At 43.9% G+C, this 272,363-nt stretch overlaps 5 protein-coding genes, 4 long non-coding RNA genes and 3 other non-coding genes across 52 annotated transcripts; 4 read left to right on the top strand and 8 right to left on the bottom strand.

The window, feature by feature from the left end:
* Window positions 1–9,946: 9,946 nt before the first annotated feature.
* On the bottom strand, window positions 9,947–20,553 carry LOC123277355 (uncharacterized). Its single transcript, XR_006514243.2, has 3 exons — window positions 20,147–20,553; window positions 12,567–12,686; window positions 9,947–11,166 (listed from the first exon to the last, which is right to left on the bottom strand). It is a non-coding gene; the product is annotated as an uncharacterized lncRNA (long non-coding RNA).
* Window positions 20,554–20,682: 129 nt separating this feature from the next.
* LOC106824897 (somatomedin-B and thrombospondin type-1 domain-containing protein-like) lies at window positions 20,683–39,702 on the bottom strand. The gene is made up of 5 exons (XM_014831423.3): window positions 39,422–39,702; window positions 31,056–31,250; window positions 28,307–28,385; window positions 25,781–25,957; window positions 20,683–22,298 (listed from the first exon to the last, which is right to left on the bottom strand). The coding sequence occupies exons 1-5, from the start codon at window positions 39,663–39,665 to the stop codon at window positions 22,181–22,183; spliced, it is 813 nt and encodes a 270-aa protein (XP_014686909.2). The 5' UTR covers window positions 39,666–39,702; the 3' UTR covers window positions 20,683–22,180.
* Window positions 39,703–68,499: 28,797 nt separating this feature from the next.
* Window positions 68,500–72,925, bottom strand: LOC106825788 (uncharacterized). Its single transcript, XR_001396744.2, has 5 exons — window positions 72,554–72,925; window positions 72,105–72,221; window positions 70,747–70,811; window positions 70,287–70,374; window positions 68,500–68,696 (listed from the first exon to the last, which is right to left on the bottom strand). It is a non-coding gene; the product is annotated as an uncharacterized lncRNA (long non-coding RNA).
* LOC123277491 (small nucleolar SNORD12/SNORD106) lies at window positions 70,512–70,603 on the bottom strand. The gene has a single exon (XR_006514442.1). It is a non-coding gene; the product is annotated as a small nucleolar SNORD12/SNORD106 (small nucleolar RNA).
* On the bottom strand, window positions 70,888–70,978 carry LOC123277493 (small nucleolar SNORD12/SNORD106). The gene has a single exon (XR_006514444.1). It is a non-coding gene; the product is annotated as a small nucleolar SNORD12/SNORD106 (small nucleolar RNA).
* On the bottom strand, window positions 72,288–72,378 carry LOC123277492 (small nucleolar SNORD12/SNORD106). The gene has a single exon (XR_006514443.1). It is a non-coding gene; the product is annotated as a small nucleolar SNORD12/SNORD106 (small nucleolar RNA).
* Window positions 72,926–73,043: 118 nt separating the features above from the next.
* Window positions 73,044–98,287, top strand: ZNFX1 (zinc finger NFX1-type containing 1). 2 transcript variants are annotated; one of them, XM_044748690.2, is made up of 14 exons: window positions 73,044–73,271; window positions 75,261–75,375; window positions 77,757–79,565; window positions 83,794–83,925; window positions 85,477–85,625; window positions 86,246–86,395; window positions 87,690–87,804; window positions 88,898–89,145; window positions 90,665–90,804; window positions 91,801–91,955; window positions 92,355–92,500; window positions 93,578–93,688; window positions 94,009–94,104; window positions 94,776–98,287. In XM_044748690.2, exons 2-14 carry the CDS (start codon window positions 75,315–75,317, stop codon window positions 97,215–97,217), a joined length of 5,754 nt encoding a protein of 1,917 aa, XP_044604625.1. In that variant the 5' UTR covers window positions 73,044–73,271; window positions 75,261–75,314; the 3' UTR covers window positions 97,218–98,287. The 2 variants fall into 2 exon arrangements, with proteins under 2 accessions (XP_044604625.1, XP_044604626.1); XM_044748691.2 differs by having other exon boundaries at window positions 73,151–73,271; window positions 75,219–75,375.
* A 1,313-nt stretch (window positions 98,288–99,600) lies between these two features.
* Window positions 99,601–118,548, bottom strand: DDX27 (DEAD-box helicase 27). Of its 4 annotated transcripts, none has more exons than XM_044748692.2 (21): window positions 118,341–118,548; window positions 116,088–116,234; window positions 113,952–114,011; window positions 113,537–113,702; window positions 112,913–112,959; window positions 112,703–112,789; window positions 112,003–112,108; window positions 111,023–111,196; window positions 110,228–110,378; window positions 107,953–108,052; window positions 107,657–107,798; window positions 106,577–106,730; window positions 105,400–105,481; window positions 105,114–105,291; window positions 103,562–103,668; window positions 103,252–103,354; window positions 101,392–101,486; window positions 101,174–101,297; window positions 100,552–100,639; window positions 99,884–99,958; window positions 99,601–99,756 (listed from the first exon to the last, which is right to left on the bottom strand). In XM_044748692.2, exons 1-21 carry the CDS (start codon window positions 118,431–118,433, stop codon window positions 99,738–99,740), a joined length of 2,298 nt encoding a protein of 765 aa, XP_044604627.1. In that variant the 5' UTR covers window positions 118,434–118,548; the 3' UTR covers window positions 99,601–99,737. The 4 variants fall into 4 exon arrangements, 2 of the variants coding, with proteins under 2 accessions (XP_044604627.1, XP_070342207.1); XR_011494666.1 differs by having other exon boundaries at window positions 99,624–99,756; window positions 103,252–103,377; window positions 118,341–118,536; XM_070486106.1 differs by lacking the exons at window positions 99,601–99,756; window positions 99,884–99,958; window positions 100,552–100,639; window positions 101,174–101,297; window positions 101,392–101,486 and adding an exon at window positions 102,485–102,624 and having other exon boundaries at window positions 118,341–118,542.
* Window positions 101,381–108,793, top strand: LOC139040335 (uncharacterized). The gene is made up of 3 exons (XR_011494668.1): window positions 101,381–101,516; window positions 104,034–104,087; window positions 108,587–108,793. It is a non-coding gene; the product is annotated as an uncharacterized lncRNA (long non-coding RNA).
* Window positions 118,549–124,967: 6,419 nt separating the features above from the next.
* LOC139040334 (uncharacterized) lies at window positions 124,968–148,516 on the top strand. 2 transcript variants are annotated; one of them, XR_011494665.1, is made up of 5 exons: window positions 124,968–125,524; window positions 136,131–136,202; window positions 138,849–139,067; window positions 141,614–141,715; window positions 142,422–148,516. It is a non-coding gene; the product is annotated as an uncharacterized lncRNA (long non-coding RNA). The 2 variants fall into 2 exon arrangements; XR_011494664.1 differs by having other exon boundaries at window positions 138,849–141,715.
* A 3,302-nt stretch (window positions 148,517–151,818) lies between these two features.
* STAU1 (staufen double-stranded RNA binding protein 1) lies at window positions 151,819–206,526 on the top strand. 33 transcript variants are annotated; one of them, XM_044747980.2, is made up of 16 exons: window positions 151,946–152,163; window positions 161,271–161,341; window positions 167,815–168,103; window positions 170,041–170,165; window positions 173,143–173,299; window positions 175,776–175,914; window positions 177,912–178,077; window positions 188,341–188,439; window positions 196,610–196,840; window positions 198,180–198,323; window positions 200,497–200,643; window positions 201,953–202,028; window positions 202,269–202,588; window positions 203,422–203,544; window positions 204,318–204,403; window positions 204,981–206,526. In XM_044747980.2, the coding sequence occupies exons 3-16, from the start codon at window positions 167,899–167,901 to the stop codon at window positions 204,994–204,996; spliced, it is 2,034 nt and encodes a 677-aa protein (XP_044603915.1). In that variant the 5' UTR covers window positions 151,946–152,163; window positions 161,271–161,341; window positions 167,815–167,898; the 3' UTR covers window positions 204,997–206,526. The 33 variants fall into 33 exon arrangements, with proteins under 33 accessions (XP_070342201.1, XP_044603920.1, XP_070342191.1 ...); XM_044747981.2 differs by having other exon boundaries at window positions 152,023–152,163; window positions 196,628–196,840; XM_070486082.1 differs by having other exon boundaries at window positions 152,023–152,163; window positions 173,143–173,347; window positions 196,628–196,840; window positions 203,491–203,544.
* Window positions 206,527–216,422: 9,896 nt separating this feature from the next.
* On the bottom strand, window positions 216,423–262,741 carry CSE1L (chromosome segregation 1 like). Of its 4 annotated transcripts, XM_044748164.2 has the most exons (26): window positions 262,584–262,741; window positions 260,178–260,415; window positions 252,995–253,090; window positions 249,769–249,911; window positions 247,589–247,690; window positions 247,369–247,514; window positions 246,884–246,974; window positions 244,934–245,041; window positions 243,443–243,535; window positions 242,417–242,584; window positions 242,176–242,305; window positions 240,578–240,643; window positions 239,956–240,158; window positions 239,427–239,511; window positions 232,504–232,565; window positions 226,340–226,476; window positions 225,089–225,192; window positions 223,326–223,423; window positions 221,918–222,068; window positions 221,565–221,773; window positions 221,059–221,156; window positions 220,874–220,959; window positions 220,365–220,446; window positions 218,938–219,084; window positions 217,934–218,165; window positions 216,423–217,042 (listed from the first exon to the last, which is right to left on the bottom strand). In XM_044748164.2, exons 3-26 carry the CDS (start codon window positions 253,083–253,085, stop codon window positions 216,953–216,955), a joined length of 2,922 nt encoding a protein of 973 aa, XP_044604099.1. In that variant the 5' UTR covers window positions 253,086–253,090; window positions 260,178–260,415; window positions 262,584–262,741; the 3' UTR covers window positions 216,423–216,952. The 4 variants fall into 4 exon arrangements, with proteins under 4 accessions (XP_044604099.1, XP_014688355.1, XP_044604101.1 ...); XM_014832869.3 differs by lacking the exon at window positions 260,178–260,415 and having other exon boundaries at window positions 262,584–262,737; XM_044748166.2 differs by lacking the exons at window positions 260,178–260,415; window positions 262,584–262,741 and adding an exon at window positions 262,036–262,183.
* Window positions 262,742–272,363: the final 9,622 nt, after the last annotated feature.

Genomic DNA, 272,363 nt, shown 5'->3' with positions numbered 1-272,363 from the left:
GAAAAGTAACTGCCATGTGCTATTATCATCACCTAGTAAAACAAAGGATATTTCAAACCTCCCCCAAAAATATAATCTCAGAATAAAAGATCATCTTTAAAAAACAAAATTCCTCTTCCATTTTTTTAATAGATCTGGGCTTTTTAACCTCAGCACTATTGACATTTGAGACTCTATCATTCTCTGTGCTGGAGGCTGTCCTGGGCATTGTAGGATGTTTGGCAGCATCCCTGACCTCCATCCACTACATACCAACAGCACCCTCTCCCCACTCATGACAACCGAAAATGTCTCTAGATATCACCAATAGTCCCCTGGGGGACAAGGTCACCTCTGGTTGAGACCACTGGAAGATGTACAAAACCTAAAATCTAAAAGGTACAGTGAAACCTGAAATTTCCCTCACATCTCTGGACCCCAGAGACAGTCACTGCTACCAGTTTCTCATGTGTCCTTCCAGAGGTGATCTCCATGTACCAGTGTGTGTGTGTGCGCGCTTTTGTTTTGCGTTGATTTATTTTACCCCATACAAATAGTAACATGCCATATATGCTGCTCTGCACTTGGCTTTTGCCATTTCATACATCTTGAAAATCAGTCTGTGTTGATACATGAAGAGCTTCCTCCTTCTTTCGTAAGCACGTGTCCTGTTCTAGCTACATAGTAATTGTTAGTCTCCTAGGCTGAGCGTTCAGCTTGCTTCCAAACTTTTGCTATAACAAACGGCGCAGAAATAAATGGCCTGTCAGTGGTTCCTGTGGGCTCAGCCTTCAAAATAGATCTGGAAGCTGCACTTCTCGCCCCTCTGCTGCCACAGCTCTTGGCCATCACTGTCTCTTGCCTAACGGCTGCAGCAGCCTCCAGACAAAGCTCCTTGTTTCCGCCCTTGATCCCTTTCAGGCTCTTCTCAACACACTGGCCAGAGGGATCCTGTCAAACTGTCAGTTTGATCATGTCGCTTGGCCACCAAAACCTTCCAAAGGCTTCCCATCACATTTTGAATAAAATCTGAAGTCCTTGGTGCAGTCTGCATGGCCGTACGTTCCCCTGGCCCCTGCCTGCCTCTGATTTCATCTCCCCTGCTCCCCCCGAGGGCACTCTGCTCCATTGTCACTGGCCTCCTTGTGGTTCTTCAAACATACCCACTGTGAGCTCACCTAGTGATGCTGCTCTCTTCTGGCCCTCTCTGAGACCCTTCTACTCTCTCTGACCTCCTTTCTTATAACTCCTCCACTCCTCCCCTTCAGACACATTGGCTACCAGTCAGTTTTCCAATACACGAAGCTCTCTTCCACCCCAGGGCCTTTGCTCTGGCTTTAACCTCTATCTGGAATGACTTTCCTAGGCTAGCCACGTGGCTCACCCCCTCGCTTCCTTCAGGTGTCACCTTCTCTGCAACCCTGTTCTCTGACAACCTTATTTGTGATAGCAACCTCTCCCTCACACACACACCTCTCTCACAATCCAGCCCTTCCTCTGCTTTATTGTTCTCAACACTTACTGCCTTCTGACACACTCTATTTTATTTATTGTGTTTATCATTTACCTCCCTCCAGTAGAACATAAATTCAAAACTGAAAAGCAAAGAGAACGAAGACTGAAAAAAGCCAAACAGAATATCCAAGGACTGTGTGACAACTGCAAAAGGTATAATAGATGCATAATGGGAACAACAGAAAAAGAAGAAAGAGAGAAGAACAAAAGAAATACTTGAAACAGTAATGACTGAGAAGTTCTGCAAATTAATGTCAGACACCAAACAACAGATCCAGAAAGCTCAGAGAACACAACCAGAATAAATGTAAAAAAAACTACACCTACGCATGTCATTTTCAAACTATAGAATATCAAAGATAAGAAAAATCCTGAAAGAAGCCAAAGTGAAAAACACCTCACCTGTAGTGGAACAAAGATAAGAATTACGTCTGACTTCTCCTCAGAAACCATGCAAGCAAGAAGAGAGTACAGTGAAATGTTTAAAGGGTTGAGAGAAAAAAATCACCAACCTAGAATTCTGTACTCTGCAAAATTATCCTTCAAAAATGAAAGAGAAATAACAGCTGTCTCAGACAAAAGAAATTGAAGGAATTTATTGCTAGGAGGTCTGCCTTCTAAGAAATGTTAAAAGAAGTTCTTTAGAAAGAAAGAAAATGATAAAGGTCAAAAACTTGGATCTACATAAAGAAAAGAAGATCATCAAAAAAGGAATAAGTGAAAGTAAAAGAAAAACTTTTATTTTTCTTATTTTTGATTGAACTAACAAATAAGTTTGTCTAAAATAATAATACCAACAATTTATTCAATTAGGTATGCATATGTGTGTGTCTATATATATGTATGTATATGTTTATGTATGCTTACATATAAGTGAAATGAATGACAGCAGTGATACAATGGATAAGAGAGAGAAATTAGGATTATTTTGTCATTGTAAGGTACTCACACTACTCATGAAGTCATATAGTGATATTTGAAACCAGACTTGTATCAGTTGTAAATGTATATTGCAAACTCTATGGCAACCACTAAAAAAAGTTTAAAAAAAAAGTATAACTAATATGCTAAGGAAGAAGAGAAAATGAAATCATATAAAATGCTCAGTTAGAACCTCAAAAGGCAGAAAAAGAGTGGAAGACAAAAGAGGAACAAATAATCAGGGCAACAAATAGAAAATAGTAACAAATATGGTGGCTATTAGTCCAACTCTATCGATAATCACTTTGAATGTCAGTGGTCTAAACACAACAATTAAAAGATAGAGATTGTCACAGTGAGTCAAAAAACATGACCCAATGCTCCATGTGCCCCCTGACACACACACACATACACATCCCACAGGCAGTGAGTGCAAGCCTTTGCAGACAGCTAGTGAGCACACACAAAGCCAGCCCAATTCTGCAGGACTGGAAGAAAGCACACAAACTTAGGTACTCAGCACTGTCTTAAGGAAAGCAGACAGGAGGCTGTCAGCACCCAGCCTGGCTTTGCAGGATTGAGAGAAGGCTACAACCTTAAGAATTCCCCCCAAAGAGGGAACAAGAAGAGTGGGGCAGATGTAGCCATAGAAAAGTTCTGAGAAAGCCTCTGAACCCATAGCAGGGCTGACAGGTAAAGATATTTCTTTCCCAGAGCCAGTCATAAAGATTGGAGAAAGTGACAGCTTCTTCAAATGTGAAGACAGCAATGTGAGACCTCAAGAAACACAAAAAATCAAGGAAACATGACACCACCAAGGGAGCACAATAATTTCCATGTAATTGACCCCAGAGAAATGGAGGTCTACAATTTGCCTAATAAAGAATTCAAAATAATTGTTTTAAGGAATCTCAGTGAGCTCTAAGAAAACACAGAAAGATAATTCAGTGAAAGCAGGAAAAACAAAATATATCAACAAAATGAGAATTTTGACAAGGAGATGGAAATCATAAAAAAGAACTAAACAGAATTCTGGAGCTAAAGAATACAATGAATGAAATGAAAGTACAATAGAGAGAATCAACAGCAGACTTGAAGAATCCAGAGAAAGACTCTCTGAACTAGAAGAAGGATCGCTTGAAACTATCCAGTCAGAGGAGAATTAAGAAAAAAGCATGAAAGAGAGTGAAGAAGCCCTACATGAATTATGGTACGCCATCAAGTGAAACGATTTATGCCTTATGGGAGTCCCAAAAGGAGAAGAGAGGGAGAAAGGGGCAGAACGCTTATTTAAAGAAATAATGGCGGAGAACTTACCAAATCTTGGGAGAGATTTAGAAACCCAAGTTAATGAAGCTGATAGACCCCAACAGAGTCAAGGCAAAGAGATCTTCTTCAAGACACATCATAATAAAACACTCTAAAATTGAAGACAAACAGAGAATTTTGAAAGTAGCAAAAGAAAAAAAATATCTCATCACATATAAAGGAACTCTCATAAGGCTATCAGTGGGTTTCTCAGCAGAAACCTTGCAGGGTGGGAAAAAGTGGGATGATATATTCAAAGTGCTGAAAGAAAAAAACTGCCAACCAAGAATATTTTACCCAGCAGAGCTGTTTTTCAGAAATGAAGGAGAGAGAATGACTTTCTATAACAAACAAAAGCTGAGAGTTTATCATCACTAGACCTGCCTTACAAAAAAACACTGAAAGGAGCTCTTCAAGCTGAGATGAAAGGATGCTAATTAGTAACAAGAAAATGTATGAAAGCATGAAACACACTGGCAAAGGTAATAATATAGTCAAATTGAGAATACTCGAGTACCGTAATAGTGGTGTGTAAATCTCTTACTCTAGTATAAAGGTTAAAGGACAAAAGTATTAAAAATAACTGTACAATTACAATAATTTGTTAATGGATACACAATATAATACAATTAAATCGTGGCATCAAAAACATAAAATGAGGAAGGGGAGTAAAAGGGTAAAGTTTTCATATGTGATCTAAGTTAAGTTGTTATCAGCTTAAAATCAACTGTTTAAGCTATAAGATGCTTTATGTAAGCCTCATAGTAACCACAAAGCAAAAACCTATGGAAGATGCACAAAAGATAATTGAAGCATACCACTGCAGAAAATCATCAGTTCACAAAGGAAGATAGCAAGAGAGAAAGAAAGGAACAAAAGAACTACAAAACAGACAGAAGACAATGAGACGACAATAGTAAGTTCTTAACTATTGATAGTTACTTTAAATGTAAATGGATTAAATTCTCCAATAAGAACACATAGAGTGGCTGAATGGATTAAAAAAACTAGACCAAATTATATGCTGCCTACAAGAGACTCACTTTAATTTGAGGATACACATAGGTTGAAAGCAGAAGGATGGAGAAAGATATTCCATGCAAACAGAAACCAAAAGACAGCAGAGGGAGGTAACTATACGTATATCAGACAAAACAGACTTTAAGTCTAAAATTGTAACAAGAGACAAACGAAGTTATCATATAATGACAAAAGGATCAATTCATCAAGAGGATATAACAACTGTAAATATATATATGCCTAGCATTAGAGCAACTAAATATATTAAGCAAATGCTAACAGATCTGAACAGATAAATGGACAGAAATACAATAATGGTGGGTGATTTAAGTAGCCCACTTTCAACAATGAATAGATCATCTAGACAGAAAATCAACAAGGAAACATTGGACTTGAACTGTACTTTAGACCAAATGGACCAAACAGACCTGTACAGAACATTCCATCCAATAGCAGCAGAATACACATTCTTTACAAGTGCACATGCAACATTCTCCAGGATGGATCATACATTGGGTCACAACACAAGTTTTAACAAATCTGAAAAGATCGATGTCATACCAAGTATCTTTTCTGACCACGTGCTATGAAACTAGAAATCAATAACAGGAAGAAAACTGGAAAATTTACAAATATGTGGAAATGAAACAACACATTGAGTTAAAAAGGGAAATCAAAAAGCATCTTGAAGCAAATGGAAGAACAACATACCAAAAACTTACAGGATGCAGCAAAAGCAGTTCTAAGTGTAAAGTTTATAGCAATAAACACCTACATTAAGAAGAAAGAAAGACCTCAAATTAACAACCTCAAGAAACCAGAAAAAGAAGACCCAACTAAGCCCAAAGTTAGCAGAAGGAAGGAAATAACAAGGACCAGAGCAGAAATAAATAAAATAGAGACCAGAAAAACAACGGAAAAGATCAACAAAACCAAGAGCTGGTTTTTTGGGAAGATAAACAAAATTGACATACCGTTAGCTAGACTAAGAAAGAAAGCCTAAGATTCAAATAAATAAAAGGTATACAGTTTGGAAAGGAAGACAAAAAGCTGTCTTTGGTCACGGATGACATGATCATCTATGTAGAAAATTTGAAAGAGTCAACCAACTCTTGGAATAAGTGATTATAATAAGATTCTGGATACAAGATAAATGTACAGAAGTCAATCACTTTCCTACATACTGGCAATCAACAAGTGGAATTTGAAATATAAAACACAATACCATTTACATTAACACCCCCAAAAATGAAATAGGTATAAATCTAAAGGATATGTACAAATCTGTACAAGGAAAACTACAAAAGTGTGATGAATGAAATCAAAGAACTAAATAAATGGAGAGAGAGTCCATGCTTATAGATATGAAGACTCGATATTGTCAAGAGGTTAGTTCTTCCCAACTTGATCTATAAATTCAATGCAATCCCAATCAAGATCCCAGAAAGGCATTTTGCGGATATTGACAAACTGATTCTAAAGTTTGTATGGAGAAGTAAAAGATCCTGAACAGACCACGTGGTGCTGAAGAACAAGGTTGCAGAAGTGACACTTCTTGACTTTAAGACTTACCATAAAGCTACAGTAATCATTCACTCAACAAACACAGCTCCTTCTATATGTCAGCTGTGGATAAGCATGGCAATTCTGAGATCAGTTAAGGCATCCTTCCTTTCTTTGTTTCTTCCTCCTTCCTTCCTTCCTTCCTCTTCTTCATTTTTCTCCCCTCCCTCATGCCCTAACCTTCCATACACACCATTGAGCACTTGCTGTGTATGAGGCCCTCTGCTTGGCACTGGGAATAATAAGCTGAATTGGGCAGCATCTCTGCCCTAATGGAGGTAATGATCCAATGGGGGAGACCAACTCATTCACCCCGGACATAGGCGAGGGGGCTGCAAAGAAACCACCCCCCCCCCCCCCAGATCAGGAGTGCCTGCAAGAGGTAGGTGTGGCCTGAGATCTCCCGTGTTTCAGGTGCGTTGCTACAAAGCCTTTTTTTGTATCTCCTCCAATCCTCACGAAACACTGCTAGGAAGACATTATTATCTGCATTTTGCAGCTGAGGGGATTGAAGCAAAGAGCAGTAAAGTGACTTGTCCAAGGCCACCCAGCCAGGAAGTGGCAAAGCTCAGATTTTAACCCAGATCTGTCTGATTTCACAAGATTACTGCCTCTGCCAAAAGGATCAGGCATAATAATTCGGCAGGCAGAGCAGCGCAGGGTGCGGGGGGCTGGGGCTGGCACCTGACTGCCTGGGTTCAAAGTCCTGACTCCTCCACTTAGTAGTTCAATGGCATCAGGGAAGTCTCTAGCCTCTGTGCCTCGGTGTCCCCATCTGCAGAATAAGGCTCATTCACTTTGGCAACAGTTGTGTGTTAAGCTCCTCAGGGCCAGGAACAGGATGGGGAGAGTGAGGTCGGATTGTACAAAGGTAGAGCTGGATTTTGTCTCTATTTGAAATTTTGATATTTTGTTCATTGTGGATTTTTTGCATTAACTTTTTTTTTTTTCAGTATGCTTTATCTTGATTGCTGAGTTTTGGGCACCCCCTTAAATCTTGCACACGAAATGAATGCCTCACTTCACCCAGCCCTTTCCCTGGGGGATACGGTGTTGAGCAAAGAACATCCCTGCCTTCAAGAGATGCACATCCCAGAGGGAAGGGCTGCCAATAAACAGATTAAAAATGTGTGTCAAGTCTGGTGCTAAGGAGAAAAATGAAGCTGGGGAAAAAAAAAACAGAGAGAGACATGGGGCAAAATATAGTATCCTCCTCACAAAGTTGGTGTAAAGATTAAAACAAATGATTCCTATAATGTGCCTAGTACACACAGAATCGGGCACATGGCGAGCTACACAGACATCGGCCATCCCCGTGATTTCAGTGCTGGCTGAGGGGGCGCGCACGGGTCAGCGACGCCAGCACTCGGCTCTCCTGGCGCTTACAGCTTGGGGCAGCATTTCACAGACTGTGAGCTGGGACCCCCGGGAGCGGAGTCCTTAAACTTTGTGTGCTGGGACTCTCGGGCAGTCTGAGGGGGTCCACAGACCTCCTCTCAGAAGAGTAATTTATGTGCATAAAATAAAATACATGAGTTTATACAAGAAACTTATTGAAATGCAATTATCAAAATATTTTAAAATATGTCATATAGTCATCCATGTGCTTCTTTATTAAAGAAATTAAATGGCAAGATCTAGCAGTGGGTCTAGCAGCTACCAGAATTTCAAGGTAGTGAAGGGCATAAATGCTGCTCTGAGGCATCTGCAGCAGCTATAATGGGATACAAAATAATCTATGCTTGGTATTAGCGACAATGTCACAAGTACTGCTAACGCTACTCTGATTTGTTGCCTATATTCATAACTGAAATAAGTGCTGCATTTCAGCTGGAGGTCAGCAAAAATAAAGGTACAGGGTTTTGTCCTATCCAAGTTCACAGACCCAGATCACAAATGCCTGCATTAGAGTCGTGACGAGCACTTTTTTAATGAAAGAATAATACACGCAGATCAGCGTGCATTGCTAATAATAAGGTGAGTAGAGATTCATGAAACTTTTATTTCAGTTTGTGTGTGTGTGTGTTTGTGTGTGTGTGTGTGTGTGTGTGTGCTACGGGTCATAATGCAAAACTACTTCTCCCTGCAACTCATGCTCAAAAAGATCTGAGAGGGGCCGGCCCCATGGCTGAGTGGTTAAGTTCGCGCGCTCTGCTTCGGTGGCCCAGACTTTTGCCAGTTCGGATCCTGGGTGCAGACATGGCACCGCTCATCAAGCCATGCTGAGGCGATGTCCCCCATGCCACAACTAGAAGGACCCACAACTGGAATACACAACTATGTACTGGGGGGACTTGGGGAGAAAAAGGAAAAATAAAATCTTTAAAAAAAAATCTGAGAATCCATGCACTGGGGAAAGCAGGCCCAGCAGAGTCACTGCCACATTGCAGATCCAAATGTCCTTATTCCTCCCTCTGGGCCCCCGTCAGCCTTGGTTCGGCCTCTCCGCCCTCCTGCCCACACACAAGGGATACACACAAGACCCAAGCTCAAAAAAGGCTATGTTGTCAGTGGCTGCACAGCTGTTTCCCCCTCCTGGGGTGAGGAGCAGGTGTGGTGATTCCCATGTCCTGAGCTCATCGCCTGTCTGGGGACATGCCCCTGCTGATGGCCACATGTCCCCACAGCAAATATTAGGAGAGCTGTTTGTGAAGAGCCAGCTGGCGGCACGTCTGGAGTGCCAGGCTGCAAAGGTTTGGGGGTAATTAAACTGCCTCTAATGAGACACTTATCAGGAACTATGGCCAGGCAAATACTTTTGTGCTTTTCTGGACGCGTGTGTGTTCTTCTTATCCCCAATCTTGGATATTGAAGGAGAGTCTGGGAGAGGATATTGGGATCAGAAAAACAAAACTTCTAAGGAATCTGCTCTCGGGTCTCCCAAGGGGAAGGGAGTTTGACACTCTGCAGATGGGAGATGAGGGAACAGACGATTTGGTTGTAGGATGTGTTGGCAATTAACCCTGTGCTAACAAACAGGAAATTACTAAAGGAGAAAGACGAGCTTTAGGGGATTTTCAAGCTGCAACTCAATCTAGTGGTTCAGAAGAGAAAATTTGGAGTCTGAAGTATCTGAGTTCAAATTCTGCCTACACCACTTCCTTGCTGTGTGACCTAAGGCGAGTCATTTTCCCTCTCTGGGCCCTGGTTTTCCAGTCTATGAAATGGAAAAATAATAGCATCTAGTTTGAGGGGCTGCTGGATTGCTTCAATGAAAAGATGTAAAGTGCTTAGCCCATGGCTTGGCATACAGTGAGTGCTCAATAATGGTAGCTCTCATTGTTGCCATCATTATTATTCCCATGGCAGCCTAGTGCCTGTGTCTGTTCCTTAATGGAGATCTATTGTCCAGGCTGAGCCCCTCACAATACGAGAAATTATGGAGATTATAAAATCACACTGGTTAGCATTTATGGAGCAGCTCCTACGTGCCAGGCACTGTTCCAAGCACTGTACATGTACTTTGCTGATTGATCCTTAGCCACAACCTTATGAAATACAACCTATGAAATTATCATCATGGGTGTCATCATGAAATTATCATCAACTCTGTGAAATTATCATCATCCTTATTTTACAGATGAGGAACTGTATTAGCTACCTACTACTGTGTAACAAATTACCCCAATACTTAGAGGCTTAAAACAACCATAGATATTTATTATCTCACGTAGTTTCTGTGGCTCAGGGATTTGGGAGTGGCTTAGCTGTGTGGTTCATGGACAGACTCTCTGATGAGGTTGCAGTCGAGACACCAGCCGAGGCTGCACTCATCTGAAGGCTTGACTGGGGCTGGAGGATCCACTTCCAAGATGGCTCCCTCGCATGGCCAGCAGGTTGATGCAGAGCTGTTAGCAGGAGGCCTTGCTTCTTCCCCACACGGATGTCTGCACAGGGTTTCCTAAGTGTTCTCACAATACAGTTGAGGGCTCGCCCCAGAGTGAGTGATCCAAGAGAAGGGCAGAAGCTGCAACTTCCTTTTTCTGCCATTTTTTTTTTTATTGTGGCAAAATACACATAACATACACATTTCCATCTCCAGCCATTTTTAAGTGACATTTCAGTGGTGTTAAGTACATTCACACCGTTGTGCAACCATCAACACCGTCATCTTGCAAAACTGAAACTCCGTACCCATTGAATACTAACTCCGCACTCCCTCCGGCCCCTGGCAACCCCCATTCCACTTTCTGTCTCTATGAATCTGACTGCTCTAGGGCCGTCGTCGAAGTGGAATCGTACGGTATTTGTCTTTTTGTGATGGCTTATTTCACTCAGCATAATGTCCTCAAGGTTCATCCATGTTGTAGCATGTGTCAGAATTCCCTTCCCTTTTCAGGCTGAATAATATTCCATTGTCACAATGTCTTTTTATTATCCAGCCTCAAAAGTCACGCACCCCGTCACTTCTGCAATATCCTATTAGTCACACAGGTCAGCCCCATTCATTGTGGAACAGGACAACACAAGGGAGTGAATACCAGGAGGTGAGAATCACTGGGAGCCATCTTGGAGGCTGGAGACCACAGAACTGAGGCCCCAGGTTTAGCTATTTACCTAAGGTCACACAACAGGCAGGTGACAGATGCAGGATTTGAACCCAGATGGCATGACACAAGTGCAACGTGTAATCACTCTACAGTATCACCACCCCTCAATCCAGCCTTGACGCGGCTTCCACTGGTGAAGGAAGAGGCACCTGGTGGGTGGAGACTCCCTGGGCAGAAGGTCAGGAGGCCTGGGTTGGAGTCTCAGTTCTGGCACTAATTCACTGTGTGACCTTGGACAAAGCACTGGCCCTCTCTGGGCCTCAGTTTCCTCAGTGGTCAGGCAGGGGCAATAATGCTACCTCCCAGGTTGCTGAGGTGAAGAAAGAAAATGAATACATCGTATAAGTCTTAGGCCACAGACAGATATGCAAAAATAATACATTTCCTTCTAGGTTCTTTTTAATGTTTATTTATTTACTAAGTAATAACTTCATGTAGCACCAGTTGGAAAGGTATGAAAGAATATGTGAGGAAAATCGCCCTCTTTTCCTATCCATCAGCCACCCAGATTCCTCTCCAGAGGGAATCACTGTTACTAGTTTCTTGTTGAAATAGCACATTTCTTTTTTTTCTTTTTTCCTTCTTTCTTTTTTTTTTTGAGGAAGATTAACCCTGAGCTAACTACTGCCAATCCTCCTCTTTTTGCTGAGGAAGACTGGCCCTGAGCTAACATCTATGCCCATCTTCCTCTACTTTATATGTGGGACGCCTACCACATCATGGCTTTTGCCAAGCGGTGCCATGTCCACACCCGGGATCCGAACCGGCGAACCCCGGGCCACCGAGAAGTGGAACCTGCGAACTTAACCGCTGCGCCACTGGGCGGGCCCCTCTTTGTTTTCTTAAACCAACCTAATTTCCAAGGACCTGCTGAGCAGGAGAGGACGTCCACTCGGCCCCTCGTGGGGCTGGGGGCCTGGGTTTCACCTGGCACCAAGGTCTGGGGGGTGGAGGGGCAGGGCCTTCTGGTTACGGATGATCTAACCCCCTTGGTGACTTCAGACATGCGCCGTATCCTGGGCATATGGAATCCCTGGCCTCAAGGGGAGGAGCTGGGGTTTGAACCCAGGTCGAGAGCCCGAGCTCCCAGGCCCTTTGTGACTTTGTGTGAGTTCAGGGAGCCGCTCCTCGGGAGGACCAGCATGAGGGAGAACACCAGAATTGAAGCGCCCAACTGCCCACACATGACGGATGGCACTGCCGCTCGCTGGAATCACACACGTTGCTTGACATCTTTACTGGGCGCAATGTGGAGACGCTAGAAACTCTTAAGTTATAATGTGAAGTTAAAAATAAAGAAATCCTAGACACAGCTAAGGCACCTCATCTCCCAGGAGGCTTTGCTGACCCCTTCCGTTATCAAAGGCAGGGTCGGGGTTTCTTCCAGCCTCCCGCAGCCTCCTGAGCCTGCCCCATCGCAGCCCTGACAGGCCCCGACTTCCTGTGACTTCCGTGAGCTGGCGAACCCAGTAAATGTGGGAGCCAGATGGCCTGGGTTCCGATCCCGGCTCCTCTACTTTCTAGCTGCGTGAACTTTCACCTCTCTGTGCTTCGTGAACTGGTGGGACTAGGAACAGCTGGTTCCAGGGGCCATAGTGAGAATTAAATGTGTTGTCTTCTGTAGAGTCCTCGTCACAGTCAACAACGTCTGTGAGTTACTGCAGCTTGTCCCTCTCGGTGAGCTCCATGCAGGCAACGACCTAGTCTTACCTGTGTTCCAAGCACCCAGCACCGAGCCTGGCCTGGGGTAGGCACTCAGAAAGGTCTGCTGAACGAACCCAGGCGTGCATTCCACAAATATTTATTGAGCACCCTCTCGGTGCCAGGTCCCTGGGAGACAAAGGTAAATGAGACAGATGTGGTCTGTGTTCTCACGGGGTTTATAGTCTCATAGAGGAGACAGCCAATAAATAAATAGCAAGTGAGTAAACAACAAGACATAGGCTACTGCTCAGTGCTATGGAGAAAGTTATACAGGTGGTGATATAGGGTGACTGAGGAGGGCAGTCAGGGAAGGCCTCCCAGAGGTGATGATTGTGAGACAAAAGCTGATTGACAGGAAGAAGCTAGCCACGGGAAGAGCTGGTAGAACAGCCTTTCAGACAGAGGGCACAACAAGTGCAAAGGCCCTGAGGCAGGAACAATCTCAGGAGGCCAGCTTGGCTGGAGAGGGATGAGTGAGGAGAGGAGTGGGGGGTTGGAGGTGGGAGAGGTCAGCAGGGGGCCCATCATGCAGCACCCGTCAAGCAGGGCGGGCATCGGGGGCGTTAAGCCAGGGAGAAACGCCATCCTTACACCCAGGAGCCTCCCCCATAATAAGAACGGCCCCAGCCTCAATCTAGAGGCATCTGCTCGTCCACGGCAGCGTCCGAGCTCAGGCTGGAGTGGCTCAGTCCAGGAGTCCCTGCCATCCATCCTTGTCGCCGCCTCCTTGCAAGCCAGACTCAAGGCCCCATTAATATAAATGAGGCCCCTCGCAGACTCGGTTTCCAAACGAGTCCAGCCGTTCAAGAGCTCTATTCCCGGAAATGTGAAATTTATGTAATGAAAATTAAAAGAAAAACTGGGGAAGCGGCTCTTTAAGTGCCTGCTTCCTGGGTAGTGAGCCAGGGCTGCGCATCTGACAGGAGATGGATGAAGGCGCCACCCAAGGGCTGCTGGGGGCCTGGGAGCACGCTGGCGGCAGGCAGGGAGTGAAGCCCCCAGACCTCCTTGCTTCCCTCAAGAGAAGAGCTGTGGTAATGACAGCTCCTGTGAGCCCCGCTGCTGTAAGCACTCTACTTAACGCTGGTTAAACCGTTTAACCCTCATGACAGCCTGATGGGATAGTCGCTTCTATTTTCCCAATTTACAGATGGGAAGACTGACTCATATTGAAGAAATGACTCAATCAAGGTCATTCAGCAAAAGAGTGGCTAATTTGGGACTCAGGTCTTTTGTCTATTACCGCCACAGACCTTCTTGTCCAGAGCTCAGACAATGTGGACTGGAAGAAAGGCTCAGGGCTCAGAGAGACCTGGATTCCACTCCGAGCTCCAATTACTGCCCTGCCGTGTGACCTTGGACAAGCCATTTACCTCCCTGAGGCTCAGTTCCTCTATAATCACAGCCCCTTTTCCACAGAGTTCATCTCTGCATTAAAGGAGAAAATGTATAAAAATGCCAAGCACAGGATTTCAGATGCCCTCTCAAACTGGTTTAATAAAAAAAAATTGCAAACTCTTAGAATTGCAAAACTTAGAAAGTCTTAGGGTAATGGCTTCAGGTATGGCTGGATCTAAGGGCTCTAAAGATGTCATAAGGGCTTGGTTTCTTTTTCTTTCTCTCCAGGTAGTGAACTCTCACTAAGAGCTCCAGGGGTGTATCATTCTTACAGCTAGAAATCTTGGTTGAAAGAGAGCTTCTTTTTCCCAACAGGGCAGCAAAAGTCCCAGGATTCGCTCTGATTGGACCAACATGGGTCATATGCTCATCTCATAACCAATCTCTAGAGCCAGAGGGATGGACTATGCCCGCCCGCATCACATGCCCACCCCTGGAGCTAGGGGGAGGGGCATAGAAAACCCAGGTTGACCCACTTGTACTGTGAAGGGGAGAGGTTAGGTTCCCCAAAAGAAAACTGGGGTGCTGTTACCAGAAAAATAAGGAAGAGATGCTGGGCCAGCAGGAAGACCAGACTCCTGGCACACAGTAGGCCCTAAACAAATAGATGTTCAATCAAAGGAATAAATATCTACGCCAGATGATGGTTGTAAGGATAAAATGAAATAATATCTGCGAGTCCTGGCACATAGTCAGCGCTCAATAAATCTTGTCTTAAAGGAACAGGAGCTGCTCAAATTGGGTTTGGATTCTGGGCGCGGGCGGATGAGCACAGATGCTGGAAGAAGCTGGAGGGGAAGGCTTCCCTCGCCTCAGCCAGGCCTCCCCAACATCCACTTTCCATCCCCAGGGCAAAACAGGGCCAGTGCTGGGGTGAGGAGAGCGAGGCCCTCACCTCGGCATGAAATGTCAGGGGGCACCAAAAACTCAGTAATCGACATAAACAATATTTTTAAAAATCAATATTAGTGCAAAAATCGATGATAAACAAAATATTAACATTTTAAAGAAAGACATATCCATAGACGCACAGTAATTATCACTTGTATCCAAATGTACAGACACATGCACATATGGACATTTTCACAGACGTGGTTTTACATATTTACTTATAAATATGCCCAGGGCCACTGCACTGCACAACTCCAGGAGGTCCCATTCCATCGTAATCTGTATGAATGGCATTCCCTGAATCGTGCACGCACAGCCTCTGTGGCTGAACACAGCAGTCTTGTGTATGAACAAACATGTACGCAAATCTTCATCCATGTGTGGATACATAACCACCCATGTACACCGTGTCTTCACATAACATCACACAGCAGACATGCCAAGAGATATAACTACACGAGACAGTTTCATACATGTTCACTTCCTGCCTTAGGGCCTTTGCACTAGCTGTTTCCTCTGCCCGGGATGTTCTTGCCCCAGATAACCATGTAGTTCCGTCTTCTGCCTCCCTCAAGTTGTGCTCAAACGTCACTCTCTCAGTGAGGCCTTCCCCGACACCCCCACATCCCATCACTGCTTAAAATTGCAACAGCCCCCCACAGCTGTGTCCTCCACCCCTACTTTATTTTTCTCCATAACGCTTATAACCATCTGACAATAAAGATTTCCCTTTTGATCATATTTAACGTCTATCTGCCCCATTAGAATGTCAGGCAGGGATATTTGTCTGCTTTGTTCACTGCTGTGTTCCCAGCCTCTAGAACGCTGCCTGGCACATAGTAGGTGCTGAATAAATATTTATTTAACAAAAATAAATATTTGTTAAATGAATGAAACTTGTTTAAAAATGAAGTGAGGATTCCTGAGAATGATTGAAACCAAAGGTCCCACTCCCCCAGCAGGAAGGCAGTCTAGAGAGAGCTGTAAGCTGAATTCAAGACCTACGTAACAAGGCAGGGTCCATCTCAGTGCTGTCAGAGCATCTTCTCCCTTAATCCTCACAGCAGCTCTCGAAGGCCCAGTCTTCACGGGAGGAAACTAGGGCACCGAGAGGTTAATTTACTTGCACAAGATGTCACAGTGCGGAAGTGGCAAAGCCAGGATTCAAACCCAGGCACCCTGGCTCCACACAGCCCAGACTCCCCCCAGCACACACACACTTATGCACACACAGGCATGCATTCACGAACACACACATCCACAAACTTACGCAGTATCGCCAGGCCCTCCCAGGCTTCAGGCGACTCTCAGAAACAAGACCTCCTTCCCCCAGACTGGGTGTCCGGGTCCTCACTGCTCTGCCAGCCTCCGCCCCCACTGTCCTCACTGCATCCCAGCCAAGCATAAACCTGCGTCCCTGTTGATGCAGGAAGCTGTAGGCTGTCCAGTTGTCATGGCGATGGCCACCAGCTCCCGCTGCCTGGCTGGCCCCCTCCTACACTCCCAGAAGCTCTCACTGAGCCTTGCTCCACCCTTGATCCCTTCTGGGTGGCTGGGTGGGCCCAAAGGTCCACTGTCTATCCTGTTCCCACCTGGGGGTCGCAGGAAGCTTGGAAGCAGGGCACCAGGTCCCCCCCTCCCTTCCCGCCCCTCCTTGGCTAAGTGACCTTGAGAAGTCCCTTCCCCTCCTGTCCCTGCTTTACAGGGTGGTCACAAGCATTAATGAGTTCGGTCATTCATTCATTCAAGAAATAATTATTGAGAACCTACCATGTGCTAGGCAATGGTCTGGGTGCTGGGGATACAGCAGGGACCAAGATCGACCAGATCCTCTGGCAGACAGACAAAAAACAAGTTCTGGGAAGAAAGTAATAAGGTGAATGTGTATGACTGGAGGGAACAGGGCAGGGACTACTATACTTGGGGTGGTTTGGGAAGGCCTCCCTGAGGAGGTGACATTTATGCTAGAGCAGAATGAGAAGATAACCACGCAAAGATAAAGGGAAAGAGTATTCCAGGAAGAAGGTATGTGCAAAGGCCCTACGGTAGGGACGACTTGGCCTAGTTAAGAAACAAAAGGCCCTTTTCTCAAAATGATGTCACACCTCCAGGAGGGCAGGTGCAATGTGTGAACTCTGACACCGCAGGTGGAGGGAGAGAAAATGAGCATTGACAAGGGATGTCGCTCAAGACGGCAGGAGGAGTTGACCTCACAGTCAACTGCTACAGGTCCAGCTTCTCGCTCCTGAAGAGGCAGCCCCCAAACTTGGGGTCTGAGCCTCTGCACCAGGTGAGAATAAATGAATAGCAATAATAATTCATCCTGTTCTAGATGCTTCACGTGTCTTAATCAGTCTAATCTTCACATCCCTAAGAGAGAGGTGGCTATTATCAGCATCATCTCCAGTTTACGGCTGGAAAACGAAGGCAAAGAGCTACTTGCCCAAGGACCAATGGCTGGCAAAGCTGAAAACACACCCTGGCTGCAAAGCCATGGCCCCAACCCCATGCCGGCTGCCCTAGAAAGGGGCAAAGGGCCTCGGTTCAAGCCTCTGGGGTGTGGGCTGCAGCGCAGGCCCTTTGAAGAGGGCGCCACTACCCAGCTCCAGCCACTGTTGGCAGCACATGGGAATGTAGACCCACTGTGGCAAGTGTCCTAATTTTCCAAAATATGCCAGATTTGTATGTGAACTCTCCTGATTTTAAAATGTGGACTCAACAGTTTATTTTAAACATCAGGCAGTCCAATAAAACATAGCATCCTTCTAGACTTCTACACGGGACCAGCTGCATAATTTGTGGGGCCCAGTGCAAAATGAAGGGCCTCTTGTTCAAAAATTATTAAGAATTTCAAGACGGCGACGGCAGAGCATTAAACCAAGGGCGGGCCCTTCCGAGCACGGGGCCACGTGCAGCCACCAGGTGGCCTGCCTTGGAGCCAGGCACTTCCTAAATACTTAGGAGTCAAGTGGAAGAGAGAGAAAAGGAAGGAAAATGGACATGAATTCGGCACCTTCCGTGCATCGGACACAGTTTGTGCAATGCTCACTCACTCGTGGCAGGCACTGTGTGTTAACACATTTAAATCTCACAGCAGCGCTAGATTCTCATTCCCATTTTCCAGATGAGGAAACTGGGGCTTAGAGAAGTGAAGTCACTCGCTTATTGCTAACACTGGACAGAATCAATCTGAGACGGCAGGGGTGAGGAAAAACAAATGCGGGGAGGGAAAAATAAGAGGGAGAACAAAGCAAGAGGAAAAGAGGCCCCTCAGGCCTGTCCCCCAGGCTGGGCTGCACTCACTCAGGTCTCTGCCAAGACCATGCGGAATCTGGGGAGGCCACCGCCCCCCAGAGAAGGCCCGTGGCATTTCTGAATCGCGGTGCCATCCGCCCCGGCTTGGCTCCTCTCCGGCGATCCAATTACTAAATGCAGCCGCATTCTTTAAAAATGTCTTTCCTCTTATGTAATGCGATAGTGACAAACGCCAAGCAGATGGTGCTTCGACAAGCTTTTTAAAAGTTGATTAGGAGCTCATCTTTCAAAATTAATGTATGGGCATTTAAACGAGCTCCAACGGCCACAAGACTCCATCAAGAGTCCAGACAAGATAAACTGCTGGAGGGACCGGGCCTGCTGGACTCCTCCCCGGCCAGGTGGACGGGACGTGTGGTCAAGAGGACTTGTGAGCAACGGTCAGAAGACACCCGGTTTGGACAGAGTGGAGAAACACCGTGGGCCCCTCAAAAGCACAAAAAGCTGGAGTCTCCTCAATCTGTTACCAAGACATTTTTTTTTCAAACTTTTACATCATCTTCGAGAAAGTGGACCGTCTCTCTCTCCCGGAGGGAAGCAGGTTAGTCACAAATATGTCAGATGCTGCCAGGGAGCTGTCCCCGCCCTCCCCCCATCTTCCTCAGTGTTCAGGAATGAGATCATCTCATTTGGAGCCAATTATAGATGGAGAACACTGGGGATATGCAAAGAAACCTCCTGGGAGCTCTTCCCTCGCACCATTGCAGGCCATGCCGGGCTGGGAAGGGCAGGAACAGGAGGCTGGGTTTCCGGCCCCAAGTTCGATCTCAGGGTTTGTGAAGGCTGTGCATTCCTAAGGCCCAGCTTGCATCTGTTAAGCTAGGATGCTGGGCCATTGGCTAAATGAAGTCTGTTGGCCTCAGAAGTTCAGAGCTAGATGAGTCCATAGAGATCATCACTGCAGAGTTGGGGTAACTCAGGCTCAGAGAGGGAAAAGGGCTTGCTCAAGGTCACACAGCAAGTGGGTGGCAAAGCTGGATAGATGGGAGCCACTCTACCTCCCATGAGGAGGACATCTGTTGTCTGGGACCTGCCCAGCTCCCATTCCTGCTGCTTCTGACACCAGCACCCTGCGTTTTCCTTGGGGACCATCCCTTCCCTGCTCTTGGTCCATGTGACTTAAGTAAGACTGACCCCTCCCCTACCTCCAGGGATGCACGCTTGGCCCAGCCCCCACCAATCAGAGCAGTCCATTCCCCAACGCCTCATTGGTTCAGGGATGAGCATGTGAGATGAGTCAATAAGTAGCAAACCCAGAATTTTAGCTAAGGCTACAGCCATTGGAAATGAGACGCTCTCTTCCTCTTGGTGGTGCTGAACTGGAAGGAAGAAAGCCTGGAGGTCCTGTAGGGCGTCTATGCCACACAAGACGGCTGCCTAAGAATGAAGCCAACACAGAAGAGAGCAGGGCCCAAAGAAAATGATACACATGCTTCAACCTTTGAACCCCTGGGTTCAGCCATACCTGAAGGCAGACCTTTTCTGGATATTTTAATTACATGAATCCATGAATTTCCTTCTTTTGCTAACGTTGGTTGAGGTCTGTCACTCATCCCTCAAAGCCTCCTGACTTGAAGTCCTTGGGTGTAGGGCAAGATTCCTGGAACATCACACTGCGTGCTCCCACCTCCATCCTCAACACATTTCTGATTTTTCTTTTTTTTAAGTATTCCCTCGATGGAGATGCCTCTCGCTCCCTGGCAGATTCCCTCACCCTGCACAAGCTCCAGCAACAATCCTGAGGGAGGACCCAAGGCAAATGTCCCATTTCACGGTACCCAAGAGAGGGCCCTGCCCTCTGGGTCCCCATCACCAAGCTGTTCCCCCCACAGCCTCTGCCTTCGTGTTTGGTCAAGGGCACAGGCTTTGAGTTCTGTCCAAATCCAAGCTCCGGTGTTTCCTAATCATGAGAACTCGGTCAAGGCACTTGACTTTCCTGAGTCTCAGTTTCCTCTTCTGTAAAGGGGGAAAAGATCACCTACCTTCCAGAGTCCTCGAGCGTCACTCGAGGCATCGAGCAAAACGGGCATCATTATTTAGGGGCTGAAAAAGTGGCAGCTACGATGAACTCCAAAAGTTACATATGACGGAGCCTGGGCAGTTCAGGCACTTACGTCTGCTTGGGAAGACAGCAGCTAAACAGAAAATGATTTCCACATGAAACAGCCTCCCGAGGCCAAAACGAGTGTCGGGACAGATGCGGGACAGCTGGCATCTAGGGAAGCCGGCCTGGGTGAGAGTGGGGCAGCCCCAGAGCTGGCCTCCTGGCCAACCTGCCCCTCTCTCCCCTCCTCTGCCGCAGCTCCACACCCCACACAGGTGCTGCTGAAATGCCTGCCCGGTGACTCATTCACACTCCCGGGGAGGAGGAACAGACAGTGCTTCCCGGAGCACCCAGAGTTCTGATTTAGGAAGGAGCACTGAGTAACAGCAACACGTGGGCCAGTTCCTGCCCAGCCCCACGGACAGCTGAAAGACACAGCCCGCCCCCCGCCCCCACCACCACTCCATCCTCGGAGCGCCTGGGTCCAAACACGGGAAAGCTGGGCCGGCACACTCCGATCGAGGGGCAGGGGTGAGCCACAACTCCCCCCAAAATTCTCCCTCCGTTCCACCGGAGCTTCCCGAAGCGGGACCATAGGTGAGACGGTTTTACACAAACCCAGGATGTGGCATTAAATAACTGATGCCAGTACACGCTACAAGATGGATGACCCGTGAAGACATTATGCTAAGTGAAAGAAGCCAGACACAAAAGACCGTTTGTAAGATCCCATTTCTGTGAAACGTCCAGGATGGAAAATCCACAGAACGAGAAAGTAGATTTGTGAGTGGTTGCTTAGGGTTGGAGGGGTCTGACGAGTGGGGAGAAACTGCTAACGGGTACGAGATTTCTTTTAGGGAGGACAAAAATGGTCTAAACTTAGGCGTTCGCATGGTTACACAATCCTGTGGACATAAAGAAAGGACTGGATGGTACACTTTAAATGTGTGAATGCGTGTACGCGAATTTTATTTCGATAAAGGTGTTAAAAAATGTATTAATAATATTTGACTCCCAGGGGAAAAGAACACCCCCTTTCAAGTCTCTTGTAATTCTAACCTGTCAAGGAGTGAGTCTCCATTAGGCACCGTCTCTCCACCGCGCGCTAATTTCTTGTTTGAACAAGGACAGCGCGGGCTTCATGCTCAGCTCCCAAGCCACACTTGTTTGGTTTCCATCGCATTCAATTTTCTGATTGCCTTCTAATGATGGCAGCTGGTCATTCATCTCTTCGTTCCTTTATTCATTCAACAAATATTTATTGAGCATTATTGCATGTTCTAGGCACAGGGGACACAGCAGGGAACAAGACAGACCAAAATCCTGCCCTCATGGAGCTGATGTACTAGCGCAGGGAATTTCAGCAGTAGACGTAACTCTGCCCTCACTAGCTGTGTGACCTCGGGCAAATGGCTTAACCTCTCTGTGCTTCAATGTCCTCACATGTAAGATGGGGACAATAATTGCACCCAACTCAGGATCCGATGAGGCAACATGTATAATGGCCAGGACGGTACTTGGCATGCGGTAGGTACTTAATAAATATTTGTTTTATTTATCTTCATTTCTATTTATTATAAAACATTTCCTCTTTAAACACAAATATTTAAGAATAAGATTCCTTTTAAAATAAATTTATTTAAGTAAAAAAAGGGGGAGAGTGGAGAGTCAACAGAAGGAGGTGTGCAGACAGGGAGAACAGAGGAAAAGCCACAAGGGGGTTCAGGAGATGAAATCGGGGTGCCCTGAGCTAGAGGGACTGTGAGTAAGGCTATGACTCAGCTGGCACCGGGCGGAACGCAGAGCTATTCTCAGTGTCCGTGGAAGGCCGTAAGGACAAGGCTGTCCCTCCATCTCCCATCTGCAGACCTCTCCCCCTCCCTCGTCCTGCGGGACCCTGAGACCCCGCTTCTCAGTGCCAGCCAGGGAGGCTTCCGAGAGAGGAGGTCTGCACAGCGGGGGCCCGCGGCTGCTAGATGAAGACGAGGCTGTGGACCTCGGGGCAGGAGCAGTCCCGGGGCCGCCCCAGCCTCTCCCAGGTCCCTCGGCACCGGGGGTGGCCGGCCGCCTGCCACAGCAACAGCTGGTTCCTGCAAGAGACGGGGCTGCCTCAGTCACATTAGGACTCTCCTGGGCTCCAGGGCCGTTGGCCTTTGTGGGCCTCTTCCTCCACGCAAAAAATATTTTAAATCCCAGTTTATGACTGCCTTGTCTAGAGACGAATATTCCAGGCTGGATTCATTATTCAATTTTCATTATTACATCTTTTCGTCTTCTGATTTTAAAAGAAATTAAAATTTAAAATTTTTCGTGGGTCCTAGAAGTGCATAGACCCTGGGCCCTGCGTCTACCGAGGGAGACGGAGATGTGCCTGATGCAGAAGTTGGCCCTGAGCTGGCCCCAGGGCGCCGACCCCAGAGGCCACATGGGGCAATCCAGGCTCAGCTCTTAGGGTCTGGTGAGGCAGTGCTCTTACATGCTTGCTAGGAAAACCAGGCTAGTTGCTAAACCTCCCTGTGTCCCTCTGCCTCCTCTGTTGGGAGGCGACACAGTGCCATGGTTAAGAGCACAGGCTCTGAAATCAGTTGATGACCCAGCTCCTAGGAGCCGCCTTCTCCTCAAAAGGAAGCAGAAATATCCACCACCTGCGCCTTTCTAAAGGAGAGGGTCCAACAAGATGCGTGTGCAGAGAAAATAGAAATGAGCATGATACTAATGGCTGACCATTTCGGCACCAAGAATGAACCAGCTGATGCTACAAGGCAGGCACGCGCACGAACCTTCAAACTTCACGACGAGCCAAAGAAGTCGGATTCCAAAGCACGCATCGTGTGATTTCATTTATGTAACATTTGAAAAAAAGCAAAAGTAAATTATAGAGCTCAGGGATCCAGAAGGAAAACTGGACAAGGGGTCACCGCAGAATTCAGGACGGTGGCTTCCTTTATGGGGGGTGGGCTGTGGTTAGGAGGGGGCCCGGGGGAGGACAGGAAGCTAGTCAGGCTCTACTCCTTGCCTGGGTGTGACTAACCAGGTATGCCTCCCTTCCAAACATTTGTTAACCTGCTCATATGTGTTCTAGCCAATTCTCTGTAGGTCTAATTCAAATCTTTAAGAAACACAAAATAATAACAATAGTAAGTAACCCTGATTGAGTGCCTATTATGTGCCAGGCCCTGTTCTAAGCTTGTGAGGCCTGAATGAGAACTCACATGTGAAGCACCTACTTGGTGCCCAACACACAGTAGGTGCACGACTATGGCAGGTGTTCCTTCTTCTTGTCCCAAACTCAGAGACACTTCTCAGGCTAAACAAACCCTCCGAAAATCCCCAACTGGCACAACTGACAGGTCGATCCCTCCCCTGCCGGGCCCTTTGCACACTGCCCTCGCCAGCTGCCCGGGGAAAGAATCCAGCTGACAGCTCATCTCCATCCTCGCTTTGATCCTCCGCCTCTGCCCAGTCCTGCCTGGTGAGCTCATGCCCGGATCAGCCCTTCCACCACCTGTTCGGTGAGCCTGGCCCCGGGGAGGGTGGGAGCAGGGGAGAGGCCTCTCTCTGGCACAGCCCTGCTCTGCTTTCCATTCCTGCCCAAACCTGGTGGAGTCAGGGGTTCCTGCGAATTTCATCTCAGCCTCACCAAAGTGCCATGGTCTTCACTTGGGAGTATTTGCATTCCAAAAGAGAAATGTGGGATTAATCAGAGTCTTAGAACTAGAAAAGCTTATCCAAAAATGGATATATAAACTGAGGTTCTAAGAGGTAAGCTTCTAGCCCAAAGAATGAACCTCTAATGGTAGGATCTCAGGTCTAGGACAGGTAAGTAGGAGAGACATTGGGGGCAGAGGGCAGCAAGGGCCTCCTTAGAGTGTGATAATATTGTCTGCCATCTATTTATTGGACACCTGCTATGTGCCAGGTCCATCACATCTACTGTGTCTCATTTTCACAAAGTACCTATTATCATACCCATTTCATAGGTTAGACACGACAGTGGCAGCTTTCACTTCTGAGCATCCATCAGAGGCCAGGTGCTGTGCAAAGGGCTCAGGATCCTCCCCACAGTCAGAGTGGTGGGGACTATCAGGGTCAGGGGGTGGGCTTGCCCAGAGTCACACAGCTTGGAAGGCGCAGAGGTGGGGTTTGAACCCGGATCTGTGCAGTTCCGATGCCTCTCGTTCAGACACGTGTCCCTAACACGCATCTGGCGTCAGCCCTGGGTTTGCAATGAGCGGGGCTGCTCCATTTCAAGAGGAAGGAAATCGACACCTTGAGAAATGAGAGAAGAACTGGAGACCCCAGAGAGCTCTCATTCCACCAGTACCGTCCCTGCGCTGGGAAAGCGCCGTCAGTGGGAAACGGTCTTGTCTAGTCTCCAGAGCTTGGCTCAGGGGTCTGAGTGGTTTCAGTTCAAATTCCACTTCTGCCACTTGCTAGATGTGTGACCTTGGGCACCTCTGCATCTCAGTCTCCTCATCTGGAAAGCAAAGATCCCAAAAGCATCCACTATGGGTTCTTGGAATGTTTCAACGGCATACTGTGTGTTAACGTGTCCTCACCTCCTTCCACGCTCCCCCTTGCTCACTCCACTCCGGCCACAATGGCGGCATGCTCCCACCTCAGGGCCTTTGCACTTGCTGTTCCCTCTGCCTGGAATGCCCTTCCCCCAGACATCCACATGGCTCCCTCCCGCATTTCCTTCAGATCTCTATTCAAATGTCACCTCCTTAGTGTCACTTTCCTTGAAAAATAACAACCCCAGAACTTCCCTCTCATTCTGCTTTCTTTCCCTGACATTTATCTCCCGTCTGACAAATTACAGATTTATTTGTCTAATGTCTGTCTCCTCACAGCAGAATGTCATCTCCAGAAGGGCAGGGGCCACATCTGCTTTATTCACTGCATCTCCCCAGTGCCCAAAACATTGCCTGGCACATGCTCAATAGTATGTGCTCAACAAATATTTATTGAATGAATGAATACAAAGAACTTAAAATAGTTGGTACATAGTAAGCACTCAATAAATGTTAGCTACTGTTACATTTAGTATGCTAAGTGCTTTCTGAGTCTAGGGAGCCGATGTAAGCCAAATCTGGGTTAAATCCTGCTGTGTGACCTTGACTAAGTCACACTGCCTCTCTGAGCCTCAGGTCCCCCATCTATAAAATGAGAGTAACCAAACTTGACTTATTCAGGGAATTGTGAGGATTTAATGACAATACCAGCTCCCTTTTCTTGAGTTCTTTCTGGATGCCAGGAGCTATGCTAAGTCCTCGGCTTGCACGATCTTCCTTAACCTTCACCATTGCTCCCTGGGGAGGTCCTCTTCTTATCTGCATTTTCAGATGAGGAAACTGGGGTTCAGAGAGGTTATGAGATTGCCCAAGTTCACACAGCTGGAAGCGGCAGGAGCTGCTCCTCCTCGGACACTGGGCTCAGGACCTCCCTGGGCCCCGCCTGACCAGGGAGCAGCATCCAGCATCTCGCTCCTGCAGCACCTTCATCTCTCAGGCAGCAGAGAAGCCCCAGGCTCTCCACTCACACCTCCCCAGGCCCCAGGCCCTCTGCTTACCCTTCGGCCCCACCGCCATCCCCATAGCAGCGCCGGCTCCTGGCGTCCTGGGCAGGCCACTCACACCTCACACACACCGTGTGGCCCTGGGTCAGATACCTTGTCCACCGGGCATGGGGTGCCCTCACCTGTTGGCAGCTCCCGGGAATGGGCCCCAGCCGGAACTGGACACAGTACCTGCAGCCACACAGGGAGACACCACCCCGCGCACCTGTGAGCATTTATGGAGCACCTGCTGTGCACCTAGGCCTGTGTAGGTCCAGCTTGGTACTATTTCCCTCCGACACAGAGCCCTTTCGGGCAACTCCATCTGCGTCAACAGGTTGCATCCAGCAGGAGACACGGCTCCTGCTTCTTTAAGTGACTCTCATTGCGGGTTCCCATGCGTCAGGCCCTCTCCTCAGCACCACATCCAAAAGGCGACACAGGTTAGTTCTCATCCGTCTGCCCTACAAGGTCAGCCTCTGCAAAGGCAGGAACTGTTTCGTTCTGTTCACTGTTGTAGCCAACTCCTAGAACAGTACCTGGTTCCATAAGAATTTGCTGAATGAACCATTTGGTCCAATGGGATGGGCAAACCCCGCGAGGTAGGTGTGGCCCCAGTTTACAGAATAGGAAACTGAGGATCAGAGAGAGAGACAACTTGCCCAATAATAAGCTAATAAGTGGTGATGCCACCTAAACCCAAAAAGCCTCAACAAGCACGCCACTGCATTTCATAAAAGATCCTGTTTCGTAGAAAAGATTCGCCATGGGAATTATTTAAAAGGGAAGCTCCCCATTCCGGGCTATCTGAAATAAGACTCAATTTGCCAAAATTTTACTCCTAACCAACTTTTTCTACAAGTCACAGTAAATGGGCCCCCCCTGCTGGAGGAGACGCAGCTTGTCAAGGCCTCGGGGTGACTCCGTGTGGGGCTGGGGCCCTCTGGTGGCGGCAGCTTTTGGGAGGCCTCAGGAAAGCCAGTTTTCTTCTAGGATGGCCCAAGACCTGTCCTCAGCCCCTTCCTCCTGGAGCCACCCCCAGAACTCCTCCGGAATCTGTCCCTTACCGGAAGCCTGTGAAAAATGGAACTTTTCTCTTCCCAACACACCTTCTCTGCCCTGTTTGGTGTTTCATCTGGGCAGCTCTTGCCCTCCCCCTACGTGGTCTCGGAGGGGCATTCCATCAAGGCAGCTGGTCCTGGCTCCCCACACCTGCCACCAGAGTGGGCAGATGACTGAAGGTGACCCATCAGAGTGCCCATCCTCCAGACGATGGTGACTGCTTCAGGGATGGGCCTGGGACCCTAGCAGACCGATCAGGGTCTCCTCCAGAAATGACATATGGAGACCGGGAGGAAGGACCCTCCGCTGGAGGGGCTACGCTGGGAGGCCGTGGGAAGGCTGGTGGTCATCTTGGCCACTGTAAGGAGAGAGGCTGGCTGCTTGAGAAGGAAGTCAATATATAGCGCGAGGGAGAGAACGAGAGAGGAGAGCAAGTACCAACCGCGTTATGTGACCTCTTGGCTTCAGCCATGCTCACAGTAATTCTATTTCAGAACTTCCTTTGCAGTTACGTAAACCAGTAATTCTTCTCACTCGAGCCCGTTTGAGCTGAGTTTCTGTCACTTGCAATGAAAAGAATCCTAACTAGTACACCCCGCCTCCCCGTCTCCACTGCCACTGCCTGAGTTCAGACCCTATTCTTTCAGTCGCAGCAGCCCCCCCTCCCCCCACTGGCCTCCCTGATTCCCTCCTGGCCTCTCTGCAATCAATCCTCCAAACGGCATCCAAAGGGATCCTGTGAAAACCTAAGGGAGATCATGTCACTCCTTTGCTCAAAACGCTCCCGTGTCTCCCATTTCACGCAGGTGCCCAAATTCCCACCACAGCCTATAGGCACTATGAGATCTGATCCCTCCCCCCAATATATTTCTGACCTTATTTCCCACTCTCTCACTTTCCCTACACTCCAGCCACACAAGGTCCTGCTAATCCTTGAACACACTAGGCATGCCCTGCCTCAGGACCTTTGTACATGCTGGTCCCTCTTCCAGACCTGCTTTTCCCCCAGATAGCCTCCTCCTAAGATAGATCTCAGTTCAAAGGTCAAGTGAGGACGTCCCTGGCACCCTCACCCTCTTCCCTGATATATTTTTCTCCACAGCACTTGGCATCATCTGACACGCTATTTATTTTTTTTATAGTCTGTCTCCTCCGATTAGACAGTCCACTCCACGAGGACAAGTATTTCTGTCTCTTTTGTTCCTCGCTGTAGCCTCAAGGTCTGGCACAGTGCCTGTCATATAATGAGCACTCAGTAAATGTTGAGTGAATGAATGAAGGGAGGAAGGAATGAAGGTGAATGGAGACCAATGATTAAGGCCTTCAAAAATCCATGTTAATTGAGCTTACAGATGTAACAGGACAAGAAATGAGGAGATAGTGAAGCTATCGAAGTGAGAGAGAGACGTGATGAAAGTTTAATCTGAAGAAAATATTCACAAACTTTAGTTTGACTTTGCGTTTTTGGCTTCCACTTACCCTGCTGTCTCCCGCTCCTTGGGGACACCTTGCTTTTTCCGCTCTTTCCCGTAGCTGCCTGTGGTTATCAGAGCAGGGACTGTGGGCCCAGGAGAAAACAGAGTTAGGTAGGCGAGCACCCCCCAGGCACAGACACCACGGGAAGCAGGGTTAGGTACTCCTGGTGGCCGGGGCTTATATATGGCAGTCCTAAGGAGACTGTGGGACCTTGTAACTGGGGAGTGGTCTCCACTGGGACCCTTAATGCAATGCTGGAGGCAGGGTCGTATTTCTCTCCGGGACTCAGAGCCTAGCACAGTGGGTTGCATAGTGGGTCTCAATAAAAGTTTTTCAAATGAATGATTTTGATGAACGAATAAGTGAGTGAGTAAAAAAGGGTAGATAAAAGAGTTGACTGTATGGATGGATGGATAGATGGATGGATGGATGGACGGCCAAAATGATGAAAGAAAGAAAGGAAGAATGGATGGATGATGGGTAAATAAATGGAAGATGGGAGGATAGAAGAAAAGAGAGACAGAGATGTCTGACAGAAGAGATGATGGGTGGCAGGAAGGATGGATGGAGAGATGACAGGAGGATGGAGAGATCAATGGATAAAAAAACAGATGAATGGAAAAGTGGATGGATGGATGAATGAATGGGTGGGAAGACATAAAGATGGAAAAAGGAAGTAGAGAGGGATGGATGGATAAATAAATTAATAAAATTATTTTGTTGGGCCAGCTTCCAAGTCTCTTCTTTCCTAGAGCAGACAGAGGAAGAGAACTGAGAGTGAGTCCACAAGAGGCTGGTGATACCTTAGGAAAACAAAAAAGCCAAAGGACGTCCCTCCCCGTCCCTATTCCCTGAGTGATGGAGCTGAATCAAAGGTTGGGCGTTGAACGAATGCTGTGGCCTAAAGGAAGGTCATTCCAGCATCCCAGGCCCCTCTCTCTGCGGCTGCCCTAGAGACAGGACTTGGTCTTTGCCATATACTCTTAACACACAATTTCCCTTCCCTCCTCTCTTCCAGCACCCATGGTGCTTCTTTTGGTGCAGTCTACAGCAGGGAGGAGAGGCCCAGAGAAGCCCAGGTTCTAGTGCCAGCTCCCCCTCCTATCTCTGAGTGGTCTTGGTCAAGTTACTGCACCTCTCTGAGCCTCAGTCTCCTCAGCAAAATGGGGACGATACCAGAACCTACATCATAGAGTTACTGTCAGAGTTAAATAAGATGATCTACAATGAGTCATGTGTCTTGGGCAAGTTTCGTGCCTTCCTGAGCCTTGGTTTCCCCTTCTGTAAATGAGAATAGGAACATTGGCCTCACAGAGTCAAGTAATGTGGCAAAGAGCTTGGCACACGGTAGGGCAGTCAGGAAAATCCTCCTGGGGAAAAGTGGCATCTATGCAGGAAATGATGAACCAGGCAAGGTGAGGCAGGGCAGAGGGGCAACAATTTCCGGGCACTGCCACTTCATCACCCCATTGCCACCACCTGGTGCAGCCACTGTCCTCTCTCGCCTGCCCCACTGCAGTAGCCTCTTCCCTGGTCCCCCTGCTGCACTCTGACCCCTTTCATAAGCTGTCCCCACAGTGGTCAGAATGACCCTTTAAAACACAGGCCGGGCTGGTAGCGCAGCAGTTAAGTGCACATGTTCTGCTTCAGCGGCCTGGGGTTCGTCAGTTCGGATCCCGGGTGCGGACATGGCACCACTTGGCAAGCCATGCTGTGGTAGCCGTCCCACATATAAAGTAGAGGAAAATGGGCACGGATGTTAGCTCAGGGCCAGTCTTCCTCAGCAAAAAGAGGAGGATTGGCAGCAGTTAGCTCAGGGCTAATCTTCCTCAAAATAAATTAATTAATTAAATAATTAATTAAATAAAACACAGGCAGAAGGAAGAAGCAGATGAGACCAGAGGAGGCAAGAGCCAGCGCTCATGGCCAGAGGAGGAGTCTGGGTTCCCGGAGCACCAGGTGGTCCCTGGAGAATTTAATCAGGAAGGTGGCACCACGGTAAGATCCCTGTTGTAGGATGACCTAGCCTCCCCGCCAGGCGGTGGCACGGGGAGAGTGGAAGGGGACAGTTTAACCCTGCGGCCTGCCATTCTAGCACTTCAGGAAAACCGCTTCACACAGTTGGTGAACTTCAGCTGTAAAATGAGCGTCACCTGTTTCCATAGTGATATAAAACCCCTTTGTCAGGGTGTGCAATGCAGTGGGCCTCCCTTGTCTTGCCCGCCCTGCAACCATTCTCCCCAATCTCCCTTTGGAGAACACCCCTCCCCTACTCTCATTCAGATGGGGCTGACCCTTCCCCCCACCCCCACCAGATTCAAAGGGAGAGCCAGCCTGAGAATGAGGCCAACTCAGAGGTAAACAGAGCTGAGAGATTCCTAGCAACACTGCTTACTGCTTGAGGCCCTGGATCCAGCCATGCCTGAATGTAGCCCCAGGAATTTTAGTTACATGAGCCACATATTTTGGCTCTGATCAGTTCAAGTTGGGTTTCCTATCATCTGCATTCAAACCAAGTCCCGGCTGATTCACATTGAGAGATGAGTAGAAAGAGAGATCCCCTCTCTTTCCTCTGAGATCCCCAGAGGAAGTCAGAGCTTCTTACCTCATTCACAAGGTGAGGAGGGGGGACCAGAGCAAAGGAAGGCAGAGTTCCACCCCAACCTCAGACCCTCCCCAGGAACTCGTGGAGGGCCGTGCCGTCCAGCCAGGCTGTTCCCACTAACAGCCGCCCCCAGCCGCCCCTACTCACGCAAGGACTGTTGGCACTCCACTCCTGGGTGGCTCCAGTACTCCACACAGCCAGCCCGCTCCTCCAGCGGGGGGCAGGGGGCACCCCCGTTCCTTGGTTCCTGCAGGACATGCCTCTGGCGGACACGGTAAGAGACCTGGCAGGGCTTGACACAGCGACTCCAGCCACTCCACTTTGCCACAGCGCAGGGGACCGCTGGAAGAGAAGGCGGCATCTCCAAGGGCAACTTCTACGCAATTGGGCTGGCCAGCGACCAGGGCTGCACCTTCCCCACGAGCCAAACCCCCAAAAACACCGCAATGAGAGCCAGAACACTTGCAGACCTGAGCGCACGCCTTCGGTGAAAGCTTCTCCACGACAACTGTTTGCACATCGACCTCAACTTAGAATCCCACGGTTTATTGATCCATCCTCCTAGCAATGGTCATTTAGGTTGTTTCCATCACTTGTTCCTTCAATAAACACTTTCTAAGTGCTAATGGCAACTCATTTAACCTCACTGTGCCTCAGTTTCTTCTGCTGTCAAATGGGAATAAGAACAGTATTCACCTGATAGGGCGACTTTGAGGGTTCAACCAGATGTGACATAAAGCATTTGCTCCCGGCACAGAGCAAGTGCCCCGCGAACACTGGCTCTTCCTCTGCAGCAGTGAAACGAACCACAGCTACACCACCACCAACAGGGGGTGGAAAGAAGCCTCTTGCAGAAGCTATTTCTGGTGTGATACTATTTACACACAGTTTTAAAATCTGCAAAACAGTGCTATATTGTGTCTAAGAATCCACACAGGTATTATATAAATATATGATACTATAGATATTTAAGTATATATATATATATACACACACACACACACACTAAGTACATATTTACGAGTCAATCCTCACTATTTGCTGATTCTGTATTTACGAATTTGTCTATTTGCTAAAATTTATTTGTAACCCCAAAATCAATACTTGAGAGCTCTTTGTAGTCATTCACAGACATACACAGAACAGCAAAAATTTTGAGTCACCCAAAGGGCGCCTTCACAGCCAAGGTCAACCAAGGCGCTGATCCGCCTCCTCAGATGGAGGCGGCAGGTGGCCGTGTGGAGTCGTGCAAGCAGCGCTGGCTCTGGGGCCAGAGGGACGGGGTTTGAATCTCAGCTCTAGCATCTGTTAGTGGGGCGGCCTCATGCTGGTCACTTACTTCTGGGCCTCATTTTTCTCTTTTGTAAAATAAATAAAATAGAATCTACCAGAATGAGTTGATTTAGGATTTAAGATTATAATCTTTGTCCATATTTCCCCTGGAGATAATGGTTCAGTATTCATCAACACAGTGTTTTATAGAACAAAACTACTGTGCATCATGAGAACTGACTGTGTATATTGATATATATAAATGCACGGGAATTAAAATGCCAATTTCAGCACAGTGGTTACCTCTGAGGAGAGAGGGAAGGAGGGCCACTGGGGAGGGGAATACAGAAGCTCCAGTAGCGCTGGTCAGGCTGGTTTCTTAGCTTCCCAGGAGAGTTTGTTGTATTATTCTCTCTCCATTGGAGCATGTCTGAAATAGTTCATCACATAAAAGAAGGAAGATGCTTGGGGTCCGTGTCCTTGAGACGCTCCGTGTGCTGCCACAGTCGGGGCTCAATGGGTATGTCTTTTCTGATGATGTGGCCTCTGGGACCTTCAGCTTTTTCATCCACCCACAGTCCCAGACCAGGACTGGGCCAAACCAGACAGGGAAGGCGGTCTGGCCGAAACACGGAATCTGTAGACTTCCCCAGGGAGAGAATGTCTGTGGATGTGCCAGCAAGGCTTGACAGTGACACACACATGCGCTCATGCACACACAAGGCGGCTACTACTGTCAGAATGAGTTCACTCATTCCACACGTGTTTACCAAGCATCTACTGTGAGCCAGGAGACACCGCGGTGAACACGAAAGTCAAGGTCTGTCCTCAGGAGAAGCACTCACCGGCTATGAGACATGTCCTGTTCAGCTACGTGAAAATGTGAGAACAAGTGTGCATCCTTGAACCGAGCAAATGAGATTACTGTCTTTTAAAAACAGCCAGCCTTGCCTCAGCACCTCAGGAAGTCACACGCTCCTCACACAGATCTCAACTCTTAGCAGAGCTGAATGCTCAGAGAAGGGAGGGAGGGAGGAAACGAGGAACCACAGCCTAACAATCATCGACTGCTTCCATCACCCACCTAACAACGAGATCAGTTATGTCACTGGTGCTGGACCAGGCAAGTCCCACACACAAGCTCATGTGGCCCTCACAGCGACCTTAGGAGGCTGCGTTCTCCAGATGCCTCTGAGCCGTGTGCCCTCCAGGAGGCCCGTGCATCCCAGAGGCTCCCTGGTCCCCCAGCTGCCAGTGAGTTCTGCCAGTGGGGGCACCGCAGGGAGCGCAGCCCAGGTGTTCATTGTCCCCGGCCACCCGCCTCAGCCTGTCTCCTCGGTGGGGGACCCTCAGCCATGGATCCTGCTCTCACCAGGCTCCAATAACGCCATTTCCTCCTGCGCCCCCCCCCCCATCATTGTGAATAGAGCCCTCATCAAACGTCTTCCATTCAACCCTTCTGGGTGTACCACCGGTCACATGCCGGGCCCCGACTCCAATATGCATTCGCACTATTGTCAAATCCATCTCACAGAGGAGGCAAGTGGAGCCTAAAGGGGGTGGAATATCGGAGGCGAGCCAAGGCGCTGGAGTCAGAAAACCCTGGATTCAAACTGCTGTCTCCCAGGATTGCAGCAATGACAAATGCGGAGCACTGAGTAGATCTCAAATGCCCGAGACAACAGAGGTCTTTATGCATTTACTCCACAACTACTGCGGGCCTACTGTGTGCCAAGCACTGGGCCGGGAGCCAGGATCACAGATGAGCAAAGTAGAAAAGGCCTCTGCCCTCAGGGAGCTGACGTTCCATGGGGGAAACAGACAAAAAACAACACAATATATGATGTAATTTCAACAAGTGACTCGTGCTGAGAAAAAACAAAGCAGAATAAGAGCATCGGGGTGGGATGATAAGAAACTATTTTAGATGGAGGGGTCAAAGGACATCTGAGGAGGGAAGGAAGGGAGCTGTGCATGTATCTGGGAGGGAAGAGTTCCAGGCAGAGGGAATAGGCAGTGCAAAGGCCCTGAGGCAGGGTCAAGGTTGGATGCTGGAGGGACAGCAAGAAGGCCCGTGTGGCTGGAGCATAACAAGCAGGAAGGAAGGTGGCAGGAGGTAACGTCGGAGAGGGAGGGGACAGTGGCAGCACCCAGGGCTTCGAGGACTCCTGTGAGGGGTTTGGATTTTATTCTAAGCATTCTAAGAAAAGCCATTGCTGCATTGTTCTGAGCAGAGGAGTGACATGATCATATTTACGGTTGTAGAAGGATGTCCCTAGCTGCTGGGTGGGGTGAGACTGTACCCTGGGAAGTAGTGAGACCAGCAAGACAGCTACTGCAGTGGTCCAGGCCAGAGAGGATAATCTATAGTAGAGGAAGCTCGAGAAGAAATGAGTTTTGGCCATTGGAAGTGTTTGCAGAGTGGCTGGACAACCTGACAGGGAGACTGCAGACCAGATTTGGGCACTGCCTGGGCGGCTGGACCGACAGGGAGCACCAAAGTCCCACCGTGATCCCCTGCCTGCCCTGCCAGGCAGGTGAGAGATTTTTCAGAAAACTAGGCAGATGCCAACCCCACATATATTCTTTGCATGTCACCCGGCATGAGTGAAGTCACCAGGAAGCATGTGCCACCCCCAGGGAACTGTCATCCCACTTCACCTAGGCCTGGGGTCGTGACCTCGGTGCATTCACGGGATTATTCATATCTTGCCAGCCTGCTCCACTAGACAGTCAGCTCCATGGAGGCAGGGTCCTTTCCCTGCTGAATCCCAGCGCCAAGCAAGCGCCTGGCACACAGGGGCCCAGCGAGGATCGAGCCAGTGAATACCGAGGGAGCCCATCTTGCCTCAGCAACAACAAAGGAAATAGGACCACAGGTTGGCGTTGCAGAAGGTACCACCAGATGGCGGTGTTTCCCCAAACAAAAGCCATCCCACCTTTCTCTGGGTAAAGGAGAAATTCCAGCTTATCAGTGTAGCTGAAAAGGGGCGACGGGAGGAGGGTCGGGGGCAGGCGGTTAGGGTTGCTCATCCAGCCCTGGAGACCCAGATAACATCAGGCCAGCTGAGCCTGCTGGAGCCAGACCGAATTTCCCACAGTCCCCTGGATCCTTCTGCCCCTATGCCAACAGGCCCCGGCTTGCCGAGAAATGCCTTTCTGCACGATCCTAACCCCACCTTCCTCTCTGAACCTCATCGTCTGGCCCCCTGACCCTCCATCATCCTCACTGTCTACCAAAAGGATTTTCCTGGAATGCAGCTCCAGCCCGCCAGCTGAAATCCTTTTGCGGTTCCTGTTTCCTATTGAAGTGGTTCATAAAAGGTCTTTTTTGATAGTGGATCGTAGAGACCCCCTCAAGCCTAGTGGCTAAAAATCTAAGAGTTCCTGCAAAACATCCCCAGTCACACCCTCCCTCCTCTTGTTGAAAGTCTCAGCACGCTTTTACTACAAGTTCCCTGAAATGCATGGTCTCCCGCAGCTCAGAAGTGGGCAACTGTCACTTCTGCCCTCCCAGCCCCTGACTCCCTTCTGATAACACCACCTCAGTTTTCTTTTGAGGATCCAACCTTCCCCACTCTCAGTCCATGTGGTTTGCACAGGGCTGACCTCACTCTCTCATTCCTGGGATTAGGGCATGTGCCCCAGCCATGGCCAATTGACACATTCCTTCTCCCTAGGCTCAGTGACTGACTGGATCACGGATGAGCATGTAACCCAAACCAGGCCCAGGAAAACCAGCCCTTGGATTTGGACTGGAACAACTTGGGAAAGGATGCTCTCATTCCACTAAGGATGCCAGTTTGGAGCTATGGGGTACTATCTTTGCCACCACTTGGTGACAGCATGCCTTAGAATGAAGCTAACACAAGCAGAGATGAAAGGAGGAAAGAGATGAGTCCTGATGACATCCTTGGAGTCCCTGGATCCAACCATGCCTGAAGTGAGAATCCATGGATTATTTTTCACTTACCTGAGCCAATAAATTCCCTTATTAGCTTAAGTCAATAGAAGTTGTCCCACAACCCTAAGAGTACTGACTAGTACAATGAATATCTAAGTGCATAAATGGGGACATTGATCCTTACAGGGCTGAAATGAGAATTAAAGAGTATAAAATAGGGGGCCAGCCAGGTGGCGCAGCAGTTAAGTGCGCATGTTCCTCTTTGGCGGCCCGGGGTTCCCCAGTTGGGATCCCGGGTGTGGACATGGCACCGCTTGGCAAGCCATGCTGTGGTAGGCATCCCACATATAAAGTAGAGGAAGATGGGCACGGATCTTAGCTCAGGGCCAGTCTTCCTCAGCAAAAAAGAGGAGGATTAGCAGCAGATGTTAGCTCAGGGCTGATCTTCCTCAAAAAAAAAAAAATAGAGGAAGATTGGCACAGATGTTAGCTCAAGGACAATATTTCTCACCAAAAAAAAAAAATAATAATAATAGAAGAGTATAAAATATCTGAAAATGTTCGGTAAAGAACTTGAAAAATGTGAAGTAACAATGTCCATCCTTTAAGGCCTTGCTAGTCACTCCAGCCCCACCCTCTCCCTGCCTCCACCCCATCCTCACCAACCATTTCCAAGCCCCATCTTGCTCGGATTAAAACTGTTGATTTCTTTCACAGCTACCCCGTCTCCCAAAGACAGATTATAAGCTTGAGGGGGGCCCAGAGCCCCATCTTTCCAGCCCCCACCATGCACAGCTGGGTGCACAGCAGGCGGCCAGCAATTTGATGGAAGGCGGGCAGTGTCAAGAGATTCCCTTCCACCCCGCTTCCGCTCAGGCGTCCCTCCCACCCTCGACAGCCACACAATATTGCGGTCTGGAGCCAGACTGCTGGGGTGCAAATCCCAGATGCGCTGCTTAATAGCTGTGCAACTCTGAGCAGGCCACTACCTCTGGGCCTCAGTGCCTCAAGTGTAAAATGGGCATGATAACACTGGCCATTCCATAGGGTTGTTAGGAGGCTTACAGGAGACAATTTAGGTAAGGCCCTTAAAACAGTCCCTCCCCGGCACGTCATAAGCACTCAGTAAACGCTGGGGGTTTTTTAGTCATCCTCAGTATCTCCCTCCACCACAACCAATTAGTAAAGTCAGTCAACTTCATCTAAATCATTCATGAAAAATCATACACTTCTCTCCATCTCTTCCCTGGTAACTGATCCCCACGTCCCCTGCTCCCCTGGGAGGTAGAAGAGTAAACTTTTCCCCGGTCTATTCACAAGACCTTGGCTCCGCCCAGCCCAGATCCAAGGCCTGCTGCCTTTTGACACCTTCCCAAAGGAGCGAAACAAAGAGGGAGGCCAGGCGTTGAGGCTCCTGGGCCCACCAGCCCAAGCTCTTTACACAACCCTGCAAAACGCTGGGGAGCTGAATAACATCGCGAGATTCTGAGGGCGAGGGTCAGACCTCAGGCGGTGGGAATCTATCCCTGATCCCTCTGCCGGGCCCCTTCCTGGGCTCCCAGTCCAGGCTGTGGGAGGGGAGCCCCCGCGGGTGCAGCGCCACACTCTGAGCGACTCCAGCCGCAGGCGCTCTGTGCGGAAAGCAGAGTAGGAAAGTGTTCCCAAGACAGTCCTTCCGCAAGTCTAACCTGGGGGAGTTTCATTTGCTGCGATTTGGGAAGACATCACACCCAAAATTCCTTTTTCCTCTCACTGCTGCCTGAATTTCCGCCAGTGGCCACTCAAACTTGTGGGAAGCAGCCCGGGCCTAGAAGACCCAGGATCAGACCCAGGTGTAACGCCTGCTGGGTCCCCTTGGGCTGGCCAAAGCACCCCCTTGTCTGCGCGGTGCCTTACTCATCTGCTGAATGGGGACGTTATTACATACCAGATCCCCAGCGCTCCTGGGCACAGAGCAGCTCAGTGCCCAATAAACGGCGGGTCCCTCCAATTGTGGACTTTTGAAAGGTGCCCTCTCTTTTAAATGTAAACCCCTGGAGGAACGCCACTGACGTCTCAGGGTACAGAGGGCCCAACCGCCGTCTCTCCTCCCTGACCCAGGGAAGTTGGATCATATCCACTTGACAAGGTGACAGAATTTAGAGTTTCGTCTCCAGTGGGTGTGAAAAATTTACGCCTGGCATTTACAAAGGACAGAGGCCTCCCCACTAGAGACTCAACAAAATCTGCCCCTAATTTCAGAGCCCGCTGGACACTGCTCTGCGGGGGGCCTTTCTGGGGAAGGCTTGGACCCTGGTCTGGCGGCCACGGCCGGCCAGCACCGGGACCACAGGTGGCCTTGCCTGCATTCGAATCAGGCCCCGCTGCCTCCGCCCACCTGACCTGGTTTTACCTGCTCCCCGCCCACCCCCTACCCCCCACCCCCGTTCCTCCGCCCCTCCCCTCCCGGACACCCGGCCCGGTCCTCTCTCCTTTCTCTCAGCGTCGCTCCTCTCCGAGTTCCCTCGGCTTCTCAACTCCCTCTCCATCTGCCCTGGGAACCCCTGGCTCACAATGCAGCGCGTGCGCCCGCGCCTCCCTCACGCCTCTCCAGGCCCCACGCCCTTCCCCCAGCTGGAGCCGCCAGATAAAATACAAGACGCCTAGTTACATTTGAATTTCAGAAAAATAATTCATGATTTTTAATGTAAGTTTGGTCCATGCAATATTTAAACATACTTTTACGAAAAACATTATTGGTCGTTTATCCGAAATTCAAGTTTAACTGGGCATCCTGTGTTTTTATTTGCTAAATCTGGCACCCCACTCGAACCCAAGCGCCCTCTCCTCCCTCGCACCCCTCGAGGCCTCACGGGCCCCTCTGACCGCACACACGTCCCTCCTCCCTCCTTAGCGCGTGGGCGCGCCCCCTCCTCTCCCGCGCCCCTCCACGCCTGCACGCGCCCACTGCCGTTCGGGGCCCCGCGTCCCGCACCCCGGCCTGGCTCCTGCGCCTCTTCCACGAGCCCTCCCACCCTCGCACCGTGCTCCATGTCCCGCGCGCAGTCCTTGCACCTGTTCCTCCCAAACACCCCTCAACTCTCCACGCGCCCCTGTCCATTCCGCCCCCCGAGACTCGAGCGCCCCTGTCCCTGCCACGCGCATCTTTCTCCGCGCGCACCTCCACAGCCCACTCTTCCCCCTGGTGCGCTGCGCGCCCGCGTTCCTCCTTGCTCGCGCGCCTCCGATGCCTAGAACCCACTCCATGGGCGGCTTCCTTCCTTCTTTCCTTCCTTCCTCCCTCCGCTGCACCCCCATACCGTCGCTCCCCTCGGCGCCTCGCGCTCCCGGGGCGCACCTGGGCAGGCCCGCGCGTAGTCCTCGCAGCAGTCCCGCCCCGCCCCGCACGCCTGGTCGCAGAAGCAGCGCGGGGGCCCGCGGGCGGCGCAGGTCGGGTCACGGCCCGGGCAGCAGCGGCCCAGCGCGGCGCAGCCCTGCCCCGACCAGAGAGCGCGTAGCGACCCCCGGGCCCGGGACACCGCGGCCACCGCGGCCAGGGCGAGCGCCAGGGGCAGGATCCGCGCCGCGCGGCGCTGGGCCATGACCGGACTCAGGCTGGGGACCGGACGCCGTCGGACACCGACGCCACGCGGCCCGCCCCGTGCTGGGCGGAGGCTCCTGGCCGGACCTCGCCCCAGACCCACCTCCTACCTGTCACGAACTGATATCCACCTGCATTCGTTCCATCCAAACTTTGCACAGCTTGTGGCAGTGAAATAAACCGCAACAGCTTTGCAGGGGTCTCCACTGAGGCGACACAGAGATTCATCAAAGCGATATAATAGATAACAATAGTATATTGTTATAGCGAGAATATCAGTAATAGCCACTGTACCATAATTATAATAGCGATAATACCAACAATAGCTGCCAGTGTTATTAAAATAGTAATAATAGCCATAATAACGGCCATGTAGGGAGCCTGGGAGCGAGGATGTGTACCAGGCTCCAGCTGCAGCATCAGTATTGCCCAAACCTGAGTCCGTTGGCTACGCCTTCATTTTTCGCTATATCCATACCGCCTTGACCATTATTTCCTGAATATTTTTCTTTAAATGGACTCACTTTTTAAACTTAAAATAATTCATTTGTTAAAAACTGTATCACTCAAGAAGATGAGAAGACCAGCCACAGACTGGGAGAAGATATTTGCAAAAGACACATCTGTGGAAGGACTGTTATCCAAAATTTACAAAGAATTCTTAAAACTGAACACCAAGAAAACAAACAACTTGATTTAAAATTGGGCAAAAGACCTAAACAGACATCCCACGGAACAAGATATACAGATCGCAAATAAGCATAAGAAAAGATGCTCAACATCGTACATCATTAGGAAATTCCAAATTAAAACAACAATGAGATACCACTACACGCCTACTAAAATGGCCAAAATCCCCAAACACTGACAACACCAGATGCTGGTGAGGATGTGGAGCCGCAGGAACTCTCATACATTGCTGGTGGGAATGCAAAATGGTGCAGCCACTTTGAAAGACAGTCTGGTGGTTTCCTACAAAGCTGAATATACTCTTACTGCATGATCCAGCAATCGTGCTCCTTGATATTTACCCAAATGAGTTATTTACCCAAAGGATTTGAAAACTAATGTCCATTTAAAAGCCTGCACACGATTGTTTTAGCAGCTTTATTTATAATTGCCAAAACTTGAAAGCAACCAAGATGTCCTTCAGTAGGTGAATGAATAAATAAACTGTGGTACCTCCAGACAATGGAATATTATTCAGTGCTGAAAAGAAATGAGATGGGGCTGGCCGGGTGGCACAGCGATTAAGTTCTCACGTTCTGCTTCTCGGAGGCCTGGGGTTCACTGGTTCGGATCCCAGGTGCAGACGTGGCACCACTTGACAAGCCATGTTGTGGCAGGCGTCCTACATATAAAGTAGAGGAAGATGGGCACGGGTGTTAGCTCATGGCCAGTCTTCCTCGGCAAAAAAGAGGAGGATTGGCAGCAGTTAGCTCAGGGCTAATCTTCCTCAAAAATAAATAAATAAATAAAAAGAAATGAGCTATCAAACCATGAAGAGACATAGCGGAAACTTAAACATGTTGGTAAGTAAAAGAAGCCTGTCTGAAAAGGCTACATACTGTATGATTCCAACTATATGACATTCTGGAAAAGGCAAAACCATGGAGACAGTAAAAGGATCAGTGGCTGCCAGGGGCTGGGGGGAGGGAGGGATGAATAGGCCGAGCACAGAGGATTTTTAGGGCAGGGACTATTCTGTATGATACTGTAATGGGGGATACATGTCATTACTCACTGTCAAAACCCATAGAATGCACACCAGCAAGAGTGAACCTTAATATAAACTACGGGCTCTGGGTGACAATGATGTGTCCATGTAAGTTCATGATTGTAACAAATGTCCCCCTCTAGTGGGGGCTGTTGACAGTGGGGGAGGCTGAGCGTCTGAGGGGGCACGGTTATATGGGAACTCTGTGCTTTCTACTCATTTTTACTGTGAATCTAAAACTGCTCCAAAAAATACAGTCTACTTAAGAAGAAATCACTACCATAAATGGAAAACCAGTCGTATTTCTCATAAATAAAAGGAGAAGGATGGAAGGGCAGAAAGACAGAGGACATGCAAGAATACTGTAAGTGAGCTAAATCTTCATGTATTGGAGCAAAAATTAATAGATAATGTCTAAAGCTGATAAATCAACGAATGGCCACATAAGTACATTATTTAGCTCCATGGAAATAACAACTAGAAGAAATAGCTACAAAGGCTAGAGGTGGTTACCATGCCAACTAAGAATACGGAGATCTTCAGCCTCCTAATGAGACATTTCAGGGGCCAGCTGGTGGCATAGTGGTTAAGTTTGCGCGATGCGCTTCGGCGCCCCGGGGTTCACAGGTTGGATCCCGGGCATGGACCTATCACCACTTGTCAAGCCATGCTGTGGCGGCATTCCACAGCAAATGGAGGAAGCTTGGCACAGATGTTAGCTCAGGACCAATCTTCCTCACACACACAAAGACATTTCAAACGTGGCAGTACAGAAATGCCATTCCTTACCAATTAGATAGCAAAGATCAAAACGGTTGATTTTTATTGGAAGAGAACTGAGGAGGGTGCGGAGAAAGGGACACGAGTATGCAGCTGGTGGACATGTATATCAGTACGATCTCTTTGCAGGACAGTTTGTCAGTATCTACCAAAATGACAAAATCACGGACCTTTTGACTCCAGGATCCTTACAGGTAGAGGCACACGTGTGCGGGAAGACGTGAGGACGAGGTTCTTTGCTGCTTCACTGAAATACCAAAAGGTTGGCATCAACCTCGATGTCTCTCAGTAGGAGCTGGCTAAACCAGTTATGATCCATGCCTACGATGAAATGTTGTGCAGCCTCCGAAAATAAGAGAGCAGGGGTTGATGTCCTGATATGGAAGATCTTCGAGATACACCGTTAGGTGAAAAAGCAAGGTGCGTAACAGTGTTTGTAGCAAATTACCGTTTCTGTGTTATTTTTAAAGGATCTTTATATTACATGCTGACATAGACCTAGCATTTCTCTGGAAGATGTAATTCATTGGTGAGAGTGGTTGCCTTTGAGGAGAGGAGCTGGGTGGTACCTTTGAAATTTTTACCTCATGCCTGTATTACCTATTCAAATAAATTTGAAACAAAAACTTAAGTGATTGCCTCTAGAGAACTGAGTAAGGGGTGGGAAGGGTGGGATGGAATGGTTGCTTTTAATTACATGTATATAATAAAACGTATGTTATCTATGTAACATGTACTATCTATATAAAATATTAATTTACAAATGCTTTAACTACCAAGAAAGAGAAAGAAGAAAATAAAGACAGAGAGAGAGGCAGTCTCTATTGATGTAAAGGTCAGTAGGGGCCAGCAGCCACTCCTGACCGTGGCGTGCCCCTGAGCAGTCCCCCATGACAAGGACCAGCAGCTTCCCGGAGTCGCCAGCCTCTTTGATCTGGCTTCTCTCCGTCCTGCCAGATGTGAAGTATTCAGGTGTGTGGTGAGCCAGTTCCCAGAAAATCTCCCCTGCTGTCCTTTGTCAGGGCCCTGGGGGCTGTGGGGCCCTTGGCAGATGCACTTCTGTGGTCACAAAGAGTTTATTCTCCTCTTAGCAGAGAGAGACGGACCTATCAGATTGCAGCCAGCTGTCCAGCTGAGGTGGAGCACCCCTCTCCCCATGGGTCTGGGCTGCAGGACATTGTGCTCTGGGTGGGGGCTGGGGGGCTGGTCAGTCTCCCTTCACTGTTCACATCTGCCTCCAGTATCTACTGCTGCATAATGAACCACCCCAGAACTAAGAGGCTTAAAACAATTTATCCGTCGTAGTGCTGTGTGTTGATTGGGCTCAGCTGGGAGGTTCTCGTTTGGGTCTCTCATGCAGTTGCTGTCAGAAAGCATCTGCTGCTGAGGTCACCTCAAGGCTTGACTGGGCTGGACGTCCAGATGGCCTCTTCACTGACTCGTCTGCTGCCTCAACTGAGATGACCGGAACAACCAGGGACCAGCTGGCCATCTTTTTCTCTCCATGTGGTCTTTCCAAGTGGCTGGCGTGGGCTCCCTCACATCATGGCAGCTCAGAGTAGTTAAGCTTCTTTGATGGCAGTGGGCTCATCCCACAGCAGTGTTCTAAGAGCCAAGGTGGAAGCTGCATGGCGTCTTATGACCTAGCCTCAGAAGTCAGGCGTGTCAATTCTGCTACATTCTATTGGTTACGCAGGGCCAGGCCCCAGTGAAAGTGGGAGGGGCTGCACAAGAGTGTGAATAACAGAGTGTGTGGTTCTTAATGGGTCATCTTTGGAGGCCCAGCTGTTACAACGTTGTGTGCCATTTAACACTTTTTTCTTTTTGTTCTCCTCCTACCTCACCTTCTTAGTCTCTTTGAGTGGTTCTTTCTCATTTTCTGTCTTCAAATTAATCCAGTGCCCCAAAACTCAGGCCTGGGCCTCTTCTCTGTCTACCCTCCCTCCCTTAATAATCTCATCGGGTCTCCTAGCTCTAGACACTTATAAGCTGACAACTCCTAAATTTACATCTCCAGCCTGCACCTCCTCTGAAGTCTAGACTCCGCTCTCCAACTGTCTACTCCACATCTCTGCTCGGATGTCTCACAGGGACCTCAACATGAGCAGCTCTAACACCACCTTCACCCCCTGCTCCCAGACACTTCACAAAAGAATATATGTGAATCACCAATAATTACACATAAAAAGATACAGAGTATCATTATCCATTAGGGAAATGCAAGTTAAAAATCACAATGAGATACCACTATACATCCATAAGAATGTCTAAAATTAGAAAGACTGATCGTAACAAGTGTTGGCGAGGATGTGGAGCACATGGAACTCACACACTGCTGGAGGAATACAAAATGTGGTAAATCACTTTAGGAAACACTTTGGTAATTTCTTGAAAAGTTAAACACGTACCTACCATATGATATGACCCAGCCATTCCCCTCCTAGACATTTACCCAAAAACCTAAAACATTTGTCCACACAAAGACTGGTACACAAATGTTCAGAGCAGTTTTATTTGTAATCATCAAAAACTGGGAACAACCTAAAAAGCCATCAAAAGATGAATGGATAAACAAGTTGTGGTGCATCTGTGCAATGGGGTACTACTCGGCAATGAAAGGGATGAGTTATTGATACCCACAACATGGATGGATCTCAGAACCATTATGCTGAGTAAAAGAAGCCAGCCCACCCCACCCAAAAACTGTGGACATATTGTATGACCCCCTTTATATACATTCTAGAAAACGCAAACTAATTTACAGTGATGGAAGTAGGTCAGTGGTGGAGGGGAGGTGGGGCGTGATTGCAAAAGGATGGATGATGGATTTGGGGTTGAGAGATATGTTTACTGTCTTAAGGGTGGTGAGAGTAAACTAACCAAATTATACACTTTAAATATGTGCCATATGGTGTACTTCAATTATACCTCAATAAAGTTGGAAAAAATTGAATAAAAAAGAACAAAAGAAAAGACATATGTTTGGAAGAATACACAGCAAACAGTTAACAATAGTTACCTTCAGGGAATGGGGAGGGGCCGAGAACTAACACTTGTTACCTTACATGCAGCTTTCTAGTCTAAGTTGTTTACAACAAGTATATGTTAATCCTAAATTTAAGAAAAAGAGCAATATATTTTTTGCCCCCAAGCCTCAGGAGCTCTGTCACATGCCCCAAAATGGACCAGGTCGTTCTGCCAAACAAAAAACACCTCCTGGATTTGAGCCAAGGGTTTCTGGGGGCAAATTCCCATCCGGAGACAATGAAAACCGTGCTTCCTCAGAACAGGGACTTTATTTACAACTTATATCTGCATTCCAGACTGGGCCCTGCACAGGATGATTGCCCAGGAAGATAATGGAGTCATTAATCTCTGCCCAAGACTGGGCTCCTCCTGCCAACTTCCCATCTGGGTGATTAAACTAGCTGGCAGCCCCACGTCAGTCTCCACGGCGTCTGCGGGGCAGAGGGACAAGGCACCTCTGGGCGCCGCACTTGGCTTCTCCAGAGGGGCAGCTTCCTGGGTGACTTTAGGACAAGGAAGCTGAACCCTGGTCTTGACTTGGCCATGCCGGGACTCAGACTAACATGGGCTCCTTGACATGTCAGGGGGTGGGAACAGCCGTCTGAGCTTCTGCGTTTCTGTGCTTGCCCATATGTGTGCTTCCGTTTTTCCTAAACTCACCCTAAACCTTTTTCCTTGAACACCACAGGAGGTGGCTACCCCACAACTAGGTCACCTCTCCCCCAACTTTCTTCCCTCCTCAGTAACAGCACCCAGATGCTCCGGGGGAGGGCCGCCTCACCCTGCCCCTGGACCCAGAAGGCAAATCTTGCTTCGGCTTGGCCCTCACGACTCAGAGCCTGGTCCAGCATCGGCGTCACCCGGGAGCTTGTTGGAAATGCAGAATCCGAGGCCCCACCCAGACTTACTGAACCAGAATCTTCATTTGAACAAGATCTCTGGTGATTTGAACACATTAGTTCTCAAACCTGGCTGAACATCAGAAGCACCCGAGGGAGTTTTAATAATACCAATGCCCGGGGCTTCCACTGCAATTTTGATTCCACTGATCTGGAATAGGATCTGGACGCCGGTATTTTTTACGATATAACATACGTTTAGTAAAGTGCACTAACTTAAAATGGATAGCTTGGTATTTTTTACACACGTGTACACCCATGTAACCATGACGCAGATAACGACATAGGACATTTCCAGAAGCCCAGAAAGTTCCTTCTTGGCCCTTCAAGGTAGGATGATGAACTGTTCCGATTCGGCCAAGACCGAGGGGTTTTTCCGGGACATGGGACTTTCAGTACTAAAACTGAGAAAGACTCGGGCAAACCAGGACAAGCTGGTCACACTGCTTCAAGGTCTATACTCCAGCCCACCTCCAGAGGGAACCACTATTCTGATTTCTAGCTAGTGGTACTTTTAAGAGTTGCACAGATGACTCTCATGAGCAGCCAGGGCCAACTCAGTGTTGGAGCAGAATGACCTGGAGGCCTTGTGAAAACATTGCTGGGCCGCACCCCTAGACTTGCTGATTCAGGAGGTCTGGGGTGGAGCCCAAGAATTTGTGAGTTTAACAGGTCTCCTAGGTGACGCTGATGCAGCTGGTCCAGCACCTCACTTTGAGAACTACAGATCTAAGCCAATCACAGTCTTTCTACTCCCCTTGCCACTGAATGGCTTAGGCTTGAGCACGTGATGCACTTCTGACCAATGAGACATAAGGAGAAGCATTCCAGTAAAGCCTATTAAAATAGTACCCACCCCCGAAGTGTGTGCATTAGCAGCCCTGGGGGTGGGGAGAGGATCCTGGGAAAGATTTTCTCACTGATAGAGATGATGGGAGGGGGTGCTCTCTTCTTCCTTCGAAAGTGCAGTAGTGTCTGGGTGTGGCCCCTGGAGCTGTCTCATGACCTTCAGGCAACAAGCCTGAGGATTAAACACCAACCACCCAGGATGGGGAAGAGGAAAGCGAGAGAGAACCTGAGTCCTTGAAGAAGTTGTTGACCTTCTGGATGGATCCACCCTAAATGGCCTCCTTGGGAACTTCTTTCCTTTTTGTTTAGGTCACGTGTAATTGGGTTCTCTCTTATTTGTGTTCAAAAGCATGTAATATCCTGCTATTCAAAGTGTGGTCCACGAACCAGCAGCATCAGCATCCCCTGGAAGCTTGTTAATGTCAAATGACAAAACTAAAACCATTTAGTAACAGGTTTGATGTCCTTTATTCAAGGGCAAACAATCCGTAGATGGGGAAGCACAGAGCCTCACAAGCAGTGGCGCATTGTTCCCTGAGGGATTTTAGGCAAGAGCGAGTTTTATAGAGCATTAGCAGAGGTGACGTGGAAACAGGGCATGATTGGCTAGGAGGCCCGGCATTTCCTTATAAGACTCGTGGGTCCTGTTTTCGAGGGTAAGGTGAGTTACCTAAGGCTGAGTTGGAGGACCGTGACTGGTGAATGTTAGGTTTCCTTGACAGATGTTTCCCGGAGGTGCAGGCTGATTTAGGTTTAGATTTGTGACGTGGGCGGGGCCACTGGGGCAGTCTCCGTTTTGTGGATCCTGATGTTCGAATGAACTTTGTCACAAGAAGTGCAGACCCTCATGCCCCACCGAAGACCTCCTGAACCAGATTCTCCGTTTTGACAAGATGCCCACATTCAGGTCTGAGAAGCACTGCTCTAAACTATACACCAGCACATATGCTTTGGATTTTCTGGGCCTCTCTGGGGGCAGCCTCCCACAACTAATAGCTGCATGAAATCATGTTATTATTAATAATCATATGAAAAGATGCCATGGATACTGCGTATGGAAGCCCCCTGGCCTAGTTTCCCCTGCCTGTCGTTGGTCAGAACTAGGTTGCATGCCTTAGTACCAAGGAGGCTGGAAAGGGAGTATGTGGCTTCATCTGCCTCCACTGTGGGAGACAGGCTCAGCCGGCAAGGAGGGTGGGAAAAATAGCTGTCGGGTAAGAACCGGCAGTGCCAACCACAAATAAATGTGAATGACCTTTTTCAGAGGTTGGACAGAGTCGGGGGTGTAAAGTCGCTTGCCTAAGGTCATGTAGCTAGAAAGTACTCGCCATTTTGTAGAAAACTGATAAATTTTTATAAATGAGGTTGGTTGAGTCAGTTCATACCTAAGATGGGCCTTGAACCCAAAACCCCTGATATCCGACATAGCGATCTAGCCACTTCCTCAAGCTGCCTTTCTCTTGCCCTTTGGGTGTGTTTTTTTTTTTTTTTTTAAAGATTGGCACCTGAGCTAACAACTGTGGCTAATCTCTTTTTTCTTTTCTTTTTTTCTGCTTTATCTCCCCAAATCCCCCCTGGTACATAGTTGTATATCTTAGTTGCAGGTCCTTCTAGTTGTGGCATATGGGACGCCGCCTCAACATGGCCTCACGAGCAGTGCCATGTCCACGTCCAGGATCCAAACCCTGGGCTGCCACAGCGGAGTGCACGAACTTAACCACTTGGCCACGGGGCCGGCCCTGGGTGTGTTTATAGTTCAAAGAATATGTCTTTTAAGGACAGAGCCAACTCAGTGGGCAATAGTTATCTATGTGGCTTCCTGTATGGCTAGCCACAGGCAGAGAGAAGAGATGGATGCCTGATAAAACTGGAATTTTCCCAGCTGATTTTGGACACCACCCAACCCAAAATACATATAGCACCCTTAGACACACAGGAAAATGTTATTTTCACCATTTCCTGCCAAATGTCTCGCTGGCTCCATTGATACATGATGGTCAGGGTGGAGCCAGGTGCCTGACTGTCTCTGATGATTAACCTCCCAGCTCAGTTTCCTTCCCTGGCAAAAGGAGTCTGGGAAATTGGAGCCCCATGAGTTAGAGATGAGGAAAATTCCTCCTAAGCAAATGAAACATGTTAAGTGTTTGTGGAGAAATGTCTGGAGTTTAAAATTTTTACTCCACCTTAACATGAGTCCAGGTCTGGTAAGTGTTTGTTCAACTGATGTTAGCTCTGTGTGTCTGGGGTCCCAGTTCCATCAAGGACAGGTTTATCAGCAGCTGAAGTAGAATATTGGACGCTATTCTGTGTAGCTTCACCAAGCTCGCTCCCATCTCACAGCCTTTGCACTTTCTGTTCCTACTCCCAAAATGCTTTTCCCTTTCAGATTTTCTCATGCCCAGCTCCTTTTCATCCTTTGGGTCTTGACTCACACGTCACATCATCAGAGAGGTCCTCCCTGAATGTTGTACCCAAAGTAACCCTCCAGTCGCTTTCTTTCCCACCCCTCTACTTTATTTTCTTTACAGCACTTACTACTGTCTGAAGTTATCTTCTCTCTGACTACTTGTTTATTGACTGTCTCCCCAGCTGGAATGAAAGCTTTGTGAGATCAGATGCCACACTTTTCCTGGCTCTGTCTGCTGAGGGGTCTAGAAGCAATGAGCACACCTAGTGCCTAGATCTTGGTTTGTTCAATAAAAGGAACCAGGGCTCCTTGGAGAAATGACTGATTCCAGAGCTAGAATAAGGAAAGTGCAAATGATCCAGTTAACATCCCCACTCATGGGACAAATTGACGTCACAAGCCTCTGATATTCTGTACCGAAAAGGACACAACACTATTTCTGTGTATTCTTGCCCCAAAAATTCATTCATGAGGAAACACCAGACAAACCTAAACGGAGGAACACTTCACAAAATAACTGGCTAGGACTCTTTAAAAACGTCAAGTTGTGAAAGACAAATAAAGACTGAGGAACTGTTCCAAATTAAAGAGAGTCTAAGGAAAGAGGACAATGAAACGCAACACGTGACCTCGGATTGGATCTTGGACCAGAAAAAGGATATTAGTAGGAAAATTGGCAAAAGTAGCATGAGGTCTACAGAATAGATTAGTGGTTCTTAAGTGTGGTGCTTAAGACCTTTCCAGGGAGTCTGCAGGGTCAAAACTATTTTCGTAGCGATAGTAAGATGTGATTACCCTTTTCACTGTGTCAACATTTGCACAAATGATGCAAAAGTGATGGTGAGTAAAACTACAGGCTCCTTAGTATGCGTCAAGGCAGTGGCCTCAAACTAACTTCACTCATGATCATTGTACACTTCACCCTTACACATCCACAGTAAAAATAAAGAAGAAGAAAAAGCCAGTTTCACTTACGCATGTCCTTAATGAAGCAGTAAAAATTACTAATTTTATTAAATCTCCACCTTCGAGTAAATGTATCTGTTAAATGATGTGTGACAACATGGAAAGTATATATAAGGCACTTCGACTGCATATCAAAGTGTAACGATTATCGTAGCTGACTTTTCACGGAACACCATTTTTACTTGAAATAATGACTAACAGACAAATTACGGTTATTCAGATTTACGTATTTGACAGACATTTTCTCCATCACAAGACAATGTTCCTTAAATGCCAGTGTGTTTAAAGCAGCCAGGTCAAATCAATTCATTTCTGTCAGAACTCCACCATACTTGGCCTGTGATACCCATCAATCTCTGGGTGCTCTGCCATTTTCCAGCTGACGAAATGAGGCTCAGAGAGGTAAAGCGACTTATCCAGAGTCACATGGCTAGAAAATGGTGGACTCTACACTCGCAGTAGCACTGATCTGTCAAGATCACCATGCACTGCTATTTAGAGATCCAGGATAAAAAATCATTTAAATAGGGCCAGCCCGGCGGCACAGCAGTTGGGTGTTCGTGTTTCACTTCGGCAGCCCAGGGTTCGCCGGTTCGGATCCCAGGTGTGGACATGGCACCGCTTGGCAGGCCATGCTGTGGTAGGCGTCCCACATGTAAAGTGGATGAGGATGGGCACGGATGTTGGCTCAGGGCCAGTCTTCCTCGGCAGGAAGAGAGAGATTGGCAGCAGTTGGCTCGGGGCTAATCTTCCTCAAAAAAAAAAAAAAAAAATCACAAAAATCATTTAAATAATCCAGTGCTGCTGTAGGGATGGTTTTCTTTAGCATCTTCTTTGGGTTAGGAGCATCTCACCCAGGATCTATTTTCTTCTGCACCAAGAGAGTATTTAAGAGCTTGGCATCGTGCGGGATTTGGCATCAGATAAAAGCTATTGCTCAGAAAAAAAATATCAGGCTGAGCACTTTTCTCTAACCTCAGCTGAAGTCCACCAACTGGCCAGCTTTTTTAGTAATAATCAGAAAATTAGGAGATTTTCACTAAAGGGGACTTCTCAACCTAGGTCTGCATTTGCTTAATTAGGGACTCAGCATATTGAAGAAGATGATTTGAAAGGGGGAAGGGAGGAAGGAAAAGAAAAACCACAATTATTGGACTTAAAAAAGACAGAGAAAGAGAACTCAACTTTTCCACTTTTTCCAGATTCAGGGTGAAAAAAAAAAAGCCTAGGGGCAGCATCCTATGGTTAAATTAAACGAGCATGGCATTAAGTTGCCACCTCCATTCACTCTCCTATTTTGCTAATGTCTTTGGTGGGCGTTAAGAGTTTGTCCATCTGACAGATCTTTACTGAGCATCTTTACTGAGCTTTCATGCCAGACACTTCCACACTCAATCTTTGCAGCAACCCAGGGAGGCATCATTACAAGTTCCATTTTACAGGCAAGGAAACTGAGGCGAGGAAAGATTACCTGATTTTCCAAGATTACACTGCTGACAAGTGAGAGATCCCGGGACGCCAATCCATGTGGGATTTGCATGTGGGGGGAACTAATTCTAACACACACATATTTTCCCTTCGTAACAACATTCTAGCTACCGTGGGAGCCATGGCATTTCCTGTGACTTTTCCTAGCTGGAAATCTGAATAGTCATTTTGTATTTTAATATTAGTTCTATTTTCTCTTCTACATTTTGCATATTTTTCATAATAGCCATATATTATTTTTATATTCTGAAACATTGAATATCTTTATGTCTTTCCTAACCAGGCTGCAAGAATCATCTTTTTTTTTTTAGGGTGATACCAAAAGTTGTATTTATATCTTTCAAATTTTGCCTGAAAGTCATTTTATCTTAAAATGAAAGCTTTCTCTGAAAATAATATATTCTAATGACAAGTCCATCCCCAGCATTGCTGGGAGAGAGTTCTTCACTATTCCTCAGTGAGAAAGGACTGTGGGCCAGATGTCATCAGAAACTTACTGTGTGTCCTTGGGACTCTCTGGGACTCAGTTTCCTCATCTATAAAATGGGGCTAGAGTAGGAGGGCTAAATGCTTTCCAACAGATCTTACATCTCTGACAGCCATTGGCTATAAGTTGCCAAATGTGCCTTAAGAAACAGGTGATGCAAACACTTTTTTCCCATAAGAGTCAGAAGCTAGTAGACGCATAAGAATAAATCCAGAGAGAACCAGCTCTAAGATGAATTATTTGAGAGAAACTCTTTTACACCTATGAGGGTCATGGAGAGTTACCTTTCATGTCAACACTGTGTCGGGTACTGCTCCTTCCATATTAGCAGAGTTTATTGCTGCCCTTAAACATTTTTTTAAATTGTGGTAAAATACGCATAACAGAAAAGGTACCATTTTAACTATGTTAAGTGTATAGATCAGTAGGGTTAAGTTGCATGACCAATCTCCAGAACTTTCTCATCTTGCAAAACTGAAACTCTATACCATTAAACAACTCCCCATTTTCCCCTCCCTCAGCACCTGGCTACCATCCTTGAACCTTCTGTTTCTATGAGTGACTACCCCAGGTACCTCACATAAGTGGAATCATACAGTTTTTACCTTTTTTGTGATTGGCTTATTTCAAGGATAATGTCTTCAAGTTCATCCATGTTGTAGCATGTTTCCTTCCTTTTTAAGGTTGAATAATATTCTATTATATGCATCTACCACGTTTGGCTTAAACCATTTATCTGTTGGTGGACCTTTAGATTGCTTCCACCTTTTGGCTATTGTGAATAATGCTGCTATGAGCATGGATGTATAGCTATCTCTTTCAGACTCTGCTTTCAATTCTTTCGGCTGTATACCCAGAAGTGAAATTGCTGGATCTTATGATAGGTCTAATTTTAATTTTTTGAGGAACTGTCATACCATTTTCCAGGGCAGCTAAACCATTTCACATTCCTACCAACAGTATATAGGGATTCCAATTTCTCCACATCCTCACCAACACTTGTTATTTCTGCTTTTTTGCTGGTAGCCATCCTAATGGGTGTGAGGTGATATCTCATTGTGATTTTGATTGGCATTTCTCCAGTGATTAGTGATGTTGAGTATCTCTTCATGTGCTTGTTGGCCACTTGTATATCTTCTTTGTAGAAATGTCCATTCAAGTAATTTGCCCATTTTCTAATCACATTATTTGGGTTTTGTTGTTGAGTTATAGGAGTTCTTTAAATATATTCTAGATACTATCAGATATACGATTTGCAAATATTCTCTCCCATTCTGTAGGTTGTCTTTTCACCCTGTTCACTGTGTCCTTTGATGCACAGAAGTTTTCGATTTTCATGTAGTCCAATTTCTCTATTTTTACTTTTATTGCCTAAGAATCATCTTTTATTCCATCTTGTTTTTTAATTGTAAGTAAGACAACATTGAAGAAAGTTAGAAAATACAGAAGATACATAGATGGCAAATAAACGTATGAAGAGATGCCTCACATCATATGTCATCAGGGAAACGCAAATTAAAATACTGAGATACCACTATACACCTATTAGAATGGCCCAAATCTGGAACACTAACAACACCAAATGCTAGCAAGGGCGTGGAGCAACAGGAACTCTCATACACTGCTGGTGGGGGTGCAAAATGGTACAGCCACTTTGGAAGACACTTTGACAGTCTCTTACAAAACTAAATACACTCTTGTCATATGATCCAGCAATCATACTCCTTGGTATTTACCCAAAGGAGCTGAAAACTCACGTCCACACAAAATCCTGCTCATGGATGTTTATAGCAGCTTTATTCATAACTGCCTAAACCTGGAAGCAATCACGATGTCCTTCAGCAGATGAATGGATGAGTAAACTGTGGGGCGTCCAGACAATGGGATATTACTCAGCGCTAAAAAGAAATGAGCCACCAAGTCATGAAAAGACATGGGGAACTCTAAATGCATATTACTAAGTGAAAGAAGCCGATCTGAAAAGGCTACTGTGTGATACTAGCTATATGTGTGTAACATAGCATATTTCTAATCATATGACATTCTGGAAAAGGTGAAACTGTGCACATAGTAAGAAGATCAGCGGTTGTCAGAGGCGGGAGGAGAGATGAATAGGTGGAGCACAGAGGATTTTTAGCGAAAATATTCTGTATGATGATAATGATGGATCTATGTCCTACTTTTGTCCAAAACCATAGAAGGTACAACACCAAGAGTGAGGCCTAAGGTAAACCATAGACTTTGGGTGATTACGCTGTGTCAGTGTAGATTCATCCTTGGTAAAAAATGTACCATTCTGGTGAGTGATGTTGATCATAGGGGAGGCTACAGACGTGAGGGGAGAGGGATATATGGGAAATCTCTATGTTCCTCTCGGTTTGTGGTAAACTCAAAACCGCTCTAAGAAAAATAAAGTCTTTTTTAAAATAGCCAAAAATAATACATATAGTATATATAAACATGTAAGAAAAACATAAACTAGAAAGTTTAACAGTGGAGTCTCTGAGTTGTGTGAATATAGCGTTTTATTTATTTTTGTTTTTCTCTATTTCTCACAGCCAGCCCTGGTGGTCTAGTGGTTAAGATTCAGCACTCTCACGGCTGCAGCTCAGGTTCATTGTCTGGTCAGGGAACCACACAACCCGTGTGCCATCTTACTGCGGCAGCTGCGTGTTACTGTGCTGCTGAAAGCTATGCCACTGGTACGTCAAATACCAGCAGAGCCACCCACGGTGGACGGGTTTCAACAGAGCTTCCAGACTAAGACAGTTAACGAAGAAGGACCTGGCCACCCACTTCTGAAAAAAATGGGCCAGGAAAACGCTGGGAATAGCAGCGAAGCATTGTCTGGTACAGAGCCAGAGGGTGAGAGGAGGGCGTAAAGACTGAGCAGGGTTCCGCTCCTCTGTACCCAGGGGCGCTAGGCATCAGAATCAACTCCGCGGCGCTAACAACAGCAAATATTTCTGACTTTCTACAATGCACTTATTCCATTTTGGTAATAATGAAAGGGGTTTTTTTTTTTTAACTTTTTGTTTTGAATTAGTTATAGACTCACAGGAAGCTGCAAAATAGCACATAGGACGTCATGGGCCCTTTGCCCTTCTTCTCGTGAGTGACATCCTATATAATTGTAGTACAATTTAAAAACCAGAGAATTCACTTTGGTACAACACTGTTAACTAGACTACAGACCTCATTCTGTTGTCGTCATTTTTTACACGTTTATTTGCGTGCACATATAACTCTATGCAATTTTCTCCATGTATAGATTCATATATTCCTGTAACCACCACCACAATCAGGATACAGAACTGTGATCGGCCCAGAGGAGTTCCCTCGTGCTAGCCATTTATGTCTGCACTCCTCTCCCCAACCCCTCTACCCAAGCAACCAATAATTGTTCTCCACCTCTATAGTTTGGTCATTTCAAGAATATTATATAAATGATCATATATATGCAACTTTTTGAAATTGGCTTTTGTCAATAAACATAATGACCTTGAGGTCAATCTAGGTTGTTGCATGTTACCCATGGTTCATTCATAATAATAAAAGGTTATTTTTAATAAATATATATTTGAGTATATATCCCACCTGAATTTTAATATATATGTTTTTAATTGAAAAAAAATACACATATATCTCTCTATTTCCAAATGTGAGGTTAGAGTTTGGAAACCACAAGTAGATAAGCTTGGTCTCATTCCCATGAAATTCCAGCCTGAAAAATTAATCAAGTAGTTGGCGACTTGGCTGTGGAGTACTTTAGGGCAGAGACACAGATAATACCCATCTTGTCACCTCTTTGGCCCAGCTCAATGCTTTGTCCCATAGGAAATGTTCGGGAAATGCTTCTTAAAATGATTCTTATAAAGCACTTGGGGGTGGGGGTGGGTGCAAGTATTCACTGGGAACTTGCTCCTAAGAATAAGTCATGCAAAACTAGCATCTTTTTTTGTTGTGGTGGTGGTTGTTCTTAATTTTTAGCAGGGTCACTACACTGGCAGGCACAGAAAATGCATTTAGCAACATTTCCTGCAATTGTTGGGGAAAAGCGATAGAAAGGAGAGCAGATCGTGGTCCATGCCAGAACCGAGACACCATGCCTGGCAGGAGCAACCAGGAAGCAGCTCTGGGAGGCCATCGGCAAAGAGGCTATTTGGGAGTTCTTGGGTTCAAATTCCAGCTCTGCCTCTGTACCAGTCATAGCCCACTGGAAACAGAATAACGCTAGCGGAGTATAATTCGAGAATAACACAGGATGCGCACGGGATATAATGAAACCACAGGGCTAGTGAGGAACCCTGGGGCTGGAAATAGAAGGAGGGACCCCCTATACCTGAAGCCACCAGAGTCCAGAAGGAGAGTCTGTGAAGGAACTCCTGGAGAAGCACGTTGCAGGCTGGGACCAAGGGGAAGCATAGCTTGGCCCCACTCTCCATGCCTCCTCCCACCTCCTGCTGAAGCTCCCACTGCAGGGCTCAGAGCTGTGGAAGCAGTCCACACTCCAGGAGCACTGAGCAAGGTGGACTAGGGTGAGGAGGGGATCTGGACAACCACAGGAAGATGCTGGCAGAGCCATTCACTGTGTGGCTTAGGTACGTCGTTTCCCCTCTCTGAACCTCAGTTTCTCCGTCTGTAGAGATGATAATATTACCTCTCTTGTAGAGTGGAGGTGAGGAATAAATTATGTGTAACATGTAAAGTACCTGGCATGGAGTCTGGTAGGAAATTTCAATAAAAGTGGCTGTTGTTGAGATGATGATGATGATGATGATGATGATGATGATGATGATGATGACGATGATGATGAGAAATGGGGCTTAGAGAGGTATGTTTGGTCTTGACTAAATGGTGGGACAGTGAAATGTTTGAGGCAGCCTAGCACATACTAGGATAAAGGCCAGACCACTCAGAAGGTAGCTCCTTTAGCTATAAAAACATCGGGTCCACCTGGGCAGAGCCAAAAGTGACGTCAAAGTCCCAGACTGCACATGACGCCATTTTAATATCAGAGCAAAAAAAAAAAATGCTCTCACTCACTAGGACCACCCCCAACCCAAGCCTTCCCACCTGCAAACTGTGGCCTTGTGGCGCCAGTCTGTTTTGGCAAAAAGGACCATTTGTTTAAGCGATCCTGCCAAGTGAGAGGCTCCAGATGTCTCCTTTTCTTTTTAAAAAAGCCACAGATATAAATAAGCCCAAGATGGTCTGTTTCTGCCATGACTAACAGATGAAAGAAAAGACAGTCGCCTTCTAAACAGACTTGCAATTAATTAACACTGGGACCTCAGGAGGAATTGATTAGGGACCAGCCCAATCGGTGGGCCACAGAACCTGCCAACTCCACCCACCTGGCTTTGAAGCCAATTTGGAAACTGACCATCAGGAAACCCCACAAACCCCAATTTCTCCCCAGACCATCTTGGAGGAAAAATCCAAGTGTACAGAGAATATGAAAGTTACTCAGAAGGTACATTGTCCACCGAGGCTTCATCCTAAAGAACAGATGCCATCATCACAGGCCAGGCACTCCCAGGAATGAGGTTGCCAGATTTAGCAAATAAAAATACATTATGCCTAATTAAATTTGAATTTCAGATAAGCAACAAAGAACTTTAACTATGTCCCAAATATTGCACGGGACATACACTAAAACTTATTTATTTATCTGAATTCAAATTTATCTGGGCATTGCGGCTTTTATCTGGCCCAGGAATGACAAAGGCCACATGGAGGCCACACATACGCGTTGCTCAGTCTTCACAGGTTATATCATTGGAATCAGTTGCCAACATCTGGCTTCCCTTAAAAATGGGAAGCTCCAACTATGCTGGTAGTAGCCGCCCCACTATGATAACATAATGGAGACAGAAGGGAACATGGGAAAGTGAAAACTGATTACCAATTATGTTAGATGGAAGGGATTGTGGGTAAATTCGTTTTTGGTTGGTTTGCTCCTTTTTTTTTTAAGAAGATTAGCCCTGAGCTAACATCTGCTGCCAATCCTCCTCTTTTTTGCTGAGGAAGACTGGCCCTGAGCTAACATCCGTGCCCATCTTCCTCTACTTTATACGTGGGACGCCTACCACAGCATGGTGTGCCAAGCGGTCCTATGTCCGCACCGGGGATCAGAACCAGCGAACATGATGAGTCTATCGGTGGCAGGTCAGCAGCGCACCATTCAGACCTGGTGCACTTGCCCTTTCTCAAGCTCGGCTGCTGCAGTCGACTCCGAACTGCTGGCTGCAGGATCTGAAAAGCTCGCCTACACGCGACGCCCCTGCCGGGCCCACCTCCCCGTGACTGCCCGCGGGCGGAGACTTTGCTCCACAGGCTGGAGAAATGTGTGCCCACAGCGCCTCCTACAGCCACAGGCCGGAGCTGCAAGTCCTGGAAGGAGCCCCGCTCCATCTTCCCTGTCAATTGTGCGGCCTCAGTTTGGAGGGAGGCAGGCAAAATCTGGGAGGAGGAGGAGAGAAAAGGAAAAACGGAAGATTAAAAGAAACGAGAAAATAGCAAGCATTTGGGAAGCTCTTTCTATGTTCCAAGTAGGGTTATGTGTTCCTTTACTCCTCCAAATATCCCCCTAAGGTGGGTACCATTATATCCCTATTTTTCAGATGAAGAAATTGAGGCTCAGAGACATGAAGCACATGCTCAAAGTCAAACGGCTAATAAAGGGCAGAGCCAGGATTCAAACCTAAGAAATCCAACTCCGGAGGCCATGCTTGTTTTTAATATTTTTAAAAATTATGGTACAAAATTGACTTTGTCCTTCCTTTTGGTGTATGGTTCTATGAATTTTAACATACGTATAAATTCACGAAGCCACCACCACAATAAGGATACTGCAAACTTCCTTGTGATGGTCTTTTATATTCAGACTCCCTACCCATGTGAACTTCTGGCAACTGATCATCTGTTCCCCATCACTATAGTTTTGTCTTTTCGAGAATGTCAAATAAATGGAATCATACAGTATGCAGCTATTTGAGACTGGCTTCCCTTCCCTCACTTAGCGTGTAATCTTCGTGCAAGTCGTTGCGCTAGTTCATCATTACTCAGAGGAAGATCTCTGTTTGTTGCTAGTGTCCTGTCAAGTCGACTCTGACTCCTAGTGACCCTGTGTGCAGCAGGCCCATTCTTTTTCCACCATCCCCTCGCCACCTTCTGGCGCTGTATCAGACAATGCTCTGCTGCTATTCCTAGGGTTTTCATGGCCAATTTTTTTGGAAGTGGGTGGCCAGATCCTTCTTCCTAGTCTGTCTAGTCTGGAAGCTCTGCTGAAACCTGTCTGCCATGGGGGACCCCGCTGGTATTTGAATTACAGGTAGCATAGCTTCCAGCATCACAGCAACACGCAGCTGCCACAGTGTGACACCCCACAGACGGGTGGTGTGGTTCCCTGACTGGGAAACGAACCCAGGCCTTGGCAGTGAGAGTGCTGAATCTTAACCACTAGACCACCAGTCAGATGAAGAATATTCCTTTTTTTTTTTTGACAGTTTTTAGTTGTGCCTTTATTCATCTTAGTTCGTTAAAAATGTACTTGCTTTAAAGATGCTATAAATAGAGTGATTACCCACTAATGTGGGATGGAAGCCCCCTCCCCAGCATGGTATTTTTGTTTTTTTATAAAGCAGAATTTCTTACAGGAATCTTATTGGTCACACAGTAGTTACAAGAATGTCCGATATAATGATATGTACAGTTGAAACAAGACAGGCTGATTAAGAATTTACATAATGTAAACACATACATATTAAAAGTTAGCCACGTGGACAGAGGCATGCAGCGGGAAGAGTGGTTGATGGGAGGTTGGGGGCTGAGGGCCCAGATGCAGTAATATTGCTTTTCCCCTCCATTACCGACAATAACTTCCACTAACAGATACAGCTATTCCACACATCTAAATACACAAAGGCAAATCGTGACCTGCTGCATGTAGACTCTAAGTGGTCCGTGATATGCCCACGAAAACAGGAAATGTGAACCCCATGCAAGTAGTAGGAAGCATTGTCCATTTAGTCTAGTTGGACTTGGAAATGTTTCATTCTTGCCGTTAACATCTGGAACAGCATATGTCTCCTCTTGCTATGTTTTCTTCACAACTGACACACTCTTAGTGGGGAATTCTGATGGTTGCTCGACCTAATAGTGACAACTGAAACACTCTTAAAGATGTGGTAACTTTTTAATAATACGTTTTCATCACACACTTAACATAAAACATGGGTCATCTGCAGCTTTAAGCTAACAGGGAGAGGAAGTGCATCTGAATGTCAAGGCTTTCAGTTTCAGAATTCTATAGTGTCCTTAAGAATGAAACTGATACCGCTGCTTTTTATTTACTCAAGCAGGCTCTAGTATGAGCTCTTAAGCGATAACCAAAACAGAAGAAATGTCATTCTTTTTTTCCCTGGGCCTTTTGAGAAACCAGACCAAAATTATAAATTATTCAAGCTTCCTACTAAGCAGCGGTGCTTTTCTGGGTGTATCTAGCTAGAGAACAAATCAAAGAAGAACTTAGTGCAAGAGCATCAACGTGGGGTACGCTTATCAGGAATCGGGAACCTCAGATAGAGTTCAGAGTTTTCTCATACACCCCCATTTACCCCGATTTTTGCCAACTATTATGGCAAAGGCATTTTGAGGGCCCTGTGCTTGACAACTTATGCTTGCAGATCCTCTTGCAGAGATTTCTCTAGTTGAGTAGAAACCCTTCCATAAAAAGTCAGCAGGTTCTGCGAACCTAGAGAGGAGACAATGTCTCTGAATGCTCAAATTGCTAGTTCCTATTGGGGAAAGAACATTAAAATAACTTGAAGGTCTATTTTATTGGCAACTCAGAATGCAAAGTATTTTATTTTTAAACTTCTAAATTTGAAAACAAGACAGCCTAAGTAAAATAATAATAGTTTTCCAAAGCGGAATGTGCTCATTTGGAGCTCAGTTTTTCTGCTTTAAGTACAAAAGCAACTTCCTAGAACTCCTGGTTTTGCTGTTTTGATGCTCTGTCATTAGATGAACTGATCGCTCTCAGTTGCTAACATCCCTTTGTTTTTCCTTGGTAAGGGTTTAAAAAATTCTAGAACAGACGCATTTGTCTAGTCTTACTCTGACAATTTCATCTCAAATGTCTCCTGAGAGGCACATATCATATACCGGAATCCATCTTCATCCTTGTCACTTTCATACACTTCAGAAGTGGGTGTGGACACGCGCACCATGCTGTGTCCATTCACTACCAGGAAGAAGACTTGATTAGCGTTGAGCTGTAAGCGCCTTCTAATTATCTTGATGAGCTCACTCCTGTTGATGTGATCAGGCACAAGGAACTTGGTTTTATCCAGGACAGGAAGCTGCTTCTCACCCTTGTATCGTTCTGTTATCACTGGGATTTTGGTAGGATGCTGCTCTCGGATAAGTCGGACATTTTCTACTCTTTGTGTCGCCGGGCGGGGTACCCCACCTGGGGCCCCAGGCCGGAGGAAGTGGGTCCTTGGGCCCCCTCAGGAAAGAATTCAAGCGAGAGCCACAGAATAAAGTACAAAACAGTTTTAGTAAGCAAGACTTAGGTAAAGGAAAGGGAGAGGCCGCAGAGAGCCTGTGCTGTGTCGGAAAGCAGAGAGACAGCTTTGAGCTGGGTTGAAGGGGATTTTTTATGGGACTTTAAAAGGAAGTGGATGCAGCAGCTGGGGATGGGACCCCAGGATGCGTGATCAGCTGGCTGATTGGTTCTGGAACTGTATGCTCAGTTTGTGGTCCCGCTGCAAACCGAGTGGTTTCCAGCAGGCGTGGACGGGCTGCTGACTTGCTCTATGTTACAGGATGTGTGGCGGACTTCAGGCGGGTGTGGCTTCCTTTATGTGCAGACTTGTGTCACCTAGGGCCCCACCTAGCCCACCAAGATGCCTGTCTCATTTATTCTGAGGTGCAGGAGGCTGGGGGGGGCAGTGAGGCCAGTGGGGGGTGGGGGGGAGGTGATCATCCCAGCTGCTCCAGGCAGCAGCAGCGGGTGGCCAGAACAGCTATTCCTAATTCAACACTTACTCTGTGCCAAGTGCTACACTAAGCATTTTGACATATCTCGTTTGATCCTCACCGGATCCCAAGAGGAAGGTAATGTTGTTATGGCCATTTTATAGATGGGCAATCTAGAGCTAAGAGCAGGTAGAAGTCACAAGCTGTCTGCCGGGAGCTAGGACTAATCACAGGCTCAGAAGCATTTGTGAAATTGCTCTGCTCCCAGCCAACAAGGAGCGAGGTGCAGGGGCGACAACATCACCTCCCAGCTGGAATTCTGGAAGATGGTCTGTGAATCCCTTGTCTTTCTCCACAGCCTGTTGGGAATGCCTGTGATTTCATTCATGGTCTGAAGCCAAAGCCTTTGCAAGGCAGCAGAGCATAGAAATTAGGGGCCCAGGATGGAGTTCAAATCCCAGCTGTCGCTTCCAAGGTGTGTGACCTCAAGTAAGTCACTAAACCTTTCTGAGCCTCAGTTTTCCTATCTATAAAATAGGATAGTAAGGAACAGGGTTGGGAGGCTGGCCCGGTGGCGCAGTGGTTAAGAGCACATGTTCCTCTTCGGCGGCCCAGGGTTCACCGGTTCGGATCCTGGGTGCGGACATGGCACCACGTGGCAACCCATGCTGTGGTAGGCGTCCTACGTATCAAGCAGAGGAAGATGGGCACAGATGTTAGCTCAAGGCCGGTCTTCCTCGGAAAAAAGAGGAGGATTGGCAGATGTTAGCTCAGGGCTAATCTTCCTAAAAAAAACAAAAAGGAACAGGGTTGGGCTATAGATTAAAGGAGATAAATAATTAATGCAATATTGCACATGGTAAGTACTCCATGAACACATTTCTTCTTCTTCTTCTATTTCTCCAACACAGACTTTATCCTACCTCAAAGTGGCAGGAAGATTTCTTTAGTCACTAACAATTGTCCCTACTATGTGCCAGACCCTGGGCTAAGCACTTTACAGACATAATTTTATTGAACCTTACAACTCTCTAAAGTAGGAATTATTACAAACCGCATTTCACAGATGAGGAAACTGAGGCTTAAAGAGGTGAAGTAATTTGCCCAAGATCCCCCAGCTAAGAGGACAAAGAAGTAGGATGAGACTGAAGGATCAAACGTTTGGTGGGACTGAAGGTAGGGAGACAGGATGCAAAGAGTTTGAACATTTAAGGCCCACCGTTGCCCCTGGAGCTCAGGGAAGCAGTGACAGCAAAGCCAAGAGACTTGAGGTGAGTGGACGCTCTCTAGGGAGCTTCTCTGGCCCCTGGCTGTAGGCATTTGGGGCCACTTCTGACCTCAGAGGTGTGTCGCCAACAAGGAAGTCCCACAAAAGCATTTGAACTTTTAAGAGCCAGAGATTGACTCCTCCCTGTATCCTTAGACTGTATTTAAGTAATTGGTTGCAATTAAGCCAAGGGTTACAAACTCAAGAACCAGATTTTTTTGAAGAAGAAGATTAGCCCTGAGCTAACTACTGCCAATCCTCCTCTTTTTGCTGAGGAAGACTGGCCCTGAGCTAACATCCGTGCCCATCTTCCTCTACTTTATATGTGGGACGCCTACCACAGCATGGTGTGCCAAGCAGTGCCATGTCTGCACCCGGGATCCGAACCGGCGAATCCTGGGCTGCTGAGAAGCAGAACGTGAGCACTCAACCACTGTGCCCAGGGCCAGCCCCAAGAGCCACACTGACAGGGTTCAAGTCCTGGCTCTGCCACTTACGAGCTGTGTTGACCTTAGGCAAGTCATTTCACCCCGGAGACTGTTCCTTCAACTGTCAAATGAAGTTAAGAATGCAACCTGTCTCAGAGGATTGTTGGAAGAATAATGTTTTATTACATGGAAAGAACTGTTGTTCAATAAATGTTGGCTATTCTTACTATTATCACTACTACAGGGGCAGGGATGTAAAGAGGGAAGTGGAATGGTGGAGACCGTGGGATCTGGAAAGCCCAGTACCTGCCCAAAGTGATGGGCATTATTCAGTCACAGCCAATTATAACCAGGCAGGAAAACGGGTCCACTATGGCCAGATCTTCCAGTTTTCCATGAGAAGCCACACTGGCATCCTTTCAACTCTCCAAACACAACATCCAACTGGCATGTTTTTGCCTCCACTGGCCTGGAGCATTCCATCCTGCTGATATTCACACCACTCACTCCCTGATCTCTTTCCGCTCCATACTCAAATGTTCACCTTTACACGTCCACATCTATGCCTTCCACCCCCTTTAGTTTTCTCCATTGCATTTACAATTAAATAGCATACTATTATTTATTATTGTTTTTCCCTCCACTAGCAATCATCTCCCATGTGGGCAATAATTTTTTTTTTTTTTACTGTCATATCTTCAGCACCTAGAACAGGGCCTGGTACATGGTAGGTACTCGATAAATATTTATGGGATGAATTATGTGAATACATTCTTTCTTCCTTTCTTTTTTTTTAAAGATTGGCACTTGAGCTAACATCTGTTGCCAATCTTTTTTTTTCTTCTTCTTCTTCTCCCCAAAACCCCCTAGTACACAGTTGTATATTCCAGTTGTATGTCCTTCTGGCTCTGCTATGTGGGACGCCACCTCAGCATGGCTTGATGAGTGGTACTAGATCCGTGCCCAGGATCCAAACCAGCGAAGCCCTGGGCCGCCGAAGTGGAGCACACAAACTTAACCACTCGGCCACAGGGCTGGCTCCCATTCTTTCTTTAAGAAACATTCTGTGGGCCCCAAAATGGGTGTTTGGGCTGCCAGCTTGTGAACGATGATTCGAAGAATCATTTAGTCATTTTCGCCTTATGGAGCATCTACTATGTGCAAGGAATAGGTCTAGAAACCACAGGGGACATAAAGAACAGAAAACACTCCTTGTTCTAGTAGAAGGCAGTGAGTTGGAGAGAGAAAAGGAGGGGCTTTGGAGTCCAACAGGGCAGAATCTTGAGGAGTAAAGGAACACTTATAACTCTGCTTGGAACACAGAAAGAGCTTCCCAAATGCTTGCTCTCATGTAGAGCTGGGGAACCGTGGCTCTTTGAGCCCTAATTCCTCATCTGTGCAATTGGGATAAGAATCATGCCGGTTCTGTCCTCACAGGGCTGTCTGGTGAGTAATGCAGTGTGCACATCAAGTGACTTAGCAGAGTCCAGACACAAGGCAGGCGTCTGATTCACTCTTTCACTTAACAAATATTGATTGAGTGGCCTACCACATGCGATATGCACTGTGCCACGAGCTGCGGAGGGGCCACAAAGGAGGCAGAGATGCTACCTACGTGGAGTCCTGGATTAATGAGGGGGAGACACACCATAAACGAATATGCTATATTACTACACATACAATGCATACGTACTATATATGCATAGGCACTATTTATTAGGCAGTGATCAGTAATACAAAGAAAAATACAAGGTAAGGGAATAGAAAGTGGCAGGGAAGATTATTCTAGATAGGTCCCCAGAGAAGGGGACATTTGAGTAAACACCTAAAAGACAAGGAAGGAAACCATGCAAAGATCTAGAGTGCCTAGGGCTGGTCATTCCAGGCAGAGGGAACAGCAAGTGCAAGGATCCTGAGGTAAGAGTGATCCTAAAGTGATGGAGGAGGAGTCAGGAGGCTGAAAGATTGAAAGAGAAGTGTGGAAATTAATAAAAGAGGGGCTGCCCGGTGGCACAGCAGTTAAGTGTGCACGTTCCATTTTGGCATCCTGGGGTTCACCGGTTGGGATCCTGGGTGCAGACATGGCATCGCTTGGCAAGCCATGCTGTGGCAGGCGTTCCACATATAAAAAGTAGAGGAGGATGGGCATGGATGTTAGCTCAGGGCCAGTCTTCCTCAGCAAAAAGAGGAGGATTGGCAGCAGATGTTAGCTCAGGGCTAATCTTCCTCAAAAAAAAAAAAAAGAAGAAACCTTAACTAAATCAGAGTCAGGAAGACCTATAGGGGGAGCTCTCATGCCCTATCATACATGGTCCACTACACCAAAGAGGAAAAGAGATGGAAGCCTACATCTTCAACAGGAAGTACAACTACTTTACTGAAGGGAGATTTCTCTCCCCACCTAGACACAGCCCAGCCAGAGATGCAGATGCCTCCCTGAACTGTTACTTTCCCCCAATGGACTTTCCTTTAGAACAGCGCCTCCCTACTCCCCCTTCTTCTCTATAACAGCAGCTCACCTTTGTTTTCTGAATTTGCCTATGGTTCACCATAGCATGCACATCCCAAGTTTCTTTTGGCTATTCCTGAATAAACTTGTTTTGAGGATAAAATAAGAGGCTAATTGGCTTTTTAAGTTAAGAGCAGGGAGACGAGGTCAGACTGTAAGGGAGAGGAGGTGCAGGATATTGACTCTGGCTTTTACCCTGCATGAGGTCTGGAGACCTTGGAGAGTTTTGATCAGGACAGGGGCTTGATCTTTGGTTTTCAAGATCCCTCTGGGTGCATAAGAATAGACTATAGCAGGCAATGGTGGAAGTAGACCAGTTATCAAAGCTTGGGTGGTGGTGGCTTGGATCAGGAGGTAGCAAGATGGGTGAATTTCAGATGAATCTTGAAGGGAGAACCAATAGGATTTGCTGATGGCTTCACAAGGGGAATGAGAGAGCAAAATGTCAAACTCCAAAATTGTTGGCCTGAGCAACTATACTGACAGTGTTGCCAACACTGGGGATAAAAATGATTGTGGGAGGTGCAGCCTTGGTGGCGAGAGATCAGTCTTGGAAATGTTAAGTTCAAGTTGAGTGCAAGAAGGGAAACACAAGACAAACCTGGAAATGTAGGTTGGGGCCACACATAGAGCATTGAATGTCCTGACAAGGAGCTGAGGAAGTGAGTTGGCTGATGCAGTTCATGACGTGCAAGAGGTCAAGCCCATTACAGAGAGGGTGTTTGATTATGGAGCTCTGTATTTACTGTTGGGTGAATTATCCCCCAAACTTAGTGCCTTGAAAGATATTTAATCTCCTTTTCTGTAAATTGGGAATCCAGGCATGGTTTAGGTGGGGCATCTCAAGGTCTCAGACATCAAGGTCTCAGGAAGGATTCTAGTCCCCAAGGATTGACTGGGGAAGTATCTGCTTACAAACTCAAGTTGGGGCAGAACTCAGTTCCCTGCACACTGTCAGCTGGAGGCCACTGTTTCTTGCTGTGGACATCAACACAGAAGCTTGCTTCATCAAAGCGAGCAGGCCAAGGAATGGGGAAACACTGGATGGGAACTAGCAAGGCAGACATGTTATAACCCATCTCAGGAGTGACAGCCTCTCTTCTGCAGCTTTCTATTCACAGGAAGCACTAGGCCCAGCACACTCAAGACGAAGGATCACGTCAATACCAGGAGCCATTTTAGAATGCACAATACAAACGGCCAGTTGGGGCGGGAGGATGCAGAACACTGGAACCCCAACTTTCTCAAGTTAAGACTCTCAGACAACATACCTCAAAACTCTGTGGTGGGGAAGGGGGACAGGAGTTAAATGAAACCAAACTGACCATGAGGCATTAAACCTGTCTGGGATTTTCCATCGTTAAACATTAAACGCCTGCATAAATGTACAAGTGTGAGATCTGCCCTCCACCTATTCTTTACCCCTGCTGACCTCTATAGACACTTGGTTTAGAGAACCATTCTCGCTGCTTCTTTATTTCCAATGACCAAATACAACAGGACTTTGATTTAAAGATTTTTTCTTCTTTCTCCAGAAAGGAAGGCTACAAAGTTAGAAATTTTAATAATTGAGGAGCTGAGCGTTGGTGCAGCAGTTAAGTTCGCACGTTCCGCTTCTCCGTGATCCCGGGTGTGGACACGGCACCGCGTGGCAAGCTACGCTGTGGCAGGCGTCCCACATACAAAGCGGAGGAAGATGGGCATGGATGTTAGCTCAGGGCCAGTCTTCCTCAGCAAAAAGAGGAGGAATGGCAACAGTTAGCTCAGGGCTAATCTTCCTCAAAGGAAAAAAAACAGAAACTTTAGTAATTTAAAAAGTTTAGGAGCCCCCCGTGGCTGTGGGGTTAAGTTTGAGTGCTCTGCTTTGGTGGCGCAGGGTTTTGCTGGCTCGGATCCTAGATGCGGACCTAGCACCACTCACTGAGCCATGCTGGGGGGGAATGTCACATAACAGAGCCAGAAGAACCTACCAACTGTGTGTAGGGGTGCTACAGGGAGAAGAAAAAGACTGATGACAGATGTTAGCTCAGGTACCAATCTTTAATAAAAAAAAGTTTAATAATAATCCTTGATTCTTCAAAAGGGGCAGTTTTCAACTTTGTAGACAGTTCTCAAGTTACACAATAACCTTGTGGACAGATTCAACCACCTTTCTCAGGTAAACACAGGGTCAATCTTTTTCAAGAGTCCTTGTATTCCAACTCCAGTTGAGAAACACCTTAAAAGACAGACAGATTACAATCAGTACTTCATTCTGATGTAAAGGGCTACTTGTTTGGGATGTGGAAGCAACTGGTTAAGACTTCAGGTGCATAATCAAGTACCAGACCACGGAGACTTCCCGTCTCAGGAGTCAACCTGTCTCTTCGGCCCCTCCTTGAAGCCTGTGTTGTACCTGATGTCAAACTTTTCATTCTCAATCTAAACCCTTTCTATCACAGGAAATACAGGTAGAGACAAATCAACAACCACACCAAAAGGTTTTTAGTTGACTCTAGAGGGACATGATACAAAGGAATGCATACACAAGAGACACTTTAGGGACAAATGGGACATGTGAATACAGAGTGGGTAAACAGATATTAGGGAACTAGTAACATTATTATCAAGGATCAGTTTGGAGAACAGTCTAATTTCTAGATTAATTTAGAGAAATTCAAATGAACAATCTGGGGATTAAGGATTATAAAACAAACAACTTACTTTCAAACAGCAAAAACTATGCATTTATAAACAGACAAAGAAAAAACTTTAAATTTAAAGTAACAAGCAATCATTGACATTAATTCCAACTCTTCTGCATGTTTGAGATTTTTTCATAAATTGGGGAATTAGGAAGCACATCTATTATAGCAATCACCCACCCTATACTCAAGGGCTGGAGGAAAGCTGACTGGTGTTGCTCATTTCCCCCTCCATCAATTAAGGATACTAGGCATGGCAGGGAACAGTGTAACTCAGGGACCATTTCGGCAAAAGCAGCCACTAAGTTAACAGAATTGAGGGCTGTACAGCTTAAAGGCATACAACCAAGGCCTGCCTGATTCAATCAGACAGGTCTGCCTTAAATGGTTCCCTTAATCAGCAAGGCTATCTGGGGAAATAAGTTCCAGTCACTAACCATCAGCCATGGAGGTGCACACTGCCTAGTACCCAAAGGATACAGAAAGGGGCTGTTAGTTTCCATTTTAAAAGATGGGGGCAGGAAACGTAGGCTTAAATAGCCTATCTCCTTGACTTGCTGACTTTGATGAAGCAAGCTGCCATAGTGAGGCAGCCCAGGCAGCACGGAAGTGACGGTGGCCTCCAGCCAATAGCTAGGAACTCAATCTTTCAAAAATTACAATCCATTTGAATCCCAATTGGAAAATGACTAGATTTCCTTATCTTGTAATACACCTGCCAAAGCAGAAATTAACTTTATTTTTCCTTCCTTGCAAGATCTAACAGTACCAATAGCTCAACAGTCCTGCTAAGGACTTAATTCTCCCCTCCTGTTTTATATACCCGCCTTGGGGGTTATTCACAAGTGGGCGAACACCTATCCTGGGGGCTGCTCTTTTTTCCTGAGGAAGATTGGCCCTGAGCTAACATCCGTTCCCATCCTCCTCTGTTTTCTATGTGGGACGCCACCACAGCATGACTAGAGCAGTTATGTCTGTGCCCATGATCTGAACCTGTGAACCCCGGGCTGCCAAAATGGAGCATGCGAATTTTAACCACTACATCCTAGGTGGCCCCTATTCTGGGCACATTTAATAATCATTTTATTAGGGGACTGACACTTGGGTAATACCATTTACCTCACCTGTTACAGGACATACTGAATCAAGTCGAGAGGAAGATCAGGCTGCAGTCAACCTTCTTCCTGCCCTGTGGCACACATGGCTCCTGACCTGCAGGAAGTTAACAGATGAAGCCAAGATGAATGACTTGAACGCTGGGGGGTAAAACCCAATCCCACCAAAAAACCTGAGAGAGAAAGCAGTCTGCTAGTGGCAAGCAGAAAATGAGGACAGAAATTATCACTGGGGCCAATGCATCAGACAAAACTGGCTAATAGTTCAGTGAGATCAACAGGGTCGATCTGATGGGGAAAAAAGTTATGTCATCACCTGCAGTGGCCAAATTGGAATTAGAAAGTAGAACACAAGGTGGGTATGCCCATCTTTTCAGAGAAAAGCAGTTACTACCTCCTCCGTTCTCCAGCTCCTGTCTACTCAGCCACGTGGGCATGGGCACTTAGGAGACATGTGGACGTCACTTACCAATCCTTTCCCACTCCCAGATTCATCCTGGCCCATTCCAAGTGTGCTTTCTGCCAACAGCAAACCTGAGATGAAAACACCGAAATGTGAGCTCTGATCAGCTAGATGCCCAAGAGAGTAGCGGACAGAGGAGCTGCTCAAGCTGGCATATCAGACAGAAACTGGCTTAGAGAAGTTAGATCAACATGGTCGATCTGTCGGGGAAAAAAGTTCAGTCATCATATATGCCAGTAGGAAGCTCTTGACCTCTACACAAAGAGCTCTGAATCAGGACTAAGATTTTGGTGGTCCACTTTCATACGAGCAGAATCTTTCAATACTTGAGCACTTCTGTGTCCTATTGTTAGAAATATGAAACTACCATCTAAGAAAAACATCCCTGCCTTCTGAGGGTACGTGATAGAAGCCAGAGTGACGGGCAAGAGCTGTGGGGAAATGGTCAGCTTTTTCTAATGGGAGACGTGACTGCAGGGTTGTGACCAAGTGTCAGGATGTTACATTTTAATGTGAGAGGTCATCACTAAAAACCTGACTAAAAGGAACACTCTGGGACACAAAGTTTACAAAAAAATGTGTCCCTCAAGTCTGCCCGCCATAAGGCGTCATTCCCGGACTCAAGCGAATTTAATTAAATGCTAGGCAGTTGGTAATCAGTTTGAGTGGCTAAGTCAACAGAAACACACATTTGGCTTTCCTTTAGAAAATGCCCCATTAGGGGCCGGCCACGTGGCCGAGTGGTTAAGTTCGAGCGCTCTGCTGCAGCGGGCCAGGGTTTTGCCAGTTCGAATCCTGGGCGGGGACATGGCACCGCTCATCAGGCCATGCCAAAGCGGTGTCTCAGGTGCCACAACTAGGACCCACAACTAAAAACACACAACTATGTACCAGGGGGCTCTGGGGAGAAAAGGGGGGAAAAAGCCACATTATCCATCCACTTGGAAATTTAAGGGCACAAGAAAGCTGTTTATCAAGAACACATTAAGGAACAGCAACCCGAGGTGTGCTTCTAGAGGTATTAAACCACGTATTAACAGAGTATTAAAAAGACTCCTAAGTCTTTAACACCTAGACCCCTAGGTGCAAAAACAAATAACAACACCTATTCACTTTAGAAAGACAACTCCATCTTGGAGAATTCTTTCTCTTAAGCCTGTTTCTTCACCAATAACATTTAGGTCCATTTTTGAGAATTATAATAAAATGAAGCATCCAGAAAACCTTAAAGAACACCCAGCACCTGAAAGATGCTTAACAGAAATTAGCTACCATTAGCCAATTTATTCCCAAATTCGCCTAGCGAACTCAGAGGCTCCTCAGAGCACACGTTTCCTACAACAGCCCAGGAGACACATGCTTACCCCAGAGATCAGGAGACTGAAGGCTGTAGATGTCTACACGGCGTTCTCATCGAGGCCCAGCAGCGACCCCCTCCTCCAAGATCCATTCCGCACCCTCTGACCACGCTAACCTGCGAACTAACAAAGAAAGGGCATAGATCGCCATCTTTCCACGGTCGAAAGAACATAGCCGGGCCTTGTAAGGCTGGTGCATCAGAACTAACTGGCAAGTGTTCAACGACATCAACACTGTCGATCTGATGGGGAAAAAAGTGAAGTCATCCTTTACACCAGCCAAGGACTCGTCGGGTCCGTACATATGGCGAGGGTTGTTCCAGCTGTAACTGACCTCCCCCACCGCCCTACGGCCTATTTACGCTGAGAGCACAGGCAGCCACCGGCAAGGGCGATGGCAGAGGGAAAAGGAGGAACAGAGATCTCGAAGCGAAAACAGCGGGGTCTCCACTCACCACACACAGCAGTCAACCCGGGTTCCCAGGGTAGGACGCCGTCGGACTAGGAAGCACCAGCTGAAGACTACCAAGTAAGGTGCCGCAAACGAAAAAGGACTATAAGCGTGGCGGCCCTCCCTTATATAACCAGAGGGGGCTCTCGCGTCTGCGCACTGGGCCCTCGGCGCTTCCCCATCAGCCCCGCGCCGCGCGGGGCCATCTGGGAAATGTAGTCTCCGAAGGTACCTAATGGTCGTCAAGGAAGCTCTAGCCTGCCCCTTTCCCGTACGCACGGGGCCAGCCGGGCTCGTCGGCCTCGCCGCCATGTCGCGCTTCACACACACCAAGCCGCCCGCCGGCTTCCCCCTCCTTTGGAGATGGCTGACGTCCGCGAAGGCCTCGGGTGCTGTTAACTCGGCCCCCGCAGGCCCCTCCCCTCAGCCGCGCCCGCCTGCGCCCGCGGGCCCCGCCGCCGGGGGGCGCTGAAGCGACGCCCACCGGTCGGCCCGCCCCGCCGAGCCCAGGGGTCCGGCCCCTCGCTCGCCGCCCGGGGCGCGCTCCTCCTCCTCCGCCTCCGCCTCCTCCGGGCCGCCCGCCCAGCCCCTCGCTCCGCCCCGTTTCTGCGGGGAAGGGAAACCGAAAGTGCGCGGCGCCGGGCGGGGCCGGGACCTGCCTGGGCCCGAGCCCGAGCGCCAGTCCGCGGCGGCGGCGGTGGCGACAGGACGCGCTGGAGCCGGTGAGTGACCGCCGCCCCGCGCCCCGGCCTCGCACCTGCTCCCGCCGCCGGGCCCCCGGCGCGCGCCGCCCCGCTACTGCCTCTGCCGCCGCTTCTGCCCCGGCGCCCGCCTCAGCCCCGCGTCCCCGTCACCCGCCTCAGCCCCGCGTCCCCGTCACCCGCCTCAGCCCGGCGCCTCCGTCACCCGCCTCAGCCCGGCGCCCCCGTCACCCACCTCAGCCCCGCGTCCCCATCACCCGCCTCAGCGCCGCATCTCCCCTCAGAGCCCACATCACTTAGCGCCCCCATCACCCTTCTCAGAGTCCCTGTCCCCTCTCCTCAGCGCCCACCTCCCACCCCAGCGCCCCTCAGCGCCCCCGTCCCCGCCTCTGCCCCAGCGCCCCCGTCGGAAGCCTCACTTTCTCCACAGCCTCCCCCCATCTCCCTCTGTCCTCCCCTCCCCTCATCTGTCCCCCATCTTCTAGAAGCACCCTCAGCGCCCGGGCTCCCCGTCCCCGTTTCCCGGGCCCCCCTCCCGTCAGCCCCCTTCCGCCCGAGGCCGCGTTCCCCTCAGCCCCCGCGCGCCCGGCCCCCCGCGACCCGGTCCTGTGCCCGTCAGGACCTGCCGGGCTGCTGGTGCCGGCCGCGGCTCCGGCCTCGCTCGCCGCTCTCAGGACCCTGGAGACTTCCCCGAGCCCGAGCTCCGGCCTCCCGCGGCCGCCTCTGCCCTCCCGCCTGCTATGCCCCGGTCTCCTCGGAGGTGGCCCCTCTGCCGGCGTGACCGTCACTCCTTTTCTTTCTCCTGCCCTTTAGGCCTGGATTCCCCAAGAAACCCACTGTGGTCTGCCTTTCTCATAGCATTTCCTGTTCCTCTCTGCTCTTCTCTGGCCTCTTCTTTCTTTTTTCTTCCCCCTCTTTTTATCTCGGAAAATATCTGCGTTTCTGTTTTAGTGTTTTTCAACAACAGGAAGAAGAGACTTCCCCCTCAGAGAATTTTTTTTATGTGAAAAAAAGTCTAAATATTAAACCTGCACCACGAGAGCCGAGTGCGATAAGATGAGGGAAGGGAGTCACCAAAAATATTCCCCGCAGGAAGGAAAGGGACTCCTTTTTCTGATGAGGGCACACAAGCTACTCCTCATATAACGCCAAGTCTCTTCACAGTTTCCAGCTGTGAATATTTTAAAACCCAGTGAGAAGGACGGTCTCAAAAGTCCCTTTGCTGAGGACTCGCAGTCACCTACTCTTTCCGTAGCCCACATGATGTGTGTGAGTGGACTGAGAAGTTCCCTTAAAGGGACTTCCTCTTCCTCTTACAAGACCACTGTCAAAAATCATCACGGTAGAAGAAAGAAGAGGAAAGAACTGCAGATTTCTAGCTGGTCCTGAGGAAACAGCATCCCATAGGTGCTAAGTCTCCTGGTTATTGAAACATGTAATTTCTTTCTCTTGATTCAGTGGAGCGAAGGGCTTAATCAGGTTGGCTGCATTCCAAAGAGCAGGATAAGGGATAACTGCTCGCTAATTATTTCCAAACTATACAGTGCTGTAAGTTGTAGAATACTATATAATAAAAGTGCTGGATGGGGTGGTGAATACATGGTTTTTGGATTAACAAAAATGTACTTTCTATCCTGGCAACAATATTTGCCTGCTTTACTGGGGAGGAAAATGAAACCTAGCAACTGATTAAGTAACTTGGCTAAAGGCGTAAACCAAACAGTAGTTTTGAATAGGAATAGATGACACTCCCTCTTCCTCAAGAAAGTTCAAGGATAAAGGGAAGGGGGAATTTGATCCGTTGAAATCACCTAAGTTGTGAATTTAATGTTTTATATCATAATTGGGCGTTCACAGAGTTGAACACTTGTGACCATGTTTAAAATCTGTTTTTAGTGTTAGTTAACAAATCATTAACATATGAGGCAAAAGGATTGGCTTGATGCTGTTTGGGTTTTTTTCTGCTAGATGCTGTGTTTCAAGGGCACTGATAACTCTCCATCTGTGCAGATTTCCAGATAACTGAAAGTAATAGGAACGTGGAGGAATTCAGGTGACTCGGACATGGAGGACAGAAGACCTTGTCCAGAGGCCAGGCCCAGGAATCCCCATACCAACCACAGAGGTAAGTAAGGTTTTCTACCTAAGGGGAAAGAAATTGAGTTCCCTGTGGATTAGCAGGCCCACCTAAGATTGGCTGCATCTCTTAAGTATAGAATGGCTTATTCCTTAGCTACAGCATAAATGACTCTGAAAACAGACAGCCCTTCCCTTTCCCTAAGAGAGCTGATGAATGAATGAATGCAGTTCACTTTAGCAAAGGTAGTGATGAGGTATCAGAAATGAAAATAACTCTATGGTTTAGAGCAGCACTATCCAATAGAAATATAATGCAAGCCAAAAACATAATTTTTAATTTTCTAGTAGCATCATTAAAAAAAGCAGAAGAAACAGGCGAAATCCATTTTAAAAATTTAATACTAATTTAATGAAATGTAATAGTTGTCCTGTTTAAGCCAATATATCAAATATCATTTTATTATAATAATTGAATATATTTTATTATAGTACTTTAATAATTTTAATATTTTTATTTACACCCCAGATACTCAAATATTATTTTAAGATGTTATCAATATAAAAAAATATTATAATGAGATATTTAACTTTTTTGGTATTAAGTGTTCAAAATTCGGTATGTTATTTTACACATCTTAATTCAGACTAGCCCTTTTAAGATGCTTAATAGCCACACATAGCTAGTGGCTACGTATTTGATACCTCATGTGTGGAGTCCTAGTCACCTAAGCAAAGTTAGTTCCGAAAGCATCACTCTACTGTCGTCATTGTTCTGTTTGCTGAGAACCTTCTAAAATAAAACAACCAAATAGATACTTGCTTTTCCCTAAGTTTGCAACATGTTGTCCGAGTTTTAGCTGTGGAACAAATGAAGAACTGTAGACTTTTATTTTATAAGCTATGTGAATGTTGAAAGAATGAGAAACTATACAATTTTCTGTTCTTCCAGAACATTGAATCTTCTAATCAAATCAAAATATTAAAAGTAGAATTTTCTTTTGATATCTTGGGAGTTTGAAAAGTAAATACACAAGTAACAATTATAAAAATTTAGAGTTCAGTAGCACAGTATTTATATTTTACCAAATATCCCTTCTGTTTTCATTAAAATTTTCTCTACAAAGTGCAAAACAAGGAAAAATGTACATAAATGGATTTAGCATGTGATATCATGAAATGGTGTCATTATCTTGCATATGATGTGCATTTGAAACTTTCACAATATTTTTTATCATCACTTCATTGTATACAGTCTTATATTGTTTGTTTGTTTTTAATATCTCCAAGTCGTTGTGGTAAGTTGGGTCAGCTCCAGAATCAGTTTTAGAGGAAAGGAAAGTGGAAAAAACTGGACTTGGGTATGTTGGCCAAGGTCACTTATGAAATGTGTGGGAGATCAAGGAAGACAAGTTTGGCTTCATCCACAGGATGATGTTAGCTTTTCTGTGTGTCCTGGATGTCTCCTCCCTCTCCCCATACCTTCTTGTCTGAGGGTTGGTAATAGATAAGTATCATGTGGATGAACTTGTGCTGCAGAAAGGAGGAAAACTTAAGTTTCATTTTTCAGTTTCCTGAATCAGAGTTTTAGTTTCATTTTTCAGTTTCCTGAAACAGAACTTAAGTTTTGTTTTTAAGTTTTCTTCAGTCTGTTAATTAACTGAAAAACATCTCGGTAAAGGAAATTCCACCTTCCCTTTTGCCATCTGATGCTGGGTAAAGTTTAAGAAGCACTTCACTTTATAGTTTTATTCCACTTGAGGCCTCTGTTGCCTATGACATGTGTTTAATTGTTCAGTGGCAGAACCACTGGCCCGAGAAATCAATAGGGTATTCCCAGTAGAAAATTATTACTAGTGCTATTACTAGTAACTAAATTAAGGAGAGCTTTTTATGTGTCAGGTACTATACTAAGCATCTTATAAACATTTAATCTTCACAACAACCCAGATACTGAGACTTAGAGAAATTATACAACTTGGCCGAGGTTATACAGTGAGGAAGTGCCCAAGCCAGGATTTGAACCAGGTCTATTTGGCTCTGAAACTCATGCTCTGACTGTTGTTTGGTACTGGCAAGAGACTAGAAACAATAGGCTGATCTTTTTGACCCCCTGAAACAATCCCAGCTTTTGAGGATTAAATGAGATACTGCAAGTATTTATTCTCTAGCATGTATTAGGCACTCAACAAATGTTTATTCCTTTTCCCTTTTGTACTCTCTGAAGAAACAATATTTTTATTAATACATACAGCAACCACAGCAATCTATTTTACATTTATTACGCAGCTTGGTAGGAACCTTTTTTCCCTCCAAATAATACCTAAGCTCCTTAGTTGTTTTGGAAAATGAGAGCATGTTCATTGTTGTCCTGTCGGATTTCCTTGCACCTTGATTTTTGTGCTTAACCAATATTCCCGTTGTGTTTAGGGCCTCTGGATGGAGAGTTACCACCAAGAGCTAGAAATCAGGCCAATAACCTACCAGCCAATGCTCTCAGAGGAGGAGCCAACCAGCCCGGAAGGCATCCAAGGGCCAACAACCATCCTGTTCCTTACCAGCAAAGAGAAGAGAGGTTTAGGGCCATAGGCAGGAACCTACATCAGGGAAGAAGAAACCGTGAGGGGCACACCAATGATGAACCTAGAGGCCAAAGACATGGTCAGGAGAATGACACCAGGCAGAGAAATGGCACCCAGGAGGGAAGGAACCGCAGACCACCATGGTCTGATGAAAACTTCCAGCAGTGGCGGACCCCCCACCAGAAACCTGCAGAACAGCCACAGCAGGTGAAAAAACTGGGCTATAAGTTCCTAGAAAGTCTTCTGCAGAAAGACCCCTCTGAGGTAGTTATCACCCTTGCCACAAGTTCAGGGCTGAAGGAGCTCCTGTCTCAATCTGTTATGAAATCCAACTTCCTTGAGCTCATCTGCCGGGTTCTTCGCAAGGCTTGCAGTTCCAAAATGGACCGCCAGAGCGTTCTCCATGTCTTAGGCATATTGAAGAACTCCAAATTCCTCAAGGTCTGCCTGCCGTCTTATGTGGTAGGAATGACCACTGAACCCACCCCTGACATCCGAAATCAGTATCCAGAACATATTAGCAACATCATCTCCCTCCTCCAGGACCTCGTAAGCGTCTTCCCTGCCAGCTCTGTGCAGGAAACTTCCATGCTCATTTCCCTCCTGCCAGCTTCTCTTAATGCTTTGAGGGCCTCTGGTGTTAACATAGAAGAGGAGACAGAGAAGAACCTGGAAAAGGTGCAGACCATCATTGAACATCTGCAGGAAAAGAGGCGAGAGGGCACTTTAAGAGTGGACACCTATACACTAGTGCAGCCTAAGTCAGAAGACCATGTTGAGAGCTACCGAACCATGCCCATTTACCCTACTTACAATGAAGTGCACTTGGATGAGAGGCCATTCCTCCGCCCCAACATCATTTCTGGTAAATATGACAGCACTGCTGTCTATCTGGATACACATTTCCGACTTCTGCGAGAAGATTTTGTCAGACCCCTACGAGAAGGCATTTTGGAACTTCTCCAAAGCTTTGAAGACCAAGGCCTGAGGAAAAGAAAGTTTGATGACATCCGAATCTACTTTGATACCAGGATTATTACTCCCGTATGTTCATCATCAGGCATTGTCTACAAGGTGCAGTTTGACACAAAACCACTGAAGTTTGTTCGCTGGCAGAATTCCAAACGATTGCTCTATGGGTCCTTGGTGTGCATGTCCAAGGACAACTTTGAGACATTTCTTTTTGCCACTGTGTCTAACCGGGAGCAGGAAGATCTCTGCCGAGGAATTGTCCAGCTCTGCTTCAATGAGCAGAGCCAACATCTGCTAGCAGAGGTCCAGCCCTCTGACTCTTTCCTCATGGTGGAGACAACTGCATACTTTGAGGCCTATAGGCATGTTCTGGAAGGGCTCCAGGAGATCCAGGAGGAAGACATACCCTTCCAGAGGAACATCGTAGAGTGTGACTCTTATGTGAAAGAGCCAAGGTATTTGCTAATGGGGGGCAGATATGATTTTACTCCCTTAATAAAGAATCCCTCAGCCACTGGAGAATCTCTGAGGAACACTGAGGACTTGAAACATCTGAGAGTTAATGTCTTAGACCCGAGCCAGTGGCCCTCAAAAGAAGCCCTGAAGCTGGATGACTCCCAGATGGAAGCCTTGCAGTTTGCTCTCACAAGGGAACTGGCTATTATTCAAGGACCTCCTGGAACAGGTAAGAGAGAATTTTTCAGAGCACATGACATCTGCCTGGTGAGATAGGCAAGGGAGGCTTGACTCTAGGTTTCTAGAATGTCTCAATTGGAAACATTCACCTGAAATGAGCATTAAACTTATTTATAAAGTAGCTGTTCATAGTGATTTTCCAGAGGGGACCCATGGTTTGCACAGTAATAGACCAAAATCACAAGGTTAGAAGAGACTGCTAAGGGGTCCAACTTAGGAAGATGCATTACCATCTGCTTCATCAAAGCCTGTATTAATTTGTTTGATTTTATATTACTTTAAATTAAATAATATCAGGTGTGTAATAATAGCCCTATGCTCCAAGTACTGTTTTACATACTTTACGTATGTTAACTCATTGCATCCTCACACTAACTGTGAGGTAGAAACCATTCCATTTTACAGATGAAAAAACTAAGGCAAAGAGAGGTTGGATAATATGTTGAAGCTCACACAGATGGTAAGTGACAGACCTCGGACTTGAACTCAGGCAGTCTGGCTCTAGAGTCCTGGTTCTGTCTACCACACTGTACTTGCTTCTCATGGAAATATACCTCCCTACACCCTCCTCCCCATGTGCCATTCTCTCATCTTACTCTGGGGTGATAACTACTGTTAGCAGTTTGACGTCTATCTTTCCAGATGTTCTCCAAGGTTAGCAATATGTGTATGTATGTATACATACCTATATGTATATGTTTACATACACACACACATACTTTTTCTATTTTTTTAATAACAAAAATGTGATCACGGGGCCAGCCACATGGCATAGTGGTTAAGTTCAGCGTGCTTCACTTCAGCGGCCCAGATTTGCAGATTTGGATCCCAGGCACAGACCTACACCACTTGTCAGCCATGCTGTGGCGGTGACCCACATACAAAATAGAGGAAGACTGGCACAGATGTTAGCTCAGGACAAATCTTCCTCAGCAAAAAGGAAAAAAAAAATATCATGTTCTATATAGTGATCTACAATTTTTATATATATATTTAGCACATGTTATGGGCATTTTTACATTTGCTACACTACAGTCACATTTAGATATGTACCTCACTCTTTTTACACTGCCTGCATTCACTCTAGGATATGAATGTACCATAATTATTTTGTTTTGGTACTACACATAGTACCATAATAAGTATCCATATATCTGTATCTGTGTGTGAGTTTATCTACTTATTATTTCTGTAGTTTTTTTGCTAAAGTGGGAATTCACATTAATAGTTAAAGTAGATACTGCTGAATTATCCTCGCAGAAGGATATACCAAAGAAAAGCAGGAAGAGGTTTTTGAAAACCACTGATAAAGTAATGACAACTCATGATAAAAAATTAATGTAACAGAATGGAAAGTTCTTTCTGAGAAGAAACACCTATAATAATGGAAAAATATGCATAATGAAAGGGCTGCTTTCAGGGCTTAAAAAAAGGGCTGTGTCAGTTTGTACTCCCACTGGGAATGAAGTAGTGTTCCCATTTCCTTACATTCTTTCTAGCATTGTTGTATGTTGTCAATCTTTTTTGCTGATTAGCAGTTTTTGCTGATCTGAGAGATTAAAATTTTTGGCTCATTACTAATTTTAATTTTATGTTTCAATAAAAAATGGTTCAAAAGTTTTAAAAAGTCCTTGTCTCCCTCCTCCCACCATCCTACTCACTTCCCTTCCCTAAAGCAAATAACGTTATTACCTTCTTGTTTATCCTTCCAGAGATACTCTATGAATATTCAAGCAAATGCATACTTATATTTATTTCCCCTGACTTTTTTTTGACCCACTGTGCTAGAAACACTCTTCTGCATGTTGCTTTACCCACTTATAAAATATCTCGGTGTGGGCCAGCCCCAGGGGCCTAGTGGTTAAGTTTAGTGCGCTCCATTTCAGAGGCCTGGGTTCAGTTCCCAGGCATGGACCTACACCACTCTTCTGTTGGTGCCCATGCTGTGGTGGAGGCTCACATACAGAAAGAGGAAGATTGGCAGTGGATATTAGGTCAGGGCAAATATTTCCTCAGCAAAAAAATAAAAATAAAATATCTTGATGATCCTTTCAGATTGGTAGATAAGTAGCGTCTCACTCTTGTTTATGACTGCATGATATTCCATTGTATGGCTAGCTCATAATCTCTTTAACCAGTTCCCTGTGGAAAGATTTGCTAATATAAATAATATTTCAGTGAATAGCCCTTTTTTGAGGCATTTAACACACAAACAGAATTTATCCAAAAGAGAAATTCCTAACTGGATCGAAGAATATGTGAATTTGTAATTTTAATAGATATTCCCAGATTGCCCTGTTGAATTGTATATCACAGTGGTTAACTTGTACTTATTTAATTAAGAATGAGATTAAATATCCTTTCTTGTTTTTATTAACTGTTTATATTACTGCTTCTGTGGATTGCCTTTTTGTATTTGCCCGTATTTCTTTCGAGTGGCTTCTTTTTTTTTATTGATTTGTAGGAGCTATTTATATATTAAAAATATTCATGTTGCAAATAATTTCCCCTAATGTTATCACTTGAGTTAGGATTCTTTAGTTCTAAGTATAGTAATCATTTCAGGCTAGCTTAAGCCATACACACACAAACGCACGCACGCGCACACACACACAGAGCTACTAGGAAAGAACCTATGAGTACAAGGGGGAAGTAGTGAAAGGGGTCACTTTTGAGGTGGAAATCCCAAAAAGTATCCATTCTGAGGGGAAGGAAGCAGTGGGAAGGGATAGAGTAAATATTGAATTATAAAGATTTTCTTTTCTCCTGAGGTATCCTTATCCATCTAGTCCTGCAAACTAGAAACCTAGGAGTTATCCTTTTCTGCTCCCTACCCTAGCCAAACTATTATCAAGTTCCAATCAATTTTACTTCTGAAACTTCAGTCTGCCTGCTTATCTCATCTCTACTGCTGGAGCCAGGCTTCAGTCTTCACTCATCTAGAAGGTGGCAGGAACCTCTGAACCAGTGCATCCCTATTCTGTCTTGTCCACTCTTACCCAGTTGTCACTTCCCGAGGGAATCCTCTTCTAACCTCATTGACTAGGCTGGAATCCCAATTACATGTTTTCTTGGTACCATGTATTTCTCCTTTCCCACATTTATGATTTTACATTTGTTTATGTGATAAATTATCTTTCTCTTCTATAAGTCTATAAAGTCCAGGAAGATAAGAACGATGGCTGTTTTGCTCAGTACTGTATTTTGTGCACCTAACCCAGTGCCTGAAACCTATTAGGCACCCAGTACGTATCACTTGAAGACAAAAAAAACAAGGAAGAAATTGTTATTTTTCATTATATACTGAAATCTTTGGTTTTCTTTTATCACTCCCTCACTCAACTTTGAGTTTTTTTGATGACAGTGGCTACCTTCTCAGCCTGACACAGTGTAAGAATTTAGCTATTTGCAGACTTAATTATTGGCCATTTACTAATGAGCCCATAACTCTAACTCCAGTGTTGATTTCTGTGAGTTTTTCCCTGCTATCGCAAAGGCAAGTCTACTTTGGTATATTAAAAGCATTTCTAAATAATTTGCCACGTGAGATTGGAATCAATGTATATGTCCATCAATAGGAAACTTGGAGAAAAAATACCTTACAGCTGTGAAAACAAAAAGGGAGGGGATTCTTTTTCTGTATTGATAGAGAACCACCTTCAAGATCCATTAAGTGAAAAAAGCAAGATGTAAAACACTGAAAATAGTCTGCTATTTGTATTTAAAAAAAGAAAGGGAGAAAGCTAGAAAAAGAGTATATATTTGTATTTGTTTGTATATGGATAGAATGACTCTCTGTAAAGTTACACAAAATACTGTTAACATTGATTGCTTCCAAGAGAGAAACTGGGTGACTGGGGGACGGAAGAGTGAGGGGGCTTTTCATAATACAGTTATGCGTCACTTAACAACAGGGATACATTCTGAGAAATGCAAACAGAGTATACTTACACAAACCTACATGTTCTAGCCTACTACACACATGTACTGTATGGTACTAATCTTATGGGACGACTGTCATATATGCAGTCTATCGTTGACCAAAACATCATTATTCAGCACATGACTGTCTACCCATTTGTGCTTCTTGGATTTTAAACCATCTCAATGTGTTACCTTAAAATTTTTTTAAATAATAATAATTTGCTATAAGTAAGTAATTACTACTTTTAGAAAGTCTCCAAGTTTTTTAACTCTCCTTTTTCCTTGTTTTCTAGGCAAAACCTATGTGGGTCTAAAAATTGTTCAGGCCCTTCTAACCAACGAGCCTGTTTGGCAAATTAGCATCCAGAGGTTCCCCATCTTGGTTGTATGTTATACTAATCATGCTTTGGATCAGTTTCTGGAAGGTAATGTCTGTAGGCAAAATTGTTCTCTATCAAGACATTTAGTTGAACCATCAGCAACTTCAGTAGCTTTCTATTGCTCTTTGAGTAAAGTTCACAGTCCTTACTATGACCTGCAAGGCTGTGTGTGGTCTGCTCCAGCCTAACTCTGAACCTTTTTCCCTAACTCCAGCAACACTGATTGTCTTCACTTCCTTGAATTCCTTCAGCTTCTCCCTTGGCCCATGCTCTTCCCTTTGCCTGCAATGCACTTTTGCTCTCTCCTTCTCTCTCCATCTTGACCCCATCCTGCCTGGCTGGGCTCTGACTCTTTCTTCAAGTCTCACTTTAAATCTCTCTTCAGGTGGACTTTCCCTATTGCCCATAGATGAGGTTAAGTCTCTTTATATTTTTTCTTCAGAGACTTAGCGCATATGTAACAATTTATTTGCATGTGTCTCTAACCTAGGCTATAAACACTGTGAGGGTTGGTTCTGTTTCTTGCTTTGTTCACAGATCCTGGCACGTACTAGGCACTTAAAAAATATTAATTGTGGGGCTGGGCCTGTGGCCAAGTGGTTAAGTTTGCACGCTCCACTTCAGTGGCCATTGCAGGTTTGGATCTTGGGCGCGGACATGGCACTGCTCATCAAGCCATGCTGAGGCGGCGTCCCATATGCCACAACTAGAAGGACCCACAACTAAAAATATACAACTATGTACTGGGGGCACTTTGGGGAGAAAAAGGAAAAATAAAATCTTTAAAAAAAAAACTAGTTGTATTAATAAGTATACATATATCTTTTTTGCTTAGAATATTATTTCCCATCCTTCTAAATCCTCCTTTCACCTAGATTAAATCTTCCTTATTCTTGGAGTCTCAGTTTAAATATTAGATCCTCAAGAATTAGATCCCTACCCCACCCAAATTAGATAAGATCCCCTGTCATATACTTATAGCATCGTGTACTTACAGTACTTACTGCACTTAGCACTATTATGATAAGTTGTTTAATGCATGTCTTGTCTGCCGGACTGTGAGACATGAGAACGAGTTAGGAACTGAGTCTGTGTTTTGACGGCTGTATCTTCAGAACCTAGCACATACCTGGCACATAATAAGCAATCAGTAAATATCTGCAGAGTGAATAATAGAAAACATTTGCTAAGTGCTTACTTCATGCCAGGCCCTACCTAGGAGCTATGAAGATACTCTCTCATTTATCCAGACAGTAGCCCTATAAGGAAAGTATTATTGTCTTCAAATCACAGATGAAGAAACTGAGGCTCAAGTTATGTATCTTGCCTCAGGTTACATACCAATAAGTGATGGAGCCAGGATTTGGGTCCTCAATTGTCTGATTCTAAAGCCTGTGCTCTTAAGTACCACTTACTGCTCCACAGGTCATGTCATCTGTGGAGCCTTCTTGCTCATTAATGGGGTAGATTTCCTGTAAGCATCAGTTTGTTCCCTAAGGGACCAGCTGAGACAACATCCCAGACACATGCAGCTCACACATGAGAGAAGCCAGCATAGCTCCTCTCAACTCTGCTGTGCTCCACTTTGTTCCATAGGCATCTACAAGTGTCAAAAGACTAGCATCGTGCGAGTAGGTGGAAGGAGCAACAGTGAAATCCTGAAGCAGTTTACCCTGAGGGAGCTGAGGAACAAGCGGGAATTCCGCCGCAACCTCCCCATGCACCTCCGAAGGGCCTACATGAGTGTAAGTCCCCGCTTTGAATATCTGAGGTAGCTCAAGGGGGAACTAAACAAGATAGCAGTGGCTTTCTGGGTAGGCCGTCCAGGGGAGATAGGGAGGTCCGAAAAGCTGTGAAGGACCCAGGCTCCTGCTAATCCCATGGTATGACCTTTACTCTCATAATCCAAGATGGAGAAAGGACAAAAAAAGGCACACTGCCCCTCCTAACTTCTGCCAGGAGCTTGGGCTACTTCTCCCAAACCACCCACAAACTTCTACTTATAGCCCACTGACCAGGGAAGTGTCATCTTCTAGCTGGGCAGTAGTGTGCCCAACCAAAACTCTTGAGTTCTGATTACTAAGGAAAAAAAGTTTCTGCCACAGTATCCTTGGCCTCTTTTTCTGTTGTATTATTTGTTTCTTTTTCTTACTGGTTGGTAGGAGCCTTTCAGACGTTTTAGATACTAATCCTTTGGTCTTAAGACTACAATAAGGTGCTTTGGGAAATTGGTTTGCTGACTGGTCTATTTATTTATTCTCCCTTCTTACTATTCCTGTCTTAGCTTTGTTTTCCCTCAAGGCAGGGACTGAGTTTGGGGGATGATAATACTTCCTCATCATTTCTTTCCCTCTCCTCCTGGCAGATTGTGACACAAATGAAGGAGTCAGAGCAAGAGCTGCATGAAGGGGCTCAGACCCTGGAGTGTACCACGCGCGGCGTACTACGGGAACAGCACCTGGAGAAGTACATCTCACCCCAGCACTGGAAAAGCCTGATGAATGGACCGATACAGGTAGGGGTCATCCTGGGGGGCATAAGCATATCTCTTGTACCTGGAGGGAGCCTCCAGCAGAAGCAGTGTTCCAAAGCATTAGCTGTTTGGCAATCTGATGCTGCCATAATGTAAAAAGTTTCTTTTTATGAGGAGAGGCAGTTGAGTATACTAGTCAGGAACAAGACTCTGGAGCCAGCCTGCTGGATTTGAATCCTAGTTTTTCTCCCCAGGAAAGTTACCTAATTTTTCTGTACCTGTTCCCTCTTTTGTTTATTTATTTATTTTTAAGATTTTATTTTTCCTTTTTCTCCCCAAAGCCCCCCAGTACATAGTTGTATATTTTAGTTGTGTGTCCTTCTAGTTGTGGCATGTGGGACGCCGCCTCAGCGTGGCTTGATGAGCGGTGCCATGTCCACACCCAGGATCCAAACCAGCAAAACCCTGGGCGGAGCGTGAGAACTTAATCACTCGGCCATGGGATCAGCCCTTGTTTCCTCTTTTATAAAGTAGGGATAATAATAACATTAAGTTGAACCATATGAAATAGCCAATATTTGTAAATTTGACTTGCAGAAATGGCAGTTTCTTACAGATCAACTTAATTCTTATAGAATTGTTATTTGGATAAACAAGTTAATATTTGTAAACTTCTTAACTTAATAAGTGTGCTATAAGTGCTTGTTAAACGAAACAAAATCATAACATGGCAACCTAGCACATACAGAGAGCCTGAGAGTCAACAGACCTAAGTCACAGAGCTTGTTGCATGTGTGACTTAAGCCAATGTGATCTTCAGGTCCCTCAGCAGTCAAATAGGGATAATAATAATGTCTGCCTTCAAAGGATATTATAAGAAGTAATTGATACAATCTCAGTAAAGTGGCTGGCCAGGAATCCAGTGACATGGTGGCTCTGTTGTCAATGGGTTAGTGATTTCCAGGATTACAAACCCAAAAGCCTAAAGGGGTCAGTCAGGTCCTGTAAATGACTGAAGCAAGCTATATGTGAGACATTGGGAAGTAAAGAGGACTGTGGCAAACTGGAAAAGGGGTGGCAGCAACCCCCTTCCAGCCATTTGTTACCATTCAGAAATGCAGGCTCATTGCTGCCATAGCTCCTGATTTTGTCAAGAGAGGCAGGAAATTTTTATTTTCAAAATTCTATGCAAGTCATATTAAATGATCCAGTTGCCCAGGGGTTGCCAATTTGCAGCCTCTAAATTTTAAGGGAATTACTTTTGATTCTTCAAGGAGACCTTTCCTTCACACTGGTATCACAGAATTCTCATAGCTGATAATTTTTCCTTTCTTAGGATAGCGAATGGGTTTGCTTCCAGGGTTGGAAGCATTCCATGATGCTGGAGTGGCTGGGTCTTGGTATCAGTTCTTTCACCCAAAGTGTTGCTCCAGCAGGACCTGAAAATACAGGTAAGAAGTGCCTATCTAGAATCACATAGAATCACATCTTAAGGTGGAATATGGTAAAGACCAGAAGAACAGGACTTAAAAGTAGTACCCAGGATATATAAAGAGCTACAGTCAATCAGGGAAAAACAAATAATAGCTTAATAGGAAAACAGATAAAAGACTTTTGCCAAGTACATCACAAAATAGGAAATCCTAATGGTCAATAAACATATGAAAAGAGCTCATTAGAAACAAGAGGAATTAAAACCATAATGATACACTATTACACACATACCAGATTGGCAAAAATTTAAAAGTTTGATATAACCCTGCATTGATAAGAATGTGGAGCAGTGGGAACTCTGATACACTGCTAGTGGGGATGTTAATTGGCACAACGACTTTATGATGATAGAAAAACAGAAAGAACTCAAATGTCCATCAACATTTGTACAACAGATAGGTCAATTACAGTCTATTCACATAATGAAATACTGTACAACAGTGAAAAGGAATGAATTGTAGCATATACGGCAACATATATGAATCTCAAAAACATGCTGAATGAAAAAGGGAAGTTATAGAAAGATATATATGTATGATTCCATTTATATAGAGCTCAAAAAAGTCAAAACTAGGCAATATATTGTTTAGAAATGTATATGCATTATATATATGGTTATTTTTTTTTAAAGGGAGGAATGAATGATAAAAAATTCAGGTTAGAAGGACTCTCGAGAGTCTTTAAAGAAATTGGTAATTTTCTGCTTCTTAAATTGGGTGGAAGGTATCTGGATATTCATTTTATATATTTTTGCCATCTTTCAAATTGCTCGTTTATATAGTATACTCTCCTTTGTATGTGTGTTTGACATAAGTAGACTCTTTCTTAAAAAGACATACATGCATATGATTTTTTAAATATAACAAAAAAGTATATAAGGAAACCTGTGTCTCCATCCCCTAACTTTCATTCATCCCAGTTTCCCCCCTAAGAGGTAACCACTTAAACTCCTTGAGAATGTCTTCATGCATCTAAGCTCTTGTAGGTACCCTCTTCCATCCTTGGGCTTCAAGAGTCTCCATCCCTGTCCTGCCTGCTTTCCTCTCTTAGCCCAGGCAGAAGGGGAGGAGGAGGAAGAAGGGGAAGAGGAGGGCTCGCTGATTGAGATCGCAGAGGAGGCTGACCTGATTCAAGCAGACCGAGTGATTGAGGAGGAAGAGGTGGTGAGGCCTCGGCGGAGGAAGAAGGAAGAGAATGGGGCAGTCCAGCAGTTGTCTAAAATACTTCTAGCCATGAGGATAGAAAACTATGGCCCTGGGACAGCAGCTGGGCAGGAGCAACCCCTGGAAGAGTGGGAGGTAAACACTTCTTCATGGCCCCTGAAAGCCCTAACAGAATGGGAAATGGGAGTTCAGTTATTACTGCTGGGTGGGTGGGGGTTAGACTCTTCCCGAAACAGGCCTGAGAGCATCTGTTCTGAGCAGGCCTGCAGCCTCTTATTTTCACCCGCTTCTGTTGCAGTATATTCACCTCATCCTCACAATTAGCTTAATTTACCCATTTTAAAACCTAACCGTGGTATAAGATGGGTCCACTTCCTAAGAGTATAAAAATTATAGCCTTTTGGAGGGACCCTGGCAAGAAATGCTGACTTAGGAAGACAGGAAGCAGGTAGCCAAGTGTTTCTCCTCAACTTTTAGAAAAATGCAGCGCATATGAGTCTGATCAAACATGGTCCCAGTGCTTGGTGCTTCCATGAGTGTTTTCTTCTTGACTACAAACAAGTATGTGAACATGCATTAAAATTTTAGAGGATTCAGGTAAAACAGAATGAAGCAATCCATACAGGCTGGATGGAATTCTCGTCCTTCATTCACCCTGGAATTTGATATTTCTCTTAAAGCCAGAATATCGTGAATGCCCAGACTTTTCCTCTGCTCCTTCCTTTTGGTAGAACCTAATAGTCCTCAGAATTTACCATGCATTACTATGACAATAGAGGACTGGCTATTCAATGTTTTCTGAACCCCACTGATGAATTAAGGGACTTTTAAGGGCAACTTTGATTTGATGTGATTTTCACTGGTCTGCTGGCTTTGAACCCAGTGTCCTAGTTCAGTTCAGCATCGCTGTATATTATGGATGGCATCGTGATCCCAATACTTGGAAGCATGGATTGGGCATCTCTGTACCACGTGTTCTTAGGAGGAGCTAGTTTGTTTGGTTTTGAAGTGGGGGGAGGTCCATAATACTGTGACATCCGTCTTATATGCCAATTCTTCTAAAGACTCATGGCCTCAGACTCAGTGACAGAGCCAGGGGAGAGTACTTTCTCCTAAATGGTGCCTTTCACCCACTTGTTAAAGTACTGTCTCAATATGATGGCATTAAGACCATCTTAGCAGAGCCTGTACAGCATTTCACAGGAGAGATTCACCTCCTCTTCTTTCATGATATGTATGTTTTAGGAATGAGAAACAGATTGGTCAAAAAGATGTTCAGGTACAACTAGCGCCAGCACTATTCTAAGTACTTTTAATGTATTTACTCCTTTAGTCAATCCAGTAACCTTACAAGAGGTACTATTATTATTCCTATTTTATAAAAGGGGATGCTGAGGCACATAGAAGTTCAGTAACTTACTCTAGGTCCCACAACTAATAAGAGGTAGATGGGGCTTTGAAGCCAGGCATACTGGCTCCAGAGCCCTCATTTAGCTACTCTGCAATGAAATATCTGTTGGGAGAGTGTGAGACACTCAAAGAAGTTCATCAGAGGTGGCAGCCCCTTTTTTTATGTGCTCTCGCCCCCACTTTGGGCTTAGAACCGGGCCACCTCTGCTCAGATGGTGACCCTGGCTGGTATTGATGTCTACAGACCCAGCGCAGCCAGAAAAAGAAAATGAAGAAGAAAGTGAAGGTTGAGCTTCGCAAACTGAATACCATGACTGAGGCTGAGGCCAATGAAATTCAGGATGTTTGGCAGCTGGACCTGAATTCTCGCTGGCAGCTTTATAGGTACTGTGTCCACCCCCCACCTACCCGCAGCCAGCCCTTATAATTTCCCCAGTGGGTTCCTTTTCTGTTCCTAGAACATAACCCCTTTCCACACCTTCAACAATGTCAACTAATTGCTTGAGCAGCCCCACTGAGCTGAGTGCTAGGGATGCAGCCATGGGATAGAATAGACACTTGACTTTACCCTCATGGAGTTTAGAGTATATCTAGGGAGACAAATTAGCAGTTAATTCCACAATTAAAAAGTTAGAAATGGGATAAGCACTAGAATGGGATAAGAAAAGAGCAAGGGGTGCTAAGAATATTAATGTGGGATCTGAGGTGATCTGAGGTATCCAGGAAAGTGACATTGGAGGCAAGATCTGAAAGATGAGTGAGTAGGCATTAATAAGGCCAGCAGGTAAGGAGAAGCAGCTGAGATTGAGGGGACCATGTAGGTAAAGGCCTTGAGATGGGAAGGAGCATATCTGTTTGAGAAACTGGAAGAAGGCAGCCAGCATGGCTGTGGCTTGGAGAGAGAAATGGAAAGTGAGGTCAGAGAAGTGGGTGCAGGGCCTCATAGGGCTAAGGTGAGGAGCATGGATTTTATCTGAAAAGTATCGGAAAGCCTTTGGAACGTTTTACAGCAGAGTACTGACATGATCTATTTTTCTTGTAAAAATAAGACTCTGGAGTATTTGGGGGCGGGGGGGCGGACTCAGGCAGGTGTAGGGAAGGGAGAATTTGTGAGAAATTCTTATTGAAGCTTTTGAAGTCCCTTACTCTCTTCCCAATATTTAACCTCTGTTTTTCATCCTATCCCCTTTCTTAGCTCCTGATTATTTACATCTATCTTTCTGCACATCTTTTTATTGGACTTTTTGGACTCTTGGGTCCCTGCACATCTGGGTCTCTCCTCCCTTTCTCTGTGGCTTATAAGCTCCTAAGGGTCTAGGTTCCGTTCATACACAGGGCATGCTGAAGGGGTTTCTCTCCCTGATTCTTCACATTCTCTAGGCTGTGGCTACAGATGTACCAGGCTGACACCCGCCGGAAGATCCTCAGCTATGAGCGTCAGTACCGCACGTCAGCAGAGAGATTGGCTGAACTGAGACTCCAGGAAGACCTGTACATCCTGAAAGATGCCCAGGTTGTAGGAATGACAACCACAGGTAAGAAAGCATGGGGCAATTTACCTGCTCCAGCCATTCACTCCTAGTGCCAAGCTCTTATCAGATTATCTAGGACAGGTAAAGTGAAGCTTCTTTAGTAGGTTAGAAGAAAATACCATGAAAAGCTATTGAAAACAAGCTGTGTTTAGGGAACTGTTGGTGAAATCCACCCACTTGCTCCTGCTGCATTTTGAACCCCAACAATGAACAACATGGGTATGGCGCTCTGGAGACTACCCAGCAGCACTTGTTCTCTTATTCAGTGGTCACCACAGCCCTGGGTGAATATGAGGACTTAGTTATCACAGACCCAGGTTCAGGGGTCACCAACCCAGAAGCCCAGTGGCCTGGTGGGTCCAGTGCATCAGCTCAAAGGACCTTTTTCTGTCTTGACTTGAGGTGCTGCCAAATACCGCCAGATCCTGCAGAAGGTGGAGCCTCGGATCGTCATTGTGGAAGAGGCTGCTGAAGTCCTTGAGGCCCACACCATTGCCACATTGAGCAAAGCTTGCCAGCACCTCATTCTGATTGGGGACCACCAGCAGGTAGAGCAGGAGTCCCTGGAAGATGGGCTGGTTCTCTGAGGGGGTGGAATCAGACAGGAAGACCCTGGCTTCTCTGCTTCACCAGTCCTCAATCTTAGTGGCTTTCTGTGATTCCTCTTTCCCTCACCCCCCACATTAAACCTAAGAGCATGTATAGATTTGGGGTGTATCCTAGAGGTAGCATCATCCATTTTATCTGTTCCCTCTGCTACTTTTGTAATCCACCATAGCCTTTTAAGTGGACCGTTACAACAGCATGTTCTCTATCTCCCTGCTTCCATTTTTACCACCCTCTAATCCATTCTTCATAAAGGAGCCAAAGTGAATTTTGAAAAAAAAAGCAAAGTAAATCAGATTACACACTCCCCAATTTAAAACCCTCTAGTGGTTTCCCATTACACTTAATATAAAAATCAAGCTTCTTAAAGTGGCCTACAAAGGCCAGTTTTCTCAGGGTTCAGCCTGCTTCTCTGACTTCACCTCATACCACCATCTCATTTGCCCAATGTCTTCCCACCCCCTTTCTTTTGTTTTTTCCTTTCTTTAAGATTGGCACCTGAGCTAACAACTGTTGCCAATCTTCTTTTTTTTTTTCATTCTTCTCCCCAAAGGCCCCCATACATAGTTGTATATTCTTGTTGTGCTATGTGGGACGCCGCCTCATCATGGCCTGATGAGCAGTGCCATGTCTGCGCCCGAACCGGTGAAACTCTAGGCTGCCGAAGTGGAGTGCGTGAACTTAACCACTCGGCCATGGGGCCGGCCCCTCCCCCCAACCCTGTCCTTTCTGTTCCCTCTCATGGCTTGCTTTTCGAATGACTGGCAGTTTCTTCTATGCTGGTGTCAACTCAGATGTCACTGTTCAGAGAGGCCTATCTAAAGAACCCCACCCTTGGGCACTCTGTTATAACACCCTTACTTCTTGCCTTCATGGTCCTTGTCACTCTTTGTCCTTAGCCTGTCAACACCTGGCACATAGAAGGCACTTGAAAAACATTTGTTGGGTGGGTGGATGGATGGATGGATGTTTAAAATATGTTTTCAATAGAGAATCCTCAGCCATATTTCTCTCCTCAGCTGCGCCCCAGTGCCAACGTGTATGATCTGGCCAAGAATTTCAACCTTGAGGTGTCCCTCTTTGAACGGCTGGTGAAAGTAAACATTCCTTTTGTCCGTCTGAATTACCAGGTGAGAAGCTGGGCCTCTGTTCTTACCGAATGTCCAGGAAAAGGCTCCTGGGACCCTGCCAACTGCCAGCAAGAAGCTCATAACAATAAAACTGATTTAGTAATGAAATGACAGTGTCAGACTTTGTTGTCTATTTTTAAATGCCACAAGATAGCCTGTCTTGAGTTTGTGTTGGATGAAGGAGCTGTTTACATTCTGCTCTTTTCTTCCTATTCTTTTCAAATGTAACCTCCCAGATTTTCCACCAGCAACCTAGTCTTTAGAAAACTGTCCATTTATTCTCTGCCCATGTTTCTAATGACATACATGTCTTGTTTCAGCACCGCATGCGCCCTGAAATTGCCCGACTTTTGACCCCCCACATTTACCAGGATCTTGAGAATCATCCCTCTGTTCTCAAATATGAGAAGATTAAGGTGAGTCTGCCCTATGTGATCTTTCTCTGATGCTGCCAGCAACCTAGGAGGCTATATTTTCCTCAGGGTGAAAAAGGGCTTTGAGAAGGGAATAGAACCAGCTTTTTAAAAAACTAGTTATTAAGAAGAGGAATAGTATAGAAGTTGAGAATACAGACCTGGGTTTTTTAATTGTGCCTCTGCCACTTAGTAGCTTTGTAACCTTTTAGCAAATTATATATCAATTCTGAGTTTCAGGGTCTTCTTACAGTGAGAATAATGGTTACTGCGTCATTACATTATTGTATTAAAGGAGATAATGTAAGTAAACCGGTAAGCACAGTGAAGTTCTTATAAATTAGCTGCTCTCTCATCATCTTCATCATCATAGCTGCTGCTTGTTCCCGGGACTGTAATGGTTGGATTGTGGATGGCTGTTATAAATATTAATGTCGAATAAGTATCTTGAAAACTAAAATAGACAAATTCTGTATCCATTTTACTATTTGCCATGGCCCCAAAACAAAGCACATGGTGACTAACTCCAGAATTAAAGATGTTTGGTACTGAGTATACAGAAAGCCTTCCAAGGTCTCTCCCTAGAACGGAGTCAGTGGCCAACACATGTGCAGCTAGGAAGAAAAAAACTGCCATGAGTGAACCTCCTAACACGTCACTTCTTTCCTTTCCAGGGGGTTTCTTCCAGTCTTTTCTTTGTGGAACACAACTTTCCTGAACAGGAAATCCAGGAAGGCAAAAGCCACCAGAACCAGCATGAGGCTCGCTTTGTGGTGGAGCTATGCAAGTACTTCCTGTGCCAGGAGTACCTGCCCTCCCAGATCACCATCCTCACCACCTACACTGGGCAGCTCTTCTGCCTGCGCAAACTCATGCCTGCCAAAACATTTGCTGGTGTCAAGGTCCATGTGGTGGACAAATACCAAGGGGAAGAGAATGACATCATCCTCCTCTCACTAGTGCGGAGTAACCAGGAAGGCAAGGTGGGTTTTCTTCAGACATCCAACCGCATCTGTGTGGCTTTGTCCCGTGCCAAGAAGGGGATGTACTGCATTGGAAACTTGCAGATGCTTGCCAAGGTGCCCTTATGGAGCAAGATCATGCATACTCTTCGGGAGAACAATCAAATAGGCCACACACTCCGGCTGTGCTGCCAGAACCACCCTGATACCCACACTTTAGTATCCAAAGCTTCTGACTTCCAAAAAGTGCCCGAAGGAGGCTGCAGCCTACCGTGTGAATTCCGGCTGGGCTGTGGGCATGTCTGTACGCGTGCCTGCCACCCCTATGACTCTTCACACAAGGAGTTCCAGTGCGTGAAGCCATGCCAGAAGGTCATCTGCCAAGATGGGCACCGGTGCCCCCTTGTTTGCTTCCAGGAGTGTCAGCCTTGTCAGGTAAAGGTGCCCAAAATTATTCTTCGGTGCGGCCATAAACAAATGGTCCCTTGTTCCATGCCTGAGTCAGATTTCTGCTGCCAAGAGCCTTGCCCCAAGGTCCTGAAATGTGGGCACAGATGCAGCCACCCATGTGGTGAGGACTGTGTGCGGGTGTGTTCAGAAATGGTCACTGCAAAACTCAAGTGTGGGCACAGCCAACAGGTGAAGTGTGGTAATGTGGAAGACCTCAAGTATGACTTTCCAGTCAAGTGCACCACCAAGTGTGGCACTATCTTGGACTGTAGGCATCCTTGCCCTGGCTCCTGCCACAGCTGCTTTGAAGGCCGCTTCCATGAGCGCTGTCAGCAGCCCTGCAAGCGCCTGCTTATCTGCTCACACGAGTGCCAGGAGCCATGCATCAGTGAGTGCCCACCCTGCCAGCGAACCTGTCAGAACCGCTGTGTCCACAGCCAGTGCAAGAAGAAGTGTGGGGAATTATGCAGCCCCTGTGTGGAACCCTGTGTCTGGCGCTGCCAGCACTACCAATGTACCAAACTCTGCTCTGAGCCCTGTGACCGACCCCCATGCTACGTGCCTTGTACTAAGCAGCTGGCTTGTGGCCACCCCTGCATTGGTTTGTGTGGGGAGCCATGCCCCAAGAAGTGCCGTGTCTGCGACCAGGAAGAAGTCACCCAGATCTTCTTTGGCTATGAGGATGAGCCTGATGCCCGCTTCGTGCAGTTAGAAGACTGCAGCCACATCTTTGAGGTACAAGCCCTGGACCACTACATGAATGAGCAGAAGGATGACGAAGTTGCCATCAGGTTGAAGGTTTGCCCTATCTGCCAGGTGCCCATCCGTAAAAACCTGAGGTATGGAACCAGCATCAAACAGCGACTGGAAGAAATTGAAATTGTCAAGGAAAAGATCCAGGGTTCAGCAAGAGAAATTGCAACCAGCCAGGATCGACTTAAGGCCCTGCTGGAGAGAAAGAGCCTCCTCCACCAGTTGCTTCCTGAAGACTTCCTGATGTTGGAGGAGAAGCTAGCCCAGAAAAATCTGACAGTGAGAGACCTGGGCCTTGTTGAGAATTACATCAGTTTCTATGACCACTTGGCTGGCTTGCAGGATTCCCTGAAAAAGGTGCATGTCTCAGAACAAGAGAAAGTGAGGACTCGAATAGACCAGGTCCATGAGTGGCTAGCCAAGAAGCGGTTGAGCTTCACCAGCCAGGAACTGGATGACCTCCAAAGTGAAATCCAGAGGCTCACATACCTGGTGAATCTCCTGACCCGCTGCAAGATGGCAGAGGGCAGGGTGAGAGGTAGCATAGCAGAACAGGTCTACAGTGTGCGGGAGCTCCTCGAGAGAAGATCTAAGTTCACCCAGGAGGATAAACAGCTTGTGCAGAAAAAGATGGAAGCTCTGAAAGCCGCCCTTCCCTGCTCTGGCCTGGGCATCTCAGAGGAAGAGCGAGTGCAGATCGTCAGCGCCATGGGTTATCCTCGTGGCCACTGGTTCAAGTGCCCCAATGGCCACATCTATGTGATTGGCGATTGTGGGGGAGCCATGCAGAGGGGCACATGTCCTGAGTGTAAGGAAGTGATTGGGGGCGTAAATCATACTCTGGAAAGGAGCAACCAGCTTGCTTCTGAAATGGATGGAGCCCAGCATGCTGCCTGGTCTGACGTAGCCAATAACCTGATGAACTTTGAGGAGATCCAGAGGATGTTGTAGGAAGATGGCATACCGCTGCCTTTTGCCCTGGCCACCATATGGCTGGGGTCGGCTCCCTTATGAAGGAACCGAAGTTTTTCATTATCGTCCTTGAGTCTTAGTACCTATTTAAGGGTCCACTTTTAGGGCTTACCCACATTTGTTTCTAGATTTACCCCTGCGCTAGACTAAGCACTTTACTTCCAGAACTGAGAGGAAAGTTAACAGATTTCTCCTCTTTTTCTCTCCTGCAAGTTAGTGGACAGATTCCCCAGAGCATGCTTTGGGCTTCCACCGAGGGCTACCTAGTGGTATGTCTGGGTCCTGACTTGGGGTCCTGACTCAGTCAGATGTTTTTGCTGCAGTGCTCCGGGGGCACAGAATATGAGCTCAGTGAAGCCGACTCATTCTAATTGCCAGGGCCTAACTTGCATTGTGATAAACAGAGGTCCAGAGGAGTCGTTTATGAACTGCTTATCCTTTCAAGGAGCACAAGCTCTCCTGCCCTTCTCCTTGGGCACCCTCACTCCAGGAGACGGAGGCATATGATAAAAGACTTCACTCACGAACCGAACCGTGAGCCAGTTGCATATTCACTGAGTGAGAGAAGTGTGACTAACCACAGCTGGGGCCTTATGCAAGGGGCCTAGGCTAACTAAGGAGTGATTCCCGTACCCATTCCTGTGACTTGCACCTTGGATGGTGGAGGTCTTTGCCTGCAGTAGGAGAGGTTCAGTAGCAATGCTGGTTCCCTGGGACACAGAATGGAACTAAACTCATTTGGTACCAGCAGCACCTATCCAAAGTGTGACCTTTTGTCCCAACACCTTCCTGCAGCTTTTGCCTGGGCAGGGTTAGCATGCCAGCAGCTTCTGCAGGCCCCAGACCCATGCCAGAAGCCAGCCCCCAGGCCTGCTGCCCGCATACATATTCCCTTAGTCAGGTGTTCCCTAGAACAGACACTTAGGCATCTCAGGTCTTTCTAATGTTGCCAAGAAAAATGTCTCTTTCTTATGTATGCATTTCCTTTTTTGTCTTTACTATGCACTTTAGCCTATAAAGCAAATTAATAAAAACAATGATTGAGAAAATCAGTGGTCCATGTTTGTCCTCAACTGTTAGAAGCAGCTTAGGCAGCTTGAGACGATGAGGATGGGAATGGAGGCACTGCCTACAAGGAGGCCATTTTGTTTCCATGGTGTGGGGTTTTTATTTAACTGGTGAATCTTTTTACTCATGGTGGCAAGAAAATTCTTTTCAACCTGTACGAAAGGGTATACTTGAAGTTTCCTTTCCCAGAGACAACCCTGGTAACAACTTCATGAGTCCTCCCAGAGATAATCTATGCATATGCAACGTATACCCCTTAAAAAAGAAAAAAGTACACAGTTCTGCACTAGGCTTTTTTAGCCTAATGACCTAGCTTGGAGGGCTTTCTGTAAGCACATGTAGTGAACCTGAACCACACTCTGTCATTCAGGTGGGACGTTATTTACCGAATTAGAACCCTCTGTCGGCAGCTGTTAGGTGCAGCCTAAATGAATAGCTTTGAACCCACTCTTTCATTTTAATGGTATGTGCTACTGGATAATTGTTATAATTTGTGAGCTGGCGCGGGGTGAAGGGGGGCCGTCTATGTACTCCTTGAGATTATATATGACATAAAGTGCAAATACAATTTTCCCAACAGGTGCCCCCTAGCTTTCATCTAATTCTCAAAGGGACCTGTGATTTAGAAAAGGATGAGAACTACCATTCTACAGAGTAGAAGCTATTTCTTGCAACAAGAAGCTAATTTATCTGGGACCCCCTACGGTCCCCTTTGAGCGTCCATCTCTCCAGTAGCACTTCTACAGCACAGTTAAGAGTCAGGGTATGGGTTCAGGTAGACCCTGGTTTCAAAAACCTGAATTCCCAACTGCAACTTTGGAAAGTTACTCCACCTTTCCAAGCCTCTGTTTCTTTACCTGGAAAATGGGGATAACATCAGCTGCCTCATAGAGGTGTAGTGAATTGAATGAGACAGTGCTCAGTATACAGAATAGCTGGTACACAGTTAGTCCTCAATAAATAACTTTCAGTTCTAGGACATCAACAGAAAAGAACTTCTGGCAAGAATTTCCTTACTCCACATCCAGCTCCTCTACAAGCATAAAGATGCATTCCAACTCTATGTGGCACTGCCAAGTCAGTAGACTGGGGGTAGACTGTGCTATTGTGGGAAGAGACAGGAATAAAATATACAATTAGATTGGTTTCTTCCCCCTCCCAAAAAATACATCCTCCATTTGCTATCTTCTTTATGTGAAAGCTAATCAGCAAGAAGGGAGCCTTGGCTGACTGACAGGGACACTTAGGAAATAGCTATATAAGACCACCACCCCCAAATTTTTAGTTTTTCTTAATGTACAAATGACACAGACTTGTCAGAGTTTTAAACAATTTTTTTGACAAATAGAGAAAAGACAGACTAAGCCAGGACGACTTCTCACAAGGAAGGGATCTAAGGGCCACACCATGAACTTCTTCGGGCCACCACGGCTACTTCCTCCTCTTGTACCTATTAAGACATTAAGTAGAGTAAAGACCAACCCTAAGACCAGAAAGAGGCAGGAGGAGCTCCTTTCCCACGAAGTTTCTTTTCAATCCCAGTCAAAACCTCTGGCCCTCCAAACTGTAAACATTACCTGGATTTAGATTTAAAGTTACCGCCTCTTCTCTCGCGGGGCAAGCCCAACTGTTTCCTTTCTTCAAAGGAGGGGCTGTAGGTGAGAGAAGATGAGATGCTGACATGGCAAGCTGTTGGACAAACGGGCAATGTCTCACCCCCCAGCTCCTACACAAAGCAGCAGCAACACGGACGCATCATTTTCAGGGCCGGAGGTTCTAAGCCTGTGTCTGTTGCCACCTGATAATAGGGGTTTGTGGAAGTCAGGGCCCAGCTTTAAAACAAGACAGGAAGAGGCTCTTCCTTCTTGTGTAGATCATAAGACTACTTGGGAAGCTTAGTCTGTCCCCACCCCAACCCCGGCCCAGGGGATGTTAGGGAGACACATATTCCCAAGAGCAAACTAGGGTCCTTTGTTTTGGGTTCTATCACTCCCCTGAAAGAAAGCTCTATTTCTGAACCTAAAATGGGTTATTTCACCTCTAAGGCAGGAGGGCCTTAACATCTTTTTTTTCCTGTTCTCATTCTGGGCTCCACACATGGGCTGGGGGGGGCGGGGAGGTGGGCGACAGGAGTCCCTGAAATTATGTATTATAAAGCTATAGGTATGTGAGAGAATTGGGAGTAAGGAAGGAGGGAGAAGATTCACAGCTTTCATCAAAAATGATGATGACTTAAAAACCCTACCCAGCTCGATACTGTTTCAGGGCCTTCTTGCTCGTGTTGGTAAGTTCTTCATCAAATACAGATCTCTTCACCTGTTTTTGCTTCTTGGCTGTGCAGAGAGAACGGGTTAGACATGTCCTATTTGGCCCAAGCTCCTAAATCCCCTTAAGCTCAGGTTAATGGTTCCAAGTTCAGTGGCTGCTCTGCCCTGATGACTTATTGACATGGAGACAAGATATCTGATCTCGGCAGAAAAGGGATAAGGAATCAGAGGTACCAGGTGTAAAGAACCACTCCAAAGGGCGCTTACAGAGTCCAAAAGTGAAAGGGGCCACTTACACGTGAAATGCGCTGAAGACCATCTTGGCTCTGTTCTACCCTGACGTGCTCCTCCAAGCAGCAGATGGTAAGGACTTAGCTCCAGAGTCAGAAAGGCCTGGGTTCAACTCCTAGCTCTTCCCCACCAACCACAGGAGCCACTTCACCACTTACAGCCAATAAAAGGACAGCTGTACACACTGGTACATACTCATTACTCAGAAACATGCTCTTATCATCATCCCTCCAATTTTCTCCCTGATGACAAGCACAGGTTTGAGGGAGAACCTTCCTACCAGTTTCTACAGGCTCCCCATCTGCCTACCAGGGCCTCTCGATGGCTCCTCCTCAGGCATTGCTCGCGCCCGCTTGGCTCTGCGATTCCTCTTGGCCAGCCGCTCAGCAAACATCTGTGCCTTGAGGATTTCGAACTGGGACCTTTCCTCTGCCTGGGAGAAGGATGGCATGTGAGTGTGGAACAGACCAGGCAGCCCTCACCCACCCTCCAGGCTGGGGCCCAACTCGAAAGGGAAGCCTACTCACTGTCATCTCCCCCTTTTTCTTGGCATCCTTCACAAACTTCTTCCTTTTCTTCTTTCCTCTTAAGGCCAAGTCAAACTCCTGCAGAGCCTTGGCAACTGGGATGAGAAGAGAGCATGAGATTTCAGGTACTGTCTTCTATCTTTTTTTAAACTTACAATAAGAAGTGCACATGTTTTAAACTGGCACATAAGGACTTAAAACGAGAAGCAGTGATCACTTCTTCTGGTGGTCACCTTTATCTCCCTAAATAACATGCTTGCTTGTACTACTTCTCGATTAATCAATTTGAGACATTCATTATCTATCTACCTCCTTTTATGAAAGATGAGAATTTAGTTTTGCACTCCCCCACACCTTCCCACAATACAGTTGTAACTCTCTTTTTAACATAGAAACTTAACATACATACACCCTGATTTTTTGTCCCATCAAATACAGGCAGCATTTCTTAAATTGCTGGTACAACCTCTTTGGAGGGTAAATTTGCAATCCCTAACAAAATAAGAAACACACACACCCTCTGACCTATAATTCCACTTTTAGGAATTTCTCCTGCAAATCAAATATACTTGCTTAATTGTGAAAGGGCATCTGTATAAAGTTATTCACCACATCACTTGTTTATAATAGCAAAAGATAGGAAACAACCTCAGTGTCCCTCAATGGGGGACTAATTAAATAAATGATAAGCTACCCATATGATAGAAGACCATGCAGCCATTAAAAAAAGGGGGGGAAAAAAGTTGGCTATATGTGCCTATACAAAATGATCTCCAAGCTATAAAATTAATTGAAGAAAGCAAAGTATAGAACAATGTGAATTCATTTGTGTTTAAAAAAAGGGAGTGGGGGGCCAACCCCGTGGCCCCAGAAGGACCCACAACTAGAACATACAACTATGTACTGGGGGGCTTTGGGGAGAAGGAAAAAAAAAAGAAGACTGGCAATAGATGTTAGCTCAGGTGCCAATCTTTAAAAAAAAAAAAAAGGGGGAGGAGGGGGATATACATAAATATCTTCCTGACTTACTATTTTTTAATTGTTGCAAAATATATATCATTGGAGCCGGCCCCATGGCCGAGCAGTTAAGTTCACGTGCTCTGCTTCAGCGGCCCAGGGTTTCGCCTGTTCAGATCCTGGAGGTGGACATGGCACTGCTCGTCAGGCCAGGCTCAGATGGCGTTCCACATAGCACAACCACAAGGACCTACACCTAGAATATGCAACTATGTACTGAGGGGTTTTGGGGAGAAGAATTAAAAAGAAAAAAAAGATTGGCAACAGATTGTTAGCTGAGGTACCAATCTTTAAAAAAACAAAAAAATATATATATAAAAAATAAAATGTGCCATTTTACCCATTCTTAAGTGTACAATTCAGTAGCATTAATTACATTCACAATACTGTACAACCATCACCATTGTCTGTTTCTTTTCAAACTTTTCATCATCCCAAACAGAAGTTCTGCAACCATTAAGTAGTAACTGTCTCCCCCAAACCCTGGTAATGGCTCTACTTTCTGTCTATGAATTTACCTATCTAGGTAGCTCATATATGTGGAATCAAAAATATCTGTCCTTTTGTGTTTGGATTACTTCACTTAGCATGTATCAGAATGTCATTATGGCTGGATAACATTCCATCGTATGTACACACCACATTTTGTGGATCCATTCATCTGATGATGGACATGGGTTGTTTCCACCCTTTAGCTATTGTGAATAATGTTTCAGTGAACACTGGTGTACAAGTATCCATTTGAGTCCCTGTTTTCAATTCTTTTGGGTATAGACCTAGGAGTGGAATTGCTGGGTCCTATGGTAAGTCTGTTTAGCTTTTTGAGGAACCTCCCAGACATACTTTTTTCCTTCTTCCTCTCTTCTTTGGTCTGGAACCAGCTCCTCTCAGGCTCATGGTTTGGTCCCTCCTTGCCCTTCTCTAGGAGCCGCTTTGCTGTGTTGATCTGTGGGGACGGCAGAAGGATGCCTGTCATGAAACGTACATCAGATAATACATAACGTGGCAGCTGTAGGAAACCACAGCCTGCAAACGCTTGGGGCTCTGACAATATGTGTGGCAGACACAATACTTCAGACGGGCAGAGGGAGCAGGCCGCGACAGTCTGCTTACTGAGCAGCGCGGTGGACCAGAGCCCTCCTCACAGCCTCACCTGGGCTTCTGACTGTTGCATCTCTTTTTCCTCAGCTTCCAGTTGCAGAACTGCATACACATCTTTCTCCATTTTCTCAATCTTGTCCCGGAATTTGAGGATGACATCTCAAGGGAAGAGAACAAAAAAGACTAAAATAAACATGAATACTGTGCAGCTGATGAAAATAATGTAGATGTGTATTTAGTGATGTAAAAAATTGAGTTTTTATGTGTGACTTGTCTGCTTAACACCCCCCCTCAAAGGCTTCCTGTTGCTACTGGAATAAATTCCAAACTCCTAAGCGTGGCCCCTGCCCACCTCTCTGACCTTCTCCCTCCCCCTTGCTCACCATGCCCCAGGCCCTCTGGCCTTCCTACTCTTCTACTTGCACACCAAGTTTGTTCCCGCCTCAGAGGCTTTGCCCTGCTTTTCTCTGCTTGGCAAACTCTGTCTCCAGAGGGCTCATGGCTGCCTCATTCTTATCATGCAGGACTCAACTCAAACGCCATCTGTTCAGAGGCCTTTCCTGAAGAACTTTTCTAAAGTAAGTACCTCTCCTCCTATTGTTCTTGATCATGTCTACTATTAGCTCATTTATTGTGTCTCTTTCCCACCAGTCTATCAGCTAGTTTGTTTCTTGCAGTATCCCCAATACCTAGAACAGAATAAACAGCACCAGCACACAGCAATACTTAATAACTGTTTGCTGACTGAATGAATTAAATGAAAGAAAAACACACATACAAATGGAAAAAAGGTCTGAAAGGATATGCACCTAAATGCTAAGAGTGGTGAGTTCTTTCACATACAATTACAGTTTTGCACTTATTTTTATTTACTAACTTCCAACACTGAATACATTTTTTTTTTAAGATTGGCACCTGAGTTAACATCTGTTGCAATCTTTTTTTTTCCTTCTTCTCCCCAAAGCCCCCCAGTACACAGTTGTATATTCTAGTTGTAGGTCCCCCTGGTTGTGCTACGTGGGATGCCGCCTCAGCACGGCCCCATGAGTGGTGCCATGTCTGAGCCCAGGATCCAAAATGGCAAAACCCTGGGCCCCTGAAGTGGAGCACGCGAACTTAATCACTCGGCCATGGGGCTGGCCCCAGAATACGTATTACTTTTGTAATTTTAAAGAAGGATGTGCTTTATATGACCCCTATGGATGAGAAGAACAAAAAGAATGACAGATATCCAAAAAGAATGAGTGCTGACTTCCTCCCCACGTTCTGCCCCCCACCGAGAGGAAGCAGTAGTGGCTAATGGGAATTCTGCCCCAAGAAGAGGCCTTCTCTTCCCCAAAGGCTGGAAAATCCCTATGACTGGGGCACTTGGGGCACAAGTCTATCATTATTCCCTTTCACACACAGAGAGACTGAAGCCCAGATGAGGACAGACCTGCCCAGGGTCACTCAGCAAGGAAGCGGCTGAGCTTGGATTCAAATCTGGCTCCTGAGTACAAAGCACCTGCTCTCTTGACCCTCTGCCCCCTGCCCTGTCCCAAAGGATCTGATGAAAGACCATGCCCCACCCCTCACCCTGCACAGCTGCAGCAGTGCCTGCTCACCTTGAGGAAGTATCCGGGCCTTCACAGGGGCCTTGGCGGTCTTCACGATCTCCTTCAGCATCTTCCGCTCCTCTTCTCCCACCAGAGAGACCGAGCGCCCAGCCCGGCCGGCACGCGCTGTTCGCCCTACCCGGTGGACATAATGCTTGATGGTGTTGGGCATTGTGAAGTTGATTACCTGGAAGGTCAAAGTTAAGCACGAGTCAGACCTGGGAGTTGGGGAAATGGGGACACAAGGAGGCAAAACGACTGCCACCAAAGGTTCAAGGAAGATGGGGCCTGTTACCGTTTTGACTCCCTCGATGTCAAGTCCACGGGCTGCCACATCTGTGGCCACAAGGATGTCAATCTGTTCATCCTTAAAGCGCCTGGAAATAGCCACAAATAGATGTTTATCTGGATGCCCGATGCCAATAATGCTCTGCAAAAGCCTGAGCCAGCAAACGGAACACAAATCCTTTTGGACTCAAGCAGCACAGTACAGACTATCAGAGTGGGGATAGATCCTAAAAGTCAGCCATCTGCCACTTACACGCCCCTTTAAACATCCCATAACGTAGAGCAAACGCAGTTTTGTATACACCACCTGGAGCAGCAATTCCTATAAATATGAAAGTTTGGGAACCACAGAGCTGGACTATAGAAAGTAGCACATGCAAATGTCTCAGCATTCAAAACAGCCTTTCTTTAAAAATCAACTCTCAGCTGCCTATGACAACCTGGGAGAGGTGGAGAGTCTTGAAGGAGGAACCCTACCAGGTTGACTCTATTCTGAGAATTAAACAAGAAGTCACATGGAAAACACAGGGACTAGCAAAGTGAACGCTCAAGGAATGGCAGCTGGTTTGATTCCAAATCTCGTTCTATCAGACCCAGGTATGTTGAGACTACTCTGGAAAAGCTGTAGAGAACAGAATGTATGCTGGGTCTTCCCAAGTGAGAACTGCCTGCTGTGGCCCCACTCAGCAGCTCCCACTCAAGTCCTAGTGCACGAGTATCATCTTCCAGAAGCCTACAAAGTCAGAGTTCTGAATGTATCTAAGACATGACCTTACAGTGGTCAGACTATAACTGAATGTGTGTGGGTGAGGAAGACTGGCCCTGAGCTAACATCTGTTGCCAACCTTGTCTTTTTACTTGAGGAAAATTGTCGCTGAGCTAATATCTGTGCCAATCTTCCTCTATTTTATGTGGGACGCTGCCACAGCATGGCTTGACAAGTGGTACTAGGTCCGCACCCAGGATCCAAACCTGTGAACCCCAGGCCGCCAAAGCGGAGCACACGAACTTAACCACTCCAGCACCAGGCCGGCCCCTAGACTAAAATTTTTAAAGTGGGGATCTGTACTATCTGTGTCCTCTGCTGTTGCTCTAACATAACTTCTGAGTGGTATTTTCCCTCTTTCACATGAGAAGAGCCCTCACTGAAGGATGGGTGGGAGCCTCAGCCCCCTGACCGTTACCGGAGGGCCTCCAGCCGCTGTGTCTGTGACAGGTTGCCGTGGAGCTCGCCCACCTGCAGCCCCATGAGCCCCAGGAGGATGTGCATGCGGTGGGCCTGCTTCTTGGTCTGGGTGAAGAGCATCACGTGGTCAGTGAAGGTTCTTGTCAAAAGAGCTGGCAGGGAGAGAGGACTGAGTCAGCAGCCACCTCCAACACCTGCTCCTTCCTCGCCTGCAAAGTGGCTGCTGTGCCTGGCACTGGGGGAGACAGGCGAGGTCCTGGCCTCGTGGAGCTCATGTTCCACGGCAGAGGCAGAGAAGCCAATTCCCAGTTTGCAAGGGTGATTAATGCGGTGAGAGTAAAGGGAGGACAGGGAGGCAGCTTCGAGGCTGGCCTCACTGAAGGGGTGACATTAGGCTGAATGACAAGGCAGGCTCATCCACAAGATTTGGGGGAAGAGTCCAGGCAGAGGAAAGAGCAAACATAAAGGCCCTGAGGCAGGACGAGCTTGGTGGGCTTGAGAGAGTGAAAGCAGGCAAGGGTGGCTACAGCGCCATGAGCGAAAGCACCAAGGCTGGGACTGAAGAGGGCAGGGCCAGGTCCTGAAGGGTCTTACAGGACTTGCTAGGGAGTGTGGATTTTAGTCTAAGAACAATGGAAGACACCAGAGAGCTTTAAGTAGGGAAGTAACAGGAGTGAATGCTCGTTCACAGCTGAGCATTTTAAATGATCTGCACTGTGGAGAATGGATTACCAGGGGACAAGGGTGGAAGAATGACAGCCAAGTAAGAGGCTGCTGCAACAACTCAGGCCACAGACAGCAGTGGCCTAGACTAAGGGCCAGAAGGATAGTTGGGGGGAAGTGGCTGGGAGTTCAGCAGCACATAAAGAGGCCTGGATGGTGGGAGTGAGGTGAGGCAATACAGAAAGGGAGGAATGACTGATGGCGAGAGTGAAGGAGTGGATGAACGGCAGTACCACGCACTGGGTTAGGGGAGACCGGATGGAGGACATACTGCGGTACAACCCAAGCACTTCAGCATGGAACCCAAAAGGAAGCTGACCACCCTACTCTGCCCGGTCCCACCCCGGGCTTTCACCTGCTACGATGGCTTCCCGGTCTCCTTCCCGATTTGGCCGGATCCGAATGAACTCCTGCCGCAGGAAGGGGGCCACGTCCGTGTTGCTGTTCACAAATATCCGGACGGGATTCTTCAAGGAGACAGAAGCCAGATCTTTCACCTGCCAGGCACAAAGACAGGGATGTTCACCAGCCTGCCAGGAGGCAGTGAGCGAGGCATGCCTGTGCTCACCCCAGGCCACCCCCTCCAGCCCAGCCTGGGTCCCATGCACTACCCCTCCATTCACCCCGCCACGGAGAACCTCTGCGGCTCACCTCGTCCGTCATGGTGGCTGAGAAGAGCATGGTCTGGCGGTGGTGGGAACACATTCGGATGATCTCCTTCATCTGCTCCTCAAAGTACTCGTCCAGCATCCTGGTAAGCGAGGAAGGGAAGGAATCAAAAGAAATGGACTGAGCTGCCGTCTGTCGCAGTGAGACAGAAAACATCAGACAGGCAATGTTTGGTTGTTGTCATTAGTATGTTTCAGGATCATTTATTTACTTATTTTATCACTACTATTGTTATTTGACCCATCAAGACTCACCAAGAATTATCATTTTGTCACATTTGCTTTATCTTTTTTCTGAAGAATAGTTACAGACATCACAACACCTTAGCCCTAAACATCTCAGCACACATCCCCTAAGAACAATGACCTTCTCCTACATAACCACAATATCATTATCACACCCAAGAAACTTAAGTGTTTGAATAATATCTAAAGTACAGCTCATATTCAGATTTCCCCAACTGTCCCAAAAATGTCATTTTACAGCTGTCTTTTGTTTTTTCAGTCCAGGAAGGAAAGTTCCTATATTGCATTTGGTTGTCATGTCTCTATAATCTCCTTTAGTCTAGAAAAGTCCCCTCACCCTTTTTCACACTCTGCATTTGTCTATTTCCCAGGGACCGGATTCATCTGTCATCACTGGGAGAACGTGCAGAGGCGTGGCTGTGCACATCGCTCCTGCTCCATCAGGAGACGGATGGTCAGTTTGTTCCGGTACCACTGGTGTGAGTTTGATCACGTGGTTGAAGTGGTGTCTGTCTGCCAGCTCCCTCCACTGCAAAGGGACCGTTTTCTCTTCGTAGATAATATTAATCTGTGAGATTACTCTGACTCCAGTTTTTTCAACTGCCCCAACCCTTTAGAGTATTTCTCCCTCCAGTTGAGGATCAGATATCACATTATTGTGTCTCCTTGGACTCCTTAATCTGAAACTTCCACAGCCTTTCTTGGTCTTTTGAGACACTGAGATTTTTGAAGAATACAATTCCCTTCCCCTTTAAAATCTAAATCACATCACGTTCCCTTGGCTTTTAGAACAAGCTCCATCACCTCCTCCAGGCCGCAAGAATGGTTTGTTTGCACTGGGGGAGCTAATCGGTTATTCAACAAACACTTAATGAGCACTTGCTAGATACTAGACATGCCCGTGGACAATGAGATGTGGCAGCAAGCAACACAAAGCCGGCCCTGCATGAAGGTGATGTTCCAGAGGAAAGGAGGAACACAACCACCACGTGAGCCTTCAGCTAACAATGTGGGAAGTCAGAGACGTGCAGCACCTCAGAGAATGAAAGGCAGGGAGGGAGGGATGAGGCGGGGATGTGGGAGGAGGGCAGGAGCTGTTAAAGAGAGTGGCTGGCAAACACCCCTTAGATAAGTGACAACTGGAGCAGAAACCAGAGGAAATACAAGAGGTCATTCCAAGCTGAGGGAAGCACAGAAGCCCCAAGGTGGGGAAGTGTCGACAGCATTTACCAGCGGAGGCCTTGTACCAGGGGTGTGAAAAAAAAGAGAGAAGGATGACGCTGAGAACTTTGGCCTGAACAACTGGAAGCACAGAATCGCCTTTCACTGAGATGGGGAGAGAGAGGCAGGGGCAAATGGGATCAGAAGCCTGGTTAAGGACCTGCTTAGTTTTGAGATGCTTCAATTGGAGAGTAAATTTCAACAGGTTTTGGCGTTATTTGCGGCCTCCTTTCTCTCCTCCCACATCCATTATTGGTTGAGTTTATTGTGATCAGTCATGAAGGAAAGAGGTGAGCAGATGGGATATGTGTGAGAGAAAGGAAGAGAGAGAGGGAGAGAGAGAGAGAGAGGAGGGATGGAAGGAAGGAGAGGAGGAGTCCTCCACCCCAGTAACAGAGGCTGTTTGCTGAACCCTCACTATGCACCAGCACTTCACCGATGTTACTCCTTGAATCCTCAACACTGTGAGGTGGGTACTAGTCTTATCCCCCACTTACAAGCAAGGAAAGGTTTTGCCTTGAGAATCTAAATAACGTTTCCAAATAGCAGGAAGTGGCAGAGCCAGAATTTGACCTACCTTCCCTCTCAACTATCACATTACAGAAAGAGAGAAAGAAAGCAGGGTAATCCAGGCTAAGGATGGAGAGAGCAAACGTGAGCAGCTGAATTGGCACTGCAGACCAATGGCGATGGTGAGAGCCAGGAAAAATAATGCAGGATGGCAGGTTCCTGTCCAGGGGTGTGGCCCTTGGGACCTCAGAGCACCTGGGGCCCCACCATTTCAGGTGTACCTGTCAGCCTCATCCAGGATGAGCACCTCGATGCTGCTCAGGTGGAAGGAAGGGCAGTTGTGGAGGTGATCGATGAGCCGGCCCGGGGTGGCAATGAGGATGTCAGGCGCTGCCCGAAGAGCGGCTTCTTGAGACTTCACGTCCAGGCCACCTGCAAAGAGAAGAGCCCCACAAGGTGGCCACTTCTGTCACTGGTATTGACTGAGCCCTGTCACCTGCCAGGTCTCATATCAGATGCAGAGGAAAGAGCAGAGAATAAGATTGACAAAGGCCCCACTCACATGGATTTTACAATACGTTGGGAGAAACAGATTGTTTCATCACAATTGTGCTAAGTGTGAAAACCAAAAAAGACGGTGACACAAAGGCACTTCAGAATAGATTCAAACATCCAGGGATTGAGCGAAGCAGCTGAGAAAATCAATGTCTTCGTACATCACCTTTGACTGCCCATTGCATGCGAGGGTGAAATGAAGGTTAAATGACAATATATCATCAGAAAAATTCTGCCCCAAATAATCTGACTCACTATTCACATGAGGCAGAAATTATATCCTAAATTTGCTAAGTACCAAGAAAATTTTTTTCCCATAATTTCAAAGTTTCATTTTTCAAGGCTGGTTAAGTCTCATTCAAACCCTCTCCCCTCGCCCCCACTATGAATACACGTCATACAGTTTTTAAGTGGGTTCGATCATATAAAGGCTTTCCTGTCACCCTCAGATGCTGGGCCACACTGGTCCTCCGCCACATCCGGGTCCCTCAGAGGCGGGCAGCCCTCAGCCAGAAACTCACCCACAGCCAGGCAGGTGGTGATGCTGCAGAACTGGGCCAGCTGCTTGGTGACGGAGTGCACCTGGATGCCCAGTTCCCGGGTGGGAACCAGCACGAGCACGCGGGTTACTGGAGCCTGGCGGGGTTTGTAGATCAGACGCTCCAAGACGGGCAGGGCAAAAGCCGCAGTTTTACCTGGTGGGAAGGGCAGCAGGAAGCCATGAGGAGCGCTTCAGGCCCTTCACAGTTCAGGTTTGCACCTGAGCACAGAAAACTATGTATCTGCTCAGGGGGAAAGGAAGCAACTTATTTTTCACAAAACTTTTTTCTGTTTTCAAACCACATGGTCAGTGTAAAAAATCCGGGAAATATAAAAAAAATATGAAAATAGTAAAAATCACCTACAATTCAGCCAACTAGAGATAAACATTAACATAATGGTATCTATATCACCAATTTTTTTTAAATGGACAGAAATATAAAAATATAAATTTTAATGCAATAACACTACATATTCTGCTTAGTAACTTCCCCCTTTAAAAAAACATATTTTCCTATTTCTTTAAATACTCTTTACTTCTTTTAAATAGTTGCTTAGTATTCTATTACACGACTGTTTCTACTATATAATTAACTGCACTAACCTACAATGTTGTGATGAACATCCCTTTTACAAAACTTTACTCCTATGATGGGGGCCTATCGTGGCAGTGACAAAGGTCAGGGTCACAGAGATACCCTGCTAGGATACCCACGAGTCACAGTGAGTCTGGTGAAGGTAATCTTTATTTAATCCTATAAGGGTATCTTTTTCTTAAAAAGGGAAGTTACTAAACAGAATATATAGTGTTACTGCATTAAAATTTGTATATTTATAAGTATAAAATTTATATTTGCATATTTAGCAAAGTGGTCATCTGGTAAGTCGACCTAGAGCCGTTTCTAGGTTGAGCACCCTCCTTCCACCTCCTCTCCCCTCCCCAACTCCCTGTCCTTTTTACCTGTCCCAGTGGCTGCGCAGGCACAGATGTCCTTCCCCAACAGACCCACAGGTATGCACGCCTTCTGGATTGGGGTGGGCTGCTTGAAGCCCATGGCTGTAATGGCCTGAGGAGAAGAGAGGGTCCTTGTTCTAGGCACCGAGGATACAGCAGTAAACAAAAGAAATAAAAACCCTGCCTTCAGGAATCTTACAACTGGGTAGAAAAACAGCCCCCAAACCAACACACATCATATGGAGGTAAACGCTATGGAGAAAATACAGCAGTCAAGGGGGCAGAGTGGGCAGGTGGAAGGGAATGGTACGATTTACAGAGGGGGTGGCAGGAAGGCCTTATGGAGCAGGGGAAACTGAGTGGAACCCTGAAAGAGGCAAGGAGCACCACAAGCAGGTTTCTGAAAGAATCTTCCAGACAGAGGGAACAGCAAGTGCAAAGGCCCCAAGGAAGAAGATGCCTGACCTGTTTGAGCACCAGCAAGGAGGCCAGGGTGGCCAGAGCAGAATGAGTGCTAAGAGACATCTTCAGAGGGGACCAGAAGGGACAGGCCCTTATAGGCCAAGATAGAACTTCCTGCTAAACAGGGTTCTTTGGCAGCTGTGTGGACAACAGAGTTTAGGGAGGCCAAGAGCCCAGGTTAGGGCGAGGAGCCCAGTTAGGGGGCAAGTGCAATAATCCCATGGTTGCCAAAAGAAGCTACTACCTTCAGAAGAGGGCGGGACAGGTTCATGTCCTGGAATGAGAGGCTTTCATCATACTGAGACGCGTCTTCAAAAAATCCTCCTGCTTCCTACACCAGGAAAGCAAAAGACAGTGAGAATTTAGCAAAAAGGGCCCGAGAAAATTACCTGACCTTCGAATCCTTTCAGGTTGCAAAAACAAGCTGTACACTGTTTTCCAAGCCCATGCTCACCTGTCCTTTCTTCTTCTTCTTCTTCTGCTCCTTTACTTTGAGTGTATCTATGGAGAAAAACACAGCTGGTAATCAGGGCTCATACTTACTGAGCACTCGCACTCTGCTAGGCACTGTCCCAAGCGCTTGATGTGGCTGCCTCACTGAATCCACACAACCACCTGTCCTCAGGCTTATTTCACAGACGAGGACACTGGGCAGCAGTACAGGTACGGAACTCACCGAAGGCCAGACAGGAAGTAAACTCGGCAAGTTCCAGAGACCAGGCTCTCAACCACTACGCTACATTACAATGCCTTAACACTCATTTCTGCAAGAAGTATGTATGGAGCACCCACTAGGTGGCTGGACCCATCTGGGACATGGGGGAACCTATCACCCCAAATAAGTCTGAACCATGGAGCTGCCAGCAGCTGTGTGAGGCTGGAGAGGGCGAAAGAGGAAACTCTGCCTGCAAAGTACAATAACCCTAACAAAATCCCAAGAAAAAGGGAAGCGAAAAGAAAGGAATTCAACACGGAGCTCTTCAATTTAACTAGAGGGAAGAGCACAGGAAATGCTACAAAGTCAAAGGAGCGCCCAATTTCCCGTCCCTGTTTCTGGCAGCGCCGTTGCATCATCCACCTGCTTTGGTGAGGATGTTCTCATCAGCTGACGAGTAATCGGTCTCTGAGTCGTCATCTTCTGAGCCCGCCTCATCTTCCCCTTCAAGGTCTTCCTGCTCCTCAGGTTCAGAACCCTCCTTTGCTTCTTCCTCCATCTCTGACTTCCCAGACTTGGCTTCTTTATCCTGGAAAAAAATTATAATAAAGCAAGGCGACTACAAACTTCAGGAAATCCAAAACCTATTAGGAGCAACATTATGCCCTCCAGCCTGGGCAGAACGCTATGTGGGCTCCCGGTGGATATTTACAACACACACACAGCCTGCCGGCACCAGCAGCCGTGCAGCTCAGGCCTCAAGAGGAACAGTGGGGTGGTGCTGAGAGTAAAGCTCAGGGCTTCGCTACAAAGAAAAGTAATTGCTTCGCTTTCTCACCTCTGTTTTCCTTTTCTTTCGGACTTTCTCAATCTTCTCATCTAATGTAGTGGCTGCCCTCTGCAGATATAAATAAAGAGATGAGAAAGAAATACACACATGGGAAAGAGACAAAGCAAGCTTCCTCTGCGGGTCGGGTCTCAGATGCTAATATACAAAAAGCTTGTCTGTCCTTGGACAGATTAATCAATCCGTATATTATTCATTGCAAAAAGAAGATTAAATAAATGGTCTACTTATGAAAAAACTTTAAATTACCTGGAACCAATAGGAACATCCACATTTTAGAAGGTGTTTACTATTCAGAATGATACAATCACTAAGAGATGTCACATTGTATCTGAATGCTACTTGGAAAGACTCTTCCCCTTGCCTATCACACATAATTTAGCCTATTAATTAAAATGTTGAAATCCAAGCAAATTCAGGTAATGCTGGATATTGCTAAAACTTTAGAAATGGCAGGCCCCCTTTATGCATGCTTAAAGCACCCTGGACTTCTATGGCACTTACCACAACTACAATTAACTGTCACCATCTGTCTACTTATTTTCTACCCTGCCAGACTGTAAGCTTTATGAAACCAAGTCTTTAATTACATGGGGTCCATATGAAAATAAAGAAGAAAGAAATCCTCTCAAGATGACCTTGAAAAGGAAACACTGTTTTATTTCAATCAGAACAAGGGCCAGCAGCCTGGATTAAACTGCTCTGAGCAGGCAATATTGCTCTTTGAAGTGCACGAAATAGAAATAAGTTTCATGCATCTTCTAGCTTGATCACCAGATTCAAAGAAAAGCATGAGATCTTGGCAAACAAGCAAATGACAGTGACATTTGCAGCAGCTTTGGCTGTGCTGTGTGGGAACCAAGGACCCTCAATAGTGATGCCAGATGAGATCCCCTGGCAAGAGACAGAGAATGACAGTATCTGTGGGGCAAGGCTAGCTGTCAAAAAGACCACTACTAAGGATGTCTGCTAGATTGTTCTTTGTCATAAAGTGATGAAACAAAGGTTTCTTTCTAACATTCAAAACAAGGAGTGGACACCTAAAAAACAGACCATTTTAACATAGCTACGTCCATTTTTTTAAGTCAAGTAATTTATATGTAATGTGTGGTATTCCTAAACCATTGGACTGGTATTATCAGATTTCCTCTAACACTTTTTTGTTTGTTTGTTTGTTTGTTTTGAGGAAGATTAGCCCTGAGCTAACATCTGCCACCAATCCTTTTTTGCTGAGAAAGACTGGACCTGAGCTAATAATTGTGCCCACGTTTCTCTATTTTATATGTGGGATGCCTGCCACAGCACAGCTTGATAAGCAGTGCATAGGTCTGTGTCTGGGATTCAATCTAGCGAACCCCAGGCCACTGAAACAGAGTGCACAAACTCAACTACTACGCCACCAGGCCAGCCCCAACTAAGAGCTTTTTTTTACACTTTTTAACATCCACAAAATCAAAAAGGGTCTCTCTTGGGGCCGGCTCCGAGACCGAGTGGTTAAGTTCACGCGCTCCTGCTGCGGCGGCCCAAGGTTCAGATCCTGGGCGCGGACATGGCACCGCTCATCAGGCCACGTTGAGGCGGCGTCCCACATCCCACAACTAGAAGAAGTACACGCAACTAAGATATACAACTGTGTACAGGGGGCGTTTGCGGAGATAAAGCAGGGGAAAAAAAAAAAAAAGGAAGATTGGCAACAGTTGTTAGCCCAGGTGCCAATCTTTAAATAAAAAAATAATAAGGGTCTCTCTTAATACATATGCTGAAGATAGTCTGAGCTCACCATCTCCTCCTCCCAGAAAAGCTCCATGGACATTTTATAATGAAGGAATTAAGATATTTCTACTACTTTTAAATATCATCTATAGATCAATGAACGTGTTTGTAACTAAAGTCTGCAATAAATCCATTTTGCAACATATTATACTTTGGTTTTAATCAAGACTGTGGGTTATTTGTGACCACCTCTCCCCACCCCATCAAAACTACACACGTATTTCCAAAGGAGTTCCACTATCTGCTGAATGTAAATAGATGGAAAAAGGCAGCAAGGTCAGGGCTAGACCCCAAAACCGACTGTCCAACCCTAACAGCCCAAGGCCTGGAACTGCCTATCACTATCAGTCTCACCTTCTTCTTGAGCTGGCTCATGACGTCAGCCATGGCCCAGCTGCCATCATACATCCCCTCCTTCTCGGTGAAAACGAAGTCAGGGTTGAAATCAGCACTGCGGTTCTTCTGCAAGGCTTTCTGCTTTCTGCCCAGCACAATGGGCCCCTGGGAAAAGAGAGAAGCAGGGTGACTATGGGACTGAGATGAAAGAACACTAGAAAAGGACGAAAGAAACAAGGGCACCCAATAAGACAACAGACATATACAAGGCAAAATTATTTATTTATTTATGTTGCTGAGGAAGATTCGTCCTGAGCTAACATTCATTGCCAATCCTCATCTTTTTTTGAGGAAGATTAGTTCTGAGCTAACATCTGCTGCCAATCCTCCTCTTTTTGCTGAGGAAGACTGGCCCTGAGCTAACATCCATGCCCATCCTCCTGTACTTTATACGTGGGATGCCTACCACAGCATGGCTTTTGCTAAGCGGTGCCATGTCCACACCCGGGATCCGACCCTGTGAACCCCGGGCTGCCAAAGCAGAACATGCGCGCTTAACCGCTGCGCCACTGGGCCAGCCCTGGATATTTCTTGAACACAAATCAAGATAAATTCTTTAAGCAAATCAGAATTGGGTTAATGAAGAGGAGGGTGAAGCGGAATGTGCGCACTTAACCTCTGCGCTACCAGGCCGGCCCCACAAGGCAAAAATTGACAGATGACAAGAAACTGACCAGTCTACAATCGCCATGGGAGATTGTAACACACTTCTCTCAGTAACTGATAGATCAAGCAGACAAAAAATGAGTCAGTATAAAATCTGAACAGCACAATTAATAAGCCTCACTCCAATGAACACAGAGAGAACACTGCGCCCACTAGTAGAGAACGTGCATGCTTTCTGAGCACACATGGAATAGTTGCAAAAACTGATCACGCAGTAGGCTTCGAGCAAATCTTCAATAAGTTTCAAAGAATCAATATTACACAGACTATTCTCCGACCACAATTCAATTAAGTTAGAAATGAATAAAAAAAAGATAACTTTAAAAACCCATACATTGGAAACTAGAAAGGAAGGAGAACTGCCTGAACTATGGCTTCGGAAAAAGAAATTGAGAAGAAAAAACCCCAAGAACTAAAAAGTGCTGTACTGACTTTTTCTTCTTACTTGAGTTAAACAATCTCACAAGAACTCTGACGCTAAACTTCATTATTAGTAATGATCATACATCTTTTCTCAGGTACCTAGTTTAACTCTCAATAGTTGTATAGCACTTCACACCTGAAGTTTTGCATTATCATTTGCCATATTTGCTTCAGTCCTTTTTTATGATAGTTTTCCATGAAGAAATGAAAAGATCATTCTGGCTGCTAAGTGGAGAATGCACTAGAGGAAGCGGGCAAGAGAAACAGCAGGCGACCAGATATGTTAGAATTGTGGGTATCCAGGCACAAGATGGCAGAGGCCTGGTCTAGAGGGGGAGCAGTGTGGATGGAGAGAGGGGGAGAAGCTTCAGAGAGATTCCTGAGCTAGCCTGCAGAACACAGGAGGGAGCAGCTGTCAAGGACGACCCCAGTGTTTCTGGCTCCAGACGGAGCAGGTTAAGAGGATAAGGGAGACCAGAGTTCAGCTTTGGAGAAGGTGAATTTGCAGAGGCCATGGGACACCCAAACGGAGGTGTCGGTAGGCAGAGGAAGCCGCAGAGGGGAAACTCCGCAGGCTGGATCTTTGAAGGGTGGGCATCTTTTTCATCACCCTTTTTAATCGCCATAGCGCTTAATGTCTGTAACCTCCCCCCAACATAAGCTTCAGGAGAGTGCTGTCCTTGCCCATCTTGTTCACTGCCGTCTCCCAAATGCTTAGGTGTAGCAATTTAAGTATTCAATAAACACCGGCTTAAGGAACGAATGGATACCCACGGCTCCTTGAGCCGGAACCAGGACGGGCTTCACCTCTGGATCTCTATTACACAAGGCCCAGATCAAACACCAGTTCACCGAATGGGTATTGAGTTCACTAAAGCGACACGGAATGTCACCGGCACAGGAGCGGAGGTGAAGAAAAGCTAGTGGGGAACAAACTGAGGAAGATCTTGGGGTCCCGGTGAGACCCTTCCAGGGAGACCTGCCGGCCTGGCAGGGGATGCTGAGGATCTGGGAGCAGGGACCTGAGGAATCACGGGGAAGGGAAGCAGTCAAGGAGACTTGACCGCCCGCCGCCGCGCCCCCTCACCCCCCCCACCCCCCCCACCCCCGATCGGCTCATACCTCCTCCTCTTCTTCTCCGGAGTCAGACTCGGGCTCCACCGCCACCTCGTCATCCTCGCCTATGGTCGGGATCAAACCCAGCTCCTCCAGCATGCTGCCGCAGCGGCCACTTCCGAAAACGAGCACGGCGCCGGGGCCGGCCCTTAGTTTCCCGAGACCTCCTCGTCGTCACTGCGCATGCGTCATACGTCACTTCCGTTTTGAGAGAGCCCCGCCGTGCACTCTCCGCCGAACCTTAGAGCGCGCGCGCGGCAGTCGGGGGCGTGGTTTCACTGTCCGAGATCAAGGGGCGGGGCTTTGTCTTAAGTAAACGTCATTATCTTGGGGCTCAGAGGACAGTGAGAGCGCTGGGGTGTGCGAGGTTCGAGGGAGAAAGTCTCAAGAGGTGCGTGGATAAACTGTGTGTGTTTATGCACAAAAAATTGTGGAACAAGAAACAATAAACTGTGCGCCGTGATTGTCTCTTGGGTGGTAGAATTTTGAGTGATTTTTATTTTCTTCTTAGATTTTTTTCCACAAAAAACATTTATTTTCATAAAAAAGAAAAATATTAAAAACAAGAATAGCTAACACATAACATTTACTATGTGCCAAGTCCTGATCTAAATACACTTGTACATGTGTTAACTAATTTAATCCTCACAGCAGCCCTAGCAGGAAGTACGATTACTATTACAATTTCACAGAGGAGGAGACTGAGGCACAGAGAGGTCCCCAGGTCACACAGCCAGTTAGTAACAGAGCCAAGATGATAACCTAGGCAGTGGCTCCACGGTCCTTAGGAAAATAGGTCTCAGAGCTTACCGGGAACTTTTCCTCTCCTTTCTGTTTGGGGGGAAATCTTACTCACTCCAAAACCCACCTCATGATTACCACCTCTAGGCAACTTTCCCTAAACACCACCTCCTACATGAACTCTCCCTGGACTACCCATCCTCCCTCATAGCTGTTTGCGCCTTCCATAGCAACACTTTCAATTTGCAACAGAGTTGTAGTTGTAACACAAACGTAGGCTCAATTGTCTTTTTGGTTTTTTGCAATTTTAACCTTTTTAAGTGTACAATTCAGTGGCATTAATTACATTCACAATGTTGTGCAACCATGGCTACTGTGTGTCTCCAAAACTTTTTCATGAGCTCGAACAGAACCTCTGGAACCATTAAGCTATAACTCCTTGTTCTCTCTCTCCCCAGTCCTTGGTAAGCTGTAATCTACCTTCTGTTTCTATGAATTTTCCTGTTCTAGATATTTCATATAAGCTAAATTATACAATATTTGTCCTTTTGTGTCTGGTTTATTTCCTTTTTTCCTCCCCAAAGCCCCAGTACATAATTGTATATCCTAGTTGTAAGTCCTTCTACTTCTTTTATGTGGGACACTGCCTCAGCATGGCGTTGATGAGCAGTGTGTAGGTCTGTTCCCAGAATCCGAACCGGCAAACCCCAGGCTGGGGAAGCAGAGCGCACAAACTTAACCACTAACGCCACCAGCCTGCCCATGGCTGGCTTTTTATACTTAACACATGTTGTCAAGGTTCATCCATGTTGTAGCGTGTATCAGAACTTCATTACGACTGAATAATGTTCTGTTGTGCATATGTACCACATTTTGTTTACCCATTCCTCTGTTGATGGACATTTGGTGGTTTTCACCTTTGGGCTATTGTGAATAATGCTGCGGTGAACACTGGTTTACAAGGATCTGTTTGAGTCCCTGTTTCCGATTCTTTGGCGTGTATACCTAGGGGTGAAATTGCTGGGTCATATGATAATTCTATGTTTAGCTTTTCAAGGAACCACCAAACTGTTTTCCATAATGGCTGCACAATTTTACATTTCCACCAGTAATTTATGAGGGTTCCAATCTGTCCACCTCCTCACCAACACTTGTTTCTTTCCTTTTTTAAAAATTTATTATAGTCTTGGGGGCCGGCCGGGTGGCGCAGTGGTTAAGTTTGTACGTTCTGCTTTGGCGGCCCAGGGTTCACCGGTTCAGATCCCCGGTGCAGACATGGCACTGCTCATCAAGCCATGCTGTGGCAGGCATCCCACATATAAACTAGAGGAAGATGGGCACAGATGTTAGCTCAGGGCCACTCTTCCTCAGCAAAAAGAGGAGGATTGGCGGCAGATGTTAGCTCAGGGCTAATCTTCCTCAAAAAGAAAACATAAAAAACAAAATAAATTTATTATAGCCTTGGATGTCTTTTAGTGGTGGTTGTGATGGTGCTGAGCTTCATGTCCTGGCTTCAGATGCAGAGTTTTGTGAATGAAGAACACCTACCACTTTATTGAATGTTGGTTCCTAGGCCAATGTTTCTTTACCTACAGATCATAATGGAAGGATACCCCTCATAAACACAAAAAGCCGGGAGCCGGCCTGGTGACGCAGAGGTTAAGCTTGCACGTTCCGCATTGGCGGCCCGGGATTTGCCGGTTCGGATCCCGGGTGTGGACCCATGCACCGCTTGGCAAGCCACGCTGTGGTAGGCATCCCACATATAAAGTAGAGGAAGATGAGCACTGATGTTAGCTCAGGGCCAAACTTCCTCAGCAAAAAGAGGAGGATTTGCAGATGTTCACTCAGGGCTAATCTTCCTCAAAAAAAAAAAAAAAAAAACACACACACACACACAAAAACCCTCTCCTAAGCACACAAACACAAAATTTTTAATATAATTACAGGGGCCTCATCAGCCTCCTGAAGTCCATCCAGTCATCCCAAGTGAGAACCCTTATTCCGGACAATGGACAGCAGAGGCTCAATCTGATTCACCTTCTGTGCACTTCTCTTCACCTTTCTCAACTGGATGTCTGCAACAGCCTCCCACTGGTCTCCCTGAGTCCACTCTTGGCTCCCTTCAGTCCATTCTCCACACAACAGAGAGATCTTTTTTTTTTTTTTTGAGGAAGATTAGCCCTGAGCTACCATCTGCCAATCTTCCTCTTTTTGCTGAGGAAGACTGGCCCTGAGCTAACATCTGTGCCCATCTTCCTCTACTTTCTATGTGGGACGCCTGCCACAGTGTGGCTTGCCGAGCAGTGCCATGTCCGCACCCGGGATCCGAACCAGTGAACCCCAGGCCACCGAAGCAGAATGTGCAAACTTAACTGTTGTGCCACCGGGCCAGCCAAAGAGAGAGATCTTTTAAAAACCCAAATCAGGGGCTGGCCCAGTGGTGCAGCGGTTAAGTGCGCATGTTGTGCTTTGGCAGCCCGGGGTTCACCGGTTCGGATCCCAGGTGCGGACATGGCACTGCTTGGCAAGCCACGCTGTGGCAAGCGTCCCACATAGACAGTAGAGGAGGATGGGCACGGATGTTAGCTCAGGGCCAGTCTTCCTCAGCAAAAAGAGGAGGATTGGCAGATGGTAGCTCAGGGCTAATCCTCCTTGGAAAAAAAATAAAAATAAAAAAATAAAAATAAAAACCCAAATCATATTGCCTTGGTCCCCTGCTTAAACATTACAACGCACTTAGAATAAAATCCTGACCCCTTCTTGTGGGCACCACAATCTAGTCCGTGCTCACCTCCACAGCTCACCTCCAGAGCTACAGGCACTCTCCCTCTTGTTCCCCACACTCCAGCTGCACTGGCCTTCTTCCTGTTACGCAAGCTGATCTTGTTCTCACCTTAAGGGCTTGATGCTGACTGTTCCCTCTGCCTGGATTGCTGTTCCCTCCACTCACTTCTTGACTGGCTCTTTCCCGTCCTCAGGTTTTAGCTCAAATGACACCTCTTTGGAGAGTCTTTCTCTGACCACCCCGTGAACCAGTAGCGCCCATCTTGCAGTCACTCTCTGTCCCTCCCTTCTTTGGTTTTCCTCATAGCAGTTGGCGCTCTGATGAACTTGTTTATAGCCTGTCTCACTAGCTGTGAGCTCCAGAGGCTGAGAGCCTTGTCTGTCTTGCTCCCTGCCGTATCTCTGGTGCCTAGTACAGTGCTTGGCACATCACAGGCGTTCAGGAAATGCTAGATGAAGAAAGGAGTGAGTGAGTGTTTTTATGTGTTTTGGAATCGTTTGCAGATGTATATCAAGTCCGGATGTCAATGTTTGCTCAACTCCAATAGGCCTTATGTCGACCCTGGCTCCCTCCACCCTGACCTGAGCCCTGGAGGGCAGGAACCCGGTCCAACTCACCCTGGCACCTTGGAGCACTTCTGTAGGTGCGCAGTCTATAGCGAAGGACCGGCATTTTAAATTTCCAATCCATTGCAGACTGGTACTTTTGTAAAAGACAATAAAAATGTTGTGGCAATGTCAGTTTGCTAGAAAACTTTATGAAAACTTATTCTCAACGCCTCTGCTTATGTTGTCCTGAGCAGGTAATAAACAGTTTACAAATGGGCCCGAGTTGCAGGCCGCATTAGAGTCACGCCGCCTTAGAGCTCGGCACAGCACGTGGGGGGCGTTGGTGTTTAGAGCACTGCCTTGAACCCTTAGAAAACCAGACAACAACGTTACATGGGGTTAAAGGCAAAGCTGGAGACGAATAGGCTTTGTTTATGCAAAACATAGTAATTGCCAGTTGTCAGAGCAACGCTGACCATTGGAACTTTCTGCAGCAATGAAAATGTTTTGTTTCTGTGCTGTCCAATTTGGTAGCCACTAGCCTATGGAGCGCTTGTCAGGGAGCTAGTTCAGGAACTGAGTTTTCAATTTTTATTTTAATTGATTTAAACCGGCTGGTGGCAAATGCTTTTGATAATGCAGTTATATCAAGTTATATCTCGGTAAACTCGATGCTTCCATCTCCTTTAGCATCTGATACCAATCAGGTTCCAAGCTCTATCTATTCTACTGCCTAAATATTGGTCCAGTCAGACCCCTTCTCCATCCCCCAGCTCAATGGATGACAACAGTGTTCAAGGAGTCATGCATCCTCGATTTCTCCATCTCCCTCAGTCCTGCCTCCCCAACCTCCAATTCATCACCATATTCTGTCAATATTACCTCCTAAGCATCTTAGACGTATACTACAAATAGAGGCCTGAACTCCTTCTATTTCTCTCCATCTTCAGTATCAACTTTTCCTCTCACCTGGACGGTAGCGTCGTACCCAGCTTCCCTCCAACCAGTCTGGTTCACCATTCCCACCCTCAGTACCCCACTGGAAAGCCTTGAGTGGCTTCGCATTGTTTTGGGGGATAAGGGCAAACCTCTCCCTTCTCCGGGGCCTACAAGTCCCTCCTTGGTCTGGTCCCCTTCCCACTGCCAACCCCCAACTCAGGCAAACTTCTCCTCTTTTTTTTTTTTTTTTAAGTAAAAGGCTTTCATGATTAATGCAATTCTCCTTTGGAGCATCAGGCACAATTTCAGTTTTACTTTCATTTGTAGCGAGTGGATTAATGGTCTCCTCGACTAGGTAATCAGCTCCACGAGGACCAAGATTAGGTCTCTTTTTCATTCAACATTTTATTCCACCACCTGGCACAGTGATAGTGTTCAATAAATATTTGTTGTCAGAGTGGTTAAGGTTGCATCTTCTCCAAGCAGCTCTCTAGATTCAAACCCTGATTCCACCTCTTCTTAGTTGTGGCTTTGGCAAATTAACTTCTCTGTGCCTCAGTTTTCTCACCTGTAAAATGGTAATAGAATAACATCTACCTCGGGGCTGGCCCCGTGGCCGAGTGGTTAAGTTCGCGCGCTCCGCTGCAGGCAGCCCAGTGTTTCGTTGGTTCGAATCCTGGGCGCGGACATGGCACTGCTCATCAGACCACGCTGAGGCAGCGTCCCACATGCCACAACTAGAAGGACCCACAACGAAGAATATACAAAACAACTATGTACGGGGGGCTTTGGGGAGAAAAAGGAAAAAATAAAATTAAAAAAAAAAAGAATAACAACTACCTCTTAGAGTTGTTAGATTACATGATTTACAACAGCTGTTGGCATGTGGTAAGCACTTGATAATGTCAGTTATTATTTTTAAATGAATATATATAGTTATTAAATAAATGGATATATATGCTTTGCTATAGAACTCCCTGCTGGATCTGCCAGTAGGGGGCGCGGGTGAGAGACTGGAGGGCAGAAGGAGGTAGAAAGGACTTGCTCTTTGCTTCACATTCCTGTGAGTGTCATTCCAACAGCTCTTCTTCCTGGAAGTGGTCATTCATTCCAATTTGTGGTTGATTCTAGTTTGCAGTTTATTTTTTACTTTATTGGGTTTTTTTGAGGAAGATTAGCCATGAGCTAACATCTGCCAATCCTCCTCTTTTTCCTGAGGAAGACTGGCCTTGAGCTCATATCCATGCCCATCTTCCTCTACTTTATATGTGGGACGCCTGCCACAGCATGGCTTGATGAGCAGTGCCATGTCCGCAGCCGGGATCCAAACCGGTAAACCGCAGGCCGCCAAAGCAGAATGTGCACACTTAACCACTGCACCACTGGGCCGGCCCTGCAGTTTATTTTTCTTTTTAATGCTCACAGAACCAGCTTCTTTGCAGCCACTCAGAGCACCAGCGACCACTGAGCAACACCTCCTCCACCATAGCTCGGGTCTCAGACCCCTGGGAACTTCCTCTGGGCTCAGAGGCATCTGGTTGGTTGGTGTCTCTGTGGAGCTCTGAGCTTCAGCTGCTTAGGATCCCTTCTCTAAATTTCTCAGTTTTAATCATTCCAGCCTCTTCCCTTTGTTCCCCCAGCTCTTGGGCTGCTTCCTGCAATTACCCCCTCCGTAATACTTAGTGTTCCCTTTTGCTTTTGAAGTTTTCAGCACCTGGTATGGTGGTTTTGAAATATGTCCACAAATTCTTTGATTTCCTTTCTTCAAGAGGCGGAGCTTAATTCTCCTCTTGAGGGTAGGCTGTATTTAGTGGCTTGCTTCTAAAGAATAGCATATGGTGACAGTGGTGGAGTTCATAACAAACACAGTGGCTTTCATCTTGCTCTCTTTCTTGAATCATATGCTCTGGAAGAAGTCAGCTGCCATATGTTGAGACACTCAAGCAGCCTACGGTGAGGCCCACGTCATGAGGAACTGAGGCCTCCTGCCGACGGCCAGTAAGAAACTGAGGCCTCTGTGTTGTAAGGGAGCCATCCTGAAAGTGGATCCTCCAGCCCCAGTCAGGCCTTCAGAGGGGTGCAGCTGACATATTGACCACACCTTCATGAGAAACCCTGAGCCGGAACCTTGCAGCCACACAACTTCTGAATTCCTCACCCACGGAAACTGCAAGGTAATAGATATTTGTTTTAAGCCACTAAGTTTTGGAGGTAATTTGTTATGTAGAAATAAATGGCTAATTCATCTGGTTAATTCCTTTTTTTCTTTTTTTTTTTTTTTTTGAGGAAGATTAGCCCTGAGCTAACTACTGCCAGTCCTCCTCTTTTTGCTGAGAAAGACTGGTCCTGAGCTAACACCCATGCCCATCTTCCTTTACTTTATATGTGGGACGCCTACCACAGCATGGCTTGCCAAGCAGTGCCATGTCCACACCCGGGATCTGAACCGGTGAACCCCAGGCTGCCAAAGCTGAAACGTTCACACTTAACCGCTGTGCCACTGGGCTGGCCTCTTTTTTTTAATTGAGATATATTCGACATACAACATTATATTAGTTTCAGGTGTACGACATAATGATTTGTTATTTGTACATATTGCAAAATGGTCACCACAATAAGTCTAGTTAACATCCATCACCACACACAGTTACAATTTTCTTTTCTTGTGATGGAAACTTTTAAGATTTACTCTCTTAGCAACTTTCTAATATACAACATAGTAGTATTAACTATAGTCACCATGCTGTATATTACATTCCCATAAATTTTTTTCTTTTTTTTGGCAAGGAAGATTGTCCCTGAGCTAACATCTGTGCCAGTCTTCCTCTATTTTGTGTGTGAGATGCCGGCTTGGCATGGCTTGCTGAGCAGTGTATAGGTCCATGCCCAAGATCCAAACCAGCAATCCGAACTGGCAAACCTCAGGCTGCCAAAGCAGAGTGTCTGACCATAACCACTATGCCACTCCACTGGGCTGGCCCAACTTATTTATTTTTTAACTAGAAGTTTGTACCTTATCACCACCTTCACTCATTTTTCTGTTCTCCCTCCTCCTGCCTCTGGCAACCACCAATCTCTATGAGTTCAGTTTTTTGGGGGGTGGCTTTTTTTTTTAGATTCCACATATAAGTGAGGTCATATGGTATTTGTGTGTATCTTACTAATTTCACTTAGCATAATGCCCTCAGGGTGTATCCATATGGTTGCAAACGGCAAGATTTCCTTCTTTTTAATGGCTAAATAATATTCCACTGTGTCTATATATCATATTTTCTTTTTTAAAGAAGATTATCCCTGAGCTAACATCTGCCACTAATTATCCTCTTTTTGCTGAGGAAGACTGGCCCTGAGCTAACACTGTGTCCATCTTCTTCTACTTTATATGTGGTATGCCTGCCACAGCGTGGCTTGATAAGTGATGTGTAGGTCCACACCTGGGATGTGAACCGGCGAACCACAGGCCGCCAAAATGAGCATGTGAACTTTACCACTACGCCACCGGGCTGGCCTATATATCACATCTTCTTTATCTGTTCATCTGTCAGTGGACACTTAGGTTGCTTCCCTGTCTTGGCTGTTGTTAATACTGCGGTGAACATGGGGGTTCAGATATCTTTTCCAGTTAGTGTTTTTGTTTCCTTTGGGTAAATACCCAGAAGTAGGATTGCTGGATCATATGGTATTCCTATTTTTAATTTTTGGGGAACCTCCATACTGTTTTCCATCGTGGCTGCACCAATTTACATTCCACCAACAGTGCACAAGGGTTCCTTTTTTCTCCAATCCTCACCAACAGTTGTTATTTCTTGCCTTCTTGGTGATAGCCATTCTAACAGGTATGAGCTGCTATCTTCCTGTGGTTTTGATTTGCATTTCCCTGATGTTAGTGATGTTGAGTACCTTTTCAGGCAGCTGTCAGCCATCTGTGTGTCTTCTTTGGAGAAATGTCTATTCATATCCTTTACCCATTTTTAAATCAGATTGTTCTTTTTTTGCTATTGAGTTCTATGAGTTCGTTATTATTTTGTATATTAACCCCTTATCAGATACATTATTTGCAAATGTTTTCTCCCATTTGCTAGGTTACCTTTTCATTTTGTTGATGGTTTCCTTTGCTGTGCAGAAGCTTTTAAGTTTGATGTAGTCTCACTTATTTATTTTTGCTTTTGTTGCCTTTGCTTTTAGTATCAAATCCAAAAAATCATTGCCAAGACCAATGTCAGGGAGCTTACTGCCTGTATTTTCTTCCAGGAGTTTTATGGTTTCAGGTTTTATGTTCAAGTCTTTAATCCATTTTGAGTGAATTTTTGTGTATGGCGTAAGATAGTGGTCCAGTTTCATTCTTTTGCATATGGCTGTCCAGTTTTCCCAACACCATTTATTGAAGAGACTGTCCTTTCTCCATTGTGTATTCTTGGCTCATTTTTCATAAATTAGTTGACCTTATATGCATGGGTTTAGTTCTGGGATCTCTATTCTGTTCCATTGATCTGTGTGTCTATTTTTATGCCAATACCATACTGTGTTGATTATTATAGCTTTGTAAGGTAGTTTAAAATCAGGAAGTGTGATGCCTCCAACTTTGCTCTTCTTTCTGTCTCTCTTCTTCTTCTTTGTTCTTCCTTCTCAAGATTGCTTTGACTATTTGGGATCCTTACCAATTCTTTACATTAAATTTTCTCTGTTAAAATGACTAGTATAGCAGGCCAGCCTGGTGGTATTGTGGTTAAGTTCGTACGCTCCACTTTGGCAGCTCAGGGTTTGCAGGTTCAGATCTGGGTGCAGACCCAGCAGCACTCGTCAAGCCGTGCTGTGGAGGCGTCCCACGTAAAGTAGAGGAAGACGGGCATGGATGTCAGCTCAGTGACAATCTTACTCAAGCAAAAAGAGGAGGATTGGCAACAGATGTTAGCTCAGGTCCAATCTTTCTCACAAAAAAAATAAAAATAAAAATAACTAGTATAGGGGCCGGCCCGGTGGGATAGCAGTTAAGTGCACACGTTCTGCTTTGGCAGCCTGGGGTTCACCGATTCGGATCCCGAGTATGGACATGGCACTGCTTGTCAAGCCGTGCTGTGGTAGGCATCCCACATATAAAGTAGAGGAAGATGGGCACGAATGTTAGCCCAGGACCAGTCTTCCTCAGCAAAAAGAGGAGGATTGGCAGCAGATGTTAGCTCAGGGCTAATCTGCCTAAAAAAACTGGTATAGTTTCTGTCTCATAACTGAACTTTGACTGATATGTTAGCCAAAAACTATATATCCAAACATTTGCACACAGTACATCAAAGAACTATTTCTTTTTTTTTCAAAGATTGGCACCTGAGCTAACTTCTATTGCCAATCATCTTCTTTCTTTCTTCTTCTCGTCAAAGCCCCCTAGTACATAGCTATATATTCTAGTTGTAGGTCCCTGTGGTTGTGCTATGTGGGATGCCACCTCAGCATGGCTTGATGAGCAGTGCTAGGTCCGTGCCCAGGATCTGAACCGGCGAAACCCTGGGCCACCCAAGCAGAGCACATGAACTTAACCACTCAGCCACAGGGAAGGCCCGTCAAAGAACTATTTCTCATGGTGAAAAGCTTGTAAATGACCCTACTGTGTAACAATAAAGAAATAGTTCCCTCAATTGTGGTATATTCCTACAATGGAGTACCGTAACCCTTACAATATAGGTAGCTCCATTTACACTGACATAGGATATTATCTAAGATATCTTAAGATAACAGATTATAAAACAATCTGTGTGATATGATTCCATTTTTATGTATGAAATATGGATGAGTTATTAAGAAAATAATTGATATTTTGTGCTTTTTGCTGTTGTGGACTCACCAACTCAAAGAGGGGAGACTGAATTTCAGGCCCACCAAGGAAGCTTAAACTGAAGAGACCCAGAGGAGAAAGCAATAGAGGTGTTGGCCTCAAGGTTATGAGAAGGGTGTGGCCTAATGTTTATGTGGGGCTGTGGAGTCCCGACCATGGGAAGGGGCGAAGCTACTGCTTTGAGTTGAAGATGAGCAACTAAATCCAGTCAGAGAGTTGTGTATTGGTCAGTGTGAGGGTTAATCATATGTGTCAACTTGACTGGGCCACAAGATGCCCAGATGTTGGTCAAACATTATTCTGGGTGTTTCTGTGAGAGAGTTTTCGCATGAGATTAACATTTAAATCACTATATTGAGTAGCGCAGATTGCCCTCCATGCTGAAGGAGCTTCGTCCGATCAGTTGTGGGCCCGAGTAGAAAAAAAACACTGACCTTTCCCTGTGGAAGAGAGAATCTTCCTGCCTGATGGTCTTCACAGACGGGAGCATCAGCTCCTCCTGACTCGACAGCACCCTCCAGCCTTTAGACTCAAACCAGGACATCGGCCCTACGGGTTCTGGATTTGCCAGTTCCATAGTCGCATGAGCCAGTTCCTTATAGGACATTTCCCTCTCTCCCTCTCACGTTCTCCCTCTCTCTGTCTCTCTATATATATCTCTATAGATTTTTGAAAAACTGACCAGATATTTATAATTAGAGGGGAAAAAAAAGCATTGCCACTCTTCCCAGTTTGAGGGGGAAAACACAATATGAATAAAAGAAGTGGTAAAATGGCATACCAAGAGCTGAGGCAATTTTTAAAGAAACGCATCTGCTCTCCAGGAGGGCTTGTGCAGTGTTCCCAAGGAAACAGACCTGGAAATGCAGCTTCCTTTATCAACCCCGTCAGGACTCTCTCCTCCTACAGATAAGATCTTGTTCTCCCCAGAATACCACGATGATCTGTGTGGACTTGTCGTGGCACGAGGCGTGTTTGGCACTGACTTACGTATACTTGCCTCAATCCTTGCCTCTAGACTGTGTTCCATGAGTGTTGTGCATCTCCCTGCACCACACATGGGGCCCCAGGGGCTGCAGCCTCATTAAATATTGATTAGATGGGGCCAAAGCCAGGCTGCCCTCACATCTTAATTCCCCGAAATGATTTGCAATTGACAAGATCTGGGTAGATGTGGAAATCTTGACAGCCTTGCCCAAGAGTGAGCAAGTCCTCCGAGATCCTTGGAGGTCAAAGATGTTGAGAGCTTTGGAGATTTGCTGCACATGCTTATAAAATCCCACGCCTCACTTCCACCCTCCTCCTCACCATCCTCACCCAATTTCTTATATCCTCCCCAAACCAGAGTCTAGGAAGACCAGACTGGCATAAAGGAAAGAAAGATTTCTTATTTTTCTCCTTGGGAGGCTGACATGAGCCCCAGAACTTTAGCTGTATTTAGGAGAACCCAGTATCCCCCTGCCCCCAGTTCAAAGCAGAGAGTTTCCAACTGATTTTATTCTCAGAGAGTCAAAGTAGACGTTACTCAATAATCCTTTTTTTTAAAGATTGGCCCTGAGCTAACATCTGTTGCCAATCTGTTTTTGTTTTTGTTTTTCTTTTTCTTTTTCTTCTTCTCCCTAAAGCTCCCCAGTACATAGTTGTATAATCTACCTGTGATGCAGGCTCGGTGAGAGGAGTCGAAAGATGTCTTGGACTCTCAAGGTCTGGTAGCAGTGCTCCTTTATTCAGAGAATAGCATGGGGACAGGACTCATGGGCAGTAAGAGCTGCAGGCATGGGTTGAGGGTAGGGCTAAATTTAAGGCATAGGTATTCGAGTTATCTCTTTATAAGACAAAGGAAAGATTATGTAAAAAAGTCATTAAAATGGTATCAGTGCAGGTGGGGTCTGGTTATTGGGTGGTCCTATAACTTTAGATAAGAATCAGGTCGGATCAGATCAGAACCTCCTCTCCTTCCCAGAGGACATGTAGATTGGTATGTAGGGCAGGACACCTTGGGCTTTTCTCCCTGGGGCAGCCTTGATCTTCATCACCTGTAGGTCCTTCTAGTTGTGGTATGTGGGACGCCACCACAGCATGGCTTGATGAGTAGTGCTGTGTCTGCCTGCACCCAAGATCCAAACCAGCGAAACCCTAGGCCGCCGAAGCAGAGCACACGAACTTAACCACTTGGCCTCGGGGCTGGCCCCTACTCAATAATTAATATTGAGCAATATTCTACTACTAAACAGTGGCACCAACTCAAGATCAGCTTACTAACATAATATTTTCATTAATTCCACAAATATTTATTTAGCTCATACTTTGTTCCAGGCTTTGGGACAAAGACAGACACTGGGGACATTGCCATCTCATTCCCTTTCACGTCCCTCCCCAGAGCCAACCTTTCTCATGAATTTGAAATGTAACCTTCCTTTTGGTGCTATTGTATCGCCATTTGCAGGTGAGGAAACTGAAGCACAGGGAGGTAAAGGAACTGGCCCAAGGGCACACTCTTCTAGGTTGTCAACCAGTACAGACAGGTGATAAGTGAGATGAAGAAAAGAAGGCAGGTTGATAAGAGAGATAGGGGCGTGTGGTCAGGGAAGCATACTCACTTAAACCGGAATGGAGGAACATGCTACAAAATAATTGGCCTGCAGTCTTCAAAAGTGTCATGACGAGAAGGCGAAGGGAACACTGAAGAACTGTTCCAGCTTGAAAGAGACTAAAGAGACAGGACAATCTGAATGCAAACATCTTTTTGCTGCAAAGGACATTATTGGACAAACTGGCAAAACTTGAAAGGGGTCTGAGGGTTAGATGATATAGCACTGTATCATATTAATTTTCTTATTTGGATGGTTGTATCACATAGAAGACAGTCCTTGTTGTAGGAAATACACACTAAAGTATTTGGGGGCGATGAGGAATCAAGATAGCATTTACTTAAAGGGTTCAGGACGAAAAAAAAGATCAGAACCATATTTACAACTTTTTTGTAAGTTTGAGATTCTTTAAAAAAAATTCGTAGACCAATTTCCAATTAACTTACTTTAACATTAATCTTCTCTTCATTTTACAATCTTCCTTAGACAGTCATGCACCGCATGCTGACAATGGACCACATGTATGACAGTGGTCTTGTATATTATAATGGAGCTGAAAAATTCCTGTCACCTAGTGATGTTGCAGCCACCGTGGCATCATAGTGCAACTCATGACTCAGGAGTCTGTGGTGAAGCTGGAGTAAACAAACCTACTGCGCCGCCAGTTGTACGAAAGCAGAGCACACACAATTATGTGCACTGCAAAATACTTGATAATGATAATAAACGACTATGTTACTGGTTTATGTATTTTAATATACTATACTTTTTACTGTTATTTTAGAGTGTACTCTTTCTGATGTGGGGTCGGTGAGCCAAGGAGTCGAAAGAAAGATTTCTTAGACTCTTAAGATCTGGCAGTAGTGCTCTTTTATTTAGAGAATAGTGTAGCATGGGGACAGGACGCATGGGCAGTCAGAGCTTCTGCTGCCGCCGCTTCTGCTGCCCCCGCTGGCATGGGGACAGGGCCCATGGGCAGGCAGAGCAGCTGCTGCTGCCCCCGCTGGCATGGGGACAAGACCCACAGGCAGTCAGAGCTCCTGCTGCTGCCCCGAGTTGAGGGTTAGGGCTAATTTTATAAGGCATGGGTACGTGAGTCATCTCTTGACAAGACAAAGGAAGGAACATGAAAAAAAAGTTAAAATGGTGTCAGTGCAGGTGGGGTCTGGTCGTTTGGTGGTCCCACAACTTTTAGATAAGAATCAAACCGGATTGAGTAAATGGCAGAAGTCACCGCTTGAATATTATCCTCAGCTAAAGACAAAGGAGGATTTGTTGGGGGGGGGGGGTCAGTTACATGAGGTTGCCAGACAGTAAACAACTCAAGTTCTTGCCTCTGGCATTGATCAGGAGCCTCTAGAGATAAGGTCATCCCCCTTCTTCCTGGCACAGAAGGGAGGCATCTTCACAGATAGAGGTTTTCCTTAGAAATGTAAATGTTTCCCAACAAAGGGGCAAACAAATTCCACTCCTTGGAGCCTGAATCTCATCTGTAGTTTTAAAACTAACCAGCCTAAAAATCCTCATCATAAACCGTTTTAAAATTAAGCAGCCTAAAAATCCTCATCATTTCTACTATTAAAAAAAAATTCACTGTGAAACAGTATATGCTGTGTTACGCTGGCAGCAGCCTCATACATTTCACATTACCACATCTCTTGATTGCATCATTTTCTCTTGTGCTTGATTTAATCTTGGGTTGTTTTGTTCGTCATGGCCCCTAAGCGTACAAAATCCACTGCTAATGTTGCCAGTAAGAGGCCACGTTGAGTGATTGACCTGGAAATGAAATTAAAAGTGATTAAGGGGCCAGCCCAGTGGTGCAGCGGTTAAGTTCGCACGTTCCACTTTGGTGGCCCCAGGTTCGCTGGTTCGGATCCCAAGTGTGGACTTACCCACCACTTGTCAAGCCATGCTGTGGCAGGTGTCCCACATATAAAGTGGAGGAGGATGGGCATGGATGTTAGCTCAGGGCCAGTCTTCCTCAGCAAAAAGAGGAGGATTGGCAGCAGATGTCAGCTTAGGGCTGATCTTCCTGAAAAAAAAAAGTGATTAAGGACAATGAAGGTGGAAAATCAGTGATGGTTATTGCTCGCCAGCCAGGCTTGTCCCGTTCCCCCATAGCTACGCTCTTGTTAAAGAAACTGTTAAGGATCTGCTTCATTGAAGGCAACGAGACTAACAAAAATTCAAGAAGGGCCCATACCAGACATGGAGAAACTTCTAATGACCTGGATTCAAGACCAGACACAGAAGTGTGTCTGTCTCAGCACCATGATGATCGTAGCCCAAGCAAAAAATTTGTCTGCAATGTTGAAAGAAAAGGCTGGACTATGATGTTGAATTTACTGCCAGCTCTGGGTGGTTTAAACGGTTCAGGAATCGTTACTCATTACGTAATGTGAAAGTGAGGGTGAGTCTGCGGGTGCTGATGTGAAGGCAGCTGGAGAATTTTTGGAAACTCTAGATAAGCTGACTGTGGAGGAAAATCACTTGCCAGAGCAAATATTCAATATGGATGAAACCTCCCTATTCTGGAAGCAGATGCCTGAGAGGACTTCTGTCCGTAAGGGGCCAGGTCAACGCCAGATTCCCAGGCTTTTGAGAACAGGACAACAGTCTTGCTTGGGGGCAATGTTGCAGGCTACAAATTGAAACCCTTTGTGATCTGGCACAGTGCGAACCCCAGGGCTTTCAAACATATCAGTAAGCACACACTGCCAGTGTACTACAGGAGCAAGAAGAAGTCATGGATGACCCGCCTCCTCTTCCAAGATGCCCTCCTGAATTGCTGTGCCAGCGAAATGGAGAAGTACTGTTTGGAGAATAATGTGCCTTTCAAATTTTGCTTATTGTTGATAATGCTCCCAGAGAGCCTCCATTTATTAGTGATCTTCATCCCAATATCAAAGTGATGTTTCTGCCTCCAAACACCACCTCTTTGATTCAACCAATGGATCAAGGAGTTGTAGCAGCTTTTAAGGCCTACTTCCTGAGGAGGACCTTTGCCCAGGCTATTGCTGCAACTGAGGAAGATACTGAGAAGACACCGATGCAACTCTGGAAGGATTACAACATCTTTGCATCAAGAACCTTGCTTGGGCTTGGGGTGATGTCACCAAGGAGTGTATGAATGGCCTCTGGGAGAAGACACTCAAGAGGTTCATCCATGACTTGAAAGGATTTGCCGAGGATGAAGATGTTGCAAAAATCAAGAAGGCTGTGGTTGAAATGGCCAACAGCTTTAACCTGGGTGTGGATGCGGATGACATTGAGGAGCTCCTGGAGGTGGTTCCTGAGCAATTACTGATGAGGAGTTGTTGGAACTGGGACAGGAACGCTTAGCTGAAGAAGAGGATAGAAAAGAGGAAACTACAGGAGAAGAAAAAGAAGAACCCTCAAGAAAATTCACAGTGAAGGGTTTAGCAGAAGCTTTTGCAGACCTCAACAAGCTCCTTAAAAAGTTTGTAAACGTGGACCCCAGCACAACAGATTTTCATTAATAGAGAGGAACATTCATGGTGCATTATCTGGTTACAAGCACATCTATGATGAAAAAAAGAAACAAACCAGGGGGCTGGCTCGGTGGCTGAGTGGTTAAGTTCGAGCGCTCTGCTGCAGGTGGCCCAGTGTTTCGTTGGTTCGAATCCTGGGCGCAGACATGGCACTGCTCATCAAACCACGCTGAGGCAGCATCCCACATGCCACAACTAGAAGGACCCACAACGAAGAATATACAACTATGTACTGGGGGGCGTTGGGGAGAAAAAGGAAAATAAATAAATAAATAAATAAAATCTTAAAAAAAAAAAAGAAACAAACCAAGCAAACCACCATGGACATATTTCTGAAGAGTGACACCTCCTCAAGAAGAGCCTCAGGCAGGTCCTTCAGGAGCTATTCCAGAAGAAGGCATTGTTGTCATAGGCGATGACAGCTGCATGTGTGTTATTGCCCCTGAAGACCTTCGGGTGGGACAAGCTGTGGAGGTGGAAGACGGTGATATTGATGATCCTGACTCTGTGTAGGCCTAGGCTAATGCATGTGTTTTTGTCTTAGTTTTTAACAAAAAAAATTTTTAAAGTAAAAAAAAGCTTTTAAATAGAAAAAAGCTCAAAGAATAAGGATGTAAAGAAAAAAATATTTTTGTACAGCTATGCAGCGTGTTTGCGTTTTACGGGAAGTGTTATTGCAAAAGAGACAAAAAATTTAAAAAAATTTAAAAGTTTATAAAGTAAAAAAGTTAGAGTAAGCTAAGGTTAATTTATTATTAAAGAAAGAAAAATATTTTTTAATGAATTTTAGTGTAGCCTAAGCATACAGTGTTTATCAAGTCTAAAGTCGTGTCCCGTAATGTCCCAGGCCTCACGTCCACTCACCACTCATTCACTGACTCACCCAGAGCAACTTCCAGTCCTGCCAGCTCCTTTCATGGTAAGTGCCCTGCGTGTTCTACCATTTCTTTATCTTTTATGCTGTATTTTTACTGTGCCTTTACTATGTTTAGATACACAAATACTCATGATTGTGTTACGGTTGCCCACAGTATTCAGCGTAGGATGCTGTATCGGCTCGTAGTCTAAGAGCGATGGGGGGCTGTACCCTATAGCCTAGGTGTGTAGTAGGCTATGCCAGTAAGTACACTCTGTGTTGTTTGCACAATGACAAAATTGCCTTAGGATGCGTTTGTCAGAGCGTGTCCCTGTTGTTAAGCGAGGCATGACTGCATCTCATTGAATATGAATAATATCTACTGTTTGTTTGGCGCTAAATTTTTTATACACGTATGATAACATACATAAAGAACCCTGTAATTTATTGCCTCGCTTAGCGTTCTTTGATTGCAAGCGACAGAAACCAGCTCTGGCTAATTCAAGCAGGAAAAAGAAATTACTGGAAGGATATGAGATATATGGAAGGTTCTGTTGGAAACAGCTCCTCCACTTAATAAATGTACGTTGATCTTGGGCAAGTGGCTTTACTCTGTGCCTCAGTTTCTGCGTCCATAAAATGGAGGAAATTATAATACCTACCTCAGAAAACTGTTGTGGGGGTTAAATTAATTAATATATGCAAAGCATGTAAAAGGGTGTCCAACACATAGTTAGTGCTCCATAAATCTTATTTATTATCATTAGCTGACTTGTCCAAAGAAACCAATGAGTGGCCGATGTGGGATTTGCACCCAAGTCCATCTAAAATCAAACCCTGAGCTCCTTACCATGACAACCCTTTATCACATTAACTGAGCCGTGATTCTTCCTCTTTCCTCCTAAAAACGCAGATGAAAACCAAGGGACTCCCACCACACTGGCAGTTACTTCCTTTTGCATTCTCCTAAGGCTTATAAACAAAAACTTGTCAAGCCGGCTAGTCCCCTTCACAAGCATAGTTCATGCCCACACCCTTCAAAAGCTTTTCCTTCACTGGCATACCTTGTTGGCCTTGGGTAATGTTATTCTTTTAAGCATAGAGGACATTTAATCTAGACAATCCTGTCATAGTCTTTGATCCAGGCATGCAACAGCTGTAGCTGTGAGGTAATATGCTTGCTTCATGCCTTGTGTCTAAGCAGTATCCTTCCCTTTCATATTTGATGGAAAATATCAGGTCAACATCTAAAAGAGTAATGCACTTCTCTGAAAGGTGCTGTATTAATCGTGTTTTTTCCCTGTATTTTATGATATTTTGACATCTTAAAAAGCTTGTTGGTAGGGCACATGCTGCTCTTCCCAGGGTACTCAATTTTTTTTTTTTTCTTTGAGGAAGATTAGCCCTGAGCTAACTACTGTCAGTCCTCCTCTTTTTGCTGAGGAAGACTGGTCCTGAGCTAACATCCATGCCCATCTTCCTCTATTTTATACGTGGGACGCTTACCATAGCATGACTTTTGCCAAGCAGTGCCATGTCTGCACCCAGGATCCAAACCGGCGAACCCTGAGATGCTGAGAAGCGGAATGTGGGAACTTAACTGCTGTACTACCGGGCTGGTCCCAGGGTACTCAATTCTTAGAGATAGCTAAGGGCTCAGCTGGGAGCACATCTTTCATATGCAAACCAACCAATCTGTAGTCTATAGTCCCAACAACCTCCTTATCTAACTCTCACACAGCAAGCCAATATTTCTCCTGCTCTAAATTATCCCGGGGCCAGGTAGCAGACAACTACAGACCATCCCTATAGCCCAGAGCCTGCTGACATTATTCAAACTAGCCAATCCTAAACTTTGTCTTGTCTTTCCCTCAGAAATGCCAATAAAGGCTCTGGCTCAGGCTTTCCCCTCATTCCTGTCTTCTGCCATCTGACCGATACCTGGTGCTTCCCCTGTGGCCCTGCCTGGCACACAGAGATCCCCTCTCTGGGGCCTATGAATGTAATAAACTTCTTCCTTGAAGAAGAAGAGCCTTGTTCTTATTTCCTCCTGTGGCCACACCAACTTTACCATACTATATTCAACATTTACATTCTTAGAACAGTATTATGAGTTGATTTTTTTCCTAAAAAATATGCTTGATTTATATTTATTGTTAAAACACTATTAGTGCATGTTAATAATACCTAAATAAAAATATACAGTACAAAACACTGTTAAACTATAAAGAAAACTTGAGAAAGACAAAAGATAACACCTATATCCTACCATTTCAACAAAACCATCACTTTAATTTTCCAGTCAGCCTTTTAACTTTGCTCCATATGCATTCCTTTCTCTATAGGATTAACAAGAAAAAATTAATGATTTCCACTAATTACAATGCTCAGATTTGCAAAACACTTTCACCTATCTCATTTTGAGAACTTAAAAAGACAGAAAAGGAGTGTTCAGAGAAATGGGATAAAAACTAGAAGAGAGTAGGATCCAGAAGCCCAGAGAGGAGCATATTTCTAGAAGGGAGTGATGGACTATGTCAAATGCTGGTGAAAGATCAGGGAACAAGAGATCTGAAAATGCCCAGTGGATTTAGTGACATGTTTTACTTTTCAAGAAGTTTGGCTGTGAAGAGAAGGAAGAAAATGGGCTGGAGCTGGAGAGCAAATGGGACTAAGGTATTTTTTGTTTGTTTTGTTTTTGTTTTTTAGATAAGAGAGACTTGAAAATGTGTAAATAAAGATTGGAAGGATCCAGTTGAGAGCTAACGTTTAGATATGAATCCAGAAGTGAAAATGAATCCAGAAAAGAAAATGAATCATTGATAGTGTAAGATTCGTATGAAGGAGAGGAGGAGATAAGGATTGGTTTGGATAGGAGAGACACCAACCACTCCTATGGCAACAGGAAGAAGATTGGTTCAGATGTAGGTGAGTTATTGTTTGGTTTTGGGAAGATGAGTAAGTTTTCCAGTATAGACACTGACAAAGCAGATAGCTCAGGTTTTGATAAACAGTACAATCAAAATACACATTGTCACAGGAGTTTAGGGTATTGGAAAGAGTGTTCTTGAAATGATGGACCATAAGATCTTGCTGAATAAGGAAGGGCGTGAAGGATAGAGGAAGCTGATGAAAGGGGAGAACCCAGATGGCTAAATAGACTGGGGTCCTGATGAAGCAGAAGAACAGTCTTAGTGAGCCATTGAGTGCGGGAGCTGGAAGGGTTGTGACCGCAATGTAGAACGATGTTTTGGAATATTTATTTTTTATGTCAAGACCCAATGTATCGCCATAAGGAGGGATGACTGAGGTGGGATGGAAGAGAAGGTCACTGGAAATGAAAAGGTCTTACAACTGAATGACCAGGATCTTGGATTGGCTGTCTCTGTGAATGCTGAGATCACCAGGATGATGAGGAATATTATGTGAGCCAGATGCCAAACTGTGATGCGTGAAGGCAGTGGGGAGGGGACAACGGGGACATAGCTGAATAACCTCTCTCCTGAACCCCATTCTCACATTTCCAGCTAATTTGTCTAATTAATATGGACAACTTGGATGTCTAATTCTTTAACCTAACAGTGTGGCCACATCTCGAGGCAGAGGAACTAGAAAATATAGCATTTGTTCTGGGCACATAGTCACCCCAAAAAGAAAGCTGGGGTTCTATTGCAATAAAAAATGTGAAAATGGATATCATTAGGCAAGAAATGTTTCTCCCACATAGTGTAATACTCATATTACCAGATTATTACAACAGTGAAAATTCAGGTAGCCTCAAAAATTAAATAGAGTAACCAGAAAATATAAAGAGCTCTTTAAATATTTTTTAAAAAACAACCCAGTTAAAAAATGGGGAAAGGACTTGAATAGACATTTCTCCAAAGAACATATACAAATGGCCCAAAACACCTGAAAAGATGCTCGACATCATTAGTCATTAAGGAAATGCAAATTAAAACCATAATGAGATACCACTTCACGCCCACAAGGATGGCTATAATTTTTAAAAAAAGGAAAATAACAATTGTTGGCAAAGATGTGGAGAAAGAACACTTGTACATTGCCGATGGGAATGTAAAATGGTTCAGTGGCCATGGAAAACAGCTTGGCAGTTCCTCAGAGGGCTAAACAAAGAGTTACTAACATGATTCAGCAATTCCACTCCTAAATATACACCCAAAAGAACTGAAAACAGGTACTCAAGCAAATCCTTGTACTCAAATGTTTATATCGGCCCTATTCACAGTAGCCAAAGGTAGAAACAACTCAAACAGCCATCAGCAGATGAATATATAAACAAATTGTGGTATATCTCTACAATGGAGTATTATTTGGATAAAAAGGAATGAAGTACAGCGACATGCTACAACGTGAATGAACCTTGGAAACACTATGCTGAGTGGAAGAAGTCAAACGCCAAAGATCACGTATTGTATGATCCCATTTCTATGAAATATCTGGAATAGGTAAATCCATAGAAACACAGAGCACATTGGTGGTTGCAATAGGTTTGAGGGAGGAGAGAATGGAGAGTAACTGCTAAATGGGTACAAGATTTCCTTTTGGAGTGATGAAAATGTTTTGGAACTAGATAGAGGTAGTGGTTGGTCAACATTTTGAACGGACTAAGTGCCACTGAATTATTCACTGTAAAATGGTTAATTTTACATATGTGAATTTTACCTCAATAAAGAAAAGAGAAAATTAAGGGGAAGGGTTCTAGTATTAGGAATGATAGAAAAGTTGTTTATCAAGATACAAATAAATTTTTTTTTAAATTAGATTTTATTTTTTTCCTTTTTCTCCCCAAAGCCCCCTGGTACATTGTTGTATATTCTTAGTTGTGGGTCCTTCTAGTTGTGGCATGTGGGACGCCGCCTCAGCATGGTTTGATGAGCAGTGCCATGTCCGCGCCCAGGATTCGAACTGACGAAACACTGGGCCGCCTGCGGCGGAGCACTCGAACTTAACCACTCGGCCATGGGGCCAGCCCCCAAATTTTTTTTTTTTAAAGATTGGTACCTGAGCTAACAACTGTTGCCAATCTTCTTTTTTTTTTTCCTTCTTTTTCTCCCCAAATCCCGCCAGTACATAGTTGCACATTTTAGTTGTGGGTCCTTCTAGTTGCAGCATGTAGGACGCCGCTCAATGTGGCCTGATGAGTGGTGCCATGTCCGTGCCCAGGATGCGAACCAGTGAAACCCTGGGCCGCTGAAGCGGAGCACACAAACTTAACCACTCGTCCATGGGGCCGGCCCCAACAAGCAAATTTTTTACCCAAGAAAAGCAATACATGATTATATAAGTGTGTTCTCACTGTTAATGGTAATTCATACAGTCCAAAGTATGGGTGCCAAATTCCTTTCCTGCGATGTAAATACAAGTCTGTGTTAGGAACACAATGTTGTGTTGTTTGACAGCGCTAGAGTTTGCAAACCCAGTGATGTAGAATTTTTTCCCACCACCACCAGGAAGAAGAAAGAGAAAGAGAACGAAGAGAAGGAGAGGATGAAAAAAGAGAAGGAGGAGGAGAAAGAGACAGAGACGGACAGACAGAGAAAGGAAGGGAAAAAGTAAGAAATAAATTGGGGGGGTCAGCACGGTGGCGCAGCAGTTAAGTTCGCACATTCTGCTTCTCGGCGGCCCAGCGTTTGCCAGTTTGGATCCCAGGTGCGGACATGGCACCACTTGGCAAGCCATGCTGTGGTAGGCGTCCCACATATAAAGTAGAGGAAGATGGGCTTCCTCAGCAAAAAAGAGGAGGACTGGCAGTAGTTAGCTCAGGGTTAATCTTCCTCAAAAAAAAAAAAAGAAAAGAAAAGAAAAAGAAAAAAGTTGGTTTCCCATCTAAATGTAAAATCCTAAGAAACTGATTTTTCCCCCGGTATGAGAAAGAAACATTCTGTGTTCTGAAGGACAATGATTTCTAACCTAGAATTCCATACCCAGCCAAATTATCCATGAAGTGTGAGGATAGAATAAATATGTTTCCCGATATGCAAGGTCTCAAAAATGTCTCTTCTATGGGGCTGGCCCCGTGGCCGAGTGGTTAAGTTTGCGCGCTCCGCTGCAGGTGGCCCAGTGTTTCATTGGTTTGAATCCTGGGCGTGGACATGGCACTGCTCATCAAGCCACGCTGAGGCAGCGTCCCACATACCACAACTAGAAGGACACACAACTGAGAATATACAACTATGTACCGGGGGGCTTTGGGGAGAAAAAGGAAAAAATAAAATCTTTAAAAAAAAAAAAAATGTCTCTTCTATGCCCGTTTCTTAGAAAGAGTGGATCGTGAGAAAGCAAACCATGAAAAAGGAACTCACAGAATCCAAGAAACAGGAGATCCAGCCCAGGAAAGAGGCAGAAGGAGGTGCCGGTCCTCCAGCTGCCCAGCAGGTCTGGAGAGGAATCCATCTCAATCAGAGCAGGAGAGCAGAGAACGAGGGAATGTCTCCAAGAAAAAAAAGAAAAGAAATTTATAGGTTGCCTGATGTGTCTGAATTTATTGAGAGGAGATTTCTATTTCTGCTCGAGATTTTGTGGATCCACTGGTGATAAATACATAGAAAACTAAGTGTAGCCAATTTGTTGAACAGATGGGACCTATGGGGTGTAGGCAGAAAACAAGCTTATTCTTGGATGTGAAGTTCATTCTTTTCCTGTTCAAATTGTCTCTGCGAAACCAGTGCTTCCCCTGCACCCTTGAAGGAAGTATAGGGCAAATCTCATGGCTTTTTTAGTCAGGTAATAAAATTCTCTCAGTCACTTAAAACCCCCAAACAGTCTCAGTTCAGTAGTTAAAAAAATCCACTCTCGTGCATTAAACTGAATCATACGAAATTGCCATTTTTGTGAGTCATAAATGGTTGAATATTGGCAGTTTCATTTGATTCGCCTCTAATAAGAGTTAAAATCTCCAAGTTCATTTAAAGTTAAATCATCTGCCACTTAGGCCTTCTTTGGATTGGCCACCTGAGGTGGGACAGTGGGGCCTGGTGGGCTTCTCCATTTTCCTACCCGGGCCTTCTGCCACCCTCCTCCACTCAGGAGTCTGTCTCTGGTTCCTGCAGGATAGAAGGCTGTGGAGGCAGGAGAGAAGAGGCCATGTGGGCACTCTCTGACCTTGGCAGGTGTGTACAGTGGATTCCTCTCCAGGGTGCTTTTGGCTTTTGTGATACTTACGAGACACAATCCACCCCCCTCCCTCACCCCTGCCCTCTGCTTCATGGGAGGGGCCTCATTCAACCTGAAGACCCCTTGATTTGATGGCCACTTGCAATTCTGCCCTCAGCCCCCAGGCATTCAGCCTCTTTTGGCTGCGATCACCTCACACCTCTGGGCAAAACTCTTAGACAAGATCCAAGCTGGTGTTTGCCCAGCATGGCCCAGTCTGGTCCTCAGGACACTGTCATGCACCCTTGAACACCACCTCCCCTCCTCTCTGCCATCATCAGAGCAGCTAGCCAGCCAGAGTCCCTTTCAGTTATACGTCTCAAGTGTGGGTCAAACACCACCTACTGTGTCACCTGAGCTTCAGGAGACACATGTCAAGCTCTTCAAGAGGTCTGACTGTAGCGCCCTCCTTTAGGCTTGAGGTGAAGGAAAAGCATCCTTCTCCCTCCCTTCCCACAAATCGGCAGAGGTGTAGTCACCGCTCATCACCAGCTCCCTCTAAACACCTCCTTTAATCTCTGGAAATTTTTGTTTTTTTAATTTAATAGAGTTTATTTTTTAGCGCAGTTTTAGGTTCACAGCAAAATTGAGCAGAAGGTGCAGAGATTTCCCATATCCCCACTGCTCCCACACATGCAGTGCCTCCGCAACCATCAACATCCCCCACCAGAGTGATACGTTTGTTACAATCAAGAACCCACATTGAGGGGTCGGCCTGGTGACACAGTGGTTAAGTCCGAATGTTCCGCTTTGGTGGCCTGGGGTTCTCGGGTTCGGATCCCAGATGCAGACATGGCACCACTTGGCAAGCCATGCTATGGTAGGCGTCACACATATAAAGTAGAGGAGGATGGGCACAGATGTTAGCTCAGGTCCAGGCTTCCTCAGCAAAAAGAGGAGGAATGGCAGCGGATGTTAGCTCAGGGCTGATCTTCCTCAAAAAAAAAAAAAAAAAAGAACCCACATTGACACATCATTATCACCCAGAGTCCACAGTTTACACTAGAGTTCATTCTTTGTGGTGTATATTTTATGGGTTTGGACAAAGGTTTAATGACGTGTATTCACCATTATAGCATCATACAGAGTAGTTTCACTGCCCTAAAAATCCTCTGTGCTCCACCTCTTCATCCCTCCCTCCCCCAGCCCCTGATGACCACTCATCTTTTAATTGTCTCCATAGTTTTGCCTTTTCCAGAATGTCATACAGTTGAATCACACATTATGTAGCCTTTTCAGATTGGTTTCTTTCACTTAGTAATATGCATTTAAGTTTCCTCCATGTCTTTTCATGGCTTGATGGCTCATTTCTTTTTAATGCTGAATAATGTTCCATTGTCTGGATGGACCACAGTTTATTTAAGCTTTCACCTACGGAAGGACATCTTGGTTGCTTCCAAGTTTTGGCAGTTATGAATCAACCTGCTATAACCAGTTTTTAATCGCCTCTTTTACAAGTCCTGCCTCAGTGGCAGAACTACATTGCTGTGCAATGGGGAAGTATCTGCTGAAACTGAGGCTGAACTGGCTCCCTATTAACATCCTGTTACACAAGAAAGTGAAAAACCAAGGCAATTAATAACCGGGCAGGGGGGAGTTATATAAGAAATGAAATGTAACCATAGTACTCTACATGGCTCAGTGGTGAATACCACTCGTGTAGTCTGAATAATATCAATATTACATATCGATTGAATCAAGAATTATGATACCCATTTGATGGCATGCTAAATAGCAGTGAAAATGAAAAAAGCTGAGCTACATAAATAAATATAGATGAGCCACCCAAAAATGTAATGTTGAGGGAAAAAACACAAATCATAGAAGAATTCAAATAGTTTGATACCATTTATATAAAGTTTTACAATACACAAAACAATATTGTTTAGGAAGCCTTCATTTGTAGTATAAGTGTAAACATGCATGGAAATAATTAGCACCAAATATTGAATGAATGAATGAATGAATATGCTTTTTAAAACTACAAGCTCTTGGGGCCCACCCGGTGGTGTAGTGGTTAAGTTCACGTGTTCTACTTTGGTGGCCTAGGGTTCGCTGGTTCCCATCCTGGGCACAGACCATGGCACTGCTCATCTAGGCACAGCCATGCTGTGACAGGCATCCCACACAGAAGAACTAGAAGGACTTTCAACTAGGATACACAACTATGTATGGGTGCTTTGAGGAGATAAAAACCCAAAACTACCAGCTCTCAAATGAAGACATTTTCTTTAAAATATAAAGCATTTTATTTGCTTTTGAATAGGTGAATATATATGCACATTCAAAAGAATACTAGAAGGTATTTCAATGAAAAGTCTGTTTTCCCACCTCATCCCAGCTACGCAATCTTTCTCTCCAGAGGCAAATACTGTTATCACTTCCTTATCTTATTCCAGGCCTCTGGAATCCAGAGGTGGTCTATTCATTAACAAAAACTGAGTTCTGTATCTGCTACAGATTTTCTGTCTTCTTTTCCTTGATCAGTCTGGCTAGAGGTTTATCAATTTTTTTTTTAAAGATTTTAATTTTTCCTTTTTTTCCCCAATGCCCCCTGATACACAGTTGTGTATTTTTAGTTGTGGGTCCTTCTTGTTGTGGCATGTGGGAAGCCGCCTTAGCATGGCTTGATGAGTGGTGCCATATCTGAGCCCAGGATTTGAACCGGCAAAACCCTGGGCCACTGAAGCAGAGGGCACGAACTTAACTACTCGGCCATGGGGCCGGCCCCTAGTGGTTTATCAGTTCTATTGATTTTCTTTCCCCAAAGAACTAGCTTTTGGTTTGATGGATTTTCTCAATTGTTTTACTGCTTTCAATTTGATTGACATCTGCTCTTATCTTTATTATTTCATTCCTTCTGCTTGCTTTGAGTTTCATTTGATCTTCTTTTTCTGGTTTCTTAAGGTAGAGACTTAGATTATTGATTTAAGACTTCTCTGCTTTTCTAATATAAGCATTTTAGTACTACAAATTTCCCTCTAAGTATTGCTTTGACTGCATCCCCAAGTTTTTGATATATTGTAATTTTGTCTTCATTCAGTTCACAATACTTTTAAATTTCTCATCCTGTGAGGAAAAAAATTGCCGAGTACAGAGTTTATGTGCATTTTTTTTTTTTGCCTTTAGCTTTACAGTTTCCAGTCAAAATACCACTTTCCAAAGTTAATTAGGTCAGCTCCTTTTTTCCCCATCCCCATCAATGACATTCATTTGTCATGATCTTCATTCCATTTTGAGATCCTAAGACATCTTTAATGATTTTTAAACATTTGCATACAGTAAAGTTGTGGAAAATGCAGAATCACGTGTCCATGTCAATAGCATACAGAACAGTTCAGTCACCTAACACCTAAAAATTCTGTAGTCTTGGGGCTGGCCCCGTGGCCGAGTGGTTAAGTTCGCGCGCTCCGCTGCAGGTGGCCCAGTGTTTCGTTGGTTCGAATCCTGGGTGCGGACATGGCACTGCTCATCAAACCACGCTGAGGCAGCGTCCCACATGCCACAACTATGAAGGACCCACAACGAAGAATATACAACTACGTATCAGGGGGCTTTGGGGAGAAAAAGGAAAAAATAAAATCTTAAAAAAAAAAAAAAAATTCTGTAGTCTTTTAGTCAACTACCTCCCCCTCCCCCAACCCCTGACAACCAGTGATCTGTTTTCTGTCCCTATAATTTTGCCTTTTTTCAGAATGTCATATAAATGGAAGCAAACAATATGTGGGCTTTTGGGTTTCGTTTTTTTCACCTAGAGAGATGCAATTAAGACTCATCCATGTTGTTCCACGAACATAGTTCCTGTTCCTTGCTATTGCTGAGTAGTGTTTCATTGCATGAGTGTACCACTGTTTGTGTATCCATTCACCTGTTGAAGGGCGTCTTGGTTGTTCCCAGATTTGGCTGTTATGAATAAAGCTACTATAAACATTAGTGCAAGGTTTTTAAGGTTTACCATAGTTTTCAATTCACTTGTGTAAATACCAAGGACTAGGATTGCTAGGTTGTGTGGCAAGCGTGTGTTTAACTTTATAAGAACTGCCAAACTGTCTTTCCAAGTGGCTGTATGGTTTCGCATTTCCATCAGCAATGAAAAAGTGTTCCTGTTGCTCTGCATTCTTCTATTTGGTGTTGTAAGTGTATTTTTATTATTTTTATTTTAGCTATTCTAATAGGTGCGTAATCATATCTCACTGGGTGTGTGCGTTTTGTTTGCATTTCCCTAATGACATCTTTTCATACGTTTATTTGACACCTATATATCCCTATAAGTTGCACAATGAAGTGTCCATTCAGTGCCCATTTTTTCCTTTGGTTCTTTTTTTTCTTATTGTTAAGTTTTAAGAGTTCTTTATGTATTCTGGATACAAATCCTTTATCAGATGTATGATTGAAAATACTTTCTCCAAGTCTGTGGCTTGTTTTTTCATTCTCTTTACAGTGTCTTTCTTTATTCTTTTTTTTTTTAAACCACTATTTTTCCATTGAATGAATTTGCCATAATTTATTTAGCCATTCTTAGGTTGGTGGACATTGACATTATTTCCAGACTCTTGCTATTACAAACTGTGCCTCCATTAACATCCTTGAATTCATGTTGTTATTGCTAAGGACCATTTGTTTTTCCTTTCCCATGAACTATCTGTTGCTAGCTTTTATCCATTTTTCTATTGGGCTGTTAATCTTTTTGTTATTCGTAGGACTTCTTTACGTGTTATGAAATTTGCCTTTTCTGTCATTGAGATGAAATTTTTTTTCAGTTTGTCATTTGTCTTTTTACTTCCCATGATTATATCTTTTCTTTTCATGAAGTCAAATGTACTGACCTTTTCCTTTAAGGCTCTTGAATTTTGTGTCATAGTTAAAAGGGTCTTCTCCACTTCAGGGTCATAAAAGAATTCTCCAGGGATTATTCTGGTACTTTTGTGTTCCTACAGGTGTTCCTCGTTTTTAGGGACTCCAGCAGAGATAAGACTGGCTGTGGCTCTTCAGCAGTTGAGGGAAATTTTTGTGTACCAGGCACTGTGTTAGAGGCCAGGGACACCATGGCCAAGACAGCCTTAGTCCCTGCCCTCATGGAAGGTGACCACATAGTCCTAGCAAAACAGAGCAAACTCAGAAAATAATTATAATAAGGATTATAAAATTAGATAATTATATAAGGATGCAGAGTTCTGCCAAGGGGCTGTGAGAGCCGAGCAGAGAGAATTCTTCAGGTGTTAACATCCATTAGCATCCACACCCAAGGCTTCAATTACCTCTCAAATGCTACTCATTCACGCATTGTGTCTCCAGCCCTGACTTTCCTCTGAGCTCCAGACCTGCCATTTTCCCTCCCCGCATCAGGAAGTAGACTCTAATTCCCCTACCCTTGGATCTGGACAGGCTTCTGTCTCCCTTGTAGCCAATAAACTACAATAGATGTGGCTCTGCATGGCATCCGAAGCGAGGTCACGTAAGGCAACGCGGCTGCACCTTGCTCACAGGGATGCTCACTCCTGAGGCCTCCAGCTGCCTTGTAAACAGTGTGACGACCCTGCGGCTGCCACGCTGTGAGGAAGTTCAAAGTAGGCCACACAGAGACCACATGGTTAGGTCCTTCGGCTTCCGGGAGAGAGAGAGAGAGGCCTAGCCAGCCCCCAGGCACTCTATCCCCCAGTGCTCCTGCTCCACATTAGACACCTCAAGTTAGAAGAACCTACCCGAGCTCTTTCCGAATTCCTGACACACAGATCTCCGCAAGATAATAAAATGATTGCTATTCGTTTAAGCCACTAAACTTGGGAGTAATGTATTTTGTGGCAATAGTAACTGGAACGTGGGCCACATGTGTCCTACCACAGGGTTTTGTACATGCTTTCCCCTACCTGGAACACTTCCTGCACCTCTTTAGCTTAGTTACCATCCACGTGTCCTTCAGATCTTTGATAAAGCTACAATCTTTGGAATGCTCTGCCCCTAAACCCTGGAACTAGGGTTTCATAATGACCTCAGAAAACCACATGCCTTTCCTTCCTGTACTGTACTTATCACAGGGGCATTTGGAGATTCTTTGACTGTCTTTCTGATGAGTCCTCGGCTCCATAGTTACACAGTAGGCCAGGCATTGCAAACTCAAATGTCAACAGGAACAGGAAAGTAACATAAATGAGAGATGTGGGCAGGGTGGGGACTGTGGTGAAATGGAAAGAACATGCCCATCAACACAGCGCAGCTCCACTTAGAAGGCTCTGTGCAGCCAAATCTGCCTCATTTTTAAAGAGACGATACCAACCCAGATTATTATGTAAGTGTTGGGATGACAGCGACTAACTAAAACGAAAAACAGAGAAGAAAGAAAAAGAGAGAGGAAAACCTGAAGATTTAATACTCCTTGATTTTTGAGAAGGAGTCTGAACTCACACTTTGTGTAACCAAGGAATTGTATTTAACTGAGGCATAGGTGAGCCGCGGGGCTGGCTGGGGTTCAGAAGTGGGTCACTTAGATTTGTTTTTCTCTATTTGTACCTAGAAACTGTCAGTCGGATTCTCTGCTAAGGGCCTGAAGACTTTTTGACTCTTGCTAAATAATAAAGGAATTATTTATTTTTCTTTAGGAAGAAGATGGAAGTAATAAACTGTGACCATTAAGTAAGTTACACTAAATTCTGTGTTTGCCTTCCCAGAAGATAAACCATACATATTTGCAATAAGGAATGGGAACATGCAAGGCTCATAAAAGCCCTGTGAGAAGTTGATTTTTATCTAAAAATTAAACTTCTTGTTATTTAATGTATCTATTAAAAAGTAGAAAAAAGAAATAAGCTCTCAAGCCATGAAAAGACACGGAAGAAACTTAAATGCATATTATTGAGTGACAGAAGCCAATCTGAAAAGGCTTCAGACTGCATGAGTCCAACTATATGACATTCTGGAAAATGCAAAACTATGCAGATAGTTAAAAGATCAGTGGTTGTGAGGGACTGAGGGGAGAGAATGCCCTAAGAACCTGCGAGTCTTGGAGTGACAGGTGATCAGTCACTAACAAGAGCAGACAGCAGCCTTGGCTAAGGAGAGTCCCATCACTCTTCAGATGGGGAAGATGAGACAGAATATCAAGCCCTACTAATTCTCATGACCCCTGAGTAAGATAGGAAATTGTTGTTCCTGTTTGACTAAGGGGGAAACTGAGGCCCAGTTGTACTGAGGTCCAAGTCATAGAAGAAAATTTAAAGTCTTGATTAGAAGGAAAAAAATAGAGGGGTCTCTCTCTGAACGTATGGAAGAGGGGAATAAAGTTGAGATTGGAAGTTATAGGCCCCTCACTTGGGTCTCCATGGGTGATAATAAAATGAGTCAGAACCCTCCCCCCTCCTTTTCACCTTTACAGCTTTGAAGAGATTGTCTGTGCTCACAGACCCCAGCTTTGGGTTTAGTGGAACCCCCTTGTGTGTTTGCTCTTTCACCCAAATGAGCTCTGGGATCCAGACTGCTACGAAGTTAGAAAGAAAAAAAAATTCTCCTTCAACACAGGGCAGGACAATATCTGAATGTTGCTGAGTACTGTCTTGGATGGGCCCTAAAGGGACCGTGAAAGCCCTTTGACTGTTTTTGGTGTCCCGAAATTCAGTCTCATTGGATTTTACAAGCAGCAAACTAAGGAGGCCTGGTCCAGAGAAAGGAGTCCTCTGTGGCTGCTGGGGCAAGGTCCCAAAGCATTGTTTGGAGAGGCCCTTTCAGCCACAGCATCTCATGTTATGAACTTAAAGTATATTATGTATAGTTAAACTATATATATGCAAATTAGACTATATTGCCTTGGCAGGACAGATCGAGCAATTGTTACATTGAGAGTATTGAGAGAGAGAGAAAAATAAACTTTTTAAATAGCGGGGAAGCAGTCTCAGAGAAAGCAGGAGACAGGAGTCCTGGGCGTCTGCAGTTCCTTCGCTCACTCTGTTTCCTGGAACTCTCACAAGGCGAGCCTTATTCTTTCCTGAGCGTGATTCTAGAGGTCCGAAGTTTCCCACCCCCAAACCTCAACCTCCCTTATAAGAGGGCGGCCGAAAAGCACTTAGTGTATCTGGAGCTGGGTGAAACAAAGTGCACCCTGGCACGTCTTGCCTTTTAACTCGCTATAAAAGTTACTGATTTTATTTATTATGTGTTTCACTTCCACTAGACCGTAAGCTCCATGAGGGCAGGGATACTGTCTGTTCACCACTATATTCTCAGCTCTTAGAGCAGTGCCTTGCACATAGCAGGCGTTTAATAAACATTTATGGAAGGAGGAATTGAGGGAAGGAGAGAAAGGAGGAAGGGAGGCCAGAGCAGAAGAACGGAGAGGAAAAGGGGAAAAACGAGGTGAGGATGCAGAAAAGAAGGCAGGCCCAACCCTGCTTCGGGTCCAGCCGGCAGCCCGCGCCTCCCAGCAGAACTACAACTCCCAGCAGGCCCCGGGACCCAGGGCCCACCGCAGCGGCCCGGGCAGGACCGAGCCTCAGCCCGCCCGGCTTCCGGCGTGCCTCGCGAGCTCAGGCGCCGCCGCAGCGCCCGCCGGGACTTGTGGTCCGGGCGGCGGGTGGGGGTGGGGCCGGGCATGGAGGCGGGCGGGGCCCCGTCACTTCCTGCCGGGCTGCGGGCGCCGGAGCGGCTCTTCAGCGTTTGCGCCGGCGGCCGCCGCGTCTGGCTTGGGTCTCCCTTCCTCTGACCCCCGGCCCGGCGGCGCCCGCCTCCTCCGCGGCCACTCCGCCTCTTCCCTCCCGCCGTCCCTTCCTCCTCTCCCTTCTTCCTTCCTCCTTCCCCTCCTCGCCGCCGCCGCCGCCACCCAGGACCGCCGGCCGGGGGACGAGCTCCGGGCAGCAGCCAGGTGAGGCGGCCGGGCCGGGCCGGGCCTGGAGGGGCCGCGCGGGCGCCGCGGCCACGGGGCGGGGGGCGGGGGGCGGTAGGCGGCGGGTGGGGCCTAGGCCTCGGCGGGCCCGCGCGCCCGGCCTGCTCCCCGGGCCTCGCTCCCGCCCGCGGGGCCTTCCCGGAGGAGGCGGGTCCTCCCGCGCCCCCCGCCTCCGGGCGCCGGGCGGCCTGGACCCCGGCGCCCCGGCCCCTCCAGCCCTCGCTGGGGCAGAAACAGGTGCCACGCCGCCTTTCCTCATTCCTCCTCGCGCGCGGGGATACCGAAGTTATTCCCGGGGCGCGGGGCGGGGGTCCCCGCTTCACGTCCCTGGGATCCGGAGCATCGGAATCGCCCCAGGCGGGTTTGTAGCGTAGTGGCCACTACACGACCCCGGTGTCCAGCGCGGGCACAAATCCCAGCTCTGCCTCCTTCGGCAAGTCGCCTAAACTCTTTGTGTTTTGGTTGGAGAGAGGGGCTAACGCCGTTCCTGCCTCTTAAAGGCTGTTAAGGTTCAGTGAAATGGGGCGTGTAAGGCGCTTATCAGAGTGCCAGACCCACAGCGTGTCCCAATAAACCGTCTGCATAATTTATTAGCGTGATATTAAGGGGTAACTTAATGGGTAGAGTGGACAGAAGTTGACCTAGCTTCCCGTTTGGGTTTCCTTGGAGGCAGAAGGGTCCTGCGTGCCCGCCGCCAGCGCCGGGGCGTTGTTTTGGGGTCACATCTGAGAGGGGCGTCCGTTTAATTGGGACACACTGCGAGCAGGCCGTCTGAAAGAGGGGTGCTGTCGTTTCCAGCTCCGCCGAGAGCTCCGAGACTTTCTCCACCTCCCTCGGGAGGAGCAACCTGTCTGTTTTTTCCTGCCGTCGTCGGCTTCTTGTGGTCATTCCGTTTCTGGGAAAGTTGCTGGCAGAAGCTTGAGTTCAGCAGGCCTTGATGGAGCACTTGCTGGGTGTCAGGCTCCGCGGCGGTGGGGGGTGGTGTCCGAAGCTGGAGCAATGTCTGTCCTTCCTGGCGCTCCATCTCTCGCTTCTAACTTTTCTCGCTGCAGCTCCGCTTGTTTTCCCTCCGTGCCTGTTGGCTGGCTTTCCTTATGCCCTTGCCCCACCTCCGAGTTGCAGGATTGCTTATGTGGAAGTTTTCTTCCGTTCCGGCGAAGATGTGTGCTTCGGTCTGGTCTGCCTCTGTTCTCTGGCTGTGGGGACGTTTTTAAGGTCACTCTTCCCTTCTGCTCGTAGCTTGAGTTGTTTAGAGGGTGGTGGGGAAGGAGAGTTAAACCAGATTTCGGGGTGATTTTGGGTTTTCAGGAATCAGTGTGCTTACCAAATGTAAATTGCATTGCTGCTGCTTGAAGTGAAAATGAAAAACACCGTTGGATTGGAGACGGAGCAGTTTTAGATTCTGGGGACAGGTGGGATTTTTATAACAGCAGCGTTATTTAAGGATACTGAGTTTCTTGTAGTTTTATACTTAGCTGTAGTATAGGTGTACCCTTCGTTGAGGAAATGCAGCTCACGGAGGTTCAAATTTACAAGAGTATGGAATGTTTGCTGTACTCGGTGATCCTCCTCTATCATAGGACTGGGGCCCGTCGTAAAGTTCTTTCCTGAACTTTGATTTTAATGTACACCTCTCTCTCAGTAACACACATGATGCAAAGTGGCCTTTCTGTTTTTGACACTTTCCTAGAATTTTCTGACACTGAGTCTTACCATCGTTTCTAGTTTAAAATCTTTGTTTGGATGACTTTTTAAAAACACCTAAGCAAACAACTATACAAACAATACAAAGTGGGTCTTCTGCCATATTGAAAATTGTGGTTTTAGAGAAATGATATTTTAATATTGCAGTAGATAACCTAAGTTTTAAAACTTTTTATCATGGAAAACATACGAAAGTTGAACACTATAGAGAACCACCATGTAGTGGTCGCTCAGCTTTGACAGTTAACTCGTGGCGAAGGTCAAGCTTGTTTCGTGTAGTACCCCCACCCCCAAACTGGGTTATTTTGAAACAAATCCTAAACATCATGTAATTTTACCAGATTGCTCCACACTGTTAATCTGTCACAAAATTTACTTTTAGTAGAATCATAGTTCTCATCTTTTTTTGTTGGGCACATATGATTACTATACAGCAGAAAAAGGTGAGCAGCCGAATTAGCTCTTGGTTCAGTGCTCACCCCTCTCAGAGTCATAGCCAGAATGTTGCCTTGCTTCTTTGTGTACAAAAGCAACAAGTCTTGAGCTGTTCATGACTATGTTTGAAAAGCTATCAGAAATACAGATAGCCCTAATCCTGCTTTGGTGGAGGCCTACCTGTTAAACCGCCTTTAATGGAGAATAATTTTGTGTCAGAGTTAAACTACAGTTAATAACTCATAATGAAACTTTCAAAATTTTTTTACGTTAGTTGTGTAAATATGCTGTTATCACCTTAAGATTTAAGAATTAAGCAGAGGATATCTGATTTCAAAACTCTGTGTTGTAGAATTATTTTCCAAAGACCACCCACCACCATCTGCTGTATTTACAAACAAATTTAGTAAGTATGAATGCATTCACAGCATAGATGTTCATGTTTTTCTTTCATGTCTTAAAAAGAGATCTCTTCTTGAATAGAAGTTGACAGGAATATTATGTTTGTTGTTGTTACTTAATTTTCAGATTTCTGGTCCTGAACGATTTGCAGCTTTTAGACCTATAACATCGTTATTTCAGTTGTGTAAGTTTGCTTTTGAGCTTGATCAGGTACACTGAAAATATATGTTATGTTTTAGTTATTACAACCTGGGGGATGGGGAGGGATATGCATACCTCTTAAAATTAACTTAGGGAAAAAAAAGAACCAGTTGGATATCTAAGAAAGGACACAAAATGTACTTGACTTAAAAAAAAAATGCTTAGTGTTTCCCAGTAGGCTTAAAGTAAAACTTTTTAAGTATTTGAAATTGTTACCATAAATACAATTTGTTCAGACTAAATTGCTCTCTTTTAAGATTCAGCCAGAAAGCCCATTTATATAGAGATTATTTTAGGTTTAGAAATGAGCATGACTCCCAGAACTTCCCCCCACTTTGGAAGTCCAGCCCGTTAGCATTACTCTGGATGTAATCGTTGAGTATGGAGCTATCCTGTGCTGCTCACCCAGTCTCCCCAGTAGGACCAGGAGGATGTTAGGTGTGGGAGGCACAGAGGGGGCCTCAAGCTTGTAGGGCTCCTTCCTCTGGTGCCCTTTTGCTGGATGGAGTGAGTGAAATTCTCCAGGATAAACATTGAACTTTCATGAAAGAAAAGGTGTTTTTGTGTGGGATGTCATCAATTGATTTCAGGGGCCTTATTTTTATGAGCCTCCAAACTGGATCATCTTATTTGGCGTCAGACTCAGAGACACAGAATTGCTCAGTTTGGGGAAATGTGAATCCTCCCCCTCAAGTGAGAGCTTTCCGGGTTGCTTGCTTTCTCTCAGAACGGGATTTTGGAGCCTTCAGAAATGTTCAGAGAATTTTATAGCAGATGTTGTTTCACACTAGACCTGCAACAGGTTGTTTTAAATTAATTTCTGGTGACAGAGACATTTGTGGTTAAAGTGCTTCTGGTGTAATTTTCTACATGAGCTTTTCTTTAAACAACACCTCATCAAAATCAAGGCTATAGCATTTATGCTGTTCTAGAAATGTATAATTTACATGTTAGAGATTGAACTTTGAGAAAACATGTTAGTTACTGATTATTTTTCTCCAACATTTTATTATGAAAAATTTCAAACAGATAAAGTTTAAAGAATTTTAGTGTACACCTCTGTATCTGTCACCTACTTTCTGCCATTAACTTTTTAGTATGCTTGCTTTGTCACATGTTTGTTCCATCTGTCCATTTCTTAATTCATTCATCTATTTTATTTTCCGATACGTTTCAAAGTAAATTGCAGCGTCAGCACACTAGATACTTCAGCATGCATATCTACAGTTAATTTTAAATTGAGACATCTTTATAAGGTTTTCCTAGATCTTTAAAAACCAAGAGCTTTGTTGATTTTTGTTTCCAATTTTGCTTTGACTTAAGAACTCTTGCTTTTTAAAGGAAATTGTTTAATGAATTTTTGCACCAAGGAATGCTTATCTGTAAATCAAGTATTAGAAGCTTGAATAATGTTGACCAAATCCTTTGTTCTCACCTAGTAAGGAGATAATAGGATTATACCTATATAGCTAGTTGATCTTAACAAATGCCACCAGATGGATGGCTTGGATATCTGTTTTTCCGACAACTTAATGCTTTGAACTAAAAAACCTTACCAAAGAAAGTTATTTACTATTTGAAAATGGTAAAATGGGGAACTTGCTGCAAATAGCTTAATTTATTTTTAAGTATTTAGGTTTCCATAGTAGTGAATAAGATTGATGTAAAAGTGATTTATGTCACCAAATAAGTGATGGTAGAAACAAATTCTCGGCTTAATTATATTTTCTGGAATTACACATGTTCATTTCTTTGTTAAAGGAGTATATTCAGGGGGCTCCCTCCAAGTGTATTTACTGAAAGCAAAAGTAGAAAAATCTATCCAAGAAAGTATTTGCTTTCGATTAAAAATTAGTCTTCTAAATATTAAATCTGTGGCCCATCTGCTTCTGTTTAATCTGGAATCTAATTTGGGAAAGAAGTGCGATGACTTTGTGAGTTTCTAACAGTAATGGAAGCAAAACAGGCCATTGTATTATAATATGATGCAGAGTTCAGAATCGTCCTGGAATTTTTTATCATGTCTACCCAGGTGCAAAGTCTCAGAAAAATCTATCCAAGTGCCGCGGGGTCTTTGCCCTAAGTGAAAATGAGTGCTCATCAGATTGTCTCTCTATTTGATGGAGCTTTAGAACTGGTTGCCCAGTGAGTAGGCTGATTTTAGTCAGCATGTTCTCTATTCCTATTTAAAATGTTTTTTTTTTTTTTTTTACAAGTGGTGTGTAGCTATAAGTTTATATTTATAGATGTTTATGTCACTGAGGCCAGGACTGGTGAATTTGCTGGATGATAATATTTGCTACTATTTATTGAGCTCTTACCATGTGCCAGGTTAGGATTACAGGGTGAGGGTTATTTGATGCAGGAAAGGAATGTGAAAGAGCAGGTTGAATTTATCTAATAAAATAAAAGCTGCTGTTTATTGAGCTGTTCCTTTGTGCCAAAGGTTGAAGTAGATGCTTCATGTTGTATTTCACAACATACTCACAAACGTCTTTGCACGTGAAGGGTCCTAATAGCTGAGGATACCCAGGCCCATGTGGGAGGCCAGCTAACTGGAGCGGGGTCCTGAGCTCTTTCCACTGAACCACACTTCAGCTCCAATTATGCTTAGGTGCTTTTTGTTCAGGATAATTTATTCTGCTTGTCACCAGTGCTTCCCCCACTCTCCCACCCACTACAGTTAGGATAAATTTTGTTCACTAGAACTTTAGACCAATTTGGAAAAAAGTCTGGTGCAGTGATACTCAGTTTTTTAAATGAACCCTATTCATCATTCCCTAGAAATAGTTTGAAGATTCACAATTTGCTTTTGTTTGTTGTGATGGATTGCTGCAGTCAAATTAAAGTAAAATTTTTAAGCTGATAGGGTTGTTGCCGGGTCGGGAGGTGGGGTCCGTACAAGTAAATGGAGAGGAGGGTGTTTCATTAACCTTTGTGTTGAAGAAGGCTCTCCCCTAAATTATTGCTATAATCCTTCATGAAGTTTGTTAAAAATGATTTATTAACTATAGACAAGGTTGTTGCTAAGAAAATTGGTTTCTTTCAAATTATAATGTTCTGTTTTATTGGCAATGAGTTAACAGCACTTCCAGTTAACTTTATGGGGTTGTTGCCCTCTTTGATTCCCAGCCGTTTCTTTCTTTCTTTCTTTTTTGAGGAAGATTAGCCCTGAGCTAACATCTGTGCCCATCTTCCTCTACTTTATACGTGGGACGCCTGCCACAGCATGGCTTGCCAAGCAGTGCTTAGGTCCGCACCTGGGATCTGAACTGGTGAACCCCGGACCGCCAAAGCGGAACGTGTGAACTTAACCGCTCTGCCACCGGGCGGCCCTGATTCCCAGCCATTTCTAACATCCATTTTCTGGCTGCTGGTAATGGGAATATTTAATGTAACTTTCCGTTACGTATTGAACTGTCTCCTGAACAGTTTTTTCTTTTCGGTTTCTTTGAATTGATGATCTCCTGAATAAGAAGCCTCTCTGGTCCTCCACTCAGGCAGTGGTCATCTCTTACGGCTAGACTTAAAAGCCTAGGTGACTGAAATGAAATGTGCTTTGGATTGGGGTTTTAGTGAGGGGTGTATGAGTTTCCATTCTGCGTTTAACCTCAATTGAGGTGGCCGTGTAGTCTGTAATGACATACGTGTGTCTCATTAATCATGAAAAGGTGTTGGAAATGTGTCTTTTCTAGGGGTGAAGTGAGCAGATAACGCTTCTTAAATTGTTACGATATTAGCTCCCCTCTCATGAGCTAACTCATGAGAGTTATGATCTAACTGGATCTTGTCTGATTCTCGCACACTTTTTCTTTTTTGGAGTCCATGCTTTCTATAGATTAAAATTAACTGAGGCATGAATTTTCTACTCTTGCAGATTCCACCCTGACACAAATAGGGCCATTGTGTGCTGATGCCATTATGATTTTGTACAAAATGCTAGGCAGTCCTTTCCCTGTCAGAAAGATGATTTATATGTAATAAGTTTGGTTATGCGTGGAAGCTTATGTTGCACAATTTGAACCAACTTGCTCAGTGGGACTCCATGACCCTTTACCTAGATGACGGTCAAACATGGTTAGGTAAATGTTTCCTTTTGGTTTGTAGTAGAATGAACCTTTAGTTTGAGTACTGCTAGGTACTAATTTCCTTGTTAACCAAGAATTTATCATTTAAGCACTAAACTTAAAAAGGAATAGTAAAAAAAGACCAAATTTTTTTGGGATGAGGTTCTTTCTAAGTTTGCTACATTTTTTTTCTTAAATAGTATGTTTTGAACATGATTTATTAATGTTATTTTATAATATCAGTTACCATGTACCCTAAGAAAAAGATGTTTAACCGCCGTCTTTGGTATGGCATGTCATAGATTATAAGCATTTCACGTACATTACCAGGTAACCCACCCAGGAATCACACGATTATTGTTTTATTAACATATTAAATTGGTGGTGGTAACCTTATTTAGTAAATTAAAAGGTTGAAGCCAAGAGGTGTAACTTGCTCAGGGTTATTTAGCTGAGTGCCAGAGTTGGGACCCAAACTTGGATCCCTTTTCAAGAATTTTCTGCACCCTAGCCAAACAGCTATTTGCTAGCTGGTTTGCCCTTATCCTGTGTCAGCATTTTGCAGCCAAGAGGTCTTTTATGTTCTTTTGTGTCTCCTTTAGTTGTGAGATGATGTGTATTATAAATGATTTGTTACTACTAATTAAAATACCACTGTGAATTATTTATTTAAATTTGTGTTGGGTTTAAGGTTGTTCCTATACAATTGTGAATTCCGCCAGGATGAGGGCTACATCTTATTTGTGCACTGTTCTCTTCCCGGTGTCTAGAATAGTGCCTGCAAATAGTAGGTGTTCAATAATTATTTGTTCCGTGAATAAAGCAATGAATTTAATTCACCCTCTTGCATTCTAGTATGCTTTCTTGAGTGGGAAAGAAAGGGAATTGGGCTTACCAGTCTTTCTTCTCTGCCACTGCTTGCAGTAAGTAAGTGCTATATAAATATACTGGTAATAAACATAATGGCTTTGGATTATCATTTGAAAATGGTTGGGGGATTTAAAAAATGTTTGCTCACGGAGGTGTGAATGTGTATATGAATCTCAGCTATTATTTATTTGTGTTGTGTCAAGATGTTTGAAGCCTAGTGGTTGCAGACTGCTGTATTTCTCCCGCCTTCCTTTTTTCTTTGCTGTTAAGTTGTTGGCAGTTGTTTCTTACTCTTGTCATTATGTCTGACACTGGCAGTTCCCTTTTTCCATTCTAATGTTTTAATTTCTGGTTTGGGCTAGAAAACTAGATACCAAACCTGCCATTGTTGGTCAGCATAGGTGGGCTTGAATTGAGGGAAGTTCCATTGAAAAGGCATGGGCTCTATTAGGTGGTCTTAGACATCTGTTTGGGCTGCTCAGAGGCCTTTTTCAGTTCTCATTCATGCTAGTCTCTTGAATGGGTAAGATTATGGAACAACAGGGTTCTAGATTGGAAAGTTGTTAGTATAGTTTCCTGTTTACAGAAAGAAGAGCTTGAGTTGTTAAAACACTGTAGGACAAATTAGAGCTCATGATTTTATATCTGAAATCATCTGGACAGTGAACAGCTACTTTTTATTGTCTGTTAAGGCACAGTAGCAGTGAGCAATTGAAATGAGCAAAATTAGTTTATGTTGTAAAAATTCAAAAAGCATCTCAAGGTAAGAAATTCTATTTGTTACTGACTACTACCATTTAAAAAGAAGGGAACCTCTAGATAAATCTGACCCAAGGGTTTGAAACTTAAATTCTTATGTCACCTAAAATCCAATTCTAAAGAATGATTATGATTTGGACTTACTAGAGGTAATGTGTTTTTTCATATTTGCAATTTAATGGAGGAATATTTATGTACAAAGTGGTGCCTTTTTGTAAATTTTCCCGTGTAGTTGCATTTGCATCATCAAACATATGGTCAGGACATCTATGAATAAAATACTTAGCCAGTAGTTAAAGGGCAAGGGAACCCCATAAGTTTAAAAGTTAGGCTTGTGTGATTGTCCAGTTTCTTTTTTAAAAATTAATTCTGAGGTGTTCACAGCTCCCTTATCAGGAAGTAATTGAGACTGAAAAAGGGAATTTCTGCTGGTTCTTATCTTTGTGTCTCTGCGAAGCACTCTCTACCCAGTTCCCAGGCAGTCTTGTCTTTTGTAGACTCTAGTGTGTTGCTTCAAGCCATGACATCATCCTTTTAGAAACTTGCCTACTTGTAAATTTTAGGTTTCCCTAAAACTTCAGCATTATATATCTTCATTTTCAGAAAAAAATTTGCTTTAGTGAATTATTACTGTTTCTTATTTTCCAGGAGTTTCCTAACCACATAACCTCTCAGAACTGAACCAAAACAACATTGTTCGTGGAGCACCTCTTTTTAAGGTACACGTAATTTGGCTCTGTAATTTCAGGCCTGTTCATAATCTGTAATATTTTTGCACTCTTCAGTGACTTGTGTGGAAAATGACTTTTACTTCTGGGTGTACTATTAGAGAAACAGAAGAAATTTTATGCAGTTTGAATTTCCTTTTACACTTGAGATTTAATTAGAAAGTAAATGCAGGGAAAGTTGTTGGCAAGACTGTAAAACCCTCTAGCCAGCACTGCCATATACTTTAAACGTAGACAGGAAAATTGACCACCGAAGTTGTCATTAAACGTAACTCCCTCAATAAGTCTCTTGATCATAGAAACTTTTGTAGTTTGCCTTTGACTTTTCGGATTATGTTAAATCTGGTTTTCAAACTTGTGGAAATAATCCAGCGTTGTTGTCTCCTGTGAGATTAGGTTATGAATCAAGTTCTGTTCACCACTGGCCGCTTATGATCTAGACCAAAAAAGTTTTCTGCGAGTGTTCAGGATTTTACAGACTTTTGTCAGGGCACTGCAGAGTCCACTACGCAAACTAGCAACGCTTTGTGTTTTTTAGCACTTCCCCTCCAGGAGCTGAAAGCACATTGTCATGCCATGTCTCTGGGGGTGGTAATCAGTGGACAAGTTAACCCAACTTTCTTTGGGGATGAGGAAATTGAAGCACAAGGAAATTATAGAAGTTGCACAAAGTTTAGTGAATGGATTTACGCTCATCACGCTGACTCATCACGCTGAATTTGTAAAATGCTTTGTTTGTCAAAGAACTGAATAACTGTTACCGTGCCTCAGGATTCCTTCAGTGGTTTAGCTCTCACATTGCTACAACTGAAGCTTTGTCAAATATCCTGTTACAAAGTGCTTTGGAGAAACTGAGGTACCCGACAGTGGATTGCCAAGAGTTGGACATGTAATTGCTCTCTGAGTTGGAATAGAACTGAAAGCCACCACTCAGAAGTTTGATCAGTTTTAACATCGTTGGTTGCTACTTAGCAGCGAGGCTGGTTTCTTAGAAACTGGGTCTTGGCACTGATCTGTTTTGCATGAAGATGATGGTAAGTGCGGTTGTGTTTCTGGGTAGATGCCACATGGTTACAGACTACAAATTCCCTTTTCTGAAAGGAAAAGCCAGTTAACTGTTATGTTGAACCGAGCCCTTTCTTACTCAAGAATATGTCAGTGCTACTCTTAAAAATAGGCAGCAAATCATGCACAGATATTCATTTTGATTGGTTTAAAACATTTTTATATGTTTTTATAAGTTTAGATTTTAAAAACACTTTCATATTTACAAAAATGGTAAGTATTCGAATTTATTTTTAAGAATTTCTTCTAGGGAAGGGCTAAGCTTTCAAAGCTGGAAAAGAAAATAAGGTTTGCAGTTTGTTAGGCTGCAGGGCTAAATTTTTTTTTCACTTTAGTACAGACTATTGTGTGATGGTTTTTCTAGGATGAACAATTAATAATTAATTCTTTTTTAGGAAATGTTTCTTTAAATGGACCACCCAATGGTTCCATTTGAGTGGAAAGAAAATCCTCCGTTGCCTCTTTGGCATTGGGCCAGGTGCGAGACGGGGCCGCAGTCAGTCACTTGTATCCGATGCAAAGGTCTCGAGCAGCCTGGGCTGTTTCCAGGCATTATTGTTGGCCGCTTTTATTGTCTTGTGAGTGATTGTGCCTCCTCAGGGCTACTTCTCCTGCGTCTTTCTCTTGAGTACCAAGTACACAGTGGTCTTTTTTTTTTTTTTTTCCTTTTGAGTAGGTTTGTCATACTTCTTTTAAAGTATCTTTTCTTACTGTGTGATTTGATATATCGGCCTGCTATTGGACATTATTTGCTTGACATTGACTTTGTCTTTTTGGAAATGGTTATGTAGGATGATAATGATTGCTGTGTTTCTCTATGTGTGGCTGTCTTGCCTATAGGTGTTTGGATGTTTAGAGTCAATGAATCGCTGTTTCCTGGGGGCAGAGGATGGCAGGTGCTGGTTGGGGGTGAAGGTGGGGAGATATGGTGGGTGGGTGGGGTAAGTTTACTTGCAGAAAACATGTAATCACATTGCAACTAGAAAAGTGTGTCAAAAAAGGATCTTGGAAATAACTGTTGGATGTGAGGGAATGATATGGGTATTTTAGGTGTGTATTTCCAGGGTATTGTAGGGAAAGTGGTTTATTCCTTAGCTTTTTGTAGTTGTTGACAAATGTCTCTGAGAGTGGAGCCTTTCAAAAACTAAAGAGAGGGGCCAGCCCTGTGGCTGAGTGGTTAAGTTCGTGCACTCCGCTTCGGTGGCCCAGGGTTTCGGAGGTTCGAATCCCGGGCGCAGACGTAGAACTGCTTGTCAGGCCACGCTGAGGTGGCGTCCCACATGCCACAACTAGAAGGACCCACAACTAAAAATACACAACTATATCCTGGGGGACTTTGGGAGAAAAAGAAAAAAAAATTAAAAAAAAAACACCAAACCAGAACAGATAAATAGATTTAGTTAATTAAAGATCTCTTCTTGTGTCTTTGAGGAAAAGTTTAACAAATAGGTTCTTTCTAGCACTTAAGAATGTACAGTCTGCCAAATAAGGGTTCACATGTTGTAGATGCTTAAAACATTTTTGTTGGATATTGAATGAATATATCCTAAAATTGCTATTGATACTGCCAGTGCTTTCTCAGGGCAAGGAGCTAGAGTACTCCTGTGTACCTCTGCCCGCACTACACAAGATTTAATGAAGGACTTTGAAGTGGGGATATTTAGTGAAATGTTTGTGGCTATCTTAAAGCTTGTCCAGAATTGGGATGACTGCTTTCTTTTGTTTGTATGTTTCTTTTCTTTCTTTCTTTCTTTTTTTTTTTTTAAAAAATCTTGTTTGGAAACATCACTTATTACAAAAGGAAATTTTTTTTTTTTTTAAGATTGGCACCTGAGCTAGCAACTGTTGCCAGTCTTTTTTTTTTTTTCCTGCTTTATCTCCCCAGATCCCCCCGGTACATAATTGTATATCTTAGTTGCAAGAAATGATGTGTTGATTACACAAAAGTATAGATACTTCATTATAAGTCATGTATTAATCCAGTTAAAAAATTGAATATTAACAGTGATGTTTTTCCATAACTGCTGAAGTAGTTATTTCATACTACAACAATTTAACAGTCTGTGGCTGAAAGTGAATAAGGCTAAGCACTATTGCACATCGTTCTGTAACCTATTTCTAGAAGAATCTGCCTTCTTGTGCTTAAATACATCACTCAGACTGCGCGCTCAGTGTGGCCTAGGTGGATTTGCCGCTGAGTGAGCAATATGCACTTTGCGCCTGATTGCTTTTTAGCACATCGTGTATGATTTTAAAAAATGCTGTTGTAGACTTGATGTGTCCATGTTCCCCTTCCCCACAACCTGTTAAAGAGTACTTGACACTTGTAAAATGGAAGCTGCCAGCCAAGGAGAGTATTTTTACGAGAAAATTTTTGTGTCACCAAGCCAAAGTTAGACCCTGGAGGGACTTGAAATTAGGAATCTTTTAAAAAGAGGTACCCATGACTCTATCCTATCACCCCTCTTAGTGTTAGAGTGCTTATATACGCTCCATAAAGTTAGGATTTGAGAATAGGATGATCCTGTTTTCCTGAGTTGGTGTCTAAAGCTCTTCCAACAGGAGAAGCCCAGGAGATGAAAGGCCTGCCTCTGTGCTGGAGGCAGGGAAATGGCAGCATGGCACAGGCTTAGCAGAGGTGTTTCCAGCACTGGGGACACTGAAGAGTCTTTGTGTTTCAAACTTTTCAGCCTAATTTTACTGTGTAATATTGTTCTTCTGTAAGATGATTCTAACAAAGCATTTTAATCTCTCTTGAATCCCTAATTTATTTGGTGGATAACAATTCTTTAAAACAGGTTTAAAGGAAAAGACAAGTTTTGATGTAAGGATTTAATCTTCAGGACAGAGTACTGTTGAGCAACAGGTTCTAAATTCATACAGAAATAATCATCTCCAAAATTCCATGATTCCCTGAAAGTGGCTATGAACTATATAAATGGCAGTAGTGAAAAGCTTTGTTCTATGAATTATGTGGGTAAAGAATTTATTTTCCCCCATTCATAACTTTGATAGCTGCATGACTTCTCATTAAGAGAGGAGCGTCTGTTTGGGCAAAATATTAGCATCAACTTTTTAGAGCCTTTTGAGATGAAAAGGGGATTTTCTTTTCCTGTTTAAGAATGTAAGTTACTTATTACATTATAAGATTTTATTTTGTGGGTTAGTGTATGTGTACTTGAAACAGCATCCTTGGCCCCTCTGCCCACTAGATACCAGTAGGTCCTCCCATCCTCCAGTTGTGACAACCAGATGATGTCTGCAGACATTGTCAGATGTCCTTGGGGAACAAAATTACCCCCTCTTTAGAATCACTGCTTTAGATTCTCTTTTCAGGCTTAAAGACACATAGAAGTGTTGAATTAGCAAATAACTAAAACTTTTTAGCAAATGAGTACTATTTGTTGAATTTTAGTATTGTTCATGTTGGAAATTAATGATTTGCAAAGTAGACAATCTTATTAGGAGAGTTTAAAAAATTTTTATTTGCAGTTTTGAACTGCTTGTTTCAACCAATTTTTATAAAGACATAACTCCTCCAGGTGAACTTCAGGCCAACATTTTTGAGACAATCGTAAGTAAAAGCCTGTTTGTTCTCTTTCTCAACTTCTAGAAAACCTATGTATTTATGTCTGTGACTGCAACTGCTGGCAGTAGGCCTGTTATAGACAGCATTAGACAAAAAGGATCCCTTTGGGCCCCACCTTTTCTAAATTTAGTTCATTCAGTCTCAGATTCTCAGAGCCACCCAGAGCAGAGTTGGGTTGTTTCTTCCGGGATACGGGTAGACTACGGAGCAAACACTTTGCTTTTGGCTTATTTTTTGACTGTGACCTGTGGTTGGTGTTGTGAAGTTGTGAGTACGCTTCTTACGATTTTTTTTTTTTTGATAGAAAAGTGCCTTCCAGACAGAGTTTATAAAGAGAGGGAGGAAGAAGAAGTGAATAGAGGAGGATAGGGAAGATTGAGAGAGAAATATTTTTATTTTGGCAGCTGAAGGAAATAAAAACAGAGAAACAAGGTCATAGCTGACTTCTAAACGGTTCTGGACTTGTTTCTTGACACTGGCAGCTTGTCTGCTAAGACCATTATCCAGATCTTCAGTGGATCTCCTCTCTTATTTTGTTTTGATTTCAAAAGCGAACAAGAAACAACTGCAATATTGGGAAATTTTGTTGAATAAGGTAATGTTTATGCCTCTGCTATCCAAGTTATACTTCAGCTGAGGATGTTGTTGTTGTTTTGAGTTTTACAGTGCTTTTTGCTCTTGGCAAGAGAGAATGTGCCAGGACTCCTCAAGTAACTTAATTGCTCCGGTCATTTATCTCTTTCCAGAGGTCCAGCTTTAATTAAAAATCATTCTGAGCCTTTTAAAAAAATTAAAGTAGCGAACAATTAGTCTGTAAGAGAACTTCCAATTTGTTAGTTTGCTGGTTCCTGCTTTGGCTGGCTTTTTCTGCTCTTTGTTGCCACTGGTTATTTTGAAGTACTTTGGACTTGCTTAAACATTTTCAGCTTTTGAAGGATGGCCTTGAAAATGAGCACAACTGCTCTTATTTTGACTCATGAAAAATTTAAATGTATTTAGAAATAAAACCTTTGGAACTCAGAAGATGAAGTAAACAATCTCCTCTACTCAGGCTCCGCCCACCCACACCAGTAAGATTGCCGATCTGAAATCTGTTCCTCTCTTCATCTCTACTTTTGCTTTTAACAGTACAAACACTATAGAATGTTCTTTGCTGTTCAAATAATTCTCAGGATTGTGCGCACTGATATGGGTGCAACCGTTTTCTTGTTTGGGGTCTGTAAATGAGACCATCTCAAACAAACCTCTTAGGAAAACAAATAGATCTTTTATCATCATAAGGAAAAAGAAACAGCAGAAGAAATTCCCCTTTCTTCAGTCACCTTCAAGGAAACTCTAAGGTGCCAATCTGGTACATGGCCCTTAATGTGGAAGCAGTATTTACAGTCACCTGTTAATGGTTTTATGAACCTGGGTTGCTTTCAGCTTCTTATAATTTTGAAACCAGAAACCTTTATCATATCCCGTATAGTATGGAAAACCTCTCCATATTTTTAAATTTGCATTTTTGAATATAAGCTGTAGTTTATAATTCTCAATATTCAGCAATAAATATCATACCCTACTGATTCTCATTTGTAAAATGAGCATGTGGGTTTTCTAAGTCATTTAAAAACACTGAAAAAGTCACAAGGCCAGGAACCTTACTGTATGCCAAGGAGAAACACATTTCTAATACATCAACATAGCTACATGCTAAATGGGGCTATTTTCATACTTGAGTAGGTGACACCAATTTTGACTGAATATTGGCAATTACATATCTCCTCTATAATTTACCTTTTTATTTTCTTTCCCTTACAACTTTTAGGTAGAACTTTAGACTTCATAGCACTGAATTAACCTGCACTGAAAGCTGTTTACCTGCAGTTGTTCACTTTTGTTGAAAGTGACCATGTCTCAAGTTCAAGTTCAAGTTCAGAACCCATCTGCCGCTCTCTCAGGGAGCCAAATACTGAACAAGAACCAGTCTCTTCTCTCACAGCCTTTGATGAGTATTCCTTCTACTACTAGCTCTCTGCCCTCTGAAAATGCAGGTAGACCTATTCAAAACTCTGCTTTACCCTCTGCATCTATTACATCCACCAGTGCAGCTGCAGGTAAGCGTACAAATCCAAGTGTCTTCTGTTTAAAATGTTTTCCTAGCCTGTTTTCGGATCTGATAAGAGACTGCAGATGTAGGGAGCTCTCACATTTACCTTCAAGAAACAGAAGAAAGTATTACTGCTCACACTTCTTTATCCCAGATACGCAACACTTGGTTGTGCTTTGGGTTGATGGCGGCCTGAGTTGACTGACCGTTTCAAAGTGTAAGAAAGAGAATTGAGGGGGCTGGCCAGGTGGCATAGTGGTTTAGTTTGTGCACTCTGCTTTGGCAGCCTGGGGTTCACGGGTTCAGATCCCGGGCATGGACCTCACACCACTTGTCAGGCCACACTGTGGCAGCATCCCACATAACATAGAGGAAGATTGGCACAGATGTTAGCTCAGAGACAATCTTCCTCAAGCAAAAAAAGAAGATTGGCAACAGATGTTAGCTCAGGGCCACTCTTCCTCACAAAAAAGAAAGAAAGAAAGAGAATTGAAAACTAAACTATAAAGCCTAGTCTACTATAGAGTGGTGGCTGGCAGAAAAAAATTCAACAATACCACTTTGCATATTCATTGTTATATGGAAAAATTCTACTTGTAAAATTATTTCCCAGTACTGACAAAGAACTCTTGTATGTGTAAGCCCCCTTTCTATACGTCAATAAGATTTTATCCCAAGCAGGGGGCAGCCAGATTTACTGGAAAGCAGAAGAGTGCATTGGCATTTGTTAATTTTTATTTTGAACAAGTAAGTTTAAGTTGAGATTCCAGAGATTTCAGAAATCATAGTGTGGACCAATTTGAAATTGAACAAAGAAGCAAAGATTTTTTAGAACGGACATAAGTTTAGAAGCATTCAAATATGATTATTAGGAAAATAAAAGTGAATTAGATGTGCTCATTGATTAGAAAAGACTTGAAACACCTGAAAAAAAAATTAAAAACAATATTCTTCTCCCCAGCCCCCGCCCAAAGTGGCAAAACCAATTTAAGGGAGGTGTCAGCATGTGTGTCTCCATACCAGAGTCACTTTATAACAAATTCTTTTCAACCCCTTATGCCTGACAATTTCCCTTGCATTTCCTCCTCCATCCTCTCATTTCCTTTACTTTGTAAATCTGTTCTTAGAGTGTAAGCTCGTCCTGCTCTCAGCTGCATGGCATCCATCACTCCACCTCTAGACTTCCTTGGACTGGCTCACCAGCCAGCTTCCTTGACTTGTGCTTGTCACAGTACCCAGAGATTCAGTGTTCCCCACATTTGCCATTTGAGACTGTCTTAAAAGGAAATGGCACAGACTATTTCAGTCCTCTGGGATTTATTGCTTTTTCTTCTAATGTGTTCTTGTAGCCACATCCTACTGACTTTGTAAAACTCCCGCCCACCTAGGCCATTTTATTTTACTTATATAATTGTCAGAAATAGATCATAGTTAAGGTCTGAGGATAGCAGCCTCTGAAGATAAGACTGAGGGACACCCCAGGAATGAGATGTTAACTGTGTGGAAAACAACAGTCATTGTTTGAGAACTGGTATTGACATGTTGAGTTTTGTGAAATAACGGGCAGGGTACAGTGACAGCTGTTGCGGTGCCCAGCGTGTCTCTGCTCAGTAGAGCTCCTTGTGATTCCCTTGGCTGGCTATGGTAGCAGTGCTTCATCTGATGGCAGCTCTTGCTTGCCTGTCTTAGTTTAGTTGTTCCCCTGACTTTATTTTCTCTCTTTTGAAGACACACCCTCTCCTAGGTTACCTGGCTTCACCTGGTTCAGAAACGATCCCAGCTGTGTGTTCAGGCTTGCGCCCCCAGTGTGGTTTGCCGTTTTGCGTCACTGCTGCTCTGCATCCTTAGACCTTCAGTGTGATTGCCCTCTTTTTTCGTATCCCTGGGAGAGCAGCAGTCTTATATACTGCTAGTTGACTTCAATGCTCTTACGTTATTTTTCAGTTCCTTCTAACATGGCACACCCCAAAGAGAAAACCCCAATGTGTCTTGTGAATGAGTTAGCCCGTTTCAACAAGATTCAGCCTGAGTATAAGCTTTTGCGTGAGCAAGGTCCAGCTCACTGTAAGGTAAATATTGTCCTTACTGCTTGTGCGTTTATAACCCACCAGGAATGTTTTCTTTTTATACTGTTGCAAGTGGTGCTATAATTCAAAATACGTATTTTCAAACTGCTGAGGTTGTCATAAAGAGTTGCAAAAGTATAGATTTTTGGCGAGTTGCTTTTTTCCTCCTTGCAGAATGGGTAAAAAAAAAGATATGCTTCTTTTTGGGATACTTGGCTTTTAAAACTCCATTTAGTGTGTGTTTGTTTAGGACTCTGGATACAGGCAGTTCTCAAGCACTTGTGAATGATTTCCTGTGAATTTTCCAGGCTCTGGGCCTCCTGGCTGCAGCCTGCCTCTGGCTCCTTTCCTGCTTGTTTGCACGTGTCCCTTAGACTGGGCAGGGAGAGGAGGTGAACGGGGAATCAGTTTTGCTACTTGTTGGCAATCCAGGTAAAAGGTTTGAAGATGAGGGGTAGAAATTAGTCTCAAAGTGAGTATTTTGGATTATCTCTGATTTCAGTTATTCTTGTCATTCCCCTTATCTTAAAGAATGAAAGACTGACTGTAATTTGAATTTGTGCTATTTGTTATTCAGGAATTCAGTCTTTTATGCTTGTTTGATATCTGTACTAATGTATATCTTGGAACTTAAATGTTTGCATATCTGGCTTTATCTTTTGTAGCTGTAATATGAGAGGACACAGTATGAGAGATAAGGAATTGGGCCTCCTATTTCTGATCTTAGCCTTGCAGTAAGATAATATAATTAAGGATGAGTTGTCTCTTTATGCCTCATTTTTCTTGACATGCCAACCTCAGTCAAGCCTTGAATGATACCAAGTTTCTCTTTTCATTTGATTAACAGTAACATCAGCTGGGGTCGTAAATAGGCGCCATAGGGTAGCATGGTTAGGTGAGTTGCCTTTGGAGTCAGACAGATCAGGGTTTGAATCCTAGCTTCTTACCAGCTGTGCGACCTTGGCCAAGTTACTATTTTTTTTGAACCTCAGTTTCCTCATCTGTAAAATGGGTATAATAATACCTACCAAATAGGTCTATTGTGAGAATTAGAGACTATGTGTTAAAGTGTGGAGCACAATGCCTGGCACTTAGTAAATGCTTGAGAAATGGTAGCTATTATTATTAAGCAATTATGTGTTTAAGAAAACCAGAAGTTTCCCACTCATATGAAGCTAATTTTAACATTATTCTAAAGCATAATTATATTTGAAATGTTTCTTTACTTTCGGAAGGCAATTAGTCATTTTCTATAACTGTTCTGTTTCTTCTACAGGATTTTTTTTTGCAGACCTTAACTTTGGGATTCCCTTTATTATAACTGTGTTTGGTATTTTTTAAAACATGTACTTTCTCACTTGAACTTTAGTGCTTTAGGTAATTTGGCTATATGTTCAATCTATAACCGCATTTTGCATTTTTTTTTTTTTTTACCTACAAGTTGTTCAAAAAGGAAAAGTTATTCCCTCCTAGATGACTGATAGACTATTTAAAAAGTCAGAGGTCTGGTGTACTTTTAATTCTATCAAAACCAAAATTCTAACCTTGCTACCAACCCTCCACGCAGAAGACAGCAGAGTGGTAACATGTCGGATGGAGAAGGTCCTGGAGAAAGGCAAGACTGTTCATGAAATTAACTCTTTTTTTGTTTTTTAGCATTTTCCCCTTCAGTATCTTTCCATGAAAGGATCACAGAAATGCCCCTGGATCGCACAGTGTTGCGGGCTTCTGCTTTTTGACTTCTCAGGCCAGCCAGGGTTTTGAGTTGACTATTGGTGCTTACATGAGTAACCTTGTAAACGGCAGCATAAATACAGGAGAATCCTAATGTTTCAAGGGGATGAAGCGTTCTTTCATTTTTCCCCTTTAGTGGAAGCTGTGCACTGAGGGAATCCTGAAGTTAAGACCTACAAGAAAAATCAGCTGTGAAGGGAAGTCACTCCCATCGCTTCAGGCACCTAGGTTAAATGACCTTGACATACTCAAACCAACATTTCTCATGTAAATTATTTATAAATAAACGAAGTGATATTCAGTGATACAGAAAATCAGAAAAATAAAAGCTACAAAGGTAGTGAGTCAGAATCACTTTGGGAGCTTATTAAAAATACCCATGGCTAGGATCTCCCCTCCTGCTTTTCCATCGAAATCCCTGGGCATGTATATTTTCCCAGGCTTCCCAGGTTATTCTTCAGATGCATACCAGAGTTAAAGAACTGTGCTATGATGGGTCATAGTTTTTTGACAAAGTAGTAATTCAATACTACTAGGATTAACATAACCTAATTTTAAGAATGGAGCGTGTGCTTGGGTTACCTTTATACTTAAAAAGGAGAAAATAGTCTTGCCATCGTTAGCATTTGTTGAGGACAAAATTAGCTGTTTTGGATGCCTCTTTAGAATTGAGTTCAGAAACGTTTTTAGATCTTTGCTTGGGTCTGATTTTCTTCTGAAAGTAGAGGCAGCGTCTGAATAGTGCAGTCTTAGGAAAATAAAAGGCAACATTTTAGAACCTGACATTCCCAGACTTGTTCAAGTTTTTGTCCTAATGGGGTTGTGTTTTCAGACAAGAGTCCAAAAACACTTTACAACATCAAAACAAATGTTGTCTTTAATTTGTATGAGATACTACTGTGTGTCTAAATTGAGTTTGCTAAATTTCTTCCATGAGAAGTAATTGAAGAATTTCTTTTTGGATGGCTTCTAAATAATCAGCATCTAATATTTTAACGTGTAAGAAAACATTTTTTAATCTCTGTACTTACCCCCATCTTTCAAAGCATAGTTTTTTCATGCAGTGTATACAATGCTAATCAATGATATATATCTCTTTTTGTGTTTATAAAAACAACAGAAAGGGGGATCTTTTTAATAACCTGGCCATTTAAATCATGATCATAAAAAATGTTCAAGGTCCGAGTGACATATTACAGTCAACATCAGGTTTCATGAATTGAGAGCTCACAATTTTCATTTGTAGGTGTTTACAGTACAGCTAACACTTGGAGATCAGCACTGGAAAGCTGAAGGAACTAGTATTAAAAAAGCCCAGCACACAGCTGCTGCCAAAGCTTTGGAAGGAACAAAATTTCCTAAACCTATAGTCCGCCCTTTTCGTAGCGAAGGAAGGAATCCAGGTATTATGCGTGGGCCAAGACAGGTTCCTTTCAAAAGTGTGTCTAGAGGTACCCTTTGAGTATATGTATATGAATTATTTCTTAACTAACTTGTTGGTTTTCAAAGCACAGATTCTGCACTACCAGTGGCAAAAGCTTACCTTTTCATAGTCCTTAACCTTATTCTAAAGCAGTGGTACCCAATCTACGGTCCTGGACTCCTGACTGATCTGGAGAAGTGGTCATGGGAGATGGGGCGTGTCACCAAACGATTTCTAAGATTTCAGGAAAGCTTAATGATAATACGTTTTTTTTTCCTTGATAAGATTATATACAGATTGCCAAGAATGTAGGCTTTAGCTAGAATCACTTCAACTCGGTATGGTGATACTGATTATAATGTGTTGATCAGAAAGCTGATTGTCAGAGTGTCCCCTGATCGTTAAAAAGAATGAGAAGATAACTTAAATACAAATCAGTAGATAATATCTCTTCAAACAAGGGACCCATGCTGGGACAACACTAATAAAGCCGAGTGTCTGCTGAAAGCTTGGGAACCACTGACCTGGCAGCTGAGAGGAGGACTGGCTGTTGTAGCAGTTACCCCTCAAGTACCTGAAGTCACCCCAGGCCTTCTGTGTGCAGGAATGAATCCGGGAAGATCTTGGTTACACCTTTCTTGTGCTTTTGATTTCTTTGTGGTATTCTTTCTTCAAATTCATTCTCTACTGCAGATAAATTTTATGAATCAGCTGCTTTTAAAATAATTCATGGGCTGGCCCGGTGGCGCAGCAGTTAAGTTCACATGTTCTGCTTCTCGGTGGCTCGGGGTTTGCCGTTTCGGATCCTGGGTGCGGACATGGCACCGCTTGGCAAGCCACACTGTGGGAGGCGTCCCACATAGAAAGTAGAGGAAGATGGGCACGGATGTTAGCTCAGGGCCAGTCTTCCTCAGCAAAGGAGGAGGATTGGCAGCAGTTAGCTCAGGGCTAATCTACCTCCAAAAAATAAATAAAATAAAAATAAAATAAAATGATGCAGGTTAGGGGCCGCCCCATGGCCGAGTTGTTAAAGTTCAGCGCACTCTGCTTTGGTGGCTCAGGTTCGCAGGTTTGGATCCCCAGGCACGGACCTACTCCACTCATCAGCTACGTTATAGAGGCATCTGGCATAAAAAATAGAGGAAGATTGGCACAGATGTTAATTCAGGGCTAATCTTCCTTAAGCAAAAAAAAAAAAAAAAAAGAGGCAGACTGGCAAAGGATGTTAGCTCAGTTTGAATCTTCCTCACCAAAAAGAAATTCAGGTTATACTTAAAATGCAGCTATATGAATTATGTAAAAAATGTAATTCTGATGTTAGGAAGAGAGGTTGGTTACTTATGTGACCCTCTGATTTTGCAAACCCAAAGATGCTCTTATAAGTTTGATTCATGCACTAAATTTAGTCAAACCAGTTATAGTACAGAATCAAGGCATTTTTATTTTCCCCTACATACATCCTACAAAGGCGTTTTAAAGTGGGTTTTTGTGTGCACTTAAATTGAACTTTGCCATTGCTAGTGTTGTTCTGTGTTTGCTATGAAAGCGTTGTTTTTAAATGTGATTGTACTCTGACACTAATCTTTCAGGGCTGGTTTGCTTTTTAAATGATTTTTAAAGGTTTATGAATTGGATGAACTGAGGGGAAAAAATTGGAAAATGTATGTATTTTCTAAAGTTGATAATTCTGAGATAAACTGAGATATACTTGCTCCTGTTGTATATGGAAACAGAACTCATTCTCCTAACAAATATTACCACAGGTCAAATCCCACTGTAAACATCGAGAATGGAAATATCTAAATATTTTGTAGGTTTCGTCTGACTTCTCCACACAGCACCTACTTGCCGCCTCCTCAGTGGCTCTGCCCCTGTCCCTGGAGCCCACAGCCTGGTGGAGTTCTTGAGGGCCTTTGTGTTCTTTGAACTCCTCTGGGGCAAGAATGGTGGCCCTCAAGCTTAGCACAGTGCTTTGCATCCAGTTAGTACTTAATAAATGCATTGTTCTATGAAGTAGTGTTTACAAACATACTTCTAAGTATAAGCCAATAACCCAGCAAGTCAGTACAACCAAAGTTGTATTGGTTAAGTATTCCCAAACAGTAAAACAATTTAGACAGTCACATGGTGTTTTTAATCATGGAACTTGATATGTGTTGGAACTTGTTTCTGACAACTGGGATGTATAGCTTTCACTGATAACTTCTTGTGTGAAGTTCTTGTCGCCTCTAATAGCCCTTACAATATATTTTGTGCTGTTGTCTGCATATTAATATCTCGAAATCATAGCAGATTCTTGGATTTCCTAACCTGATGCCTAGCAGTGAGGTACTTAGACCCTTTCGTGAAACGCGTCATGAATCAATGAGTAGAAAGCATGCTATTCTTTTTGATTTTAGTGACCGTGATTCTCATGTCAGAAAAAAACAATTCTTTGTGTTGATTTTGTGTTGCAGAAAGCATAACCCCTACTGTAGAGCTAAATGCACTGTGCATGAAACTTGGAAAAAAACCAATGTATAAGCCTGTTGACCCTTACTCTCGGATGCAGTCCACCTATAACTACAACATGAGAGGAGGTGCTTATCCCCCAAGGTATGTATGTGTGTGTTTTATTTTTTGTTTTTTGAGGAAGATTAACCCTGAGCTAACTACTGCCAGTCCTCCTCTTTTTGCTGAGGAAGCCTGGCCCTGAGCTAGCATCCGTGCCCATCTTCCTCTACTTTATATGTGGGATGCCTACCACAGTGTGGCTTGCCATGAGGTGCCATGTCCGCACCTGGGATCCAAACCAGTGAACCCTGGGCCGCTGAGAAGCGGAACGTGCGCACTTAACTGCTGCGCCACTGGGCCGGCCCCTGTGTGTGTGTGTCTTTTAAATACAGGTGAAAATATATCTGATCTTGTACGTGGAATAATAAAATCTGTAGATAGTGCAGCGTGAAGTGATTTGGTCTTTGGGCGTGCCAGATGTTGGTTTCAGTCTGAATTGTCTTTGGAACTGTGATTAACGCCCTTTTAACTCCTGTTGTTGGAAAGGGCCTGAGCATATTCCTCACTAGCAGTGTGGCTCCTGTCCCCACGCAGTCTGGCTAAAGATCGCCCCTGTGACTGCTTTGAGTGATACTTGAGCATGATTCCTGCAGCACCATGGATTCTCAGCATTCTGAGATTGCCTGATTATTGTTATTGGGTACTTTCTGACTTTTGAACTTAAAGGGCTTTGTAAGTAGCCTTGATACACAGGTGCAGTAAAATATTAATTGAAACCTGAAACTGCTGTGTGTTAAAAACCTCCTGCTTGGGGCTGGCCCCGAGGCCGAGTGGTTAAGTTCGCGCGCTCCGCTGCAGGCGGCCCAGTGTTTCATTGGTTCGAATCCTGGGCGCGGACATGGCACTGCTTATCAAACCACACTGAGGCAGCGTCCCACATGCCACAACTAGGACCCACAACGAAGAATATACAACTATGTACTGGGGGGCTTTGGGGAGAAAAAGGAAAAATAAAATCTAAAAAAAAAAAAAAACCTCCTGCTCACAGTCATAAGACAGTGGATAGATTGATGATCAAAATGAAGTCTTCATTTCTCTGCCCTACTTGGGGAGGACCAAAGCTAGTTTTAAAAATACAAACTCTCAGGGGCTGGCCGGGTGGCACAGCAGTTAAATTCGTGTGCTCTGCTTCGGTGGCCCAGGGTTCGCTGGTTCGGATTGTGGGCATGGACCTACGCACCACTTATCAAGCCATGCTGTGGTGGCGTCCCACATATAAAGTAGAGGAGGATGGGCACAGATGTTAGCTCAGGGCCAGTCTTCCTCAGCTAATTAGAGGAGGATTGGTGGTGGATGTTAGCTCAGGGCTAATCTTCCTCAAAAAAAAAAAAAAAACCAAAAAAACAAAAAAACTCTCAGGGGCCGGCCCCATGGCCTAGTGGTTAAGTTCGGCATACTCCATTTCGGTGGCCCAGGTTCGCTTCCCAGGCATGGACCTCCACCACTCGTCAGTGGCTGTGCTGTGGCAGCGACCCAGATAAAATAGAGGAAGATTGACACAGATGTTAGCTCAGGGCCAATCTTCCTCAACAACAACAAAAAAGAAAAAAAACCCAAACTCTGAAATGGAAGAAATAGCATCTGCTATGCTATAGGCTGTTGGGATTTCTAGAAGTGAGGATCCTTTCTAAACGGCTTCTGTTTAAAAATTCCCAGCCTTTTCTGGAGACACACAAGTGTGAATCTCAGATATGAGAAAGTAGAGCAAGTTAAGTTTTTTGTCTCAGCGAAAGCCTAATTCATTTCAGATTTTGTCAATATGGATTAGCTTTATAAATTGAACTCAGGTAATTTGTCAGCCAGTGTATTTTGTGCAAATAAGTTTGAATTGCTAAACAGTATTTGCTCATACTGTGTGACAATTCTAATCCAGTGTAAACTTATGAAATCTCTGGATATACTGATGAGGAGTCATTGCCGGCAAGTAAACATTAATGTGATTAGGACCCGTGATGAGGAAATACTGGAATTTGTCAGAGAATGTATGGGTGCCTTATCAATGTGAGACTGTGATTTTCCTAACCCCCTTTCATTTTTAGGTACTTTTACCCATTTCCAGTACCACCTTTACTTTATCAAGTTGAACTTTCTGTGGGAGGACAACAATTTAATGGGAAAGGAAAGACGAGACAGGCTGCGAAACACGATGCTGCTGCAAAAGCCCTGAGGATCCTGCAGAGCGAGCCCCCGCCCGAGAGGCTGGAGGTGAGGCGGGGCAGAGTGGGCTCCTGACACTTGGGTGGAGCAGGAGGGCGGCGCGGAAGACCATGGCTCAAGCTTCGTTTTCTATGAAGATGCATTGAGAGCTGTCCATAATTTTTATTTGATAGCTTATAAGATTTTGTACTCTAAAGGTTTCTTGCCTTTTGCCCCCTTTTCAAAAAATTTCTTAGCAAGGATGTCAGATGCTTTCTTTTTCAACTCTGTGGCATAGTTTTGAGTGACCATCTTAGAAAGCTTGTGACTCGAGTTGTGAAGAACAGGCATGGATGAATTCTTCAGTGATAAAGATTGTGCTTGTCAGAATCTGCGGTGGTTTATGGTACCAGGCTGGAGAGTTTTCTGAAGCCATTTTCACTAGCCACTCTTTATGGTATCAAAGTGCCAGTTCTGTCTTGCTGCGTAACAAACCAGCACAAAGCTTAGTGGCTTAAACACCTGCAGGCATTTGTGTTGCTCACACATCTGCAGTTTAGGCAGGCCTGGCAGGGGGAGCTTGTCTCTGCTGCATGCAGCTTTGGCTGAGGCAGCTCTGCGGGGGCTGGAGACCCCACTTTCAAGATGGCTCTCTCACATGGCCTGTAAGGTGCTGCTGGCCGTTGCCTGGGAACTAAGCAGGGGCCCGGGCCTGAGGTCCTCAGTTCCTCTCTTAGTTAACCTCCACACAGACTGCCTGCACATCCTCACCATGTGGTGGTGGGGTTCCGAGAGTGAGTGTCCTAGAAGACAGAACATGGAAGCAGCTGCCAGTTTCTTAAGGCTTGGGCCCAGAAATCAGCACAATGTCGCTTCTGCCGTATTCTACGGATTAAGCAGGCACAGAGCCCACATTCAAAAGGACGAGATACAGTCTCACTTTTTTTTTATTGAGGCAAGGTTCACGTAATATAAATTCACAGTTTTAACCATTTTAAGTGTACAGTTCAGTGGCTTTTCGTACATTCAAGTATTGAGAACCTCACTTCTGGATGAGAGGAGTGTCAAAGAATTTGGGGGCTGTGTTTTAAAACTATCACAATAAGAAAATGATTTTAACTCTTTGTGACTTTGTGATGGGAATATGGGTCTTAGAAAATCAGTGACTCCATGCCATTGAAGGGCCAAGGCATAATGAATATCTCTGGAAAGGCAGTCTTCTCACCAAAGGCCGGAAGAAACTCCCCGAGTAGAAACATCAAGATTTCACGGTGCTGTTTAATCACAGCACAAAATGCCACCTGAAAACATCCCTGGGAAGTGTTTGACTGACTTTTCCTCCCCAAGAAATAAGTTCCCAAAGAAGAAGGAGATCTTGCACAGAACATTGAGCTAAATGTATGATGATAGATAGGAACCCGAGTGGACCTTTGATAGGGTGCTTGCTGAGGTCCGTGTGTCCAGGGTCACCCAGCTCAGGATGGTGCTCTGTGGCTTCATGGCTGGCCGCACAGGAGCGTTCTGTTTTGCTTTTGATACAGTGCATTTCCATCTTCCAGTGTAACCAAACACTTTAACAGAGATGATCTGTTTCCTGGGTCCACTGAGGACCCCATAGAAGAGAATGGACTATAACTTAGGAGGATATGGTGAAGGTAAAAAGATGAGCTGTTCAGTGGTGGGGTTTGTGAAAAGAGCAGAAGGTAGTGTAATCTGAGTCATTTTGGCGGCTTTTCATTTTTTGGCCTGACTTTCGTGCTTGTCTAATTGGAGTCCGATGGAGAAGGTATTTCTTGATTCCTTCCAGCCAGCAGTTGTTAAACGATCGTGAACACTGGCGTGTGGGTTGTCTGCTCTGGAGTCACTTGAGAAGTTAAAAAAAAATTCCTTGGTCAAACCCACACAATTCTAACACAGTAGGGCCAGGGTAAGACCCAGGAGTGTCTGGCTTTTCCTTTTTTTCTTTTTTAGTGTACCCACTGTCAGGGTTTGGGAACCACACAGGTCCTTGGAATTATCGGTGCTTCCTAGGCAGTTTTCCTCCCTTCGAATCCTCCTTGGAAAGACTCAGTATTGCTGCAAAGGGAAAGTGTTGATGTCTTGAGCCTGAGCCTACCCCATCGCTCACTAGAACAGCGCTGTTTGGCTCAGGCCCAGAGACTGTAGGAGCCACGCTCCCCTGGGCTCCCCTAGGCTCATGGACGTCTATGAGGAGCTTTGCTGGGAGTAATATTCCTATCTGCCTGAGCCCCCTTGCCCCTTTTCTAGTTCTTTATGGTTTGGAGTAGAGACAGAGCCCTTCAGAAGGGGCTCAAAGACTGGCTGGCCTTAAGCATTGCTCCAGAATCGAAAATCATTAACTAGGATAAGACTTTTTCTTTGAAGTGATAATTGAAACACTGGCCTTCCTCTAACTGAGCTGCCCCCGGATTTACCAGGCCCCTTGGTAGGTGGGTCATAGGGGGTAAAGAGAGATATTTTAAAGGGTAACTTTAAATTTTTTTACAAGTAATGCATGTGAACTATAAAAATCCAAAAAGAAAAGGAAAAACAAATGATTCGTAAATTTACCAATTGAAGATAATCACCATACCCATTTTGGTGGATATCAGTGCATATACAAGTAAATACATGCACCTATGTGTTTCACAAAAATGGGATGATGATGTACAGTAACCACCTTTTTTCACTGAAGTATGTATCATGGATATGTTGTCATGCCATTTACTTATATTTCCATGGAGGACTCAAATTCAGCATTCATCTGAGCACTTTTAATGGCTGCAAAGTGTTCTGTTGTGTGAACATGACAGTTTATTTTTTCAACAACAGAGGCTTGGTTATTTAGGTTGTGTGCAGTTTTCCTGTTATAAAATAGGTAGTGAAGAACATTGTTGTCATTAAATCTTTGCGTGTGTCCGAGATGATTTTGTGAGCCACAGTCCTAGAAGTGGAATTGCACAGTAACGCGTATGGCCCAGTTCCTCCGCCAGCAGGGCCTGAGCCAGCAGGGCCTGAGCAGCCTCTTTGCCGACGTCCTGCCAGCATTGGAAATGATCATTTGAAACAAATTGTCTGTTTTGCTGTTGAAAATGTTAGAGCATGTGATTGTGTGGTAGAGCAGTTCGTCTTCTCCAGAACAGAGCCAATAAAGCCAGCGGTCTCTGTCTGACAGGCAGGCATGGGCTGGTCCCTTGATGACAGACAGTGTCTCAGCAGTACTGCCCCTCCTGCTGTGGGGTGTAGTTGAATGGAGTTGACAGACGTTAACATTAGTATCATTAAAAAAGTGCAGTGTGTACTAGGATGGAAAAGTAGCAAGTATTCTGAGAGCAAAAAATGTCTCGTTTAGATTGGAGTAATGGTGGTGCATTCAGAGAATTCCTCTCTGAGGAAGGGTCATTTAAGCTGAGACCAACGATGAGCGAAAGAGCAGGGGCAAGTACGTTCTCAGCAGAGGGAGCAGCTTGTGCAAAGATCCTGAGTTGGGAAAGCGCTTTTAGTTTATTTTACTTACTTTTAAATCGAAGGCTTGTGGTGATAAAGGATGACTTCTTCAGTGTCTGAGCTGTTAGGAGTGAGGCGGTCATAGCTGCATCATCTGTTACGGAGAAAAAGGAGCCAGCTTCAATGTTCGTTAGTAGGGAAATGGTTAAATAAATGGATGCATTATCCCAGGAGTACCAGAGTGTGGTAGATCTTTATACATGAACATGAAAGGAGGCCCATAGTCTATTGAGTGGGGAGGAATAAAAATTCCGGGCTGTTGTTATATGTATAGTGTGATCTTCTTTGTGTTTAAGTAAATAGAGCCAACTGTGTGTCTATGTGTATATATGGGTTTGGATGTGCATAGTTTCTATCTTGAATGTTATATCAAACTTTAAAAGTAGTTTTTCTCTTTATGATAGTGGTAGAAGACAGACTTTAACAAAATTTTTTCTTTTTCTTTCTTTCTTTATTTATTGCTGAGGAAGATTTGCCTTGAGCTAACATCTGTGCCAGTCTTCCTCTATTTTTTGTATGTGGCTCGCCGCCACAGCATGGCTGCAGATGAGTGGTGTAGATCTGCTCCCGAGAACTGAACCTGGGCCAGAGCGTGCCGAACAAACTTAACCAGTAGTAGGCCACGGGGCCAGCCCAGACTTTTTCTAAAAAATTGTACTATTTGAAGTTTTTTTTTATGTGCTACTTTTGTAAAAATAAATAAATGCAGCTCTTCCTGGTCTTGAGTCCTTAATTCCCTTGGGCCAGAAACATTTTTAGGTAGGGCTACAACTGGAATTGGAGACCTTAATCTTCCTGTCAGGGTCCATTGGACCCTCTTTACATTTTTTAGTTTCTTTTCTAAGCTCTGTAAGGATTGATATTGCATGACTTTTATTCTTCTTTTTTAGAGATCTTACAAAGAGCAAAGAAAAGCATACTTATTTTTAAAAATAGAATATTACAATGATCATGTGGATCCTTTGGACCCTTTCATAAATCTTTACATTATGGAATCTTAATTTTTGTACATTTTGAAACATTTTGCTGTTTGTCATCCTGCATATCATTTCAGCACTATTCATCATATGTTCCCAGATCTGCTAAGCTAGACTAAACTAATAAGAAAATGGAAGAATGATGAAATCCCTAGGTGGGTGATATGGTAGTGAAATAATTGCCATTATTGCATCATCCTTTAATGTTCCTATTGCATTGACTAAGGTCTTGCATCGTCTTTCAAGAAGATGCAGAAGAATGCTGGAGGCACCATCTTTTCACTCTACTTTTAGCTTTCATTCAACTCAGGTGAGAATTCAGAATTTTTCTTTTTCCATGCATAATGGCAAAGAGAAGAAAATTGACCGAGGAAGACATTTCCGTTGTTAGAACAATCAGAAGATGAATGCAGAGAGACAGCGGTACTGCGGCCTCTGATGATGGCGGTGAGATTGAGTGTTTAAGGGAAACAGCAGACTGTGAGTCTTCAGAAGATGTCTTAGATAAGTTTTCCCAAACTCAAGAATCAGCAAGTAAATGATATTTCTATGGTGTACAAAAAGGAAATGTGTATTCTCTTCTGGTCAGCCAATGGGAAGGACTTCATCACGCAAGAACCTGGACTGTCCTGTTCTGATTTTTAAAAAAACAAATGTGACAACATTCTTTCATCTTTTATAATGTTTGGCCACCAGAATTTATTTCTTACCACTTCTTGTCCACAAAATAAGTGGATGTTTGCAAAAGAAGGTATGTGTACAAAGGTGATTGGAAGGAAATAGATGATGTAACAATGAAAAACATCGTTAGAGCCTTCTTTGGGGGTTTATAAATCTAAAAGTGAAAAAGCATTGTGTAGTTACAGTGCAAAGAAGATCGCTGTTGTCTCTTCAACAAAATTATGAGTCCATTTCAAAAGTAGTGTGTTTTGACAATACCAGTACAAGAAGAATCAGAATCATGATAAGCTAGAACCTGTTGGAGATGGATTTGAAATCTGGCACTGTTACTGGCAAGTGGGCTGTGCTCTAGGTTCAGGCGTGCCAGCTGATGAGCAGTTAGTGACATTTAAAGGACCTTGCCCAGTTCCGGTACATATAACTTCTAAACTACAAACCTGGAATAAAAACTTGGGTTTGCTATTTTAAATTCTTAGTAAAACCTCTAAGGAAATGATTTTTGTTGTCTGTTTATTCTGTGTATTATTTGTAAAATGATTTTATTTTTTATTTTTTTTAAAGATTGGTCACCTGAGCTAACAGCTGTTGCCAATCTTTTTTTTTTTTTCCTGCTGTTTCTCCCCAAATCCCCCCAGTACATAGCTGCATATTTTAGTTGCAAGTCCTTCTAGTTGTGGTGTGTGGAACACCGCCTCAGAGTGGCCTGATGAGCGGTGCAGTGTCCATGCCCAAGATTTGAACCAGTGAAACCCTGGGCTGCCAAAGCAGAGCGTGCAAACTTAACTGCTCGGTCAGGGGGCTGGCCCCTGTAAACATGGTTTTAAATGTAGAAAAATAAAATGAGTCTGTTGGAGCCAGGTGGTTAATGGTGATGACTGTTTTTCTCCTGGCATACTGAGGGTTAAGGAATGGTTCAGAGTGTTTTTTCTCTTCCTGATGTTGCCTGGATTTGATTGCTGAACCATGCTCTATGGGATTGATGTTAACAGTAGTTCCCACTTCATGCAGGCAAGACTGAGGGCCCGCTCCACTTTCCCCGTCTTGCTGGGAATGGTATTTGTGGGTTGGTTTTGACTCATTCACTGCTTCCTGCATTGCAACATTTTGTCAATCCGGATAATATCAAAATTGTTTATGTAAAAGAACAACACACTCTCACTTCCAAATAAATGTATGTCTTCATTTCCTGTTTTGCATTTTATTTCACAGGCTGCTTTCTCCCTATTGAAATTCTTTTGGAAGCAGTGGCTTAGAGAGGTGAATCTCAATCTGGTTGCTAGCAAAAATAAACAAATACTATAAATAAAATGGATATCCAGGCCCTACCTGCGAAAACTTGAGTTCTTTTTTCTGGAGTGAGGATCTGGCGTCTGTCTTTGTAAAGCTCCCAAGTGATTCTAATGCTGCTGAGGTTACGAACCACTGGCACAGAGTTTATAATTTAGCAGTAGGCCACTGTTTTCTACCAGACTTACGTGGACCCTTGATATATAAATAGAGAAGTAGCATTTCCTTAGTATAAACTTATAAGTTTGCATTTTATAATATTTATAAAGGCAATCAGATTGACTTCTGTGAGTTTTCACAACACAAAATTATAACTCTGTATTGTTTTTGTCCATTAAAAAACATGCTGGGAAAGCTACAGTCCTGTTTTAGAGTAGTGGTTCACTCTGCTGTGGAAAGGAGAGTGAGAATGGCTTCTTCATTTTCCTTGAAAAAGAAAAAATATTTGGTGTCAGTAGTTCTTAATGTTGACATTTATTAAATCCGGTACAATTGCCTGTTACGTTGTCTATACTTCTCTATATGTTTGGAATAGGTCATAATTAAAAGTAAAAGTTAAAACTAATTGGACTGGTATAATGAGCAGAAATTTTGAAAATTGGGATATATGCATGGCAATTGACATCTTGTATCAGCCTCAGTCCCCAGTTTGTTTCCAGATTTTGTTCTGGTTGCACATAAGGAGAATATTGTCATGGACACAATTACTTAGCATGAGAGTGGACCATTTTTTTAAATAGCTCATCTATTTAAAGTATCTTTGGATACTCTTCAAATAAACAGCTGTCAGAAAAGTTTGTACACAAAAATGAGCTAATCTTTTAGCACAGGTTAATATATTGATGATCTCTGGTGTGTTAATATTTGGTATGAAACGTACCTTTTTTTGTTGCTTTGAAAAAAATTAAGACAAAATATACATAACATAAAGGTTACCATTTTAACCATTTTTAAAGTACTGTGGCATTAAATATATTCTCAATGTTGTGCAACTATCACCACTATCCATTTCCAGAACTTTATCATCCCATATAGAAACTTTGTACACATTGAACAATAACTCCCCCTCCCCCCCCTTCCCCTGGTAGACACTCTTTTACTTCTGTCTCCATTTGCCTATTCTGGATACCTCATATAAGTGGATATTTGTCTTTTGTGTCTGGCTTATTTCATTTATCATAATGTTTTCAAGGTTCATCCATGTTACAGCATGTTTCAGAATTATAGTGCTTTTTTTTTGCTGAGGAAGATTAACCCTGAGCCAACATCTGTTTCAGTCTTCCTCCGCTTTTTATGTGGGTTGCCACCACAGCATGGCTGATAAATGGTGTAGGTCTGCACCCAGGATCCGAACCAGGCTGCCAAAGTAGAGTGCGCTGAACTTCACCACTATGCCATGGGGCCAGCCCCTATATTCTTTTTAAAGGGTGAATAATATTCCATTAGGTGAATAGCCCACATTTTGTTGATCTGTTCATCTGTTGGTGGATGTTTGGGTTGTTTTCACTTTTTCGCTATTGTGAATAGTGCTGCTGTGAACACTGGTGTACAAGTATCTGAGTCCCTGTTTTCGATTCTTTTGAGTATGTATCTAGAAGTGGAATTGCTGGATCACATTGTAATTCTATGTTTAACTTTTTGAGGAACCACTGAACTGTTTTCCACAGAGGCTATGCTATTTTACATGTTCACCAGCAGTGTACAAGGGTTCCAGTTTCTCCACGTCCTCACTAACGCTTGCTCTTCTGTGGCCATTCTCATAGGTGTGAAGTATCTCATTGTAGTTTTGATTTGCATTCCCTAACGATTAATGATGTTGGGCGTCATTTCATGAGCTTGTTGGCCATTTGTATATCTTCTTTGGAGAAATATCTATTCAAGTCCTTTACCATTTTTGATTTGGGTTGTTTATTGTTGTTGAGTTGTAGGAGTTCTTTATATATTCTGAATATTAAATTCTTTATCAGATATATGATTTGCAAATATTTTCTCCCATTCTGTGGGTTCTCTTTACTCTCTTGATAGTGTCTTTTCATGCACAAAGTTTTTAATTTCGATGAAGTCCAATATATCTTGTTTTTTCTTTTGTTACCTGTGCTTTTGGTGTCATATCCAAGAAATCATTGCCAAATCCAGTGTCATGAAGCTTTTCCCTAATGTTTTCTCCTAAGAGTTTTATAATTTTAGCCCTTATGTTTATGTCTTTGATCCATTTTGAGTTAATTTTTGTATATGGTGTAAGGTAAGGATCCAGCTTCATTTTTTCACCTGTGGACATCTGGTTTTCCCAGCACCATTTGTTGGACTGACTTACTTGTTAAAGTACAGGGGTTTTTTTGTTTTTGCTTTCGTTTTGAGGAAGATTAGCCTTGAGCTAACATCTGCTGCCAATCCGCCTCTTTTTGCTGAGGAAGACTGGCCCTGAGCTAACATCCGTGCCCATCTTCCTCTACTTTATATGTGGGACGCCTACCACAGCATGGCATGCCAAGCGGTGTCATGTCTGCACCCAGGATCCAAACCGACGTACCCCAGACCACCGAAGTGGAACGTGCACACTTAACCACTGCACCCCCTGGGCTGGCCCCAGTATTTTTTTTTAGTTTAAAACCTATTTAAAAATAAATTTCAAACCAAACTTCTGGAGCCCCAGCCTTCTAAGGCACCTTGCTTGAAGATTTCTGGCTTTAAGGACTCACTACGAGGCTTCTTTTTTCTTAGGATTTAAGCAACAAGAATAAAAGTTCATTTAGCTTAATTAAGCCACAAGAAATGCTATGCAAATAGTTTTGACCAGGCAGAGAGTGAAGTGAAACTGATTGGAAAGAAACATTATCGTCATGGAAGGAGACAAGGGATTATAAATAGTGTTTGGGATAAGTGTACTTGTACACTGTTATATTCTTTATTGTATGAATTTTTTTTTAAAATATGGAGTTTTATTTCTTTTAATTACAGCTTGAAACATTGGTGCGGTGTAGGTACAGGATCCACCTGATAAGCGTAAGGAAGTGCAGAGCAGATAAAATCCTGGATGTCCTGCACCTTGCCTACTCAGCAGTGTCAGCCACGGGTTCCTGTCAGATAGTTCTCATCTTGGAAATAGGGTTTTACAAATTCTTTGACAAAAGAGTCCCAATAATATAAAGAAAAACACAGTTCTCTTGCTGTGTTTTGGGGGCACTTTGCTATAACTGAGTGTGTCTGCTTTCTCCTATCATCACTGCAACATGGACATCTGTGTTGTCAGCATGGACGGAGAAGATCTCTGCCCCTCTTTAGTCCCAGCCCTGGCTGAGGGCTGTGAGTGAACCTTTTGCGAAGATAGTCTCAGCCTTTGTCTGGGAGACTTTATGAGTTTGCTCTGTGCAGCAGTACGTGTGAGATACAGAGCAGTTTTGTAATTTGTTCCACTGCATACTTTTTAATAAAGTGGTTTCCAAGGGCTTTATGTCCAGATAAGAAGCCTACATACCTAAGTGGAGAGACTTAGATTTGAACTTGCCATCCCCCACATAGATCTGTCTGTCTGACTTTTTCTAAAATGTGGCTTACTGGTCCTCGAGGCGGGCTCCTGGAAGTCAGCCTTCCTGAGCAGCGTGGCCTCTCGCTGCACCGCGATGAGGCTGATTCATACCCACAGGTCTCTTATGTGTGGATTGTATGGTGGATTTATGAGGTGCAAACTGCCCCAAGTTTGATAGGACCCTTTTTTTTAAGCTTTGACGTTCCCTGACACATGCTACGCATGCGGCCTTGCTCCCTGGGTTAGTGCCCAGTCCGTACAGCCAAGGCACAGTGCCTTTAAGGCGTATCCTCACAGCTGTTGTGTGGACGGTTTTAATAAGAGTTGACTACTAAACATCTATTCTTCCTTTAGGTGAATGGAAGAGAATCAGAAGAAGAAAATCTCAATAAGTCTGAAATAAGTCAAGTGTTTGAGATTGCACTTAAACGGAACTTGCCTGTGAATTTTGAGGTAAGCTTATTTTACATGTAGGCCTCTGTATTAGAAAATACTGTTGGCATTCATCATCGGAATTAGATTTTTCCTAAATAATATTGGAATAATAATCACATTTATGTGAACCTTCAAATTTAAGATTCAGATTTTCTATTTAGCAAAAGCCATATTGATTCTCTTCTAGGAGTTGTCAACTTCGGCCAGCTGTGGGGCTCTCGACAGAGCATGGGTGGCCTCAGTGGTCTGTGAACCTCCTAAAATGGTCTGAAGAAGCTTGGTTTATGTTCTCATGTGTGTTCTTCTGGAGAGAGGGTCCATTGTTTCCATCAGACTCAAGCATCTGTTACTCTCAAAATATTAAGAATCTCAACCTGTCCCTAAAAATCTTGTCAGAATAATTGTTAAAAGGACATAGGTTTTGTCATTGTCCAGCATCTGCCCCCCACTTCACCCATTTAATAACTTCGTTTGTTGGAGACTTTATGGTCTAAAAACAATAATTCACGGGTTGTTAGTTCAAAATAGAAAATAAGGTACATTTAGTGTGTGTTTCTTTCAAAGACACAGTGAGTCCAAATAGACTGGGCAGGTAAGAGAGAATTCTTTAAAAGTTTCCTTTAATGGTCTGACACATGGCAAATTCTTTCTTTTGATTTCCATGCTTGGTTATGCAAGGTTGTATTTTAATATACAATGCAGATTTCCTTATCAATTCTTTGGTCTTTCAAAGTTATGAAGAATATCTATTTTAGTCTTCCAAACTCACGCATTGTTACTTCAGGCAAATGTAATTTGAACTGGGACATCTGCTTAAAATGATTTTTTTCTTCTTCTTCTCCCCAAAGCCCCCCAAGTACATAGTTGTTTCTTCTAGTTGTAGGTCCTTCTAGCTGTGGCATGTGGGACGCTGCCTCAGCATGGCCTGATGAGCAGTGCCATGTCTGCACCCAGGATCCGAACTAGCAAAATCCAGGGCCCCCTAAGCGGAGGGCTCGAACTTAACCACTCGGCCACAGGGCCAGCCCCTTAAAACAATTTTAAGTTTTTCATAAACTTGTTTTGGTGTATTTATTTTTTAAAAACCTACCTGAAGTTTATTATCCGTAAAATACTTTAATTTTGTAGCATTTTGCAGTTACAGGCAATCCCCAAATTTCATGCCTGACTTTCATAAAATATATACCTTCTATTATAAGTTAGCGCCCTAAACAGGCTCCTGAGTTCAGACCTTAATCCATCAGCTGAGTGGTGATGATTTCTGACCTACAACCTGGCTGTGCTTACCTGCCTACCATGGGCTGCAGGTGGGATGGGGAGTCGCACTTGGGTCGCAGGGCCGCCCTGTATCCCCCACACCAACCCTGCCCTACCCCAGCAGGCGAGCAGGTTGATATTGTCCATCTTCTGGCGTGCAGAGCACCAGGTGGATCTAGGGCTTATGTCTTCTTCCCTGGCCCTACATCCTTTACAGCCTTTCTCCCTCTGTTGGGGAGAGGGGGTGGGGATTGGGGAGGTAATGAGACAGGGGACATGCAGAACAACAGTTAGGACTAGTTGCTGGGTGGGAACTAGGTGGGAGCTTCACCCTCAGAAGCCACAAGGTCTCTTTGGACACCTATTGCAGGAAAGGGAAGAAATGCTCCTTTTCTCCTCCTGAGGGATTAGTATGGCATGAGAATGGATTTTTAAAGATTGAAGGGAGGGGTACCAAGATTGTGAGAGTGGGAAATGCCTGGCTTCCTGGGTCACCTCAGGGTCACAGAGGTGACTGCTGGGGCCAGCTATGAAGCTTGTCACCTGCTCACACTAGTTGCTACCCTGCCTGAGAGTCACAAAACTTTCTGGAACCTTAGTGAGGGCTTGCCAGTTTGCTTTTGCTCTATGGGGTTTGGGGACCAGATTGCTTTCATCTCACCTCCACTTTTATTTAAGTTTCAGGTTTGGCTTTCAAACTTGTGTTCAGGAATATGTAACACATAGCAGGGAATTGTTAAGTAGGCACGTGAAAGGAATTGTGGAAGTGCCCTCTGGTGGTGAATATCTTTTAAAGTAATAATTGAGAACATTACAGTTTTTGTGTCGGTGGTGGTGTTGAGTTTGTTAATATGAGTACTTAGGTCAAAGGTTCGTCTTAGCTTCCATTATTAGCTTGAGCAAGGACTTTATTTTTCTACAGTTCTGTCTCTTGCACCTGGAAGACTGCCTGGCATATATTGGATGCTTAGGAAATATTTACTAAATAAATGGACAGAATAGTTTTTTTTTTTTTTGACTAAGTTTTTGGTAGCAAAATCTGTCACATAGGAAGCTGGGTTAAATGTTTAATAGGAGAAAACAGGAGCCATTTGTACAGTTCTTTAGAAAAATATTTACAGCTTGATTTTTGATAAAATGTCTAGTTTTAGTTAGAAAACCTGGTGCTGCTGATTGATGTGGTCACTGGAAGGCAGTTGTGACTTGGTTGCTAAATCCTTTCCGGGTCAGACTCGAGTTGTCGATCGGGGGGCTGGTGACGTGAATGGGCAGTGCAGATGGTTCTCAGGCGCCGGGTGGAGCTGTGAACCTGGAGTGAGCCGTGGGCGTGGCTGCTCTGATCTGAGGACGCGGAAAGCACTGTTCAGGGAGGGAACATTTTGGAATCTAGGCATCAGTGTGGAGGTGGGGTGTGAGGGCGACCTGGGGGAGCTCTCTAGAGTCCGTCTGCAGGTGCCTTTCACGCTGGGCCCTTCCCCGCACCCCTCTTCCTTTTCGAGCAGTGCGGGCCTCTTTCTGAGGTGCCTCTCGCTCTCACCTCGGGAGCACGGCCGTTTCTTGGGCTCACATAGTTTTCCTAGCCATTTTTCCAACTTTTTATTTTGAAAAATTTCAAATCTATGGAAAAGTTGCAAGAATTGGACAGTGACTATATCCTTCACTGAGATTCACCAGTGGTTAACGTTTTACCACATTCACTTCTTTCTCTGTAAATGTATATATTTTATTTTCTATTTTTTACTTTTGCTGAATCATTTGAGAGCAAGTGGCAGACGTGCCCTTAACTCCTAATATTTCAGCAAGTATCTCTTAAGAACAAGGACCTTATCTTAAATAACCACAATCTAATTATCAAATACGGGACATTTAGCATTGCTGTGAGACTGTTATCTAATATACACCCTGTAGGCACGTTTTGCCAGTTGTCCTCGTGATGTCCTTTATAGAAAGTATTTTCTTGTTCCAGTGTCCAGAACAGGATCACGTGTTGTTTTTAACGAGACGTGTGCATCTTGTTAGTCTCTAATCTGTCACACTTCCTCAGCCAGTTTTTGTCCTTCATGACATTGACATTTTAAAAAGTCAGTTATTTTGTAGAATGGCCCTCAGTTTGGATTCGCCTGATTCTTTCCTCATGATTAGTTTCAGGTTGTGCATTTTTTGGCCGGAACACCACAGAGGTGGTATCGATTTTTCTCAGCATCACCTAATGTTATTTTCTCCCAGTGTTGGTGATGTTGGCTTCCCTGGTCTACGCCAGATGAGCTCCGCTCTAAGGAGACTTCTTTCCCCTTGTAGTTAATCCCTGGCCTGTGGGACAACGCTGGGAGGCTGTGCCCTGACCGTGCCCCAGGTGTTCTGGCATCATCGACAGTTCTTCCCGGCGTCGGTTACTGCTGTGCTGGGTGTCAAAAGTGGCTTTTCTGCGTTTCCAAGCTGGCATTGTACTGTAAAGAATATCCCCCCCACCCCGAGTTACATTCATTTATGTCAGTGCAGGTGCATTGCGGCTTTCTTTTTCAGAGTGTCGCTCCGTTATTATCATTGTTGATTTTGATGTTCAAATTGCCATTCAAGCTGACTGCTGTGTCCTTTGATATGCCCTCATCAGTTTGTTTTGTGAGGGGGGCGGGGGCTCAGGTTTCTTGAGGCAGAATTTACATACAGTAAAGTTCACCTTATTTAGATAGACAGTTCGCCGTTTATACAATTTGATGACGGTATGTAGTTGCATAACCGTCACTGTAGTTAGAGTAGAGTAGAACATCTTTCACCCCATGAAGTTCCCTTCGTTGCCCTTTGTGGTCAGGCCCTTCCCTCCATCCTCAGCCTTGGGCAACTGCTGATCTGATTCTGTCCCTACAGCTTTGCTTTTTCAGAATGTTACATAACTGGAATTAGAGAGTATATTGCCTGTCGTGTGGCTTTTTTAACTGAATATAATGCAGATTTTGAGTCATCTGTGTTGCGTGTGTCAGTAGTTCATTTCTTTTTGTTGCTGCATAGTAGTCCATTGTATGGACGTACCAAAACTTAGGCATCTCTTTACCAGGTGAAGAACATTTGGGTTGTTTCTAGTTGTTGGTGATTATGAATAAAGCTACCATAAATATGTGCATACATTTGTAGGGACATGTTTTCATTTTTCTTGGAAATACTTGGGAGTGGATTTGCTGGGTTGCATGCTAAGTATATCTTTAACTTTATAACTTTTTGACTTTATAAGAAGCTGCCAAACTGTTTTCCAAATTGGGTGTATCATTGTAGCTTCCCACAGCAGTGCATGAGAGTTTTAGTTGCTCTGCGTCCTCTCCAGCATTTGGTATTGTCAGGTTTTAAAATTTTAGTCATTCTAGTAAGTGTGTAGTAGTAACTCATGGTTTTAATTTGTATTTCCATGAAGACTAGTGATAGTGAGCATGTTTTCGTTTGCTTATTTCCCACCTGAATATCTTCTTTGGAGAAGTGTCTGTTCAGATCTTTTGCCAATTTTTTTATTGAGTTGTCGTATTGTTATTGAGTTTTGAGGGTTCCTTATATATTCTGAATACAGTTCTTTTATCAGATATGTATTTTCCAAATATTTTCTCCCAGTTAGTGGCTTGTCTTTGGTTTTTTTAACAGTGAGGTCCAAACAGCAGAAATATTTAATTTTGGAGAGGTCTGGTTTGCTAAATTTTTCTTTTATGGCTGGTGGTGGTTGTGTCCTATCTAAGATACCTTTGCCTAACCTAAGGTTATTCTCTTTTGCTTTCTTCCATAAGTTTTATAGTTTTAGCTCTTAAATTTAGGTTTATGATTCATTTTGAGTTATAATTTTTATATATACTGTGAGGTAAGAGTCAGGGGTCTTTTTTCTTTCTTTTGTATTTGGATGTCTAATTGTCCCTGCCCCTATGCTCTCACCTCCCCTCTTCAGATCTTGAGAACTTCCTTACTTTGTGATACAACCAGATGTTTTAGCCTTACTTTGCACTTTCTCTGCTCTAGCTTTGGCCCCAGTGGAAATGGAAATTCTAATAGAAATGGCCTCAGCTGTTCCTCCCAGGAGCCCCAGTTCCCTTTACGCAGAGTGGAGTGTGGAGCCCAAGATGAGGGTGCTGGGTGTGCTGACTGCTGCTGGGGAGCCATCGCTTCCAGGCCCTGCTGGCAGATAGTGCTAGGAAATACGTGTGTTTTTAAAATCACAAGGTTCTACCTCTGTTTTCAATCTACCATCACAGGATTCTTCCTCTCTCTTCCTTATTCCGTATTTGGATCTCCTTTTTCCCATTATGAGAATCTGGTCCCAACAGCATCAATATATTTACCCAACACGATCAACAACAAACCTACTAAGTAAAGTTTAAGATGCCCTTGTAGTTCTTTTTATCTTTATACTGAAGGTGTATCGTTAGCGAATTGTGCTCCAAAGTTACTTGGATTGTTTTTCCCCTACACTAACAGTCTGTTGAAGTGTGCTTCATACACCATAAAGTGTATATATCTTACATGCACAGCCCATTGCATTTTAACATAGGCACAAACCTGTGATTCACCACCCAGATCAAGATAGAGAACATTTCCATAACCTCCAGAAGTCTTTGGGTCCCTCTCCAGTTAAAACCCGCCCAGAAGACGCTGCTTTCTGTCATCAGTATAGATCTCTTTTCTTTGTTCTTAGGCTTCATATAAAAAGAATGATAGTGTGCATTGTTTGGTGTTGAGTTTCTTATCCTCAGTAGAATGTGTTTGAGTCTCATCCATGCATATCAGTAGTTTAGTTTATTGCTGAGGGGTATTCCACTGTTTGAATATAAAACTGGAATTTACCTGTTCTCCTGTTGCTGGACGTGTGAGTTGTGTCCGCCTGGGAAGCTATCGTGAATAAGGCTGCTAAGTCGTCTTGTGTACACGGGCACTCAGAATTAAGTCAAAGGGTAGGTGTTTATAAAAATTGTCAGACTATTTCCTAAATTGATTGTACCAGTTTACACTCTCACCAGTTGCTCTACATCCTTGTCAGTACTTGATATTGTCACTTTTTAATTTTAACCAAATTGGGATGTGTGTGTGTGTGGGGGGGTAGTATTTCACTGTGGTTTCAGTTTCCAGTTCCCTGATGACTAATGATGAGCACTTTTTCATATGCTTATTGGCCATTTAGAGATCTTATTTTGTAAAGTATCTGTTCAAATGTTTTTTTTAACTGAGTAGTTTGTCTTTGTATTATTGACTTGTGGGAGTTCTTTATATTCTGGATATAAATCCCTTGTCAGATATATATATTGCAAATATTCTCTCACATTCTATGGGTTCCCTCTTTTACTTTTTATTTATTTTTTTATTTTATTTTATCTGGGGCTTTTTTGTTGAAGAAGTTTCACCCTGAGCTAACATCTGTTGCCAATCTTCCTCTTTTTTGTATGAGAGCTGCTGTGATGGCATGGCCAGTGACAGATGAGTCGTGTAGGTCCACGCCCAGGAACCAAACCTGGGCTGCCGAAGCAGAGTGCACTGAACTTAACCACTAGGCCACCAGGGCTGGCCCCCCTATTTTACTTTTTAAGTGCTGTCTTTTAAAAAGCAGTTTTTGGTTTTGAGGAACTGCAGTTTTATTTTCTGTATGGATGGTGACTTTTGTGTTTAAGAACTCTGCCAACTCTTGCTCATGAAGTTTTCTCCTATAGGCTTTATAGTCTTAGCTTTCACATTTGGGTCTATGTTCCAGCTCCAGGTAAGTTTTGTCTGTGGTCGAGTTCAAGATTGTAGTTCAGTTTTTTCCCATGTGGATATCTAGTTGCTCCAATACAGTTTTTAAAAAAAATGGACTTTGGATTTGCTTTGGTGTGTTTGCCAAAAATCAAGAGATCATATATGTGCAGGTCTGTTTCTGCCTTCTCTTACGTTTTATTGACCTGTTTGTTTATCCTTAAACAATCCCATGATGTCGTAATTGCTGTGACTTTATAGGACGTCTTGAAATCTGGTAGTGTAAGCCTCTACCTTAGTTGTTCTTTTCAAGGGGGTCTTGGCTGGTGTAGGTTGGATCTGATTTTTATTTTCCTTCTGTGTGATTATGTAGCCACTGTCATATACAATTAGGTTTCTGTTCATATTCCATTTTAGTGTTTTTCTCTGTCGACTTTTTATATTTTTAATATGTAAAACACTAAATGGTTCCAGAAGTCAAAGCTGTACAGAAACATACATTCAGAAGTGTCATCTTGTCCCCTCTACCACAATCTTTTCCACCTGCTGTAAGGAATTAATTCCACGGGTTTCTGCTCTCTCCTTCTTGTGCTTCTTTTTGCAAAAATAAGCGTATATACACAAGTGTATGTCTCTATATATGCATATATATATGTATACATATATATAAAACGCTTTTTTTTTACACAAAAGTTCGGGTATCATAGATACACTTCTACAGTTTGCTTTTTTACTTACTGTGTCCTGGAAGTCACTATCGGTCTTAGAGAAGATTTTCTCATTCTCTTTTACAGCTGCACAGCAGCCAGTATTTAACCACTTCAGTCTTGGCTGGAGGCTCAGAGCAAATATTAAACTTGAACTCTTTTGCAGCAATTCTTTCTGGGCTTTGCCGGGCCAGCTTCCTTTTTGCCACTTAGAGTGGATCACGCTAAACTCAGGGTAGTCTGTGGCCTTGGGGAGGCGTGAGCCATTCTGATGGGAGGCAGTGGTAGGGCATATTTCCCTCTTCCATGCCTCAGTGCATTGGACTCATCAGACCCAAGAACATTAAGGTTGAAAAGTAAGACGAGAAGAAAGCAAGCATGCAGCAGCATCACAGTTTCCTCTGCTGACCTTTCTGCTGCCTCCTTTTCTCGGATCTGCTCCTCGGTTCCCCTCCCTCGTGCTTCATCTGCCCTAATGTGGTGACCAGTGTGCCTGACAGCTTGTGATAAGTGTCTGTCACGCTTTCACTCAGTCTTTCCCTCTGAAACAGGTCGCCCGGGAGAGTGGCCCACCCCACATGAAGAGCTTCGTGACCAAGGTGTCGGTTGGGGAGTTTGTGGGGGAAGGTGAAGGGAAGAGCAAGAAGATTTCAAAGAAAAATGCTGCTATAGCTGTTCTCGAGGAGCTGAAGAAGTTACCGCCCCTGCCTGCAGCTGAGCGAGTGAAGCCCAGAATCAAAAAGAAAACAAAATCCATAGTCAGGGTAAGAACCTTTCTGAATCAAGAGGGTGTTGTCACTGCCCAGAGATGGCGGGGCAATTGAGACGGCTGGTTGCTGACCTTAGGCAAAGGGCTGGGAGCGAACATGCACGCGCCAGGCCTGGTAGACCCTTACAGGGGCCGGTTAGGCAAGCGGGACTGAGCCGGCTTCAGGGGGAGGCACCTGCTGGCGTGCACATGTGACCATGGAGGAGGGCGTCTTCGCACCCCCGTGATCACAGTGCAGAGCCCGGGTGGGGAGAGTGGGTAAACCGTGCTTCCTCCGTCTCACTGGCCGCTGTGCTGTTCTGAACGCAGAGGAGATTCGTGGGAGGACCGATGTCCCAGGGCGGATGTACAAGTGAGACATTTCACTGTACACCTTCTTCCTCTTTTGGATTTTTTAATCCTGCTAATGGACCTATCAAAAATTACACCACAGGGGCTGGCCCAGTGGTATAGTGGTTAGGTTCATGCGCTCTACTTCGGCGGCCCAGGGTTTGGGGGATTGGATCCTGGGTGCAGACCTACACAACGCTCATCATCCGTGCTGTGGCAGCATCCCACGTACAAAATAGAGGAAGATTGGCACAGATTTTAGCTCAGTGACAATCTTTCTCACCAGAAAAAAAAATACCACCACCCCCACCAAAGAAGGGACAGGAGTCCATGTGGGGACATTTGTGAGTGCTGGGATCTGTTCTGATTGTCAGGATAGCTTCACGCTGTATCGAGAGCCACCTTTGTCTCACACACAAGTTAGCATACTGTATGTGCGAAGTTAGCATGCTTTTGCAGTTTCCTTTTTTTGCTTAATGTATCTTGGAAAGTCACTCCTATCAGTGGGTACAGATTCACTGGTGCTGAAAGTGGCCACTGGGAAGTAACTGCAGGCTTCTTAGGTTCTTCTTTCCACGTGGCATCAGCTTGAGTATTTTTTTTTTTAATGGTTTCTGGATTTTGAGTCATTGTTAAGAGAACTGGGAACCCATCTTATAGTACAGACTTTAGGGAGGTTTAAGAATGCGTTCTATATTTTTTCTACCTCTTCCTTTATTGTCATATGTTGAAATTTATTGTTAAAAAGTAGACGTTACAGTGACACTTGCCTACTCACAGTGAAATGTCGATGTTGGTTTGCTAAGAAGACCTTAAAATCACCCTAGAGCAATCAGAGAAACTCACTCAGCATCTTTCAGTTAAAAGGGTTTAAAAAAGATCTGATAAATTCTGAGCCATTAGGTCAATATGAAAGTAAGTCCTGTCATGTCCTGATCTCTGAATTGACAAGGTTGTTTCTGTGACTAACATGGCACACGGTTTCTGCATTAATTGTTCCTCAGCTACAGAGCAGCCCAGAATATGGCCAGGGGATGAACCCAATTAGCAGACTGGCCCAGATCCAGCAGGCGAAGAAGGAGAAGGAGCCGGAGTACATGCTCCTCACGGAGCGAGGCCTCCCGCGCCGCAGGGAGTTTGTCATGCAGGTGGGTCGGCATGGCTATGGGCGGCCCTTCTCTGACCTCGGCCCATCTCAGGGCCTGAGGAGGCCAGGTCCAGCACGTTGGGCTAGAGGGCCACGCCCTGCCATCAAACATTATCGATACTAAGACCATCTTGTTTGCAATAATTTGATGCCTTAAAATGTGCTTGTGTGCACCTCACAGGTGCTGCTGTATCAGAGGCAGCCGCCTAGACGCACTGCGCCAGTTTAGAAGAGTGCTGGGTGGTGGGATTGCGGGTGAATTGTTTTCTTCATTAACCCCCTAGAGGTTTATATTGTTCTTTTCCGAAGATAAATTTTTAAGTTATATCAAAGGATCTATTCCTGCTCCTCCTAATCCTTCTGTAGAACCTGGAGTCCAGTTTGGCTCTTCCTTAGGTTGGGAGGACCCTTTGGATTAGTACAGACTATTTCTCCTTGGACTTAGCTTACTAAACAGTTATTCACATGGGCAGCTTAATTTAATTGTGATTTGAATTTAATAGTGTCTTCTGGTGAAAAACAGCATACTTAACTCTTGTGTAGTGGGTTATAACTTAAAGCACCAAAACTTAGCCTGGTGTGTTTCGCCTGCCCAGTCAGAAGGCGAGAGAAGTAGTGATGCTTCCATTCGACAAGCGGAGGCGGCAGCCTACCGAGAGGGTCAGTAATTTGCCCGAGATCAAATGGCTGGGAGATTTGACCCAGGCCCCTCTTCACAGGCCAAGGAAGGTTTTCCATGACTCTCTCTCAGTTGTGTGACATGGGGCTTTTGGTTTTGGTCTGTGAAGGGGATTGTAAACAGTGTTATGTGCTGGAATATGTTTAACTCTTAAGGGGAGGGTAGTGTGGTGGCAGGGGTGTTTGTGCGGAGACCTATACACATATACATACCTACGTATATGTGTGTGATAAATTTCACTGATGGGAGGGATGTGTAGCACACAATTTACAAATGCTATATAATACATATGGAATACCTCTTTATTGTAAATTTCATACATCTACAGCTTCATTGTGACTGTCACCAACAATAGAGTTATAAAATCAAACTACACATAAATGCTGTATTACCATCCAGTTCAGCAAAGAAGTTGCTTGTGTCATTGACAAATGAGTGTAGTTCTAGCACGAGTATTGGTTGATATTTTTGTTTACACTAGCATGTAAGATGAAAGTAAAACAGTGAAGATATGTCAGAACTTCACACATTTGTAAACAATATGAGTGACTTCTCTGCTGAATCAGATAATTTTTGAAGACTGAAGGAATGTTTCAGTTTCTTACACTAGTTAAAATGTCACAGCTGCAGACTTGACATGCTTTTGAAGCTTAACCTGCATTGATCTTTTCTCCGTCACTTAAGTCTCGAATAGACAGCACAACAACTGAATCCTTGATTTGCAGTACTTGCAGATTTCTGTGGTGTAAGTGCTCCCACCACGGCTGTTTTCAAGGACAGTGACACTGGCCACGGAGTTGGGAAGAGATGGGCAGCAGCACACTGTCATGTAATAGTCACCAAACAGAGCAGACGGAAGAACTGCAGAAGCATAGAGGATTGTAAAATGTGGTTGAATTAGGAAGCGATGAGATTTTTTGTTTTTGTTTTTGTTTTTAAAGACAGCATGGGTTTTATTTCTATTTATTTGTTTATTTATTTTTGAGGAAGATTAGCCCTGAGCTAACATCTGCTGCCAGTCCTCCTCTTTTTGCTGAGAAAGGCTGGCCCTGAGCTAACATCTGTGCCCATGTTTCTCTACTTTATATGTGGGATGCCTGCCACAGCGTGGTGTGCCAAGCGGTGCCATGTCTGCACCCGGGATCTGAACCAGTGAACCCCGGGCCGCTGAAGCGGAACATGCACACTTAACCACTGTGCCACTGGGCCGGCCCCTGATAAGTTTTAAGTATTCATTATTGTTAAAATAATTCATTTAATTATAAGCTAACATAATTTAACGTTTAATAATGGCTGCCTTTAACAACCAGCTTTTCCAATTCCTGAATATTTAATAATAGGCTCTCGCAGGCTGGTGCAGCCCAGCTCCAGGGCCCCAGGTAAGCCGTCTCCAGCTCCTGACCAGTGCTGGGCTCTTTCGCCAGCACACCAGTTCCTGAGCAGTCTTCACTCTGAAGCTTTAAGCACTGATCTGAGTCCTGACTTCTTTATGCAGGTGAAGGTGGGAAACCATACCGCAGAAGGAGCGGGCACCAATAAGAAGGTGGCTAAACGGAACGCGGCCGAGAACATGCTGGAGATCCTTGGTTTCAAAGTTCCACAGGCTCAGCCCGCCAAACCAGCCCTCAAATCAGAGGAGAAGGTGACTGCTCGGGGCTCTGTGTCCTTGCTCTCTAATTGCAAGATGACATCCTCCCCTCATCGTAGGGGACTCTGGCACCTGCAGGGCCCAGTTCAGGGCAGGGTGTCGTCCTGCTGGCAGTGATGCAGCCCTGCCGAGCAGCCCCCCCGCCTGGACCGCTACACTGTGGTCAGAAGGGGAGTTGGCTGCCGTGGCTCCAAGCCTGGCTCCGCGTTGACGGTCGTGTTTCAGCATCTCTGTGGTCCAGGGTGCCTTGCTGGAGGGCAGCGTGCTCCTCTCCATCTGGAGGATGACGGGATTGGGCTGGAAGTCAGCGAGTGTGTGGTTCTGTCATTCGTGCTCTGAGAGGAGGCCTGCCTGAGAGATTCCTCAGCCTCAGGCTTCCTCAGTGGTGAAGCAGGCCGTGGTGTTCCTGGGGCACTGAGACCGTGCGATTTAGAGTCAGGGCCAAATCCATAGTTTAGATTTGAAGTTTCTTTTTTCTTTATGAATTGAACACTAGATGAAAATAATCCCATATTGACAATGTTTCCTCTGCCAAGACTGGTAAACAGTACCCTCAACGAAATCCTTAACTGGCCTTTTTTCTAGCCACTGAGTGGCCCTGCTGGCATAAACCTGAAAATACCAGCAGCTCACTCCCAGATACCTGCCAGTTGTATCAGCAGTGGCCACATAGTTAATAACCATGATGATGAGCCCCAAACACTCATTGGAGGATCTGCGTAGATCCTGGACTTGGCTTTTGGGTTTTTCATTCAAGATCTTCTAGAGCATTCATAGGCATCCTTACCTTCTCAGAAAGGAGACCTGTGTTTGACAAAATTTTTATCTAGTAACATTTTCCCTCTAAGTTTGTTAGCTTTGGAAAGGTCACCTACCTTTTAATTGGATATTAGCTCCAGAGAATGTTTGTTGTTCAGCTTGAATCTAAAAGCTTCCTTCCCCCGCTCGGGCTCTCCCAGTCGCAGCTCTCCCGCCTCCTTCCGGTTGAATGTGCCCCTCTCTTCCTGTGAGTCAGAGCAGAGGCTCAGCATTCAGTTCGGTGCACTTCGTGTGAAGTTCTTTGTGGACAGGCTGACGTGGGCAAGCGCGTCCACTGGGAGGAGGTGGGAGGCCCTGCCGCTGGGCACCAGGGGCGGCACAAGCAAACCAGTCGTCAGGCTTCGAGTGGGCTTCTCTGCTGACTGCCTCTTCGTGTTTAAAACCAAAGATTAATGCTGGTTGGAGTTTGTGTTGTTTTAGACAGCAGGAAATAATTCTTCAACAGTTTGATTTATGCTCATGGCCTTTTTTTTTTTTTTTTAAGACACCCATAAAGAAACCAGGGGATGGAAGAAAAGTAACTTTTTTTGAACCTGGCTCTGGGGATGAAAATGGGACTAGTAAGTGTGATGTTACTATCGTCTTGATCTGAATGTGACTGTGGGATTTGAGTGGTTCCTGGTGATGGCAGAGCTGAGTGACTGAATTCCGTGTGGTAACTATAGTCGAGTGCAGCGTTCGGCTCTGCGTCACCCCGGTGCAGTCATGCGCACCGAGGAAGAGCCAGCGTGGGGTTTGATAGGGTCTTTCCATGCAGTGCGCGTGGCCTCATGTTGATTTGTCCGCCTGTCCCTCCCTAGGCAATAAAGAGGATGAGTTTAGGATGCCTTATCTTAGTCATCAGCAGCTGCCTGCTGGAATTCTTCCCATGGTGCCCGAGGTCGCCCAGGCCGTGGGAGTCAGTCAAGGACATCACACCAAAGATTTCACTAGGGCAGCTCCGAATCCTGCCAAGGCCACGGTAACTGCCATGATAGCCCGTGAATTGTTGTATGGGGGCACCTCGCCCACAGCCGAGACCATTTTAAAGAATAACATCCCTTCAGGCCACGTACCCCATGGACCTCTCACAAGACCCTCTGAGCAGCTGGATTATCTTTCCAGAGTCCAAGGATTCCAGGTAACTCTTAGGCCTGAGCTGTGTTGTCTGTACCTCAGTTTCCCTCTGAAGGAGCTTTGCACCTTGCTTTTTAAATCACGTTCTTTGTCTAGGGGAATGTGTGAGGGAAGCATAGTAAGGGGCCTTACGAGGGGGGGCGTGTGGGGAGCATTACAAGCCTGTATGGTATGAGAAAATCCTGACCTTGGCTAATAACACTTTAAAAATCCAAGCCAACCAAAATAACACAGCCTCTAATCTAGTGGGAGTTACAAATTTCAGCAAGAACAGATTCATTGTGCTGGCCCTGTCTGCCTGGTAGGACATGGCTTCTTTCATTCAGAGCAGAGTTTTTTTTGTTGTTGTTGTTTAAGATTTTATTTTTTTCCTTTTTCTCCCCAAAGCCCCCCGGTACATAGTTGTATATTCTTCGTTGTGGGTCCTTCTAGTTGTGGCGTGTGGGACACTGCCTCAGCGTGGCTTGATGAGCAGTGCCATGTCCGCGCCCAGGATTCGAACCAACGAAACACTGGGCCGCCTGCAGCGGAGTGCGTGAACTTAACCACTCGGCCACGCGGCCAGCCCCAGACCAGAGTTTTTAAGTAGATGTCTAGGTTCCTGGGAGATTCTGGAACCTTGGGGCCTTGCTCTCCTGCCTACAGCCCTCAGTGCCCGTCAGCAGAAGGCCTCTCTGACAGTCTCTTATGCTGAGTGAGCAGGAGTTGGTGTAGCCGTGTCAGGCCGAGACCAGGAGAGGGATGTCATCTCCCCGTCTGCTGGGCCCAGAGCCATAGTCCTGCCCCGTTGATGTCACTGCTTCCCGACCCCGGCCTCAGTTGTCTTTTCCCCCTTAGGTTGAATACAAAGACTTCCCCAAAAACAACAAGAACGAATTTGTCTCTCTTATCAATTGCTCCTCTCAGCCGCCTCTGATCAGCCACGGCATCGGAAAGGATGTGGAGTCCTGCCACGATATGGTACGTCCCCATGGTGCGGGCCTGCCTCGCCTTGTGGCTGCCTCGGGAAGACAGGGAAAGGACTCTCCCCCAGACTTTGAGGACAGGTCATTGTTGTATAGATTCCGTATTTTTGAAGACTTTATTTTCCTTAGTTTGCCGGATTGATTTCTCAGTCCGTTTCTCAGAACTCAGTTGTGTTAGCCAGCCCTTCCCTTCCCCTGCTGACTGGGAGTGGACTCGGATCCCGGAACCCTCGAGAGACGGTGTTCCGTTCATCTCTCACCAGAACAAGGAATGTAGGCCCAGGTTCGCGCAGCCACAGAAAGCCCCTTATCTCAGTATTGTGTTGAGATGAAATTATTGTTCTAAGAAACACTAAAGCAGAAAAGGAATTTATTAAATTAATCTGTGTAAACTGTAGTGCATTTACCTGATGGAATATAATGCATCCGTCAGATTAATGTCTCTGAAGCTAATGTGCTCGAACAAGGAAACGTGATAGGTTTTTATTAAAGCAGGATATAAAATTTGTATAGTCTGGTTACCACCAGGTTAAAAATACTAGAGGGAATATATAGTAAAGTTCACAGGTTGTGAGTCAGTGAGGTAACCATGGATAATTTATTTTTTTAATTTGTATTTTAAATTAAAAATTCAGATATTAAAGAAAAGGGTTATTTAGTGGGACCACCTGTCTTGTTGGGCAATAGAATCCTTCAACGCCCTGTTGTGTCTGATGCTCTGGTCCCAAGCGGTGGCCGTGGTTTGACTCTTCTTTTCATCCCCACTAGGCTGCACTGAACATTTTAAAGTTGCTCTCTGAGTTGGACCAACAAAATACAGAGATGCCGAGGACAGGAAATGGACCAATGTCTGTGTGAGTGAGCTGACTGATGTGGAGAGGCACTTCTGTTCCTCCTTTGCATTAGATTAAAACCGTCTGCTCAGCCAGTAGTGAGCGCTTGCCTCGGTCACTTTCTGCCCCTTTCCCCGGAAGGTCCCCAAGCTTTGGGCAGAGGGCTGTGCCTTTGTCTTCATTTGATTGTGACTGGCAGTCACATAGTTCAGAAATGAGAAATCTTTGCAGAGGTGCGCGTGGCAGGCCCTCCCCTCACGCAGGCCCCGCGCATCTCGCTCTCCCCACGCCCGTCCAGACATCGCGTTTCTGTTTCTTACGTGTCCTTCCTACGTGCTTCTTTACGCAAGTGTACTCGTGTATTTCCTCCCTCATTTTCTTCCTTCCCCCCCAGAGATAACATACTACACACATTGTCCTCCTCGCTTTTCTCACTTGACAGTATCTCCTGGAAAACTGTGCTGTCAGCCAGTTACCATAAACTGGGGCCTGTGCTATTGCATTCACCCTGTCTGCTGATTTCTTTTAATTTTTAACATGGGCTTAATTGTCTTAAATTTCAAAACTGGTGTCATTTTCATTTTTTTCTTCCTTAAAGGTGTGGGAGGTGCTGAACCTTTTCTGGCCACGAACCATTATAAAATCCCAACATATATACTGAAAATACTGAAACTGCTTTGAAAATTTGGAATTTCTGATACCTCCAGTGGGCCGAGAGACATGATGGGTAAAGAACTGGAGACAGCAGTGGTGATGAAGGCGGGAACACGAGGAGGCTGCTGTGGCTGTGCTCGCATGAGCTCTGGTTTGTCCCCACACCGCCGCAGCTCCTGGGGGAAGGCGGGGCCTGCCAAGCAGCCCTGGCTCGATTGGGAAACCAGCAGGTCCATGCCCTGGGCACCTCATTGCTTGGTTTGGTTTTTTGTTTCGTCTTGGGGCTTTTCTTTGCTGTGTGAAAGAAGAAGCAGAAAACAGAAAGCACGACCCCTTCTCAAACTGGCTTACTCCAACACTTTGGGACAAACCCTGGACACCCACGCTGGAGAGGCGCCTTCGACCGGCCCCGGAGCTGACAGCACGAGGGGAAGTGAGATGCTTCCTGGCGCCAGCTCCCTTTCAGGCGTGCTACGGCCCCTCACCCCGTGGTCCCCACACCGTCACCACTGCTTTCTCTCCCAAAAGAGATATGTATTCTTAGTTTCATTATTTTCTTTTGATTGAAATGACACTATATCAATTTTCATTTGAGAGTTTCTCAATTGTATCTAGTTACATAGCACAGTTTAGAAACTTGTCTGAGACTGACTTTATCAGTAATCTAACCGGCAAAGATCATATCCATGTGTATGTGGTTATACATTTTTATGTTATTGAAGACTAACCCAGGACCATTTCAGTGATGCAAATTGTGTGCCCTCTGGTTTAGCTGAAACAGTCCTGGACTTCTCAGAAATCTTGATGAGGTCTCCCACAGTTGTATAAATTGGACAATTTAGGAATTTTAAACTGTAAATGATCATTTGGTTCCTTTTCTATTTTATTTTTGTTAAATGCAACAAGACATAAAAAATGAACTTTGATCTTTGTTTTAAAGATTAAAAAAAAATTGTGTGTCTATCCTTATGGCTCTTGAGGACATGGCGGTCACTACACTGCAGGATATGATCTCCACGTAGCACATATCAGGCTGCAGGTGGGTTTCCTTGAGTGCTTTATACTGTTGGTTACATCTCCATGCAGGGCTGAAGAGAATGGCCTGTTTATCTCTCAAACTGTGTTGCTTTTGATGTTGTGTTACTGCGCACGGAAGTGTGTGCAGCAAGGTCCTGCCTCCGGCCTGGTGAAAGCGCGGTGGCCTTGTGAGCTCAGTACGGCTTCGATTCGTTGTTTACGCTGGAATTTTTTCTCCCCATGGAATGTAAGTAAAACTTAGTGTTTGTCACCAATAAATGGTAATACTAAATTTTTTTTGTTAATTTATTCTCAAATGCCACTACTGCTAGGTTGGTGCCCTCCCAACCTACCCCTTACCCTTTTTTTTAAGAAAAAGAACTTTGTAATGCTTGTGATTCCATTTGGGCAAATTCTGAAGATCTGAAATAACTTTATATCAAACCATTGATCAATAAACAGCTACTAATGAATTTTTGGTCCTGTTGAGCAGTAACTAAAGAGGTCAGGGAAGAAGTGAGGGCACGGAGGCATGGGGGGGGTGCTGCCGGAGAGGCTTGTGGGTGCTGGGTGCAGGGAGGTGCCTCACCTGAAGCTGACATTGTTGCCCAAAGAAGCGACCTAGGGAGAGACTTCTGACACCGTGAGGCTCCCACTGCGCTCGGGTGCGCTCGCCCTCAGAGCAGTAAAGGTGAGCCTGGCTTAGCCTGGCTGAGGACTGGGCTGGTGGTTTTCTGTTTCCTAACTTTAGAAGATGCTCGTAAAGGTTGTTCACTGTAAAACCAGCCTATGGATTGAACTTGCAGAATAACCAAAAGTGATCAGAAGGTCACGCGGAAATGCTAGGGGCAGAAGGGGATTCAACCCTGCCGGGATAAATGCAGCGGGCGGCAGAGCGGACAGTTGCGCTTCCCCAGTCCTGGACACCCGCATTTCTCCAGGGAGCCCTGGTCCATTTTAGTGACAACATTTAGAAAGCAAGACCTGGGTGCTCTGAGCACCCACTGCTGCAGGGGTGTTGTTTCTGGGCGCTCTGAGCAGCCAGCTAGGAAGTGTGTGTGTGTGTCTGGACGTGTGTGTGCATATGTACGTACACACACGTAAAGCCGTGCTCTTACACCGATACGCCGGCCCCTCAGGGTTCTTCACAGCCTTCCCCCTTCTGTGTTTAGTACTTTCTCCAATGTTGAGATTACAGCCAACCTTGCAGCCTTGCCGGCCACCTTCTTCCCCTGCCACCTGCCACTTCTGCCCTCCACTAGGTGTCTGTTGGGGATGCGCTGCCTCACGGGATGTCCGCCTGGCCCTCCATGCTGTGGGGGAGAGGGGCAGGGCGGGACGGTAGTCTTAGGCGTCAGCCACAACTTCCAGTTGGCTGTCTCCACTTGGCCCTCATTGACAGCACTCCAAAAAGGGGAAATTTCCCCTTCATATCACGGATGTTGTTAGGAAGGATTTCCAGGTTCCTCTGACAAACGGTTTTTGAAGGTGACACATCTCTGACTGCTTTGGAAAGATGCCCAGATGGCATGTCCTTGAATGTTCTTTGACTGCCACCTCTCAAACCACCCTTGGCCCTGGGAAGACCCTGTAGCTGTCCTTCCCTGCTGAGGACTCGCTGACAGCAGTACCTCTTAGCCATCTCAATGGGCTTTGAGAGCTGCCTGAGAATCAAGAGTTTGCACTCAATTGTATCCCAACACGATCTGTCTTTAAGAATTGCAAGAGGGCCAGCCCCAGCGGCCTAGTGGTTAAGTTTGGTGTGCTCACTTCCACGGCCAGGGCTTTGGTTCCTGGGCGCATACCTACACCACTGACTTATCAGTGCCCATGCTGTGGTGGCAGTTCCCACGCAAACTAGAGGAAGATTGGTAACAGATGTTAGCTCAGGGTGAATCTTCCTCAGCAAAAAAAAAATTGCAAGAACCTTTGAGCCACAACTAGGTACTTCTGCCCTTGGGACAGTGTATGCACTCCTGGTGTCCAGACTGTAGGCAGAAAAGCAGACAGGAAGGCACCTGAGAGGCAGATCTGAAATAAAGGTGCTGTAAGTCAGCCACGATAAGACTGTGGGTGTTAGGATTTGTGGAGCATCGATCCTCAAAGGCAGAGACTCCTATGGTCCTTGGGATAGACAAGCTTGGGGCTCAGTCACTCCACAGTGAGTGTGTTGACAATACGTCATGCCTTTGTCAAGTTACTCTTATCACAAAGAGATTTTTATGAGTAAAGATGATTTCCTCTTAACTGGAGTTTTTGTTTTCTTTTTAAAGGCCGCCTTGAGCCTGAGAAATGTGAACTACAGCTCTTAGAAAAGAGTCACTTCCGAATCTAGGTTTCTTTCCGCGGCTCAGTGAACTAACGTGCATGGCTTTGTGGTGCAAATGCCCAATACGGCCGCCTTGGCCTTGGCCTGGATCCGAGGCTTCTTAGGGACAGGAGGGAGTCTGGGATCGCTGTGAGCAACAGGACAAGAAGTGGGCCAGGGCTTAGGAGGAGTGTGCTGCTGCTTGCTGCCCAGGAGCTAAGCCGAGCGCAGTAGATGCCCATCCAGGAAATAAACCTGAGAATGGAGGCGTGTAGCTTTTTGTTTGCATGTAATCACTTTCAGAAACGTCTCTACCATGCTTAAGTGCACCCTTAGAAACAGACAAGAAAAACTTAACATGGAATTCCCAAATCCATAAATAATGAATTTGCCAAGCACTTCAGCATTGCTGGGTTGGCAGGAAGGAGTTAGCCAATTTTCTTGAATCGGCTTTTAAAGAAATGTTCGTCCTTTGAAGAGGCAGTGGCGAACTCAAAGACAGGAGGGAGTGAGGTTTCAGGGTGTGAGAGCAGCAGTGATTTTCCTGGAATTCCTTTGTCACTGTGTACTTGCAGTGCTGTGATTAATGCACATATACACGGTGTGTAAATATGGAATATATATGTGAAAATAGAATTTTAAGACATTTTCTAATTAGACTTTTTTGTAATTTAAGTGGCATCCCAATTTTTACTAGCAAGTGTCATATATAATTTAGGCAGTTTGTGTTGCTTTGCTTAATAGGTGCTTAATAACCCAAGTGTGACATTTTTAAAATGTTTCCTTTGTACATTCTTTCATGTTTGTCAAAATCTACTTTGATGGAAACACCCACTCGGCCTGCAGTGACAACAGTAAAGTAGGCTTTGTGCAGTGCTAATTTTAAAAGTGATTTTGAAATTTAAAAGTAAGCTGTGAGGGGCCGGCCCCATGGCCGAGTGGTTAAGTTCACACGCTCCGCTTCGGCGGGCCCGGGTTTTGGTGGTCTGGATCCTGGGCGCGGACATGGCACTGCTCATCAGGCCATGCTGAGGCAGCGTCCCACATAGCACAACCAGGGGCACGTACAACTAGAATCCACAACTATGTCCTGGGGGGCTTTGGGGAAAACAACAACAAAAGAAGATTGGCAACAGATGTTAGCTCAGGTGCCAATCTTTAAAAATAAATAAAAGTAAATTGTGAAAAATTTGCAAGTTACCCCCCAAGCCCTCTGTCCAGACACACATCTTATTTTCCCCACCCCTTTCACACGCAGTTCTTCACAGCTGTGTCTGCGGTGCACACAGTGGTGCTCTCCATTGTAAAGCTGAGCTCTGAGGTATGATCTCAACAGCCTGGAGCTTGGTGGGGTGCAGGCAGGCTCAGGCACGCCCCCGGCCCCCACCTCCCCTCGAAGCCTGCCTGCTGCAGTCACGCTGGCTCCAGCCTTCTGCTCATTGGGGATGTCCTCCCATCCTGAGGCTGCAGAAGTAGCGGTGGAGCGTCTCTCTCTCTGACCTTTGACACTGCTGAGCTTGGAGGGATCAGTGGGCAGTGGGTGCCACTATGGAGTGAGGATCTATCTGAATCCTGTCACTTCTTCAGACTGTGCTTTTGCTGTATCTCCCAAAGGCCTCAGGAAATGGCCGGAGATTCTCTGTGGTTTGGAAGGCCCCTTGGGCCTTTTGTTTTTCTGTGCAAATATGCCCTGGGGGGGGGGGGGTCTGTCTGGTTGGCGTCTCTGTCCTGTATGGTGAACACATGCTCACCTGGTCAGTTGTTAGAAATGTGCTGGCGATTTGGGAACATATGCCTGAAAATTCTGGGGGCCCTGGGCAAGTTACGTTCCTGCTCACTGACTCCTCGGCTTCATGGACAAGAACACTGTAAATGTGGCTAAAGGCGGAATCAGACTCCAGCTAAGAAAACCGCAAATGCTCAGACCTCCCCTAGCCCAGGGACCCCACTGATTTCTGGCCATGTTGTATGGCTATGTTTGGGAGTTAGGCTTAGAGTGTTTGTTTGTTGGCAACTGGTCTGTCCCCTGAAAGCCCCAGAGTCTGAGTGGCCCCAGACCTGGCCTAAGTCTTTCTGAGGTGGTTTGACCACCTTTGTCATTGCTCCCCTCGGCCAAGTAACATTTTCCCAAGGTCCTGCATGAGAAGCGGCATGGCAGACGGTGGATTCCATGTGGATGCGGCTTCTGTGCTGTGAAGAGCACGTGCAGACCACCCTGTGAAGTGCCAAGATGCTGTAATGTAGGGGGGTGAATATTTACAACTGGCAGAGGAGGAATGAAGACCAAGGTGGGTGGAGGCCACCTAAGAGCAACGCAGCGTGCTGGAAGGAAGCACATCTCCGGAGCCAGGTGGGCCAGCAGATGATCCTGATCGCGGTCACCTCTTCACTGAGACCTCAGACAAATTATTTCACCTCTCTGTGCCTCCGGTTTCCTATCTGTAAATTAGAAGATAACTCATCTCACAAGGTTGAGACAATACATATCAGTAGCTTCCCAGAGTGCTCAGTGAACGTTCTCTTGTTCTTACGGCCCTGCGACGCCCGTAGAAGCCAGGTGCCCCCAGTTTGCCTTGGGAGCCCGTCACTGGGCTGGTGGAGAGGATTTGCCCATCTCCCTGCGGTAGATGTTTTAAGTCTGACTCCTCCCTGAGGCGCTCTTCCTCGTTCTGTCTTCCTGTCTAGTTCCGGGGCTCTCCTCATGGAGATACAGATCCCAGTTCACTTCCCAGTCTCTCCTAAGAAAAAGCATGGAGACAGATTCCATGAGAGCAAGAACCCATCTGTCTCAGCTGTAGTTGGAGGGAGTACGTGAGTTCCGGCAGAGGCCTCCTGAGCCCGACAGGCCCCACCTGCCATAGCCGTCTTCCGGCAGCCACTCTGTGCAAAACCACAGCTAAGTTCACATCTTTCAGAGGGGATCCATTCTCCTTTGAGGCCGTGAAGCTTTAGACCACTGTTCCCCAACAGTGCTCACAGCTTCTGCCCTGTCCATGTCTCTCTTTGATAGATTCACTCTTCCTCAGCTTCATCCTGAGTCAGCACGCACCAGCTTGAGCGTCAGATCAGCTGGAGGGAGTGCTGTTCAGAGGCGGCTGGGTCCCATTCTCAGATGTCTGATGCAGTAGGTGTGGGGCTTAAGACTGACTCTGAGAACCACTTTCCTAAGCAATAACATCCAGCAAATTGCTAGTGATTTTTTTTTCTAATATAAAATAACTATAAATGATAGATGTTCCTTTGGATGGCACTGCAAATCCTGTGAATTGTGCTGAGAAATGCTGCGTTTGACTAAAAGGAGGGCAGCTTTGGCCACACTGTTTCAGACACATCCCAACTGGCTCCAGAGACTGCTGTCCAAGCGCAGAGGCAGTCTGTCCTCAGGACTGAAGGTGGTTTCCTAAGCAGCCTGTTAGGACGTTGGGAGGGACTGGACTGGTGGCCTGCGACAGGCGGGTCAGAGCTGAGGGATGTTTGTATGGCTGGGGTTTTGGAATGCCACCTGTGGCAGTCAACTTAATTCACTGCCCCACCCTGCTTCTCCTCTGGGAGGTTTTGCAGCTTCCGTGATTGACAGGCCAGGATGCTCAGCAGGCACCATCATAGGGGTTGTTCCCCCGTCCTAGCCTGAGATCTGCGTCACGACAGAGGAGGCTCTCCAAGGGCTGGCTCCAGCTCCACTTAGGACCTCAGGAGTGGGACTGTCCAGCCTTCCTAGGACACTAAGCCAGATATCTGGGAGTGGCAGGGCATGGTGGGTGCTAGGCTCTTAGAGACAGATTAGGATCTGTCTTCTCAGCTGTTTGCTGCAGAACCCAGGTCCCTGGGAGCAGCAATTATTTTCCCTTTTAGAGTCAAAATGTTGACTCTAACTGCTTGCAAGGAAATGGACCATTTTTCCGGTGCAAGGTAACCTCTTCTCTCGTTCAGTCCCCCCGCCCTCATACGTCTCCTTTTGTGTTGGGTCTGAAACTTTCCCTGACCTGTCTATTGTGTCTCTTTCCTCCCGCGGGCAGTGCTTCCACATTGCCGAGTTCTCTCACATCATCCAACTTCTAAGGGAGGAAACAAATAGGTAATGACTTCATATAGTTCGTGGCCGCTGCCTCCAAACACACATGAGCATCTTAAAAACAGCCTTTCCCACCTATCACACAGCAACCCCAGGGAAGGGTGGGGGGCTGAGGGGAAGAGCGTTCCTCGATTATCAAGTGCTCTTAGGTTGTTCAGAGAATCCACTGGAAATCACTTATTTTCAATGGGGCCATGCAACTCCTTTGCCCTGTCAGAGAGCAGTCCTACTAAGAATACCTCAGGGGGACCCAAGAGCAATCTTACCTTGTAGTCACACCTCAAGCTTCTCAGACAAGGAACAAGAGCAAGGACAAAGCAAGATTGGGATGCAGACCAAATGGTCAGCTTTTCTGAAATGAAACAAGAGGTCACATCCAACGGGCTGGATAGAGGGTTGTATGTGGGCTCCTGCAAGAAGGGACAAGGTGCTGTCTGTCACACAGCCAAAAACACCCAGTGTTTATATTTTAAAAAGTTATCAGCAAAATGCCTCATGATCATGCCCTTGTTAACTGGCTGATCAACCTGTTTCTAACTTTTGCCAAGTCATGCCCAGTGCTCTGGAGGCCATGCTGCCTGGGTATGAATCCCAGCTCCATCCAGCTGTGTGACCAGCTAAGTTCCCACACCACTCAGGAGGGAGACTTGTGGGCCTGTCACTTTCTCAGGGCAGAAAGACTCACTCACATCTAGTTCTCAAGTCTCCATGGAACACTGTCGAAGAGGGGGCTCAATCTGCCTGAAAACCACTGTGGCCCACAAAAGCCGGCAAACTGTAAAAAGAACATCTCAGAGAAGAGTGGAATGGATGCCATGCAACACTCAGAATGAAAAAGAAAGCTAATAAAACTCCAGGAAAAAACAAGTCGGGATCCAAATGGAACAATCATCTAAAATGGGGCATGACTTTGAGCAACTGATGGAGTATGAGGAAAAAACCAATCCATTTGACCTCGATTCTAGAAGCATTCTATTTTGTGGGGTACAGAAGTCAAAACATTGGACCAAGGGAAGAGGAAATGTAATCTTTACACACTGCTGGGCCCAGCCCTGAACACTATTTACACTATCCTAACAACTCAAGTACTGTTTATGGGTTTTCCTTTTAAGAGAGACCTACAGATAAAGTACAGAAAACTACTGACTACTGCGCGGACTGAAACTCCAGCTACTGTGATGGGTGAAAGCGAAGGCAGAGCTGACAAGGTAGAGGTGGAGGGTGGCGAGACTGCCTCCTCATCACGACCAAGGAGTCCAGAGACTGGCCAAAGCTGGTGGGACGAGAGTTAAGATTATTAAAGAAAGAAAACTATACAATGTTATTACTTAAAAAAAAACCTAGGAGGGCAGAAGTAGTAATGTGAACTAAATTCTTATTTTTCATAGCAGGGAGTTAACAGATGTCTTAAAGTTTGCTATATTAAGAAGATGAAAAATTCAGAAGAACTAAAGGCAGCACCAGTTGCCAGTTGTTGCTTCCAAGAGTGGAAGTTGTAATAGGGTGATAGAAACTTGTCGCTCAGTTATATAAGCCCTCTTTACTATTAGAATTTTACCCCATGCACATAATAGTTTGATTGAACACCAGACTGCTTATGCCCCTCTAGGCGAGAAATGAAATACCATTTTCACCCCCTCAAAGTAACAAAAGAAATAATGCCCAGTGTGGGTAGGGGTGTCCCACAGAAATTGGTACAACCTTCCACAGGGTGACTGGCCCAGTATTTCCACCTTCAGGAAACAAAGAAACAAAGGTTGATGTATAAGGATGTTCACTTCAAGAGTTCTTTATAAAATAAAACGTTGTTTATAAAATAAAGTCTCCACATGTCCAACAACGATTATAATTATATATTATAATTTGGTAATGATATATCCAAGTGATAAACCATATATAACCACTAAAAATGTTTACCAAGTAAATGTTAACTGTTTAAAAGGTTTTTAAAAAGTATATAAAATTATATATACAGAATGATCTCAACTTTGTTTAGGGGGGGAAAAATGGACCAAAATGTTTAAAGAAGGTAGGAATATGGATGACTTTTAGTTTTTAAATATTTTTCTGTATTTTCCAAGTTTCCTATAGAGAAAATACATTTATAATCAGATATCATTTTAAAAATCAGGTCGCTATAAGAGGAGACACAATCCCACAGCAGGGGGCGCTCATGAGGGACTCTGCAGTGACATTTCCCCTGTGTCTAAAGGGCCTTGCCCAGTCCAGGACTCCTCCCCAAAGTCTTCCCACTGACCAAGGCCGCTACATTATTGGCGTCAGGGCAGTGTTCGTGGTAACAAACACTTCTCCCAGCCAACAGCCCTGCCTGCCCCCCCGCAACTTAAACAACTATAGCAGCTTTTATTTATTGGTACTCACTCTGTATATGTTCTCTGCTTAAGTACATGTGTTATATCATTTTAGTCTTACAATCATCCTGAAGGTGAATATTCTCATTTTTCAGAAGAGGAAATAAAAGGAGAGGTCAAGTCATTTGCTCAAGGTCACTGTGAGTGGCACAGTTGTAATCCAAACCCAGGTTGGCCTGGTCCCAAAGTATGAACCCAGCTTTTCATGCCCACAAAGAATGAGCAATCACCTCTGAGGAACAGTCACTAGCATTTGTCACTCGCTACAGCAGCTTCAGCCCACCTTCTCGAAAGCCTTTAAAAGCTAGGTGTAAAAGCCGTCTCAGGGGCCGGCCCCGGGGATTCAGGTCACGCGCTCCGCTTCGGCGGCCCAGGGTTTCGCTGGTTCGGATCCTGGGCGTGGACGTGGCGCTGCTCATCAGGCCATACTGAGGTGGCATCCCAAATGCCACAACTAGAAGGACCCACAACTAAAAATGTGCAACTATGTACTGGGGGGATTTCGGGAGAAAAAAGCAGGGGGAAAAAAAGATTGGCAACTTTAGTTTGAGTTGTTAGCTCAGGTGCCAGTCTGTAAAAAAAATACATATATATACATATATATGTTTGTAGTTGCAAAATGGATCCCAATAGTATCTGCATATCTTTCTGCCAATGACCATTTAAGCCAAGTAGTAATCTATGATGTAATGCTCCCCTTACTATGTCAAAGCTAACAAGGGGCTGGCCCTGAGGCTGAGTGGTTAAGTTCACATGCTCTGCTTCAGCGGCGTCCCACATGCCACAACCAGAAGGACATACAGCTACAATATACAACTATGTACTGGGGGGCTTTTGGAAAAAGGAGAAGGGGAAAAAAAGCTAACAAAAAGACCTAAAAAATGAAATGTTTAGATTGGTACAAGAACACTTACATTAAGCTGGAAATTTCTCAAGCAACACTACAAAAACAACATATGAAGGAAATAGGGCATCCAAGTTGGGTGCCTGAATTTCAAAAATAAATACATCTGTGCATAATGAAATTCCAGTTTAACTGCATTAAATGGACAACTAACAATTCCAGCCTAAGAAAACCAACCACGCCTCTGAAACCTTAGATAGCCTGATCGTTTATTCTGTAAGACGACTGCCCCAGCACGCCTGAGGCCGGGCCAAGGGAGGGAGCTGCTGCAGCCTGGCTCCGCAGGCAGCCTCTGCTAGGAGGTACCCACTCCTCTGGCTCTTCCTAGACCTCAGGTTCTGAGATGCCACAGTGTGAAAAGTTCCAAGAAACCTCTGGTCTACAGAGAAGAAAGACACTGAAAAAGAGCAAATATCCGCCCCATCTAAAGGCCTCCCAACAGCCTCGTGAAGCCAGGCAGAGCATTTCTCTTCAATCCACAGAGGGAACCATCTACCCAAAGTTCACGCTGCCGCCTAGGAGCTGCTCTAGAAAGTTCTAATAGATAAGAGGCAAACTTGTATTAAATGTCCCTTTTCCCTTGTAGAAAAGACTAAGTAATCTGAGTTTGAATTATTTAGAAGTAAGGATTTTATGGAGTCCAGGAAGGGAAAGGAAAAATTTAAAGAAATTCATTATAAAAGTATCAGAGCACCAAAAACCTGTCCTTAAGATGTTCTTATATACGTATCTTAGGGCTTTTTTTTATTGCTGATCACAGATTTAAAACTATGAAATGTGCATTTCTTGGCAAGTTACACAAATGATTCTCTACTTATTCACATTTCCAATAAAAGCTTGAGGAAACAGACAAAAATACAAAGGACAGGAGAAACACGAATGACAATAGCCTCAAAACAAAAGGATTAAGTAACAGAAAAAAAGTCTCCACAGTCAGTGTCCGTCAGAATTTTAAAATCATCCAAAGGGAGCGAATGCGCCACTCAAATCAATGTCATACACTAACTATTAATACGTGTTCCTTGAAGCTGCAAACTGGAAAAGCCACCCACTTATTATTTATGACCACACAAACCACCTAATCTGCTCAAGGTTCAGCTTAAAGCAACATTTAATATTCTTTACAAGATGGAATTTGTGACACGTTCAAAAGGAAAACTTGCTTTGTTTCACTGCAGCCGTGCTCAGAAGTCTACGTGATTTCCTCAGAAACCATCCTGGGCTTAGCCAATAAAATTGCAGTTCAAAGCAGCGTCACACTGGCTTCCTGAAGGTATCCTTGGAGATACTGGAGTGCTTCTGCGTTGAGGCTGGTGCTCACCATTGATGGAACCTGCAAGAGATGGGAAACACACATACTGGCTGTTGGAGATCCTAACACACCAACACAAACCCCATCATCTATGAGAGCGCTGCCACAGCTCTGGGAAGGGAAGTCTGTCACCAATAACTGTTAAAGGGATTCCCAAGTAACTGCTTTTATGCCTTCAAAAATGGACACGTCTGAAAAGTGGATCCAAAGGAATCACTATTGTTCAGTGTGATAATGGCATTGTGGTTATGCTAAAAAAAAAAAAAAAGTCCTTATTGGTTGGTGATGCATAATGAAGTACAGAGTGGAATGACATGATGCCTAAGGCGGCTTGCTCTAAAATCCTCTAGCAAAGGAGAAAAAAGGACAAACAGATCAAACAAGATTGGCAGAATACTGGTAATTAGTGAAGGTCTGCACATGAGCATTCATTATGCTGTTTCTATGTGTATTGGAAATTTTCCACAATGAAATAATAAAAAATATAAATTTTACCATATAAAATATAAGACTCTGTGAAAGGTGCCAACTAATGCTATATTAGCCATTGTTAGGTTTACTCCATGATCCATTATTTAATTTGAGTATGCTGCAGTTAACAAAAGAAAATAAATGCCTGCATTTTAATGATAGAAGGATTATTTCAATCTCGGAAATAAATACATTTTTATTCAAAGGGTTTTATCCTCTGCTTTGTCTTTACTCCAGAAATCATTCACTTAAAATACATTTGTAGCACATCATAGAAGAAAAAGGAAAAGTCCCATCATTTTAACTCAAGAAAAATAAGCCTTGACTCTAACCCATGGGATGTTGTTTGATTATGCTGACCAGTGAAAACAAGCAACTGTTACCACCCAGCCTTCCCAGAAAGCCCACATTCCTTGTGGAGCTCTGACAGCAGACACTCACCCTCCCTGGACAGGCAGTGGACAGTTTGTGAAGTGACTGTGCCAGGTGCACTTTGGGGTTGTTCACCATTTGACCTACAGGGTCATGCTCTTTTTTCCCAGCAAATGCCAGCTGTGAGAAGGCGGTCTGGTATCCTGGTGTATCTTCTATGTCAATAAAATGTTCTTCATCAGGAATGGTGTCATCTTCAGGTAACTCAAAAAGGCCAATCAGGGACTGTAATAAAGGAGTCCTGGATTGGAAGAAAGGATCAAGATAAAAGATTCAGTAAATACTTTGAAAATTTAAACAATAAGCAGCAATTCCTGAGAGAAACAAAAGTATAGACTCACAGTCTCAAGAGTAGAAAGGGGCCTCGGAAAGACAGACAGACAGACATCAGTGCTCCTGCTAACCCAGAAACCATTCTTCCATTACTCTGGCCACAGTACCCCAATCTCTCTCTCGGAAACTACTGCATCCCCACAGCTCTTGTCAAGCTGGCTGTGGGACCCAGCCCTGGCTAATCAGAAGGCCATGCGACTCAAGCCAAACCAAGGAGATTCAATGCTAGACGTTAGAAGAAATAAGCCTCGAGCTGTCAGACCATTTTGTGAAAGAGGCTGCCTGCCTGAAGCCATAATAAGGAAAGGAGAGGCAAGCGGGTGAGGGAAGCAGGGTCTGTCAGACGTTGAGCACAAGCACATAGGATCTTCTCTTAAGCCTCTCCAGTTTCTCCTCTGAAAGACGTCAGCCACTTTAGCTGGGCATCTGTCATAAAACAGTCCTAGAGATCACCAGACTCTCAAAGGGGCCCATGAATTCCCCACTCAAAAAAGTCAAGAACCAGGTCTTTCTAAGCCCAGAAGGATCCACAAGTCATCTCTTGGATCTGATGGTTGCTAATGGAGAAGCCAAAATCAGAACCCAATTCTCTTGGTCCTCAAGAGAATAAGCTTGGTTAATTTTGCAGTCAAAAGGGAAGGAAGCTGTAATTTCCCAAAATTTTAGAATGGAGTACTTACCATAGCTTGGTATACTCCGTGTCCATCATTGGGGGACATTCTGTTAATAATTTGGTTATGCCAACTGCACAAATCTTTTTCTCTACATATCCGGATACTTTCTGAATTTCAGGAATAATGATTTTTTCCAAAACCATTCCAAACATTCTATGAATCAAAGCAAAATAAATTTACTCAATATTAAATTAAACTACCACTATAATTAAAGAGTAAAATGCTTAGATGTTATTTATATTCAGTGACTCCTTATGAATATAATAAAACACAAAATAAGAAAGCTGCTGTTTTTGGTCATCTGAATGAAGAGACCTAGAAATGACAAGACGACATTAAACCTCCACCCTGAGGCCAACTGTCACCATCTTTTGTAACACTGCTTAAGCCTATGCTCAAGTAGAATCTTAGCCATTTTTTAGTCTTGTATGTTTTTTTAAAAAATTACTCAAGAAATCATTGAAAAATTAGAAAACAGAGATAAGCAAGAACAAGAATAAAAAAGAATCACCATCATCCCACAATCCAACAATAACTAGTTTTAACATTTTTGAATTAGAAACTTCCCAACTTTCTATGCTTACACACCTATGTGTATGTAAATGTTAATGGGTATATTAAAAAAATGATTTGGCCAATCATTCTATGTTCATGAAACATCCTAGAAGTAGTTTTTCATGATTCTAAATGTTGCAAAATTCTTAGTTTACACTTTTATTAATAAAATAAATTCTTTGAAGTGGAAATAGTGGGTATTCAAAGAATATGAAGATTTTAATGCTCTGGATAAAGAGTGTGTATTTTTTGCTCTATAGAAAGATGCCAATTTAGGCACCCACTAGCACTATGGGACATTGCTGACTTCTTCAAAATCCTCTATTGCTGGGAAGCTTATTTTCTGGTACTACTTTTCAAGTTAATTCATTTTTTACATTTCAGACAATCTGGAATTTTTTTGATATGATACAGATAGAGGGATTTAACTTGAGTTTTTTCTCTCAAGAGCTGCTCTCCATTATTCCTCTATATCCCTCCTGTCCCTGCTGCATGGGGAATGCCACCTAACTACAATCTCTGTATATAAACTAAGTCAAAAGCAAAGTTTTATTGGTCCAAACTTTTCTCATTTGAAAACTCATACTGTTGGCCTGAACAAAGGCAGGCTCCTGGAGACAACACTGACCCTCTAACGGAACACAGAACACGGCTGTGGAGAACGCCAGAGCAGGGAGTCGCTTTGGGAATCAGGAACATGTCTGCAGGGACTTTCTTCTTTACAATGCAACACTCCGAGAGTATTTTGAAAACCACAAAGATACTAACACTGTACCAGGAACTATGAAATCATCTATAAAACAGAGATACTGGTTTGCACTTAAAAGAGGGTCACAGTTTTTGCTTTTAAAAATAAAATGTAATAAAAACAAACTTACTTTGGTTGTATACCATCAAATATTTCTTGTAGTGCCAGTGCCCCGTATTTTATGCAATACAAATTAATAAAGACTAAGAAACCTGTGGAAAGGAGATGCAGAATTTCAATACAGAGGACTCTGCATACACAAGCGATTCCGTGACGTCAGTCAAGTGAAACAGTCACACTCCTTACAGCGCAGTGACTAACGCTGGCATCAATACTTGCCTTTTAAATACCATTTAACATAGAGAATTTCTGCCTTTTTAGTACAGACATAAAGTCTTGACATGCAGTCTCTTTCTGATATTTCCTTATATTATTTCTACTAAAAATGTTTTGATATCTAAACTTAGAAACTAACCTTTGGAACACAGTATACTTGAGAATGATTTGGTGTTTTGAGAATACATACATCTTAAAATATTTTATACATAAAGTTTATAACCGACAAAAGGTTTGTATGTAACCGTAAAGTCTAAGGGCTTCAGCTGCCTTCCTTCATTATTTCTGTAGGACTTTACTTACTCTTGATAAACTTCGTTGTTTTGGAGTTCTGGAGTCTCTGGAAGAGGAGAATGAAGATCTGCTTCCTGTACTGGTCGACGGACTCACTGGAGGAATGAGTAAAGCAACAGTGTAAACGCAGCGCCCTGCTGAGCGCCTAACAGGGTCTCTGATTACACGTACGGGGAGGTTATATTCATACTCACGGAGGCATGTGCTCAATTATACTGTTTAGAAGATAAAATCCTTGGTGGTCATTGGCTTTGGATGCAATCAGCTTCTGGAAGACACCTAATAACCCAGGCTACAACAAATCAGATCAAATAATAATCAGTTAAAGAGGCAAAGATTAGTTGTTCCAAAAGTTACACAGGTGATATATCTTGGAAGAAGGTACGTGCTGTAATAATCTAACTAGCATTTTCTCTTTAAGTTGTTACATCTGAAGTGTAGAGAAAAAAATTCCACCACAATAAGCCCCAAAAGTTATGTTCTTAAAGTTACCTATTTGGCTCTTACATTTTTATTTTCCACCATGGAGATAAAGAACTAAAGGATACCTAATTCTAATAAAATATACATTAACACTTTATACTAATTACTTCCCTTTTTATTAAATTTACTTTAAATAAAGAATTTTTACAAACCTGCCATCCCTAGTTTCTCTCAGTACCTTAGGAAGATGAGTTACATCAAAATAAACCTGACTCACAATTTTGTCCGCGGCAGCGCTCGCTATCGTGTTTGAGCCCCGCTCCAGGAACGCCTGCAGAAGCCTCACGAGGGCAGGGATGTTGCCTGTTCTTTCCCAAAGCACTGGCTGAAGGAGATGCGGAAATAAGGCCATATAGGAAGACGGGATATCGTTTTTGTGTGTTTCCAGAAGCAAAGACATCACTTGAAAGACATACGGAATAAATTCTGTTGATAAAAGTGAAAACAGAGCTGTCAGCTTCAGAATTAATGGTTCTGACACAAAAGGCACATATCTTTTAAGCAGGCTGTACTTTATAACCACTTTAATAATTTTATTCAATTAGAAAAAAATAACTTCCTTTAACTTACCCTGTACATCATTTTGTAAAATTTCAGTAAACACCAGAAACAAAGCCTCCTCAAAATTCACAACAGCAGCAGGGTTAGCTTTGCAAGTTATTCTTATGGATAAACATATTGCTTCAAACATGTAGTGATTAAAGTGAGGTTTGCTTGGGTTCTGAAATTTTAAAAAAAGCTTATTACTCTAATAAGCCAAGTGACTATATTAAATATTATCTGACATAAAACACATCTAACCTTTCTAAAACATTAAGACATGCCATCTTTTTTAAAATCAGTATTAAGAAAAAACACTAATAATACCAAAAAGCCTACATATGTTAAACTTTTATATTAACTTTAAAATTCAGAAAATACTAATGCCTGTTTGTTTGGAATTTTTTTTAATGGGCAAAATCTACTGTGAGAAAATATGTGAGTCACAGGGAGGTGACGACACAAAGCTCAGCCCCCAGGGCTATAGAGAACCTTGTCTTAAACTTGCGTGCTCTCCTGGAGCCGTCACCGTAAGCAGTGATGGAAGAAAGGAGTGGGGACCCAAGTCCTGGCTCTCACTAGCCTTGTGTGGGACCTCAGGCAAACTTTAACCTCTGGAGGCCCCAATGCCTATACCTCCAGAGCGACAATCCTTCATGCAGTGGTCTTCAATTTCCATTGTAAGCAACAGAACCTTATTTTCTTTCAAACAAAATCCTTCTTGAACGCTATCACGGAAAGCTGAGGAACTCAGCTTATGAGGTCTGTATACACAGGGCAGTGGGGTGGGACCTGCTTCTCTTCTCTTTCAATCCCCCACAGCCCAAAGGAGTCCAAGACCCTTATCCAGAACTCAGTGGAAAAATGGTCATTTCTCCAAAGTCCCTCTAAAGCTTCCTTTGAATTTATCTCCTTTCATCGACTAATTAGGAATAAACATCTAAAAAGGAATTTTGTCAGCCTTAAGCTGATTTATTTTCTAAAACTTAGTACTTAAGTGTGAATCAAAATACTTATAAAATTATTGATTAAAGAAGGAGTGAACTTTATTTTTGGGAAATAAGAATAAGGAAGAACAGCTAATCTTCATTTTATAGAAGTCTGAACAGCCTCTTTTGTGTCAATTTGGTGCAAAGCCTGCTCTCCTCCCTCTAAGATAATTTCAGATCATCTGTAGTTTCTCAGTTTTCTTTGATGAACCTGTTACTTTTTTAAGGAGAATAAAGTTTTAAAGTTTTGGTGCCTACACTTAAAAGTGAGTGCTGCTACGTGTCCAATCGAACGTCATGCCCACATTTTCAGAAACGTATGTTAACTGTTGGTCAGGAAGAATTCACAGACCTTTTCCCAAGTGTGAGCTACTGCCAGGGAGCTCTGAGGCTCAGACAGCTTGGAGCATAAGTTACAAAACAAGTGCACGGTGAAAACTGGCTGTTACCTTACTAACAGCTAACAGCTTCTGTGTGAGCTGAGTGATGAGAGTAGGGATGTAGGGGATTATGGCTTCTTGGAGGAGGGAAAAACTTCTCATGATAGCTGTAAAATAGAAAAACAAATAGTTAAATTTCAGAACAAAACAGTGATTGGGGGAAAAAAGCCCACTGATTCATCAACCAAAATTTTAAGACCCTTAAGCAATCCCCAGATAGCTCCCTACATCTAGAAATAATTTAAATTCCCCTTTCTTTTAAAATTAGCCTGGAGACTGGCAAGAAAATTTAGCTGGGAAATATTGAGCATTTCCAAAATGCCTAAGGCTTAAGGAATTAAAAAGAGAATAAAAAATAATAAAGTGACTAAAGAGGCAGACAAGGAGGAGGAAGAAGTGGTGGACTAACATGGGGGAGCAGGAGGCAGAAGGGACTACTAGTTTCAATTTCACTTAGAAATCAGTGGCAGGAAATGTTTAGCCCTAGCCTATTAACAACAGGATTGTAGCCTACTGGAAACTGAAAGAGAGGGCCACCTGCCCCCCAAAGAGAGGTCAGGAGCCAAAGAAAAATCCAAAATACATATAAAGTTATGGAGGATCCATATTTCAAAACTACTGCTCATTAACAGATGCCTAAAAACATCTGGCATGGGAGATAAATAAAACATGAAGCTAAAAATGCATGAAGGCTGTTTTTGCACAAACAGAATAGATGTTTACTAAGCAGAGCACCTACTACCCGCCAGGCACAGGGGAGAGTTATCCTCCCCCTCGCGCCTCCTAAACTTTACAATGATGGTTCCTCTACCTGTGCCAAACACTCTCCCTCCACCTAGCTAACTGCTACCCATCCCTCCCCTCAGCTCAGACATCACTTCTAGAGAGTCCTTCCCTGAGCTGGGCTAAGAGAGTTAGAGGATGGATCAGTGCCCCTCCTCTGGGCTGGCACAGAATCCTTTCACTCACTCATACAGCAGTATTTCCTGAGAAGGGAGCACACACTGGGCACTCCTGCGTACCCTAGGAACGCAGCAACCACCACCACGGACCAGTTAGCTGCCTCGTAGAAATGGACATGAAATAACTAATTACACATCACTGTTGGGAGAAGTCTAATGCTGAGAACACACATAAATACACACCAATACACACTTACACACAGATATAAACACATGTACACACATACAGACACCCCAGGGGTCCTGACCCAGGCCAGAGGCATCAGGTATCATTTCTTTGAAAAGCATTTCCTACGAGTCAGACACTGTGCTAGGCTCTTGGAATGCAACAGCAAAGAAGATTAAGATTGTCCCTGAAGTCAGAGCTGTCACCAAGACACTCTCCTAATGTATACAGCCTGGCAGATGGCTACAGCTTCTGTGTCCCTGGCAGTATGTCTCTGAAGGCAGGGTCTGTGTGGTCTGTCAAGTGCCCCCAGGGTTCACAAGACACAGCATTACAGGCCAGCAATAAGTGTGGTCTCATCTGATCTTTGCCTTTAAGAAATCCAATCTAGGGAAGGAAAAAGAAGTGCTACCGTTTCTTTAATAAGAGGAGTTCTATATCAAGTTAGGGTAAAATTCTTTTCTGAAAACACCGTGAATACTAAACAAAACAATATTTCTCATTTTAAAACATCTGAACCTACCTCATTCTTGACAAACAGTATTTGGTTCATAAAGTACGTAACCTGAAGTACAACTCAGAGTGCTTACCCTTGTAAACTGACATTAGATACTTATAGTCTGAACACCAAGGAAGCGGCCTACCTTTCATAATATATTCATTTTCTGAAGAGCCAGGAAGTGTGAGAGCTTTGAAAAGGTTTGTCAGCAGAATCTCAACAAATGGTGCGATTTCTGTAGCTGTAAAGCTATAGATGAAAAAACAGCTTTCAGTCACTACCAACTCTTGAGGTGGTCACTTTGGAATACCCTTGGCAACTCCTAAATCACACGTCTTAGCATAAAAGTGAGCCATCTCCCACCACTGACAATCAGCAGACATCTCAGGAAAATAAATTTTTATACGCGTTCACGTTAAGTTCCTAAAAAGGTACATCTGGAACCAAACACAATTAAACAAACCAAAAACCAGGCAAACCCAAAATCACCTAAAGCTGTGAAGGTTCATGTCTATCACCATCAAGAACAGACCTCGACCTCTCAGAGCTCTCAGTCATCTACCGTTCCTGGAGGTGGAGCAGATTCGGAACCGTTTTTCTGCATCAGTTCTGGGACTGAAGACAGGTACGGGCTTGACTCACTTCAAAGGATGTGTCCTTTTAAGCCTTAATTGGCCACTGAGTGTCTGTACTTGAAGAAGAACGAACCTACAACTGTTTTCCATCTCTTACCCTGAGCTCAGTTTCAAGAAATAACTGTTGAAGAACGGCCTGAGAGACACGCAGACCACCCCCCGTCCCGCACTTTATCCTCGGATCAGGCCAGAAGAGCCACACTCTTGGACCCTAGGGAATTACTTTCTCTCAGCTGTGTCATATCTCAGCATTGGGTAAGATTACAAAAACAGCCAGGTGACAATAACTGTTGCATGATGTTGCTAAGAATACTGCTACAAAACAGTATTTCCTTAATGAGGGCCCACTACTGAGATGCCTTCTGAGTAACTGTTTTAATCTTAATCTCATGGGCATTGTGAAAATTTTAATTTACCAACTTTCCCTCTTTGCCTTGGTTGCCAGGAGACTCTAAACATAAAATTCAAGAGTTTCTTTAACTACTATACAGGATCCTCTGACACACATTTCTATTTATTAATCTCACTCCAGTTATTTTCCTTTGCTCCAATTTCCTCTATTTAACTTTATTGTCATAATGTATTTCGGCATGCTGCCTCAAATTCTTTTGGAATGAGACATAGCATAAATGGGCAAAAGGTACACATTTATTTTTCTAACTACTAATGATATTACAAATACTTTCAGAGATCTCTCTGACTAATATAGATCAGTCCCCACCCCAAGCTGGAGCATAAATCACTTAGGATCAAATACTTACAGAGTGGCGTTGTTAGGCCCTCTCATGGTGAACAGCCTCTCAAGAGCATGTGCTGCGTAAGTATGAACAACTATACTTTCAGCTTGAAGATGATTAATTAAGAGAGGAATAGAGACTAAAAGATGCTCTTTTGGTACCTGAAAAATACAATAAGATATAAGCTCTAACTTGATGCTATCTTTCAGTAATGAAAACTGAAAAAGAAGAACTTGCTGATTCTAAAAAGTATGTTTTTTCAGCTGTTACAATTGGAGATGATATGGTTCAGAAATCAAAATTTCTACCACCACATCATGGTTCAATTGACATTGACTTTTCCAATTCTCTTTCTCTGAGCATAAAATTATGATTAGGGTAAAATCTTTCAGATAAATGAACCCACCATAAAATAATAACATCATGGAGAAGCAGACTAAGATTTCATTAACCTTAAGAACTATACTTTTGGGGCCAGCCCCATGGCCAAGTGGTTAAGTTCAGTTCCTGCGCTCTGCTTTGGTAGCCCACAGTTTCACCGGTTCAGATCCCAGGAGCAGACATGGCACCGCTCATCAGGCCATGCTTAGGCGGCATGCCACACGCCACACTAGAAGGACCCACAACTAAAATATACAACTATGTACTGGGGGGCTTTGGGGAAAAGAAGAAGAAGAAGAAAGTTACAGATGTTAGCTCAGGTGCCAATCTTTGGGGGGGAAAAAAATATACTTTTCACTAGCATGTATTTCTTGGGACAGTCATTCAAACTCTTTGTGCCTCATTTTCTCTTCTAAAAGGGTGGGGGCAAAAATAAGAATACTAATATTCAATAAAAACCTCTAAAAATTTAGAATATTCCTTAGTCTTTAAAATAGAACAGCTTTGCAAGGTTGCATGTAACCTTGGTAATAAACACCTGCCAAAGACACATAAAAGTTATAAATCAAAAAATTAAAGAATCATCCACAGGAAATAAACTGTGGCATGTTTTTGTGATGGAATACTATACAGCTATTAAAAATGAACCATAACACATCTACTAAAGTGATTAACTCTCAAAAACAATGTTAAGCACACACACAAAAAGTGTGACCAACAGCTATAGAATGCTATTTATAAAAATAAAAATTTTAAGCCTGCAGAATACTGTGGAATTTTTATGGAAACAAATATGTAGTAAAACCACAAACATACACTTGCATGGGTATAAAACACATTGAATTCATTAGAGTAATTACCTCTGGGGAGAAAGAGAATAGAAAGGGAATGGGGAGAGAGCACCCTGGGTGCCTCCATTGTATGTGTATGTTTAAGCAATTATGGCCTAGAGTTAAGATTTGTGGTAGTTATATGAGTATCACTGTATTATTCTTGCTTCTTGCATGTTTAAAATAATTTGCAAGATGGCAGCACTGTAATGTGGTAAAGACGTCAGAGGAATAAGATGACTTTGCATGTTTTGTTTTTTGTCTCAATAAAATTCAAGTGACTTAAAGTGTTAAGAATCAGAAGGATCATATAACTCAACAGCAAGAAAACAAACAATATGATTAAAAAATGGGCAGAGGATCTGAATAGACAGTTTTCCAAAGACATACAGATGGCCAACATGAAAAGGTGCCTGTCACACTAATCTCAGGATAAGTAATGTCATCACTAATAATCAGGGAAATATAATTCAAAACCACAATGAGATATCCCCTCACACCTGTTACAATGGCTGTCATTAAAAACATAAGAACTAAGTGTTGGCAAGGATGTGGAGAAAAGGGAACATTTGTGCACTGTTGGTGGAAATGTAAATTAGTGCAGCCACTATGGAAAACAGTATGGAGGTTCCTCAAAAAATCAAAGATAGGAATACCATATGACCCAGCAATTCCACTTCTGGGTATTTACCCAAAGGAAACAAAAAGACTAACTGGAAAAGATATCTGCACCCCCATGGTCATAGCAGTATTAACAACAGCCAAGACACGGAAACAACCTAAGTGTCCAATGACAGATGAATGGATAAAGAAGATGTGGTATGTGGTATTCCACACACACAGTGGAATATGATTCAGCCATAAAAAAGGAAATCTTGCCATTTGCAACAACATGGATGGACCTTGAGGGCATTATGCTAAATGAAATAAGTCAGAGAAAGACAACTACTAACTTCTCTCACTTATACGTGGAATCTAAAACAAAACAAAAACTGAGCTCAATGATACAGAGAACAGATTGGTGGTTGCCAGAAGTGGGAGGTGGGGAGTAGGCAAAATGGGTGAAGGACATCAAAAAGGTCAAACTTCCAGTTATAAAATGAGTAAGTCATAGAGATGTAATGTACAGCATGGTAGCTATAGTTAATACTGTATAACATATCTGAAAGTTGCTGAGAGTAGATCCTCAAAGTTCTCATCATAAGAAAAAAATTTTGTAACTATGCATGGTGATGGGTGTTAACCAGACTTATTGTGGTGATCATTTCACAATATATACAAATATTGAGTCATTGTGTAATACACGTGAAACTGTTCTATGTCAATTATATCTTAATTTAAAAAAAGAGAGAGAGAAATATGCAGGAACTGGGTCTCCCATCTGGGAGAGGCTGTTCATTGACAAGCATGAGCTGGTGAAGTTTCTCTTTATTCTCTTTGCTGAGGTCCAATAGTTGAATATCTGTAAGTCAGATGAGGTGAGATTACATCCCAGGCATTAACATTGTACTTGGCAAATAGTAAATACTTAGTAAATGTTAGCTACACTCCTACTTTCTCCACCACAGGTAACTGTCAAAATGGTATTCTGCCCTGAAGTAGGTGGAACTGACTGAATCTATCTGTCCTTTTGAAGGGGGGCAGTTATTAAATTTCTCTGTTGAGAACTTTGGACAGTAACAGATAACTGAATGGTGGAGTCCATGGTTTAAAATTGCCCAGTGTCTTCCCAACTGAAGAAATAGAGTGCTCCTGCATAAAGAGCACCCCCAGGCATGGTCCATTTTCCCTTCTCTGATCCAGAGTACTACTGATGGGCTGGAGCATGGATGTGATGGATCAAAACTGGAAATGATGTAGTTTTATAAATGGGAATTTATGGTTTTAAAATTAATTTAAATACTTCAGAATCCACAAATTCTTATTCAGAGTCCAAACTATTTGGAAAATATATGAATCAAACAATGAAAAGTTTTAAGACTATTTCGTTTGACTTTGAACATGTTTGGGGAACTGTTGTGAAGAGCTTTAACAAAGAAAGGGTAGTGACTAAAAGACTGAGTCACTGACTTGAGAGGGTTGACCCAGAGTCTCTGTATTTGTTGGACTACCTTTTAGCTTTGGGTCCTGTGGAATGAAGAAAACAGATCATGTCTAACATATAAAGCTAGGTCAAGGCTTTTCAGGCTGAAAGCATGCTGCACTGGAGAGTTGAATGAAATAAATAATTTGTCTTCTGTCATTAAAAAAAAAAGAATCAGACAAAAACTACATGTTTCCTAAAAATTAAGAAAAGACCAGGGGCCAGCCCCGTGGCTGGGAGGTTGAGTTCCCGCGCTGTGCTTCAGCAGCCCAGGGTTTTGCCGGTTCAAATCCTGGGCACAGACATGGCACAACTCGTCAAGCCATGCTGAGGCGGCATCCCACATGCCACAACTAGAAGGACCTACAACTAAAAATACAAACTATGTACCAGGGGGCTTTGGGAGAAAAAGGAAAAATAAAATCTTTCAAAAAAAAAAAAAAAAGACCAACAATCAGATAGAAATATGGGCAAGAAACTACGGATAGTTCACAGAAAAGAAATTAAAATGGCCCTTTAAATGGAAAATGTCCAGTTGAACTCATGATAAGAGAAATGCAAATTAAAACTGCAGTAAGATACCATTTCACATCTATAGACTGGCAAAATTACAAAATACTATACTGGGGAAACAGGCACTCTCATTCAATTTTTAAAGAAATGCAACATGATACAACCCCTATGGAGGGGAATTTGGCAACATTTAGCAAAATTATACATATGTTTACCCTCTAAATTTGGCAATCCTACTAGGAATCGATCTCAAAGTTACAATGGCTAAAACAGTAAGTGACGTATACACAAGGCTATTAAAAGTATTATTTAAAATAGCAAAAGATAGAAAACACCAAGAATATCTTTCTGTGGGGAGACTGGATGAGAAAACCATGGGAGAGCCAGCCACCCAATGGAGTACCACACTATTTGAAAAAAAAGGGGAGGAAAATCTACTACTATAGAATGACATCCAGGATTTATTCAGTGAAAAACAGTGTGTTTAGTATATTCTCTTCTGTGTAGAAGGAGGGGAAATGTAACTATACATAGGATAGGTATTAGGTTATATTTTCAAAAAGAAATAATGGAAACATAAACCAAAACTTGATAAAACATGCTTACCTTTAGGGAGAGGGAGGGCTCAGGGATGAAAGCTAGACCTTTCTGAATTTACCTTCCCTTTTATTGTTTGACTTTGGTAAACTAAACTTTCTTGTGCCCACCCAAAACAAAAACAAAACAAAACCCACAAACCAATGAACCTAATTGTTTACCTACTGTCAAAAATGCCTAAAGAATAATTTCAAGTTGCTTTAAATATAGTATTTTTTTTTTTTTTTAAGATTTTATTTTTTTCCTTTTTCTCCCCAAAGCCCTCCAGTACATAGTTGTATATTCTTCGTTGTGGGTCCCTCTAGTTGTGGCATGTGGGACGCTGCCCCAGCGTGGTCCGACGAGCAGTGCCATGTCCACGCCCAGGATTCGAACCAACGAAACACTGGGCCGCCTGCAGCGGAGCGCGCGAACTTAACCACTCGGCCACGGGGCCAGCCCCTAAATATAGTATTTTTAAAAATACTTTTGAAAAATATTTTTTAAAAGATTGGCACCCGAGCTAACAACTGTTGCCAATCTTCTTTTAAATTTTTAAAATTTTTCTAATTAATTAATTATTTTTTTCTTCTTCTCCCCAAAGCCCCCCAGGACATAGTTGTATATTCTAGTTGTGAGTGCCGCTGGTTGTGCTGTGTGGGACGCCGCCTCATCATGGCCTGACGAATGGTGCCACGTCTGCCCTCAGGTTCCGAACCAGCGAAAACTCAGACCACTGAAGCAGAGCGTGCAAACTTAACCACTTGGCCACAGGGTTGGCCACTAAATATAGTATTTTTTGACTATACACACTTAATATAATATTCTAAGGATATAAAAACCACAAAGAAGGAAATGAAACTGCTTTTAGCAGTATTACCTTAGTAATAATATTGGTATTGTTATTTATTTCCTGGCTCTCTCCTGTGAAAAAGCCTAGAACCAATGTGAAAAAGCCTAGAACTCATTAGTAATAACCCTTGAACCAGGATTATGGTCTTTAAATAACATTTCCTACCTTCAAAAGATGGCTAACTCAGGTCCAGGGTATGAAATGTACACCATCAACTTGGAATATTTTGCCATGTATGAAAGGGAAGCTATTAAAGGCTACTAAGTTTATGTCAAGAAGACACAGGAGCCTACTGGCCAAAGACCGAACAACCAGAGTGTCAAAAAAACTCTCATTTGTCATCTTTGGAGGTTGGTAAGGCCCTAACTCATTACTGTGAAAACTGATTCAAGGAAAAACTGTACAAACATTTATCCTGTTTTTCCCATAAAAACTGGTAATTAAATCATGTAAGAGGCAGTGGTGGTTGCACAAAAGAAAGAGTACACTAAAAACCACTTATGTGTACATTCTAAAGTGGTCAAGGTTTTATTAAGTATACCTCAATTAAAAAACATGTCAATGATGGAAAATTCTTCTTCACCTGAATCCACTGATCACCCTTAACATCGTAACTAACAGTGGACAACCAGACATTGAGTATGTCCTAATGAAATGAAACAAAGCATATCTGTGACAAATTCTTGCCCCCGCCCAAGGGAGCAAAATCTAATTAGGCTCCCCAGATTTACCAATTTTGAAACAGGGAATAGAGGAACAAGATAAAATGAAAAGTCTTTGAAACAAGTGAGGAAAACTAAACATGGTCTCGAATTATACATTCTTAAGGAGTTGTTAATTTTACTAGATGTGGATGTTAACTATGACCACACAGTAAAAGGAAGAGACACTGGTATACAATAAAACTCTTAAGAGATTTAATGGCATGTAACATAAATGGAAAGCTACTTACTTGATTCCTAAAAATCATGATGTATTTGATGCCATCAGCTTTAAGAACAGGAAATTCATTCACTATTAAAAATAAAAAGTCACAGTTATTTAAGTGCTAAGGGCTGTTACTCCCAAACTGGTGATAACATTATCAGATTTTTAAAACATCGTTTTGATAACCAAAATGTCACGCAATTGAAGCTTACTTAACTATAAAATCATCTACTATGTAGCTACTAATTCTGCTAAGATTATAAGTAATTTTATTTTTTTCCCTTACCTTTACATTTCATCACAAACAAACATGTATTACTTATACAACTGAATAAAAATGATTTGGACCATGAACTAATGACTATATCGTCTTCTCCCGACCTGAAGCTATTCTGAATCAACAGCATCTCTCTGGCTGGGATTTCCTTCAAATTGCTCTAGTGGTGGGAAAATAATTTAGTGAAAAGAGTAGAGAATACTGGGCAATGGTTAAAAATTCTTGAAACTGGAGGGGGCGGAGCAAAATGACAGGGTGAGCTGACCCGGGATTCTCTCCCCTCCAAAATACAACAAAAGATTGGAAGAACTGAATTTCAGAGAATAAACATAATGCCAGCTCGTTAGAGACCTACAATGCCAAGAAGGCGGAGATCATAAACCTTGCTTACAGCCTCGGAGGCGCTGGAACGGTAGGAGAGAACATCGCTCCCTCCCCTAGAGCCTGCGATGGCGGCGGCGCATGTCGGGAAGGAGGGGGGGAGGAGCCGCGTGACCGGGGGATCATCCAGGACTCCTGCCGCTGATTCAGTGGAGACCCGCTGATGGGGGGGAAAGCTTCCATCCGCGGGGACCCCATAAACCAAGGGCCTTGGGAGACCAGAGAACAGAACTGATCTGAACCCAGACCGGCGCGTGTGAGTAACAGCCCCTCCCCCCCAGCAAAGCCAGTGGGCGCAGCCATCTTGCCCTAAGGCGGAGAGCTAACACGCCGCTCTCGACCCCCATCTAGTGGCGACAGGCTGTAACTGCAACTGAATTCTACCACCACGAGAAAAAACCGCTCCTCTACCATCCAGCAATTTATAGAAGCCCAAGACCAGAAGGAAAACAATAAAAACACAGAATTAAGTCCTGAGGACTTGGAATTAGGTAAACTAAGTGATAATGAGTTCAGAGCAGCTATAATCAAAAAACTCAATGAGGTAGAGAGAAAGATAGAGAAACAAGCTGAGTTCTGGAGTTACTTCACAAAAGAGATTGAAATCATAAAGAAGAATCAAACAGAATTACTTGAGATGGAAAACACAATGGACCAGATAAAACAGAATACGGATTCCCTGAATGCCCGAGTAGACAACATAGAGGAGAAAATTAGCATAATCGAGGACAGACAGGCTGAATGGCACCAGACAGAGGAAGAAAGAGAACTAAGAATTAAAAAAAATGAGGAAAATCTCCGAGAGATAATGGATTCAATGAGGAGTAAGAACATAAGGATCATAGGAATTCCCGAGAATATGGAAAAGGAAAATGGAGCAGAAAGTGTGCTTAACGAAATTATTGAAGAGAACTTCCCAAATCTAGGGATCGACGGAGAAATGTGTGTAGAGAAGGGTTTTAGATCTCCTAGATTTGTCAATGTAAAAAGAGCTACCCCACGGCACATAGTAGTAAAGTTGGCAAAAAGGAAAGATAAGAAAAAAAAAAAGAGAATAACCTATAAAGGAGCCCCTATCAGACTGTCAGCGGATTTCTCTACAGAAACCCTACAAGCTAGGAGAGAGTGGAGTGACATATTCAAAGCTTTAAAGGATAAAAGTCTTCAGCCAAGAATACTCTATCTAACAAGAATTTCCTTCAGATATGAGGGAGAAATTAAATCTTTTCCAGACAAACAAAAGTTAAGGGAATTTGTAACTAAAAGCCCTCCATTACAAGAAGTCCTCAAGGCTCTCATACCTGAAAAAAGAAAAAAGGGAGAAAGGGGACACAATCCACAGACTAGGGAGACCGGTGGATAGAACCAGAACAGGATAGCAAATATTCAATTATAGCATTAGGGTAAAGGTAAGGAAACTACCAAAACAAGGACAATCTTAGCACTCTAACTACCAATTAATAAGACGAGTTGGAATAAAAAATGAAAATAATTATTTAGGAGGGGAAGAGCAAAGGGTCTAAATCAGTATTGGTCAAGTAAGTAAGAGACCACCAGAGAATAGACTATATTATACACGAGATTCTAAATACAAACTTCAAGGGAAACACTAAAATAAAGTACAGAACAGAGTCACAAATCATAAATAAGGAAAAATCTAAGAAACCCAGCATAAGAAATTGCAGTATTAAATGGGTAGTCTAAAGCAAACAGGAAAAGAAACGCAGGAAAACAAGATAATGAGCAACAGATTAACAGCACTAAGTCCACATGCATCAATAATCACTCTCAATGTGAACGGATTGAACTCTCCAATAAAAAGACACAGAGTGGCAAAATGGATTAAAGAACACGATCCAACAATTTGTTGCCTCCAGGAAACACACCTCAGCCCCAAGGACAAACACAGACTCAGGGTGAAGGGGTGGAGGACAATACTTCAAGCAAATAACAAGGAAAAAATGGCAGGTGTTGCAATTCTCATATCAGACCAAGTGGATTTCAAAATAAGACAGGTAGAGAGAGAGACAGAGGGACAATATATAATGATCAAAGGGACACTTCATCAAGAAGAAATAACGCTTATAAATATCTATGCACCCAACACAGGAGCACCAAGATTCATAAAGCAACTATTAACAGACCTAAAGGAAGATGTTAAAAACAACACAATAATAGTAGGGGACCTCAACACCCCACTCACATCAATGGACAGATCATCCAGACAGAAAATCAACAAGGAAATAGTGGAGCTGAATGAAAAACTAAAACAATTGGACTTAATAGACATATATAGATCACTCCACCCTGAAGGAGCTGAATACACATTCTTCTCAAGTGCACATGGAACATTCTCTAGGATAGACCATATGTTGGGAAACAAGGCAAGCCTCTACAAATTTAAAAAAATTGACATAATAACAATCATCTTCTCAGATCATAGTGCTATAAGGCTAGAAATTAATTACAAGAAAAAAGCTGAGAAAGGCACAAAGATGTGGAGACTAAACAACACACTACTGAACAAGCAATGGATCATTGAAGGAATTAAAGAAGAAGTAAAAAAATACCTGGAAACAAATGAAAATGACAGCATACCATACCAACTCATATGGGATACAGCAAAAGCTGTATTAAGAGGAAAATTCATCGCAATACAGGCACATCTTAACAAACAAGAAAAATCCCAAATAAGCAACCTTAAAGCACACCTAACTGAACTAGAGAAAAAAGAACAAATGAAGCCCAAAGTCAGCAGAAGGAGAGAAATAATAAAAATCAGAGCAGGAATAAATACTACTGAAACGAAAAAGGCAGTAGAAAGGATCAATGAGACAAAGAGCTGGTTTTTTGAGAAGATAAATAAAATTGACAAACCACTAGCCAGACTTACAAAGAAAAAAAGGGAGAAAGCTCAAATAAACAAAATCAGAAATGAGCGAGGAGAAATAACAACAGACTCTGCAGAAATACAACAGATTATAAGAGAATACTACAAAAAACTATATGCCAACAGAATGGATAACCTAGAGGAAACGGATAAATTCTTGGACTCCTACAATCTCCCAAAGCTCACTCAAGAAGAGGCAGACAATTTGAACAGACCAATCACAAGGAAAGAGATTGAAACAGCAATCAAAAACATCCCAAAGAATAAAACCCCAGGACCAGATGGCTTTCCTGGGGAATTCTACCAAACTTTCAGAGAGGATTTAATACCTATCCTTTTCAAGCTATTCCAAAAAATTAGGGAAGATGGAACACTTCCTAACACATTCTATGAGGCCAACATCACGCTGATACCAAAACCTGACAAGGACACCACGAAAAAAGAGAACTACAGGCCAATATCACTGATGAACATAGATGCAAAAATTCTAAACAAAATTTTGGCAACCAGAATTCAGCAATTCATCAAAAGAATCATACATCATGATCAGGTGGGATTCATACCAGGGACACAGGGATGGTTCAACATCTGCAAATCAATCAACGTGATACACCACATCAACAAACTGAGGAATGAAAACCACATGATCATCTCAATAGATGCAGAGAAGGCATTTGACAAGATCCAACAGCCATTTATGATAAAAACTCTGAACAAAATGGGCATAGAAGGAAACTACCTCAACATAATAAAGGCCATATACGACAAACCCATAGCCAACATCATACTCAATGGGCAAAAACTGAACGCCATCCCCCTGAAAACAGGAACGAGACAAGGATGCCCTCTATCACCACTCTCATTTAACATAGTACTGGAGGTCCTGGCCAGAGCAATCAGGCAAGAAAAAGGAATAAAAGGAATCCAAATAGGGAGGGAAGAAGTGAAACTCTCGCTGTTTGCAGATGACATGATCTTATATATAGAAAACCCCAAAGAATCCATTGGAAAACTCTTAGAAGTAATCAACAACTACAGCAAAATTGCAGGGTATAAAATCAATTTGCATAAATCAGTAGCATTTCTATACTCCAGTAATGAACCAACAGAAAAAGAACTCAAGAATACAATACCATTCACAATCGCAACAAAAAGAATAAAATACCTTGGGGTAAATTTAACTAAGGAAGTGAAGGACCTATATAATGAAAATTACAAGGCCTTTCTGAGAGAATTGGATGACGACATAAGGAGATGGAAAGACATTCCATGTACATGGATTGGAAGAATAAACATAGTTAAAATGTCCGTTCTACCTAAAGCAATCTACAGATTCAACGCCATCCCAATCAGAATCCCAATGACATTCTTTACAGAATTAGAACAAAGAATCCTAAAATTCATATGGGGCAACAAAAGACCCCGAATTTCTAAAGCAATCCTGAGAAAAAAGAACAAAACGGGAGGCATCACAATCCCTGACTTCAAAACATACTACAAAGCTACAGTAATCCAAACAGCAGGGTACTGGTACAAAAACAGGTGCACAGATCAATGGAACAGAATTGAAAGCCCAGAAATAAAACACACATCTATGGACAGCTTATCTTTGACAAAGGAGCTGAGGGCATACAATGGAGAAAAGAAAGTCTTTTCAATAAATGGTGCTGGGAAAACTGGAAAGCCACATGTAAAAGAATGAAAATTGACCATTCTTTTTCACCATTCACCAAAATAAACTCAAAATGGATCAAAGACTTAAAGGTGAGACCTGAAACCATGAGGCTTCTGGAAGAAAACGTAGGCAGTCCACTCTTTGACATCAGTATTAAAAGGATCTTTTCGGACACCATGCCTTCTCAGAGAAAGGAAACAATAGAAAGAATAAACAAATGGGACCTCATCAGATTAAAAAGCTTCTTCAAGGCAAATGAAAACAGGATTGAAACAAAAAAACAACCCACTAACTGGGAAAAAATATTTGCAAGTCATATATCTGACAAAGGCTTAATATCCATAATATATAAAGAACTCTCGCAACTCAACAAAAAAACATCAAACAACCCAATCAAAAAATGGGCTGGAGACATGAACAGACATTTCTCCAAAGAAGATATACTGATGGCCAATAGGCACATGAAAAGATGCTCATCATCACTGATCATCAGGGAAATGCAAATCAAAACTACACTAAGATATCACCTTACACCTGTTAGAATGACAAAAATATCTAAAACTAATAGCAACAAATGTTGGAGAGGTTGCGGAGAAAAAGGAACCCTCATACACTGCTGGTGGGAATGCAAACTGGTGCAGCCACTATGGAAAACAGTATGGAGATTCCTCAAAAAATTAAAAATAGAACTACCATACGATCCAGCCATCCCACTACTGGGTATCTATCCAAAGAGCTTGAAGTCAGCACTCCCAAAAGTCCTGTGCACCCCAATGTTTATTGCAGCACTGTTTACAATAGCCAAGACGTGGAAGCAACCTAAGTGTCCAGCAACAGACGAATGGATAAAGAAGATGTGGTACATATATACAATGGAATACTACTCCACTGCAAAACAGAACAAAATCATTCCATTTGCAATAACATGGATGGACCTTGAGAGAATTATGTTAAGTGAAATAAGTCAGCGAGAGAAGGATAATATGTGTATGACTCCACTCATATGAGGAATTTAAAATTATGGACTAAGAACAGTTTTGGGGATACCAGGGGATAGGTGGGGTGGGGGGTGGGCACAAAGGGTGAAGTGGTGCACCTACAACATGACTGAGAAACATTAATGTACAAGTGAAATTTCACAAGATTGTAACCTATCAATAACTCAATAAAAAAAAAATTCTTGAAACTGGATGACAGTAACATGAAGTTCATGATAATATTCTCCTTGTTAATGTACTTAAATTTTCCATACAAAAAGTTTAAAAAGGGGGATGGATACACACACACATCCCTACTTTCATAAACATGGGAAATTATCCTTAATATTTATCATTCAGGTACTTTAATTTACTCCAATTTTAAAGAGTTCATTTTTCAAATGAGAAGGAAAAGAAAACCAAAATGTAATTCCTAGACTATATATCAGGATAACAAAGCTGAGTTACAATTAAGCCTTACTTGTTCCTGCTTTCCTTATAAACAAGCAACTTTTTCTTTATAGAAAGTCAATTTTACCTGGGCAACATCTGGAGAAGCCATGTGAGAATTTATTCAATAAAAGAAATAACTTCAACAAGGAGAGGAGCCAATTTCTTGAGGATCATGATGAGATAGAGCCCTATTATGACTTTTGCCATAATGTTATTTATTTTGTAGTATAAAATAACAATGCAAATAAAACTTGTGGGTATACTACGTTGTATCAAAAAATTTCATAAAACTCACCATTAGCTGATTTTAAATCAGGCAGAATGTGACTCACAAAGAACTCAGTCAGGTTTACAAGTTCATTTGCTTGTGTAATTCCATGCTGAAAAACAAATTTGGAACAGGGTAAACTAACATGAAATTCCTATATATATCTACCACATCGGAAATTTAGGTAACTTTAGAAAAGCAGGTGGAGAGGAACACTTCAAAACACCAACTGCTTAAATATAAAACAAGACTATTTTAATAGACCATAAAGAAACTTCCCCAAATTAAAGAACAGCTAAATTTAAGTTCAGAACATTTTATACACTGAGTCTCAGCTGAGGGAAAAAGTGTGGCATCTGCCAGTTTCGGTCCATGAGAAATTTAGGTGCTTATTAATCCATCGACATAAAGTCATCTTTGGAGACTATATGAATTCTTATCAGAACAGGTTATCTAGCAGAGTAGGCTGTCTCATCGGAAATAAATTACTTCTTTTTAACTTCTGTGGATACCAACAAGTTTCTTTTAGAAACAAAACTATAGTGAAAAGATTCACCTTCTGTGTTTGGGCTTTTGATGCCAAAGATGTCACCAGGTAAATGGCCGCATCTTTGTGTTTCCAGTTGACAGACGGATTTTTTGCATATTCCTGCAGCATGGAATTAACATAACCAGAGAAGATTCCTGTCACGGGTCCCTCAAAAAACTTGCATAATCCTCGTACTAGATCACAAGCAGCCCTGCGTCTAGTATCAATATCTATAAAATCAAAGGGAAACATATCATGGGAGAAAGAAACAACCACCAAACAAGTGACCGAGTTTATAAGTAAACAAACTGCCATCTGTTTGCTGTCAGCACATAAACAATAAAAAGAACATTTTTTTCACAAGAAACACAAAATCAGAAAGAAACTAAAAAGGACATATTAGTATCATAAACACTAGTAAGTACCTAAAAAAAAGAAGACAAATGATTCAACTTTTGACGCTCTGACATAGCTCATATAAGAGCTGCTTTTCAGGCTGTAGAAGTTCAAGAAGGAAAACAGTTCTCCCGTGAAAGCCAGCTGAAATGACACACTCATTCTAACTCCCCTCCTCCCATATTTACTAGGAAGAGAGCAGCCTTAAAATCGGCTTGCTGAGAGACTAACAGTAAAAAACCAAAACACATACCAGATCCTTCCAAATCTCTTCTTATGTACTCCTCAGAGTTATCTTCAAAGGCCTCCTCATCAGCAGCTGCAAAGAGAACTGACATTTCAGATAAGCCCTCAAAGGTAGGACAAATTAGACTTCTACAGCTGAGTATGCAGAAGAATATGCAGAATTGCCATGTTTTACAGCAAAGTGTTCTTTCCCAACAAATGACGACTTCATTTACTCTTAATCATTACTTAGAGCAGCAAATACTACCCAAAAGGTCAGGTAATAGATAATTCACACAGCTGTGACACAGGTTCACTTGCTCTAATGTGATGGCGTCCCCAGAATTGTACTTCACCATCAACTTTGAAAAGTGAGTGACAGGGACCAATCTAGTGATGCCAACTTTTTATTTTGCCAAAAGACATTAAAACAAACAACCTAACAACTATAATCACCATTATTTCATAAAAGTCATTTCAATACCAAAAAGAGTACGACGGGCAAGATCAGCATAAAGATCTGTCCTTTAAGTAAATATACTTTTATGAAAACAAAAAAGGAAATAAAACTTCATATTATATTTTCCTTTATTTCCTCATTTTATTTCAGTCTGATAATTTGAGAACCACCGATCTACTAACTGCTTTGATATGGAACACAATTCCTTCCATGTTTACTACTTGCTCTTCCCAACTGTAAGGAAGACATTTTGTATACAAATACAGGTCCTTAGCGGGGCCAGCCCCATGGCCGAGTGGTTAAGTTTGCGAGCTCCACTTCGGCGGCCCAGGGTTTCGCTGGTTCGAATCCTGGGCGCGGACATGGCACCGCTCCTCAAGCCATGCTGAGGCAGAATCCCACGTGCCACAACTAGAAGGACCCACAACTAAAAATATACCACTATGTACCAGGGGGCTTGGCAGAGAAAAAGGAAAAATAAAATCTTAAAAAAAAAAAAAAAACAGAAAACAAGTCCAGGCCCTTAGGACTATCTTAACCTTAAGCACAAAGTGAGTTTCAACTCTGTATTTAAAAGTTTTCAATCACTTCTAGTTTCAAGTCAACTGTTTAAAAACAGCTATTTGCCTTGGTGAAATAATAAATCAAACAAAACAAAACTCTTTCCCTAAGTTGAGATCCTGGCTAGTTTACTTTCTTCTCAACATAACACAATTTTTAAAGTCTTATTCAATATTTCCATGAAAAAACCTCCAGAGTACACAACAAAGTTCATCACAGCAGAACTCATTTCACAAATGCCTTTTATACCACGTTTTTTGGTCTTGGTTTAGAAAATAGGCAATAAATGGCCTACGAAGTTTCTTTAGCAATAAAAAAAATTAGACTGGGGCAGGCCCACTGGCATAGTGGTTAAGTTTGCACACTCCACTTCGGTGGCCTGGGTTTCACAAGTTCGATTCCCGGGCACAGACCTAGCACCACTTATCAAGCCCACACTGTGGCGGCGTCCCACATACAAAATAGAGGAAGACAGGCACAGATGTTAACTCAGCGACAATCTTGCCTCAAGCAAAAAGAGGAAGATCAGCGCCAATCTTCCTCACACACACACAAATTAGACTAAGTTATAAAAAGCAACAGAAAGAACACTTTGCCATAATTACCTCTAAATTCCATGTTAGGCACAATAACCTTTTCACAGATACTCGTCAGCGTATTCTGGTCTTCAAATAGATTTTTGTAGTGAGGTCTCTCACAAACAGAAGCGAGAAACTGAATTGCATTACTTACTAACTGGAATAAAACACAACAATAAGCATATTTTTAAAAGCAAGATTGAATCGTTTATTTCTTGGGGGAGGTAGGGAGGGAATGTCTGAGTTATTGTCTCTACCATTATCTTACCAAGTCATATTTAACCTCTTGACCTGTTGTAACTAATAAATTCCAGATGGCTGTGACAAAACGAGGCAGGTACCGTTGAAATTCTTCATCATACTTTTGTGCATAGAGTGCAGCATTATCACAAATCTGAGACTTCAAGAGCTCCAATAAACCTGCTTCCTCTTCATCCTCACATAAGAGAAAACAGAAAACTCAAACGTACAACTTTAATGCTACCATAAACATGGAGAGTAGCTGTAATTCCTGAACTAACTCTTTAAAAATTTAAATCCAAAGCCAAGTGTTGAAACCACATCTATGTCACTGTCAATCTCCTCACCTAGTCTTTCAAATAAGTGAAAGATGAAATACTTCTTATTTATTAATCACTGAAAACAGCTCACAAAAAGTTTGTTTCTTGGGTAAGAAGTAGATCATAAATATATTAATAAGCAAATGAGAAACAGAGTAAGTGCTTACGTTGAAAAGCACGCATTACAAAATCCAAGTCAGAAATTTTCACACATTACAAAGTTTCATCATGTTCCCTCTTTCCCATAGTGTGGATGACTTTTTAAAAAGTGATTATTACAGAGGTTTAAGTTTTCTTAATATCTTCAATGACAAATAATTTTCTCTTTTATAAATGTTCACAATGTGAATACACCGAGGCCTTCCTCTCAATAATGAAATGAAATAGCCTTATCCATAAATTGTAACCTAAGCTAGGCCCACAATAAGAGTAATTCTGTATACTACAAGTAGCCAAATATGGAACATCCCATATAATCAAATATTACTTGCATTCTTAGAATTTCACCTATCAACAATGCAAAGAATAAATAATTTTTAAGGAACCAGCATGCTAAATGTTCTTAGATAATTTTATTTCATTTTCTGAAATCTAATTAACTGTCTTCCAATGTTTTCAGAAGGTACTCAATTTTTTTTTACATTTCTTTAAATTGAGATATAAGTGACATTATATTTCAAATAATTCTTAAATTAAAAAAAAGGCTATCAGGAAACATTTTAAACAATACTTACATCAGTTTGTAGAAGCTTATTATCTAAAGTCAAGAGGGTATGGAAGTTGTTCATCCAAGTCTCCATATTATCTTCAAAGAATTCAGGGAGATCCTAAAGAATAAATGCTGACTGGAGCCTTTTGATTGAAATAATAAGTATGCTATTTTAATACGTTTTACCCACCATGCTAAATATCTTCCACATGCCTTCAGACTCGAGTCCACACTTCTCAGTGTGAGCCAACCATTACCTACTTTGACAAGAATCCTCTGCTCCAGCTAGGTCTGGCAGCTAAATAAACCATTCTGACTTCTGTCTCTGTATGCTCTCAACCACAAATTATGCCACCTCTATTTCCTGTTCCAATCCAAATCTACTTAGTCCTTCAAGGTCCAGCTAAGATTGTATGAAGGCTTTACTTACAAAACTCATTACTTACCAATATATTCCTTTTCCTTTCTGAACAACTGCATTTATTGTAAGATGCCCACCGATTCAGATTTATTGTCTCAGACAGTCACTAATTTGCTGTGGCACAGTACTGCCTTCTTAATGAGGGATAAGCCCCTCAAGGGGAAAGATGATGCCTCCTTCCTCTATGTCTAACAAGTTATTAAGAGCCTCATACTACCTGATTTCTAGGAAGTAGAAATCAAAAGAAGGTGTAAGAAAAAACAGTGGTATCTTTTAAGTAAGAATTTCTCAAACCACTGTCTGAATGAACATGGAGGTGGGTACTGGGCCGCGTATCTCCTATTCTACCTGTTCTTTTTGGGGAATGACCTCCCTAGCACTGTGAGTGTAGTCCTGCTGTTAAGGATTAAGTTCAGGTACTCGGCTCTGGCTATAAGCAATGAGAAAGCTAGATCCTTCCTCTTGCATCTCAGTATAGTAAGGTATGCCAATAAGACCCTCTTCTCAGTCCTGAAACTCTGTCTTAAAGTAATCACTCAAGAACAGAAAGAATGACTGGAGGCCACTATCTCAGTAGCAATAGGGTGACCAGACATTTTTTGCTATAACACTGTGGCTATGTTTCCTGAAATGCCAGGTTCTTACACCATCTAAAGCCTCCTCCTTCAGCCTTCTGTCTCCCAGAAATGCTTCCAATGAAAGCCTTTTTGAGTAAGCTAGGCAGAGACCTCTAATCAAGGCATGGTTCCCCAGCATTAACAGCCACTTAAATGAAGAAAAGAGGAAGGCCTGAGAACGTGGTCTCTCAGTGTCTCTGAAAAAATAGCAGAGTGATTCTCCAAACAGTGAGTTAGGATGTAAGGTTCCCTAATTACTGGAATACAAGAGAATGCTACTTTTCCCCATAGAAATCCCCTAGCATCTCTAGGAACTACAATAAAGCAGAACACTATTTGTATACAGATAAAGAATGGGAAGAATAAGAAAAAAACTAATTTCAGAAAAATCAATGCTGGCAGTTTTAATCAAGTGAAAAACTATATATTTGACACCAAAGAATAAGAATCAAATGCAAGAAATAAAACAAAAACTTACCTGAAAGTTTAAACTATAGAACAGTTTTGAGATCAGGATCAGGGAAGAAAAAAGAATCCTCAGGGCAGAGGCATCGTTTGCGTGAGTACTGCAGAGTTCAATAGTGGCCTTGGAAAGGAAATTAGGAACAAAGTTTTAGCGTGCTGTAAACCTTAGTGAAACAGCCTTGCACTAGGTTGAAATTTAGCTTCTATTCATATTATAAATAAAATCTCTTCTCTAAAATTTGGCTTTTAATTAGCAGCATACAGTCATTTAAGAAATGTTGGAAAATACGTTAAAATACGTATTTTTAAACTGTCCATAATAGCACTACTGAAAAATCCAATGTTAATAATTTGAACTAGATCCTTCCAGTCTCCTCGGTGCATATATATAAAGATATTACCAAAATTGTTTTTATATGCTTTCATTGAACAATTCCCCTGCCACTTGGCATTTAGGTTGTTTCCAGTTGTTCATCATCCAACTGCAATAAACAGACTTATCTATAAAACTTGGTGCGCACCTCAACTTTCACAGTTTGAGATTCTAGAAGTGTATTACCAAAGCAGAAGTGTGCTATGAATACAGGTTTTGGAAGCCAGACAGATCTTTTTTTTTTTTTTTTTAAAGATTTTATTTTTTCCTTTTTCTCCCCAAAGCCCCCCGGTACATAGTTGTGCATTCTTCGTTGTGGGTTCTTCTAGTTGTGGCATGTGGGACGCTGCCTCAGCGTGGTCTGATGAGCAGTGCCATGTCCGCGCCCAGGATTCGAACCAACGAAACACTGGGCCGCCTGCAGCAGAGCGCGCGAACTTAACCACTCGGCCACGGGGCCAGCCCCGCCAGACAGATCTTTATACAACCCAGACTCTGTTCCTTCTAATGAGCATGACTTTGAGCAAGTAAGTTATTTTACTGGGCCCCAATCTCCTCATCTATAATATGAGAACAATGCCTACCTCATAGAGAAAACAGAATTAAATGGGCAAATACACATAAAAGGTCCTACTACTTTGTGCAACCTTCTATGTAAAAGACACTCAACAAAAGTTACTTCCTATAATCCTAGAGTTAGGATCCTTAGATGAATACTAAGCTTTTTGTAATGAAACGTCAAGCTCCAGAAAGCTAGTACCATCTATAATCCACTGGACAGGACACCAGAGCGCTCATTTCACTGCACTCTGGCTAAGACTTTTAACATCATTAAAAAGAAATAAATTTTTTTGCCAATCCAACAGGCAGAAAAAAATTAATCACATTTTGTCTGATTTCATTTTTTAATGAAACGTACCATCAGTAAGACATCCTAACCATAAAAATCCTGTGTACACTCTACATTTTAGAAAGTTGTGACTATCACTCAACTTTCCCATTTGAAAATATAAAATGAGCAGTTTTTCTAGAGTTGGCAAAACCAGGTTTGAGGCCTGGCTCTTTTTTGTGAACTGTGATACTGAACCCTCTTTTCTTATCTGGAAAAAATGGTTAACCATATATCTCTTTCAATCTTACCAGATTCTCACAAAGATGAAGAACATGTTCAGGAAAGTCGCCTATGCACTCTAAGATGATGTACAAATATATGAATAAATTAAACTCCATAAAAAAATCAAATCAAAATGTGGATCTATTCCTTTAGAGAGGCATACTCAAATACTTCAGTGAAATACGATACCTGAAATTTGCTTTGAACTATTACGACAAAATGGACGGGAGGAACAAAGTAAAAAAAACAACAAAACGTTAGCAGCCGTTAAACTCACGTAACAGACACACGGGAGTTTAGTATACCATCTTCTCTATTTCTGTGTAAGGTGTGAAATTAAAAAAAAAAAAATATGCTGTTCTGAATATCACCTATCAAATAAGCTTTCAAAGCATTCTCTTAAAATTTATGTAAATATTTAAGCAATTTAAAATATTAAGTAATTTAAAACGATCACCGAGATAGTTATTCCATACCTTAAATAGATTAGTCAAAGGCAAAGCGAAGGCATCCAGGACAAGCTTAATTTCAGTCCATAACTCGTTTGACTTAAATTCATGGCGATATCTAGAAAATTAAGGTAAAATAGGCAGATTCACAAGTTTTTGTTTACAGACTTTAGGTCTTCAGGGAGAGATTAGAGAAAAAACTATGGCTGACAGTTTTCTGAAATTCAAAGGGAATTCTTAAGTTTTTTTTTTTTCTGATGGTATTCTTTTTTCTTAGTTTTCTTTTTAAAGGAATCAAACACTGTTTATGGATAATAGGTATTTCAGAGGTAATATGGCAATATGAAATAAACACCCTACTCAAGAAGAAACAAATACGACAATGAATTGAGAGGCTTATTCTCTTACTCTAGGTTTATAATACTCAAAGGCATGACAAAATAACTGTTAAAATAACAAGCAAAAACATTTGAAAAAAAGTATTTTAAAAATATGAATTTATACATCAATACCTTTTAAATAACGAATGTGCTGTACGAAGGACTCCATTAATAACATGGAAATCTCCACTCTGAAAGCGATTCACCATTTCTGTCAACAAGTCAGGCCATTTCTGAGGGAAATCTTCTCTGCCAATAATGCTAATGGCATCACTTAACTGGAGGGAGAAGAAAGATTAACTAGATAAAAGCCCTACAGATAAGCCTACCTAAAACGCAGGGCTTGCCTTACCTGCTTCTGAATCTGCTCTGGGCTGCTAAGCATCAAGTGCACTATGTTGGCTTTAATGGCTACGCGGTCAGCTTCGCAAATCTTGTTTGGTTCATCTTCAACCTAAAAGGAAAACATCAACGAGCAAAGAACATAAAATCCATATCCATGACCATAAAGGTTTATAGACAAAATAGAACCATTTCTTATTTCCTGGTTTTCTAAGAAAAACATAGAGGAAGGTAGGGCCTTCCTTCTACAAATATGGGTCACAGATTCATTTAATAATCTGATGAAAGCATGAACTCTTCCTGCAGAAAAACGTACATTCTATCCCAAATGCAAATATTTTATATACAAATTAATGAGCTGCTCTGACTCCATACCGCCAATTAAGAATCTCAGTTCTACACGTAAACTAATCAGGGCACGTGGTTAAAATCTTTATAGATATACGCTATTTAGCCCATATTCATCTTGAAAAGCTTCAATTTGACTCTCACCTTAAGTCAAAGGTCTTTTCTATGAAAACTTCTTGACGACTACCCGTGTGAATGCATCCAGCTGCATCACCCAGAGGTTCTCAAGTCTCACTAGTTTTACAGATCAAGATAGAGGGAGGGCTAGCACGTCAACAAGTAGAGGGATAGATTTTTTTGAAACATTCTTTCGAAGATTCACCAAGTTGTTCCTCCACACGTGGTAACACCTGACTATGCAAGCTAAAGAACTGTATTTACTATTTTTAAAGTCTTTTATGGAATGAGGAATAAATATTTAAACAAACTCAAAGTTGACTTTTGAGAAAAACTGGCCATTTTTGTCAACCATAATACTTTCTAAGTATCATTACCGTTGTCATTACAAAACAATTGGCATTTTTTTCTTTATCCTAAGCCAAGGTTTCCTCAACCTCATCATTATCAGTATTTTTGACCAGATAAATCTTCATTGTGGGCATCTTTCTTGTGCACTGAAGGATGGTTACCAGCAGCCCTGGCTTCTACCCACTAGATGCCAGTGACACCCCTGCCCTCCAGCTGTGACAAGCAAAATCTCCAAACATCCCCTGGTGGGCAGAATCACCCCCAAGTGAGAACCACTGTGCCACGGTAAGGAAAATACCAGTTCCTGTTTCTTAACTTATAATTTTATACTAGTCATTAAACTCACAGCAAAAGAGGATTCACCTAAAAATTAGAATATATTTTCATATCATACAAGACATAGGGCAAAATCCCTTATCAAAGACTTCAAATATAAATTATTTTGCATTCTATAAATCTTTTATACGTGTAACGCAGTTTTTCAGCTTTTTATAATTTTTCTCAGTCCACAATAGAAAGTTCTTCAAGTATTCATTTAGATTGTGTCTTCCCACACAATGGTCTCTTCAGCAGACAGTGAGCTAGAGTTAAATTTCAACCATAATGGAGATTAAAACTAAGTCTCACTCTCTAGTGACCTGGGTTATCAAGCTGCTCTGGGCTGCTAATATGAATATGAATTTATACATCATAATATGAATTATTCATATTATGAATTCAAACGAAACAACAGGAACTTTGTAAAAGTGTTCTGTTTAATTTCTGTCAATTCTTTCACATTTTCTAAATAATCATGTCATCTGTGAACAAAGACAATTTTATGCCTTGCTTCCCCATCAGTGTACCTTTTATTTCCTTTTCTTACTGCATTAGCAAGGATTTCCAGCACAATGTTGAAAAGGAGAGGTGAGAGAGGACGTCCTTACTTTGTACTTGATCTTAGCGAGAAAGCTTCAAGTTTCTCACCATTAGTCGTAGGTTTTTTGTAGATAGTCTTTATCAAGTTGAGAAAGTCCCCCTCTATTCCCAGTTTACTGAGAGTTTTTATCATGAATGGGTGTTGGATTTTGTCAAATGCTTTTCTGCATCTACTGATAGGATCGTGTGATTTTTCTCTTTTTAGTCTACTGATGTGAGAGATCATATCAATTAATTTCCAAATGTTAAACCAGCCTTGAATACCTAGAATAAATCCCACTTCGTCATGGTATATAATTTTTTAAAAACTTTTTCGGATTTGACTTGCTAATATTTTGTTGAAGAGGAGCCTGTTTAATTTCACCTTTAATCTGCGTCTAAATCTTTCAGGAGCACTTCATATATAAATCTTATAAACACAGAGGGTATTAAACTATGTATGCACAAAATACTTACAATTCTCCAGTTTCTTTTAATATAGTTCTTGAACGTTACCGAGGCACACACTTTGATAACATTATCCTGGGACTTCTCCAGTAATGTTAAAAGCAACAGTGGGTAATTCTGATTTCCTTCTACAGATTCAAGAAACTTCTCAGCTGTAAAAGAATTTCCGTATTAGATTTGTTATTATAACCAAATCTTTCCACTTTATGCATATGTGAACTATATATATCCCTGACTGAAGCATCAAAAAACTGAAAGATCAGAATATTTTCCCTTAGGCAACCTATTATGGGTCTCCTGGGCCTCATTTTTCTTATCTATTAAATCGACTATATATGACATTACGTTAATTACATACTTTGGTTTTCAAATCACTTTACCTTCCATTAACTCACTTGATTCTCACAAACCTACAAAGTGGTCTGATTGGATGATTACCCACCTGACAGAGAATCTGTTTCTCAGAGATTAAGTGACTGTAGGGCAAAAGTCTTTTACCCTGTCCTGTTCCAGATGGATTATTAAAGCACTATTAGTAATGGTAGTAATATTTCTTTTATAGTCCTGTGATGAAGACTAAATGAGTTAACTCATGCTAATATATATTATTATTAACCATATGGATCTGGTGCTTTACTCACATAGATTATTTCATTAAGCTGTCACTACTACCCAGAGAGTTAGGTAGTAGTATCCTCCTTTTAAACATAAGGCCACTGAGGTTAAGTAACTTGTCCAAGATCGTACAGCTAGAATAGTCGTCACTGAAAAAGTTTTAGTCCAGTTCTTACTCTACCATATTAGCCCTCAATTTTCTTCTCAAAGTAAACATTTCTAATACCAGCAATAAATTTTTACAAAGACTTTACCCACATATTTTCAACTCATACTACACTGAGGGATAATAAATCTCCTAGATTTACTGATCACATGGTGAAAGTTTACAGCATTTCTTTTAATTATTCCTATCTTAAGCTCCACAAGGCAACATCCATTCCAAGGTTCCAATATTTATTGAACAGGTCTGCCACTAACATCTATTATTTTCTACAAAATAATAATATGACTTAACACCTTTCTTCTTTCTGAATGAATCTCAAGACTTTAACTTCCATCCTCAAAACCTCCCTGCTTTGTGTCTACCATGTCTTTCTTGAAAGATGAGGAATACTGAACTGAAAAACGTTTTTAGGGGGCTGGCCCCGTGGCTGAGTGGTTAAATTCGTGCACTCTGCTTTGGTGGCCCAGAGTTTTGCTGGTTCGGATCCTGGGTGTGGACATGGCACTGCTCATGAAGCCATGCTGGGGTGGCGTCCCACATGCCACAACTAGAAGAACCCACAACTAAAAATATACAATTATGTACCGGGGGGCTTTGGGGAGAAAAAGGAAAAATAAAATCTTAAAAAAAAAAAAGTTTTCAGGAAGGTACACACAATGGTTTTGTATGAGTCTAGAAAGCTTCGGTATTTCCTCTTAGTGGTCTGCATTTTGTACAAGGCAACACACTATATCTACAAGTTGGAGAACAGTCCATATATATTGCCAGATCTCTTTCCTAAATTGAAATCAATATTCTTAAAGCAATTTTCTTGTGAGTTTAATTATTCCTTTCTGTGTTCATTTCCTTCAACTTGCTCACAGAATATTCATACTGACGTTTCTACACACTCAAGAAGCCTCAAAATGTCTTCTAGTTCATCCATACCACTGTCATAGCTCAATAGCCATGGGAGCAGAGTGGATCTGTAAACTAGGATCCACTACATATTTCCACCTCCAGGTCATTTGATAAAGATACTGAGTCAGTCTAGTACCAATCCTCGAGAAATGCTGTGTTCATTAGCTCTTCCCAGAAACATCAATTTATTCCTACATTCTGTCCTGGATTCATAAAACAATAGCACCTTCACCTTACAAAAGCATAATTATTAAAAATAATTTTTAATAGTGTTGGCAAAGGCTTTCTGGGAAAGTCTAAGAAGATTAGAGCCATTAATTAATTTCCCTTTACCCAAGAACACAATTCTTCTTTAAGCACTAATGGGGAAATCAATTTTCCCTCTCAGAAATTACAAAGGCTTTCCTAGAACAGAATGTATGCATTAACATGTTTACAACTCTATTTATTATTTATAACATATGAATATAACACACACGCATTCATTTGTGTCTTCTTTGGGCCCTTCCCAAACCGCTCTTCATGGGCATGCACATTAGTAAGTTCTGAAGAAACAGATCAAGAGCATTTCCGGTTAACATGCCTTACATTGAGGACTATCAACTGACTACCCACAAAGACACAGAAGCAGTCTGTTGGGTTTGCACACATGCTTCAAAAGTTTTGAAGGTAGCTGCTATCACTTAAAAATGAAGACACTTCATAGGAGCCTGTATCCACGATTTGGAGAAAAGCCCATAGAGATCGCCAGGTCTGCTTCCTAAATTGTAATCAACATCCTCAAAGCAACCTTCTTGTGAGTTTAAGTCTAACTATTCCTTATAATTCCTTATAAATATCCTTATTTTTCAAGCAAAGCTGGAAATTTGATCTTGCAAAACTGGTCTGAATCCCCCAAAGTTAGCTGGTTTCAAATAATATTTGCCCTTTAATCAAGGCATACAATCACAGGATATTACCAGTCCCCACTTGACCTGCTTCCCTCATTTACCCTCACACTTGACTCGTATGAGTGTCTAATCTTGCAATTCTAAGCTTATACTAAGTGTCTCAGGGAAAGTGGTCAAATTCAGAGGGAGGGAGGAAGGGAGAAACTCTACGCCTTTAAATATACTAATTAAATCAAACCTAACACAGGAATTAAGAGACAGTGTCTGATTACTTGGTTTCATTCACTTCATCACTTTTTAGGGAATTAACTCTCATCTCTATGCCTTAATTATTGTATCTCAAAAACAGGCAGGTGTGGGGATTTTCAGAAGGCTGAGGGACAGGGAACTCTAAACATACTAGTACTTTTTATCAGAAGACGTCAAATAAAAGCTGCTTTACTCAAAAAACAAAACAAAACCAAAATAACACCACACCAGCATATGTTATACCAGCTGTGAGCAGCCAACCACACACTTTAGGACTATAGAATCCTGAAGCCTGAGAATCCAAGCGTAAATCTTTTTTCTTTTTTTAATTTACAAACAGGCAGATTGCACAAAGGTTTCCCTCACCTGTCCTTAAAGAATAAATCAACCACAAAACAATATTTATTCTCTTTACCTGGACGTCTAATGGCAGGATCAGGATCAAGAGTTTTCTTTAAATATTCTGTTAGCGTTTGCAAATTTGCATCGCTTAGCTCCATTGCCATAGAACCTAAAACAAAAAATGAGATTTGGGTAATTGGTCACATGAGGACACAGTGATTTACATAAATGAATCTTTTTATAGTGCGGTCTTCCCCTCTCTGAAAGTCATCCATTTGTTATGTTTTAGGTATGGGCTATAAGCCCAACTCTTAGCTGAGACAAGGTTCCAGAAAATAAGATGGGCTTTTTTGAAACAATGGTGAGATAATTTTGAGATAAAAAAGAAACATGTCATAATACCAAAAAGATAGGCACAGAAAAACAAAGTTGAAGAAGTGATCAAAGTTACCATAAAGTTTATCTGATTTAATGCTATGAAAAAGGGCAAAGGGTTAAAAAAATAACTCACTAGGATTTTTTTTTAAAAGTCCCATCATGAGAAATCAAAATTTTAAGAAGAAAGTAAGGATCTCATAAACAGTTCTAAGTTCAAAGAAACTAGAATAAATTCCTTTGTGTACAACGTGTAATCACAAGTATTGAAGACAAACTACATGCTGAGAATTTGCACCTGGGGAGATAATTCTGGCGTTCAAACGATGACAGCTGCTTTTCTGCAACAAAAGCAAAGCCAACTAGGGGTCGTCCCAGGGGTGCAGCAGTTAAGTGCGCACATTCCACTTCGGCAGCCCGGGGTTCGCCGGTTCGGATCCCGGGTGCAGACATGGCACCGCTTGTCAAGCCATGCTGTCGTAGGCGTCCCACATATAAAGCAGAGGAAGATGGGCACGGATGTTAGCTCAGGGCCAGCCTTCCTCAGCAAAAAGGAGGAGGATTGGCAGTAGAATGCCAGCTCAGGGCTAATTTTCCTCAAAAAAAAGGAAAGCCAACTAAAGCAAAAATAAGTGGGACTACATCAAACTAAAAAGCTTCTGCACAGCAAAGGAAACTATCAATAAAATGAAAAAAGCAACCTACCAAATGGGAGAAAATATTTGTAAATCATATCTGATAAGAGGTTAATATCCAAAATATATAAAGAACTCCTACAACTCAGGAAAAAAACCAATCTGATTAAAAAATGGGCAGAGGATGTGAATAGAAATTTTTCCAAAGAAGACACACAGATGGCCAACAGGTACATGAAAAGGTACTCAACATCACTAATCATCAGGGAAACGCAAATCAAAACCACAATGAGATATCACCTCATACCTGTTAAGACAGCTATCATCAAAAAGACAAGAAATAACAAGTGTTGGCAAGGACATGGAGAAAAGGGAACCTCGTGCACTGTTGGTGGAAATGTAAATTAGTGCAGCCACGATGGAAAAACAGTATGAAGGTTCCTCAAAAAATCAAAAATAGATCTACCACATGATCAAGAAGTTCAACTTCTGCGTATTTATCTGAAGGAAATGAAAACACTAACTCGAAAAGATATCTACACCCCCACGTTCACTGCATTATTAACAACAGCCAAGGGGCCGGCCTGGTGGCGCAGCAGTTAAGTTTGCAGATTTAGCTTCAGGGGCTCGGGGTTCACCGGTTCAGATCCTGGGTGTGGACCTACATACCACTCATCAAGCTATGCTGTGCCAGGTGTCCCACATATAAAGTAGAGGAAGATGGGCACAGATGTTAGCTCAGGGCCTGTCTTCCTCAGCAAAAAGAGGAGGATTGGTGGCAGATGTTAGCTCAGGGCTAATCTTCCTCAAAAAAAAAAAGACAAATACCATACGATCTCACTTACAGGTGGAATCTTAAAAAAACAAAAAACCAAACACATAGATACAGAGAACAGACTGGTGGTTGCCTGAGGTGGGGAGAGGGCAAAATGAGCAAAGGTGGTCAAATGATACAAAATAAATAAGACATGGGAATGTAATATAGAACATGATGACTACGGTTAATAATAACAGTGTATTGTATATTTGAAAGTTGCTGAAAATCTTAAAAGTCCTGATCACCAGGAAAAAAACTTGTAATTATGTGTGGTGATGGACGATAACTAGACTTGTAATCACTTTGCAATATATACATATATCAAATTGATGTACTGTACACCTGAAACTAATAATAATGTTATATGACAATTATACTTCAATAAAAAAGCAACTTTATTAAATGTTTAAAGCTTAAAAAAACTATAAATCAAGAGTATGCTGTAACTGACCAAAAATATTCACATCTAATATATTACAAATTATAAACTAAATAAGTGGCTTATGTATATCCAATTGACAACATAAGGCTAAGAAATACACACACAAAAGAAATAGCTCATATACACAGATTACAAGTGTGTGTGCATGCATGCATCATTACCAATGGACCAAAAAGCAGAGAATGTTATAAATGGGACTTTATGCTCTCCAAGCTGTTAGTCAGTAGATAAAATTAAGCGCTAAACGAGAGAACTTCTTGGGGTGATGGAAGTGTTCTAAAATTAGACTGTGGTGAAGGATGCACAACTGTATAAATTTACGAACATTCACCAAACAGTACACTTAAAATGAATGAATTCATAGTAAGTTATACCCCAATAAAGCTATTTTTTTAAAAAAAACAATTCTTACATCCCATTAGCCAGCTTTTAGGGACGAAGCCACACATAGCTCCTAGGGAACCTAGGGAAATGTGCCCCTTTTAGGGCAACCATGCACCAAATTAATCTGAGGCTTCTATGACAAAAAAGAAAAAAAAATATTAAGTACATAATAATTTTTTGTAAAATGTAATAAAGCTAAGTGGAAAAAAGGTCAAGTATACCATAACTGAAATTATGCAAAACTATACATACACTCAAATGTATAGAAAAAACTCCAAAATGTAAATAGTGGCAATGTCTATGAGGAGATTTTTATTCTCCTCACATTCTTGTAAATTTTTCTAATATCCTACAAGCACCTATACGTACTACATTTACAACCACCTATATGTATTACACTTACAATCAGAAAGTTATAATTTTATTATATTTTTTAAACACCTATGAAAAAACAAGTTCAGGCTCTCAAAGGAGCTTACATACTAGTTGGAAGACAAGACAGAACTGAAACGCCAACTACAGATCTATAAAACCTTTTTCCTACAATTCTGAAATCCAAAAATCTATAAGCTGCGTTTTTTTTAAAACAAGCTTGTGGCAAACTCATGTGGTAGCAAAACCTGGCCTGAGCTGCCTGAGGCTATAAATATAGTCTTGATTTATCTCACTTAGTATGTAAATTTGTTTCACTAAAGAAATATTAATGTGTTTGATTGAAGGGTACTGCCCCAAGCTCCCTTGGAGATGTGGCATAATCCACAGTATGTGCATCCAAAAAGAAATTCTGAATTCTGAAACCCATTTGTCCCCAGGAGTAGAAGCGCCAAATGAATCACGCAGACTGCAACTTAACTACTAGGAGGTCAAGAAGAGAGTGACAGGGGTTTGAGGCAGTCCAAGATTTTCCAGAGGCTGTGAGTATTAAGCTGAACTGGAAAGATATATAGAATCGGATAGGAAAAGTAGAATAAGGACTCACCTCATAAAGGAAATAGTGTGAGCAAAGTAACAGACACAGGAAGAGTGCATTAACTCTTTTGGGGAACAGTGGCCTTGGAGGCTGAGATCAGATCATATAGGTTCCTCGATACTTTGCTGAAGAGTTTCATGATTTAACGTACAACAGGAAGCTGCTAAAGGTTTTCTGAAATGGGTAAAAACTTAATGAAAGTGGAGTATAGGAACTTTGGGCTGGTAATAGTTTGCAGAACGGAGGTGAGGAAGAGAACAAGAGATCTGTTAGGACACTTTTTTTAAATGAGGGAAGGGTCACATCTGTAAACCAGGCATAAGACTAGATGTCTTACACGCTTCCTATCATTTCACATAACAAACATACTAGGAAGGAGACTCAGACATTAACTAACTTCCCCCAAGTCACACACAGTTAATAAAGATCAGATTCAAATCAGTCTGATTCTATAGTCTATAGGGCTACCCTCTTCTTACTACGGAAGGCCGTCTCTCAGATGGAAATAACAACGACAGAGGACTGAACTAGAGTGGAAGCACTGGGAACAGCAATAGAAAGGATGATGTGGAAAGAGGGCAGCCAGATGGGAACTAGGGAGAGGAGAAGTCAATGACGACTGAGATTTTGAGCAAGACTGATCCAAACAACACAAGAGCCATCGCCCTTTAGCTTGACACTAAAAAAAAAAAAAAAAGCTGGGGGAAAATAGGGCTGTGCTATCTAATGCTGTGCTCATGCAGAGTACTCCTCCACAGCCAGAAACCACAAAAAAGAGAACAATCTGATTGAAATGATCTTGTATTCTCCTTATTACAGTCATCTCCCTTAATTAAAAATGTTTTTATCACAAGGGAAGCCAACATTCTGCCTGATTTAGTAAATTCCACCATCTCTCTATTCACTTCCTTTGACCCAGGGCAAACCACTGTATGGGCATGAATATCAAGTCCCACTTGACCACATACATATTTACTGAGAGGCTACCCTTTCTGGTTTTTACTACCAAAAGGTTAGAGAATGTTATACATTATATTCCCCCTTTGGAGATTCACTTTAAAGGGTTCAGGAAGTCAAAGAGTAAATCTGAGTTTAACGTTGTTTAATCCAGAGTTCCCCCCATTACTTGGCCACAGAACCAATTTATTATGGAATACGTCTTGGAAAGTGGTGATTTAATCAATTCATTTCCCATTCTTTTTTTCTGTGATGAACTGCTGAATCTGTTATGAAATCATGAAAATTTGCTATTGCCAAGCAAAATCATTTACATCAGTGTATATGAGCTAAAAAAACTGGTCTTTCTTTGCCACACAAATTTATCCCACCTTTTGGGATCTATGCAACGCAGCATGTTAGAAACTATGTGTGTGTATGTTGGGGGGATTACAGAGATTAAGTGGATCTATTTTGTTGAGCTTTTTAACATACTCCTCAATAAATCTGCATTTTACTAACTTTTACAATTATGTTCCTATAGCACTGTACGCATTATTTGTATTAAACATCTAATCTCCTTACCATGCAAAGAGTCCCAGGCAATCTGGCACCTATCAGCCTCATCTCCTACCTTCTTCTTGGCTCTATTTTCCAGCCACAAAGGCCTTTCCGCTCCTCAAACCAGCCAAGACAGTTCTCCTTGCCTGTAATAATGCTCTTCCTTCTAATTTGATATCAGGCATCATTCAGCTATCAGCCTACTGACAGCTCCTCAAAAGGGCCTTCTGTGACTATTATTTATCTCATCCCTGTTCTACTGTTAACAGCATTACTCCTCATCTGAAATACCCTTGATTTATTTATCTCTTATTTGTAAGCTCCCAAGGGCAGGGACTTTGCATGTCTTGCCTGTCTCTGTATGCACAGGACCTTCAACATTGCCCGACACATAGCAGACATTTGGTAAGCATTTGTTGCATGAACTAATGGATGAGTCAGTATGTCCGTCAACTAGCTAAAACAGGAGCTCCTAGTCTGAAGACTACTCTTTAAGAATCAGTTATTAGCATCCCCAACATAAAGTAGGAACTGTTACATGTGTCAGATAAACAAATGACCAAGTTACCTGCCATAATTAATTTCTCTTCATTCAAAAGTGCTTCAAGGAAGAAGTGAATTTGAAATGTGCCTTGTATTACTATTCATATACACCAGTGCTTATACTTTTGTTTCAGGGTTTTGCACATACTGTCCCATCTGCCTGGACAGCTCTGTCCCTGGAGAGCCACATGGTTCACTGCTCACTTTATTCAGGTCTCTTTTCAGAGATGCCTGCCTAGACCACCCTATCTAAAAGAGCACGCACCTCAGCCACTCTCCATCCCCTTACTCTAGTTTGCCAGGAAATTTTACCAAGCATATTAATTTGCTTTCTTGTTTATTATGATTCTCCCTCCACTAGACCGTAAGCTTCATGAAAGTAGGGACTTTGTGTTTTGTTCACTGTAATCTCCCTAGAGCCTTATAAATAGTGATGAGCACCTACTATGTATTTGTTGTATTATTTTCAAAAGCTACATCCCCTTGATTGATTTTTCCATCAGAAGCACTATCATTCTTCACATTTATTCTGGTCAATTGACTGTGACAAACAGGAAGAGGTAGAGACAACTGATTCTAAGACCACATGATAGAATGACCCTAAAACAACAAAGTTGAGGTGCCAGTGTAGGACTAATTTTAAGTTAAAAAAAAAGTGAGTGTGTGTGTTAATAAAAATGCATGCCATCCCACTACTGGGTATCTATCCTAAGAACCTGAAATCAGCAATCCCAAGAGTCCCATGCACCCCTATGTTCATCGCAGCATTATTTACAATAGCCAAGACGTGGAACCAATCTAAATGCCCAGAAACTGATGATTGGATAAAGAAGATATGGTATATATACACAATGGAATACTACTCAGCCATAAAAAAGGACCAAATTGTTCCATTCGCATCAACATGGATGGACCTTGAGGGTATTATGTTAAGCAAAATAAGCCAGACAGAGAAAGACGAACTCTATATGACTCCACTTATAGGTGGAAGTTAACATAAACAAGGAGAACTGATCGGTGGTTACCAGGGAAAATGGGGGGTGGGGGGAGGGCACAAAGGGTGAAGTGGTGTACCCACATGACTAACAATAATGTACAACTGAAATCTCACAAGGTTGTAATCTATCATAATCTTAATAAAAAAAATAAAATAAAATGCATGCCATAATCCATGAAAGTTAAAATACTACATAGAACCTAGAACTTTAATGTTAGTTAAGGGACTAAATATGTGTCAACAAACCTTTTTTATATCTCCTTATGATACTATCTATAAAACCAAATTGTAAGGTTAGCCCTGGTTTGGGAAAGTATGACAAATCAGGTAATTGTAGAGCATACTCTACAAGTATTCACAGCATATCAGCAAGATCAAAGTCTAATTAAGTTATCTTATTTGGCCACAAGTGATGGTACCTCGACACTTTAAAACATTAGCAATATAGAAATGTAAAAGGTATTATTGATTTTAAAATACTCAAACTAGAAATAGAAAATTCATTCTTCTGCCTTTAAATGAGGGGTGATACTTAACTTTCTCCATAGGGCTATCTTTGGAAATCCCTACCAATATGCAAAAATAAAAACATGTACCATAATAAATCAATTATGATAGACTTATCTAAATTCCAAGTTGTTCTTGTTGAATGACTGGCTGGACCTAAGTCTAGCCTCTTCCCACAGGCCCTCAGTTATAGACGAAGACTTTTGGAATAAAAGCTTTGCTTTCCAAGGCATCTCACAGACATCTGTGACATAAGCTGATCCAAGATGTGTGCCTTTTCCTTAGATATCTCCTCCACATTAGAGACCCATTCATGAGGCCTTACATCTGGGGAAAGGGAAAGAGATCCAATGAATGAAAACTATCTGACACACACATCAACAACATACCCCAACACCTTGACCCATCCTCTGCTATCTAATCACAGGAACATACCACCTAGAATCAAATCCAAACTCTTTCCGTTGTCTACAAAGCCCTATGCAACCTGGCCCCTGGATACCTCTCCCTTCTTCATACACTACTCTAGCAAGCTGGATTTTCCTCAAATATTACAATATTCCAAGCTTGTTCCTGTTCTCCCGCCTTTGTACTTTCTATTCTTTCTGCTGGAATGTTCTGTCCCCTCACCATTCCATGGCTGGTCTCAGCTCAAATGTTACCTGCTCAGAGAAGCCGCCTTCATCTGTCATATCACTCTGTCACTTGTCACTATCTGAAATCATCTAATTCATTTATCTGTATTGTTTCTTTCCCCCATCAGAATATAAGCTTCCCAAGAGACCTTGTCCATTTTTGTTTCTTCACTCTATTCTCAAAGATTAAGTAGATACTCAATAAAGTTATTAAATGAATAAAGGAACAAATTAATTCCAAAGGTAGAGCACTGCTCTCAAACCCGTCCAATCCTGCAAAGGAAAGGGTTTCCCTCTGTCCCAGCGCTTAAATAGCTGAAATCAAAGTAACCAGAAGGAAAGAAAGAATTCCCTTAAGCTGACGGAGAGAAGTGAAAGGTAAAGGATCTTAAGAGGGAAGACAATAGGGTAGATAAGAGTCCTAGGGATTACGCAAAAAAATGAAGACACACACAGAAAAAGGGGCAAAAAATTCAACTATGGGAGCCCAATGGGAGAAAGAAAAGAGCACCAGTGGGATCCAAGAGTAAAAAGCCCCTTTCTGTGCTTCTAAGAAATAATAATACTTGTGCACCTACCACGTGGCAAGCACTGGCCACCTGGATGTGGCAGTAAACAAGACAGTCAAGGTCCCCGCTCTCAAAGCTTACATCCTAGCAGTTGAGAAAGATAATAAACAAGTAAACTGGAAGTACTTCTAGATAAGGATAAATGCAATGAAGTAAACAATACTGTAAGGGTGACGTGATGAGTTTAAGGAAAGAGGTCTTTAGAGAGGTGGTCAAAAAGGCCCCAGAGCAGTGAAACTTGAAGGACAGGGAGCCAGTCTCGCAAGGATCTGACGCTGGTAATTTCCAAGCAAACGAAAGGCAGGTCCAAACGCTTTACGGTAGGCATGAGCTTGGAACACTTGAGAAAAAGGAAGGTCAGGTCAGCAAGGCTACGGTGGCTGAGGAGGAGAAGAGACGGGTGGGGAGGAGCACAAGGGTCAGCTCAGGTGAGACTTAACTCAGTCGTTAAGCCACGGTAACGACTCAGTGGCTCCTCACAGCCGCTTTACGACGGAGATGCTATTTTCAGCCCATTTTGCAGATAAGGAACGGAGGCTCGGAGAGATGTGACTAGCCCTAAGTTACACTCCTGGGGAGAGGCCAAATCGGGGAGAGGCCCAGGCGTTCTCACTCCAGAGCCCACGCTCCGACCTACCGCACCACAGCGCTTCCCACTACCGGGCAGGTGCACGGACCCCAGGGGCACGGACTAGAATTCGGCCCTCCCTAACAACTCGGCAAAGTGAGACCGCGATGCCCACCGTGCAGCAGGGCGGCGACGCTCCGCTCCGCCCTAATTAGAAAGCGAGCCTGGGGATGAGGCAGTCCGGGCGGCGGCCAGCATCCCCAGCCCCACGGCCGGACAGGCCTCGCCGCCGCACTCCGCTCACGTTGCGGGCGGCCGGGAGCGCCCTGAACGGACGCGCGGACGCGACCAATGAGAGGCGGCCTTCCCGAGCAGCACGACGGCGGGGCGGCCAATCAGCGCGGCGCTGGAGGGGAAGGGGCGGGCACTCGGGCGGCCTCGCGTTAGGCCGCGCCTCGGCTGCCCTCGCCCCTCACAGGCCCGGGGCCGCCGGGCTGGGCCTGGACCTGCGGCGCCGTGAGGTGAGGCGAAAGCCGTCGGCGAAGCCAAGCCCCTGCCCGGGGACGCCGCCCGAGGCATAGGCCCACGTCCCGCTCCCGCCCAGAGGCGCGCTCCTTACGCTCCTTGCTTCCCAGCGCTCGGAAGCGCCGGGAGCGCCACATCTCTCCCCCAGCTGGACCCCAAGAGGCCACCGCGGCAGGGCGTGCACGCCCCGCGCCTTACCTCGTGGGGATACGGGGACGGAGAAGGGAATCGCAGCCACAGACTGTAGCCGGCACTACCCACTCCCGCCGCCGCTCCGCCTCACATTCAAACCCCGGCAAAATGGCGCGGCGGCGAGGCTGCGGCCGGGCGCATGCGTGAGCGGGGCCGAGGCAGGGGGCGGGGCCGGGAGCGCTCGGGCCCCACCGAGCTCGAACGACCAATCGCGGCCCCGCTCTGTGTTTGCGCTGACGTCACAAGCGACAATGCCCTTTGGCTCTGACCGCTCTAACGGGCATCACAATTCCCATTTTCCTGAGACAGCAGCGATCCAGCGAGTGGCCGCTGGATTGCCACCTACATTGGTGCCAGGGCTTAATGTCAGGCACGTAGTAGGTCTTAGGGACTGTCGAACGAGCTGCCCAAAGTCATGTCCATAGCGTCTCAGACAGAAGAGAACTTCCTGCTCCTCAAGGAGCTCATGTTTTAGAAGGAGAAAGGGCATAAACATGTAAGAGAATTTCGGACCTTGATAAGTGCTATGAGAAGAAAATTTTAAAAAAGGATGATATGGCCGGCAGTGACTCCGAAGGTGAATGGGATGGTGAGAGAAGGCCTCTGAACAAGTGACAACTGACCTGAATTTCAACAAGGAGACAGCTGTGTGAAGATCAGCCTGTTTCAAAAAATTAAAAATAGAAATACCGTATGATCCAGCTATCCCGCTACTGGGTATTTCTTCAAAGAATTTGAAATCAACAATTCAAAGAGACTTGTGCAGCCCTACGTTCATTAGATCATTATTCACAATAGCCAAGATGTGGAAGCAACCCAAATGCCCATCAAGGGATGAATGGATAAAGAAAATGTGGTGTATATACGTACACAATGGGACACTGTTCAGCCATAAAAAACGACAAAATCGTGCCATTTGGGACAACATGGATGGACCTGGAGGGTATGATGTTAAGTGAAATAAGCCAGACAAGGACAAACACCGCATGATTTCACTCACGTGTGGAAGATAAACAAACATATGGACAAAGAGAAGAGATTGGTGGTTACCAGAGGAGAATGGGGTGGGGAGAAGGCAAAAGGGGTGAAGGGGCACATATGTATGGTGATGGATTAAAACTAGGCTGTTGGTGGTGAACACCATGCTGTCTTTACAGAAACTGAAATATAGTGATATATACTTGAAACGTACACAATGTTATAAGCCAATAAGACTTAAATAAAATAATTAAATTTTAAAAAAAATGGAGAAGATCAGCCTGGAGAACATTCCAGGAGGAGGGGATGCCAATAGCAAAGGCTCAGAGGCAGGAATGAGCTAGGCTGAGGCCTAATGAATTGGAGAGGGGCCAGATGACACAGGCCTCATAAGCCCATGTTTGGACTTTGTGTTACACGCATCCATTACAGGATGAACACCAAATTTATATTTTTAAAAGCCCACAGAGGCCAGCCCTGGTGGCCTAGTGGTTAAGTTCGGTACACTCTGCTTAGGCTGCCCAGGTTCAGTTCCTGGGCGTGGACCTACACCACTCGTCTGTCAGCGGCTGTGCTGTGGCAGTGGTTCACATACAAAAAAAAAAAGAGGAAGATTGGCAACAGATGTTAGCTCAGTGCGACTCTTCCTGAGACAAAAAACAAGCCTATGGGTTGCTGTGTGGAGAATGGACTGGATGGGGGGAGAGCTTGAAGAAGGGAGACCAGTGAGGAGGCTGTTGGATGCATCCAAGAGAGAGATGTGATGGCCTGGAGCAGAGTGAGTAACAGTGCATATGGGGAGAAGTGGACAGCTTCAGTATATATTTTAGCCCATAGGATCTTATGATACATTGAATGTGGGAAAAGAGAGAAACCAATGGTGACTTATGGAAATCCTAACCCTCATTTCAGCCACTTCCTCCTCCTCCTTCAACAGGCCCAGCTGTTTCCACTCAGACCTGTCCCTTAGAATTGCTAGCTTGCTACTCCTGGGACTGAAAGGCACACTATTTGGTCATCATTCAATAAAACAAATATTATAAGAACAGAGAATTACATAGCAATGAGAACTGCAGAACTGTCAGCACATAACAACTCTGTCCAAACCTCTGTGCTAATAGATGACCAAATTTAAACACGGCTTCTAGCAGCATAAGGCCGTGTCCCTAGGATGACCCCAGTGTCCATCCTCTCCCCACCCCTGCTCCCAGTGAATGCCTGAGAAAGTTCAATGCTGCTGGGAGAATTTACTGTTTATTCTGGCCAACATCTGAGGATAGGCCCCAACCTCCCTTTCTTAGAGGATTTACTAAAAAGGGCTTACAATTTTGAATCCTTCCTGTGTCCCTTTGAGATATATATGTATCTCCTACAATTCAGGAGTGTCTTTCTCAAGGACCTGAAAGCCATTCCTTTGAAATGTAAACATCAGGGAGGTAGGGCCTCTGTCTTCCAGTTTCTGTGGGGGGCTAGAAGCCGACCTGATAACTGCCAGCTAGCAGACACAGCTGGCCTAGTCACATTTACACTGACCAACCCTTTGTAAGTTTTTACTTGAGCCCCCACTCTCTCCACTCCCTCATCCTCCCTTTAAAACGCCCAGTCACCTCTGCACAAATCCGAAGGGATCTCAGCTCTTTCCCCTATTGCCAATAGTAACTGAATAAAATGTTTTCACTGTTTAACAGTGTCGGGCTTTATCTTTGACAGCACCCTGACTACAAATATGTAAAAGCAATTCCTATGGGTAAAATAGAAAAAGTTGCTGTGTTGTAGTGAAAGGCTTATGGATGTTCGTTTTTGGTAAAATTACTCGGCATCTCATCGTAGTCTACAAACTCTACAAGGTCTGGCCCCAACCAACCTGTCTGACCTCATCACCTTCCTCCTCCTCTCCACCCTCACTCAGCTCAGCCACCCCACCTTCCTTTCTGTTCTTCCAAGCTCCAAGCTTACTCCCACCTCAGAGCATTTGTACTTGCTCTTCCCTCTGCATAGAATCCTTTTCGAGATCCCTGAATGACTGGCCCCCTCTGTACATTCAGATTCCAGCTCAAGTGTCACCTCTTCAAAGAGGCCTTCTACCCTATCTGAAATTGCCCACTCCCACATCCAGTAAGGTGACGTTTAGGGTTGCCAGATTTAGCAAATGAAATACAGGACACCCAGTTCAATGTGAATTTCAGAAAATCAATGCATAATTTTTTAGTATGAATATTGCATGGGACACACTTATACTAAAAAATGATACATTGGTTATCTGGAATTCACATTGAATCAGGTGTCCTGTATTTTATCTGGCAGCTCTACCTGCATTATATCATTCTACTTTCTTCATAGCATTTATCACTCTGCAATTAATTGTCTCTTTGTTAATTGTTTCTCTCCCCACCCACCTAAGGATGCTATTAGAACAAGGACCTTATTTATAGCTATACCCCTGGCACCTAGCACACAGTACCTGCTCAATAAATGTTTGTTGAATGTTGAATGAAATGCTCTATATAAATAGGTGAAGTCCATCGAGAAAGCTATAAGTTATTAGGACACTGGTGGAAAAGATGTATTTTCACCATTGCAGTAAAAGTACAAGCTTTTCACCTTATAAAGTAATCATCTTTAATTGTACTAATCTGCTTTCCTGGACAAATGTCTTCCAGTCCTGGTGAGAACGACCCTGATGACTTAACAGTTTTCCAAGAGCTAATCACGAAGGAGGCCGACTGGCATCTTGTTTCGATCTAGCCTCTCTGCCAGTTTCTGCAGGAAGTCCTCAAGCTGTGCCAAGATTGTCATGTCTGTGGATATAGCTCCAGTGGGGCCCTCTCCCCTTGCCCTTTGCAGCCACAAGAAGCAGCATGCAGGTGAGGGGCTTGGAAAGGCTTGCGTGTCCTCGCTCTCCACTCTCCATGGGGCATGGGTGATACCTGAAATCTCCCTCGGAAATCCCCGTCCCCCACCCCATGCACACGTGCTCGTAGGTTTGCTGCAACTTCTAGTGTACCTTTTTGGAAATCAAAAATATCATCCAGCCACTGCAAGGAGCAGGAACTGAGTATTCATGCAGTTTTCCCTCTTTTCAAACCCTGAGAAGACAATGTGTCTAGTGTATGGAAAGACTTTCTGAAAAGATAAGTTATCTATGGTGTGCTCCGTGGGAAGACAATTTTGTTTTATTTTGATTCAGAAAAGCATGGATATTTTCAGCTGTGCTTGGAAAGAATAAGTATTCTTTTGGTTCAATCTCACTTTTAAAGCCCATCTGAGATGCAGAAGAGTGTTGATAGCTAAAATTGGGACATATCAGATGGTCGTTTCTTACCATTTTAAAAATGGAGGTACCTTGGGCCACTCCCAGTAGCCTCGTGGTTAAGTTTGGCACCCTCTGCTTCAGCGGCCCACATTCAGTTCCTGGGCACGGACGTACACCACTCCTCAATGGCCATGCTGTACTGGTGGCTCACATACAAAATAGGGGAAGATTGGTACAGATGTTAGCTTAGGGTGAATCTTCCTCAGCAAAGAAAAAAAAACGGAGGTACCTTTGCTTTTTTATTTTTAAACATATGTGCACATGGTGGAAAATTCACAAACAGGAAAGACTTGGTCTTTTGCTAATTAGAACATTAGTTGTAGGTAATGTATTGATTATTTATGTCCTCTATGCCCTTATTTTTTTTTTTTTAAAGATTTTATTTTTTTCCTTTTTCTCCCCAAAGCCCCCCAGTACATAGTTGTATATTCTTCGTTGTGGGTCCTTCTAGTTGTGGCATGTGGGGTGCCGCCTCAGCGTGGCCTGATGAGCAGCGCCGTGTCCGCACCCAGGATTCGAAGCAACGAAACACTGGGCCGCCTGCAGCGGAGTGCGCGAACTTAACCACTCGGCCACGGGGCCAGCCCCTATGCCCTTATTTTTAAATTTTTCTTTATCCGATTTTTTTAAAAAAAGGGATTTTATTTTTCCTTCTCCTCCCCAAAGGCCTGCAGTACATAGTTGTATATTTTAGTTGTGGGTTCTTCTAGTTGTGGAATGTGGGACGCTGCCTCAGCATGGCTTGATGAGCGGTGCCATGTCCGTGCCCAGGATCCAAACCCATGAAACCCTGAGCCGCCGAAGCAGAGCGCACGAACTCTACCACTCGGCCACGGGGCCAGCCCCTGGCTTTCTTGTTGTTAAAGTGTACTTTAGCAGGCTTTTGGTTTCTATGCTGAAGCTATTAGGTAGATAAAGGTTCATGCTATTGCTTCTTGATGAAATCTATCATTTGACAACATGAACTACTCCTCTTCGGCCCTTTCAGAGCCGTCCTCTTCCGATTCTATCTTGTCTGATATCAATGTTGTTAGATCTGGCATATCCTTTTTTCCAGCTTTATTGAGATATAATTGACATATCTTGACATATGTTTTACCATCCCTTTATTGTCACTCTTCTTTTATCCTTTTGTATCACACTAGTTAAGAGCCATGGATTTGGCCAGGCTACCTAGGTTAAGATCCCAATGCTGTCTGTGTGACACTAGGCAAGTTACTTATAACTTAGTTGCCTAATCTCTGCAAGAGGAATACTAACAGTAATTTGCCTCCTGGAGTGGTTGTGAGGATTATAGAGCCAATGTATATGAAGTCCATGAAAGAGCACCTGGGAAATAAGTGTCCAACAGTGTCAGCTGTTAATGACCATTTCGTGACTGGGTGGAAATGTATTTGGCATCCTCCCGTCATCCCCAGTCCTCTGTTTTCCTGGCTGGTACTGCTTTAGACCTGGGCAAGCCTCCGGATCCTTGCCTTGGTCCCTGTGCTTTAGGGGGCTCCACCCTGACCCTCCTTCAGCTGCTCCCTCCGCACAGGTGAGGGGTCCAAGGGCCAAGGGGGTGTGCTCACCGAGAACCCGTGTCACCCTTCGACCACATTCCAGTTGCACAGGGCCCTGGAATTCCCCCCCTATAGGCCCTGAGCCCTCTTCCAGAATCTATGGAAACCTAACCTCTTGCTTGTGTCACTTCTGAGAGCAAATACACAGCAGTTGTGAGCACCCCTAAGCTGGAAGTGTGTTTGAAGTGTGTTTAGGGTGCAGACTAGGGTGTTTGCGGGGGGTTTGGACAGAGCTGGATAGCCACACACACACAAAGCCTTGGGGTGCAGGGTGAGGCTTGAGGTGGGAGGAGAAAGGGTGCAGGACAAGGACCAATTCTTCCTGTGTTGCCACGTTCTAGCATGAAACCCTGAGGAGCCTGAGAAGTCAGCCTTTGAATCTGGAGTTCCAGGTATTACTAAGGTATTATTTGTGAAGGAAGGAGGATAGACTGTGTTTTATTAGAAAGCTTATTATTCTGACACATAACTTTTAAATATTTAGACTTAGTGCATGTGAGCCCACATTTGTATTTCTGCCCCAGAGCCTGCAGACGTCAGTGCTATGCTGCGCTCTCTGCCCACTGGGGCAGTGCCCACGTGATCTTCACCTGTCCTCTCCCCAGCTCATCAAAATGGCCCTTCTCTTGTGTGACATCCCTCCTTAGGGAGGGACTGAAGGGAGCATCAAGGATGCAATGAAGGAGCAGGATGGGGACGGAGCTAACGGCTCTCAAGCACTGAGAGGCGGTGTGGGACAGTGTTTAAGAGGCGGGCTCTAGAGCCAGACTGCAGGGCTTTGAATCTAGCTGTGTGGCCTTAGGCAAGTTCATTGACCTCTCTGAGCCCCAGGTACCCCTCTATAAAAAGTGGGGTGTGAGGATGATAATGGTACCCTACCTTATGAAGTGCTTGTGAGAATTAAAAGGGATGATGTGTACAGAGCAAGTGCCTGGCACATTAAGAATCCAATAAATGGTCACTATTATTATTATCGTTATTCTGCTGCTAGGAGCTATCACAGAAATGGAAAAAAAAGGCCGAACAATGGTTGAAATGGCAAGAGCATATAAAATGACCAATAGGGAAGCCTGGCAGGAGGAATAAAGATCTCTTTCTCTCCTTCTTTGGTGGAGAGGAGGGGGAAGTGAGACTAGCAGGAATTTAGAGAATGTGGAATGTCAAACCAGAGCGTTATGGGCACCTGTGGCCTTTGGATTTGAGGAGTGAGCACCTTCCAGAACTTTCTCAGAGGGAAGCATGTGCTTAGGGCTGATCTCCACGATGGCAGGTGTGGAGGGGAAGTAGGTCTTTGGATGGCAGCTTCTTCTTCAAGCTCAGCAAGGTGAATGGAGAGTGGAATTGCCAGCAACCGGAGAAAACAAAGGGAATGACATAATTCCTTGTGTAGTGAACTGTCCCATGATCATCCTAGAATTTCCACTTAAAAACAACACTTCCTGCATTTTTTCCCCAAAAATTCATTGAGTGCCTACTATGTGTTTGGTACTGTGCTCCCGCTGATGAGATTATCATAAACAGAACAGCTATGGTTCCTGCCCTCATGCGCTTACATTCCAGTGGGTGAGACAGATACCAAACAAGTCACTGCAGATGGTGGTGAGCTCTGAGGAGGATGTGAAGGGGGCAGCTGACGGGTTAGCATTTGGGTTAAACCCAGGAGGAGGAACCAGCCATGGAGCAGTCTAGAAAATGAGCATTCCAGGTAGAGGGAACAGCAAGGGCAAAGGCCCTGAGGCAAGAGCAAGTGTGAAACTCTAAAGAAGTCACGAATTGGTGAATCTCAAGGGGTGTAATTAAGTGGAAAAATGAAGGCAGTTTATGAACTGGTAGGAAGGAGGTGAGGCTAGCGCAAGGAGAAAACCTCAAGGGCTACTGGCCCAACCTCGGCATTGGCTCACTTCCTCTTACATTCTCTCTGCTAGCCACGGTTCCTGTCCTCGACTTCTCAGTATCCGTGCTAGTCATGAAAGGGGCCAGGGGATGGCTCTATGAAGGCCAGTGTAAGGGATCTGGTAACAGCTGTTTCTTACTCATGTGTTTGCGATACCCAAGCAGTTCAACTTATAAACAGGCGCCTTAGAACTTAAGCTCCTCAGAGCCCAGGACGATGCCCCTTCCCCTAGATTAACAGGTGCAGTGAGAGGCAACGTGGGCGGTGTGATCGTGGTGTATGTGTGCTCTGGAGACAGAGCCCAGGTCCGAGGCCTACCCTGCCACTTCCCAACTGTGTGATCCAGGCACACAGCCTCAGTGGGCCTCTCTGGGCCTCAGTTTCCTTATCTAAAAAATGGGGGTCTAATACTGCCATCTCTTTCATTCAGTTGTGTGAAGTTTAAAGGACTTCCTGTATGCAAAGCACTTAGTAAGGTGTCTGGAGTGCAGTAAACCATCAATAAATGTTAGTTCTTTAAAAAGTGACATTAATGGCCTGAATATTGCTAATGTTCAAAAAGGGCAGAAAGTTAGCACAAATCCTTCTGCACCAAGAGTTCTTCCTTCCAGCTCCCATGATCTGTCCACTGCCTCTCTTACAGAATGGTGCTTGGTTTTTGCCTACTTCTCAGAAACCCACAGCACTATGGAGAAGAAAATCAATCACTATGCCATTATTTAAGCTCAAATTTACTCAAGCTAGTAAGTTTACTAGAACATATGGATATTTCTCTTTTTTTTAATTTAAATAACTGTATCCTTATTTTTTTTAATTTTTATTTATTTATTTTTTAGGAAGATTAGCCCTGAGCTAACTACTGCCAATCCTCCTCTTTTTGCTGAGGAAGACTGGCCCTGAGCTAACATCCATGCCCATCTTCCTCTACTTTATATGTGGGACGCCTACCACAGCATGGCTTTTGCTAAGTGGTGCCATGTCCACACCCGGGATCCAAACCGGCAAACCCCGGGCTGCCAAAGCAGAACATGTGCACTTAACTGCTGCGCGACTGGGCCGGCCCTGGATATTTCTTGAACACAAATCAAGATAAATTCTTTAAGCAAATCAGAATTGGGTTAATGAAAAGGAAGCTTTAGAATTTTTTTTTTTTTGCGAGCAAGATTAGCCCCTGAGCTAACATCCATTGACAATCTTCCTCTTTTTGCTGAGGAAGATTAGTCCTGAGCTAAAATCTGTGCCCATCTTCCTCTATTTTGTATGTGGGACACCGCCACTACATGGCTTGATGAGCGGCGTGTAGGTCCATGCCCAGGATCCGAACCTGTGAACCCCAGGCTGCTGAAGCTGAGCATGCCAACTTAACCACTATGCCACCGCCAGCCCCGACAGAAGGCTTATGTGAAGTCTGGGAGTCTCTAGGAAAGATGAAAATTGACTATTACACAAAATTATCCTCAAAGGTTCAATCTTCACTTGAGCACCAGATAAGGTTGGCTTGTGACTGGAAATAGGCATTTAAAAAAAAATACTAAAATCATTTTTGCCAGAACCCTTGGGGAGTCCCCATCCCTACTCCTCCTCCTTTTGGGGGCACACAGTTGCATTTAGTAAGCTGGACACTCCCAAGATGTGACAGAAATAACTAACCCGACGACAATTTAGCAGACTTCTTGAACTGGACAACAGGCATGTTGCACAGGTTTGCAAAAATTCCAGGGAGCTACTCTGGTCCTCTGCAAAAGAAAATACACTTTCTCCTAAAACCTGTTCCAGTCTGTTGGCAGGGTACAAATGCAGTATCATGCTGAAATAGGCTTTCAAAATGCTTAAGTAGCAATTTAAGTAAGGCGGAGCTGACCCTTGCCCAACCAGTGACCTTGGCATGTCCTCCTTCATAAAATGAGTAAGCAGAAGTGACCTTTTTTACAGGAAGGCCAAAGAAAGCAGAAAGTATCTGCTAAAGATGGACTTTTAGGTCCTCCAACACCATGCTGAAGAAGCCTTGCTAGACTCAGAGGAAGTCACTTTAGTTTAGG

This window comes from Equus asinus, chromosome 15, assembly GCF_041296235.1.
Source record: "Equus asinus isolate D_3611 breed Donkey chromosome 15, EquAss-T2T_v2, whole genome shotgun sequence".
Lineage (NCBI taxonomy): Eukaryota > Metazoa > Chordata > Mammalia > Perissodactyla > Equidae > Equus > Equus asinus.
Note: the sequence above shows the minus strand (reverse complement) of the source record. Positions and strands in the feature narration are given on the sequence as shown.

What these genes read in the sequence shown, in the direction of transcription:
- ZNFX1 (XM_044748690.2), top strand. Translation starts at nt 75,315, where the DNA reads ATGGAGGACAGAAGACCTTGTCCAGAGGCCAGGCCCAGGAATCCCCAT. An exon ending in TTTGGATCAGTTTCTGGAAG is followed by an intron (nt 83,926 to 85,476) that starts GTAATGTCTGTA and finishes TTTGTTCCATAG; the next exon opens with GCATCTACAAGTGTCAAAAG. An exon ending in TGATTGGGGACCACCAGCAG is followed by an intron (nt 92,501 to 93,577) that starts GTAGAGCAGGAG and finishes TTCTCTCCTCAG; the next exon opens with CTGCGCCCCAGTGCCAACGT.
- LOC106824897 (XM_014831423.3), bottom strand. Translation starts at nt 39,665, where the DNA reads ATGGCCCAGCGCCGCGCGGCGCGGATCCTGCCCCTGGCGCTCGCCCTG. An exon ending in GGAGTGCCAACAGTCCTTGC is followed by an intron (nt 28,386 to 31,055) that starts GTGAGTAGGGGC and finishes CTGGGCCCACAG; the next exon opens with TCCCTGCTCTGATAACCACA. An exon ending in AAGGAGCGGGAGACAGCAGG is followed by an intron (nt 25,958 to 28,306) that starts GTAAGTGGAAGC and finishes GTGTGGCTGCAG; the next exon opens with GTACTGTGTCCAGTTCCGGC.
- STAU1 (XM_044747990.2), top strand. Translation starts at nt 167,899, where the DNA reads ATGTCTCAAGTTCAAGTTCAAGTTCAGAACCCATCTGCCGCTCTCTCA. An exon ending in CCCCGCCCGAGAGGCTGGAG is followed by an intron (nt 178,078 to 188,340) that starts GTGAGGCGGGGC and finishes TTCTTCCTTTAG; the next exon opens with GTGAATGGAAGAGAATCAGA. An exon ending in TGGAGTCCTGCCACGATATG is followed by an intron (nt 203,545 to 204,317) that starts GTACGTCCCCAT and finishes CATCCCCACTAG; the next exon opens with GCTGCACTGAACATTTTAAA.
- CSE1L (XM_044748164.2), bottom strand. Translation starts at nt 253,085, where the DNA reads ATGGCAATGGAGCTAAGCGATGCAAATTTGCAAACGCTAACAGAATAT. An exon ending in TCATGATTTTTAGGAATCAA is followed by an intron (nt 226,477 to 232,503) that starts GTAAGTAGCTTT and finishes TGTATTTTTCAG; the next exon opens with GTACCAAAAGAGCATCTTTT. An exon ending in ATAATTGAGCACATGCCTCC is followed by an intron (nt 220,960 to 221,058) that starts GTGAGTATGAAT and finishes TCATTCCTCCAG; the next exon opens with TGAGTCCGTCGACCAGTACA.
- DDX27 (XM_044748692.2), bottom strand. Translation starts at nt 118,433, where the DNA reads ATGCTGGAGGAGCTGGGTTTGATCCCGACCATAGGCGAGGATGACGAG. An exon ending in CAGCGGCTGGAGGCCCTCCG is followed by an intron (nt 105,482 to 106,576) that starts GTAACGGTCAGG and finishes GGCTATTTCCAG; the next exon opens with GCGCTTTAAGGATGAACAGA. An exon ending in GGAGCCATCGAGAGGCCCTG is followed by an intron (nt 100,640 to 101,173) that starts GTAGGCAGATGG and finishes CTCTCTGCACAG; the next exon opens with CCAAGAAGCAAAAACAGGTG.